The sequence below is a fragment of the Triturus cristatus genome, chromosome 11 (genome assembly GCF_964204655.1).
Source record: "Triturus cristatus chromosome 11, aTriCri1.1, whole genome shotgun sequence".
Lineage (NCBI taxonomy): Eukaryota > Metazoa > Chordata > Amphibia > Caudata > Salamandridae > Triturus > Triturus cristatus.
Window position 1 is genome coordinate 1,149,091,221 of NC_140594.1, and position 288,358 is coordinate 1,149,379,578.

At 43.2% G+C, this 288,358-nt stretch overlaps 1 protein-coding gene across 1 annotated transcript; it reads left to right on the forward strand.

Annotated features, from left to right (window-relative positions):
- The first annotated feature begins 36,367 nt into the window (after positions 1-36,367).
- Positions 36,368-228,480, forward strand: LOC146788618 (uncharacterized). The gene is given in 29 exon segments (XM_085633186.1): positions 36,368-40,214; positions 90,400-90,533; positions 100,077-100,241; positions 101,286-101,441; positions 105,440-105,570; positions 106,590-106,684; positions 107,917-108,099; positions 109,323-109,472; positions 118,890-119,009; positions 120,136-120,341; positions 121,364-121,439; positions 129,179-129,352; positions 129,633-129,734; positions 133,874-134,119; positions 137,342-137,476; positions 139,288-139,466; positions 141,025-141,178; positions 144,151-144,249; positions 153,939-154,055; positions 154,172-154,291; positions 179,216-179,389; positions 179,515-179,588; positions 186,003-186,073; positions 187,884-188,062; positions 192,456-192,612; positions 200,382-200,561; positions 207,512-207,549; positions 218,800-218,909; positions 227,156-228,480. Coding segments are annotated over 29 exon segments (7,860 nt in total). The 3' UTR covers positions 227,444-228,480.
- Positions 228,481-288,358: the final 59,878 nt, after the last annotated feature.

A 288,358-nucleotide genomic window follows, 5' to 3' on the forward strand; every position in this document is an offset into this window, starting at 1 on the left:
TAATTTAATTTTAATACCAGCATTCTCAAACTATCCTTTATATTAGTATCTTGCCTTTCAGCATCTTTGTTACTTTTATTCCTTTTCATGTCTTGGACTGTGACAAAATCTGCAGATTTAATGGAAGTACTGTTCTAGATAAGAGATAGAAGTTTAACCTGACATGCAACCAATGGAACAAATTAGGCACAACAGGAAAATGAAAGTTTGAAATCTTATGAGACCTGCTCAGTACGCAATAGGACATTCCTCTTAATTTGTATAATATATGAAATATTTAATTATAATGTGCTCTTACCTACTAAGTGCCATCTTCTATGACGATTCACAGATGCTGATGTGGATATTGCATGTATTCACCAGCCCCAAAAGCTTTTCAGTTTTTACAGTAAAACATGTTGCCCTACACAGTACACACTTAAACTCTGCATGCTAGAATCTACTAAGGTCTTTGGGAGAAATACCTTAAAAACTGAAATATGAATATTGAAAATGTCAGACTCACAAGGTTATTAAAATAAAAGAAATTATATTTTGCTCAATCTACTTCTTTTCTGACATTACCGGGACCAACAGAGTTGTCAATAAAGGACAGGAAAATATTGGAAGAAACTCATGGCAACGCTAATGAGTGGCTGTGATATATTTGCTGATAATGAACTCTGTATACAACTGCAATGGTTAGATTAAACACAAGAAAAACAAACCCTAAAAAATGTAAATTAAAATGCCATGAATGGAGTCAAATAAATCTGTAGCGTATCTAAACTTACTAGCCATTCAAGAGTAAGGTAACTGTTCCTTTGTGCCTAATGTATTTTCTCTTCTTGCTGATTGACTAACACTAATATGATTTTAAATTTGTAAATGTTTTTCAAAAGATTTGGGAACCTGCTTTTAATTTTTAAAATAATTGTGTGGAGCAGATGCTATTAAAAATGCAACAGGTTGACTCATTTTTGTATTTACCGTATTTTTTTAAATATACTCACCCGAATATAATAATGTTCTATTACACTTTCTTAAATTCTTAGTGTTGCTGCGCTTCTTTAGAAGGCACAAAAGTGTTTGTTTTTAAGTTTGAACATGAGTTAAGCATCCATGCGATTCTTGATTTATTAGATTTTCCTAACATGTATATAAACAGCTTGATTGAAACCTTTAATGTATCCTTAAACAATAGGTAAATCTAAGTCATTTTCTATGCTATCATTTTCTATCAGGGTTTACAACAACAAGTCACACTGAAACAACTGCAACCCATTATTTGACTTCACCAGAACCCACAGAAGGCAGTGGCTTCAGTGGAAGTGGCTCCGGGGAAACTGACTTTACTACAACAACTCCAACATCCACAACAGGTATCCAGTGCTTAATTTAAAAATAAATAATCAACATAAACCCAATTAATAGGGATTCAGCATTTTTAGCGGCACTAGTGACAATATATTCAGAGGAAGTACTGAAAAAAATCAGATGTTGCATTGTTTTATTTTCACCAGATTCTTCCTTTTTCCACCACCTTACACTTCCTAATTGTTTATCTCTAACTTTTAATTTAATTTTAATACCAGCATTCTCAAACTATCCTTTATATTAGTATCTTGCCTTTCAGCATCTTTGTTACTTTTATTCCTTTTTATGTCTTGGACTGTGACAAGATCTGCAGATTTAATGGAAGTACTGTTCTAGATAAGAGATAGAAGTTTAACCTGACATGCAACCAATGGAACAAATTAGGCACAACAGGAAAATGAAAGTTTGAAATCTTATGAGACCTGCTCAGTACGCGATAGGACATTCCTCTTAATTTGTATAATATATTAAATATTTAATAATAATGTGCTCTTACCTACTAAGTGCCATCTTCTATCACTATTCCCAGATGCTGATGTGGATATTGCATGTATTCCCCAGCCCCAAAAGCTTTTCAATTTTTACAGTAAAACATGTTGCCCTAGACAGTACACACTTAAACTCTGCATGCTAGAATCTACTAAGGTCTTTGGGAGAAATACCTTAAAAACTGAAATATGAATATTGAAAATGTCTGACTCACAATGTTATTAAAATAAAAGAAATTATATATTGCTCAATCTACTTTTTTTCTGACATTACCGGGACCAACAGAATTGTCAATAAAGGACAGGAAAATAATGGAACAAACTCATGGCAACGCTACAGAAAGGCTATGATATATTTTCTGATAATGAACTCTGCATACAACTGCAATGGTTTGATTAAAAACAAACCCTAAAAAATGTAAATTAAAATGCCATGAATAGAGTCAAATAAATCTGTAGCGTATCTAAACTTACTAGCCATTCAAGTGTAAGGTAATTGTTCCTTTGTTCCTAATGTATTTTCTCTTCTTGCTGATTGACTAACACTAATATAATTTTAAATTTGTAAATGTTTTTCAAACGATTTGGGAACCTGCTTTTAAGTTTTAAAATATTTTTGTGGAGCAGATGCTATTAAAAATGCAACAGGTTGACTGATTTTTGTTTTTACCGTATTTTTTTAAATATACTCACTCGAATATAATAATGTTCTATTACACTTTCTTAAATTCTTAGTGTTGCTGTGCTTCTTTAGAAGGCACAAAAGTGTTTGTTTTTAAGTTTGAACATGAGTTAAGCATCCAAGAGATTCTTGATTTATTAGATTTTCCTAACATGTATATAAACAGCTTGATTGATACCTTTAATGTATCCTTAAACAATAGGTAAATCTAAGGCATTTTCTATGCTATCATTTTCTATCAGGGTTTACAACAACAAGTCACACTGAAACAACTGCAACCCATTATTTGACTTCACCAGAACCCACAGAAGGCAGTGGCTTCAGTGGAAGTGGCTCCGGGGAAACTGACTTTACTACAACAACTCCAACATCCACAACAGGTATCCAGTGCTTAATTAAAAAAGAAATAATCAACATAAACCCAATTAATAGGGATTCAGCATTTTTAGCGGCACTAGTGACAATATATTCAGAGGAAGTACTGAAAAAAATCAGATGTTGCATTGTTTTATTTTCACTAGATTCTTCCTTTTTCCACCACCTTACACCTCCTGATTGTTTATCTCTAACTTGTAATTTAATTTTAATACCAGCATTCTCAAACTATCCTTTATATTATTATATTGTCTTTCAGCATCTTTGTTACTTTTATTCCTTTTTATGTCTTGGACTGTGACAAGATCTGCAGATTTAATGGAAGTACTGTTCTAGATAAGAGATAGAAGTTTAACCTGACATGCAACCAATGGAACAAATTAGGCACAACAGGAAAATGAAAGTTCGAAATCTTATGAGACCTGCTCAGTACGCGATAGGACATTCCTCTTAATTTGTATAATATATTAAATATTTAATAATAATGTGCTCTTACCTACTAAGTGCCATCTTCTATGACTATTCCCAGATGCTGATGTGGATATTGCATGTATTCACCAGCCCCAAAAGCTTTTCAATTTTTACAGTAAAACATGTTGCCCTAGACAGTACACACTTAAACTCTGCATGCTAGAATCTACTAAGGTCTTTGGGAGAAATACCTTAAAAACTGAAATATGAATATTGAAAATGTCAGACTCACAATGTTATTAAAATAAAAGAAATTATATATTGCTCAATCTACTTCTTTTCTGACATTACCGGGACCAACAGAATTGTCAATAAAGGACAGGAAAATAATGGAACAAACTCATGGCAACGCTAAAGAGTGGCTATGATATATTTTCTGATAATGAACTCTGTATACAACTGCAATGGTTTGATTAAACACAAGAAAAACAAACCCTAAAAAATGCAAATTAAAATGCCATGAATAGAGTCAAATAAATCTGTAGCGTATCTAAACTTACTAGCCATTCAAGTGTAAGGTAATTGTTCCTTTGTGCCTAATGTATTTTCTCTTCTTGCTGATTGACTAACACTAATATAATTTTAAATTTGTAAATGTTTTTCAAACGATTTGGGAACCTGCTTTTAAGTTTTAAAATATTTTTGTGGAGCAGATGCTATTAAAAATGCAACAGGTTGACTGATTTTTGTTTTTCCCGTTTTTTTTTTAAATATACTCACTCGAATATAATAATGTTCTATTACACTTTCTTAAATTCTTAGTGTTGCTGTGCTTCTTTAGAAGGCACAAAAGTGTTTGTTTTTAAGTTTGAACATGAGTTAAGCATCCAAGAAATTCTTGATTTATTAGATTTTCCTAACATGTATATAAACAGCTTGATTGATACCTTTAATGTATCCTTAAACAATAGGTAAATCTAAGGCATTTTCTATGCTATCATTTTCTATCAGGGTTTACAACAACAAGTCACACTGAAACAACTGCAACCCATTATTTGACTTCACCAGAACCCACAGAAGGCAGTGGCTTCAGTGGAAGTGGCTCCGGGGAAACTGACTTTACTACAACAACTCCAACATCCACAACAGGTATCCAGTGCTTAATTAAAAAAAGAAAAATCAACATAAACCCAATTAATAGGGATTCAGCATTTTTAGCGGCACTAGTGACAATATATTCAGAGGAAGTACTGAAAAAAATCAGATGTTGCATTGTTTTATGTTCACCAGATTCTTCCTTTTTCTACCACCTTACACCTCCTGATTGTTTATCTCTAACTTTTAATTTCATTTTAATACCAGCATTCTCAAACTATCCTTTATATTATTATCTTGTCTTTCAGCATCTTTGTTACTTTTATTCCTTTTTATGTCTTGGACTGTGACAAGATCTGCAGATTTAATGGAAGTACTGTTCTAGATAAGAGATAGAAGTTTAACCTGACATGCAACCAATGGAACAAATTAGGCACAACAGGAAAATGAAAGTTCGAAATCTTATGAGACCTGCTCAGTACGCGATAGGACATTCCTCTTAATTTGTATAATATATTAAATATTTAATAATAATGTGCTCTTACCTACTAAGTACCATCTTCTATGGCTATTCCCAGATGCTGATGTGGATATTGCATGTATTCACCAGCCCCAAAAGCTTTTCAATTTTTACAGTAAAACATGCTGCCCTAGACAGTACACACTTAAACTCTGCATACTAGAATCTACTAAGTCCTTTGGGAGAAATACCTTAAAAACTGAAAGATGAATATTGAAAATGTCAGACTCACAATGTTATTAAAATAAAAGAAATTATATTTTGCTCAATCTACTTTTTTTCTGACATTACCGGGACCAACAGAGTTGTCAATAAAGGACAGGAAAATAATGGAAGAAACTCATGGCAACACTAAAGAGTGGCTATGATATATTTGCTGATAATGAACTCTGTATACAACTGCAATGGTTTGATTAAACACAAGAAAAACAAACCCTAAAAAATGTAAATTAAAATGCCATGAATGGAGTCAAATAAATCTGTAGCGTATCTAAACTTACTAGCCATTCAAGTGTAAGGTAACTGTTCCTTTGTGCCTAATGTATTTTCTCTTCTTGCTGATTGACTAACACTAATATGATTTTAAATTTGTAAATGTTTTTCAAAAGATTTAGGAACCTGCTTTTAATTTTTAAAATAATTTTGTGGAGCAGATGCTATTAAAAAATGCAACAGGTTGACTCATTTTTGTATTTACCGTATTTTTTTAAATATACTCACTCGAATATAATAATGTTCTATTACACTTTCTTAAATTCTTAGTGTTGCTGCGCTTCTTTAGAAGGCACAAAAGTGTTTGTTTTTAAGTTTGAACATGAGTTAAGCATCCAAGAGATTCTTGATTTATTAGATTTTCCTCACATGTATATAAACAGCTTGATTGAAAACTTTAATGTATCCTTAAACAATAGGTAAATCTAAGGCATTTTCTATGCTATCATTATCTATCAGGGTTTACAACAACAAGTCACACTGAAATAACTGCAACCCATTATTTGACTTCACCAGAACCCACAGAAGGCAGTGGCTTCAGTGGAAGTGGCTCCGGGGAAACTGACTTTACTACAACAACTCCAACATCCACAACAGGTATCCAGTGCTTAATTAAAAAAGAAATAATCAACATAAACCCAATTAATAGGGATTCAGCATTTTTAGCGGCAGTAGTGACAATATATTCAGAGGAAGTACTGAAAAAAATCAGATGTTGCATTGTTTTATTTTCACCAGATTCTTCCTTTTTCCACCACCTTACACTTCCTTATTGTTTATCTCTAACTTTTAATTTAATTTTAATACCAGCATTCTCAAACTATCCTTTATATTAGTATCTTGCCTTTCAGCATCTTTGTTACTTTTATTCCTTTTCATGTCTTGGACTGTGACAAAATCTGCAGATTTAATGGAAGTACTGTTCTAGATAAGAGATAGAAGTTTAACCTGACATGCAACCAATGGAACAAATTAGGCACAACAGGAAAATGAAAGTTTGAAATCTTATGAGACCTGCTCAGTACGCAATAGGACATTCCTCTTAATTTGTATAATATATGAAATATTTAATTATAATGTGCTCTTACCTACTAAGTGCCATCTTCTATGACGATTCACAGATGCTGATGTGGATATTGCATGTATTCACCAGCCCCAAAAGCTTTTCAGTTTTTACAGTAAAACATGTTGCCCTACACAGTACACACTTAAACTCTGCATGCTAGAATCTACTAAGGTCTTTGGGAGAAATACCTTAAAAACTGAAATATGAATATTGAAAATGTCAGACTCACAAGGTTATTAAAATAAAAGAAATTATATTTTGCTCAATCTACTTCTTTTCTGACATTACCGGGACCAACAGAGTTGTCAATAAAGGACAGGAAAATATTGGAAGAAACTCATGGCAACGCTAATGAGTGGCTGTGATATATTTGCTGATAATGAACTCTGTATACAACTGCAATGGTTAGATTAAACACAAGAAAAACAAACCCTAAAAAATGTAAATTAAAATGCCATGAATGGAGTCAAATAAATCTGTAGCGTATCTAAACTTACTAGCCATTCAAGAGTAAGGTAACTGTTCCTTTGTGCCTAATGTATTTTCTCTTCTTGCTGATTGACTAACACTAATATGATTTTAAATTTGTAAATGTTTTTCAAAAGATTTGGGAACCTGCTTTTAATTTTTAAAATAATTGTGTGGAGCAGATGCTATTAAAAATGCAACAGGTTGACTCATTTTTGTATTTACCGTATTTTTTTAAATATACTCACCCGAATATAATAATGTTCTATTACACTTTCTTAAATTCTTAGTGTTGCTGCGCTTCTTTAGAAGGCACAAAAGTGTTTGTTTTTAAGTTTGAACATGAGTTAAGCATCCATGCGATTCTTGATTTATTAGATTTTCCTAACATGTATATAAACAGCTTGATTGAAACCTTTAATGTATCCTTAAACAATAGGTAAATCTAAGTCATTTTCTATGCTATCATTTTCTATCAGGGTTTACAACAACAAGTCACACTGAAACAACTGCAACCCATTATTTGACTTCACCAGAACCCACAGAAGGCAGTGGCTTCAGTGGAAGTGGCTCCGGGGAAACTGACTTTACTACAACAACTCCAACATCCACAACAGGTATCCAGTGCTTAATTTAAAAATAAATAATCAACATAAACCCAATTAATAGGGATTCAGCATTTTTAGCGGCACTAGTGACAATATATTCAGAGGAAGTACTGAAAAAAATCAGATGTTGCATTGTTTTATTTTCACCAGATTCTTCCTTTTTCCACCACCTTACACTTCCTAATTGTTTATCTCTAACTTTTAATTTAATTTTAATACCAGCATTCTCAAACTATCCTTTATATTAGTATCTTGCCTTTCAGCATCTTTGTTACTTTTATTCCTTTTTATGTCTTGGACTGTGACAAGATCTGCAGATTTAATGGAAGTACTGTTCTAGATAAGAGATAGAAGTTTAACCTGACATGCAACCAATGGAACAAATTAGGCACAACAGGAAAATGAAAGTTTGAAATCTTATGAGACCTGCTCAGTACGCGATAGGACATTCCTCTTAATTTGTATAATATATTAAATATTTAATATAATGTGCTCTTACCTACTAAGTGCCATCTTCTATCACTATTCCCAGATGCTGATGTGGATATTGCATGTATTCCCCAGCCCCAAAAGCTTTTCAATTTTTACAGTAAAACATGTTGCCCTAGACAGTACACACTTAAACTCTGCATGCTAGAATCTACTAAGGTCTTTGGGAGAAATACCTTAAAAACTGAAATATGAATATTGAAAATGTCAGACTCACAATGTTATTAAAATAAAAGAAATTATATATTGCTCAATCTACTTTTTTTCTGACATTACCGGGACCAACAGAATTGTCAATAAAGGACAGGAAAATAATGGAACAAACTCATGGCAACGCTACAGAAAGGCTATGATATATTTTCTGATAATGAACTCTGCATACAACTGCAATGGTTTGATTAAACACAAGAAAAACAAACCCTAAAAAATGTAAATTAAAATGCCATGAATAGAGTCAAATAAATCTGTAGCGTATCTAAACTTACTAGCCATTCAAGTGTAAGGTAATTGTTCCTTTGTTCCTAATGTATTTTCTCTTCTTGCTGATTGACTAACACTAATATAATTTTAAATTTGTAAATGTTTTTCAAACGATTTGGGAACCTGCTTTTAAGTTTTAAAATATTTTTGTGGAGCAGATGCTATTAAAAATGCAACAGGTTGACTGATTTTTGTTTTTACCGTATTTTTTTAAATATACTCACTCGAATATAATAATGTTCTATTACACTTTCTTAAATTCTTAGTGTTGCTGTGCTTCTTTAGAAGGCACAAAAGTGTTTGTTTTTAAGTTTGAACATGAGTTAAGCATCCAAGAGATTCTTGATTTATTAGATTTTCCTAACATGTATATAAACAGCTTGATTGATACCTTTAATGTATCCTTAAACAATAGGTAAATCTAAGGCATTTTCTATGCTATCATTTTCTATCAGGGTTTACAACAACAAGTCACACTGAAACAACTGCAACCCATTATTTGACTTCACCAGAACCCACAGAAGGCAGTGGCTTCAGTGGAAGTGGCTCCGGGGAAACTGACTTTACTACAACAACTCCAACATCCACAACAGGTATCCAGTGCTTAATTAAAAAAGAAATAATCAACATAAACCCAATTAATAGGGATTCAGCATTTTTAGCGGCACTAGTGACAATATATTCAGAGGAAGTACTGAAAAAAATCAGATGTTGCATTGTTTTATTTTCACTAGATTCTTCCTTTTTCCACCACCTTACACCTCCTGATTGTTTATCTCTAACTTGTAATTTAATTTTAATACCAGCATTCTCAAACTATCCTTTATATTATTATCTTGTCTTTCAGCATCTTTGTTACTTTTATTCCTTTTTATGTCTTGGACTGTGACAAGATCTGCAGATTTAATGGAAGTACTGTTCTAGATAAGAGATAGAAGTTTAACCTGACATGCAACCAATGGAACAAATTAGGCACAACAGGAAAATGAAAGTTCGAAATCTTATGAGACCTGCTCAGTACGCGATAGGACATTCCTCTTAATTTGTATAATATATTAAATATTTAATAATAATGTGCTCTTACCTACTAAGTGCCATCTTCTATGACTATTCCCAGATGCTGATGTGGATATTGCATGTATTCACCAGCCCCAAAAGCTTTTCAATTTTTACAGTAAAACATGTTGCCCTAGACAGTACACACTTAAACTCTGCATGCTAGAATCTACTAAGGTCTTTGGGAGAAATACCTTAAAAACTGAAATATGAATATTGAAAATGTCAGACTCACAATGTTATTAAAATAAAAGAAATTATATATTGCTCAATCTACTTCTTTTCTGACATTACCGGGACCAACAGAATTGTCAATAAAGGACAGGAAAATAATGGAACAAACTCATGGCAACGCTAAAGAGTGGCTATGATATATTTTCTGATAATGAACTCTGTATACAACTGCAATGGTTTGATTAAACACAAGAAAAACAAACCCTAAAAAATGCAAATTAAAATGCCATGAATAGAGTCAAATAAATCTGTAGCGTATCTAAACTTACTAGCCATTCAAGTGTAAGGTAATTGTTCCTTTGTGCCTAATGTATTTTCTCTTCTTGCTGATTGACTAACACTAATATAATTTTAAATTTGTAAATGTTTTTCAAACGATTTGGGAACCTGCTTTTAAGTTTTAAAATATTTTTGTGGAGCAGATGCTATTAAAAATGCAACAGGTTGACTGATTTTTGTTTTTCCCGTTTTTTTTTTAAATATACTCACTCGAATATAATAATGTTCTATTACACTTTCTTAAATTCTTAGTGTTGCTGTGCTTCTTTAGAAGGCACAAAAGTGTTTGTTTTTAAGTTTGAACATGAGTTAAGCATCCAAGAAATTCTTGATTTATTAGATTTTCCTAACATGTATATAAACAGCTTGATTGATACCTTTAATGTATCCTTAAACAATAGGTAAATCTAAGGCATTTTCTATGCTATCATTTTCTATCAGGGTTTACAACAACAAGTCACACTGAAACAACTGCAACCCATTATTTGACTTCACCAGAACCCACAGAAGGCAGTGGCTTCAGTGGAAGTGGCTCCGGGGAAACTGACTTTACTACAACAACTCCAACATCCACAACAGGTATCCAGTGCTTAATTAAAAAAAGAAAAATCAACATAAACCCAATTAATAGGGATTCAGCATTTTTAGCGGCACTAGTGACAATATATTCAGAGGAAGTACTGAAAAAAATCAGATGTTGCATTGTTTTATTTTCACCAGATTCTTCCTTTTTCCACCACCTTACACCTCCTGATTGTTTATCTATAACTTTTAATTTGATTTTAATACCAGCATTCTCAAACTATCCTTTATATTATTATCTTGTCTTTCAGAATCTTTGTTACTTTTATTCCTTTTTATGTCTTGGACTGTGACAAGATCTGCAGATTTAATGGAAGTACTGTTCTAGATAAGAGATAGAAGTTTAACCTGACATGTAACCAATGGAACAAATTAGGCACAACAGGAAAATGAAAGTTCGAAATCTTATGAGACCTGCTCAGTACGCGATAGGACATTCCTCTTAATTTGTATAATATATTAAATATTTAATAATAATGTGCTCTTACCTACTAAGTGCCATCTTCTATGACTATTCCCAGATGCTGATGTGGATATTGCATGTATTCACCAGCCCCAAAAGCTTTTCAATTTTTACAGTAAAACATGTTGCCCTAGACAGTACACACTTAAACTCTGCATGCTAGAATCTACTAAGGTCTTTGGGAGAAATACCTTAAAAACTGAAATATGAATATTGAAAATGTCAGACTCACAATGTTATTAAAATAAAAGAAATTATATTTTGCTCAATCTACTTCTTTTCTGACATTGCCGGGACCAACAGAATTGTCAATATAGGACAGGAAAATAATGGAACAAACTCATGGCAACGCTAAAGAGTGGCTATGATATATTTGCTGATAATGAACTCTGTATACAACTGCAATGGTTTGATTAAACACAAGAAAAACAAACCCTAAAAAATGTAAATTAAAATGCCATGAATGGAGTCAAATAAATCTGTAGCGTATCTAAACTTACTAGCCATTCAAGTGTAAGGTAATTGTTCCTTTGTGCCTAATGTATTTTCTCTTCTTGCTGATTGACTAACACTAATATAATTTTAAATTTGTAAATGTTTTTCAAAAGATTTGGGAACCTGCTTTTAAGTTTTAAAATAATTTTGTGGAGCAGATGCTATTAAAAAACGCAACAGGTTGACTCATTTTTGTATTTACCGTATTTTTTTAAATATACTCACTCGAATATAATAATGTTCTATTACACTTTCTTAAATTCTTAATGTTGCTGTGCTTCTTTAGAAGGCACAAAAGTGTTTGTTTTTAAGTTTGAACATGAGTTAAGCATCCAAGAGATTCTTGATTTATTAGATTTTCCTAACATGTATATAAACAGCTTGATTGATACCTTTAATGTATCCTTAAACAATAGGTAAATCTAAGGCATTTTCTATGCTATCATTTTCTATCAGGGTTTACAACAACAAGTCACACTGAAACAACTGCAACCCATTATTTGACTTCACCAGAACCCACAGAAGGCAGTGGCTTCAGTGGAAGTGGCTCCGGGGAAACTGACTTTACTACAACAACTCCAACATCCACAACAGGTATCCAGTGCTTAATTAAAAAAGAAATAATCAACATAAACCCAATTAATAGGGATTCAGCATTTTTAGCGGCACTAGTGATAATATATTCAGAGGAAGTACTGAAAAAAATCAGATGTTGCATTGTTTTATTTTCACCAGATTCTTCCTTTTTCCACCACCTTACACCTCCTGATTGTTTATCTCTAATTTTTAATTTAATTTTAATACCAGCATTCTCAAACTATCCTTTATATTATTATCTTGTCTTTCAGCATCTTTGTTACTTTTATTCCTTTTTATGTCTTGGACTGTGACAAGATCTGCAGATTTAATGGAAGTACTGTTCTAGATAAGAGATAGAAGTTTAACCTGACATGCAACCAATGGAACAAATTAGGCACAAAAGGAAAATGAAAGTTCGAAATCTTATGAGACCTGCTCAGTACGCGATAGGACATTCCTCTTAATTTGTATAATATATTAAATATTTAATAATAATGTGCTCTTACCTACTAAGTGCCATCTTCTATGACTATTCCCAGATGCTGATGTGGATATTGCATGTATTCACCAGCCCCAAAAGCTTTTCAATTTTTACAGTAAAACATGTTGCCCTAGACAGTACACACTTAAACTCTGCATGCTAGAATCTACTAAGGTCTTTGGGAGAAATACCTTAAAAACTGAAATATGAATATTGAAAATGTCAGACTCACAATGTTATTAAAATAAAAGAAATTATATATTGCTCAATCTACTTCTTTTCTGACATTATCGGGACCAACAGAATTGTCAATAAAGGACAGGAAAATAATGGAACAAACTCATGGCAACGCTAAAGAGTGGCTATGATATATTTGCTGATAATGAACTCTGTATACAACTGCAATGGTTTGATTAAACACAAGAAAAACAAACCCTAAAAAATGTAAATTAAAATGCCATGAATGGAGTCAAATAAATCTGTAGCGTATCTAAACTTACTACCATTCAAGTGTAAGGTAATTGTTCATTTGTGCTTAATGTATTTTCTCTTCTTGCTGATTGACTAACACTAATATAATTTTAAATTTGTAAATGTTTTTCAAAAGATTTGGGAACCTGCTTTTAAGTTTTAAAATAATTTTGTGGAGTAGATGCTATTAAAAATGCAACAGGTTGACTGATTTTTGTTTTTACCGTATTTTTTTAAATATACTCTCTCGAATATAATAATGTTCTATTACACTTTCTTAAATTCTTAGTGTTGCTGTGCTTCTTTAGAAGGCACAAAAGTGTTTGTTTTTACGTTTGAACATGAGTTAAGCATCCAAGAGATTCTTGATTTATTGGATTTTCCTAACATGTATATAAACAGCTTGATTGATACCTTTAATGTATCCTTAAACAATAGGTAAATCTAAGGCATTTTCTATGCTATCATTTTCTATCAGGGTTTACAACAACAAGTCACACTGAAACAACTGCAACCCATTATTTGACTTCACCAGAACCCACAGAAGGCAGTGGCTTCAGTGGAAGTGGCTCCGGGGAAACTGACTTTACTACAACAACTCCAACATCCACAACAGGTATCCAGTGCTTAATTAAAAAAGAAATAATCAACATAAACCCAATTAATAGGGATTCAGCATTTTTAGCGGCACTAGTGATAATATATTCAGAGGAAGTAGTGAAAAAAATCAGATATTGCATTGTTTTATTTTCACCAGATTCTTCCTTTTTCCACCACCTTACACCTCCTGATTGTTTATCTCTAACTTTTAATTTAATTTTAATACCATCATTCTCAAACTATCCTTTATATTATTATCTTGTCTTTCAGCATCTTTGTTACTTTTATTCCTTTTTATGTCTTGGACTGTGACAAGATCTGCAGATTTAATGGAAGTACTGTTCTAGATAAGAGATAGAAGTTTAACCTGACATGCAACCAATGGAACAAATTAGGCACAACAGGAAAATGAAAGTTCGAAATCTTATGAGACCTGCTCAGTACGCGATAGGACATTCCTCCTAATTTGTATAATATATTAAATATTTAATAATAATGTGCTCTTTCCTACTAAGTGCCATCTTCTATGACTATGCCCAGATGCTGATGTGGATATTGCATGTATTCACCAGCCCCAAAAGCTTTTTAATTTTTACAGTAAAACATATTGCCCTAGACAGTACACACTTAAACTCTGCGTGCTAGAATCTACTAAGGTCTTTGGGAGAAATACCTTAAAAACTAAAATATGAATATTGAAAATGTCAGACTCACAATGTTATTAAAATAAAAGAAATTATATATTGCTCAATCTACTTCTTTTCTGACATTACCGGGACCAAAAGAATTGTCAATAAAGGACAGGAAAATAATGGAACAAACTCATGGCAACGCTAAAGAGTGGCTATGATATATTTGCTGATAATGAACTCTGTATACAACTGCAATGTTTTGATTAAACACAAGAAAAACAAACCCTAAAAAATGTAAATTAAAATGACATGAATGGAGTCAAATAAATCTGTAGCGTATCTAAACTTACTAGCCATTCAAGTGTAAGGTAATTGTTCATTTGTGCCTAATGTATTTTCTCTTCTTGCTGATTGACTAACACTAATATAATTTTAAATTTGTAAATGTTTTTCAAAAGATTTGGGAACCTGCTTTTAAGTTTTAAAATAATTTTGTGGAGCAGATGCTATTAAAAATGCAACAGGTTGACTGATTTTTGTTTTTACCGTATTTTTTTAAATATACTCACTCGAATATAATAATGTTCTATTACACTTTCTTAAATTCTTAGTGTTGCTGTGCTTCTTTAGAAGGCACAAAAGTGTTTGTTTTTAAGTTTGAACATGAGTTAAGCATCCAAGAGATTCTTGATTTATTAGATTTTCCTAACATGTATATAAACAGCTTGATTGATACCTTTAATGTATCCTTAAACAATAGGTAAATCTAAGGCATTTTCTATGCTATCATTTTCTATCAGGGTTTACAACAACAAGTCACACTGAAACAACTGCAACCCATTATTTGACTTCACCAGAACCCACAGAAGGCAGTGGCTTCAGTGGAAGTGGCTCCGGGGAAACTGACTTTACTACAACAACTCCAAAATCCACAACAGGTATCCAGTGCTTAATTAAAAAAGAAATAATCAACATAAACCCAATTAATAGGGATTCAGCATTTTTAGCGGCACTAGTGACAATCTATTCTGAGGAAGTACTGAAAAAAATCAGATGTTGCATTGTTTTATTTTCACCAGATTCTTCCTTTTTCCACCACCTTACACCTCCTGATTGTTTATCTCTAACTTTTAATTTAATTTTAATACCAGCATTCTCAAACTATCCTTTATATTATTATCTTGTCTTTCAGCATCTTTGTTACTTTTATTCCTTTTTATGTCTTGGACTGTGACAAGATCTGCAGATTTAATGGAAGTACTGTTCTAGATAAGAGATAGAAGTTTAACCTGACATGCAACCAATGGAACAAATTAGGCACAACAGGAAAATGAAAGTTCGAAATCTTATGAGACCTGCTCAGTACGCGATAGGACATTCCTCTTAATTTGTATAATATATTAAATATTTAATAATAATGTGCTCTTACCTACTAAGTGCCATCTTCTATGACTATTCCCAGATGCTGATGTGGATATTGCATGTATTCACCAGCCCCAAAAGCTTTTAAATTTTTACAGTAAAATATGTTGCCCTAGACAGTACACACTTAAACTCTGCATGCTAGAATCTACTAAGGTCTTTGGGAGAAATACCTTAAAAACTGAAATATGAATATTGAAAATGTCAGACTCACAATGTTATTAAAATAAAAGAAATTATATATTGCTCAATCTACTTCTTTTCTGACATTACCGGGACCAACAGAATTGTCAATAAAGGACAGGAAAATAATGGAACAAACTCATGGCAACGCTACAGAGTGGCTATGATATATTTTCTGATAATGAACTCTGTATACAACTGCAATGGTTTGATTAAACACAAGAAAAACAAACCCTAAAAAATGTAAATTAAAATGCCATGAATGGAGTGAAATAAATCTGTAGCGTATCTAAACTTACTAGCCATTCAAGTGTAAGGTAATTGTTCCTTTGTGCCTAATGTATTTTCTCTTCTTGCTGATTGACTAACACTAATATAATTTTAAATTTGTAAATGTTTTTCAAACGATTTGGGAACCTGCTTTTAAGTTTTAAAATATTTTTGTGGAGCAGATGCTATTAAAAATGCAACAGGTTGACTCATTTTTGTATTTACCGTATTTTTTTAAATACACTCACCCGAATATAATAATGTTCTATTACACTTTCTTAAATTCTTAGTGTTGCTGCGCTTCTTTAGAAGGCACAAAAGTGTTTGTTTTTACGTTTGAACATGAGTTAAGCATCCAAGAGATTCTTGATTTATTAGATTTTCCTAACATGTATATAAACAGCTTGATTGAAACCTTTAATGTATCCTTAAACAATAGGTAAATCTAAGGCATTTTCTATGCTATCATTTTCTATCAGGGTTTACAACAACAAGTCACACTGAAACAACTGCAACCCATTATTTGACTTCACCAGAACCCACAGAAGGCAGTGGCTTCAGTGGAAGTGGCTCCGGGGAAACTGACTTTACTACAACAACTCCAACATCCACAACAGGTATCCAGTGCTTAATTAAAAAAGAAATAACCAACATAAACCCAATTAATAGGGATTCAGCATTTTTAGCGGCACTAGTGACAATATATTCAGAGGAAGTACTGAAAAAAATCAGATGTTGCATTGTTTTATTTTCACCAGATTCTTCCATTTTCCACCACCTTACTCTTCCTGATTGTTTATCTCTAACTTTTAATTTAATTTTAATACCAGCATTCTCAAACTATCCTTTATATTAGTATCTTGCCTTTCAGCATCTTTGTTACTTTTATTCCTTTTTATGTCTTGGACTGTGACAAGATCTGCAGATTTAATGGAAGTACAGTTCTAGATAAGAGATAGAAGTTTAACCTGACATGCAACCAATGGAACAAATTAGGCACAACAGGAAAATGAAAGTTCGAAATCTTATGAGACCTGCTCAGTACGCGATAGGACATTCCTCTTAATTTGTATAATTTATTAAATATTTAATAATAATGTGCTCTTACCTACTAAGTGCCATCTTCTATGACTATTCCCAGATGCTGATGTGGATATTGCATGTATTCACCAGCCCCAAAAGCTTTTCAATTTTTACAGTAAAACATGTTGCCCTAGACAGTACACACTTAAACTCTGCATGCTAGAATCTACTAAGGTCTTTGGGAGAAATACCTGAAAAACTGAAATATGAATATTGAAAATGTCAGACTCACAAGGTTATTAAAATAAAAGAAATTATATTTTGCTCAATCTACCGGGACCAACAGAATTGGAAATAAAGGACAGGATAATAATGGAAGAAACTCATGGCAACTGCTAATGAGTGGCTATGATATATTGGCTGATAATGAATTGTGTATACAACTGCAGCGGTGTGAATAAACACAAACCCTAAAAAATGCAAATTAAAATGCCATGAATGGAGTCAAATAAATCTGTATCATATCTAAAATTACTAGCCATTTTCCGTTGTAAGGTAAATGGTCCTTTGTGCCTTATGGCTTTTCTCTTCTTGCTGATTGACTAACCCTAATATGATTTTAAATTTGTAAATGTTTTTCAACAGTTTTGTGAACTTGCTTTTAATTTTTTTAATAATTTTGTTTAGCAGATGCTATTGAAAAATGCAACAGGTTGACTGGTTTTTGTATTTACCGTATGTTTTTTAAATCTACTCACTTGAATATAATAATGTTCTATTACACTTTTCTAAATACTTAGTTTTTCTGTGTTCCTTTAGAAGGTACAAAAGTGTTTGTTTTTAAATTTGAACATGTGTTAAGTATCCAAGAGATTCTTGATTCATTAGATTTTCCTAACATGTATTTAAACAGGTTGATTGAAACCTTTAATGTATCCTTCAAAAATAGGTAACTTCTAAGGCATTTTCTATGCTATCATTTTCCTTCAGGGTTTACAACAACAAGGCTCACTGAAACAACGGCAACCCATTATGTGACTTCACCAAGACCCACAGAAGGCAGTGGCTTCAATGGAAGTGGCTCAGGCGAAACTGACTTTACAACACCTACTCCAACAACCACAGCAGGTATCCAGTACTTAATTAAAAAAAAATCAACATAAACCAGTTTAATAGGTTCTAGGGACAATACTTTGCAGTGGAAGTACTGGAAAATATAAGATGTTGCATTGTTTTATTTTTACCAGATTCTTCTTTTTTCCACCACCTTACACTTGCGGATTGTTTAGCTCTAACTTTTAATTTCTGTTCTAGATAAAAGATAGAAGGTTCTCCTGACATGCAACCAATGGAACAAATTAGACACAACAGGGAAATGAAAGTTCGAAATCTTACAAGACCTGCTCAGTACGGGATAGGAAATTCCTCTTAAAATGTATAATATATTAAAAATGTATATCATTTGCTCTTATCTACTAAGTGCCATCTTCTATGACTATTCCCAGATGCTGATGCAGATATTGAATGTATTCAACAGCCCCAAAAGATTTTCAAATTTTACAGTAATACCCGTTGCCCTAGAGACTACACACTTAGGGGCAGATTTATGATAACTGGTGCATCCCTGCATATCAGCAGGGATGCGCCAGTTATTATGCGCCACAGCTGGGCCACCATGGATGCGCCGCATTTATAATGCGGCGCACCATGGGGCAAAAACGGCACAGATGCGTGACGCATCTGTGCCGTGAAAGTGGCGCATTGCTGGAGTTGCGTCGCAAGTGCGACGCAGCTCCAGCAATGCTCTGGGGGGCCCTATCTGTACAATGCTGCGTCAATCCTTACGCCTGCTTCAAGCAGGCGCAGGGTTTTGACGCAGCATGGGCCTAAAAGTGACTGAGTGAAATCTTGTAGATTTCACTCAGCCACTTTTAGGAGGCGTTCCTGAGCCGGAACGCCCCCACCTGCCCTGGAACGCCTACATGTGGCGCAGGGCTTTACAACGTGACGCATCTCCCAGATGCGTCACGTTGTAAATACCCCGCACCATGGCGCAGGATTTGCGCCGCTGCTGCGTCACAAAAGTGACGCAACGGCGGCGCAAAAGTGGCGCAAGTCAAACATAAATCTGCCCCTTAAACTCTGGTGCTAGTTTGGGAGAAATATGAGATAAATTCCATTGTGAATATTGAAAATGTCAGACTCCTGCTATGGTTTGATTAAGTACAAGACATACAAACCCCCAAAAATATAAATTAAAATACCATACATGGAGTCATATCAATCTGTAGCATATCTAAAAATACTGGTGATTCAAGTGTAAGTTAAATGGACCTTTGTGCCATATGGCATTTCCCTTCTTGCTGATTGACCAAACATAAGATGATTTTGAATGTGTACATGTTTCTCAAACAGTTTTGGGACCCTGCCTATATTTGTTTTAAATGATATTATGTAGCATATGCTATTAAAAAATGCAGCAGGTTGACGGTTTTTTGTACTTACCATATTTTTTAAACTACTCACTTGCATATAATAATGTTCTATTACACTTTCTGAATTACTTACTTTTGTTGTGTTCCTTTAGAAGGTGCACTAGTGTTTGTTTTTATTTTGGAACATGTGTTAAGCATCCAAGTGATTCTAATATGTCTTTCAAAAAGAGGTAATTCTAAGCCATTTTCTATGCTATACTTTTCCATCAGGGTTTAGAACAGCAAAACTCACTGAAACAACAGCAGCACATTATTTGACTTCCCCAGAACCCACAGAAAGAAGTAGCTTCAATGGAAGTGGCTCAGGCGAAGCTGACATTACAACAACTACTCCAACAACCACAACAGGTATCCAGTGCTTAATTAAAAAACATTCAACATAAACCAGTTTAATAAGATCCAGCATTTGTGGTGGCACTAGTGACAATATTTTTCAGTAGAAGTACTGAAAAATATCAGATGTTGCATTGTTTTATTTTCACTAGATTCTGCTTCTTTCCCTCACTTATTTATCTCCATCTTTTAAATTCTTTTTATTGCCAGCTTTCTCACAGTCTCATTGATATTAGTGCATTGTCTTTCATCTTTTCTGCTTTTTTCTGTCTTTGTCTGTGACAAGATTTGTAGATTTAATGTAAGTATCGTTCTGCACAAATGATAGGAGGTTCCCCCCAAAATGCATTTATCTGAATAAATTAGGCACAACAGGTGCATGTAAGTTCCAAATCATAAAAAAGGCTGCTTAGTAATGGATATGGCATTTCTCTTAAACTCTACAATGTGTTTAAAACTGATGAATAACATACTGCAATCTACTAGGTGCCTTCTACCATAATAATTCCCAGAATACTGATGTGGATATTTCATGAACAGCCTCAAACACTTTTCAACTTTTACAGTAATACCAGATGCTCTAGACACTACACACTTAAACTCTGCATGCTAGAATCTACTAAGGTCTTTGGGAGAAGTACCTGAAAAACTCAGTTGTGAATAGTGAAAATGTCAGACTCCCAACGTTATTAAAAGCATTATACATTTCTTAATCACGACTTTTCGGATATTACCGGGACCCACAAAATGTAATTTTTTCGATGCCCTTTATAACACCGGTTTTTAACTTTCTCACTGATTACAAATCCTTATCTTCCATCTTCAATCTCATTAGTTTGCATTTCTCTGTCTTTTCCTGGGTCAAAATCGTTTGAGTAAGCCCCATTCTGCAAAAATTAGAGCAGTGCCCTACGTTCTGCAACCATCTGAATGAATTATCTGAACAAGTATGTGAAAGTTCCAAAGCATACAAGGGCTTTTTAGTATGGGTTTGCACATTTCTTTTGTGCTCTAGCATATGTAAAGGGTTACTTCCCATTCAATGACTTAATATCAGGCACATGGGTATTCTGTAATCTATCAGAAGAACACACATACTAAGACTAGAGCATAAATATATTGAAATGTATTTACACATAAACAAAGGGACCATGGTTATGGAACGGTGGTCGGGGAGGTCTTGACACTTATGTCTTCCCCTACATTTTGGCAAATAGCACTGATTTAACAATGCTGTTGGGCAATGGAAGAAAAGCAAGAAGAAACCTAGTGGCTACTTGTTGCACAAATCATGGTATTTCAGCTAACATGGGCAATACCATGGTATAATTGGGCTACATTTTGGAACAGTACTTTGGAGTGATCACTCTCTATTGCTGATTCTGCAACCCTCAATTTGGGTCTTTTTTGCATTATGGGGCACACCTTTATCATTCAGAAAAAGTCCTTTGGGTGGAATTGAGGGGATCAACAACCTGGGACACATATAGACTTAATTCAAACTCAGGAGAAAAAGCAGCCTTTTTAGCATTTTGATTGGCAAAGGCATTAAAGACCTGATTTTGAGTTTGGCAGGGGGAATATGTACTGTTGCCATGGTAGGGTACTCACTCCTGTCAAGGTGAAGGCTCTCCAACCATCACAGCAGTTCATGTAAATGCATTGAAAGTGTGACAGATGGTGCAGTCAACATTTATTTTCAAAACCAAAACCCCAAATGAAGATGTTTGGAAGAAATAAACAATAACCCCCCTCGCCATGGGAGTTTTCTCCCATGTCATTGCGAGTCAATAAAAGGTTTTTGTTTTCACCACTATATTTTTTTATTTGTTGTATGTGAAAGCAAAAACTGACCAGGTGTTTGGCCACTCTAAATAAGTGGGCAGACACATAGCGAAACTTCCAAAGTCCCTTACTCCATTGGACCTTCAGAAGGGTATTTAGGCGGCAGAAACAGGGTAGTGTCCACAGTACACATATTGAAGTTAGTTAGTCTGAATGAGGCAGGCAAAATGTTGCTTTGGTGGAGAGGGTTCTCCATTGCCTTTGCATCAGAGTACCCTCTACGCCAAAGTCTTAATCGGGCTCTTAATTTGTAACCTTCATCCAGAGTGGTTTGGCCTGCTGTCCATTTCACAATAGCAACTTTGACTAATTCAGCAGAGTGCACATCAGGTAAACAGTAACTCTCAACAACTTCACACAGACAGCGTGCAGCATAACCATCAACTAAAGATCCTTTCACATTTCTAAGAAATGAACCATCAGCATAATACAAAAAATAAACATTTGGTAAATGTACAAGAGGAGATCAATATGAGGTTTGATCAGTTATGCAGCATTTTATAAACAATCATGTGGTTTCAGATTTAGATTTGTGGGGAAGAGAGAAGCAGAGTTAGGCAGAGAATATCATACTCATATAATGTCGGAAACAATTTACAGCATTATTTTGTACCTTGACAACATGGGCATAAAATGTTGCTTAATTTAGTAGATCACTAAGAGGACAGCAACAGCATGAAGTATCGCCATAGTGACAGTTGACCCTAACACAATGGCAGGAGCATTGATGTAATAGGAGTAATAAGTAATAGTTCTTTCATTGCAATCTTGTACTAACACTCCCAAATCAAAGACCTCTCTCGCACAGCAGCACAATTTGAAAGGCTTGGCATAATTGGTCAATCCTAAAGTAGGTGTAGAGGATAATACCTGTTTCAAAGCTATAAATGATTGTTCTAACACAATTGACAATGCCAGCAAATCTCAAAACCCACACCATACACAAAAAAAAGTGTACCCCCTGAGAGACGATAAATGGTCTGAGGGCCTTCTGGATTGCTTAGATGCGATCAGCAGACAGGTGTTTCTATCCTGCCAAGATATCATAATCTAAATGTTGAACAAAGGGTAAACAGAACTGCAGTTTCTCTGTAGACGTTTATGTCCCTTCTCAGCTAATTTAGTCAACAGATTAAGAGAATCAATATTAAATGGTTTAAAAAAGCAACTACAAATAATTTTGAACTAATGTGGACCCTTCTGGGAAGATCAGAATGTCCAGATACATCTTGGTTGCTGAATAACTAAAAGGTGACTCTATATAGCCTTGAAGCAATTAAAACCACATGAGTTGCCCTCTCCACCTGCTATCAGGGTATCATGTTTAGGAGATTAGAGGGTTCCAGTCGATGTGAATGGTGACTGGATCCACTAATCCATCACCTCGGCGCACTTGTAGGGTAACAGAGCATCTGGTTGGATATGTGAAAAGTTGCAGGGGCCATCACTGTCCTCCTCACTATCAGAAGGAGTGCGCCTTTCAAGTTGGAGTGCTCTTGCAAGTTCTCTCACCCTTCGCCACACAGTCATCTTTAGACTATCTCAAGTGGATAGTTAGACTGCAATCCAGACCACTCTGATGTGTGGCTCAGATGTGTGGCTTTAGAACAGTGGGTGTCAAGTGAAATGTCATTATTGGAGGCAAATGTATTGTCATTATATTATTAATTCACCTTGTTCTTGCACCTGTCAAGCTGCTGCTTGCTGTACTTGCTCCACTTGCATGCGTGGGATTGGCTTCTGTCCCGCCTACCAGCTGATCGATCAGCACTGCACCTTTCCCAGGTACTCCTTTTGGCACTATGACAGTATCCCCTGCCAGTATAGGAAACATCTAGCATTTCCTCTTTTTCTTTTACTGCTTCTGAGTTCTCACTAATGATTTAAGGAAATGTATAAGGAGGAGATGGCGCAGAATGGGCAAAACCATAATCCTGTCCTTCAAATCACTAATTTGGTATCTCAGTTTCTCATGGGTGTCTTTCAATCCCCATAACCCCGTACCTGAGACTCTTGTTTATGTTTCATGGTTTCTTCATACCAATTTACAAAGGTTGCCGATTGTGGGGAATCCTGGAAATACCCAGAGCAAGGTAGAAAAAACACCATGGATCACCAACCAAGGACAAGCATGTTGTAATTGACAGCATTATCAATCTAAGTAGTAAGGCACTAACTGAGACCCAAAAACAAGCCATAAATAAGGCTATAGGTTTCATCCCCATACCTAGGGATGATCCGTTCAAATCAAAACTAGAGACTGCTGCAAAATTCTTCCATAGAATCAGACTACAAGTCTTCTTCTCTACTCAAGAGGCAGAAAATAAAAAGGGAGACATTGGTACGAATGCTGGTCTCCACAATAAATTCTCATTTATGCCTGCTATCCAATAACTACCACCAGAGGTGGCTGCTTTTGAAGAGACAATTAATCAAGGCCTGAATTTCTTAAAACAGAATGGTTTCTAGAATTTCAGCAGGGCAGAAAAAGAAGCTCTAACAGATCTTAAAGAGGACACCTCAGTGGTCATACAGCCGGCAGATAAGAGGGGCGGAACAGTTATACTTTCAAAAGAGATGTATCACACTGGATGTGTGAGACTCCTAGGCAACAACTTACACTATAAAAATGGAGCACCACTCCAGATATTTTAGAAGAGATCTCCTTTCTGGTGAAAGGGGCTTTCAGACAATGGCTGGATAACCGAGAAGAAGGCATACTTTGTCATTGAAAAAGAACTCAAGACACCTTATTATTTTTTTTATATTGCCCTAGCTGCATAAGAACATACACCCCCCACCTGATGCCCATTTGTATCAGGGATAGACTCGGCACTACAACCCCTGTCACAATTCTGTGACTTCTTTCTGAAACCACTAGTGAGCCATACCTGAAAGATACAAAGGACATAATAATCAAACTGATAAATATGACCTTTGAACCTGGCAAGGAATTTCTACTCACTTGAGATGTAGAATCTCCATGCAGAAATATATCCCAAGAGTATACACTAGAGATGATTGAGCAAGGAAAAGATACAGAATAATGACAGAGATGCCCTAATCGGCACTTATAAGAAACCATGGAAACCAAGACCCATATATGTCACCACTGTTTGCCCTAGTTCTAATGCAGTCACCCAACTGATAAAAAAAATTGGGATATTCTGAACTCCGAGGGCCTAAGAATTGAACAACCCAAGTTCCTGTTCAAAAGGAGCCAAAACCTACAGGGCGCCCTAGTACATGCGTGCCCCAAAAAGAAAATAGCTAAAACACAACCCACACTCTGGAACACCCCACCCCCAAACACCACCAACCATGTGTAGGTTGCAGGGTTTGCCAATTTACAAAGAAGTGCAAACCAATAGACCTAGTACTCACTTCTCCATGGGAATTAAAACATCTGACTAATTGTAATTTAAGCCATGTCATCTATGTTCTGAAATGTCCATGCAACCTTTTATATATTGGCATGATGAGAAGACCCAAAGCAATACCCATGGAGCGCCCCTTTCACACAGTTTTTTGCAGGAATGGGGCACATATTTATAAGGCCATGAAAAGCCATGTAAAGTGGCTTTACATGGCCTTACATAAATGCTGTAGCACATTTCGCCACCGGAACGGTAAATAAGTGACATTCTGGTGGTGCACACGTGCCGCTAGGCAGGCCCTATACATTCTGGGTACTCGGCACCCTGATCTTCAATAGTTCCAACCAAGTGCTTCTGAGAACAATGTGTTCCACAGCCCCTGCTCTTTTGTAAACTAAGCACTGTGTAGGGACTATTTAACATGTATCTTCCAAACACATCACCAGTTTCCAGTTCTAGGACACGCATGTTAGTCATAATTTTGCACTCCCAAAACAACCATTTTTCCACTACCCAGCCTATCACCTATTCCATTCCTACCCTCCAACTCAAACCTCTTCGAGCTCAGAAATGTGTCAGATCTTTCTTACCGTCCATGCTTAAGTGCCACTCCAAAGAATACCCAAGATATCTGTTCTGCCTCTCTTCCCATTTGCATCCTCATTCCATGTAAGCTGTCTCACCAAATGCTACCTAAGGCCCTTTTACAAGAAGTGATGCATCGCTACGCAAAGGCAGAGATGTGTCAAAATTTCTTGCGCCTGCATCAAAGAAATCGCACATCGCCATGGATGCCTGTATTTACAATACAGGGTTGTATGGCGCAAGGTACAAAGGATGACTCAGAAATTCTGAGTCATTCATGGTTAGGACGTGGAAAGGCATCCGGCCCAAACGTGGCGAATTGCTGTAGCTGGTCATAATACTGACGCAACTACAATAATGCATCAGAGATGATGCGTCCGTTTCACTCTATTACATTGGTCCTGGATATCACGCGTACAAGTGGCATAGTGTGCTTATATGTGTACCACTATGCCTACTTATGTGTGACATATTATGTGAAATTGCAATGTGTGTGCATGGAGTACAAGTCTGTGATAGTGCATGATGTGTACCTACCTTATGTGTGCACTTACCTGTTGAGAGGATGTGAGTTGATTGCAGATTACACAGTTTCAAGTCTCTTCAGCTGGTCAGATACCTATGGCACAGCCAATGCGTCATTGCTATGCCTGGGTTTTAGAGGCATAGGAATTTTGACGCATCTCAATCTCAGCGGTCCGCTTCCCGAAGATGCGTCACTTTTGCAAAATATCATAAATGCCACTGCTGCAGTTTTATGGGGGATTTTATGGAGGAACGCCAACATTGCATAGATTAAAATTGACAAGACAGAGACAATGCTGATAAAGGGAAGAACTGATGCATCCCAACGAAAAGTGACACATCTGCCAAGCTGTGTCACCTTATAAATATGGAGCAAAGAACGTGCCACTGCTGCATCAAAGAAATGACGCAGCGGCAACACAATCTCTTGTAAATATGCCCCCTATTGTCTTAGTCTATCTGCCAGCTCCTTGTTCCAGAGCATCAGGTCTGTCAACCTCAGTTCTCCTTTCACTAAACTGTCTGCAACTCTTTTGCCCTTTTCTAAGGCCATTCCAGTGCTGTGATCATGTCAGCTACTGTCCAGTCGTGCTCGTCTGTCAGACGCTGTTCCAAAACTGCACCTGCAGCAGCCACTGTTCAATCATGCGCTGCTATCAGCCACAATTCTAGTACTGCCCTAATATCAGCCAGTGTTCCAAAACTGTGATCCTGTCAGCAACTGTTCAGTGATGAGATCCTGTCCACCACTGTTCTAATACTGAGCTCCAGTCAGCCACTTCTTGAATACTGTTCTCCTAGAAATCCTGACAGTCACTGTTCAAATACTGTGCTTCAGACAGCAGCAGTTCAATATTATGTTGCTGCCAGCCATTGTTCCAGTGCTGCGCTCCTTTGCTGCTGTTCCAATGTTGCGCTCAGACCACCCACTGTTCCAAAACTGCACTTATGACAGTCAGGTTGAAATCTGCACTCTAGATAGCACTGTTTTAAATATATGCTTCTGTCACCTACAGCTTCAATTCCATGCTTCAGCTGGCTACAGACCCAATTCTGGGCTCCAGTCGGGCACTCTCCAAAGACCGAGCTCCAGTCACCCGCTCTTCATATAATGCATTTATGACAGCACTATATATCTGACAGCCATTATCCAAGAATGTGCTTCTGTCTGTCACTGTTACAATACCTCACTCTTGTCAGTCACTGCTCCAGTATAGCAATCCTGCTATCCGCTGATCCAAGACCACGCTCTTTTCAGACACTATTCCAGTCCAGCAATCGAGTCAGCCACCAATCTAATACTGAACACTTGTCAGTCACTGTTCCAAAAGCATAGACCTATCAGGCACTGTTCCAGTGCTAAGCTCCTGTCAGTGACTGTTAAGATGCCATGCTTATGTCAGTCTATATTCAAATAGTGTTCTCCTATCAGTCACTGTTGCAATACCACGCTCCTCTCACCCACTGTCCCATTACTGAGCTCACACCAGCCACCTACAAATCAGCCCCAGTGCTTACTGTTGATCTGTCTGAAGCTATTATAATTCCAATAACTGTTATGTTATGTTATGTTAATGTATTTCTTCTATAGCGCACGGCTACTCCCAGGAGCGTCCCGGCGCTTTGCTGAAGAACAATTGGCAGACAAAACAGAAACATAGCGACTACAAGAAAAGAGACAGAAGAGGGACTCAAGATGTCTAGAAGAACTTAATTAGTGAAAAGCCACGTTTTAAGCTCCTTTCTAAAGGCAAGGAGACTCGGGGCCTGTTTAAGAGAGAGTGGTAATTCATTCCACTCCTTCGGAACTAGGTAGCGGAAGGATCGACCACCCATCCTTGCACGCTTAATGACCGGGACTGTCATTTTAGATAGCAAAGATGATCTCAGGGCCCTGCCCGGTACATATCGGGAAAGACGTTTCCTTATGTACTTGGGGCCGGAGCCTTGTAGAGCCTTAAAGGCAAAAGTCAGGCACTTAAAAAGAATTCTTTTAGAGATCGGCAGCCAGTGTAAATCTCTCAAAAGACCCGTGGCGCCGGCTCTTCTTGGGAGCCCGTAAATAGCACGGGCTGCCGAGTTCTGGACCACTTGCAGACGGGTCAGAAGATATTTTGGTAGACCCAAAAAAAGGGCGTTTGCGTAGTAATAACTGCATCTGATTTATGTGTCTTCTAAGTGTGCTCCAACAGGGTAGACATGGAATTTCTGTAGTTGGTGATAGGTTAAGAGTTGATGTTAAATTTGAACTCCAGTTTGCTTTGCAGATCCTGATTACATAGCCCTACAAAAAATAAAGTACAATTGACTTTTAGAGAATATTCTGTCATTCATCAGGTGTTCTGGTTCTTTCATTTACAGCATTCATTCATATACACCCATATGAATTTAGGGCCAGGTGTATGAATCGATGTGGTGGTCTCAAACCCTGGGATTCACTAAAACAGAGGGTTTGCAACCTCTAAATGTCTTTTTAGTGTGTACTAGACTCATTTTGTAATTCAGTAAGTATGAACCATAACAAGCGTTTAGAAATGCATACCAAAGTGCAACTTTGGAAGCAGCGTATTTGGGGCATCTCTTCCCAATTACGATTCGGCTTGCTATCTATCACTGACTTGCAACAGCTGCAAACTTTTCAAAAGGAGTTGGTTACCCATTTGCAAAGGGGAATTGGTACCACTCCATCCCATTTCCCTTCCTAAATGTAAAAGAAAAGGTAATTTGGGATTGGACTGTGGTCAAGCGGACCACTCTAACTCCTATGCTTATTTTTAAATGCGATACCAAAGGGGATGATGGACGGAGCATTTCAGCAAATCAAACACTCACCCCCAGTCAACTGATCTGGGTTTAATCCATCATCATTCTTTAGCTCACTCCACCACCCCAGTTCAGACATGGTCATATGCAAATCAGTCTGACCCTGTGCCTCATGGGAACAGTCCAGCCTGAACTGCCAAACCATGTCTTCCCTGGACCGGAAACAAGCATCCTGGGACCGGATTTGGGTTCATAACCCTCATCAGCCAGGCTATCTTGAATCCCATGGAAAAGTGAGCAAGGGACCCACATCTGGGAATACCCTGCCAACTTAGGGCAAACAAAGCGATACCAAAGGGGATGATGGACGGAGTGTTTGAGCAAATCAAATACTCACCCCCAGTCAACTGATCTGGGTTTAATCCATGTACTGGGGTGAATGTATGCCATTGTTCTGCATTCTGTCCATCAATAGTTCTTTTTGCATTTGTCACCCAGAGTGGGATGGGTATGCTCAGACGTGAGTCCCGTGCTCTCCATGCCACTGGAATCAAGCTATCCTGGCTGAAGAGGGGTGAAACCCCGAAATAGGTCCTAGGATGCTTGTTTCCAGCCCAGGGAGGACCTGGCCTGGCAGTTCGGGCTGGACTGTTCCCGTTGGGTACAGGGTCAAGACTGATTTGCATATGGCTGGGTCCAAACTGGATTGGCATGGTGAGCAAAAAAACGATGGATTTAGGCCCAAATCTCTGTACTGGGGTGAATGTATGACATTGTTCTGCATTCTGTCCATCAACAGTTCTTTTTGCATTTGTCACCCCGAGTGGGACGGGTATGCTCAGACGTGAGTCCCGTGCTCTCCATGTCACTGGAATCAAGCTATCCTGGCCGAAGAGGGGTGAAACCCCAAAACCGGTCCTAGGATACCTGTTTCCAGTCCAGGGAGGACCCGGCCTGGCAGTTCAGGCTGGACTGTTCCCAATGGGCACAGGGTCAAGACTGATTTGCATATGGCTGGGTCCAAACTGGAATGTATGGTGAGCAAAAAAATTATGGATTTAGGCCCAGATCTCTGTACTGGGGTGAATGTATGACATTGTTCTGCATTCTGTCCATCAACAGTTCTTTTTGTATTTTTAAATGCAGCAGTTTTTCCATTGACTTGATGGTGTCCTGCCCCCACTAGGCCCTATCCTTGAGATGTCCACCAATTGGAGTAAGTCTCAATTTGCAACTAACCTCATGAATAGGAATCAGGTAAGTCAGATTGCACCTTCAGACCCTTATTTGGGGAACTGACCTACAAATCCTTTGCAAATTAATATTATGAATACAAATTTAAAATATATCAATATTTTTTTATTGCTTTTTGTTGGACTTTGCCCTCTCTGCAGGGTCACACCCAAACTTTTTGCACCCACATCTCCTATTTTTTGCTGAATTTATTTTTGTCGGCCTTCAGACTCAGTGCACTTTAGCACTACTAACCAGTGATAACGTGCTTGTGCTCACTCCCTAAGACATGGTAACTTTGACTTACACCTAATTGACCTATTTAATTTACTTATACGTCCCTCGAGTGGTATACCATATAACGGGGGCCTGGAAATTAAATGTTAGTAGTGGGCCTGCAGCAAGTATTTACCCCCACATACGTAGCCCCTTAAAACATGTGCCAGGCCTGACATTGCAGCATTAATGCAGTTTTAAACTGCCAAATTGACTTGGCAATATATCCCTGTGCCAAGCCTTAAACCTTCTTTTTACTGCATTCAAGCCACCACTAATATACTCCCTTGGTAGCCCACAGGACAGGGTGCATTGTAATTTAAGTTTGGAAATGTACTTTTAAATTTTCCATGTCCTGTTAGTTAAAAACTCCTCAATTTATTTTTCAGGACGGTGAGGCCTACCTGTCCCAGAGGGTTACGCTTGAATAACTTTATTACATTTAATAATTACTAACTTTTGATTGGGGACTTGTGATTGGGGAATTTAAGTTTGGAAATGTACTTTTAAATTTTCCATGTCCTGTTAGTGAAAAACTCCTCAATTTATTTTTCAGTACGATGAGGCCTACCTGTCCCACAGGGTTACTTTGAATTACGTTATTACATTTAATAATTACTTTCTTTTGATTGGGGACAGATAAGCATTTTGTGTTTGGGATCTATGAAACTATAGTTAAAACTCCTCTTTAATGGTAACATTGGATTTTAAATTAAATTTTTGAAAATGCAACTTTTTGAACGTTGGCATTTTCCTGCCCTTTACTATTTGGGGCCTGCAGCTTGTCTGAGGTCACATGACTAGGTGTAGTTGGCAGTTGGACTTTGTGAATTCCTCCCGGACAGTCAAACAGTAGAGAGATTGGGTGCACCTGAATGAGCCATCTGCTAGCAGGATGGGGGCTGGAGCTTAGCACATCCCCACTTACAACTGAAAAGGCTGTGCTCTGTCTCAAACACAGGGATTGTCACCACTGCTTTGTCCCTGAAGCCAGCTTGGAGCCATTGCAGTGGAGTCAGGGAACTTCAAGTACTTCAAAGAGAACCCTCTAGAAACCCCCCTAATTCAAAGAAAGTGGTAGGTATAAAATAGGACCTTCAGACCCACTCCTAAATTCACTTTCCGGACTTTTGGAAGGACTCTCAGAGGACTGCCTACTGTTGTGGCCTACTGTGTACTCCACAAGACTGCTTTGCTATATCTGAAAGGAAAGTACTGGTGTCTGGAGCCTGCCTTGAAACGCCAGAGACCTGTCCTGCTGTTTAAGCCCTGCTCCTTCACCTGAATGTAGGGCTACCAGAGTGACTCCAAGGGCCTCCTGTTCAGACCCAAAGGAGCATAACAGGCTCCCACCATCTTTAAACCACACCTGGACCCATCCTGAGCGAGCCAAAACCCTCAAAATATTGCTCCTCTAATCCTGGACCCTTGGTGGTGTTGTTAAAGGTGCCCAGACAACCAAGATCCAAAACTTATGACAGAAAATTTGTGGTTAAAAATTGCTCTTAGGGTGAGAGACGACTGAGACCAACTTGCTTCTCTAGCCCCTCAAGGTGCATTGGTGGTTGACCTGACTTCATGGCAGATCTTGCCAGATTCCTCTTCACACCAGCAAATCTTGTTCAATGGTCCTTTGCAAAAGGGTGTATCCGGCCCCCTGGAACTCTCATCAAATACAGCCTCCTGCCTCGTCCTGCGGAAGGTTTTCAAATTCCAAAAAAGTGACTGAGTCTAAATATAGAAGTCTTCACTGCGGCTTCATACAGTGGCTTCTCGATGACAACACTCCCTCCTTGGGCACTGTCTGCAGCCTTTGCAAACTTTATCTTCTCAGAACATTTTGTTCAAGAAGTTATATTAAATCGGAAGGTAAGCACTGACCGGGCCCAATCTACCTGACCTGTGCTCTATCTTGGTCAGCCATATTTTATGGCGTTGATGCGGTCATGTGCGACTAGATGACCACAGATAAAGCTCTGATTTTGCAAGCACTATTTTTTACTAAAAACCTTAAAAATTCATAACTTTATTTCTACTGATTGCATTTTTGGCATTTTAAGGTCAAATAATTTATTAGAATTTACTAAAAAAAAAAAATCATTTGTTTGGGATTTTTCTTGTGTTATCCTTTCACTCTATTACTGTTTGTGTGTAGTATAAACACTTCACTCATTGCCTCTAAGTTAAGCCTGGATGCTTTTTGTGCCAACTTACCAAGGGCTAAGCACAGGTTAATTTAGTGAGTTTAGTAGTTCCCCCCGACAGGGATTGTGGCTGTTGCTTGAATAGGGTTTGTCCTCCCCCCTTCAACCAACATCACAATTTCCTAAACTTTTCATTATTAAGTTTCAGATTCTTCAAGAATTTAGCCGCAGCAGTATTGACATTAACATAGTTCAGTCCTTTCAAAAAACACAAATGCAGCCTGTGCTCTAGGTATCCCTGAGTGTTTCGGAACTGGTAATAGACAAACTATTCCAGTTTTATCAAATGCGGGCAAATTAAGTATATACATTAATATTCGCTAGAGGTTCATATTCCAAGCACTAACATTAAGATTATTGTTACCTCAACATATCTGATTTGTTCTAAGTGTATGTCCTTTCAACAGACTTTGAGGTCTCGTGGATTCACCATTGCAACAAGCATTGACTAGCTCTCTGGTTATCATGAGTGCCATAGAGAAGATGGAGATTCCATTCCCTTCATCTTACAACTTCTGACTTCCACCTCAGTGCAATCAAGTTAGCTTTATTTATTTCAGCCGTATCTATTGGTTCAAATACCTGGCCCAGCTCACCTCATAGCTCATGCTGATTTGAGTGGAGCATGCTTTACATTTATGAGGTAGGTAGGAAAACATGATGGTGCATGCCCTACCTAACATTCACAGCCACTGTAATCCAGGATAAACCAACCATTCACATCAAATGGTCTCCAGTAAGCTCTATGATTCCTCCATGGCCAAACATGTAGTTTTGTGATGTTGTTTTCAACAAGGCATGCTAATTATCACCAGCTCAACAGTGATTACACTTGAACCAGCACTTGCCATGGCATCAGAACACTTGCCTTGGCCATCACTGCAACACACCAGCTCATTGAGTAAGCTACCTTTGACTCAGTAATTAGCATTTGCCATGGGTCTTAATGCTTTTGTGCTAGTTCATAAGACAGAAGGAAACATGATGACATAAACAAGGTTATATTATTTTGTGAATGCCATGAGTATTTTGTTCACAGTGGCCAGAAGATCATGATTCCATAGACGCATTCCTCACATCAACAAGACAGCACATGTTTAGGGATCACTGTCCCAATCCTGTGTCATTTATGAATAGGCCACAGCTTTAGGCAGAAGTAAGTCACAACTTCTCATAGCAAATAGTTTATGACTCAAGGCCTTATTTGGAGTTTGGTAGACAGGATACCCTGTCCGCCAAACTCACAGTTCTCCTGCTTTATTTAGGGTAGGGGGTAATGCCATGCTTCAGTTAACAGAGTATGAACTGGTTGTACTAGTGGAAACCTTTGACCAATGATACAATTAACATTCAGCTTTCAGTCAAAGTACCTCAGACTATCTACCATGTTTAGTGGTCATATCAACACATTTTTCCCTGTTTGGGAATACCAAGGAAAGCTGGGCCTTCCCAAAGAGGATAGCAAATAAACTACAGCACAGGAACCCATGGTGTCAGGAACATTCATTTTGCATTTTTCGTAAAGGAACTCCTGCTCTGAGAGTTTGTTTTCAGAAAACAAAAAGCTTTGCTATAGTATGGCAGTGACCATGGTGCCTGCACAGCAAAGCACTAGTGAACTTCACTGGTGCCATCCAGGCAGCGGCTCCCCTGAAGGCACAGAAATGTCCATGTGCTATGTGGAGAACTCTAAATATGGCCTATTACAGTCTCACCTGGCTGCAAAGAACATCTCTCTGCTGCCATAGTGTATGGTGCATAGCCCATCAATCTTTACATGAGTGTCTCAGTTCTGGAAATTAAGGATACATTCATAATACAAGACTTATTAAACACAACTACTTATCAAAATAAAGCTTTGTAACTCGGGTGTCTAGTGTCTGACTTTGAAAATGTCCACTTTTGAGCACACCAATGGTGATGCAGAAAATGTTACATATTATTAAATATTTAGTGTACTGACACATACAATATTGAGCCATTGTCTTACATTTCTTTCTACATCCTCAAAGGGATCGATTACGATGTTGTTTGGAAAGGATCCGAATCAGATTTGGGTCTTCCGAATTGGATTTGGGTCTTTCGAATTTGATTCGGACCCCTCTTTCTGACCGATTCGGAAGGGTTTATGAATGAACGATTACAATGTTTGTAAAGCGTTCAGACATTCCGACCCGGTTCCGGATGGCATTCAGAGGAAACGAGTTGTTCAGAGCCAACTCGTACAGGCCTTTACGATCGAGCGATCAGATGTCAGATTCGGACAGCCTTTCTGAATCAGTTCTTCCATCACAGATCGGCTGTTGAAATCTGTTTTTGGGGCCCTGGAGCAGGCCCCCTTCACCTGGGGCTTCCGAACAAGTCCCATGGGGGTACACAAGGGACCCCCATTTTCAACCATGCACAGTGTGCCAGGCACCATAGGGTACCCGCCACAAGGTGCATGGTTTTACACAACCACCCCATTTTTCAATGGGAGCCTGTGTTCTCGCTCGGAACACAGACTCCCATTGAAGTCAATGGGAGTCTGCCCGAACGGTGTTGGTAAACATCGTAATTGGTTGGTGGACTCCACAAATCCGATTCGATCTGAGACCGAGTCGGTTGGAATGCTTTCCGACCGAAATCGTAATCGGCCCCATAGTGTTCATCATTGTAGAATGCAAACATAAATTTACCAAGAGGAGCAATTGAAAACATAAATTCAGAAATATCCACAAATTAATGAGCAGTTTCTGTGATAACTTTTGTGAAGTTGTTGAAAGTACTGTAAAAAATCAGTTAATCAGGATTTATGCAGTTTCCTTCAATTGTGTTCATTACTTTCAAATAATGTACCAAGAATGTACCAAGAAGCCCTAGTCTGCATTAGTTCAAGCATGAGCCTCTGTGAAAAGCGATCCCATAGCATTTGTAATCAATATGTCAGAATATATCCTCTAATACCCAACATTTTTTATTAAACAGGCATGAAAACAACTACACCAGTGATGGCGGATGAGACTACATACTCAGCAAGTGGAACTGGAAATGCTAGTGCCACAGGAGACTCAACAGGGCTGATAAGTGCCACATCAGCATTGTTTAATAGCAATGAGAGCTCAACAATGACATTTTCAAGCAGCACCAACTTTACTCAAGTGACCAATGCCAGAGCCACAGAGACAACAGGACGTGAAACTGCAAAAAAGACAACATTATCCCCGTTCACTAATACCTGTGTTACCACGATGAGCAGTAGCATATCAGGCACTGCTGTGACATCATTTCACAGCAATAAGATTTCAACCCTAGAAACAACAGCCACAAGCACAACTCCAGCTTCGACAATGACTGGCAGCAGTAAAGAGGTCACACGTGGATTCAACAATACCAGTTCAGCAAAGAACAATGCACTCAATCCATCAATAATAATCAATCATACTCCAGAAATGCCCACCAGCCAGGAATCTATGACAACTGCATTTTCTGCTGCAACTGGAGCTCCTAACTATACTACAAACACAACCCACATTACAGCAAATTATGGCACTTCTGGAATGAATTTAACTACAAAAACAGTTTCAGCAGCAAAAAGCACAGCCTCAGCCACAGCGGGTAGTTTATCTCCTGCCGTTTCATCAAATGGAGCACTCTCTACTATAATACATATGAATTCCAGCCCAATCTCATCTGAAGTCACTAAAGACAGCTCACAGCTACAAGGAGGCAATAATAACTCAACAACTGCAGACATTGATATTTCATTATCAACAAAATTAGTTACATCTACCAATCAGAGAGCCCAAACTACCTTCTCAACTGTAAGGACAAACCCCATCTCAGATGCTCATATCACCTCCGGTCCAGCATCACTAAACACAATCCTTGCCACAGCTACACATCTGATTTCTGGAACAGAGAGCAGCATATTCAAATCTACAATTAGTCAAGCTAGTTCACAATCACAAGGAGGCACTGCAACACCTGATGCAGTTATCACAAACCCAGTGAGAACTGCCATACCAACAAACAAAGCAAACACAACTAACTCCTTATTTGCAAACTCAATCCCTGTCACACTTTCTAAAGCAACAGTATTGGTAACTAATGCTGATTCTGGTACATCTTTGTACAAAACCCTTACTCCTACAACATCAACAGCAGGCAGAACCGTGTTTACAATTTCTCAATTAACCACAAGTAAAGTTACAGAGCATAGAAGTTTGGCAACAACAGTCACTATTGCAGGTTCAGTTAATGCCATCAATCTAACAGAATCAACAACAGCTTTATCTTCAACAATCTTTGATGGCTTCTCTACAAATGATATTTCTACAACACAAATAAAACAAACAAGCATCACTGCAATATCGACTAAAAGCAGAATTCCTATCGCAGTTTCTAACGCACCTTTAGTTACTGACACAGACCAAACAAAGTCAACCATAGCATTAAGTACCACCACACCTAAGGACTTTTTAACGAGTGCTACTTTCAATACATTAATGCACACAACAAATATCACAATTGAAGCAACAGTCAGCAGAATCCCCATCACTATTCTGAACGTAACTTCCGTTAAGACCACAAATCAGATCAAGTCAACTGGAGTGGTAACTCCCACAGCTCCTGCCACACTGCTTACTAGTGATAATTCGGACACTCTGATGAGCAAAACAAGCATAATATCCACGCTAAGTATAAGTAAAATCCCCAGTACAGTTCCTCATATAACTTCAATTAAAACCACACAACAAACAAAATCAATCACTGCAGCAACTTCCACAACCCACGATGATTTATTTACCAGAGCAATTTCTGGTACAACAAGTCAACCAAAGATAACAAAGCCATCAACAGTTAGCAGAATTCCCATCACAGTACCCGATGTAATGTCAGTTAAAGCCACTGATCAAACAACATCAACTGGAACCGCAACAACTCAGGCCACGATTGTCTTGAAAACTAGTGCTGTTTCTGGTCCATTACCAAGCCAAGCAAACAGAACTACTGCATTAGCTGTAAGCAAAATCCCCATCACAGTTCCAGAAGAAACTTCCATCAAAGCCACAGTTCCAACAAAGTCATTTTCTTCAGTAATTCACATGACCAGTGATGCTTTGCTTAGTACTGCTATTTCTGAAACATCTACAGAAAAAACAAACAAAAGTACACTATCAACTGTAAGCAAAACCCTCAACACAGTTCCTTATGTGACTACAAACCAAACAAAGTCAACTGCGGGAGCAAATAAAACAACACCTGATTTCTTGCTTAGTAGTGCTCTTTTTGCTACATCAACAAGAACAACAAACTCTTCCACTCCATCAAATGTAAGCAAAAATCCCTTCACAGCTCCCATAGGCAGCATTCCTATAACAGATACTAAGAGCACTTCAGGCTTAACCTCAGACCAAGCAGGGTCAACTACCACATTAACTAGCACAGTATCTGACATCTTGCTTACTGCTAGTTCCACTACCTCAAAGAACAAAACAAACATAATAACTGCACCAACAGTAAACACAATCCCCATCACGGTTTTAAATATAACTTCAAATAAAACAAAAAACCAAACCATACCAGTGACTACCACAGCTTCAACTGTTCTGCTAACTAGTTCTATTTCTGATACAATAGCCAGCATAATAAACATCACTACCACATTACCTGTAAGAATGCCGTCCGTGACAGTTCCTAATGTAACTATAATTAAAACCGCACTCCCAACGCCATCTTCTGCAGGAACCACCATAACTCCTAATGCCATGCTTACTAGTGCTGCTTCTGGTACATCTACAAACAAAACAAGCTTAACAATAACACCAACTGCAGGCAAAACTCTCATGACAGTTTCTAATGTGAGTTCATTTAATACCACAGACCAAACATTGTCAATAAGCAAAATCCATACCACTTTTTCTACTGTGACTTCTGTCATATCAACAGAACAACCAACAGCAACTACACTGCCAACTGTAACAAGCACACTATCTACCACAATTGCCACAAGTACATCTACAAACAAAATAAACTTAACTGTAGACAGAACTCTCATGACAGTTCCTGATGCGAAATCATTCAATAACACATACCAAACACAGTCAACTGCAACAGTTACTACCACAACTCCTCATTTCTCGTTTCCTAGTTCCTTTTCTACCACTATAAGAAATAATTCAGACACCACTACAGAGTCAATTGTAAGCAGAATTCCCATCACTGTTCAAAACTTACCTTCAGTTAAAGCCACAGACCAAACAAAGTCAACTATAGCAGTAACTACTCTACCTCCAGAGGTACATACTAGTTTTAATTCTGCCACTTCCACCAGAAAATCTAATATACCTAGTGCATCCACAGAAATAAAAATCCCCATCACTGTTCCTAATGTAACTTCAATCAATGCCATAGACCAAACAAGGTCAAGGATTTCAGTAACCTCTACAGGCCCGGTTGAGTTGCGTACAAGTGCTACATCTGTTACATCGAAAGACAATACAGAATTAACAACTTCATTGTCAGTAAGCAAAATGCATACCACTGTTTCTAGTAAGACTTCTGTTACATCCACTGAACAAGCAATGTCAACTACACAATCAACTGCAACAAGCACAGTATCTACAAACAAAACACACTTAACACTGATATCAACTGAAGGTAGAACTCTCATGACAGTTCCTAATGCAACTTCATTCAATACCACATACCAAACAGAGTCAACTGCAAAAGTTACTACCACAACCCCTCATGTCTTGCTTCCTAGTGCTCTTTCTACCACAACAAGAAGAAATACAAACACAACCACAGAGTCAACTTTAAGCAGAATTCCCATCTCTGTTTATAATGTCACTTCAGTTAAAGCCACAGACCAAACAGAGTCAACTTTAGCAGTAACTACTCCAGCTCCAGTCATCATACTAACTAATGTTAATTCTGGTAAAACCACAAGAAAATCTAACATAACTACTGCATACACAGAAAGCAAAATCCCCATCAGTGTTCCTTATGTAACTTCAATCAAAGCCACAGACCAAACAATGATAAAGACATCAGTAACCACTAAAGCCCTGGTTGCCTGGCTTACAAGTGCTACATCTGTAATATCAACAGGCAAAACGAAATTAACAACTTCATCATCAATCATCAAAATTGATACAACTGTTCCTAGTGTGACTTCTGCTATATCTACAGAACATTCAATGTCAACTACACAATCAACTCTAACAAGCACAATATCTAGCAGAACAGCCACAAGTGCATCAACACCTACCACAAGGCATACTGCAACTGGTGGTAAGTACAAACCATTTAAGTCTGTTTACGTTAAACATTGCATTTAAGAATTCCAATTTTTGACCTTTGACTTTGTGGTGAATGTGGTGCTTGAACGCTAATATTTACTGATTGGGCAATGGATCAAGCAGTGGGCAGGTGTGGCGATTGGCATCTGCCACCCAATTGTAAATGAAGATATAACTCATACTAATGGCTAAATGCATGGCAAATGTGGATTGAAATTATGTTACCGGGCTCTAGATCAGCATGTTCTAGGAGTCTGTTGCTAATATTTGTTGTGCTACAAGTATAGCCACCACCCCAACTGAAGGCACAGCCCTATTACAGCTGATAATGTCAACCCCGGTCTAAAAGCCCAATAAAAGTACCAACAGAAGTAAATCCAACCACACATCTAGAGACAGATTTATCAAACGTTCATGCAGCAAGCCACCTTGCTGTGCTGAACTGCATGGAAAGGAAAAGCCAGGAATGTGAGGGTTTAACATTATACAGAGCATTACTGTATTTTCCTTGCACTGGCACATAAACTGCTGCCTAGCGCCAACGCAGTCACCATTGTCACATGTCTTTGACTTACTAGTGCATTGTGTTTTCTTTTATTTCCCCTTTACCTTCCCTCCCCTATCTAGGTCATTTTTCTAAGGGGCGTATCAGCGATTGAGTTGTGGCTTGTCTGGAGTTAGTACACAGCGCGAGCCCGCTCCCTACACATAGAGGACGTACACCCCCTCTGCACTTGCACTTAGCACTACACTATTTTTTCACTGGTCCTGTGGAAGCACCAAGGATTGTTCTGACCGTCTGGGCGCGAAACATGTCGACCTTACTTTTTCAGTTACCTAGGGCACATTACAGCCCATAAGACGTTACGCACAACCGTCTGTTTTTTTAACATGGCAAAGGGACCAACACATTAAATAATTTTTACTCTCTCTATCACTCATATACCCACGGGGCATTTTGGACCCCACAACCCAAACCAATCCCCCAACACACCCGCACTCATCAAACGGCTGTTTCTCTTAAAAGATCTCCGATAAAGCCACCCTTCGGGGGACCCGTGGGGCATTGCAACGCCGGCCCAACGAGGAGCAAATGCCCAGTGATGAAGCATGACACATCTCGGGGTGTGTGAAGGCAACAAGAGGCAAAGAGTGGTCTCTCTCTCCCCCACATAGGGGATCCAAGACCTAGACCCTATCCATTTCCCTTTTCAGTTCTCAAACCCTTTCGCCTCCTCTCTTCTACCTGTGGGTGACTTTAAAGCACCCACCCCTCTGGAACAGTGACCCCTTATTTGGTTGTACGACTTGATAATGGAGCATGGGCACTGGACCGTAACTCGCTCTTGGTCCCCCTCTCCTCCTCTTTGATACTAAGTTTGAATTTGTTTCTTTTAACCATCCTTTCTGTGTAGCAAAACATTGGCCTTCAAAGTTATTCTGTGAGGCCCATAGCCAGCTTATCCACTGACCTAACTTTCTCTGTTTACTAGAGCATGAGCTACCTCCTTTGTAGGTTCAACTTGGAGCGGCAGATATTAATTGAGTATCATAACTATTTAAAAGCAGAGACTTTTATTCAGAGATCCATGATGATGGGAATTTCACCTGAGCGGCTTACCAAGTGACTAGTCAGTCATTAATAAGCTAATCCCCCACTTACCCAAGATTACATTTTTCGAATCTATTAGCATGTTTCTGCAAAGTTGCCGGACATACACATTTAAATGGGATTTCTGCCTGGATAGAAGGGATCTTTAACCATTGCCATAATTGTCATTGTTTTTGATTGGAAATGGTTACTGTTCAGTATCTTACCAATTTTGGGATCCTGACTGAAGGAATATGGAGGTCTGGGTAGTAGATATTCCCAGTTGTCTTATTTCCCAACAACAAATTGTCTTTGATTTGTCAAACTTGCAAAACCGTTAATTTTTAGTAAGAATTTTGCAAAACAGTATGCTTTCTAATCAGGGACAGGCAATCTGCTTTCTTCAAATGTCAAGCCTATGTTTTTCAAACTAATCAGAGGATAACATTTTTTACAAATAAAAGTGTCAGGTGAATTCAGAGACATCTATTTTAGGTGGAAGAAGCAATATACAATTGTTAGCATATAATTCACATTTTGGGGCTCCTGGAATCACTGCCTTAACTCTTTTACTTTCTCTCAGCATTCTAGAATGTGTCTTTTCTTCTAAGTGGTATCTTTCTCTTGACTCCAACTATAGCCCTGGACCTGTGCATCTGGAAGTGAGACTCCCAGAGCAACAGCGATTTTGAACACCTTTGACCACCGCTGATGTAAATAGTTCTGTCCTTCTCCTTGTTGACCTCTCTTCAGCTTTAACACTTTACGCCACCTACATTCTGTAGAGAAAGTCTTGAATGAAGCCATCTGACAGTTGTAATTATGGGTCCTGAACTGATTAATGCTATTCATATTAGGCACTCCGCAGTCTTGCTTTTTGTGTGGAGTCCCACAAATAAAACAATAAAACAAATCCATTTAATATAATGTAATAATTGTATAATTCCTTTACATACACTAGTAAGAAAAGCGTATATATATATATATATATATATATATATATATATATATATATATATTCACTTAAAAAACCATAGGTTTTATAGTTAGCTGGACATTTCACTCGTAAACAACCATTGAAATTCCCCCGTTATAGTTAGTTCAGATAACTATAACTCGCGCGCCCGCAATCCACTGCTCATGACGACACATATTACATCACTCATGACATGGTCAGTGTCATCACTCATGACATCACTGATGACATCATCCTTGTGATAGAGTGGCGGTCGCGCGAGTTATAGTTATCTGAACTAACTATAACGGGGGAATATCAATGGTTTTTTACGAGTGAAATGTCCAGCTAACTATAACATGTGTGAAACCTATGGTTTTGTAAGTGAATTTGCAAGGTTTTTTAAATGCTAATTCCTAACTATAACGTGTGTGAAACCTATGGTTTTTTAAGTGAATTTGTACGGTTTTTTAAATGCTAAGTTATGTATGTTTTATTATATTTTTTATATATTTATTTTACAATAAGCTACCTATGTATATAGTTATAGATTGACTGTATCCTGTAATATGGAATGGCTCATTTAAAATGTTTATTTTTTTTTAAGGTTTTTGACCGTGCGCGCACCCCGCGATTTTTTGAAAAAAAAAAGGTTTTTTCACCCTTCAGGGACCCCCTGACAAAGGCTAGGTGGTCAGGTACTCTATACCCTGCCCCCTTTTCACGTTCTCCACCTTTCTTTTTTACTGTCACACACAAAACACACAAAATGGCGGCCGACACTTCCTGATTTCGACCGATTCAAATGTTGACTGACATGTAACCACCAATCAGAATTACGCTCGCGCACGTTATGGTGCGCGCACTGTGCGCGCACGGTGCGCGCTTATAGATATTTATGTACTTTTAACTGCAATTTTCTCAGGAACTACTGAACAGATTGACACCATATATGCAAAAGGCACATGCCTGACGTGAGGACTACCTCTTTGCCAAATTTCAAGTAATTCTGTTCAGCTGTTCGGGCTGTACCTTCGACTAAAGGTCCTATGGGAAAATGCATGTGGAAAATGCGTTTTGGGACCCCCCCTTTTTTCTCAGCCCCCGCTTGACGAATCACCCCGAGACTTTCAGGGTAGGAGCTGAGCGGAGCGCCCCATTAAATTTTGCGAGGATTCGTCAACCGGCGCCAAAGTTATTCAAAATAGAATTTTCAGATTTCCTATGGAAACTCGGTCCTAACTATAACTATCTACTGGCGACCGCCATTAGATCATATATATATATATATATATATATATATTACCTATTGGCGGTCGCCAGTAGGTAGTTATAGTTAGGACCTAGTTTCCATAGGAAATGCTTTTTTGTTTTCCCAACAACTTTGGCGTTGTTTGATGAATCTTCGCAAAAGTTTCAAAACTAGTGGCCTGCTCCGGTCAGCTCCTGTTTTGAAAGTTTCGGGATGATTCGTCAAGTGGGGGCTGAGAAAAAAGGGGATCCCAAAGTGCATTTTTCCCATGTTATTTTCCATGGGAAACTTTAGACAAAGCTACAGCCCGACTGTTGAACGGAATTATACCAAATTTGGCAAAAAGGTAGCCCTTGGTTCAGAAAGAGTCCTTTTTGTTAAATAGTGTAAATCCGTTCAGTAGTTCCTGCGAAATTTGAAAAAGAAAGATTTTGATATCTAGGGCAGCGGTGGGTTCACGAACCCTCCCGAGCACGAGCTTCACTGTGATTGGGTGCCAACACTCCAAACCAGGAAGTGTTGGTCGCCATCTTGTGACTCGGTAGAACCGAGTCACAAGAAAACAGTGAAACACAGTGAAAAAACAAGAAAAGGGGGCAGGGTAGAAACACCCCAACACCCTAGGCCTGCTCAGGGGGTCCCACAAGGAGCTCCAGGGCCAAAAAAGTCATTTAAAAAAAAAAAATGATTGGCCAAATTCACCCTTGGGTCGCGAATCCAGCCAATTTTATTTATTTTTTTAAAGCGCGGGCTCCTGTGCTTTGTTGTATTTAGGACCCTGGGTGGGCCAGGTCCCGGGGGCACTGAAGCAATGTGTGGGGGGGTCCCAATCCCTCCTATGCTGCCCTGGGGACCGCCACCTCCCCAGGGCTTCACTTATGAGTTGCGGGGGTGCACGCAGCCCCCCCGCAGCCCCGGGTACCACCACCTCCCCTGGGCTCTTTATTTGATTAAAAATAAATGTGTGGGGAGGGCACAAGCCCCCCCACATGCCATGGGGACCACCACCTCCCCACCGCTTTGAATATTAAAGGAGGGGGCCATGCAGCCCCCCTCTTGGAGACGTTGATGGCCCTGGGGACCACCACCTCGCAGGGCTGGCTCCTGCAGTGTCCTGGAGTGGCCACCCCCGGTACACTACTGTTTGCTATGAGAGGGCGGGATCCATGTCATAGAAACTCTGATTTGGATTTTGTAAGCGAGAGCTTACAAAATCCAAACCACATTGCTTTTGTTAGCAGCTCCCCATGTTGAAAAGCAATGCCAGCTCCCACAGGAGGCGGGGAGCCGGCGGGACCGTGGGGGCATTGGGGCTCCCCCCATGGACCCCATCGGAAAAGGCCAGCCCCGGGGGATGGAGTCCCCTGGGCCAGAAGTGGCCGAGGAAGGGGGCCACACGGCCCCCCTCTATCAATAAATAGAAAACAATAAAGAAAAAAATGAGGCACAGCCCCGGGGGATGGGGTCCCCGGGGGCACTAGAGGCCTAAGGAGGGGGGCAATGCAGCCCCTCTCCTTTAGAAATAATTTAAAACAAAATGAAAATGTTGCCAAGCCCCGGGGGATGGGGTCCCTGGGGCCAAAATTGGCCTTGGGAAGGTGCCCGCACGGCTCCCTTCCTGTTTATTTTTTTTATTTAGAAGAAAAGAGCAGGCCCTGGGGGATGGGGTCCCCAGGGCCCCAATTAATGTAAAAGAAGGGGGGCCACACAGCCCCCCTTCTAAAATAAAAGAAAAGAAAGCTGTCATCGCTGCAGAGGCACCGCCCCCTAACTGCAGCAAACGAGTCCCCTGGTGCGTTGTAAGTTGGGGAATTAATTTACCTTGAATACTGAGGGTCCCTGGGGGCCAACTAGCCCACCAGGTACCGCCAGTATGTGCCAGAAGCTGCGTTGCAGAGAGGTGTTCAGAGGCCAAGCCCCTTTTTACACCTCTCTCCAACGCAGCTCTGTGGCGCTTACTGGAGGTACCTGCTGGGCTAGTTGGCCCTTGGGGACCCTCAGGACTCAAGGGGAATTAATCCCCCAATTTACAACGTGCCTCAGGGTGCATTTGCACACTTGTCACATCAGGCCCCGCCCCCTCCCTGCATCACTGTGAGGTTTTGCGGATTGCCAGCACAGGGTCTGAGGGTCCCCAGCCTAGAAAAGCCTTGCTCAGAAGTCTGGTGCCCCTTGTGACTGGGCACTGCAGATGCCGATGCAGCTGTAGTGATGACTTTCTGGTTTATGTAGTTTTTGTTGCTCGTTCTCCTCTGACCCTGCGTTTTGGGACCATTTTTTATCTTTTTTCAATGCTGTGTCTCATTAGCGGCATAAAGACATTAAGTCATTTTCCTGGTTTTTGGAATTCAATTTATGTTCATTATTGACTTTCTCTGGCTTTGGCGATATAAATTCAGTGAGTATTGTTGATTTAGATTCCTGCATTGGACTTCGACGTACAAAAGACCGTCAGGAGGCATTATGGGATGTGCAGTTTTTTGCAAAGGCTATGGCAGGCATTCATGCCGGGATTGCACACACGCTGTGTTCAATAGACACCTTGGACAATTGAGAACTGTACAATCCCATGACGTCGTGTCCAAATCAGTGAATATAGTGCGAACTCTCATTTGGGCTCAATAACGTGCAACATTGCTCCAGCTGCTCATTTCGTAAGCCGGTACCGGCACAATTTTTCACCAGTGTAAAAAACCACGAGTTCATTTTGTCGTGAGTGATTTGCACAGCGTGCTCTTATCATATATTTTGCAATCTAATGAGTGCTGTATTTTTAGAGGGCTTTGGCGTCACATGTCATTTTATTTAGCTAAGGACACTTTGGACTAATTACAGGACGTGCACTTTAATAAACAGACTGGTGACTTTGAACACGCCGATTACTGACAATCTTTGGCAAATGAAATCAGTTTAAGCATTATGCTGATATGTGTACTACATTGTGTTGCATTATTGTTTTTATTTCATTCCATGAAATTGTATGTTTTATCATTCATAATCTTTTGGTCAACGATAGTGCTATCATAGAACAATGGGTTTATGTCATGTTACTGCTTTTAAACCAAAGTATGCCTTCTATGTCCATGCTTATCTAGAGTGGAAAGCGATATAAATACCTACTGAATTTTAGCGCCAAGTAGATTGATAAAGGTTGCTGCGCAGCCAAAACGCTTCTCTCTGTCGCAGAGTCGGGGGAGAACCAAGAAAATAAATATTGGCACATCTTGTCAGCCTTGTGTATGTGCCTTCCTCATATGGAGTAGGATTTGGTGTTTTTATATATATATATATATATATATATATATATATATATATATATATATATATATATATTATCTACTGGCGGTCGCCAGTAGATAGTTATAGTTAGGACCGTGTTTCCATAGGAAATCCGCAACATTCTATTTGGAATAACTTTGGCGCTGATTGACGAATCCTCGCAAAAGTTTCAAAATAGGTGGGGCGCTCCGCTCCGCTCCTTCCCGGAAAGTCTCGGGGGGATTCGTCAAGCGGGGGCTGAGAAAAAGGGGGGGTCCCAAAACGCGTTTTCCCCATGCATTTTTCCATAGGACCTTTAGTCCAAGCTACAGCCCGAACGGCTGAACAGAATTACTTGAAATTTGGCAAAGAGGTAGTCCTCAGTTCAGGGATGTGCCTTTTGCAGGTCTGGTGTAAATCTGTTCATTAGTTCCTGAGAAAATTGCAGTTAAAAGCATATATATATCTATAAGCACGCACCGTGCGCGTACGGTAAGCATACCGTACGCGCACGGTGACGTGCGCGAGCGCAATTCTGATTGGTTGTTAGATGTCAGTAAACATTCGAATCGGTCGAAATCAGGAAGTGTCGGCCGCCATTTTGTCTCTCGCAGTCTGAGGCAATGAAAAACAAAGGGGGAAAACGTGAGAAGGGGGCAGGATGGACAGGTCCTGACCCCCTAGCCTTTGTCAGGGGGTCACTGAAGGAACCCCAAGGGTAAAAAAAAAAAAAAAAATTTTTTTCCGAAAAATCGCGGGGTGCGCGCACCGTACGAGCACGGCACGAACAACACATCGTGGGCGCTTGGTGCGCGAAGCGCACCAAGCTCCCACAGCGTGCGCACGGTGCGAGAAGCGCACCGTGCGCGTACGGTACGCGCACGGTGAAAAAACTTACACAAATAAAATAAAATACATAACTTAGCATTTAAAAAAACGTACAAATTCACTGAAAAAACCATAGGTTTCACACACGTTATAGTTAGGAATTAGCATTTAAAAAACCTTGCAAATTCACTTAAAAAACCATAGGTTTCACACATGTTATAGTTAGCTGGACATTTCACTCGTGAAAAACCATTGAAATTCCCCCGTTATAGTTCGTGCAGGCAACTATAACTCACGCGACCGCAATCCTCTGCTGATGACGTCAGATATTACATCACTGTATTTAGACACTTATTTACCCATGACTTCTTCCATTAATTTTTAGCTATACATATATTACAAATATTTTTTTTTTCAGAAAGACACATATGTCATCAGTGATGTAATATCTGACGTCATCAGCAGAGGATTGCGGTTTTTTAAGTGAATATATATATATATATATATATATATATATACAGACACACACAGTGCTATCCATGCCGAGCTGTAAAATGACAAAAGCCATTTACCACTCCAGGCCCAGTATTACAGCTTGGGATTGGTGAAATACCATCCAAGCCAACCTGAAGTTAATAAAAGCTCTCTGAAGAGCTGTGATGACAGCAAAACACGTGTCAGGGGTTACTTTTATTCATGTCAGGTTGGCTTGGAAAGTATTTTACCAATTCAAAGCTGTAGTACTGTGCCTGGAGAGGTAAATGGATTTTGTCATTTTACAGCTCAGCATGGATAGCACTGTGCTAACCCTATGCTTAAAGACTTTGCTGTAGAAATGACAAAAGACTTTGTCCCTTTCTATCTTGGCATGGATAGCACTGTGCTAATCCTATGCTTAAAAACTTTAATAGAAAAGCAGACATTTGAGGTGATAAAATTTAGAGTGTCGCTGGTGTTGAGGGTGCTCTATACAGGAGCTGCCTTCCACCTAAACTTGGGAACTACCCAGAGTTCCCTGCTTCTTTTTTGCATAATTTATGCCTCACTCTATGCCTGCAAGGATATTGTTTTTATATATATATATAAATAGCCCGAAATGTTTGGCGTCTTGCTGGAAATGCTTCTTCGCATTTTGCCTACTGCCTGCAAATAAAGAAGGTGATACTTACTTTCGTGTTGGCGTCTCTATGCAGGGCAATTTGTGATGTTTGGATTAGGAGAGCGGCGCGCCTCGCCGCAGAGATGCCCCCCGCATATTCAGCAGGCCTACAGCGCCTGACAATACGGGCGCTTTGAGGGGAAGTAAGTGCCGATTTTTGCAGGAATGAACATTGGCAGGCACAGTGTGTTTTTTCTTTTTTGGCACCCACTTGGGAAAGACATTTTTAGTGTTTGAAAAGTCCCGGAGCACCCCCCCCTTGGGTTAAGTAGGACTACCTGTCCCACAAAGCAATTCTGCAATTCGAAGTCCCGACATGGGCGGAGTTATATGGTAATAAGTCCACACAGCTGCCAGGACTTTCAACATACGCCAGTGAACAAGGGCATGGTGCCCGAAACGTTTGGCGTCTTGCTGGAAATGCTTCTTCGCATTTTGCCTACTGCCTGCAAATAAAGAAGGTGATACTTACTTTCGCGTTGGCGTCTCTATGCAGGGCAACTTGTGATGTTTGGATATATATAAATATATATATATATCTATATATATATATTCCAAATAGAATGTTGCGGATTTCCTATGGAAACAGGGTCCTAACTATAACTACCTACTGGCGACTGCCAGTAGGTAATATATATATATATATATATATATATATATATATATATATATATATATATATATTACCGCTGCAACTCCCCTTCTCTCGTTAGGTTTCTCTGGAGATAGACAGCACTCACGGGAGGCCATTTCCGTAAATTTATTAACAGGAAACTTCACACGCTCACAAAACAGACGCGTTTCGGTAACAACCTTTTTCTATGTTTACCGAAGCGCCATTTCGCCATGAATTTAAACATTCAACAATTTCATGGATATCGACAAGGGACAAACGTAGATCACGTTGTCCCAAACATTTCATTTCCTCTTAAACATCAGCGCCATCTTGAGATGTCCAGGCCAAATCCTGACATCACGAGAGGCTGGGATGCTTTAACATATGAGTGCTCCCCAAATAAAGATATTCAACCCACCAATGGGTAAACATTGTTTCCAAACTCATATATATTAGAAAATGCATGTGCTACTGATCCGTCATAGGTGTGTAGAGGTATTGAACATATTATAAATCTTTGTACTGAAGAGTAACTCTGTGTGCTGATAACAACAGTTGACGACTTGTGTCCAAGATTTTTGGATCTGCTTAAAAAAAGTTTCAAGCAGAGCAAAGACTCTATGTAGTAGATACTAAGGCCCATATTTATCATATTTTTATGCAGCGCAACCTTGTTGGCTGCTTGAAAGGGAGGAATGCACCGTATTTAACAATATACTGTGCATTCCTGTCCTTGCCTAGTTTTGGTGCAATTTTGGCTGCAGCAAGCAAATGATGGACGGAATTCTGACAATGCAAACATTCTCCCCCAATCAAACGATCTGGGTTAAATCCATCATTCTTTTGCCCAGTATGCCACCCCAGTTTAGACCCAGCCATATGCAAATCAGTCTTGACCCTGTGCCCCATAGGAACAGTCCAGACCGAACTGCCAGGCCAGGTCCTCCTTGGACTGGAAACAAGCATCCTGGGACCGGTTTCAGGGTATGTCACCCTTCTTCAACCAGGGTAGCTTGAAATCCAGTGGAACAGTGAGCAAGGGACCCACGTCTGGGCATACCCATCCCACTTAGGGCAAAAAGTGTTACAGCAAACAAATGATGGACGGAATGCTGACAATGCAAACATTCTCCCCCAGTCAAAATATCTGGGTTAAATTCATTGTTCGTTTTGTCCACTACGCCACCCCAGTTTGGACCCAGTCATATGCAAATCAGTCTTGACCCTGTGCCCTATGGGAACAGCCCAGACCGAACTGCCAGGCCAAGTCCTCCATTGACCGGAAACAAGCATCCTGGGACCAGTTTCAGGGTATGTCCCCTTCTTCAGCCAGGCTAGCTTGAATCCAGTGGCACAGTGAACAAGAAACCCACGTCTGGGCATACCCATCCCACTTAGGGCGAAAAGTGTTACAGCAAACAAATGATGGATGGAATGCTGACAATAGGGGTGGGCGGAATTTGCGAAATTAACTTTTGCAAATTATCGCGAAAATGTTTAAAATTATCGCAAACAAGCGGAAATATCGCGAAGATGCGGAAGTTTTTTTCCGGCATGTTCGCGAGATTTTCTGCATGGTTGCGGGTCGCCAACTTACCCATGTGGTTGCTTGCGGGCGCGGCCATCTTGTTTTGAGTTGTCTCGCGGTGCATGATCGCGAGAAGAAAGACGTGATCGTGCGACGCATGACGTCACTGAGGGCGCGAACTGTCGCGAGACAGCGCAAATGGCTAAAAACAATACAACATCTCATGGAGAACGCGACCGGATCAAGAAAACTTGTCGGCGAACGCAGGGATTCAGGTAAGGCGATCGCGCGCGCGCGAGAATGTATTAATTTACAGCACGAGCAAGAAACAAATTATCGCCAAGCTGCGGAAACCGGATATTTTGACATGTTCGTGCTCTCCGCGGAACGCGAAAATGTCAAATTATCGCAATTTCCGCGAACTGAACGAAATTTTCGCCCAGGCCTAGCTGACAATGCAAACATTCTCCCCTAGTCAAAAGATCTGGGTTAAATCCATCGTTCTTTTGCCCACTACGCCACCCCAGTTTGGACCCAGCCATATGCAAATCAGTCTTGACCCTGTGCCCCATGGGAACAGTCCAGACCGAACTGCCTGGCCAGGTCCTCCTTGGACCAGAAACAAGCATCCTGGAACTGGTTTCAGGGTATGTCACCCTTCTTCAGCCAGTCTAGCTTGAATACAGTGGCACAGTGAGCAAGGGACCCACGTCTCCACGTGCTCCACTCCAAAACTGCCAAACCAGTAGTCAGTCCACTGGCCAGATTATACGTTGTGATCCTGGTGGGTGGTCCTGCAGTGGCAGTCCCACAGTGGTGCCTTTCTAAGGTGCATAGGAGAGCCTTAAAAAGGCACCACCTTAGGAGTGCCGCAGCCTATTGCCGCAAGGACAGAAATTTACAATGTTGTGCATTTCTGTCTGTGCAGGAACGGGGTGCAAAAATACAAGGGGCTCCCTGCATGCACCCCGTGCACAGAGGCAACAGGGGCCCTGTAGTGCCCCCTTAGTTTCCCCACTGCCACCCTTTTCATTAAGGGCTCAGCTGCCATGAAAAGGGTTTCATTTAGGGAACTCATAATATGCTTGGCAGTGATGCAGCAGGACCGCCAGCATATTACAGCCTCACACCACTCCACCACCTCCGTGGGAGAAGGAATCAACTGTGGTTGCGGCAGTCCTGTGGTGGTCCCACTGCTGTAGTTGTATTACGGTGGGTGGACCGCAAGTAATTTGGTCCTTTGCCCCTTTCTAGCTCAGAGTGGATGGCACTGTGCTAATCCTATGCTTAAAAAACGTTGTTAGAAAAACCGAAAATTGAAGGGAGTAGATTCAGTGTTGCTAGTATTGTTGCTTTCTATATACAGGAGTTGCTCTCCATCTAAACTTGGGAATTACCAAGAGTTCTCTGCTTCTTTATTACCTACTGGCGGTCACCATTAGGTAGTTGTAGATTTCAAGACACAACTACAGCCTGAACTACTGAACGGTATTCCACCAAATTTTGCAGAAAGGTAGCTGTTGGTCCAGAAAGCGACCTTTTTGTAAATTGGCATAAATCCAGTCTGTATTTTTTAAAATATTAAGGAAAATCCAAATTTGCATATATAGGGACGTGGATCCTCCAAAGATCCGACAGTCTCTGTACTCAAATCTGATTGGCTGCCAATGCTTCAAACCAGGAAGTATTGGCAGCCATCTTGGTACGTATCTTGAGCCGAGTGACCCAAAAAATGTTAAAAAAAAGAAAAGGGGGCAGGGTAAGAACACCCTGACCCTAGGCTTCTTGGGGGGGAATTTTCAGCGAGAGTCATGTTGGATCCGCGGCTCCCACTGAAAAAGAAGAAGCACAGGCTCCCGCACTTATTAAGCTCCCGCGTGGGCTAGGGCCCGGAGGCATGCATTCATAAATTGATCAAATTGATGAGGGTGTCTCCCGAACCTCCCATACACAGGGACCACTACCTACCCGGGTCTTATAGAATAGAAATGGGAGGTCTTGGGGTCCAGTCCTCAGGGGACCACAACCTCCCTGCAGCTAATTTATTTGTAATAACGGGCCCTCACAGACCCCCGGGTCCCGTGGACCTCCCCTGGGCCAAATGTATTTTTGAAATAGGGGGGGAGCTGTTCTCGGCCCCAGGGACCACCACCTCCATGGGCAGGCCCTATGAATTCATGAGGAGGGTGGTGCAGCCCCACTCCTAGAGCCATAGATGGCCCTGGGCACTGCTATTCCCCAAGGCTGGCTCCTGCTATGTTCCAGGGTGCCCTCCCTGGGACATAGTTGTTTGCTGTGGCTTGGCGGATCTTTATTACTGCTGCCAAGTCACGGCAAACGCTCCGATAACAAGCAAGCAAGTGCGTAAAAATGCTCTTGATAGCCGGAAGTGGAGCATTAATCTGTTTCTCTGCCTGCTGACATGCAATGCCTGGCTCCTGCAGAAGGTGGGGAGCCATGTCATGAGTGATGAAATATGTGAGGTCATAAGTAGTGCATTGCTGGGACGTAAGTTATAGTTAGCTCAGATAACTATGACTGCTGAATTTCAATGGTTTCGTACCAGTGAAATCTTAGCCTAACTATAATGTCCCTGTAAAGTTTTGTTTTTTTAAGTGATTTCTCATGGTTTTATAATTTTATTTTTGAACTATAACTTCCCAGTAACCTATGGTCTTTATATATATATATATGGGGTCGTGGGGGTCAAAACGCGTTATGGCGGATATGCTGGGCATCTAATAAAAATTCACTGAATTGCACCAAGAACTTTGGGTCCGTTCTTCGTCTTTCCATATAGAATATTGGAGCAGCTGCTGCTGAGGCGAATCCTGCGAGATATATATATATATATATATATATATATATATATATATATATATATATTATCTACTGGCGGTCGCCAGTAGATAGTTATAGTTAGGACCACGTTTCCATAGGAAATCCGCAACATTCTATTTGGAATAACTTTGGCGCCGGTCGACGAATCCTCGCGAAATTTTCAAAATAGGTGGGGCGCTCCGCTCCGCTCCTACCCTGAAAGTCTCGGGGGGATTCGTCAAGCGGGGGCTGAGAAAAAAGGGGGGTCCCAAAACGCGTTTTTCCCATGCATTTTTCCATAGGACCTTTAGAACGAGCTACAGCCCGAACGGCTGAACAGAATTACTAGAAATTTGGCAGAGAGGTAGTCCCTAGGTCAAGGAAGTGCCTTTTGTAGGTTTGGTGTAAATCTGTTCTGTAGATTCTGAGAAAATAGCCTTTAAATCAATATATATATCTGAGCCCGCTTACGGTACGCTTACCGTACGCTTACCGTAAGCGTACGGTGGCGTGCGCGAGCGCGATTCTGATTGGCTCTTAGATCTTAGTAAACATTCGAATCGGCCGAAACCAGGAAGCGGCGGCTGCCATTTTGTCTCTCGCACTGAGTGTTGTTTATCAAACAAGATGGCCAAAAACATGTTACGGGGCTGTTTTGACAACTCCCTCCCACATAGTCATGTTGAGGGAGTCCCCAAACATCCCCCAAGAGCAAAAACGGTTTTATTTTTTTTTCGGCAATTTCGCCGAGTACGCTTACCGTACGCTTACCGTAAGCGTACGGTAAAAAAATAAAAATAAAAAAAACACTATCCACACTTACCCCACCCCCTGTGCTTTTGGTGGCCGTAGGCCACCAAATGTACAGGGCTTATTAATAGGTAAAAAAAACTAAATTTTGGCAACATGAAATTATAAAATCGAAATAAAAAAAACACTATCCACATTGACCCCACCCCCTGTGCTTTTGGTGGCCGAAGGCCACCAAATGTACAGGGCTTATTAAAGTTGATAAAAACCGTGCACGGAACGAACTGCGTTAAGTGGGCGCGCACGCCTCGAATGGCGTAAAGTAACTTAGCATTTAAAAAAACGTACAAATTCACTGAAAAAACCATAGGTTTCACACACGTTATAGTTAGGAATTAGCATTTAAAAAACCTTGCAAATTCACTGAAAAAACCATAGGTTTCACACATGTTATAGTTAGCGGAAATTTTACTGATAAAAAACCAGTGAAATTGCCCCGTTATAGTTAGTGCTGGCAACTATAACTCACGCAACCGCAATCTTCTGCTGATGACATATGTGTCTTTATGAAAAAAAAATATTTGTAATATATGTATAGCTAAAAATGTATGGAAGAAGACATGGGCAAATAAGTGTCTAAATACAGTATTAGCATCAGCAGAGGATTGCGGTCGCGTGAGTTATAGTTGCCAGCACTAACTATAACGGGGCAATTTCACTGGTTTTTTATCAGTAAAATTTCCGCTAACTATAACATGTGTGAAACCTATGGTTTTTTCAGTGAATTTGCAAGGTTTTTTAAATGCTAATTCCTAACTATAACGTGTGTGAAACCTATGGTTTTTTCAGTGAATATATATATATATATATACATAGGAAAATAATTTTTTGTTTTGCTCATATTTTTGGCGTCGTATGACATATCTTTTGAAAGATTTCCAACCAATTTCTTGTTTTCAGATCAGCTCCTATCTTGAATGTTTGGGGGTGATTCATCAAGAGGGGGGCTGAGAAAAAAGGGGATCCCAAAACGTATTTTGTCCATGCAATTTCCATAGGAAACTTTAAACGAGGCTAGAGGTCAAACTGCTGAACGGAATTACGCCAAATTTGGCAGGGAGGAAGGTCTTGAGCCAGAAAGCAAACGCTCTGATAACAAGCAAGCATGTGCGTAAAAATGCTCTCGATAGCCGGAAGTGGAGCATTAATCTGTTTCTCTGCCTGCTGACATGCAATGCCTGGCTCCTGCAGAAGGTGGGGAGCCATGTCATGAGTGATGAAATATGTGAGGTCATAAGTAGTGCATTGCTGGGACGTAAGTTATAGTTAGCTCAGATAACTATGACTGCTGAATTTCAATGGTTTCATACCAGTGAAATCTTAGCCTAACTATAACGTCCCTGTAAAGTTTTGTTTTTTTAAGTGATTTTCTATGGTTTTATAATTTTATTTTTGAACTATAACTTCCCAGTAACCTTTGGTCTTTATATATATATATGGGGTCGTGGGGGTCAAAACGCGATTTGATTATGTAAACTCCAATAGGGTATGAACTCTTGTGGGTATTTTACCAATTATTATGTGCTTTTATGAATGACAAGATTATAATATATACAATGCAATTTTTTGTTGAGTATATACTTGTACATTAAGCATATGTCTTGCATTGGACTACTTCACATGAGTCTTCCTTCTCTTTCCATGTTTAAACCTCATCTCGTGCCGAGTATCGTTCTTCCTATTTAAGGAAGTGATGTGTATTTACTTGTTGTCATGTGATCAAGGCTCAGGGAGAGCCGAAACGTTATGACGACATCGTTGCAGTTGAGAGATTAAAACCTATTGCACTGAGAAGGTGGTCCGTGTTTGTGTTATCTGTTCAGAGGCTACGAGGAGGCAGCCCTGCCAGGGATAAAATTGATCTGATATATTTGGCCGAGTGGCGACGTACGTCCAGCACACGGGACCCTCTCCAAAAAGGACAACGCCATTTACGGAGCCGTTTTCCCGGTTTGCTGGGTATTTGTTGGATACCTTGGAAGAGGTACGGCGTTTGTCCCCCCAGAGTCAACGGAGCAGCCAGCGGTGGGCGGAGGCTATGCAGGAGCAACCCTCGGGCGGAGCTGAGTCAGAGGACAAGCTACACCGGAGGTAATCACTCTCAGTAACCGCGCTTTATCTGCAGCTTTCCGAATCACGGGGGAGGAGAGTACAAGTGCAGTCAGGGAACTACAGATTGGGTAAACAATAGGAATACCAACTGGTCATTCTCTTGACAAATTAATCAAGCTACAACACGCAATTGCATATTAGCATGATGTCGGCCGACAACATGATGGAACGCGAGGAAGCAGCATCAAAAATGTTTGCAGACGGTCCCCAAGCACTCGCGAACATACGGGAAAAAACGAGCAGCGAACCTATAATTCAGAACAGCACTATCAAAGAGAAAATAAAAATACTTGAAAAAAAGCTACGCAATGAACAAAGCAAGTGGTGGGAAGCCAAATCCTTACAGAGTTACCTTGACGTAAACCGGATCCCCAGAGGATTGCGCATTCTAATGGCGCCGAACTATGAGAGCCCTAACCCTGAGATGATGAAGGAATGGGCGCGGACAGCAATCTAGAGGCATCACGTCGCCTGGTACAAATTCTAGTTAAATATGCAGAAATAGACAGGGCACAGTTATTAAAAGACATTGATGTAATCCAAGAGGAAGTACAAACCATGGAAGACAACGAGGAAAAGAAAAAATTAATGGATGAAATGAAGGAGAGACTAAGGAAGGAACAAACGAAAATAATGGACAGGAAAACGTACAAATTTCAAAGGGACCGCAATGACTACGAGTTGGGTCAAATCTTTACCTTCTCCAGGAAATATGATGCATATAGAGGCCCGAAAGCCAGATCTCTTAATACACCCAAAGTTGTGACAAACAACAGAGAACAATGCGAATCAACGATATCTGATATCAGTACTTATACCAGCAGCGAGTCTGAATCGGAACAACGTTCTAAAGTTGTGAGCACTACAACTAAGCCACAGGAGGAAATGCATTTTTTATGCCAGGAGAGGATGCAGTCCCTACGCCCCCGCACTCTAAAGAAACAAGAAGAAAACTTGCCAACTACAAGCGCAGGCAGAGGTACAGGACGCGGAGGCGGCACCTATTACAAAAAGAGAGGCAGAGGCCAATGGAAGGCGAAGAACTAAGAACTGTTGACGACGCTACCATTATTAACCTAACCAATGTCGTCCTCACCCAAGAAGAGGAACATATTTTGAAACTTGGCTTGTCCTACGCTGCACAATCCAATTTTAATTACATTGATACTAGGTTTGATACCTATAAAGCCATACGCAAATTAAAACTTCGCAAATTTCATGGTCTGAGAAATGCAAGTATAGCAACACCTGAAACCAATGTTACATTTGATACAGGATCTGTCTCAGAATCTCAGATACCCAAAGAAATTTTCGATCTATGGCACAACAATGAAGCTGGCACTCAGGTTGTCACACAAACACAAGGAGGCAATATCAGTGGCCAGGAGACAGCCAGAAAACAGATTTCTCCTTTAACACCTTTCAAACCAATCTCCACGTTTGTCCCAATACTTTTATGAGACTCTATTGACATCTACAATGAGATTGTTACGACTCAAATCAAAGACTTGCATAAAAAAAAATTAGCATTAAGAAAAATCCCTATGATGCTAAGCAAGCCAGATACTATGCACTTATCCAAAAACTGAGAAATGATAAGAGCATGGTTATACGAGGCAGCGACAAGGGAGGAAACATTGTGCTCATGCCTAGAGCTCTGTATGACAAAGAAGCCTATTCACAGTTGAACAACCGTCAACACTATGAACGTTGCAATATGTCCAGTTTGAAATCTCTGCAATTGGAATATCAGAAGAAATTGCTGAAATGGAAGAACAAACTCTTGCTATCCAATGATGAGTATTCATATCTGAAAAGTGATTTTCCTAGAGTGCCGTTCATTTACTTTATTCCTAAAGTGCACAAAGACATGGTTAATCCTCCTGGCAGGCCTATTATATCAGCCAGAGGGGGCCTCTTGGAAAAAACCTCTGTTTATATCGATTATTTTTTACAGGGCTATGTTAAATCACTTGATTCATATATTCAAGACACTGGTGATTTTTTACTAAAGCTTCAAAAGATCAAATGGAAGATGGGATATTGGATGCTTGCACTTGACGTGTCGTCCCTATATACTAGTATAGTACACAGTGATGGCCTGGCAGCGGTGGACTATTATCTATCAAAAAGGGATGAACAATTCACTGATCATACCAACATGCTTCTAGAAATGTTAAAAATATGTCTCAACAACAACATATTCATGTTTAACAACTTGGTATACCGGCAACTCCAAGGAGTAGCTATGGGGGCCAGCTTCTCTCCAAGTTATGCATGTTTGCACATGGGAGCTCGGGAGGAGCTGGTCCTCAAAACAGAGCATAAAGACATAATAGACACCAATGTTATAGCATGGGCTGAAAACATATTCCCTATTCCATGTACAGATGGAATTTTTAGCAACATTTGAGCGTGTGTCATCTGGAAGGCCCAAGCATAGATCTGGAGGTCCGGACCAGCTAGTCCACCTTTCTCCCTTCGCCGTCTGAGTTTTTTCCATGCTAACCTCCCATTTTTATTTTTCCAGATGAATGAAGAAATATCGCTCTGCATCTTACTAATGAGCGATGCCTCAAAATATAGTGGAATGGTGTTAAAGATGTAGGTCAATTTAGGCAATATGGACATCTTTACTAAGTTAGCACGGCCCAAAACTGTTAGGGGGAGATGAACCCAAGATCCCATTAACTTCCGGCATTCTTTAGCAACAATAGAAAAATTCATAGTAGCGATCTTATTTATATCTTTAATAATTCTAATACCTAGATACCTCAAGTTGTTGCTCATTTGCTCATTGAATCCAGAGAGGTCGCTGTTCCATGCCATGATTTCAGTTTTGGCAGAGTTGACCTCTTATCCTGAAATACTTCCAAATTCAAGAGCTAATTTAATAATTGCAGGGAATGCCGTACTAATCTCCGATGTCATAATCAAGATATCATCAGCATATAACGACACCCTTTTTTCCCAATCCCTATATTTAAAGGATTTGATATTATTATCCTCTCTAATTTTTTGGGCAAAGGGCTCAATAAAGATATCGAAAAGGAGCGGAGAGAGTGGGCATCCCTGTCGGGTTCCTCTTGTAATGGTGAAAGGGTCGGACAGACCTCCATTAACCAAAACGGATGCAAGGGGATTATGGTATAGGAGCTCGACAGCTCTGCGAAAAGTGCCACCAACGCCAAACCTCTCCAGGGCCCCCGACAGGTACAACCAGTTGACCCTGTCGAAGGCCTTGGCGGCATCCAGCGTCAAGATAGCTAGAGGTAAAGATGAACTTGTGGCCATATCTATAGCTCCTATAAGGTCATACGTCAGCTCACAGAGCTGGCGACCCTTAACAAAACCTTTCTGGTCAAGGTGCAATACAGAGGGGACGACCTGACACAGTCTCTTAGCCAGCAGTGATGCAAAGATTTTATAATCTGCATTAAGTCTTGAGATTGGGCGGTATGAGCCGCAGTCAGTTGGAACTTTGTCTGGCTTGAGAATGAGAGTGATGGATGCATTATTCCAAGAGGAAGGCGGTAAAACGCCTTCCTGCAGGATTTGATTGAATAATACTGTAAGGGAAGGCGCAACCTCTACCACCAGATGTTTATAAATCTCGGCGGGCAGGCCATCAGGCCCAGCCGCTTTACCACTCTTACAACTTTGAATCGCCCCGATAACTTCATCTACAGTGATTACACTTTCTAAAAAGGAGCTCTGCTCTAAAGATAGTGATGGTAACGTAATGCCATTTAGCCAATCTTTTATTTCCTCAGGGGAAATGTTTTTATCCTCCTGGTAGATGTTTTGGAAGAGATTTTTAAAGGCAGATCTTATCTCTGTGTCAGAAGATACTTTCCCAACACTGGTTACAATAGAATTGATATTATTGCGTGACCTGTCCGTTCTAGATTTCCAGGCTAACAGGTTACCTGCGCCTTCTCCAAATTCAAAGTGCGCAATTTTACTCGCCTCCCACCTCTGGAAAGTACGCTGATTTAGCACCGAGGCCAATTCACCCCTTAAAGCAACGAGTTTCTCACGCAATATATTGGAGATGGGGCCATCTCCGTGGGAGTCTAACTCATTCTGCAATAATGTCAGATTAGCCTCTATACTAGAGACTTCCTGAGTATATTGCTTCCTACGATATACTGTCTTGCTCTTTATGACCCCTCTCAGAAAACACTTAAGAGCATCCCATACCATAGAGGAGCAGGCTGAACCAATGTTGGCTTGCAGAAATTCCTTTGTGTCTAGTCTTAGAGTTATAATATCGTCTGGTGATGAAAGAAAGGAACGGCCCAAAGACCAGGACCTGGTCGAAGATTGAATCACATCCACAAGCTCGAGCAAAACAGCAGAGTGGTCTGACAAATGAGAGGGAAAATAACTGATATTTTTAACTGAATCACGTAGAGCTGTGTTAATCAAAAAGAAATCGATCCTGGAACTATGACGGTATTTAGAATTTCGAAATGAATATCCAGGTTTCAGGCCAGCTGTTGCTCTCCAGATGTCAATATATCCATATTGACCCATGCATTTGAGCAGGAACACTCTAGACCTAGACATCCCCTGTTGACGGCTAGAGGGGGTTTTATCCAATAAGGGATCAAGAACGATGTTAAAATCCCCCTGCTAGAATAACAGGCTCAGGGAAGTGCAGAAGTTCAGAAAATAGTGTTTCCAAAGCAGAGGGGTCGTCTCTATTGGGCCCATAGAACCCGGCTATAGTGAAAGATGTACCTCCTATAATCACTGAGACAATTGCCCATCTACCTGCAGGATCAGTTTTCTGCGAAATTAATCTAGCATTGCTCGCCTTTTTAAAAAGGATAGAAACTCCCCTAGTGCTAGAAGATTGGGACGTACAAACTAACTGATCTATCCATCTGTTTTTGTTTGTGATCTCAAGTATCTCCATTTTAGTTAAATGTGTCTCCTGGGCTATAATGATCTGCGCATCAATATCCCGTAGATATTGAAGAATCCTATTTGCTATGGGTTTGGTGCGCAGACCATTAACATTCCAGGAAAAAATCCGTAAGTTAGCCATTCATTCTCAATATATACTGATGGATAGATAAATAGGGTGACCTGTGACCCCTATAACCACATATGTGGTTTGTCCTTACTTTAAAGAAAGAAAGAAAAAGGATTATCAGCTTGGCAGAAAATGAGGAAAATTTTATAGTGAATTTTTGCCCACCCCCCCCAAACCCAAAGAACCCCACCCCCCACCCCTGAGGAACCTATGTGTAGTCTAGCCGGAACAGTCCGGATAGTGGTACCCTTGCCCCTATCTGAGCCTCGGCTGAGCGCCACTGCTAAGTGAAAAAGTCAAGATTAAAGTGATTTACGGGTTGCTGAGAGCTAGAGCCCCCGCTATAAAAGAGAGATAATGTGAAATGTGAAATGTGGAAGACTAAGGAAAATCTTACTTAAAAAAGAATCTTCTATGCCTACATAATAAGGGAGATAATTAAGTAATTAAGTAATTATAAAAAAAAAAAATCCACCCTAAGAGAATAAGTCCCTATCCCCCCCCATTTTTTACCTTTTCATTTTTGTCCAATTTCTTCCTATTTTGCCACACCCTTTTTTTTTTTCCTTCCCCCTTTCCCTTTTTTTTCTCTTCTTTCTTCTTCCTTCTTCTCTTCTTCCTCTCTCTCCTCTCCCCCCTTCATTAACCTATCAATCTCTACTTTTCTTTCCCTTTTCTCTCTTCCCTTCATAGCTTATTCTTGCTTTTATTAACTTTATTGAGTTTACAAATGTTATGACTAAGCACTTCCCTCCTTCTCCGGGAAGCAAAAAGAGGAGAGGCCAAAAAAAGAAAAAAAAAAAAAAGATGATTCAATCTATCAAACTGTGCCCCCCGTGGCCCCCCCCCCCCCCCCATAACCCTAAGTAAATCATCAGCTGCTTCTACTGAACGGATGTTATGCATTTTATTATTTAACATTATCTTCAGGGCTGCTGGGAAGTTCATCTGCACGGTCGCCCCTAGTTTCCTAAAAGCCTCCATTCTCCTGCCCAACTCCCATTGCCTGTCTAGCGTAACCCTGGACAGATCAGATCTTACTTGGTATGTGAAACCAGAACCTGTAAGGGATTTTTGTTTAAGAGCCAGATTCAGGATAGATAACTTTAAGGCATAGGTGTGGAAATTCACTAGAATTTTACGGGGCTTAATCCTCTGTGAGTTGCGTCTGAATGGATCTCTATGGATCCGTTGGATATCCGTAGTGAGGAGCTCTTCAGAATGATCAAAGTTGAGAGACTTCTTTAATAGTTGGATGATATATGACTTAATATCCTGCCCTTCATTGCCTTCAGGCACATTCAGGATGCGGATATTGTTACGCCTCCCGTTGTTTTCCAACACCTCCATCCTGTCTATTAGAGCTGAGTCCACATTTTTCAACTTGTCTACCTCCTCCTTTACACGGTCCATCTCTACAGACAACCCTGCGACTGACTCTTCCAATACACCAGTCCTAGTAAGGAGGCCATCTATCTTTTTGTCTAATGTCTCACAGTATGACCGGATTTCTTTCTGAATGATCATTGATTCTTCAAATCCTCTTTTAATGTCGGCAGATAAATTTGAGAACATTGACAATAATGAGGAGGGTGAAAGATCAGGAGGTGTACTTGCAATAGGAATAGAAGAAGAGGAAGCCTGGGGGGCATTGGATACCAAAGGAAGAGAAGCCTGGAGATCGTTTTGCTGCTCATCATTAGGTTTTAAGATCAAGTGTGCCTCTGGCATCTGGCGCCCAGAGTCTTCACACTCTTCATGGCATATTTCCAAGTTAGCAACATCCACACCCTCAACAGCTGAATCAACGAGGGCAGGAGGGGTTAATCGCTGATCCTGGGATAGTGCATTATGCGTTTTTGAATTAGCTGAATTAGCTGAAAGATTGGTATTTAAAGTGGAAACTGTCAACGCTGGTAGAAGAGGTTGTGGTGCCTCAGGTAAGCTGGTAGCTGTAGCAATAGAATTAACCTGGGTTAAGTCAGACATAATCATTGAGGTATCTGGGGGCGTAGATACTCCAGAGAGGCTATCCTGGGCCAAATCCTGGGCCAAATCTAAGACCTGGGGTATAACTTTAAAGTAGGAGCGCAATGAGGGCGTGATCCTAGAACCAAATTCTAAAACAGGCCTAACGATTTTCTTGGTCTTCTTGGTTCGTTTAGCCTTAACCACAGTAGAGAGGTAGGAAGAATTTCTAATAGGCGATGTTAGGATGGGTGGATGCTACAGCCTCCAATATTTGCTGTGAGGAGGCTACACACCCATTCCCATCCTCCTTATCTGTAACTTGTCTTCCCCCCTTACTACGTGCTGGGCTACCTCTCTTAATGTTGCTAGGATCTCTTGACCCACTCTGCCCCCTCCGACCCCTACTAATTGTAGACGTAGATTGTCTAAGCTGTCTAGAGCATTGGGGGGGGGCTGCCTGGGATGAGGGTAAGGGCGAGGGCGAGGGCTAGAATTCAGTGGCGGCTCCCCCATTAGGGCGTTGGGGCGTTGCCCCACTGCTTTCTCGCGGTGCGAGAAAGGCAGAAACATAAATGGTAAAAAAACGACCATTTATGTTTCTGCCTTCTCGCATTGCGAGAAAGCAGAAGTGCCTCTGTGCTTGGTTGGGGGCGGGAGCGTGGGCGGGTCCTGCTCGAGGGCAGGGGGGAGTGGCTTACCCACTGTTGTAGATACTGACTGTTTGGCCGTCGGCCCTGAGCCTACCAAACAGTCAATACCCACAACAGTGGGTAAGCCACTCCCCCCCTGCCCTATAGCACGACCGCCCACTCTCCCTTTTTCCCTATGCGGGAGAAAATGGCGCGGCTGGGGCGCTCTCCCCAGCGCCTCACCAGCATTGAGATTGGTGGAGGGAGGCGGCCTTTCCGGTTGACGAGGAGCGAGGCGGCCTTTCCAGTTGACGAGAAGCTGCAGGAATTAGCGCAGGACCGGACGGCGGGAGTCTGAAGTCGTCGGACCCATCCAGAAGCTCAGTAAGTTAAAAGTTTTATTTATATTTTGAACTGAAGTAAGTTAATAATTATTAAACCCCTCCCGCCTCCCCCCATACCCCACCTGACGACCCCATTTCCACCCCCCCGCCCGTAATGCTGGCCGCGACTGAATATAAGCACACACACATACAAGGCGCTATGAAAAACATTCCTATTTCTGGCTTCTTGTGCACACAGACGTTAAACATAGATACAGAGCTGGGGTCAAATGCGCCGGTTCTGTTGTGAAATTATGATGTACATATTGTAATATAAGGACTCCACCATCATAAAGCGCCTTTAAAAACATGTTTCTTCGCTCTTGTAACACAAGCGTCGGACGGATACACACGGTGACGGGCCCCAGGGGTCCAACTCTTCGATTCTGAAATGAAGTTACAGTTTAAATATTCAGTAATATACGCACACCGATCTCTGTAAGAGAGTTGAGTATGTCACAATAGGCGATACGATTCCGTCTTTATTTAGCTTGTCAACGGAAGGTGATTTATACCGCTATCTTTTTTTTAAAAGTAATTTTTTATTAGGCAATTACGCTGCCGTGCATTGTCCAAGCTTTTCGAAACTGGAAACAGAAGTGTCAATGTGTTTAACAAATCTAGAGAGTGAAGAGTATTAACAATGATAATGTTCTTATTCCCCTCGGTTGTCCAATTAGAAATATACACTTGTCTAAAAGTAAAAACAAAATCCATTGTTTATAGAAATAAATTGTTGAGGGTTTGTACAAACACGTGCACAAAAGCAACGTCTAGCGAGAGTCACAAAAGCAATTTAAATCTATATATATATATTTTTTTTTTATTGGTAATTTTACTTGCAGCAGGAGAGAAATGAAAATGTGTGGGCTTCTGTGATGTAAAGAACCGTAACAAGACAATGCCATGCTAATATCTTTATTTCGCGCCTTTATTTGAAATATGCTTTCCAGCTGTAAAATTCTGTATCACGTCTCTTCGTCACTAGTGAGTGCGCTAGGATTTCACTCCTTCAGACTAACAAAACATTACTAGACAGTTTGGTCGACTCCCATGTGTATAGAATGAGTGAGTGGCTGATTGTTGATAGTGCCTCTGTCTGTCAGGCAGCTGCAGGATGCTTCGCTAGAGTGACAAATGGATGATAAAGCTGAAACAGGAGTAATAGGACCCTTTCCTTATACAGGAAAGTAGTAGTACCTTATTACCTTACCTTTGCTTGTGGGTGCAGGCAGGTAAGGAGCAAGGAATGTGTCCTAGTCCTGTGAAATTTTCTGAACTGATGTTATTTACCGGTGATGTCTTGAAATAAGCCCGGACATTCGGTGTTGATACAGTATTAGGTAATTGCACTATTGTTTGTCAATATTATTGATGGATCAGGTACATTCTCATTAGATTGTCTGATTAATGTGATGTTATAATGCTTTCGTAACGCACTCAAACTGTATATATTTAATTTTTTTAAGCTGTAACAAGACACAAATATAATGAAACGTTAATACTGTGTTAAAAACGGCAGGGAACCACCTTCCAGGAGAGTGACTGGCAGATATTAAGATTTTGATGAAAATTGTCTTAAGTATGTATCATTCCCTGAAGTTTGGAAATGCAATTCGTACCTCCTTGATACTGAGCACTTTCAACACTAACTTTCGATATAAGTTTTTACGCCACACCACTTTCAAATGTCACCAGCCGCCACTGCTAGAATTACTAAGAATGCTTCCTTCTAGGGTGTTTTCTGAGATAGATTCTGTGGCTACCACACCACTGAGGGCTCCCCACTCATTTATTTGGGAGGGAACAAAACGGGATGACACACTATTGGGAGCAGAGAAATATCCGCAGCCTCCTGCTCCCCCCTTGCCAGCTCCCACCTCCTCTCTTGCCTGATCTCTTGGCTGGTCCGTGGGTACTGCAGGTATTTTAAATGTAGCTCGTGGGGCTCTTCCTGCTTTCCCAGCCCTCCCGGTTATTGCACTCACTGTAGCATCTGTTGGTTCTCCCCGGGTAAGACTGTCGGCAAAAAGATCCCTCTGAAAATATCTCGCCTGCCTCCCGCGGCGAAGCTCCAGGGCGGCCCAATGCCACAAGTTCAATACCTGTGGTAAAGCCACGCCGACCGGCCGTGAGATGAGATAAGGCTCCGGCGCGGCTGAAGTGCCTCTCTAGGGAATATGTTTTCAGCCCTATTACAGTGTGAAGGAGTTGGGCAGTCAGGTTTTCTATTTAAGTTTGGGGACCCCAAGTTTAAAAATCAAGCTGAAGGTGCTCCACGGCTTAGCCAAAATCTGGTTTAACCTTAGGGCTGTTATCAAACTAGGGTACTTTTCAAATAGATCTCCAATATGGAACCTTCCACCCCCCCCCCCGGCTGGACTAATGATGCCTTGGTAATTCCACTGAAGGATGCCGGTATTCAATCATGGGGTGATTTGTTTTTGGAAGGCTCAGTGTTTCCTTGGGAGTATCTGGTAAACAAGGTTGGCCCAAACCTTTCTAGATTAAAGTACATACAAATCTCAAGTTGGGCCCAGTCATATCCATCCAGTACCCCTCGGAGTTTCAACATGCCCCTAGGAGGAAATAGCCTACTTGTGTCAACGTTGTTGGACAGAGCACCTCAATCCAAAGAAGTTTCCCTTTGGTATAATTTAATTTTGGACGAGATAGATGGGGAATTTCTTCTTCCTGATCATCTGTGGGGCACCCTATTGCCTAATGAAAATTTGAATGAACTCTGGCGTATGTCTTGTAACACCTTGTGGGACCTGGTTAAGCCTGTCTGGCTCCGCAGAAATCATCTCTTCACCATCCACAGGGCATATTATTCTCCTCAGAGGCTCTCTAAATTTACTCCGGGATTTCCGGTGGCATGCCCCCGTTGTGGTTTAGCTGAGGCTTCTGATGCCCATATGTTTTTTGAGTGCACCCTTCTGTCACCTTTTTGGGATTCCATCAGCACTAAACTCTCTTTGGCCGTGGGTTTCACTGTTATTGTGGACTTGCGATTAGTAATATTTGGGACTGTGGATCAGAAGCGAAGTCCAGCAAAAGATCTCGTGTTTTATTCCATCCTATTGGCTCGTAGGGAAATATGCAAGCGCTGGAAAGAGACAATTCCACCTTCTCTATATGATTGGCAGTCGGCAATGCTACAAATCTCGAAAATAGACCTGCTTAGGTCCGGCAATTTGAGTAAAAGAGCTTTCTGGCACCTACTTGATTGGTCTCAGTGACAGCCTGGGTTTTTTTTTTTTTAATTTGTTTTTTTTTCCCCCAGGTCCGATGATTACGAAGCCATGGTATATTTTCCCTGCTAATGCCGCATGGCATCGATGCCAACTCTCACGCGGATTTTAGCTTTGGTGGAAGCGGTTTCTGGTTGACGTGTGTTGGGTCCATTACAAAATGTTAAGGCTGGCTGGACACAAGACATAGCTGTGGGGTCATGGTTAGTATCTATCTACTTTAAGACCCCTTCCAACTATCTGTTGAGTAAGCTTGTCAATGTCTTATATGCCATTCTTTTTGTTTTGGCCTACGCAAGTTCCACCCTTGGTGAAGATGAGGACAAAAAAAACCAAAAAACAATGTTATAGCATGGTATCGTTATATAGATGACCTTTTTGTGGTATGGAATGGTACCAGGGAAGCAGCAGTTGATTTTGTGGGTGCCATTAATATGAATGATTACAATCTTAACTTTACATTCAGTTTGAGCTGAGGTATGGGGTCGTGGGGGTCAAAACGCGTTATGGCGGATATGCTGGGCATCTAATAAAAATTCACTGAATTGCACCAAGAACTTTGGGTCCGTTCTTCGTCATTCCATATAGAATATTGGAGCAGCTGCTGCTGAGGTGAATCCTGCGATATATATATAGATGGCAGGGTACTGAACAGAGTGCGATTGATTTTGTGTCTGACATTAACGAGAACTCTCTTAACCTCAAGTTTACATGTACTACTAGCAAAAAATCTATTGTCTTTTTAGATCTTGAATTGTATATAGAGAACCAGAAAATACAATCTAGGACGTTTAGGAAACCAACGTCAGGGAATGCCATCCTTCATGCTGACAGTTTCCATCCTCGCAAACTCGTAGACAGTATTCCATATGCAGAATGCCTGAGGATGAAACGAAACTGCAGCACCCCAGCCAGTCTTCAGACATCTACAGATAGTCTCTTTACACGGCTGAAGAATAGAGGTTATGACACCAAAACACTCAGATCAGCACAACATAAAAGTGAGAAATTCAAACGGGAAGATCTTATTTTTAAGGATAGCACACAACAATCACAGAGGACAATAGATTATACACCTAGAATCATCACAGGTTACAATACTTATCATCAAAATCTAAGAAAAATTCTTTACAGACACTGGCACCTAGTACAAAATGATCCCACCATAGGACCAATCTGTACTAAATACCCTCAGTTAGTGTTCAGAAAAGCAAAAAGCATGCATCAGGAATTAGTCAACAATGCACCTATACACACCAAAGGGGGCACTTGGCTCAGACCCCAGAGGGGCTTTCAGAAGTGTTCCAAATGCAAAGCCTGCAAATATGGAGTGAACACAAGAACCATCTCCCTTCCCCTTAGAAAAACCCCATTTGAGATCCGAGGGAGTTCTTCTTGTAAAACGGATTTTGCAGTATATGTCCTCCGTTGTACCTGCAACAAATTATATGTGGGGAGTACGATACATCCAGTACATGTCCGGATATTACAACACCTCAGGGCCATCACTAATGATGACCCGACATATCCGGTAGCTAGACACATCAACCTGCACCACGAGGGCAAAATAGAAGAAATATCTTATTTTGTCATTGACAGTATTGCAAAAAACATCAGGGGAGGCAACAGACAATTATGTCTGAGACGGCTGGAATCTAAATACATTATTCTTCTGGACAGCAAGATCCCCAATGGGATGAATGCTGATGAAGCACTTAATGTACATCTTTAGTAATTAGGAAATGCCAACTGTACACGCATCCCACTCCTGAAATCTGATCCTTAACATAAGGTTCCTTTTTTCTTCTTTTTGACTACTCCTAATCCCTTAATTTTTTTTTGGCACACACACCATTAAGGTACACGTTTTATTTTTTATTTTATTTTTTTGTGCTTGTCTGCCCACTTGGGCTTTACTCTGAAAGCAATAGTTAAAGTAAGAGCGAATACTGCGTTTGACTCAATTGTATTCAACAAATCATTGAAATATTATGACTCATGCTTTTTAATTATATGTCAAACTAAACTACAGTGTTCCTCTTACAACAATGCATTTATTGTTTCACAAGTCACAATTATGATGTGTTTTCCAATTTAACAGTGAATTTTTTGTTTTATGGTTGAGACATACCTGTTATTTCTTTTATGTCCATGTATACAGTTGCTGTGGCAACCATGGTGGAATGTGCCTCGCTTTGGAGATATAAACTAAAACTGTAGAGGGACCAGATGTAGTGAAGAAGACGGTTTTCCCGTCGAAACGCGTCTTGGCATCCTCGTGAAATAAAGTATATCCTTGATTTACTATCCCACGGAGTCAGCGCCTGGATTTGTATGCGCATTGAATTCAGGACTGGTTTAATATATATATATATATATATATATTACCTACTGGCGGTCGCCAGTAGGTAGTTATAGTTAGGACCACGTTTCCATAGGAAATCCGCAACATTCTATTTTGAATAACTTTGGCGCCGGTTGACGAATCCTCGCGAATTTTTCAAAATAGGTGGGGCGCTACGCTCCGCTCCTACCCTGAAAGTCTCGGGGGGATTCGTCAAGCGGGGGCTGAGATAAAAGGGGGGTCCTAAAACGCGTTTTTCCCATGCATTTTTCCATAGGACCTTCAGACAGGGCTACAGCCCGAACGTCTGAACAGAATTACTAGAAATTTGGCAGAGAGGTAGTCCTCAGGTCAAGGAAGTGCCTTTTGTAGGTTTGGTGTAAATCTGTTCAGTAGATTCTGAGAAAATAGCCTTTAAATCAATATATATATCTGAGCCAGCTTACGGTGCGCTTACGGTACGCTTACCGTACGCGTACGGTGGCGTGCGCGAGCGCGATTCTGATTGGCTCTTAGATCTTAGTAAACATTCGAATCGGTCGAAACCAGGAAGCGGCGGCCGCCATTTCGTGTGTTTCACTCAGAAAAAAAAGAGTGATAACAAGAAAAGGGGGCAAGGAGGAGAGTTACAGACCCCCTAAAATTTGTAAGGGGGTCAAAGAAGGACAGAAAAGTACAAAGAAAACATTTATTGATTTTAAAAAAAATCACGGGGTACGCGTACGGTAAGCGTACGGTAGAAAAAAAAATAAAAAATGAAATGAAATGCAGATTTAAGTGTTTAGATATTAGGGGGCTCTAAAAAGAGCCGTTGTGTTTATGAAGTGATTTTTTAGTGGTACCTACAAGTAAGTACCGATGCAGAGTCTAAGGTTCAAGAGGAAGACTCTGTTCCCTTCATCATTGAAGTGTACACCATCTCCTCTATAAATGTCTTGCATGTCGTAACGCAAGTTGTTGTGGTAAATGGAACCCATACCATAGTCACGGAGGAAAGCAGAAACAGATTTGTTGACGTGCTTTCTTGCTTTGTCAATCTGCGGACAGAAATGATTGGACCAGTTCCATTTTTGCCTTTGGCATATGTTAGAAAACACAAAGGCAGTTTTAGGGAAAAGTAAAAACAGTTGTGCAAAGGTGTCCTTCATAAGCATTTCCAGACCTACCCCAGTCAAAGTGCCTAGGTCATTGCCACCACAGTGCACTATTATGAGGTCAGGGTGTTGGTTTTGCATGAAGGATTTCACCAATGGCATCAATTGGTGCCACTTTAACCCTCTGTGACCAATCCATTTAATGTCTACATTTGGCAAAGCAAGGTCTCTCACCATACCTGTTTTCTCTGCAAACTTTTCACTCCAGAAGACATAGCTGTGCCCTACAATCCACACTGTGAACATCTTCAAAGGAGAACTGGATGCACTCAGGAGGTGTAATTCAGTAGAATGGTAAAAAGAAATGAAAGACAGTTTGGAAATGGAGGCATACATATTTTTTTCATAAAAAAAAGAACTGATTGGCTGTTTCATACCATTCTAGAATAAAAACTAGGCTGTATGTGTAAATTAATAGAAGCATGTTTTGTATTGGTACAGAAAAATGTGTTACCAAAGAACAGTACTATGGATTTGCTGTTAGGTTTGAAAAGTCAAGCACTCTTGCTCTGTGGAATTGAAACATTGTTTGGCGAACTTCTGACCTAACTCCACACAGCAGTGTTCCATGAGCTGTTGCTATGGTAGCAGGCAGAAGTCAAGTTGGGGGAAGGGTACTAGGCAGAAGTCAAGTTGGGGGAAGGGTACTTTTGGAAAAGGGTTGGTTTTCAACCAATAGAAATGTGTGATTACATTTGAAAAAAAGGGGGAAGCACTGAGATTTGAAATTAACATGTATATATGTGGAAAAAGAGAGGGAAAGTTTGCCATTATCTGGTTCTGCTGAGAGGAGAGAGGTGTAAAGAACAGAGATCCTGGCTCTGATAATCTGCTGTTTGAGTGCCACATTTCTTTCACAACTAACTAATTTTAAAGGTGAGTTTAGAGTTTGAGAGGGGATGTATATGGTAAATTAAGAAATGAATAATAGAAATGCAATTCTTTTTGTTGAAGTTGTGTTTATTATTTTCTGTTTTGGGAGAAATTTAAATGTGAGGAACAAGTAAAATAATATGGGCTATGTTTTCACAATAAATTAAGGTGTACTGGTATAAAAAAAGAATAGTTTAAGGGTTTGCATCACTAAGGCTGTTTGCCCTTGCTGGAGTGTAGGCAGTCACCCAGGTTACAAATGGTGCTGGTCTGAAAAAGCAGTTTGGACATGTGCTTTTTAAAAAATCTGAAAAGTGGATTCATAATGTGTCAGTCTGTAAAAGTGTTTATCACTTGCCAAAAAAAAGAGCAGTAAGTGTGCTTTCAAATTGGCAAAGAAATTTAGTTTTGTGACTAATGTGAAAACATGACTCTGTGTGCAAAGAGGAATTATAGGCAGAGATTTATTGCGTATTGCTCTGGTGATTTCACAGTTGCATTAGATGGAAAGGGGGAGCCATTTTTTGGTGCAGAAGCAGACTCTTAGCACACACCCAGCTGCTTACTATGTGGAATCATGCACAGTATTCACAAGCGAGTGGGGTTTGAGGTTTCAGTCAGTAATGCAAATACATTCAGCATCACTAAGGCTGGTTGCCCTTGCTGGAGTGTAGGCAGTCACCCAGGTTACAAATGGTGCTGGTCTGAAAAAGCAGTTTGGACATGTGCTTTTTAAAAAATCTGAAAAGTGGATTCATAATGTGTCAGTCTGTAAAAGTGTTTATCACTTGCCAAAAAAAGAGCAGTAAGTGTGCTTTCAAATTGGCAAAGAAATTTCGTTTTGTGACTAATGTGAAAACATGACTCTGTGTGCAAATAGGAATTACAGGCAGAGATTTATTGCGTATTGCTCTGGTGATTTCACAGTTGCATTAGATGGAAAGGGGGAGCCATTTTTTGGTGCAGAAGCAGACTCTTAGCACACAGCCAGCGGCTTACCATGTGGAATCATGCACAGTATTCACAAGCGAGTGGGGTTTGAGGTTTCAGTCAGTAATGCAAATACATTCAGCATCACTAAGGCTGGTTGCCCTTGCTTGAGTGTAGGCAGTCACCCAGGTTACAAATGGTGCTGGTCTGAAAAAGCAGTTTGGACATGTGCTTTTTAAAAAATCTGAAAAGTGGATTCATAATGTGTCAGTCTGTAAAAGTGTTTATCACTTGCCAAAAAAAAGAGCAGTAAGTGTGCTTTCAAATTGGCAAAGAAATTTCGTTTTGTGACTAATGTGAAAACATGACTCTGTGTGCAAATAGGAATTACAGGCAGAGATTTATTGCGTATTGCTCTGGTGATTTCACAGTTGCATTAGATGGAAAGGGAGAGCCATTTTTTGGTGCAGAAGCAGACTCTTAGCACACACCCAGCCGCTTACTATGTGAAATCATGCACAGTATTCACAAGCGAGTGGGGTTTGAGGTTTCAGTCAGTAATGCAAATACATTCAGCATCACTAAGGCTGGTTGCCCTTGCTGGAGTGTAGGCAGTCACCCAGGTTACAAATGGTGCTGGTCTGAAAAAGCAGTTTGGACATGTGCTTTTTAAAAAATCTGAAAAGTGGATTCATAATGTGTCAGTCTGTAAAAGTGTTTATCACTTGCCAAAAAAAAGAGCAGTAAGTGTGCTTTCAAATTGGCAAAGAAATTTCGTTTTGTGACTAATGTGAAAACATGACTCTGTGTGCAAAGAGGAATTATAGGTAGAGATTTATTGCGTATTGCTCTGGTGATTTCACAGTTGCATTAGATGGAAAGGGGGAGCCATTTTTTGGTGCAGAAGCAGACTCTTAACACACAGCCAGCTGCTTACCATGTGGAATAATGCACAGTATTCACAAGCGAGTGGGGTTTGAGGTTTCAGTCAGTAATGCAAACACATTCAGCATCACTAAGGCTGTTTGCCCTTGCTGGAGTGTAGGCAGTCACCCAGGTTACAAATGGTGCTGGTCTGAAAAAGCAGTTTGGACATGTGCTTTTTAAAAAATCTGAAAAGTGGATTCATAATGTGTCAGTCTGTAAAAGTGTTTATCACTTGCCAAAAAAAAGAGCAGTAAGTGTGCTTTCAAATTGGAAAAGAAATTTTGTTTAAGGGCCTAATGTGAAAACATGACTCTGTGTGCAAATAGGAATTACAGACAGAGATTTATTGCGTATTGCTCTGGTGATTTCACAGTTGCATTAGATGGAAAGGGGGAGCCATTTTTTGGTGCAGAAGCAGACTCTTAGCACACACCCAGCTGCTTACCATGTGGAATCATGGACAGTATTCACAAGCGAGTGGGGTTTGAGGTTTCAGTCAGTAATGCAAATACATTCAGCATCACTAAGGCTGTTTGCCCTTGCTGGAGTGTAGGCAGTCACCCAGGTTACAAATGGTGCTGGTCTGAAAAAGCAGTTTGGACATGTGCTTTTTAAAAAATCTGAAAAGTGGATTCATAATGTGTCAGTCTGTAAAAGTGTTTATCACTTGCCAAAAAAAAGAGCAGTAAGTGTGCTTTTAAATTGGCAAAGAAATTTCGTTTAAGGGCCTAATGTGAAAACATGACTCTGTGTGCAAAGAGGAATTATAGGCAGAGATTTATTGCGTATTGCTCTGGTGATTTCACAGTTGCATTAGATGGAAAGGGGGAGCCATTTTTTGGTGCAGAAGCAGACTCTTAGCACACACCCAGCTGCTAACTATGTGGAATCATGCACAGTATTCACAAGCGAGTGGGGTTTGAGGTTTCAGTCAGTAATGCAAATACATTCAGCATCACTAAGGCTGGTTGCCCTTGCTGGAGTGTAGGCAGTCACCCAGGTTACAAATGGTGCTGGTCTGAAAAAGCAGTTTGGACATGTGCTTTTTAAAAAATCTGAAAAGTGGATTCATAATGTGTCAGTCTGTAAAAGTGTTTATCACTTGCCAAAAAAAAGAGCAGTAAGTGTGCTTTCAAATTGGCAAAGAAATTTCGTTTTGTGACTAATGTGAAAACATGACTCTGTGTGCAAATAGGAATTACAGGCAGAGATTTATTGCGTATTGCTCTGGTGATTTCACAGTTGCATTAGATGGAAAGGGGGAGCCATTTTTTGGTGCAGAAGCAGACTCTTAGCACATAGCCAGCTGCTTACCATGTGGAATCATGCACAGTATTCACAAGCGAGTGGGGTTTGAGGTTTCAGTCAGTAATGCAAATACATTCAGCATCACTAAGGCTGGTTGCCCTTGCTGGAGTGTAGGCAGTCACCCAGGTTACAAATGGTGCTGGTCTGAAAAAGCAGTTTGGACATGTGCTTTTTAAAAAATCTGAAAAGTGGATTCATAATGTGTCAGTCTGTAAAAGTGATTATCACTTGCCAAAAAAAAGAGCAGTAAGTGTGCTTTCAAATTGGCAAAGAAATTTCGTTTTGTGACTAATGTGAAAACATGACTCTGTGTGCAAATAGGAATTACAGGCAGAGATTTATTGCGTATTGCTCTGGTGATTTCACAGTTGCATTAGAAGGAAAGGGGGAGCCATTTTTTGGTGCAGAAGCAGACTCTTAGCACACACCCAGCTGCTTACCATGTGGAATCATGCACAGTATTCACAAGCGAGTGGGGTTTGAGGTTTCAGTCAGTAATGCAAATACATTCAGCATCACTAAGGCTGGTTGCCCTTGCTGGAGTGTAGGCAGTCACCCAGGTTACAAATGGTGATGGTCTGAAAAAGCGGTTTGGACATGTGCTTTTAAAAAAATCTGAAAAGTGGATTCATAATGTGTCAGTTTGTAAAAGTGATTATCACTTGCCAAAAAAAAGAGCAGTAAGTGTGCTTTCAAATTGGCAAAGAAATTTCGTTTTGTGACTAATGTGAAAACAAATGTAGTAATATATTTAAATAAAATAAAGGAATTTTTTTTTAGTTTTTTTCAGGTATTGCTGAAGAGCAGTGAACAAAATTTAAGATGCCTACAAAATCCAGAGTAAAAAAAGACCACAAAAAAAACCTATATTTGAAGACAACTGGAGGACCTAAGTTAGTTGAAGATGCTCATGTTGGGAAAAAGAAAAAATCTTCTGGAAAGCAGACAAAAAATGTTCTAAAAAACATATTCAAAAAAAGGAAAAATGTACAAAATGTCTGTACTGGAAAGAATGATTTCAATCGAAAAGCACAGGAAAAAATTGAGAATTTAGTTAATGCAAATATACCTTCTGCAACTAAAAAGATTAACTTAAACAGAAAAACAGCGTTTAAAGAGATACATAGAAAAATGTTTCAGAGAAGAGTTATGTCCAATTTGATAAAGGATGTGAAGAAATATAAGCAAAAGGCTAAGTTTTATAAGAGAAAAAAAGAAATTGAAGCCATTGCAGCAAAGGCATTAGAATTAAAAAGGAAACTATTCATTTTAATTTTTTGTATAGGATGTGTACATTAGACAAAATGGTTAATGTACTGAAATCACATAGCAAAAGGAAAAGAGTAGTGAACAGAACAAACTTTTCTAAAGTTTTTTTAGGAAAATGGATGCATAGTTCAAGTAGTGAACCTTTTTTTAATGAAGAGAGTTATTTTCAAAGTAATAGTTTGCTGCATGCAGTTGACACCAGAGGTCGTGCTTATGAAGTGAAAAATGGTTGCATAATGGAGAAGGAGATAATGGTTCCAAGAGATGAGGTACAAGTGATGGCGGATGAGGCTATGGGGAGACGTCCTAAAGCCCCAGTGTACACTTGGAATTGTAGTAGTATTTGCACTGTGCGTCAGGAATCTATTGATAAATTTCGTGAGTTTCTAAGAGAATATAGCAAAAAAAGTGTAAAACAGAAGATTAAGGTGCTTCAAAGTTTGGATCCATGCAGAGTGAGAGAGAATACTGGTTTGCAGGGTCATTCTCTGGCTTGTCTATCTAGAAAAGTGTGTAATAGTGTTTTCCATCATTTTAGGATGCTGGCTGTTCATCATACTGAAATGAGAAAGTTTGTGAGACGGTTGTATTTTGCTAAAAGTCCAGCAATAAAGTTAGATGAATTGAATAGGGCTCTGTTCCGTGGAACGGTATCAGATGTAGAGAAGGTTGTTGATGAAATTCAGTTTTGTTACTTTGGTCCTGAACAAAACAGTGCAGAGAAGGACACAGTAAATGAGGAAGAAGTGGAAGAGAATGTAGAACCCTCTGTAAGTAAGACATTTAATGATCACATAACAAAATTTGCAATAATCTCTAATGAAAGACCAAATATTACTTGTATTTGTTGCCGCAGAACTCATCATAGAAAACAAACCAGGTATGTTGATCTCTACAGAAAGAGTGAAAATGAAGATAATTATAAGTGGAAGGAATTTGCCACATATATATTTCTTGAAAATTGTTTTGAATTGGGTGAAGTTCAGCGTATTTGTAAATACTGTTACAACAAGTTAGAGGAAAATAGAATGCCGACCAGAGCTGTACATAATAATTTAGAATTGGATGCTATTCCTGCTGAACTTTCTGAATTAAATACATATGAGTCTATACTCATTCAATGTGTTCATCCATTCCAGACCATAGTACGTATGGAGCCCAAAACTGGTAAATTACCTCCTTCAGATTTACTGAGAGGTTTAAAAGGTAGAGTGGTGTATTTGCCCTTGGATTTGAAAAAAAATATGGAAACTATTGATGCGGATACTTTGGAAACTGAACCATTAAATATTCTGGTTAATGGTGTACCTACAAAGAATAAGAAGATTTGGCAGGAGCTGGTAGATGTACGGAAAGTACAAAGAACAAATTTGTATTTGAAAAGGAATAACAAATGGTATGAATCAATTTATATAGAAGAAGAAGAAGAAGAAGATTTACAAGAAGACACAGGAACACCAACTGGACAAATTGAAAAAGTGGACAAGTCAAAGGAAGAAGAAATTTATGAACATTTTAGCATACATCCTCTTCATTCAAAAGAAGTTATGGGAGACAATATTGATCTATTTCAGATGAAGAAAGCAAAAGGAACTCCCGTGAGTGTATGGGAGGAGAGCTTGGAAGCTCGATGTTTTCCCCAGCTGTTTCCTAAAGGAAAAGGAGGACGATACGATGAACGTCCAGAACAGATTCCAGCTTCTGAGTATCGGACTACAAGACTATATGCTGAAGATCCCAGATTTCGACAAAGTATTCCTTATTTGTTCCATCTTTTATTTGAAAGCGACTTGTCTGCATTGTCTTATGCAGTAAATCACATTTTAAAAAGTGGAGTACATTTGCAAAATGTGTCTGCTAAGGATTTTATGGAGAAAGTGCAGCACCGAGATGATCATTTGGAAACACAACTGATCAATCTGATGGCTTGTCAGCGTGGGACAAATGAATATTGGTACCGACGCCATGGTGAATTAAAATGCATGTTACGGAATTTAGGAACACCAACATGGTTCGTTACCCTAAGCTGTGCGGAGTACTCTTGGGATGATTTACTGGATTTTCTACGAGAGGCAAATTCAAACATTAAAAACATCGAATACAAGACAGCAGGAGAACTGTGCTCATTGGATCCGGTTAATGTTTGCAGATATTTCAATCATAGATTTAAGGCTATGATGTCCTTCATCTGCAATAAAAAAAATCCACCTCTAGGAGAAGTAGTGGATTTCTTTTGGAGAAAAGAGTACCAGGCAAGAGGTGCTCCTCATATTCATATGCTGTTGTGGATCAAGGATGCCCCAAAGTTTGGAACAGATACTGATGAAGCAGTGTTATCTTACATTGAAGAATATGCAACATGTGCTATACCAAAAAGCACAGAAGAGAAAAAGTTAAAGGAGCAAGTTTTACGTTTCCAAAGTCATCCGTGTGGAAAATACTGTCGACGGAAATACAAGAGCAAAGATAAATACTACACTAAATGTCGATTTGGATTTCCTAGACCTGTTCTTTCAAATGGAAGAGTTAACAGTTTTATGTCATCTGTGAGACATACTATCACAAGAAAATCACCTAAGAATACCTACAACCTTAAAAGAAAAGAAGAATCAAAAAATATAAATGACTACAACCCAGTGATTTTATCCATGTGGAACGCTAACATGGATATACAGTATGTAGCTGACAATTCCATTGCTGTTGCTCGATATGTAACGTCTTACATTACGAAATCAGAAAAAACAGAATTGAAGGAAATGTGGGAAGAGATTTCTCACGAGAAAACTGTCAGTAAGAAGCTGTACAGTTTCAGTTTGAAGATGTTATCGCATCGAGAAATTGGATCCTACGAATGTTCAGATAGGTTATCTTCTGCAAGTCTCTACTCGAAATCAAGAAGAATAATTTGGGCAAGTTTAGGCCTTGCAGCAATGAGAAATCGGGTACTGAAATCTGTTGGAGAAATTGAATATTTGGCCGAGAATGACCCAGAAAGTACAGATATTTTGAAATCAAACATGTTGGACACATATTATCCCAAGAGAAGTCATCATCTGGAGAACATGTGTCTCTATGAAGTGCTGCAGAACTACATTTATTCACGGAAAGCCGCAGAAGACATCAACAATGGAAAATATAAAGTCATTGGTGAGGAAGGATGTTTGGTGAAGCAAACAAAAGGAAGTTTGATAAATCACCGGAAGCTGAGTTGCGACACTACTGACAAAAAGGAATTTTACTACTTGGCTCTTTTACAGCTGTTTAAACCATGGCGTACAGAGGATGAACTACTGGGAGAATTTCAAAGCTATGAAGATTCTTTTAATGCTTGCAAAGACAGCATACAATGCAATACATTCACAACTTATCTGCAAATGTTAAATGAAGAAATTGAACAGGAAACTACAATTGCAGCAGAAATAGCTAGAGACAGTTCTCAGGACAGCCAAAGTTCAGGAACACTCAGTCAAGATCCCCTAGGACAACCAATCATTGAAAATGAAGCATCAATAGCCATGAATGAAGTGGAAACGGCTATGAATCAAGCTCAAGGAGAATTTATAGACTTACAAAATTTGGAAAGACAACTGAACGAAGAGCAGCAACAAATTTATGAAGAGATCAGAAAAAAAATTGATCACGGATTTCTACATGAAAAAAAAGAGTGCTCATGCACATCATTTCATCCAATCAGGATGTATGTAAGCGGACAAGCTGGAACTGGAAAAAGTTTCCTAATAAAAGTCATCAGAAGCTACCTACAGCAAAAAACGGATTCTACTTTGTCTTGTGTGGTTACTGCTCCAACTGGGTTAGCAGCATATAACATAAAAGGAATCACTTTACATCGTTTGCTAATGTTACCAGTGGAGCATGAGAACAAAATACAATACAACAAGCTAACTGGAGAAGCATGCTTGGAAGTTTCAAGAGTATTGAAGAAGATGCAAGTTCTCATTATTGATGAGGTGAGCATGGTATCGAACTTAATGCTTGCCTTTGTGCATTTAAGAATGCAGCAAATTCTGAAGACAGACTATGACGTGTTATTTGGAGGAAAACACGTCATAGTTTTTGGAGATCTTTTGCAACTTACTCCAGTTAAAGGACAACCAGTGTTTAATACTGTGACACATGAAGACACGAAGAAGTCATTGGGAAGCATCGGTAATACAAATATTTGGTCCTTCTTTGAGTACAAGGAACTTACAACTAATATGAGGCAAGCAAACGATGAAGAATATGGAAGTATTCTGAAAGATATCAGGATTGGACTACTCACAGAAGCTGGCAAAAAAGCATTACAGAGTCGGCTGCTACATAATTTATTTCCAAAGGAAGAAATACTTGCAGAGAAGATATACAAGAACATTGCAGAAAACAAAAGTGTCATCTGCTTAATGCCAACTCTACGTGAATGCTCAATATTCAATTAGGAGCTTTTGAAATTGGAAAAGGAAGATATCAGGAAATTGGAAGCAGTGGACAAAATTGAGGATGGTAACAGGCACACTGAAAAATAAATTGGATTCACTAGAGAAGAACATTTCCAAAACAGCTGGATTAGAAAAAAATCTATATGTTTGCATGAACTGTAGAGTATTTTTAAGGAGAAATTTGGATGTTGAAAAAGGTTTAGTTAATGGAGATATGGGAAGAGTTGTGGGTTTTATTAATTATCAGAAAAAAGATGGAATTGAATGTTTAAAAATAAAATTTGATCAGATAGAAGAAGTTAAAGACATTTGTCGTTGTTCAGTTCGTTTCATGCTTGTGAAAGACTTATATGTACGTAGGAAGCAGTTTCCGTTTTCACTAGCATATGCTGTAACTATTCACAAGTCTCAAGGATTGACTGTAGATTGTGCATTTGTGAACATTGGTTCAACTGTGTTCAAAGAAGGTATGGCATATGTTGCTTTGTCACGAGTGAAAACATTATCAGGTTTATTCATGATAGACTTTGATGATTCAAAAGTTAGTGCTGATACAAATTGTGTAAAGGAGTATAATAGATTAAGAAGAAGCTATGCTCCTCATTTAGGTCAGTATCCTGTGTTGGAGAAACGTGTAGTTTCTCGTAAAAGGAGAAATGAGAATATCTGTAATGAAGATGTAGAGAGGAGGAAAAAAAAGAGGAGTGATGTAATTGCAAGCAAAAAGAATAAGGAAAATGAAGAACAGGTTGTAGGATGTTATTTTGAAAATAGCTCTGGTGTCAACTGCTACGCTAATGTAGTGCTGAATGTTGCATTTTATCTGGAAAGTTTGCAAGAGCAGATAATAGTAAATCAGGGAAAAAGATTCTGTTCTGTGCTGAGTCTCCTTTTTGAAAAGCTGAGTAATGATAAAACTCAAATATAAAGTGCTACTGAAATTAGAAAAGTTTTAGATGTATGTTCAGGACGAACACAGTTTTCTCAAAATGTACAGCAAGACGCACAGGAATTCTTGATTTATTTTCTTCAGGTACTGGAAGAAGAAGGGGTTCCCATTGAAAATGTATTTGGTCTCTCTTATAAATGGGAACATAGTTGTGAAAACTGTTCTAATATATGTGGCTCTAATGTTGATTCTGAAAGGTTTATTTATTTAACATTGCCAGAGAGTAAAACAGTCACTTTTGCTAAATTAGTTAAAGATGCTAATCACAGCATGCAACGCGGTGAGTGTAAATCTGGCATGTTTTCAACATTAATTTTAAAGGAATACAGACAGATGTCATGAGTGATGTCACTGACCATGTCATGAGTGATGTAATATGTGACGTAATAAGTAGTGCATTGCGGGCGCGCGAGTTATAGTTAGCTGAACTAACTATAACGGGGGAATTTCATTGGTTTTTTACGAGTGAAATGTCCAGCTAACTATAACATGTGTGAAACCTTTGGTTTTTTCATTGAATATATATATATATATACATAGGAAAATATTTTTTTGATTTGCTCATATTTTTGGCGTCGTATGACAAATCTTTTGAAAGTTTTCCAACCAATTTCTTTTTTCAGATCAGCTCCTATCTTGAATGTTTGGGGGTGATTCATCAAGAGGGGGGCTGAGAAAAAAGGGGGTCCCAAAACGTGTTTTGTCCATGCAATTTCCATAGGAAACTTTAGACGAGGCTAGAGGTCAAACTGCTGAACGGAATTACGCCAAATTTGGCAGGGAGGAAGGTCTTGAGCCAGAAAGCACGTTTTTGTTTAAATGGTGTAAATCCATTCAGTACTTTTTGAAAAATATCAAAATTTACAGATATCGATATTTGAGAATTCTGACATCTGATTGGCTAAGGCGTTACGAGCACGAGCTTGCAGCTCATTGGCAGTGAACGGTTGAAAGAAGGAAGTGTTGGCAGCCATTTTGTGACTCAGTTGAAAGGAGTTGGGGGGAAAAAAGGGAAAACTTGTATAGGAGCGTATAGTAGGAACACTGTGTGTACGGTGCAGAGGCAGGGAGTTTGAATGCTGCGTAGGCCATGGAAATCACGTCTGCAAAACAAAGATGAGTGCTATTGCGGCAATGTTCCGTAGGCTGTGAAAATCATATCGGGGAAACAACAATGTGCCGCATTGCGGCCTTCTTTTAATATAATGCGCAGGCATGTTTACTTTTAATGCAGTGTTCACTTTTATCATGGAAAGTGTCACTTTGATAGAGGAAATTTAATATTATGTGGGAGGGCGTTTTGTGTCCCCGTGCGTGGAACAAATTTAACATTTAATTGGCTAAGGTGTTTCAACAACAAGCTTAATGTTGATTGGCAGCGAACCATTGAAAGTAGAAGTGTTGCCAGCCATTCCCTCCCCCTTCGTGGAGTAGCAGAGACATCTGATTAGCTGACGTTTTCCAAGCAGGACCTTCCCAAGATTAATGTTCATTGGCTGTAAACTATTGAAAGTAGAAGTGTTGTCAGCGATTCCCTCCCCCTCCGCGGAGTATCAGGGACACCTGATTGACAAACGTGTTCCAAGCAGGACTGTCCCAAGCTTAATTTTCATTGGCCGTGAGGCATTAAAAGTATAAGTGTTGGCAGCCATTCCCTCCCCCTCTGTGGAACACCATGGACATTTTATTGGCTAAAGTGTTTCCAGTACAAGTTTGCTCCTTATTGGCTGGGAACGGTTCACTGTTGTCAGACATTTTGTGACGCACTTCAAAGGAGTACGGGAAAAAAAGTAGTAAAGGGGAGGGTAGGGACACCATTAAGTCTGTACAGTGGTCACATGGTAGTGGACAGGGACTGTGAAGGTAGAAAATGGTTTTTATATATTTTAAGGGCCATTTCTATAATTTGCATGGGGCCTACAAATCACAGCGGGAAAATAACAGCGTGTGTTCCGGTTTTCCTTTTATTAAGTTTGTGGGTGGGATACTTCCCAGAAGCACTATTTACTTATAATGTGGTGTTTACTTTTCTGACGGGGAGTGCTGCATCTTTGGAGCAAATATTATAATATGGAGGAGGGGGTTGCAAAAACAAAGCGGGCTGATGTGGTCTTCATTTAAATAAGGTTCTGAGTAGGCTACTTCTCTGGAGCAAGGTTTACTTATAATGTATACTTATAGTGCGGTGCTTACTTCTGTTGCGGGGAATGCTACTTCCTTGCAGCAAAATAGTAGGTGTGGTTGCGCTGCAGAAATTTCAGTCCAGGTTTGAAACAGTTTTTACTAAGCAATCACAAATAAACTTTCTTAGGAAAATGTAGCTGTATATATCAAAGGAGTAACAAATAAAAACGCAATTCATAAGATATCCCTTAAGAGTGGCCACACCCTATCTTTTTTCCCCGCAGGCTATATTTTCTCGCCTATAGTTTGTAAAAGTGTTGCCCCATATTCTTGTTAATATAAGAGGGCATCAGTTACTTTTAGATAAAGTAGAAAGGAAGTGCTGCAACAAATATTCCCGCACTGCATCATCTCAAGTCATAACAACAATAACAAGGAAAAAACAGTTAATCACAAATATGGTCATATTACATATAAATGTACGCTTCATCAAAACATTAAATGAAGCACTATGTATAAGCTTCTTTTCTCCAGGACTTCGAAATCTTTCGTCTTCGCGCCGATGGGTTAATAATGCCTCTGAGAGCATATATTGCGCAAATATTACAATATACATACTCACACTATATGATCCCAGGGGGGAAACAGAATAAGAACCAGAAGCTGCTCACGTGACATATAAATCTTTAGTGTTCACCAACACCTCTGAGGTTCCCTATACTCTGATTATTACAATGTACATAGTCACAGTACATGACCTCAAAGGTGCCAGAAAAGGAACAGTGTTTCCTCTATTCTGGGTGTTTCTGAATACAAGCTGCTGACGTTACATATAAATGGCAAAAACAACCAATAACACTTTTTTCTAAATACAAATCTTTAAATATTCATAAATAGCTTTGTATTATAAATATCTACTATGCCATAATCAAACAACTTACAACTACGTAATATGTTTTGCTGTCGCAAAAGAAGAATCCAACTCTAGAAAACGGATTTCGATCACAGAATGGACACGCGCAAATAACTTGCTAAAACAAAACTAATCGATCAACGGGTGTGGTTTATATACTTTTAGGTTATTGAGTAGTCTATGGAAGAAACATGCAGCTCCGCCTATTTAGATGTCACGTTTTACAGTTGACACGTGCTCACGTTTTAACTGTTTAACTTGTGCACGTGTTGGGAAAAGTTGCAAAATGTGAAGCGGTAAAGGTTTCGATTTCGATCCTCACACGTATAAGCAGCATAATATGTACATATGTTGGAGAGCTTCAAAACTGTTACCTGGCAAACTGTGTTATTTCCTTTCTTGTGACTAAAAACATCTATTAATTGCCGTAATTTAAATAGATGACTTATAAAAAATATTGTTCAGAACAGTAGAAAAAAAAACTGTGCTAATATTTCTTATCACTATGGTTTTAAATTAAAAAAATGCTAGCATTTGTAAAGCATACAGCTACGTCCAGAGAGGTGTCCCGACGCTCGTGGGCATCAGGAAGATTAAGCAAGGTATTGCCCACAGGGCCAACATGCCGCCGGAGCCGGGAATCAAACTGTGAACGCTGTTGTTCGAAGTCAGGTATCATAGCTGCTGCGTCACACTTTTTCCACACTCATATGTTAATTAGTGATAATTAAGTTGTAATCATCGTTAAATTATAACTTATAACAGGCTACTGTTACAGTTAGTTTTTCACTACAAAAAGTATGCACGTCTTTTTAAAATTCACTTAAAAACAATATAGGTTTCAGGGAAATTGTAGTTAGAAATTAGCAATTATAAAACCTTTGAAGTTCACAGAAAAAACAATAGGTATTAAGAACGTTAAAATTAAGAAATTAGCATATAAAAAACCTTTGAAATTCATTAAAATACAATAGGTTTCAGAGACATTATAGTTAATTGGACATTTCACTGATATAAAACCGGAGACATTCGCCCATTATAGTTAGTGGTGCTAATTATAACTTGTGCCCCCGCAATGCACTGCTGATGACGTCACATATTACATCACTCATGACATGCTCAGTGACATCACTCATGACATCACTGATAACATCTCAAATGACATCACTGATGACATCACTGATGACATCATTCAGGTGATCATCTGATGCAGTTCTTCAAAACCAAATAACACCTTTCATACACCCACTCACAAGTACAACCACTCACAAGTACAACCACCTACATAGAAACCATGCTCATACCAATAGCAGTCACTACATAGCTGTTTACTGATCATCTGATACAGCTCTTCACAACCAAACAATACCTTTCATACACTCACTCAAAAGTTCATACCACTAATATGGAAACCATGGTCATTCCAATAGCAGTTACTACATAGCTGCTTACTGATTTATAGGTCTACATACACATCCACCCACAAATTCATACAGTGTGTTATACACACAGTCATTCATCAATACAGCCACTAATAAATCCAATCATACACCTATATAAATACTTACACACTGCTACTTACCCTAACAGTTAATCTAAAACATAGTGCGTAACCCAAATAATTATTTCCATTGCCATTTACTTTTTTTACACAGTTATACACACAGCACATCACTTATTCATACACATATGTACTGTGTTTAACAATTAGTGACATAACCACATACTTATCCATGGACCTACTGTCACAATCACTGGTTGTCACATATACTCACTTATATACTCTAATTCTATAAAATACGGCCTTTTACATTTGTAATTACTTACACATATATCAGTAACACATCGTTGCATTTACCAACAAAGCTATACATATGTATTCAGTCATACATCCATGCAAACAGTCACACACCCACCCACACATACAGACACTTTAGCACATAAACAGGTTCTAATGCAACAAATCACTCTTGAATATACATTCGCATATGAACATAAAACATTCTTTACATTTTTAGAAACACACAGTCTGTGGATGATGTAATCAGTGATGTCATCAGTGATGTAATTTGATATGTTATCCCTTCCAGGTACAGTAGCAGTCTGACAGAGTGCACAGAAGTTCACATCAGCAGGCAGCCTTCTGAGAGTCTTTCAGCAGGTCCAGCAGTAAACTGAAGAGTGGGTCTGAAGTGCTTATGTTTATACAGTGGTGCTCTTCTTCTGGAAGGTGGGAGAAGCTTCTGGAAAGGTTCTTTGAAGTGCATACAATTTCTTACCTACCCTGGCTATCAGCTGGCTGCAGTGAAAATACAGGGTTATTAATCCCTTTGTGTGAAGGAAGAAAACAGGCTATTCAGTTGCAAGTGGGGCTATGCTCATCTCTGCCCTCAATCCTGCCAACAAATGGCTCATTCAGGTACTCCTAATCCCTCGATTGCATTGCTGTCTGCGAGGAGTTCACAAAGTCTAACTGTCAGTTACACCCAGTCATGTGAGCTAGAGCAGTCTACAGGCACAAAAGGGCCAAGGGCAGAAAAATTGCAACTTTCTAAAAATGGCATTTTCAAAATTGTAATGAAAAATCAGACTTAAAAAGGGTTTATCATTACAATTGTATAGGTACTAAACATGACATATCTGCCTGCTCCCAATTATGAATTGCAGCTTATTAAATGTAACAAGAAATCCCAAAATGTTATCCTACTGGAGTGGCAGGCTTCACAGTAGTGAAAAATGAATTTGGGAGTTTTTCACTACCAGGACATGTAATATTTAAAAGTACATGTACAACCTTTTAATCACAAAGCAGCCTGCCCTATGGGCTACTTAGGGCCTACTTTAGGCGTGACATATGTACTAAAAGGGGATTTAAATGGCAAGTCGACATGGCAGTGTGACACTGCATTTACGCTGCAATGGCAGGCTTGGGACATTTTATGGAGGGTTACTTAAGTGGATGTCACAATAAGTGCTGCAGGCCCGCTGGTAACATTTCATTTTACAGGCCCCGGCTCATAGTTTAAAGTTTATTTATTTTCTCCTTTGCTTAATTATAACCATTGCAAGGAACAACATCTTCTGATAAAAACCATAAGATCTTACCATGTAAATTCAATTTAAAAAGCAAAGCTGCAGATAGTAAGAACTAGCTAAGTTGAAAAACATAAGCCATGCTGTCCCATGAATGGATCAATTTTGCTCAGATAATATCAGCCGGGAATATCTGAGTGCCTGCATTAGGAGAGGCTAATATGGTCCTGCAGGCCCGGCTGAGTTTGTATCCCGCCATCAACAGTTATAATCCTTGCCTTTGAGTATTATTCGGCTATATGGTATGCCACTCTACAAGGGATGATTCGTAAATTAAATATACCAATTTGGTATATAGCAATCAAACATTGTTAAAGGGAATGAGTACAAGCATATTAGAACTGGTTAGCAGTCGGAAAGTGCACAGAGTCCTAAGGCTAAGAAAAACAAAATCCAGCAAAAAATGAAGGTAAGTAGGCAACACATTTGGGGGAAGGCCACCCTAAGGCTGACAAGTCTAACACCCGCTAAGGTCTTGCAAGAATATTTGTGGAATAGAGCTTTCAATGTAAACAGAGGGCAGTGTATCATGCCCTGTCAGTGTTTTCCATCAGGCTCAAACATCAATAGATAAAAAAAAGACAGAAGAGAGGTAGGGGGCACAGATCTGTGTGCATTTCTCCGACAATAAGCAATGAGGATAGATTGGTGCCAGGCACACTGCTGGGACTAGCAGTATTCTCAAATCCTGTCAGGAAATTTGACTGCACTACACTTGTGTGTAGACTGCTGTTTCAGACTCATGGCCAGATGTACGACGCTCAAAATAGCGCCTTGCGACTCGCAATTTGTCAGGCGCTATTTTGGATGTACAACAATGTGTAACACACTGTTAGCAATTCCCAGTCGGGTCGCAAATTGAGAGGCTCATGAATATTAATGAGCCTCTCGCAATTTGCAACCCCATTGGGAATGGCAAGCTCTTCCAGGTATGGTGGACTGCTGGCTCAGCAGACCACCATGTGTGGGACTGCTTTTAAATAAAGCATTTTTTTTTAAAAATGCAGGCCGTTTACGTTGTAGGAAAATGGGATGGATTTAAAAAAAAGGAAATGAAATGTTTTCGTTTCATTTTTTTAAAGGCAGGCAGTGGTCCCTGGGACCACTGCCTGCCCTTAAAAAATATTTTCGCCTATGTTTGCAAAGGGGAAGGGGTTTCCTCGGGACCCCTTCTCTTTTGCGACCCCATTAACACGCTCTTGAAGAGGGTGGTAATTTGCAAGAGTTTTGCGACTGCAATTGCGGTCACAAAACGTTTGTACATGGGGTTGTGCTCGCTATTAGGAAGGGAATGCTCCTTCCTAATAGCGACACGCAATTCCAAAATAGACTCGCTATTTTGGTATGGTACATACCCCTATTGGCTTTTGCATGCGCAAACCAGTTCGCAAACCCATTTGCACATGTAAAAACCGTCGTACATCTGGCCCTCAGTGTTTCTAGTGCCTAAATTCCTCACATCCATTAAATCAGATTATTTACAAGTAGCAGAAAAATATTGAATTCATTCTTCCACTGTGACCAAGACAAGGCAAGCTTATTCCATTGTGAAATGTAAAACATAATGTGAAATATGTAAAGGAAAATGTTTGCATTGAAAGCCATGTTCTAGGCTACATTCTCAATGTTTTCTGTCTGTTGTTTCAGCTGTTAATCTATACACCTATGGATCGCGTGCTGGTGACATCGAATTTGTTTTGAGGGCTAAGAATTTCAATTCCCGTCTCTTCAAGCCTGACATTGGATTCCCATTTGGAAAACAACTGTATCAATCTCTCTATGTGAGTGTAACCTACTTGTATGATTGTATGAAGGGCTGGATATGAAGGCGGGGAATATCTAATTTTGAATATCGATTGAACAAAATATCCCTACAACTATATTCACGGAAAAAGGGGCATATGTATGGGGGGATTGCAACACCGGAACGTCACTTTTTCGACATTCTGGTGGCGAAATGCCTTGCACCATATTTACAAAGTGGCGTTAACACTGCTTTGTAAATTTAGGACCCTTTCACACAGGTATCTGCATGAAAGGGACATGCGATGGGTTTTGCTGTAGGCATTCCACTGCAACACTTATTGCTTTTTGATGCAGCCCCAGATTTACAAGGATGTGTAAATAAGAGGCATCATCAAAAACGAATGCATGCAAAAGCTATTCAAGATTCAGTATTCCAAGGCACAATCGGGAATGTATTGAAACCCAACTGTGTGCTTCATGTACAACCTCAGTATGATATAAGGGAGTGGATGTGAAGGCTGAGAGTATCAAGTTATGACTATCGATTGGACAGAATATAATTACAAAATCATTGAGAGACAAAATATAGAAAGGTAAGTTTCTATACATTTTCTATGCCTAACTCCACATGTACATTCATTGATGATATATATATAGGTGTGATCAAGGCAGGGTATCCTGCCAAAACGCGTCATAGCCCTTGATCAAATGCTAATAAAGTAATTTGGAAAATTACCTTTGTTGTGTCTGACTCGGATGTGGAACGAAACGCGCTGGTTTTTGCTTTGATATATATACATATATACAGGACTTTTGAATTCGGACTATGATTTACTACGTGACTTACATGTTTTAGAACGGGGGGATACACCGGCATTGAATGTTGGTGCCAATCAAATTGAGCCAACTAATTCAAGTTCGCAACAGTCTCAAATGCATGGAACTGGTGTCAAACCACACACTCCTTTCAAAACGAAATCTAAATTTGTTCCCATCATGGCCAGAGACTCCATTGATGTTTTTAATGAGCAAATAGTAGCTCAAATTAAGAAACTGAACATTACCATCAACAATGCCAATATGAAATATACTAATCATGAGAAGAAATATCACCAACTTATTAACAAACTTAAGGACAACCACCAAGTAATAATACGCAATTCCGACAAGGGCGGAAATATAGTGTTGTGGCCCCTCAAAAAATATTTAGAGGAAGCACATAATCAATTAAACAATGTAGAATGTTATAGAAAAATTTCTCCCACGAAATTTAAAGATACACAGGAACTATTATTCTCACAATTATTGGCTTGGAAGAGCATGGGCCTGTAGAGTTGGGAGAAGTTCAAATATCTCAAGAAGGAGCACCCGACTATCCTGGTGATTTACTTTATACCAAAGGTTCACAAAAATATCAGTAAACCACTGGGCAAACCCATTATAGCTGTCTGTGATGGCCTTTTGGAGAACCTATCAAGATACATTGATTTCTTCCTGCAGGACTTTGTTTAGGGTCTTAAATCATTTGTGCAGGATACCTGTGATTTTTTTAGGAAGATCCAAAATATTACATGGAAACCTACTTATTTATTGATAGCGCTTAATGTTTCCGCCTTATATACATGCATCAAAAATAAGGATGGAATGAGGGTGGTAGTATAGTTCTTGATGAATAGATCAATCACATACCAATATGTTGCTCAAAATGTTCTGTTTGGAAAATAATCAATTTTTGTTTGATGGCAAAATGTACCAGCAGATTCAGGGTGTTGCTATGGGGACCAGCTTCTCCCCCAGTTACGCCTGTTTGTTTATGGGATGGTAGGAGGAGCTGGTCCTCATGCAACAACATGAGCACATATACAGTACAAATGTCGTAACTTCGTTACGTTACATTGAAGATTTATTCATAGTGTGGGATGGCGATGTGGAAAGTGCTACTGCTTTTATTGATCTATTGAATAACAATGCAGTCAATTTATATTTTACATCTGACATTAGCAAAGACATGGTGTAATTTTTAGATGTGAGGGTCCAGGTAGTTAACAACAAATTGTCAACAACTCTCTTCAGGAAACCTACAGCAGGAAATACACTTCTGCATGCTTCAAGCCCACATTCGCCTCATCTTATTAAAAGTATTCCCTATGGGAAGATGTTGCGAATTAGGCGAATATGCAGTGAAGAAGACGACTGGACCTACAAACAGAGGGAAAGGCGCAATAGGTTCCTGGCTAGAGGAAATCGGACTGAGGTAATTGATGCAGCAATTGCCAAGTCCAAAACATTGGCACAAGTTGATTTGTTGAAATATAGAGAGAAAAACATCGGTAAAGATGTCACTGAGGAACCCACTAGATTGATTTTGTCTTTCTAACGACAAGAAAAACAGATTAGGGCAATTGTAAGACACAATTGGCCAATCGTGAGAGACGATCCTGTGATTGGCAAGTTATTACCCTTTAATCCAGCTGTAACTTTCAGAAAGGCTAACAGCATGGGTATGTCAGCCACAAAGAGCAATCTAGAAGTGCAGGGCAAGGGTTCCTGGCTCTCTGCACGAAAAGTGTTCTGTTTGCAAGGCTTGCCAATATGGCGTCAATACTACAACATATACAACGGCATTCAATACTAGGATTTGCAGCATAGGACAACATCTCACTTGCAAGTCAGAATACGCCGTATATGTTTTAACATGTAGCTGCAATCTTAAATATATTGGCAGTACCAAACTAGCAGCACATAAGAGGATCCTCCAACATATACGTGCTATCATCAACAATGATGAAAGTTATCCAGTGGCAAGGCATTTTAAGATCAGCCATAACAGTGACCCCAAACATCTGAAATATTCTGTCGTAGAGGCAGTAGCCCCCCAGAAAAGAGGACGAGATAGGGAATCGAAATTAAGGAGGTTGGAATCAACTTACATTTTACAATTCGATTCCAAACAACCAAGGGGCCTTAATGACAGCGAAGATTTGTACAAATTTTTTTGAAAATATTGTTTGACTGCTTTGTAAATAATTAGAATAGATGGAATACTCTTGCATGAAATATAGAAAGTTTTACACCTTCTCCAGCAACGATTTGAATTTACTCTTATAAACATGATATTTTTATTTGCATTTTAGGATATTTATGTATTTATGATACTTATGGTTGGATTTTAGAAATCATATTTAGAAAGTGTATTTTATGCTTCTATTTATTCAATGTGATTTTCTGAGGGATCAACTATTTATTATTCATGAACAATACGAAATTTGTCCTAAGCACAGATGCACTTTAAAACTGATGTCTTTTTCCCAATATTATCCGTGTTCCTTGGGTCTATAAGTATGGTACAAAAATATACTTTTTGGAATCGGATTTTTGCAAATATGTTTACACAAGGGTCCTATTAAAAAAGATGCTTCAGGGTTAATGCTATGCTGGAACCAGAAACTGTTCATGTGTTTTAATTGATATTCGTTTATGTTTTACACAAAACATTTTGAGTTTTGCACTGATTAGGTATGCCCTTTATATGGTTTCACAAGTTGGACATGGTTTTACTTCTAGGACGAGGTTCAGGCATTTTAAGATGATATTTATATGTATTTTCAATATATATTTTTTATATCTATGGATCCGTCTTAATATGGTATTTATTGGCCACTTCACAACATTTATGTTTTTATTATGTGACCAATCTATATGTAAAAAAGTGAGTATTTCTTCCATGTCCATGGGATTGTCAACTGCACTTGCGCTTTATAAGGCGAAGTAAAATCTCAAGGAGTTGTCATGTGATCAAGGGCGGGATCGGCCCGGCCAAATACATTTTTTTTTTCCGATAAATCGTGGAGTGCATGCGCGCTGCGCGAACTTCGCAGAATTTTTTCCATTTGGGTGGTGCGCGCAGGGTGCGCGCACTCGGCGATTTTTCAAAAAATAAATAAATTGTTTTTTGGCCCTTGGGGGTCCTTCTGGGAGCCCCTGACCACGGCTAGGGGGTCAGGAGCTGTCCACCCTGCCCCCTTTTCACGTTCTCCACATTTGTTTTTCACCCCCTCAGAGTGCGAGAGACAAAATGGCAGCCGACACTTCCTGGTTTCGACCGATTGGAATGTTTACTAAGATCTAACAACCAATCAGAATTGCACTCGCGCACGGCAAGGTGCGCGCACCCAGCGTGCACGCTGCGCGCGTACAGATATATATATTGATTTAAATGCTATTTTCTCTGGAAATACTGAACAGATTTACACCAAACCTGCAAAAGGCACTTCATGGACCTTATGGCTACCTCTCTGCCAAATTTCACGTAATTCTGTTCACCCGCTGTAGTTGCGACTAAAGTCCCTATGGAAAAATCCATGGGGAAAACGCGTTTTGGGACCCCCTCTTTTTCTCGGCCCCCGCTTGACGAATCACCCCGAGACTTTCAGGGTAGGAGCGGAGCGGAGCGCCCCAGTAGTTTTGAAAATTTCGCGAGGATTCGTCAATCGGCGCCAAAGTTATTCAAAATAGAATTTTGAGATTTCCTATGGAAACTCGGTCCTAACTATAACTATCTACTGGCGACCGCCAGTAGATAATATATATATATATATATATATATATATATATATATATATATATATATATATATATATATATATATATATATATTACCTACTGGCGGTCGCCAGTAGGTAGTTATAGTTAGGACCACGTTTCCATAGGAAATCCGCAACATTCTATTTTGAATAACTTTGGCGCCGGTTGACGAATCCTCGCGAATTTTTCAAAATAGGTGGGGCGCTACGCTCCGCTCCTACCCTGAAAGTCTCGGGGGGATTCGTCTAGCGGGGGCTGAGATAAAAGGGGGTCCCAAAACGCGTTTTTCCCATGCATTTTTCCATAGGACCTTTAGACACAGCTACAGCCCGAACGGCTGAACAGAATTACTTGAAATTTGGCAGAGAGGTAGTCCTCAGGTCAAGGAAGTGCCTTTTGTAGGTTTGGTGTAAATCTGTTCAGTAGATTCTGAGAAAATAGCCTTTAAATCAATATATATATCTGAGCCAGCTTACGGTGCGCTTACGGTGCGCTTACCGTACGCGTACGGTGGCGTGCGCGAGCGCGATTCTGATTGGCCCTTAGATCTTAGTAAACATTCGAATCGGTCGAAACCAGGAAGCGGCGGCCGCCATTTTCTCTCTCGCACTCTGACAGGGTGTTGAAAAACAAAGTGCAAATCATGTAAAGGGGCTGTTTACACAGCTCCCAAGCACCTAGCCATGTCGAGGGAGTCCCCAACGATCACCCAAGTGAAAAAAGGCAAGTTTTATTTTTTCGAAAATTTCGCCGATTACGCTTACCGTACGCGTACGGTAAGCAATAATAAAAAAAAAAAAAAATATCCACATTCTCCCCACCCCGTGTGCAAAAGGTGCCCGCAGGGCACCTTTTGAGCATGGCTCATCAGAGATAAACAAAACATATATTTTACCTGTCACAACGATGATCATCATATGACCTCCATGTGCGCACGGTGAGCGAAGCGCATCGTGCGTTCATGGCCCATCTAGCGTAACGTGGGCACGCGGTGCGCGAAGCGCACCGCGTGCTCACTGTGCACGCACGGTGCGCGAAGCGCACCGTGCGCGCACGGAACGAACTGTGTTAAGTGGGCGCGCACGCCACAAATGGCGTAAAGTAACTTAGCATTTAAAAAACCGTACAAATTCACTGAAAAAACCATAGGTTTCACACACGTTATAGTTAGGAATTAGCATTTAAAAAACCTTGCAAATTCACTGAAAAAACCATAGGTTTCACACATGTTATAGTTAGCTGGACATTTTACTGATAAAAAACCAATGAAATTCCCCCGTTATAGTTACTGTAGGCAACTATAACTCACGCGACCGTAATCCTCTGCTGATGACATATGTGTCTTTATGAAAAAAAAATATTTGTAATATATGTATAGCTAAAATTTAATGGAAGAAGACATGGGCAAATAAGTGTCTAAATACAGTATTAGCATCAGCAGAGGATTACGGTCGCGTGAGTTATAGTTGCCTACAGTAACTATAACGGGGGAATTTCATTGGTTTTTTATCAGTAAAATGTCCAGCTAACTATAACATGTGTGAAACCTATGGTTTTTTCAGTGAATATATATATATATACATAAATAATATATATTCTTTTTTTTTCAAGGTATGTAGATGTGCAGTTAAGAAAATTAAATCCTTACCTCTTTCTGTGCACTTACCTTTAGATATTTTGTCCCTCGATATTATTGCAAATATATTCTGTCTTGCCGCTATTCGGGACTTGATATTCGCAGCAACAGTCAGGAATGTATTATAACCTAAATGTATGTTTCATAAATGACCTCAGTTTGCTATGTAGGAATCTACTGTAAATTAACTGTATTCAACATGTATAACCTCAGTATGCTACAAAGGAATGAACTGTAACTTAACTGTATGCTTCATGTGCTACATGAGTATGTATGGAAAAATGAATTGTAACCTAACTTTATGTTTTATGTATGACTTGGTATGTTATGAAGGAATAGAATGTATCCTAACTGCATGCTTCATTTACTACATGAGTATATTATGAAGGAATGGATTGTAGCGTAACTGTATGGTTTAGGTATTACATCAGTATGTTAGGAAGAAATGGATAACAGTTGTGATGTGAGAGCAGAAACATTAAAATCATTGACAAAAAAGTCATAAAAGCACAAATGAGTGTCGTTTGACTTTTCTGAAAATCCCAGCACCATGGTGAACCAAGTTTTACTTGAGAGCTGATTTGCAGAGTTTTTCCCACTGCATAATGTCCCTTGACTCTTAAAGTAAGTCTGTGTGGAGGGATTTACATCAGAATTGTGAGAATATTTAGCATTTATTTCATAGTGGCCTACTTTATTTAGAGAAACAGTGACATTTATTGTAGACTATTCATCAGTCCTCTGAGTTTATTTGGTCCCACACTACATAGTGTCATCAAACAGTATGCATTGAAATCTGTCACTTACCCATGTTATTGTGGGAATGAATCTTGTGATATGAAATTTGCGGACGCACCCCATCGCAGGGCATTCATTTTCTAGTAGATGCAAGTATTGTGACGAATTTTTTAAAAGCACACAACTTCCTTGACTAAGAGGTGTTGACTGTGGCTTTGATGTGTTTCTGCTCTCTTACTGACTTGAAAAGCCTTCAACAGGTTAAAGGTAGATGTCATCTATGACCCTCTGAGTGTAGTACTTACCCGCCCAACACCTGCGCTACAATAAATATCATTCTGTTGTAGTATAAAAATACTCTGTGCCTGTACTAAAAAAAGAGGATATTAATGCCTTGCTCGACACTTATGGAACTTGTCCAATACTGAGGAATGCTCGTCTGCTATGGTAATATGGTTCACCAGTGTTATCTTTCCCTGTTGTTAGCTTCCTCCAATTCCCATTCAAAATAGATGTTGAAAAAATGCTGTTGTTGGGTGATCAATGTTTTGTGTGCCACGACTTTGACCTAAATACACAGGGCCTCATTTATGAGGCCCCCTGAGCCACCAGTGTGTCACTTTTTGTGACATTTCGGTGGCGCATGAGCCTGCTCCAGATCTACCAGGCAGCACTAAGCCACTTTTGTTGTCTTAATCCTGCCTCGTAAATATCGTTCTCTTTAACACAGTTTTCTGCCTCTTGTGATTGTTTTTGTGCAGAAAGGATTCCTTCATGCACAAAAACAATCATCCCTGCAATGCAAGCACCCTTGCCCCAGGGTGCAAAGGTGTCCACGTTGGTGCATGGCAGCCCATTGTGCCCCGGTGCAGGGGTAAAGGACAGGAATTCGTCGTATCTCATAGCTACGGTGCAGTCCTACCATTTTCTTTTGCTGTAGGGCAGGGCAGCAGGAAGGCCTGCAGCGCTGCCCTATGGCAAAACCTCATAAATGAGGCCCACAATATTTTTATACATAAAAAGAAAAATGGATACCTCTTGCTGAGGTGTATCAAATGATTTCACTACATTGCTGTTCAGTGATATCTGAATTTAACTTCATGTTGTTTGTTGATTTACCATAATGTCAGACAGTTTTCTTTCCCATTGGTGATCCTGATAAAATGATAAGATGATTTGGTATGTGACAATTTGCCTCACCAAGGAGCTAAACATAGTGGGCCTCATTTATGAGGTTTTGCCGTACGGAAGCTGTAGGGAAGCGACAGGCCTTCCTGCGGCACTGCCCGAACGCAAAAGAAAAGGGCAGGAATGTGCCATTTATCAGATACAGTGCATTCCTGTCCTTTTCTCCTTCACCGGCGCTCAATGGGCTACTCTGCACCAACGCAGGCACCTTTGCATCACGCTGCAAGGGTGCCTGCATTGCGGGGATGATTATTTGTGCAGGAAAACAACCACAAAAAGGCTTTTTCCTCTTTCTATGTGTGCGGCAGGAAAAAGAGGGAGAAATAAAGATTTCTTCTCGTTGTGCCTCCCTGACGGCTCTTGGAAATCTGGGGCAATGTCAAAAAGAATGCCCCCAGCAACACTCATCGCATGCCCTTTTTACTGAGTTAAAGGGGACGATATTTACGAGGCCTTGGTTACTCGATTTGCATCTAATTTTATTTTGAGCATTGTTGTCCATGTATAATGTATTTCTCAAGATGTTCAAGATGCTTTCTAGCATATTAACCTGTTCGCTGCTTCTGTCGGCCAACGGCCGTCGCGAGCACTACCTGGCTAGTGCTAAGCACGTCCGTTGGCCGAAAGGCCCCGCCCACTCTTTAAAACCGCCACACCACGGCGGAATTTCCTCCGCGGTAAAGGGGTTAAGGACCATTTGTAACAGTGGACGGAGAGCTAAAGCATGCACTCTACTCAACGCAGGTGTGGGTGTGAAATGCCATGTTTATCTAACAATTGTCACTTTGGGCAATTTTTGTTTACCAGTATTTATGTACAGATAGTTTTGAATAACATTTGTTCACATATTATCTGAAGTATTAGTTGAAGGATTTTAGGAGAGGATTCCAGCTCATTATAGGGGCTTTATGACAAAGGTCAATAGATTGACGGAGAGAAGCTGAGAGTTTTTCATAGCGTAACAATTTTTGAGAATGCAGATTGGTTTTAGGATGAAACCTATGGAATGCCTGTCAAAAGGGATATTTTGTAAATGTTCTAGAAAGCACGACAGGAGGGACTAGCTAAGACTCAGAGATGGAGCCTTTGTTGTGATAGTATAGTTTTTAGGCCATCTCCAACTCTGCGATTCCATTACTCCCCATTAACATGAGCAACATTTTGTGGTCACCATCTTTCTATTATATTTTATGCTGTGTTTGCTTCCACTTCACTGACCACTGATCCATTAATGAATTGATCCAAGATCTGTGAGATAATGCCATGACCTTTCAAATCACAAATTTATAAAGCAATTGTTTTCTCTTTTGTGGTGCAAACTAGTATTTCCTCACTGTGTTTGAATTCAAGCAGCCTCATTTCCACACCTGACGAACTCTATCCCATGGTCGTGGTGTTACTGTTGTGAGTAACCAATGTCCTTCTTTTTCAGTTTACAGACAATGGGCAGATCATATTCCCGTCCTCTGACAATGGTATCTTCTCCTACGTAAACCCCCCTTCGGAAGGATTCACTTCTAAAAGCACTGTGCCAATGGTTGCTGTGTTTTGGGATAACATAGATTTCTCCAAAAATGTTGGATCTACATTTTATCAGGTTAGTTTTACAGGGAAGGAAAATATAGAAAACATTCATCCCATAGATGGATTGAGGGGGAGGGGGTATAAGGTAGACTACTTACAGGGTGATTTATATTACATCCCTCCCTCAGCAGCAGAGTCGTCACGATGTACATTGCGTAAGAGTTCTTGGTCAACTGGGTCAATGTAATGACAGGGAATACCCCAGCATAGGACCTCTGACATAGGAAGAATGTATTTACTTGCAGTTTGTCATAGCAAACCTTGTGCCTCAAGGCTTTGAGCTACAGTCGCCAATGACAATTAATCTATCTTCAAATGGAAAATGCAGTAGGCACTCTCCTTCTCTCTATTTCTGGCATCTGTGCTCTAACCCCTGTTCTCCAAGGGCAAGTAGGGGAGTGTGGCCCCTGCCCTGGGTATAGCTGCACTCCAGAATCTTGCCTCCAACCCTAAGCTGCATCTTACCTACAGAAACAGTCCACCACTGAATGTAGAACCTGCCACTCAATAGCAGTTACACTACAATGACAAGTATCTCCTCAGTGGGTTTCGCCTCTATGGACAGTAGGTGCCTGTGGCTCTGGTTGATAGCTCAGGTTCAGGGTCTTTAACAACCAGTATAGCCCTTGGCAGCAGGCTACTATTATCAGTAGTAGTTTTTACAAACAGCTTTATGCAAATCCTAAATTCTGCACCTGCTTTATGTCTCAAGTAGTGCTAAAAATGTTGATGCCAGGTCAGGTTTAAATTCTCTGTCTTACAGCGAGAATAATGTTGGATACATGAATTTTACTTAAAAATCTGCATAATTACTGTCCTAGGCACAAATCTGTGATGTTTCAATTTGATGACCAACTCAATGGGAGTGCCTAATGAGACATCTGTATACCTTTGAAGTGCAAACCCAAATGTGGAGCATTAAGTTGGCCTACAATTTAAAGTAGCAGGAGGGTATTCACCTTGTTTGTGCACCATCTGCTTGGTTTATATTGTTGCATACTCATTAGACTTACAAACACTCACAGAAGGATGTCATTTTTGATTCTAAAATCCACAGGAGTATACCACTCTGAACTCAGAACCGAACCCTCTAGTTCAAGACGTCTCGGCAAAGATCCGGAAGTACATGAAGACCTCATACACAGCTAAGTGGACCCTCAAGGTCACGTGGGACAGTGCCCCACCATTCCCTGCCAAGCCTAAGGACACTCAGGTAAGCACTGGGCCGGTTGAGGACCTGATGCTGGTGTAATGGTGTTATCAAGCATGAATATGTATTAGGTTTTTTCATTTTATTCTAGAATCTTCTGTCGATCTGATATATCTGAAATTATTATGATTTTAAATATAGGCTGTTTGTATTTTTGAAATCAGAAGCTCACATTCAAATATTCATATTACAAGCAAGGAAATGGAAATTTGCACAAAGCATTACACCAGCCAATAGGACGTTTTTGCGCCACGATTTAAGATCTTAGAGATGCATGAAATTAGTCTGGAAAAACATGCAACAGAGTCAGACACCCTTATCCATTTTTGGATGTTCCCTCTTGCCGCCAATGAAAGGGATTTACTCCTACCCTTGACAAGAGTAAACCACTCAATTCAACCATTTTCAGGGTGGGATTGGGTCATAGAAGAGCCTGTCAAAACCCTCAAGCATTATTATTTGTGTCTGTCCTCAAATTCTGAAAAGTGAGTTTTATTTACCTGCAGCATTGAGTGCTATGGGGTAATAGTGACTATGAGTAAAAGGATGCACAAAGGCATGACCACATTTTGTCAATACATCCACGCATAAATAGAGCCACAAGTATGTGCAAGTTGTTCTCAAATGCCTTTGCCCTACAGAAGAATCCTGTGTTCTATGGGTGGACATGTAACTAGGCCAAAATCAGGATAGTGTGATGTCATTGGTTGGCCTAAAAAATATATTTGTGGCTATGTTTAGTCTTGCTGAAATGATTGTTCAAGTATATACACTGAGAAGGGACTGAGAGCAAGGAAAGAACACCTCTAATGAATCTGATTTGAATACAGAATGGCTTTGGAAGTGGCTTAGTGTGTTACTGGAAAGTAAAACTGTCATCATGTTGGTCTCTAAGTATTTTTTTAACCCAAGGACTCAAAACTATGGCTTGGAAAGTACCAAGGCAGAGAGCCCAGTAGTTTGCTGATTTGAGCGGCTTATATTCCCCAGTGTTAAATACTGTGGAGTCAATCACATTGCTATAAGTTAGTCAGACTGAATCACAGATTGCCAACAGACCGACAGGCTGTCATGCAGACTTCTACAGCTTGATAAACTGTGTGTCACCTTTAGAAATAAATAAGTGTATCTCAAAAGTGGTAATTCACGAAGAATCAAGAACGGTGAAATGGTTGAAAAAGAGGTGGTTGAAAGAAGGGCTCTGAGTGATTCCATGGGCGAGAGGTTTAGACCAGATATAAATGGCGGCTAGGCCAAAATTGTTGTAATGCACAGGGGGACTTAGGGAGCCCACCCTGGGGATGAAATTTAAAAAAATGGTGAGAGTGCTGGGTTGCCCCCTCTCCTAGAGCCTCAAACAGTCCAGGTGAGCCCACCCCAGGGCTAAAGTTTAAGAAAATGGGGATAAGGGCCGTGCAGCCCTGCTCCCCAGGCCATTAAAGGACCTTGGAGCCCACCCCTGGGTTGATGACTTTAAGGAATGGGGTCACACGACCCCATCCCTGACCGATTAATAACCCTGTGGACCCCTTCACCTGGAACTGGCTCACTAGCTATGTCCCGAGGAGGCCACCCTGGGCCATACCAGTTGCCCCGCCCACACCAGCAAAGGCAGGGAAGCATGTGTTTGCTCAAGCTTGACAGGAGTATTTTTAATTTCCTGACAAGCGGGAGCAAACACCAACTCCGCTCTCAGTGGTGGGAGCTTTACAAATGCTCCCAACCTCTGGGAGCAGACTTTTGATGTGTTCCCCTGCACGCATTGAAGTGGGCAGGGAAACAGATCAAAATATTGCTCCCAATCGGAGGGAGCAGCATTAATAAATAGGTGGCCTCTCTGAGTGGGAGCAATGGTGACTCTTGCTACATGCCGGGACTGGTAGGGGTCAGCAGGGCCCTGGGGCTCCTCGGGGGGGCCCCAACAAGAGTATGCTGGGTACCCTGGGTGGGCACCCACCTTTTAGAAATGCAGGACCTGGGTGATGGGGTCCCTGGGGCCAATAACAGCTTGGGTAAGGAGCCTGTGTGGTCCTTTCCCCTTAAAAGAATACACAGCACTGGGAGATGAGGCCCTCAGGGCAGAAAGAGGTTCATGGAGGGGGGAATGGAGCAAAAATGGCAAAATGAAGGGTTTCTGACAGAGTAACGCTATAGTCCACTTGGTAGTTCTCAATTTAGGTTAAGATCTGAAAAAAGAAACAGACACATTGTGAAAATGGAGTAACAAGAGATCAAAGCAAAGGAAAAGGGAAACATAAAGGGGTCAGGAAGGACAAAGAGTTCTGAGGTGAAACCCTTAGTAGGGTATTGAAGTAAGATTATGAGCCTTCTTTAGAACTTGGTGGACAAAGTAGTCCACCACAAACTCACTAGAGTACCCCGTCCCCCTAACACCTACTTCGCCCTCTCTACTTAGAGTCAGCCAAACTATTATGTTTCCATTGGTGAAGGCTCTGCTGATGAAAACATTTGACCAGAGTGCTGAACAAGATGTGCAAAAAGTAGATCTTCAGTGCCTCTAGAGTAGCCACTGAGGCTGCAGTGCCTCTGAACGCACCGTGATCTCACCGAGCTGACCGAGATCTCTAAATACGGTGGACTGTGGTCCATCAGAGCAGCGTAGTACATACTTCTGCAGCTCTGGCTGAACGGACGAAGGCCTGCCAAACACAAAAAAAAGGCCACTGTCAGGAGTAGGGACCTTATAACGCGTAGCGAAGGCAGAAGGCTATTTCAAGCCGGTGATTGTTTCTTGGCCAAAATATTGTGTGGCGCAACCAGGTTTTGAAGTTTGCCATTCGATCAGGTGGTAAAACTCCAGAGAAGGGCACATGTCCTTTGGGGGGGTAGGGTCGAGAGACCACATCAAAAGTGTCTGTGCACTGTTAAATGGAGAGTCCAGGGCAGAACAGTCTCAGATTGTCAATACAAAGAACAGAGGTTCGAGGAGATACTATGGCTTTGCAAGTGTGCAACTGAAAATGAGGAAGTAAATTTGCTACCTGTTAGAAATGGTCTCCCCCTAAACTTCCTTTCTCTAGGGCTGCCTGTGGCCTAATACACAGAGAAATGCTGAGATCCACCTCAGACGAAAGACGGGCACAATTAAGTGGTGTTAGAGGTCATGCCATGCATTTAGACACCAGCCAAATGTTGTAGCGAAAGTAAAATGGCTGACTAAATAAAATATGAGTCACATATACGGGAAATTCAGAAAAATTGACAATAATACGTTTATAAAGAAGTATGTTTGAAAAAAAGGTTAACCATACACAGAAGAATCCTTAAAATCCGTATGAATACAGAGGAGAACACCACCACAAAAGACCCAAACAGAAAGCATATTAAAACAAAGGCAATTTGTAAGTCCCTAGGCAGCACTTAACTTTGTAAATATATATATTTTTTAAAGTACTGAGGCCCAATTATCTTCTTATGAGACCACCACCGACACCGACATCTGCGCATCTGATGAATATCAAAGCTTCCTCGCTTTCATTAATCCTCATGCCTCTTTCTTCCACCACCATACACTTCCTGTCTCTTTAGACCAGTCTTGCGGGTTCCGTTGTATTCCTTCTTTCTTTTCCATACTTAAGTTCTCCATTTATGACTGTTGTCCTTTACCTCCCTTCTTCTTTCTCCCTTTTTTTCCCTTTCCTGTTTATTTTTTGGCATGCATGTCTGAGGGTGAAACATAAGTAGGTCCCCAAAAATAAGTTATGACGCTAACTCAGCACAGGCAACCAGTGGGCACAAATTAAGCACTGTAGCTAATACAATGGTTGCTCCTGACAAGAGTCTGAAAGAAGTTTTAAAGACATGCAGAGACCATTTAATATCTCCTAGGTAACTATGCTTAAGATAAAGCAACTGAGAAAAAATCATTGCACATTTCAAAAGTTAAGCAACTCTTTAGGGCAGAGCTATGCTGGGCATCTCTAACGTTGTGTGCTTGAAGCTACGCCACTCCTTCTAATTAAACACTGATCTGTTTCTAGACAAACACCTTCCAGGCAGTGCTGACGACTGATGGGATCGCCTCCTACGTTCTGATCCTGTTCCAAGATGGCGGCATGAACTGGGACGTGGCCAGCCTCGCTGAGACAAATGCGCTCATTGGCTATTCGAGGTAATGTCCTGCCTCCAAGCGAAGTCAACAGTGGCGTAGGCCTGTGATCCGGGTCTCAATAAATATTGATTTATTTTTTATTTAGCCTCTTCTGTCTGTGGGCCTGCATGCAAAAGCTCAGAAAATGATCTGGGAGAAGAGTAGAGTGGAGCTGAGAGGTGAAGGTCAAGAGCTGCGATTTGAGGCAAATTCAGGAGAGAGAATAACAATATGAAAATCTGAATATATAACGGACACAATAACCAGCAACCAGAGTGTGTTTGTAGGGGAGAGATTAATGGAGAAGATAGGATTGAAAAATAAGTTTGAGAATGGGATGGAAGAAGGTGTGAAGGGTGAAAGGGCAAAAGGAAGGAAATAAATAAGGAAGATAATATGAAACAAAGGAAGGTGAGGTGAAAGGGGAAATTAAATGAAGGGTGAAAACAACAAAGGAAGGTTGCAAGAATGAATGGTTGGAAAGATGAAGGGTTGGATGGTGGGGGAAAGTATCAATTAATGAAGGAAGGGTGAAAAGCTGGATGGGTGAAAGGAAGATTCGATAAAAGGCTGTTAGCACAAATAGAGGGACACGTGAAAATGTATGGATGATTGATTTGTGAGGGGAATTGCCATTGGATGGAAGAATGATAAAAGGATGGATGGATAGCTGGTTGGAAAGGTGAAAAGGCAGATGTATGAATGAAAGGATGGATGAATAATATAGGGGATCAATGAATGGAAGGAAAGCCAATGGACTGTTGGAACAATGAAAGGCTGGCATGAAGGATCAAACAATAGACGGATGGATGGAAGGATGGGAGGATAAATAGGTAGATTGGAGGACATGCAGGTGAAGAGAACTAATCTAGGAAGTGTCGGTCTTACTGTTTCGGTGTCATTTGAGTTTTGTTTCAGAATGGGGGCATTGTCTGGCTACTCCCTTGTGTGACCACCTCCACTCCTGCTGTGTAGTGTTATTTCACATGAGAAAAAATTTGATCTCAACACATTTTGGCCTTGTCTCTTCTTTCTTTCAGTGGGAAGGCAGACGGGTTCCTCAAAAACGATGACCTAACAAAGAAGACTGCAGCAGAAAAGTACCGACCCTCAAACTATGTTGGATTTAACACAGGTACTCTAGTCAGTGCAGAGAAAACTGTACTTTGTATGCATTATGGACAGGGAATCGAGGTAGGTTGCTAGAAAACTCCCTTGCAACTGAAATGGAGCTTATGTGTAAAAATTAACATTAAAATCACATGTTTTCCAAAGTTTAACTTTAACCAAATTTATCTCATATGTTGTGCATGTTTACTGTTGGAAATGTGCATTTTCACCTGTTTCACCAATCAGGGCCCCAGAGCACATACATCCATTGGCATTCCTGATCCAGAAATACAAACACCGTGCCTGTCAGTAATTTTGGGAATACAGGAATACCTCAGGATTGCATGTTTGTCCCCGAGAGCATCCTGACAAATGTGGTATTACCATTGGAACCAGTAACACCAAACTAGATTATGTTTTTTTGTGTTGTTTTATATAGCGTGAACTCTACCCGAAGGTATCAGAGCGCTTTACACGAGCACCAGTTGCGTTACAGACGGACACATTCATTTTGAAAGGCTCAGGGAGATTAAGTGATTTGCCCAGAATCACAGGATGTTGAGCTCACTGCCGAGACTCGAACCCGGTTCGCCAGCTTAGAAGTCGACCACTCTAGCCTTTAGACCACATCCATTTTTTTCTGATGTAATTCCCATTTTTAAGCCCAAAAGTTGTATTAAAGAAGCTCCACTCCTGGGGCACTTCAGAAACAGTGCGGACACCTGTGCAGCCCCTTCTGTAATAACCTGTATGCTGTCTGTACCTTTGCATAGTGAGTGCTTGCTCATTAGCATGAGGGTGTGGCGCCACGGCCAGGGTGACTGCCTCCGGAATCTGGGGATCACGGTTCGATCGCCGGCGGCAGATTAGCCCAGCACCATGTGACTCTGGGCAATAGCTTGCTTAAACTTCCCGGCGGCCCCCAGCGCCTAGAGACCCTTACGGGTAATTGTTCGCACTTTACAAATGTGAATTATTATTATACACCAGTGCGGCAACACATCTGCCAGTATGCATGCACCACATTGCAGATTCAGATGCACAGGTAAAGATGCCCTCTTGACACGCAAACTGTTTGCTAATCCGGAGGTGGACACACTTGTTGAGGTCCAAGAAGCTGATTTTGGGAGCAGGCATGGAGGTTCCCAATACCTCAGTTTTAAGCTTTTATATCTTTTTACAAATTAAACTAAAATACATGGATTTATTTCTAACTATTTTGAACCTAATTTCTGTTTTCAAACTTTGTATTGGCAGATTTACGAGGCCTGTGGATTTATAAGCTTGATAACAACGGTGCATCAGTCAACTACAGGCTGAAGTGTATGGAGTGGTACAACGCCCAGCCACCACCTACATTCTGGAACACTGGCCTCTTGCCATGTCCCTGCTCGCTGCAGCAGGGCTTGTTGGATACACGCTTCCGTGTGACGAAAGCAGGTAAGGAGCTGTCGAGTGTTATTAGTCCATAGTGCGTGAGCTCAATCAGACACTGAGGGGCAGGTTTGTCATTGGGTTGCGAGCCCTTGCATCACGCAAGGGGGCGTAAGTGCGACGCAACTACTAAATCAGATTTATCAAGCAATGCAAGGCCACCTTGCATGTCCCTGAGTGACTTGATAAATCTAGAGTAACGCAATGCTTCACAAATGTCTGCCTTGCATTACTCAAGGAGGAGAAATATCTTTACTTCTCCTCTTTCTATGTGTGCTGCTTCCTCAGACCTCAGGGTCTCTTGAAGCAACTGTACCTACCTTGGTATATACAGAATAACATAGTTCTAGGCAGTTTTTCTCAGAGGGACTGAAGGGCTCTCTATGCATCTCTGGGCCTCATTTATGAGAAGTGTTGAAAGCAGCGATGAGACGCTTCTCAGTGCACCCACTTAGCAGTGTAGCGCCAGCGCAGGGGGAAACGCAAGCCTACACCATATCCTTGTAAAAATGGTGCAGCCTTGCATTTCTGAAGTGGCGGAGTGAGGCATTAAGTCATGACGGCTAACGCCTTACCCTGCAACTTCCTCGTACATATGCCCCATGGTCTTCAGAGATGCTTAAAGGTTCTGGTTTACAACAAAATGATGCAGTGCAGCACCACAAGCCATTTTGCTGCGCTGAGCTGCATAATTTTAAAAGCACAGTAATGTGTCATATTAACAACAATACAACTCATTTGAGTGCTTTCCCCTGCGCTAGCGCACAATTGGTGCCATGTGCCAGCGCAGGCACCCTTGCATCATTTTGCACGGGTGCCTGCATTGTGGGGATTGTGATTTTGTGCAGGAAGGGGCAGAGGAACTTTAAAGGGACATCCTGCTGTTTTTTGATGAAAGGTAGCAGTATTTACTAATACACATAAAGTAAGCAACAGAACATAACACATAACGTACACAAACCAACATAATAACACAATTACCGCACAACAAGGCACATCATAACAAAACAGTCAAAACAGAACACTGTACAGTCCCTAGATACACACTCCTCTTTCAAATTGTCCCAAAACATTGCCTCATCCTCCACATGCAATGATAGGATGCATTTGGGGTAGTTGATGTGATGTAATAGACTTCAGCTAATATCCCAACTGGCCCACTTTCAGACACCTTCAATACTCAGTGCACAAAAGGTTGAGTCCACTTCTAACAATTCTATTGTTTCCAGGTGTTTCCAGATCTGAACTAATTCTACGTACAACTTCCCCCAACATGTTCATGGCTGGAGTGCGGTGTGTGTACAACGCAGCCGGACAGTTGTTGTCAAGCTACCAGGAAAGACCCTGGATATTCTTCCCATATACAACATCTGCAGATGGTAAGCATGGCTTCTAATGTGGTCGCTGTTAGATCGATGGACGCACCAGTGGACTCTGCAGGATGGTAGGGTTCACTGACACAATCGATGTAAAAATTATAGATGTTAAAAATATTTAATAAAAAATATAGACAACAAAAATATCGACTGCTATACTTAAACAGGTATGTAAAAAAATATTGACTCAAAAATATTGATGTAAAAAATATAGATGTATAAACTATTGACTTTAACATAAATATAAAGTAAAATAATATATATTAAATGCATTAAATATTAAATATAATATTAACACAATAAAATGCATTTAATGTACATTTTAATAAAATATAACAAATACATTTAATAAAAAAATAAACATACAAACATAATAATGTATACTTATATATTTACTTTAAAACAATTAATAAACTATTATTTTTAATTTGTGTTAAAAGTTTAAAATAATATAAAAAATACAATATATATTAATGATTCAAAATATAAAAAAACTAAAATGTATAATAAATTAAAATATTAAACTATTGGAAAAATATTTAAACTTAAATTTCACAATACAATCAGTGCAACAGTAGGGAAAGTGTTGGATAGCAAAGGGGTAAAAATAACTATTCCCACTCCAGTGAGGGCAAAAGTCGGGTAAGTGTTGAATAGCGGAGGAATTAAAATTTACTATTCCAACTCCATTGAGTTCAACAGTAGGTAAAGTGTTGGATAGCGGATGGGTAAAAATTACTATACCCACTCCAGTGACTGCTACAGTAGGGAAACTGCTGTATAGCGGAGAGGTAAAATGTACTATTCCCACTTCAGTGAGTGCAAAAGTAGGGAAAGTGCTGGGTATTGGAGAGTTAACATTTTTTATTCCCACTCTGCTGAGTGCAACAGTAGGGAAAGTGTTGGATAGCGAAGAGGTAAAGATTACTATTACTACTCCAGAGAGTGCAACAGTAGGGAAAGTGTTGTACAGCGGAGAGGTAAAAACTACTATTCCAACTCCATTGAGTGCAACAGTAGGGAAAGTGCTGGAAAGCGTAGGGGCAAAAATTACTATTCCCACTCCAGTGAGTGCAACAGTAGAGAAAGTATTTGAATAGCGGAGGGGTAAAATTCACTATTCCCACTCCAGTGAATGCAACGGTAGGGAAAGTGTTGGATAGCAGAGGGGCAAAAATTACTATTCCCACTCCAAAGAATGCAACAATACAGAAAGTGTTGGATAGCAGAGGGGTAAAAATTACTATTCACACTCCACTGAATGGAACAGTAGGATAAGTGTTGGATAGCGGAGGGCTAAACATTTTTATTCCTACTCCAGTGAGTGCAACAGCAGGGAAAGTGTTGGATAGCAAAGGGGTAAAGATCACTGTTCCCACTCCAGAGAGTGCAACAGTAGGGAAAGTGTTGGATAGCAAAGAGGTAAAAATTACTATTCCAACTCCAGTGTGTGCAAATGCTGGATAGTGGAGGGGTAAAAATTACTATTCCCACTTTGGTGAGTGCAACAGTAGGGAAAGTGCTGGATAGGGGAGGGGTAAAAATTACTATTTCCACTACAATGAATGCAATAGTAGGGAAGGTACTGGATACTGGAGAGGTAAAAACTACTGTTCTCATTCCAGTGAGTGCAACATTAGGAAAAGTGTTAGACAGCCGAGAAACAAAAATTACTATTCACACTCAAACAGTTAAAAAAAGCAATATTTTTTACAAAAATGTTAAATCATACAAATAAATAAACACTATTTAAAAAGAAAAAATTAAATATATTAAACATATAAAAAGGACACATATTATATATTGATTACATATAACAAAAACCTACAAATATATAAAATAAAACAATAAATACATTTATAAAAAATAATTAATTTAAACTAGAAACTATTTACAAACAAAAGAATCTTAAAACATAAATGTATTTATGTTATTTCCTACCCTATAACACCACACCAATAACAAAACACTTCAACATTTTTTATTATAATTATTGATCTAATTAACATAATGAATAATAAATTAAATAAATATTAATTAAAAAACTAATAAACATTAATTGACTACACACACTATAATATCCACAACAAACACCTAAATTAAACTATAAAATGATAAAACACAATTAAAACATGGAACTATTATTATTAGGAACTAATAATTAAATAATTAAAATGTATTTAGTACCCACCCTTTACCTCTTTAAAAGTAAAAACAACACACAAAAAAATAAACAATTACACCCAAAAAATCAAATAATTTACATTAACAACTATATAATAATTCACTAAACAAAAATTACTTCCCACCCTTTACTCCCATAACCACCACAAGACACACCTACAATGAATTACAAAATTACCATAATTAATTACCTAGTAATTATTTAAATTTAATTAACAACCAATTATTAATTCATCAATGAAAAATAAATTACTTCCCACCCTTTCCACCCTTTAGACTTATAAACTCGAAAACACACACCCAAAATTAATTACACAATTACCATAATTAATTTGCAAATAATTAATTCAAATTAATTAACAACCAATTATTAATTCATAAATTAAAAATAAATAACTTCCCACCCTTTACACCCATAAACACCACGATACACACCTAAAATTACTTACACAACTACCATAATTAATTACTTAAATTTAATTAACAACCAATTATTAATTCATAAATATAATAAAAAGAAATTACTTCCCACCTTTCACACCTATAAACACCACAACACACACCTAAAATAATTACACAATTACCATATATAATCACCAATTAATTAATTAAAACTAATTAACAACCAATTATGAATGAATTAATAATAAATTACTTTGCACATTTAAGACTATAACATCTCAATTAAACAAATATTCATAAATAAAAATAATCAAAAATTTAATTAAATTACTCCCCACCCTATTCCCCTACAAACCCACAACCCGCTACGGAACTAAAAACGCAAAATGTAAAAATATTAATAATAACTATTAAAAATGTAACACATATATTAAAAATACAAACAATTCTTATAGAATAAACAAACATCACATACATATAAAATATATACTAAAATACATAACATTAATTAAAAAACGATATTTTTAACAACTATATTTTTGCAAACGATATTAAACACTTCGATATTTTTTCAAGCGATGTTACTTATCTTAAGTCAATATTCTTGACCACAATATTCTTGCTGGTGATATTTCTGAACCACGATATTAATGACTCGATATTTGGGCACCTCTGTATTTTTTACTCGATATTCTGTCTCTGCACTAGCTGGTGGTAATCACGGTGGATCCACCGGCACAAACATTGGATGAATGTGCTGTGTTATGCAAAATGGATCTGTTCCCCATATCTCCCTGGTTGTATTGGAATATCACCTTATTAATGACTTAAACTAGTTAGTGATAATGTACAGGCATCAAGTGAAGTCAACAATCAACCCTCACAGTCATGACGAGCTTGGTTTTAAAAATAGTGTGTTTACCACTGATAGGTGAACACAGTGTGCCAGATTTATCAAATGCCATGCAAAGGAGCACAGCATTATATGGCACATTCCTATCCTCTCCTTGCCCTGGCGCTCTTTGTGCTGCTTAGCACCAACACAGGCACCTTTGCACCATGGTACAAGGGTGCCTACATTGGAGATGGGATGGTTTATGAGCAGGAAGGCACACCTTCCTGCACAAAAACAATCCTCTGAGGCTTTTTCCTCTTGCAGTAAACATGAAACAGGGAAACAATGAAAATAAATAAAGATATTTATCCTTGTTACTCCTTCACTGGAAAGGCATAGCATTTTGACACTTTCCTAGATCTACCACTCATGGTAAATCTGGGAATGTGCCAAAATCCCTGGGTGGGTGCATGGGAACACCCACTCCTGGGGATGTTCCATGGGTGGAGCGTGGGTGTTCAACCATGCGCTGCCTTGCATTACATCAGATTTACCATGTCACGCAAAGCCACGAAAGGTGTGCCTTGCATGGCTTGGTAAATCTCATTCTAAGATTTGCGTTGGCCTGCGTCCACTTTCCTAGCACCAGGGCGCAGCAAAACCTTTGATAAATATGTCCCTGAATTCTGTATTAGGCGTACTGTGCTTGAGCACAGCCGGGGAAACGTGTACTTTTGGCAAGCCATCTACATACTATCCACGCTGTGAAATGTATATTTATGTCTACTAAAAAAAAACATGTTTGGGGAAAAGGATTATTAGTTTAAAGTAATTTTGGAAAAAAAATAAGGTATTCTGTTTGAGGTGGAGGCCTTATAATAGGAGCTTAGACCTGGCCTATGATATTCTTCCGGATTTATATACCTATAAATATTTGGCCCTGCCATTCAAGTGAAGGTTAAGCTGAGGCTGAAATTTGATAATTGGTAAAATTCCGTGGATAAGGAATGTTAGAGACACACTGAGAAAATTGAACATTGGGTCAATGTAGGAAAATCTAATACAATGAAAGCAAAATACGGCCAGTATAATTTGGATCTAATGAAGTCACAATCCTTTTCGCCCCTTGTCTGATGCCTTCCTTGTGGTGAAGAATGAGTTTAAGGAGGAGCGGTTCCTTGATGAGATTGAACCTGTGGGAGCCAGGAAACTTTATCTTCAGTTTCGTTTTGCCACCCTCCCTTGTTTTCCTTAACCTCAAGCTTGGGCCGTTCTCAGGAAAAAGATCAGTGGGAATGTCCCACCTGTGGTTCTAGCAAGAAAACTGTGGAACATGTGTTATATTTTTGTCCTTCTTATGTTAAGGGGACGAAAAAATGGATTTTCCCAGTATGCCAAATATTAGGGGTGAGAAAACATGTTGAGGCCCTCCGCATTTTGATATATGACACAAGACAAAGCACTGTCTTTGTTGTCTCTCGATATCTCCTGGTGATGTTGAGAACTAGGAGCATGTCTCTCAAGTCTATTGCGGAGCCTGAAATCGCGGTAGTGCAGGGGGTTCCTAGTGACCCCGCTCGCCCGCTCTATTCGTACCCCGTGTCACTGTGGCCCAAGACTGTATATTGCCATTAAGAAAGCTAAGGCTCTTTTAGAGGCTTTTTCCCCTTTTATGCACCAGAACTTTGTAAATCCATGGATTAAGATGTATTGCTTTACACCAAGAAAGTTCAGGGTCCCCCTAGAGTTCTCACTTCCCTCTTGCACTCGCACTTTGTGAACATATGGACTTAGGAGCCGATTGCGATCTCGTCCGGAAAGCTTCCGACCGAATCAGTTCCGGAATGCTTTCCAGACTACTTGAATCAGTGGAGTTCAACCGAGTGATTTGGATGCATCTGGATGCTTCCAGATACGATTCAGTCGGACTCCCACTGACTTCAATGCAAGCCTGTGTCCAGATCGAGAACACATGCTCCCATTGAAGCAAGGGGTGGCTGGGGAAAATCGTGCACACTGTGGCAGGCACCCCATGGTGCGTGCCACACTGTGCATGGTCTGAAAAGGGGGACCCATGGGTTCCCCTACGGGCAGCATTAGGAAGACCCCAGGTGAAGGGGAGCCTGCTATGGGCCCCCAAAGACAGATTCTGACAGTCGTTTTGTTTCCAGCAAACCTGAATCGGAACGGCTGTCCGAATCTGTCATCGCAATGGCTCGCTTGGAACCCTAAGTCCATAGAGCTGTACGAATCGGCTCTGAAAAGCTCGATCTGTACAAATATCTTTTGGAACTGATTAGGTCAGCCCTAATAGTTATGGGCATCGTAATCGGTCGTTCGGAACTGGGCATGATTTGGTCGGAAACAATGGCTTTGTGTCAGATTCGGCAAACCCAAATCCGATTCAGAGCCCTTCTGAATGGGATCGTAATCGACCCCTAAGTCTGTATTTGTAAAGCTCCAAGCTTCTCTTGTTGAGCTTATGAAATACTTTGACTGTACGGATTTTAACTCATATTCTTTTATGGTATTGTTTTAAAAAGGTTTTACAGTTTTTATGGTACATGCTTGCATGATTTTAGTGTTTTACTTTATATTTTGTCTTTGGTACTTTTAAGAATCCCAGGCAAAATAAATTTGTGATGATATAGATGATAATTGGAACTGTTCACATAGTGCCCTGGATTAGTGTGTGTCACGTCCCACCACAATTAGAATGGACTTTCAACCATGGCCATTAGAAAGACTAGCTTGGCTAAGGTTGTGCCTACCATGCTAAAGGGGCCAGAGGTTTGTGTTGCCTCTTACATAGACAGCTGGGATGGATGCATCACAAGGCCTTTGAACAGTTTAGACGTGAACTTTCTTTTAGGTCTGCATCGGGTTGGCTCTTTGGCTGCAAAGTTAAATCAGCATGCTTCTTCTCCAGGGTGGATTTCACCTAATTCCTAAACCTTTTTAATAAGGAGCAATTAAATACTTACATGTAGGCTGGAAATACTGTGTCTGAGCGGGGATTTGCTGCTGAAACATTTTCAAGGCTACAATTTAGGTCCCTGACATGGAGACATGTATGCTCACCATACACTCCTTCAGTACAGCAAACCCTGGGGATATATTTTTTAAATACTAGACAGATCCAATCCTGTTTGAATATAGGTCCTCATCTTAGGGTTTGGTGCATCTACATGACGACCCTACTAGTAAGCCTACTATTTCTGGAGTTCAGAGGTCCTTGGTCGTGGATGAGAAGAGTAGTAAGGCTGCACAGGCTCTGTGGGGTGCAGTAGAATTGAACAGACGAACCTGGAGCTAATCTTACCTCCACCATGTTAGGTGCTCTGGTCTTTTCTGAGTTACTGGTGATAGTAGGGGACTCTGAATAACACCTTGTGACTATGAAAAGCTGTAATAAATGTAATGTTTTGTACAATGGCCTGTGGGTATTATTTTGAGTATTAAAAGCTGTCATTTTTGTAAGTCACTTTGCATACGTTGTTTTCTGTTGTTTGTATACCTTTTATGAACCATTTACAAACTTAAGATATATTTATTGTATATATTAGAAGCATGCTATTAGTCCAGAAGGAAACCTTAGATTGTTTTTATCCTAAATCTTCAGTAATATTTGGCATAAATCTAGCAGTCTGTAAAAAGTAGAAATATAACTTCTGAATAACCAGGTCAAAGACAAGTTACATTAGGCTACTTGCCCTTATGCACAATGTGCCTGCATGATTCCTCTTTCACAATTTGTTGTTGGCATTGTTGCGGTATATCATTTTCTTGCTAAAGTTGAAAAAAATACCACAGTGGTGTGTCCATGCAATACCATACCTCCATGCGCACAGTTTGCAACCCCATTCAACATTGAACTCAGAATGTCTCGGAGTGAGTGCATGCATCACAGAGTGTAGATCTCAGAGACAGTGAGCAGTGATTGCTCTCGTGCTACCCTGGCTGTCTATCGAAGAATTCAGTGTTAGAGCAGGTTCTGCAGACAGGAGATCTTGGAAGCGGAGAGAAATTCGGATTAAATAGAATGTGAGACATTCCGAGTTAATGTAGTCTCTGCAGACAGCAGAGCTTAGAAGCAGAGAAAAATTCAAAGTACAAAGTATGTGAGACATTCCGAGTTAATGTAGTCTCTACAGACAGCAGAGCTCCGAAGCAGAGAGAAACCCTGGGCCATATTTATGCGTCGCTCTTGCACAACGAACGTGGCACAAGAGCGACGCAAACCATAGGTCAGATATTTGAAGCCACACAAAGTGGCATATGTGCAAGCCTCTATCACCACAGGAACGTCACTTTTAAGGACGTTGCTGTAGCGATATGTGCTTCACCTCATTTACAAGGCAGCGTTAAGCCACTTAACGGTTGCAGTGGGCGTTCCACCGAAAACACCCATTGATTTTGAGGCTGCCCCCTATTTACAAAGGTGGCGTAAATAAGAGACAGTGGCAATGTTAAGACCAGGGAAAACCTGGTCTTAAACAGGCGAAATGAGGAGAAATGCATTATTTCTCCTCATATTTGCTGTTTCCATGTATGTTGCGTTGTGCAGCACACATAGATAAAGCTAATTGCAATTGATTGTTTATGTGCAGGAAGGTGTCCCTTCCAGCACATAAAAAATCTTTAAAAAAAAGCCGTTTTGCAACTTCTATGTGTGCTGCATTAAGGTTGGTTTAATCTCTGAGGGCCTCATTTATGAGGTTTTGGCGTAGGGCAGTGCCCCAAGGAATCTTCCTTTGCTGCCCTACGTCACAACAAAAGGGAAGGAATGCAATGTATCTATAAGATACAGTGCATTCCTTTCCTTTTCCCCTGAGCTTGTGCACAATGGGCTGCCATGCGCCAACTCAGGCACCCGTGCGCCATGGTGCAAGGATGCCTGCGTTGCAGGGATGATTGATTTTGTGGAGGAAGGGATACCTTCCTCCACAAAATCAATCACAAGAGGCGAGTTCATCTTCCTATATGTGCTGCAGAATGCAGCACGCATAGAAAAAGGAAAACCATGGAGAAATTAAAACATTTCTCCTCGTTGCACCTTTCCTGGGGGGGGGGTTAGGTTCTGACTCATTCCCAGGTTTACGATGCCTCGTAAATCTGGGAATGCTTCAGGCTGCATGGGCCAGTCAAGAGATCTGGGTTAAATCCATCATTCTTTTGCTCACCATGCCACCCAGGTTTAGACCTGGCTATATGCAAATCAGTCTTGACCCTGTGCTTCATGGGAACAGTCCAGCCCGAACTGCCAAGCCAGGTCCTCCCTGGACCGGAAACAAGCATCCTAGGACCGGTTTCGGGGTTTCACCCCTCTTCAGCCAGGATAGCTTGATTCCAGTGGCACAGTGAGCCCAGGACTCACGTCTGAGCATACCTGGCGCACTTAGGGCGAGAAAGCAAAAGACACACAATTGATGGACGGAATGCAGAACAAATCAAAACATTCACCCCCAGTCAAGAGATCTGGGTTAAATCCATCATTCTTTTGCTCACCATGCCACCCCAGTTTAGACCTGGCTATATGCAAATCAGTCTTGACCCTGTGCCTCATGGGAACAGTCCAGCCCTAACTGCCAAGCCTGGTCCTCCCTGGACCAGAAACAAGCATAAATGCAGCTCAGCAGGAATGGTACACAATCACTGTGTATCATTTACAAGATGTTTAGCAGACAGTAAAAGCTGATGAGCATAAACACGAGGGGGCAGTATCAAAATATGCTGTTTGTCATAGAAGTTAAAATTTCACTTATTGCTGGAGAAGTTTGAATGGTGGTGATGTCTACTGTGAACAGTTTCAGTCAGTTGGAGCTAGATTCAGGAACAGGTCTGCAATTTAGCAAAGAGAAGTGTCCTGCCACAACTTCTGATCACCATTCCTCCTGCTTCTTTGTGGAGCAGCTTCTACTTTAATCCATGTTTTGCAAAGTTAACACAATGGGCATATAGATTGCAAGGACAAATTAAAACACCAAGTTTCTATTTAGACCTAGAACTGCAAGCCTTTGACTGGTGCTGCGAGAGAGTGGAAGACCCACGCTTCTGTAGCAGATATAGTGAGAAGAGGCCCAGAATTGACTGCATGGGCTACCGGCCGTTAGCCCCTGGTGAGTACCAGAGGTTTGTGGAGAAGGCTGGCTGTAAAAACAAATGGGCTTGATTTGGGGTTTGGTGGCAATGGAAATGACTTCTGTTGGGTGCATTGAATCCAGAGGATGATCCACAGGACAAGCTTCCTCCATCATGCTATCCCTGATCAACTTTGTCTCTGTATTGAAATTCTCTCCAGGAAACAGAGTATTTCTCATCACCTTCCTATTATACGTCAAGTGCATGCCAGCTAGTAGACATTCATTTGGGTGGTTGGACACAAGATTGCACCCCTGCTCTTTTGGGCAATTCCATTTCTGCCTTGTGTGTTGTTTTAGAGAAAACTTTCTTCCTTGACAGAAAACGTACCTGATAGCTGTCAAACATTATGTTCTTGCTCACTCTATTTATGCTGTCTTTGATTCTCATTGTTATTTGCATACACCTTGATGAGCTGCATGATAAGGAAAGGGCAGGAATGTGTTGCACTTAACAATTTATGGCGCATTCCTGTCATTTCACAGTGTGGTGCACAATCTGTTGCTTAGCACCAACACAGGCACCCTTGCACCAAGGTGCAAGGGTGCCTGCATTGTAAGCAGGATTGTTTTTGTACAGGAAGGCACACTTTCCTGCACAAAAACAAACCCCTGAGCCATTTCCCTCTTTCTATGTGTGCTTCAGAATGTAGAACACATAGATAGAAGATGCAACGTGGGGAAATAAAGATATTCCTCATGGTTACACCTTCCCTGGGGAGGTGCAGCATTTTGACCCATTCCGAAGTCTACAACTGATGGTAAATCTGGGAATGCTTTAAAATTCCTGAGTGGATGCATGGGAACACCCACCCACAGGGTGCCTCCCTGGACCAGAGATTGGTGGTGCATTGCGTTACCCTAGATTTATGAAGCCACGCAAGGTGGTCTTGCGTGGGCTTGATGAATCAAACTTAAGAGTTGTGGTGCTCCTGCGCACCGTTGCATGGTGCAAGGGTGACACAACTTGTTAAATATGCCCTCAGTGCCTGGTGAGGCCCAACATGCAAGGGATTATCCTGGGCATCTCTTTCCACATCAGTGACCTTGAATGCTAGGTACGGCTTTACATATGGATACCTAATGGATGCCACTTCTGTTACAGCCTGGATGTTTGGAGACCCCCACATTACCACCCTGGATGCACACAGTTACACCTTCAATGGCCTTGGAGACTTCATAGTCTTGAATGCAACAGGTGCAAACTCGTCTTTAATTCTGCAGGGCCGCACTACCAAAACTGGCACAGCGATGGCTACCAACTTCAATGCCTTTGCCTCTCAGTACAGCTCCCGGAATAAAGAAATACAGGTTAGTGTTAAATAATAAGAGCCTGATTCATTATGACATGTATGTTGCCGCACAAAGACAACCGGGCTGCTCATAAATGGCCTGATTTAGAGCTGGGTGGAAATGGAGAATTCTCCAATGAGTGAAATAAGAGGAAACTTCTCCTTTTGAGGGTTTTCAGCCAATGTGAAATCATGTCATAGGATTGCTTCCACTGTAGGGACAATACATTGGAGTTAAATCTACTGGAGATTTCTACACCACCCGAGATTCCTTCCATGCCTATCTGAAAACACTTGCTTTACAAAATGGTGTTGATGCAAACTTATATGATTTGTGGAGGTTTTGAAGAAATGCTCTGTTAGAAGAATCTCCATAGGTGCATACATATTTGGTGATGTTATTACTGCTAGCGTAGGGGTATTATGGTGGTGACTGGAGGTCTTTACCTTTTACCATTGTACCATTTTGAGCAGTTTGAAAGCCTCACCTCTTGACATTGTGCTGCCCAACAATGGGAGTGCATGAAGTTCCCAAAATTTTCCTCTGGAAATTTTAAGATGTTTTTTCAAAATGTTAGAACATTTTGCAAATCTTGCAGATATTAAATTGGGATAAAAAAGCTAGCTAAAACATATTTTACAGGAAGACAACTAAGCAAAAATAACTTTTAGTGGGAGAGTTTGTAAAAGCATTTCCTTGCTAGGTAATTTGTGTGCAGAATTCTCTTTGAAAAGATGTTTTACTGATAAGTTATTTAATGCAAAGTTTCAAAACTATGAAAGTTTTGTAGAGTGCAAAGTTTGGAAATTTCACAAAACGTTTGCCTTCAGAAAGCAAAATTGTGTCCACCCCACCTAAGAACTTGACTGCTGATACCTACTTCGAAACTCGCTGATGCCATGACAGATTGTAAACACTTGACGTGGGCATATTTTTTAACCCTGACAATCTCTATTTTGCAGTATTATTGCTTAGTCAGCTCATGCTGGAATAAAACATGGAGAGGATTTTACTCCATTATTCTCTTTATTGTTTTGCAGATGGAGTGGTTTCTTCAGAATGACACTCTACATGTTAAACTGAACAACCAATCTGTGGCCTTTTTCTATTCTAATGGTATGGTATTGTATTTATTATTGGGTTTCAATCACATGGCCGCACAGAAATATGGGATGCAATAGTATAATGTTCTTGGACACTTAGCTTGATTTGAATTGCTGCACACAATTTGAAATAAGTTACAAATTATTAATATGAAGTGTGATCAATCTCTGAACATCTAAGGGTTTCTATGCAGAAATTCCTCATAGTATTATACTCCAAAAATTGTTTGAAGGAGGGGGAAATATATCGAAAGGAGGTGCAGTAATATTGTTATGGTATGTAGATTTGTGTTGTGCAAGTAATCACTAGCGAGGATATCCAGGCCCTGGAGTATGCGTGTAGACGTAAGACGAAGCATTTTGAGCATCAGATTCCACAGAAATATTTGAAGAGCCAGGTGACCAGCTTCTTGTGGAGTTCAAGAAGTGAGCAGGTGGCCCTGGTGTGTTGGGGGAGGTTGTTCCTGGTCTTGGGTGCGATGTAGAATACTCAACCTCCCGTTCTGCTTTTGTGAATGTAAGGGTGTGTGACAGTGAAAGTGTGGCTCAGCGTAGGTGTCTGGATGGTTGGTGAAAGTGTAGGTGGTCAGCTATGTTTGTTCGATGGTGTTCTTTGCCTTGTATGCATGTGTGAGAAGATCAAATTGGAAGCCTTTCTGGATGGGGAGGCACCAGAGTTCTCTGAGATGTGTTTAGATGTGGGTGCTCCAAGAAAGGTTGAGGATGAGTCTCTCTGTGGTGTTCTGGATGGCCTGTGGTCGGTGTAGGAGATGGTTGAAAATCCCAGTGTAGACTGCGTTGCTGTAATCTAGTCTGTTTGTGATGAAGGCTTACATGACGGTTTGTCGGGTGTTCAGGCGTAGCTATTTGAATATCTCGAGGAGTGTGGAAGCTGGAAGAGCTAACCATGTTTACTAAAGCTGTCATGTTGTGCTTGTTGTCCAGGATGATTCCTAGGTTTCTGCCATGGTCGGTTGGTGTGGGTGTAGTTGCAAATTCTGATGGCCACCAGGTGGCGTCCCATGGAAAGTTATTGTTCCCGAAGATGACACTTCCATCTTCAATCAATTAATCAATCAATCATTTGTAAACCACACTACATACCCGTGAGGGTCTCAAGGCGCGAACAGCCAGGTCTCGAGTATCCTCCTGAAGGTCAGCAGGTCTTGGGTCTGTCGTAGGCTCAGTGGGAGGGTGTTCCATGTCTTGGCAGCGAGGTGGGAGAAGGATCTCCCGCTGGTGGTTGTTCTTCGGATGTGCGGGACGGTGGCGAGTGAGAGGTCGGTGGAGCGTAGCTGGCGGTTGGGGATGTAGAAGGAGAGCCGTTCGTTGAGGTAGGCTGGGCCGGTCTTGTGGAGTGCTTTGTGTGCGTGGATGAGGAGCTTGAAGGATATCCTCCTGTTGACGGGGAGCCAGTGCAGGTTTCTCAAGTGGGAGGTGATGTGGCCATGTCGTGGTAGGTCGAGGATCAGTCACGCCGAGGCCTTTTGGATGCGTTGTAGTCGTTTGATGAGTTTGGTCGGGGCTCCTGCGTAGAGAACGTTTCCGGAGTTGAGTCTGCTGCTGACGAGGGCCTGGGTGACTGTCTTTCTTGTATCTGTCAGGATCCATCTGTAGATCTTGCAGAGCATGCAGAGGGTGTTGAAGCAGGAAGAGGAGACGGCGTTGACTTGCTTGGTCATTGAGAGTGTTGAGTCGAGGATGATTCCCAGGTTGCGTGCATGGTCAGTGGGTGTCAGGGCTGCCCCCAGTGCCATCGGCCACCAGGAGTCATCCCAGGCTGAGGAGTTGGAGCCGAGGATGAGGACCTCCGTCTTGTCCGAGTTCAGCTTCAGACAGCTGATATTCATCCAGTCGGTGACGGCCTTCATTCCTTCGTGGAGGTTGGCTTTGGCGGTGATGGGGTCCTTGGTGAGGGAGAGGATCAGTTGAGTGTCGTCTGTGTAGGAGATTATGTTGAGGTCGTGCTATCGGGCGACGTGTGCGAGCGGGCCATGTAAATGTTGAACAGTGTCGGGCTGAGGGAGGATCCCTGGGGTACGCTGCAGATGATCTCGTAGGCTTTGGAACGGAATGGGGGAGGCGGACGCTCTGGGTTCTGCCAGAGAGGAAGGAGGTGGTCCATTCCAGAGCCTTGTCTCGGATCCCTGCGGCGTGGAGGCGTGCGCATAGTGTGCGGTGGCAGACAGTGTCGAAGGCGGCGGAGAGGTCTAGGAGGATGAGTGCTGCGGTCTCAACGTTGTCCAGCAGGGTCCTTATGTCGTCGTCAGCGGCGATGAGGGCAGTCTCGGTGCTGCGTTGCTCCAGAACCCTGACAGGGAAGGGTCCAGGATTCTGTTTTCTTCGAGGTATCGGGTTAGCTGTCTGTTGACGATTTTCTTGATGACCTTGGCCGGGAAGGGGAGCAGAGAGATGGCCTGGAATCTTGTCGGATTTTTTTTCCAGGCAATTTGATCTCATCCAGTTTGCTACATTGATCATACAGTTGGAGAAATTGGTTCCGGAGGTGGTGGACTTGTCAGCCAGATATAGGATGAGTTGTGTGTCATCCACATAAGATATGATTGTAATGTCTTGGGATCTCATGATGTTGGCTAGCAAAGTCATGAGGATGTTGAACAGGATGGGACTGAGAAATGAACCCTGAGTGACTCCGCAGATCAGATTCTTGGATTCGTATGTTTTCAGTGGTAGTCTAAGTTGCTGTGTTCTTCCTGTGATGAAGGAGCCTATCCAGTTGAGGGCTGGTCCTTGGATGCATACATCGTGCAGTCTTTTGACAAGTTTGTGGTGGGAGACTGTATCGAAGGCTGCAGAGAGGTTGAGTATGATGAGGACTGCGGTTTCTCCATGGTCCAATATGGTGTGGATGTTGTCTGTGGCAACGATGAGTGCTATTTTGGTTCTGAGGTTGCTATGGAGTCCTGATTGGGTGTGGTCCAGGAGATCGTGGAGTTCGAGGTGGCTGGTGAGTTTTTGATAGCCTTCTCCATCACATTGGCTGGGTATGGGTTTAGAGAGATGGGTTGGGAGTTGCACAGCACACTTGGGTTGGCAGATGCTTTTTTGATGACGGTGTTGACAGCTGCGTACTATCAGTTTTCTGGGAACGTGGTGGAATTGATGGATGTGCTGATGATATGGGTGAGGGTGCTGCTTATTGGTTGTCCTCCCATGTTGTGGATGTTGTAGGGGCATCGGTCCATTGGGACCTCGGAGTGTACCGTTTGCATGATTGCTGCAGTGTCTTCTTTGGTGAGTGTTTTCCATTCAGTCAGGTGTTCATCTGAGTTGCTGGTGGCCAAGTTGGCGATGAGATCTTTCGGGTCTGGTTGTTGTTTTGAACTTGCTGTAAATACTTTCTTTTCTGCTGTGGAAGAAGTTTGATAAAATGTTACTGATTTCCTGTGATGGGGTGATGGTGTTGGCTGCGGCCTTGTTGTGGCGAATTCTTTGGTGATTGAGATGACCTCCGTGCTACTGCTGGCTCTTGCCTTTATGTATCCGTAGAGTGCTCTTTTTTTGGTTAGAGTCAGTAGTTGGTGTTAATGCAACCTTGTAGGTGGTTCATACCCCTGCATTGTGGCCAGTTTTCCTAGTTCTTTCTAGCTCCTTGCAGTAGCATTTAGGTTCCAGAATGTCCTCTCTATACCAGCTGGCTTGTTTGTTGGTTCTTCTTCATTTGTTGCTTTTGATGGGTGTGAGGGAGTCTGTGCAGTACTTGATCTATTCACTGAATTTAGTGCTATCCTTTTGGAGGTTGTTGGTGGTGTTGGGCTGGTCTGTTTTGAGGGCATTGCGCCCACCTACCTCTGTTACTTTTCTCCAGTGCTGGCTGAGTCGGTTGGCAATGGTGGGTGTGTTGACTAGAGGTGTGGTGATTTAGAAGTGCATGATGGAGTGGTCAGTCCATGTGAGTGGTGAGGCAGAGTTGTGTATGATCCTATTACTGGTGGCGAACATTGGATCTAGAGTATATTCTGGGATGTGTATAGGGTCTTTGATGAGCTGGGTGAATCTGATACCGTTCATGCATTCGAGAAGGGTTGGGTCCTCAAGTTAAAATGTGTGTTTACCTAGTAGCACAAAGTCCTAGGAGTTGATGGTGAATGGAGGATAAAGTCATTGAAGAGGCTGCTGAAGTTCGTTTGTCGTCCTGGTGGTTGATATGCAATAGTGCCTTTCAGGGTGAAGCTGTCTTCCGTTTGTAGTCTGAAGTGCATGTGTTCCATGAAACAGGTGATGATATCTGTGGATGTAGAGCTTTTGATGCTCCCCTTATGGATGATTGCGAGTCCTCCTCCTGGCTTGTGAAGACAGTTCTCTTGTGTGATCTTGTAGCCCATTGGTAGCAGCAATGCTGGGTGCCGACCTGGGGTTGACCCAGGTTTCCGTAAGGATGAGGAGGTCCAGCACACTTGCTGAGGACATTCCAAATCTCAGTGAACTGTTTTCTGAGAGAGCAGGTTTTGAGAAACATTCATGCAAGTAGCTATTGTGGTGCTGGTTTGGTGCATTGTGCAGAAATAGCCCAGGTGGGGGGTGAAGTTGCTGGTGCCTGGGGGACATGTGTCAGTGTGCTGCTGCAGGTGAAGTGGCAATGGATGCAAGTGAAAGGTCCTATGTTAGTATGTTTTGCAGCGCAGCACAAGCAGGTGGAGCGGCGGCCTGGGTTGAGTGAGCGGAAAGTCACTACAGTGTAGCAGTGGGGGCTGATCATGCTGGGATTTGTGGCACTGGGTGCAATCCGGGTGCGTATGATGATATATGCTTAAACATCAAAAGTGTGGTAAATGAATTTCCCTGGGAATACTTTACTGTCAAGTTTGATTGATGACCTATAAGTCCTGTGTGATTTGGTTTGTAAAGCACCATAAAGTTTGGCTAAGGGTTATGTTGCAGACTAACTTGAGCTTCATAGTTATTACACTTGTATATCAGAAGTGGTCATTTTGTTCTTGTGTTAATTCCAAAAGCTAGAACACAATACTTTATTTTGGATAAGGCCTTGCAGCTTGCATTGGTTGGGTCCAGTTTGGGCTCCTGCAAATATATTTTTTAATCATCCCTCCTAATCCCTTTAAACTGGGTGTTCTCACGCGACACCAATGATTTTGATACATTCCCAGACAACACACCTTCCTGCACATGAAGAATCGTTCCCTTCAAAGCAGGCACCCTTGAACAATGGTGCAAGAGTGCCTGCATTGATGCTAGGCAGCTACATTTAGCGCCAGCGCTAAAGGAAAGGCAGGGGTGCACCATATTCTTCTGAATAGGGTGCATCCTTGCGTTTGGAAACTGTGTGAGCGTGGCGTTAGCCTTCTTGGCGTAACGCCACGCTCTGACAGTTTCCTAATAAATATGCCCCAAAGATTGTTAAAGATAGGGGTAATAATGCCTGTAAATTAATGGTGATCATTTTGAACAGGCGATTTTAGCATGTTCAGCATCTTGTGCATACTTTCTCGACAACTAAAAGCTGTTGATAAATGCAAGCATAAAACCCAACAACAGCAATTTGTGTGCCAATCTGAATCAATTTTCTTGTGTGGTGTTATGCTTCTTGTTCTGCCTTTGGCCCTGTTGAACTGCAGGTGTTTCTTTTTAATGGAGGCACAATGACAAAATACTGTCACCAGCACACTGGAGGCAATTCTAGGGATGGCAGGCACCAGGTTCAAAATACTGTACGGGCATCCTGCAGATATTTTTATGCATCATGGGCACCAGGGAGAAAATGCATATTGAAGGTTATTCTTGGCATACAGGAGGGCAAATACGGCATATGGGAGTGGGCAACCACGACAAAATACTGGTCCTGACATACTGACTTATTCTTTTACACAAAAAGGTAAATCACACGATACAACAGCATTAATTGCAAAATTCTTGCACTTGCATCTAGTATGAAATATTAGGTATTAGTGAACACCCATGATGTATGGGGGCAGGCAAGGCATATGGGGGCACTAATAACAAAATGCTGGCCCAGTCACACTGAAAGTAATTGTTGAGACATTGAGCACCAATAGAAGATCTTTAAAAGAATGGGGTCAATTCCTGGTAAGCATCAGGTTTCTTTGGTTTGCCCCACCATGAAAGGCTTTAATGAGTGTTCTTTCAGAGCCTATGGATTTTTAGCAAATTTATGAGAAAATTGTGTTTTCACATTCATTATTTGACCATATTTTCTTCAAACATTTCTTCAGTGGGGGGAAGTCCCCAAAAGCCACCTAGAGATCTGGCTCACTCGCTTCACTCTTTCACTACAAGTAAGGACAAGTGTTGTGCTGAACACTTTTAAAAGATCAGATCAGAACCCTAATATAGGTGGTCTCAAAGATGGACATCTGTCTGAGTTGTAGTACTCATGCAGTTAATATGGCCCTTCAGCAATGTCATTAAATGTTATGTCATCACAGTTAAGGGCTTCATGGGTAGATTTAGGGCTTAAGTTCATATGATGTCACTTTATGGGGTATCAATAGGTGAAGGGGTGCGTGATGTCACTTCTATAACCTCTGTTATTTCAGTGAACTGTTATCTATGGCATCCATTCTTAAGCCAGCATTAAGGGCATTGTCACCCCAATAGGACATGTAAAATCCTTCCTTTCGGCGGATGATGATTAATTGCATATGGTAATACATCAGTATTTATTGCATTAAGCTGGTGTTTTGGTTACTGCAATTATACCTATATGGACCTTGTTTTTTGATATTGTGCACATACCCTTGTCCATGTGGCTCTACAGCTTGCTCCTGTGGTACATACACATGGGTCTAGGTTAACATTGTTGTTCAACTATTTTTGTTTGCTCTTTGCTATATTAGTATTATGGCCTTAATGCATAAGCACAAACGTATCAGCTTTTCCACTGTCTGCATTCCATGTGCCTCAAGATCACATTGTTCTGAGCTGAACAAGAGGGTACCACAATTCCTACAATAATCGTTCAACTCATGTTGAGATTTTCAGAACCAGCTCTTCCCCAGGACACTCTCAAACTTCAAATGTGGGCTTTCTGCTAATTACACTTTATTATGTTGTTAAGTCGAAGATGGCGGAAATTCAGAAAGAACCGGTGGGATGGGGATTACAATTCTTAATTGACACAATTGTGACTCACGCTTGGGAACACGTCCTAAGAAGAGTTAAGATAAAAATAGAGGATTCCATTTAATGAATCACATATCTTAGCTTTCCCAGATGTGATGAACTCCACTGATAAATGGTGGGAAAAGCAGAAGTGGTAAGGAAAGCCTTCCTCCACCTCACAGCAAAATCAGGGTTTTTCTTCCCCACTAAATTGTGAGTCCTCGGAGATGACAAACAGGTGTGTTTGGGACACTGGAGAGGCCACAACCATCTCGGGAGCATGAACGAAAGATTTCAGAGTCTGTGTTGCCATGTTTAAGCAAGATGCACTATAGAGCGGAGATGTCCCTACGCTGAGTGGTCTTACGTATGAACATTTGAAGGTGCCAGACCATGTGATATGGTCAACTACGAAGATGGGACTTAGTCTTTGCACTGGAATAGGGCTAGGATGAGCTTGTAGGCTCGATGTCCATATCATCAATGAAACAAGCTTGTATGATGTTTATATAAACTCTTTTATGACCTATTGTTATTCATTCAGGTGCAGGAGTTGACTCAACTTGTTGACTAGTGTACGTATTTTCTAAATGTAATGAAGATATATTGTATTGAAAACTACAATTATTGTATTTCTCTCTTGCTGTCTAGACATGGATGCAGACATATACAATGACACAGGGATTTTTTTGATCAAAGGGAGCAACTCAGTCACAGCGACATTCGACGGGGAGCTGTCTGTATCTGTTTCCTCTTCTCTTGGAATCCTGAATGCAATTTTGAGCCTTCCCACCCAGTTCATCAACAGAACCAGTGGCCTGCTGGGTGAGGACAGAACTGCACTTTTTCCAAGACTATTGCCAATCAATTACAAAAACTAAACAAAAGGAAAAGTCCAAAATGAGCGCATGGAGTTTAAAAGTGGAGAAAATCAGGGTCATGTATTGAGGGTCATGGATTGAGGTGACCCTAGAGGCCTGTTGTTGACTTATTAAAATCTAGGTCTATGTACCAATGTTATATATTGTAGTATAGCCTATAATAAGTGATGGAATATTTCACTGCTGATGCCCACAGATGCTGATGTATTCACCTTGTCTTTCAGGAGTTTGGAACTCTGACACCTCTGATGATTTTACAATGCCAAATGGGACAACGATCTCCATTAACAGCATGGAAAAGGAAATATTCCGCTATGGAATGACGTGTGAGTCCATACCTCTAACATGGGAAATTTGCAAAGTAAAATGATGGGGATGATAAGAGGCCTGCGAATGGGCATAGATGTGCAGGAGTGCTCCTTCTATCACCTCAGCCCTCTACCTTGCTGCTGTGTACCTCTACTCTACAGCTCAAATCCCCTGTGAACTCTTTGCTCCCGTGTTCTCATGCAGCACTATGGTCAAGCAAGGACAGTAGATAAATACGCCATTGCGCACCATGATCGCTTCAGTTGTATTGTATTATATTTTATCGCTTACTTCTCACATGTGGGATGCTGAAGGACTAGGCCTAGATGGGTAGCATGCTACACTGTGTAAGGTGTGTGGTTGGAAGTGTGTTGTCTTTGTTTAGATCCTGTGTGGTAATTGTTTCCATGTCATGCGTGAGAGCCATTGAGTTCACTGAAAGATTGACTCCAAGAATGTTTACTCAAGAGGTGGTGTGAGGCTTTGCAACTGTACTACAAGAAATAGGGCACATGTTGGCTGCTTCCATCTATTTGTTTTTCAAGCTCATGAAATGCTCCCTGTGAAACATAGATTATTTATGGTGGTTTTATAGAGATACTATGAAAACCTTCTCACCTGAACATCAGTCCTTCAGACTAGAAGACTCTTGGCCCTAATTGTTTTTAGGAAATTGCTATTTAGGAGGTTTCCCTGCTTCACTTCTCGGTGCTTAGTTCTGTCACAAGAGGGAATCTGAGAGACTTGCCATGCTCTATCTGTGCTGCAGGGATTGCTCCAGATTTCAACCACACAGAAACAGTCATTATAGCATTGGAAGTACTGCAAACCCTAAATCAAGGACATCGATTCAGCAAGAAGTCATGTCATTACACGTCACTTAGTCAAATCACAGTAAGGGACTTTGCATGACCTTTGACCCCAACCATTTCACAGGAAAAATGTCACTGAAGAAATGTCTAAGATCAATAAAATATCAAAAAAGTTACTATAACAGCTATAGTCATGTGTAGTCTGGTGAACCATACCTTAATAGTTCTCGCAGTAAAGTACAGCATCTAACACTCACGCATTGTCTAATATGTTGAGGCATAGCCTCGCACGTTCAGGTTTAATCTCACATATTCAGCCTGCAATGATTGCTCATGGTTTCATGTCTTCATGTATATCACATGTTCTGGTATGGCCCCAGAGGCTCACATATAGCCTAGTCCTCACATATTCAGAAACAGCCTGCAATGATTGCTCAGGGCCTCAGGTGTATCACATGTTCTGGTATTGCCCCAGATGTTCAGACATAGCCACATACCTCACATTTTCCCCTGCATTCAGTACAGTTCCAGTTGGGTGCATATTACTTAGCTCTGCAGTGACCCAAAGGCCTACAAGTGCTGACACTTGATATAACAACTAGATGCAAAACTGTTTGCAATTTAAACTAAGCTCCTTTCCAGGTATTTATGAAAACAGTGTATAATACATTCTAGGTTAGTGGGGCATGAGCTAAAAAGAACCAGTCACCCATCTGTTTCAGAAACAGTTGCAGTGCTTCCATTGCATTTGCTAATACTATCCAAATCACTCATTTGGGCAGGTATGCCTGTGCTTCCCTTTGTATGGAAGCAAGACTTTGGCTTATACTGTAAAGTTTGTCAGTCAAAGCACCATTAACCCACTGCACATCTTAACTGGCAGATGCAGCCATAAGTGGGCAGAATATCGAGGCATGCAAATATTGAGGCCAGAATATTCAATCCAAAATATCGACTAGTAAGTAAGAATGGGTATTCCACAGCTACCTCCGCATGTACATACCTTGGTGATATAAATATCTTCAGGGTACATTGTTGAAGTTAGGAATAGTAAATCTGTGCTTCCCTGTATACACTTACCTTTCGATATTTTGTCCCGCGATAGTCTGTCCACAATCTTCTTGAATGTCGAAGTTCTTAGGGTCGATATTCAGTAGTACACCTGACACAAATTCGGTTCTGGCATTACTCTGCCTATTATCCATTCATTCTGTATCTCCCGTTATCTCGCATACGATGTTAATGAGGATTGGTCTGGTGATTTGCTTGCCAGCCTTCCATTCCAGTAATGTCATTAGTAATCCTGACTTTTTATCCAACAATAAGTCATGTAATCTTGCCCAGTATGGTACCTTAATTAATATTATTGGCAGAATATCGACAATCTTAAATATTGTGGCCAGAAGATCATTGACAACATTGGAGCACAGAAAATGTACACCTAATGTATTAATATTTTTGTAAAAGATATGTAGGATGCAATATCTGGGTCAGATGATGTTTCTGTATTTGATATTCTGACATACAAATACTTTGGGTATATCACCTCGACTATTTATACCTCAAATTGTAAATATCTGCATAATCTAAATATATGTGATGAAAAGAAAAATGTTGTGGTGTCTGGAGATTTAGGAATTACATCTTTTCCACTCCTCTCTATCACATGCATGTTTCTGCTTCCTGATTTCAACCACATGCCACCTGCATACATGACATGTATGACATCTTATGGTTGAGGTGCTACTTTGTGTTGTCGTATTACTATATAGTCTTCTTCAACTTGTTGGAGCTACTTGTATGTTGCGTAAATAATGAAATGATGACTCTAGACACATTGCTGGCCTGTGTAATTGCTGTGGCCCCAGAGACCAGTGCCCCCATTTGGTCCCAATGGTCATTAATGTTCTAAGGCCCATCGTGTTCACTTAAGCCAAGGGCTACTCCTGGGTGTACACATTAGAGTATCCATTTTTGTGTATATCTTTGTTTGTGTAACACAAGGCTACCGATCACATGGTCAACATTGAATCTACCACACAGTTGCCTCTGCAGAGGGTTTGCTTATTTGAATCGTCACTTCTCCTTTACAAATTACTATTATAGTAAAGTTGAAGGTGTTATATGTATGCTTGCACAGTGTGCAGGGCAGCCAATATCTGCAGAAGAAGCAGAGACAGAGTATGAAACAAGTGTAGATTAAAATAAAACATTATGAGGATAGGAACACAAAGAGAAAAGGTAGAAGGGAGGAAGGGAAGGCGAGTCGGTGGCAGGGCCAAAGAACAATGAGGGAGGGATCTTATTAACTGCCTCCCATATTATTCATGAAATACCTCTTATTTATTACCTTCAATACTGTCGGAGACAAAGACATCCTTCATATGTAATTAAAGCACCCCGTGACAAGATGTAACTTTGGGCTCCAGTTATATTATGTTATGCTATGTTATGTTACGTTATGTTGTCATTTTATGTTACATTACCTTACATTATGTTATGCTGACTAGAGAGCACTATCACCCGGAAAGGTAACCTGACAGGTGTGAGACTAGGCAAACCTAGGGCCCAGTGGGACTACTCAGAAAGCCAGGTCTTCAGCTTCTTGTCGAATTCAAGAAGTGAGAGGACTCTTATGTGTAGGGGCAGGTCGTTCCATACTTCAGAAGTAAAATAGGAGAAGGCTCAACAGCCCAGTCTGGTTTTCTGTCTGTGTGTGGGTCTTGCACAAATAGGAGTCCCAACAAGCAGAGGTGCCTGGAAGGTTTGGGAAAGCAGATGCGATTGGATATGCTGGACCATTGTTATGTAGTGCCTTGAAAGTGTGGGTGAGGAGTTAGAATTTTGCTTGTTTGTGAATGGGGAGCCAGTGGTGCTCCTTTGGGTGTGGTGTGATGTGAGTGCGGTGTGGGTTGTTGAAAGTGATTCTAACCGCCAAGTTCTGAATGGTCTGCAGCCTTCTGGTGAGTTTGTTTGATGATCTTGACATAGAGGGTCTTCTTGTTGCCCAGCTGGCTTGTGACCAGGGTGTGCATGATGGTTTTCCTGGTGCTAACTGTGGCTTCCAGCTGCTCCCTTTTTGAAGGGCCAGAGAACAGTTCAGGGATATTCTTATGCCTAGTAAGAGTTTTGCTTAAGCAATGCATGGCATTGATGAGACAGAGCCTATGCTTAACTTCAAAAGGCAATGCTGTGGCACATGCATGACACCAGTCCTAACTCATACCCTAGTGCACTCACTTGGGACTCCAGGAGACTGGCATATAGCTTGAAAAAAAAACATTTAAAAGGGTAGATCTCCCTACAAACTATGTGACTTTTTATCTCTACTCTTGCTTTCACAGGGCAAGTCACTGGGACCAGCCTCTTTTCCTCTGCTGTGCCAACCACACCAGAGACCAAAAGCACCTTCACCCCAGTATTTTTGGAAGACCTGAAGGCAGCCAACGCCTCTGAATATACAGCGGTGTCTTCTACTTGTGGTGGCAATATCGAATGCATCTACGATACCCTAACCACGGGAAATCCTACATTTGGTGCGCAAACGCTTCGCATCGCCACTACCTATGAGTTCACAAACCAAACATTAAGTGAGTATGCCACCAAATTCATGGCTCTTCTGCACCAGGTGGGGCTGTAGGGATGCTTTAGGGAGTGTGGTTGTTTTCCAAATGGGAATTGGACCTCAAGTACCCATGTGACTATTGTGGAGTCATCTACCTGTAAGCTAGTTTATGTGTTAGGAAAGGGCATTTTCATGAAATTCATAGCAATGTCATCAGTTCTCAGAATCAGGTATACCTGGGCCTTTACCCTGGTACTACCACTCTTTGGTCTTCTACATCCTCTGAGCCTTGACCAGTGCTGGTCCAACAGAACTACATGTCCACCCACATGTGGCTCTGAAATGTATTAGATATTCACTTTTATTATCAAATTTTATTGGGCAGAGCAGGGGCTTGGATGAAAGAGCAGACAAAAGGCTGTAAATCAGAGGTTTAATTTGGAAGTGGGTGCAAGGCAACTACTTATAGAGGATAAAGTACCTCCAGCTGCACATAATTTGAAAATGTCAGGGCATGAAGGAGTTACTTGCCCATATAGTGGCACACAGATGCAGGCTTTGATCCCTCACATATGGCATTCATGTATGAAATATAAAACATAAATGAGGTAATGGCTCCATGTTTACTTTTTGGAAACTTTATTATTTGCTTATAACAGCATTCAACCTTATGAAGCATGGCATTTTTCAAGAAATGGTACAGCAGAAGTGAAGCTTCTTAAGATGATAGAAATTCATCTTTACATAGATAACTTCTGAGGTTAAAAGCCAAGAAGCTGTTTTCTTGCTGGTAAAGTGCACCCCTTCAGTTGCTATGCTTACACTTTTAGTACAAACAGGGACATTTCAGGAGGATATTCCCCTAGATCAGTGTGGGTCGTGAAAGTCCAAACAATAAATAAAGATGCCTTTAAATTCTGTACCAATCTTGTCACATTTGCTGCTCTTCAAAGACAGAGTTTCAAATGCAAGGCTATTTTTTCTGAGAAATTGCTTCTTATGTTTTTTAACCCCTTGAGTGCCCGCCCCTTTCCCCACCCTGTGCCGGCCGTTGCATTAGCGGGCGGGGTTTATGACGAGCTGGTCTCGTCATGGGCACAGCGCAACCGCGGCCCATGACGAGACCAGCTCGTCATGGGCACTCAAGAGGTTAACTTTGGAATTGGTGTTTACAAACACTTCTCACTTTGCAGTTAGAGAAAGAAAAATAAAGTGAATCATGTGACAACCTTGCTGGTTAAAGTGAGTGCGAAAGGGAAAGGTTGTTGCATGTCTTTTGTTGTAACACAAAATGAAACGTAAATAGCTGTCAATATACCACAAATTCAGCAGTTAGGAAAGATGAATAATTGAAGTGCATTTTTTTTTATAATTCTAAAGTGTGATGAAGCAAAGATGTTAATAAACTCAAAATAAATCAAAACCCCTTACTTGCTGATGCACAAATGATAAATATTCACTGGAACCCGATTTCCACACATTATCATTTGTATGCAATATAGCTTCATCAGTAAAACTATATATTTGAGCAAATTTTGTGGCTATTTAAATGGAATATCTGCTGCCAGTAAATGATAGTGTGGTGCTACAGGATGCTTTAATACATTAAAAAGTCTCCCGCCTCATATCCGTTAAAGCTAAGTGGGTCGTGAAAGTTTGTTATGGGTCTAGAAAGTTTGGGAAACACTGCTATAGAAAAACTTTGAAGTGTAACGTTAAAATGTGAAGGGCGTCATTTACTTTATTTTTTACTTTTGGCCCCTACATCCAATCAAATATTCAGATTTTTACCTAACTTTGTTTGCAGCTTTTAGTTTATTTGTTTCTTAACCCTATTGTTGTTTAGCTAGAATTGCACATGTCCCACATGCACTGCGAAGGGTTTTGCGGCTAGAGGCAAGTTTTGAAGGGGGAGCAGAGAATGTGTCGCAGAAACCAGTCTGAATTGTTGGGTCAGATTGCTTGGTCATAGAGCACACTCATAGTTACATCAAAATGGAAACCCTCTCTCTGATAGCCCAGCAGCACTGCTCACATTTATTTTTTATTGAAGATGAATTTCAGCATTAGAACTCAGTAGTGACAAGAAAATATTGCTTCAATCGCTCCATGGTTTTAGAAGCATTTAATTTATCTCAATTGGTACTACAACCTGGACATTTTGGGCTTGATTTACAAAGGTAACTTCTAAATTTGAGTAATTGACTCTTTTGAGCAAGTTTGCTAGTTTTTGCTCATTTAAAAAACTCCTAGCGTAAGCTACTACTAAAAATCTGTAGCTCAGTTCAGCACCTCAAATGGCCAACCACGGGTACTGCAACACCCTCACATAGAAAATAATAGAGCTAGGGAACCCCAAAGGAAATAACGTAAAAATATGAATAAATATAATTTAATGCTACAAAATATATAAGCATAGTTCATCTGTAGTTTTTTAATTATAAAATATTGTAATACAATGTATTCAATTAAAAAACTAATGTAACAATATATTTGAATAAAATATACCTAAATTCAATCTAAGACAATAATAAATTTAAGATTATCAAAAGATGTGGTTTGAAAACTATTCCATTAGCGGAAATCCACAGACCTCCTCGGTATGGGATAGCCTTCTCATAGCCAGCTGGCTCCATGTACCTACTTTAGCTATTGTCTGAAATCTTCAGTTTTGAGCCATGAATTGTAGGTGTGATGATTCAGTTTCTTAACGGCAAACCCAGATCTAAGGCATCCCTAGGGTAAGCATTATGTGGTCGGTCAAAGCTGCTCTGTCCATGGAGATGATCAAATTTCATCCCCACCTGTTCTTGAATGTGAAGAAAAATCAGTGCCACAGTGATTGTCATATCCATGGACACTTATGATAGGTTCTTGGAATACAGTCTGATATCTAATATTAGTTATTGAATGAGAGCCACTTGACCGGTACTCAGTTATTTGCAGCCTTATCCCACTGTGTGCCCCCCTGCAATATCCTAATTTCCCACTCTGTATTTTAGAACTGTGATTTGTTGAGAAAACATTGCATTTACTCGAAATGCATGAGTGCATACATGGTGTGTGGAAGATAAAAATTCATTTTTGGAAGATGTTCTATTGATGAAGCATAGTATGTCTTTGGCATATATTCCTTGGTCTCCAAACCAGCCACCCCTGCAGAACAGCATCATTTCTGAAATGTATACTGTAAGGATGGGTGGGCCTCCACAAAGTGCCACATGAGAGTCAATGTTTTCTGTTTCAGATACTTTCCCTCCTGTTATAACGGGGAACTCTTCAATCACGACTTACATAGGACAACGTGTAGAAGTGGCGTACAGCATGACTGGAAATGGAGTCAAATTTCTCCCCTACAAATCCACAGACCTGAACTTCACGGGTAAGAACCTTTTACTGTGCTCCATGTTGAGGAGTGGTTTATAACTAATGGGTGTAATCATGATATGGGACAACCGACTCGTGGAGGCATTTTTCATTATCATGGACTACTATTGATTGAGAAGACCAGGATTTTCAAGTTTTTCTAATCACTTAGCAGTGAGATTGCCCCTTCTTATATGTAGAAGACCAAATGTATGGAAATCTGGCCCCTGATTTCATTAGTTATGTTCTTATCTACAGAGGGCACATGTGTAGGGTAATGTAGGTTAGAGTTTCGGAAACTTTCCTTTGCATTTCCCATCCTGCAACAATTATCTACCCGCTAGTTTTTGTTTTCTCCTTTACTCATTTTTCAAACTTTGGCTGGAGAAACATTTGAGAGGTATTAAATGGCACTCAGCCACTAAAGTAAAGAAGCATATTATTGGGTTGGCATGTTTTGATTTTGTGACAGGACTGGTGACTTTAGAAGTGCTCTTAGGTGTTTTAATCGATATAGCATAACCTAGTAATACTTCAAGGCAGCGTTTGTAGAGGTGTGATTCCATAATGGATGTGAAGAACGGAAAGAGAGTCAGTAACAGAATGGATGGGCACATGATGGGAGATATGACTTCACTAAGAAGCTATTGTGTCCTCAAAACTAGAGGAGGAGTTGAAGCAGTTGAGGAAAAAAGTGAAAACACCCTTAAATATAAACCAAGAACTCTTTACAACAAGCAAAGGAAAAAGTTACAGAGTCACAACTGAAGCTGGCCAAGTTACAGGCTGCTTCTAGAGCTGGGGCAGACATTACATCAAAGATACCACTATATGTAGTTATCAGTATTAATTCAATTTAAAAACATGATCATGAGGTGATCGAAGACAATATTAATAATAATTAAAAGGAGTCAAACCACTTAGGGGCATATTTACAGAAAGCTGGCATTGGGCAACTCTGAAAGTCTTTTTGCTGCGCTGCCCTACACCAATTTTAAAGGGTAGGAATGCATCACATTTACTATCCTTTCAGCCAGTGCTCAATCTGGTGCCTAGTGCCAACGCAGGCACCCTTGCACCATTGTCTAGTTGGCAGGATTGTTTTTGTGCAGAAAGGGGCATCTTCTTCCACAAAAACAATCCATGGAGGCGTTTTCCTCATTCTATGTGTTCTGCAGAATGCACTTGCGCTGCCCTGCCTTATCCGTGAGGCCATGAAAAGACACTCAGGGTGGCTTTGCGTCTCCTCATAGATATGATTGAGAGGCCTGTGCCCCAGGAGCTTCAAAAAATGTGATGCTCCGTCGGTGCAGGCCTCCTGTAAACAAGCCCCTTTAGTCTTAACTTTTTAGTGGAAATCCTCTGATGATGATGATGGCAATGGTGATGACAAATTGTGATCTCCCTAAGGTAGGCAGCAGAGCAGACTAGAGCTTGCACACACTGTTGCTGCGTTTATTGTGAATGACTTTGGATGTTTTATGATTCATTGCTGTGATCCCTGAACCTACTCCAGATGCAATGAAAGCAGAACAGCATCCGGTACCTTCCCACAGTGGCGTCCCAGGGTCACTGGCCAACGTGCGCTGCTTACCTCTTAGTACCAGAAATTGATCACTCTAGTACTGCTTGTAATGGCCTGTGTCTAATTCTATTGTATTAAAATCCAAAAACTGGCTTCTGAGACTTCAAAATATCAATGTGTGAAACATCTTCAAATAGGTGACATTTAAAAAAAAAAAACATTCAACTCTCACATGATACAGTCTTGGAAAATGTGCCCAATTTGCTTCTTTCAAATAGCCTTTTCCTTCTCTTTCGCTTCAGAAAATGGAATCCTTTCCTGGACTCCAAGCAGTGTGGGCGCCATCACACTGAAGGTAGTTGCTGTGGACACCAACAACCTCTCTGCGGTGGTAGAGCCAACCTTCATTCTCTGCGTTTGTGCCCTCCGTGATGAGTGTGACTACACTGTGCTAACCCGGCTCAATGGCTCATCCCTTTACGTGAGTATAGGCTTCAGGACTACCTTGCAGAAACGAGATCCCGCAGCAAGTGCTTGTTGACATAGAGGTGGCACTTAGATTTCCTACATGTGTCCAAACTTAGAGGCATATAGAGGGTTGAGCCATATTTGCGCCCCGCAATGTGGTACATGGGTGATGCAAACCTCTAAGACCGATTTATGAAGCCACGCAAAGACACGTTGCGTGGCTCATAGCACAATGCAGCATAAATCACTGCGTTACACTACCCTGCACTGGGTAGACCTTCCTTGGGCATTGTGAGAGTGTTCCTGTATAACTCCTATGGATTTTGATGCATTCCCAGATGTACAAGAACTTGTAAACCTGTGATGCACCAAAAACGTTATGTTACTTTCTGTTTCTGCGTGTGCTGCATCCCGCAACACACATAGAGAAATATGTTTCCTGTGCCTGTTGTTTGGCAGGAAGGTGTCCTTTCTACACAAAAACAATCCTGCATGCAACGCCTGTGTTGGTGCTAGGCTGTCAAAAGGGTGCTAGCACCGGGTAAAAGGCAACAGTGCACCATATTGCCTCAAGTACAGTGCTTTCCTGCCCTCTACCTCTCACGCAGCGCAGGAAGGTGACTTGCTGTGCTGCACTGCATGACATTCTCGTAAATAGGCCCATTAATGTACATGGGATGTTTTATGTAAAATTAAAAGAAAACATGGCAATAGCCGGCACATTACAATGCAAATTTGTATTAGTGATCACCTTAACCCAAAGGTATGGCAATGATGAAAGACAGTTGTCAGTCTTAAATATTACACAACTGAAACTGCAATCTAATCAAACAAGGGAAATAGTGGGCCTTATTTAAAATATTTTGACACATGGCAGCGCAGCAAGCCTTTCTGCTGTATTGCCGTGCGTCAAAAGAACAAAGCATGAATGCGCTGTATCTATAAAATACAGCGCATTCCTATCCCTTGCCCCTGCGCTGGCACAACATTGGCTGCCATGCACCAACACAGGCACCCTTGCGCCATGGTACCAGGATGTCTGCGTTGAAGGGGTGATTGTTTTTGAGCAGGAAGTTGCACCTTCCTGCACAAAACCAATCACAAGAGGTGTTTTCCTCTTTCTATGTGTGCTGCGGTATTCCTCCTCTTTGCGCAGGGAGAAGTAGGAATCTGACACATTTCCACGTTTACAAAACCTGTGAAACCTGGGAATGCGTTGGGTTCCATGGATGTTCCGTGGTAACACCCACAGCAACACAGATGGAACTCCTCTTTCATGCAGAGTAATACGTGAAAGGGGGCCATATTTACATGGTCATGAAAAGCCACGCTGGGTGGCTTTACGCAGGCTTGTAAATATGAGCCGGCACACTGTACCACCGCTGAGTCAAAAAAAGTGGCACACGGCCGGCACAATGGGCTTGTATATGAGCCCCTGTCATTTTTATTGATAGTGAAGGACCCATTTAATCTGGTGATGAACACCTGAAACAGGGACTTGAATCAGACGGAGGTGACACAATCTTTGTTCAGCTACTTGAAATCCTAATGCTAGTGTTCCTTTCCTGCAGGTCTCTGCTTGTGTCTGTAAAAACAATTACACAGGTGAGCACTGCCCACCAGACCCCTGTATTCAAGGATGCTTCCCTGGAGTTACCTGCAACGCCGCGACCGGCTGCGCGCCCTGTCCTGCTGGCCTGACCGGGGACGGAATCAGCTGTGGAGGTGAGGGGGCACTCTGAGGTGGAACAGCACATACGCATGGGTTCAAATGCTTGAAAAGTTTTTTTTCTGTTTAAAAACATTTCAGTATAAATATGTGGGAAAATACAAGTTATCAATATAGGAAAAAAGGAATTAAACAGGATTACACATAGCAATAAACGCTAATAATATGAAACCTTTAAGTGATTTGTTATTATGCTGTGCCAACTAAAATAATCTCTATTATTGAAGAAAGATGTATTTTACATTTTCATTTGCAAGGAAGTTTTGTTTTTCCTTCCGTTTGGAGTGAGAGTTGACTAATACTTAATGTTTATTAAAAAGAGAAACTTAGACACTGGACCGTACTGTTTAGTTGTGGAGAAGTGTGGCTCAATGGTTAGAGCGGCAGACCCTAATGCAGAGGTCTGGCCCAGGACCAGCGTTCAATTCCCTGCCCCGGCGGGCCTTGGGCTCACAAAATTCCACAGACCTGACAATTCTCGCCTTGGTTCCTATTCCAATCATGGAGTCCCACTCTGCAACTCTGGGCAATAGCTTGCTTAATCTCCACAACAGCCCCCACAACGCTAAGGATGCCTGGCCTCCAACTTGGGGGTGCCCAGGAGTGTACACCTCACAGGGAAAGCCAGGATGGGTTCCACAGCGGTGTTTGTACAAGTGCCTTGAGACCCTTGTGGGTGAGTAGTGCGCTATACAAGTATCAATTTACATTACATTTACAGTTTTCTCTAGATGAATAGACAAGAAAAATGCTTAATCTAGGTAGTTAAGAATTGTAGATTTTTATAAAATCGTGAGAGGGCCAAAAAATATTTTAAAAATATATATGGAGATTTACATGTCTGTTTGTACATTTTTTTAACTTTTTTCAGTTTACAAGTATTCGTAGATTCAGGATTCCAGGTGAAGTACTGGGAATGGCATGTGATATCTATTGCCAGCTGCTATTTCCCCAAAGGAGCCTGCAGGGAAAAAATAAAGGGCCATATGTACAAGGACGCGGAGGAGAGAGGCATTAAAGCCTCTCTCCGCCACTTCTGAAATGCAAGGCTGCACCATATTTACAAGAATGTGGTGCAGCCCTGCATTTACCCCTTCGATGGCGCTACTTTTAGCAACTTAGCACCAACGCAGGCACCCTTGCAGCATAGTGCAAGGAAGTGTCTATGCAGGGGAGGATTGTTTATGTGTTGGAAGGTACCCGTCCTGCACATAAACAATCCTAAAGGGCCTTTCTGTCACTTTCATGTGCACACATGAAAGGGACAAAATTGCATTTTTTGTAAAGATTGTTTATGTACAGGAAGGGACACCTTTCTCTACATAAACAAACCATGGTAATTTGCTTTTTCCATGTTTGCTGCACAAGGCAGTACAACGTGGAAAAAGTAAAAACTATGAGAAATAATGCATTTCTCCTCGTTCTGGCAACTTTAGATCAGGATTTACCTGGTCTTAACTTTGGCGCTCCCTCCTATGTACACCACCCTGGTGCATAGGGGGCAATGTCAAAATGAATGGGTGTTGAGGTGGAACGCCCACCACAACACCCTCTGCACACGCCTTTCACGCTAACATAGCATGAAAGGGGGCCTCATTTGCAAGTAAGGCTCCCTGTTTTCCGTTTTTACTGAGTTTTACAGATAAATACATACAGAATTCATTTATTTTCTTATCTGTATTTATTTTTAAATATGGATAAAAACAGAAATCGTGTTGCTTTTTAGAGTGATTCTAAATACGGTCTGCCATGACTGTCAGGCAAATAGTTGTATGGATTGATAGGTAAGGGGGTTAAAAAAAATTTTTTAGTAAAGAGGCTCAAATACATTTAGATATGCACAAGGTTGATACTGAAATTTGCATATTTTTATATAAGTGCACTGATTTATCTTCTACGCATGTTCATATAATTGAAACCTGGCAGGAGTTCAAGCATGAGTGCATATTTATCCATTAAATAAATGTGGAAATATACTAATTTCAGCTTTATTTTTTTCACAAAACCCAAAATAAATATGGATAAATACAGATAAAAGTAGCAAAAATAAATATGGATAAATACAGACGAAAATGTCCCAAAAAAATAAATACCATAAAACCGGGAGCCATATTTACAAGGCAGCGTTAAGCCACGTTAAGCGGCTTAACGCTAACGTGGCCTAACGCTGCCTTCTAAATAATGCACAGCCCCTGTCGCCACCACAAAGTCGGTTATAGTGACGTTGCGGTGGGGACAGGGGCTGGTACATATGCCCCAATTTGTTTTCATTTTTTGGGTGTAACTTTACCGGCATATGTACTGTGATTTAGTAAGAGTCGCCTGCAGTTATGTCATTAGCAGCCAATGATGTTATTAGCAGCGCCCACGCTAAAACTGCACTGTGTCTTGTAGACTTCAAACTAGATGTACACCCTCCACGGCAATTTTCCATGGGTAGACTCCAGCAGGAAGGGGGGGGGGGGGGGCAGACATGTAAGATGTGTGCTTTAAAGAGAAGCATGTATGTTACAAAATAAATATATATGGTAATATACTCTTTGACCCCTTGCTTGAGCCTGCTTTTCTATTGCTTTAGGATTCCGGGTAAAGCCAGATCAGGCTATTTTAGTGTATCCGGCTTTGTACTAAAACGTAAAGGGGCTTATTTACAAGCCTCCTGTGCGTCACTTTTCCCCATATTAAAAATGATGCACCGGCGGCGCAAGGGGCTTGTAAATAAGCCCGAAAGTTTTTGCTTTTGTCTGCCCCAGACACTGTGAAAGTTGATCCATTTCTGCTGTTTGCAACACTTTTCTCGATAATGCCCTGTTTCGCTTAGCATCATGCAAGCGCCAACATACACGCTTAGTAAATCTGGCCCATAGGGTTTTATTTTTGAATTCGCTTTCAAGTACAAAGCTTTGTTTTAGAAATGTGTTCTCCTGCTGCTTTCTGCTAACTCACATCCAACTGCTTCCCTTCACAGATGTCGATGAGTGTTCCATGGAACATGCATGCTCCTTGAATGCTACCTGCACCAACACCGCGGGAAGTTATAAGTGTGAATGTAAACCTGGATTTTTTGGTGAGTGAGTTAAAGTTCAAAACTGAAGGAGTAAGCCTTCTGAAAGGGAACAGTGACCAGCAGGATAGTATCCTCGAATAGAATGGTGTTTCTGCTTCGACGCCTCGTCAGGGGTAGCAAGCACTATATAAATGCAATTACAATACAATACAATACAATCTGGACAATTGTTGGTCTCTTTATGCTCCCAAATGTTTCAACAGTGACAACAAAAATATGGTTGTAGAGGTCAACTTGTCAGAACATAACCCTATACGAGTGTCCTGATGGGAATTTTCTGATCCCAGTTCCAGAGCATGCATTGCTACTGTAGTAATTGTGAATATAAGGTTTCTCTGCCTTATTGCCCACCACTTCAAAACATATTTTCCAAAAATATATAAGGGATAAAGTACCCCCTGCCGTACATTGTAAGGTTTTCCACAGCCGCATAGAGGAAAGAGACCAAAGGCTAAGCTACTTTATAAGGTTATGGAACTCCGAGATGACTGGCAGTATCCTTATCATGTTCGCCAGGGGGTACTTTATCCCATATAATACATGGTCACACCATCACCTTTTCCACAACCCACTTAAAACCTTGGTGCGTAGCTCTTTAAAATGCAAACATGAAGAATGAAAATAAAACCTCTAGTGCAAAATTAAATACATCAAAAACCTGTTAGATATTTGTTGAAAACAGATATTAGAAACAGTTCAATACAAGTCAGTAAAAAAAACTGCAGTAGCTCAGAATATGTGGAAACATGCAGAAAAACTCTATCTTTTATCTGTTTAAGGAGGGGGATAAAAACATATTCGCTCTGCTGGTCACAGTAAGCTATTCAATCAGCATTTGTAGAGCATGGCACTGTCGTGCCTGGGGGTATCTTGGCGCTGGGGTGCGAGGTCTCCGTCATGCCAGCTCTCCCTGTGACAGTTCTTGAGGAAACGGCGTGAAGAGGGAAGAAACAAGCAGAAAAAGGCAAAACAGAGGGCAAAAAAGTGAGCGAGCAGAAAAGGCAAAACATAGGGCAGAAAAATGAGAAGAAAGACAGGCAGCAAAGGGTGGCAGACTGTGGGTAAGCTGGACAGGAGAACTGTCGCAGGGGGAGCCGGCACGAGAACCTCCTCAATAGGATCGCTCTGAAGCCTCCATTAGTAGGTGCTGGTGGGAGTGTGGGATGCTGGATGGCGGGAGGAGGGAAATGGCAAGAGGAGGGAAAAGGAGGGAAGAGGGAAAAAATTAGCTGAAAAAGGCAAAACAGAGGGCAGAAAAACAAGTAGGAAAGGCAGAAGAGGGCAAAAAAGAGCAGAATAGGCACAACAGGGCAGAAAAACATGCAGAAAAGGCAAAACAGAGCAAGAAATTAGAAGAGAAGTCACAAACAAGCAACAGGAAGACAGGCAGCAGAGGAGAGAGGACTGTGGGCAAGGTGGACAGGGGAACTGTCACAGAGGGAGTTGGCACAAGGATTGCTATTAATAAAGAGCAGAAGAAAGAAATGGAAAGTTCTATTTTTGTTGTGTTTAACAGCTGCTTCAATTATGCTCCATGACCTAACATGCCTTTCAACTCAGCTGCTTGCTCTGGCAGAGAAATTGTGAGGTTAGAACTTGAGTGCAATCAATTATAATAGTTGAGATCTGATGTCTTTTCTTTATAATCAGCAACTGAATGTTCGTCCTAAGTTGGCAGGAATGCCCAGACGTGGGTCCTTTGCTCACTTTGCCACTGTATTCAAGCTAGCCTGGCTGATGAGGGGTGTTCCCAGAAACTGGTCCAAGGATGCTTGTTTCCGGTCCAGGGAAGACCTGGTTCGGCAGTTCAGGCTGGACTGTTCCCATGAGGAACATGGTTAAGACTTATTTGCACATGGCTGGGATTGAACTGTGGTGGCGAAGTGAGCTAAAGAACGATGATGGATTAAACCAAGATCTGTGACTGAGGGTGAGTGTCTGAAAAGTTTCCGCCCTCCTTCCATCATCTCCTTGTGTTTGCCCAGGTCACCCTAAGTTGGCAGGGCATGCCACCCATTGCAGTAGCTTATTAAACATGCCTCAGGCCTGCCACTGAAGAGCCTGTGTGTGCAGTTTTAAACTGCCATGTCGTCCTTGCAAGTTAACCTATTTGCCAGGCCCAAAGCTTCCTTCTTATTACATATAGTTCACCCCTAAGGTAGGCCCTGGACAGCCAATGGGCAAGGTGTAGTGTATTTAAACATTAGGACATGTACTTTTAAGTTTTACATGTCCTGGCAGTGCAAGGCCTTTCTGTCTCATAGGGTAACATTGGGATCATCTTATTACATTTTAAAAGTGTAGTTTCCAATTGGAAAGAGATGGTGTGAGAAATCAGGCCCTGTTTGCAGTGTCCCCCTACTTTTTGCCTCCATTTTGGCTACTAAAGGCTGATTTTCTGACTCTGTCACCAGACCCAGGGCCTGTATTCTGATTAAAAGTATATGGTAATTAGGTTTAATTACAATTGGTACTGACAACCTACCTGTAAGACCCTAGTATATGGTGGAGAATGTAGTTTTAGAGGCCTTGTAGCTTTAATGCACTCAACTGCGCACTGTTGTGGTGCCTGCTGTCATTTTAAAGGCATCCCTGCTTTGCAGGCTGCTTTTAAAACTGAATTATGTGCAAATTCGACTTTGCAATTAAAGGTACTTACAAAGTCTCAAACTACCTTATTCATACATATAACGTACCCCTAAGCTCCCCCCAACTACCCCTAGGGGTAGGGTGCAGTGAAACTATGAGTGGAGACATTATAAAATATGTTTTATTTGCCTGGTGAGGGAAAAACTGCCTATTTTGTTTCCCCCCATTGTAGACAAAAAGCTCCCAGGCTAACATGTAAATATTTAATTTAAGTATAAATATTGACAGGAAGGAGCTACAACTCTAATTTAGGATTTAAAAGGGTAGTTATGACAAGCCCACCCAACTTGATGTTGTTAGATTTGTTAATACTATTATAGAAAATAACTTATAGAACTGTCTTTTCTGTAATCCAAAATCCAGCCTTCCAGCTGCCCTCTCAGCCATCAGACATTGATCATTATATATTTATGAAAGCAAATTAAAAAAGAAGAAAGAACAGCAGCTAAATGCAGTGGGTTCTGGTGGAATTCAGGATCAAATTAAAACACTGCATAATGAACAAGGTGCATAGCGGCAGACATCTTAGTTGCCTTCAAAAGGGTCAGACCAGGAATCATGATCCTCCTCAGCTGACCTGATCCCACAACACTCCTTTAAAAGGCTAAAGTGTGGAGGATGAAGTTTCAGGGTACCCAACTCTGTAATAGCCTCAGTCCTGGACTTCGAACAGAAGCTCATGGCCTCCAGTTTAGTAAACTCGTGAAACTGAACTGTTCAAACAGTCTTTACGTGTGTCATTTACCTGGGAGTGCTTGAAAATATCGGATTGCTGAATCTGACTGGACTCTAACTCTCCTGCTTTCAGAACTTTCTGGGGGGGATTCACAAAGGGCACACATGTGGTGGGACCTCCGCATCGCAGTTTACCATTGCGGAGGTCCTGCCAGAAGTGTGTCCCCCAAGCACGACTACGGTATTTTTGCCACAAGTGGGGACGTCATTTTTTAATCTGACCCTGTGTGTTTATTTTATTAGCTGAAAACACAACAAGAGAGGGAGGGAAGTAAAGTAAGGGCCACTCTCAGTCCCCCAAGGTAAATATAATCATATCAACGAAAGAGTGTGCCCTATGTTTGTTAGCGGAGCACAACGGTAGAATCCAACTGGGTTCTTGATAAGCCCTTACTCACCAACCTGGTTGGTGACATGCTTCATCATCGGGCCCCACCGAGAGTGGCCGAATACCACCCCGGTGTGCTTCAACGCCAGAATTACTGCGGAGCTGGTAGTGTGTGTACAGTGAGTAGTGAAAGTGATTGTGGCACACCGCCTGCTCGGCTAGGCACCCGCTTGGAACCTACACGATTGGGTCCGGTTATTGAGGGATCGTGTAGGTGCCAAGCGGGTGCCTCGCTGAGCGGGCGGTGTGCCATTGTAGCTACCACCCCCCTCCCGAGACCCATGGTGTAATTAGTGATTACACCTCATAATAAACTTGGTTCCTCTCCAACACGAAGGACACCAGAAGTATACTGTTCTTAATTTTCAATTTTTACATTTTCACCTTTACGACCTCTGGTTAGAGTGGGCCTTAGCATGCTCATATCGCCGAGGTTTTCACATCCTTCCTGGTCCTGACGAATGGCTGAACAATTTATTCAGCTTTAATGTCCTACACTTTGTTTTTATACATGTCTGATTGGCTTCTAATAAAATCTATTGTTTGACACAACCAAGACATTTTTAACAATCACTTTCACTACTCACTGTACACACACTACCAGATCCGCAGTAATTCTGGCGTTGAAGCTCACCGGGGTGGCATTCGGCCTCTCCCGGTGGGGCCCGATGATGAAGCATGTCACCAACCAGGTTGTTGAGTGAGGGCTTTATTAAGAACCCAGTTGGATTCTACCGTTGTGCTCCACTAACAAACATAAGGCACACTCTTTCGTTGATATGTTTATTTTATTCTCCTGTTCCAGCACTCTAAAGTGGTGCTGGCAATGGCAAATATTTATAAAAATGCTAAATAAAAGGGAAATAAAAAACTCAGATTTGACACCAAGTTTCTGACTATGGTCTACTTAACAATCTTATCAACAATAACACAGTTCCTATTGCCACCTATGAAACATAGTTTGTTTTTTTGTAGAAAAGATGAGTCTGGTGAGAGAACTAAAGCTGTCTTTAGGTAAGACCTAAAAGGTGTGAAAAAAAGGATTGGAGGATAGTGGAACAAAAAAAGAACAGGGGAAAAAGGAGTACGCATCCTAACAAGCATTTACAATGCAACAGGTCTCCCATTTTAGAAACGTTGACCTATTGGTATCGTAAATGACAATGCCTTTTATTATTGTAGGTGTTTTTTAAACACAGATAAATTGCATTGTCATTTACAATGCCAATGGGTCAAAATTTCACAATTGTGAGACCTACTGCTTTGCAAATGCTTGCTTTGCCACGAGCCTATGTGCTGGGAAGGAGAAAGAAGAAAGCTGACATGAAACAACTCCTTGGCTTTTGAAGGGGAAGGCCGGAGAGAGAACAGGAGCAGGCTGCTGATTTTCAGTATGCTTGCAGTGTAAAAACACCCTGAGATGGTAATGCGGTATATTAGTGCTATATAAAACACTCGAACAATTATAGAGACTGAATCTCTATAATTGTTCGAGTGTTTCACTCCCATTGATTAATTCAACAACCCTGCTGTCCAGTATTTTGTCGTTAATAGGTATTAAAAGTAGATCTGAGATAGCGGGAAACTGGGTTAGGGCAGGATTTATTCAGAGGAATTTTATGTTGGTAGGGTCCTACAATATGATCTATACATTTTTGGGACAACTTGATGCCGCACAGCTTAATCAACCAACTCAATTGGCTAAAGACCTCTTTATGAATTAATGTGTAAGGAAACCTGGGGAGTGGAAGCGTTGCTTAGCGTATAGTAGGGAAGAGGATTTGTGTCAAAAAGCAATCAAAAAATGGCAGGAACAGGAAAATCATGTATTATCTTTGAATACTTGGAGGACCATTAACAATTTTAATTTCAATACACTTCGAGGAGCCAATTTGCGTAGAATGTTATTTTTGGGGAAATGGCTGTTGTATCGTACTCCCGCGGTTATTTCTAAAATGTATACAAATTATTCATCTAATTGTTTTAGATGCTTACATTACACCTCTGCCAACTGGTCTCATGTAATGGTCCATTGTTCTAAAATTAGGGTATTTTGGGACAAAATATTCGTCTTCTTTCAAACCTATTTTAAAATTATGATCCCTTTAAATGAAAAATTGATGCTTTATGGTTTTGATCCGGATCTTAAAATCCCTGTCCAGTTTGTTAAATTACTGTATATGGCAATGGCAGTGGCCAGATCCTTGCTATTACAGAAATGGCGGTCAGAACAGATCCCATCTAAGTTAGAGTGGATACAGAAAATGAGGAGAGTCTGGAAAAGTGAACACATCTATGCCCTGCGGGTGGGGGGGGAAAGAAAATTTGATAAAATTTGGGGACCTTACTTTGATTGATTTCTATTTGGTTGATGATGATCAACTGCAATATTTGATTGTATTTTAGGTTGAATCTGTTTATGCTGAAATTGGTTTTGTGTATTGCTGTTTAGTGATGTTTGTAATGTCACTAAAGTATTTCAATAAAAAAAAAATAATTTATAGAGACTGAATGAAAAGAGTCACAAACAGCAGGAAGCCTGCTGTACACAAACTGGGAGAGGCCTGCAGCTTAAAGACTGCAACATACTGCACAGAAACTACCTGCCGCACTTAGACGTCCTGCTGTATACAGACTCAATCTGAGATATGGTCCTGCTGCAAACTCGCAAGAATTTTGCACACAGATCTTCTGCTGCAAACTCGCAAGGGCCTCTGCACAGTGAATGAGCCTCTGGTGTAATGCAAACAGAAACCTTTGGGCGTTCTGTACTCAGTGTGATATGTGTTGAAACAGCACAAAGACAGTTCCACATGTAACGTGTCTTAAGCCTGCTCCTAGACAGCAAATGATGTATGTTTTATAAATAGAAGCCGAGACCTGACACTATTATGTGCATAGTTAAAGGTTTACCCTACTGGATGAACCGATAAGTATAAAAATAACAGAATTTAGTAGTTCAGCCATTTATTAATTTGAGAAATGAGTCACTAAGTCCGGGATTCAAAAATCATTATGTGTATCTGGTCCACACCTAATGTGTTTTTTATTTTTTATTTTTATTTATTCTGATTTAGACAAAGCTCATAAAAATGTGCATATAAATATTTGCCTGGCAAATAATTACCAAAAAACGGATTTAAAGAGTAAACTGGTTCTCTTTATTTTGGAGTTGATTATTTTGATGATTTTAAATTCTACAAGACAATTTATAGAAACCTCGATTTTTTTTGTGAGTAGCAGCTCAGGGCTAAAAAAAAATGCTTGTGTCAGAACGAGATATAATGGTGCGTAGGATTTTTAAGTTATTACAACTGTGGTAAAAACACTTATTTTGAATGTAAAGAACAAGCAAGGCAGGGGAGACAGCCTAGTTTCTGCAGCCTGACAACAAAATCAATAAGCCTCGAAGCAAAATACAAATTACTTCCATATTTACAGGGACATTGCACAGGTATTACCAAAGCTGCTCCAAGTGACAGTTAAAGCACGAGCACCCCTACACATTGAGTTCAATCAGAGAAAGGCAGTCAGGGGCTCATTTATGAGTCCTTGCGTCACTTTTGCGCCGCCGGTGCGTCACTTTTTGTGACACACCAGCGGCGTAAAAATTGGAGCTTGTTGCACCATATTTACAAAGTGACGCATCTAGGTAGATGCGTCACTTTGTAAACCCCTCTGCTACATTATACATGCCTATTACGCGCACCAAGCGCGTAATAGACACCAATAGGCCATGGGCGGAGCAATGCGCCCGCCTTTGGCCAATTGCATGCAGTCTTTTATAAAAAGACGCACGCAAAGGCCAATCGCTTAGCACAAAAGGAATCACACACACACAAGCATGTGCGATTCCTAGGTCAGCTTCGATTCCCCGTTTTTCACCTACATAGGGGCCGATTCTGATCCTGGAAAAATATTCCCCGTACAAATCGTATCTGGAGTTTTTACCGACCGAATCGTACAAGTCCCGTACAAACTGGCAAGTACGATTCGTATGGGAAAAAGTCCATACGAATCGCATTGGGAAAATTCCCCCACACGTCCTCGGGTCGGAAAAAGTCTCCGACACGTCCCCGGACATTTTTACGTACAAATGGGAAAACTGAAGTCCGAATGCGCAAGTACGATCCGTCCCATCCGTCCGATTGTATAACTGTATGGAAAAAAGACCGTCCGGAGCGAACTCCCATAGCAACCATGGAGATGTCCAAACAGGTGCCCGGTACGCGCCGAACACCCCCCCAGGCCCCCCCGTGTGTACGCACCGTACCCCCAGCCACCCCGTATGTATGGAGCGTACCCCCAGCCCCCCGTATGTACGGAGCGTACCCCCAGCCCCCCGTATGTACGGGCTGGGGGTACGCTCCGTACATATGGGGGGCTGGGGGTATGCTCCGTACATACGGGGGGGCTGGGGGTACGGCGCGTACACACGGGGGGGGGCGGGGGGGTGTTCGACGTGTACCGGGCCCCCTTTTCCTCACGCTTCGCGGCGTACTTCGCTTTTCCGGCACTTTTTGGGTGCCGTAAAAATATTGCTGTCCGGAGTGCTGTCGGTACGAATCGTACTTGCTGGTACGTAAAAAGCTGCCAAACTCCGTCCGGACGTCACGTCCGCGGTGTCCCGGATCACATTTGTATGTATTTTTCTGTCGGTCGGTCTTTTTTCCGATTCGTACGGGAATGGTGTTTCCGTACGAATCGTACTTGCAAGTTTGTAGGGTTTTTTCCCCGGGTACGAGTCGGACGGAGAAAACGCTCCGACCAACGGTTTGTACCCGGTTTTTCCAGGATCGGAATCGGCCCCATAATGTCTCGTGCTGCGCGAGCACTTCTGCGCATTGCACCGCTAGGCACAAGACCTAAAAAGGACTGTGAGTCAAGCATCATGCAAAAGAGGGTAAAAGAGAGAATGTAGGAGGAACCACGTATAATATTAAAATATATATACAATATTTTTTTAAATCCTTTATGCTTCCAATCTCAAATAGATTTGGAAATGTAATAGCCTGCTATACAATCCCGTATCCATTGTCCTCACGTGTAGCAGGACATCTTTCATTGAGATCAGACAAAGGGCATTAGATCAAAAGAATAAAAGGAGACCATGGATCCAGAGAAGGGTTTTGGGGAGACCTAAGCTAACTTTCCCCAAGTTCCAAAAGCTTGTCTAATACTCAGGTACACAACTCTTTTACAAGTCTGTGGTAAACACCCTGCTTGGAAGGTAGTTTTTCTTCTAAAACTAATCATCACCTAAAACATATGTTTGGAGGGTGATATCCTTCATGTCTTTATTGGTGTTATTCTGGATAATTGAAGTTCAGACTAGGAACTAGTTGTGTACATTCCTTTCAAGGCCTTGTCTCTGTGATCTTGCAGAAGAGAGTGAAAGTCTACATTATTTGGGTTTACTCATTACATCCGATAGGGAATGCATCTACCAAAATATACACCTAGATTGGAAATACAGAGCATTTGCTCCAGGGGATTTCACTATTCAAAAATACAGACAATCAGAAAACAAAAATATCAACTTGTGCAAAGCTTTTTCAATAATCCATCACTTTGTTCAAAATATCAAAATCACCACAGAGTGCGCCTAATCTCTAATCTCTATCAGCACTAAAGCATCTGGAAAAATAATCATCTAATAAAATATTTTACTTCAGTGCATACAAACCTGCACACTTGTTTCTGTTTGGTGGGTGGGTTAGATGTATTTAACTCTTTATCAAAGGAATTGTTGTGAATGATCCTGTCTGGGCATATTTAGACTTCAAATCAATTTGTGGTTCTAGGTGTTGAAAACATCTGTCTGCTGGCAGTGTACGTGCACTTTACTGCCTGTTAGGCATTCTGACAGCTATCTGGTATCCATCAATTATACTTCTCCTTCCTTTATTGTCTTCAGGAGATGGGATCTCATGCAATGACACCGATAAGTGCAGCAGCAGCCCATGCCATGGAAATGCCACCTGCACTAACACCGCAGGAAGTTACACGTGTATCTGTAATACTGGATTCCAAGGTAACTCCACCGCAGTACTCCTTTCCTAACCTCTGAGCCATGTCACTTACTTCATAGAACGCATGCAGTGATAAACATAAATGCCGTGCTCTCAACACTTTTGTGGTCTTCTGTAGGTAATGGAGCATCTTGCAGTGATATCAATGAGTGCACTGAGAAGAACCCGTGCCACAAAGACGCGACCTGCACTAACACTGTCGGAAGTTACATCTGTGCCTGCAACCCTGGATATGAAGGCAAGTCAAAAGTTCCTAACCCGCTGCTTTTTCTCCATAAAAGAGGCTATCCAAAGAGGAACTTGCCATGGCGTTGCACGACCTACAATTGGAGTAAGCAGCTGGGCCTAATGCCCCAGCTTTAGAACTATATAAAGAGATGGCTGATAAGGTGGCCACACAAATGCTTGCCATGTTCCGAGAGTCGTGGAACATGGGGCGACTGCCAAGGGACCAAAGGATAGCTACAGTGGTAGCAATGCACAAGAAGGGCAAGCCATAGACTATTGTGGATTTTATACGGCTATATCCTTGCTAAACATAGAGAATAAGGTGTTAGTCGAACTTTTGGCAACCAGACTGCATGAAAGGGTAGCATATTTACAAAGCGGCGTTAAGCCATAAAAAGTGGCTTAATGCCACTTTGCAAATATGGTGCAGGGCACATTGCCACTGGAGCGTAAAAAAAAGTGATGTTCCAGTGGTGCTAGGAGCATGTACACATGCCCATGTGTGTCCTGCATTCTGCAGAACAAACATGCCCCTGTGTGTCCTGCATTCTGCAGAAAACATAGAAGGAGCAAATCACCTTTAATGAATGTTAATGTGCAAGAAAGTGTCTTGCATCCCTGCATTTGTTTTTTATTACACAGCATTGCACTGCTAAATTGCATGCAGCGCCGCGCCATTTCTTTGTAAATATGCCCTGCAGTTCGTACATTACTATGGAAAGGGAGAACACCGCATATTGCGCATTCCAAACTTCAGAGTGTGGTTTACTACTGTGGGATCACAGTTCCAGACACAATTTAAATACTACTGGGCTTCCCAGCTACTTGTGGTTAATGAATGCGTCTTTGCGGATCATCAGGTGTTGGCGTATAGAGTGGATAGAGAGGCGATGGGTCGCAGGGGCCATGAGACAATTCTGTACTGGAGAAAGAAAGAGCGAAAGCTACCACCACACACCCAAACTGTAGTTAGGATATGGAGCGAGGCCATGAGGATTCTGGGATGGAATGGTAGACTCACCAACATGACACCACTCTGGGACTGTGATCTGCTGCATGAGGTGGGTGGACTGAAGGGTTTCTCGGCATCTGAACTAATAGGAATAGAACACTTGCGAGATGTCTGGCGAGATCAGGCTTTCATATCGTTTGAAACTCCGAGCCAGGAATTTGAGTTGAGGGAAGAAGAGAGATACAAACATCTGCAGCTGAGGAATGCTCTTGGAAGACACATATTGAAAGGGGGACAAGTGCTAGAAGCTTCGCTTCTGGACGATCATATCCTCACGGAACACATCCCTGACCTGGCAATTTCCATTATATACCGCCCTGACCAGGCAATTTCCATTATATACCGCCCTGACCAGGCAATTTCCATTTTATCCTGAAAGCTGGTCAACAACTCCCCCGATCCGCTGGTGAGGTTGTGGGAGGCCTGGATTGGAGATCTTGGGGATCTAGAAGATGAGGATTGAGTGGAGGCAATCCAGAGTCTGCGTGAGATATCTATACGGGCTAGGTTCACCTAGTCCAGCTTAGAACCCTGCACCGCTCCTACTATTCATTGACCAGGTTCGTCAAAATGGGGAGGACGACCTGCCTACGGGGTTGTGGACAGGAAGGTACATTTTTTTACAATCTGTGGGAATGCCCAATGATACACGAATATTGGAAGAAGGTCACTGGGGTCATGTCAAGCGTATTGTTGCTTAAACGTCCACTGGATGCAAAGTGGTTTCTTCTGGCAGTGTTGGGGGAGGAGTACTGGCCAAAATACCAGAAACCATGGCTTCTGCTGCTGGGTGGGATGGCCAAGTGGAATATTGCTGGGGCTTGGGGGAGTACATTTTCACCAGTACTCATGGAGTGGAAGTTTGACTTAGATTGGTGCCAGAAAGCTGAAAAGGTAGTCTATCAAAGCAGGGGCTGCCATAGAAAGTAGGAAAAGGTATGGGGAGCCTGGCAGGAATATAGGGCTTTTTTAGAAGTAGGGAACGCAAGTTAGAGGTCTGATGATTTGAAATCTTCTGATGAAAGATTGATTGCTGACATGTACACTGTGATGGGCTGTAAAATCCCCCCTACGGATTGTGCTCAAGTTCCTGCTTTTGGTTGTTGCGCGGTCGTAACTGCCATGTATGTACCATGAGAAGACAGATGTCTTCAATATATGTACTGTATGATTAGCATGCGTTCAATAAAAAGAATTTTAAAACAAGAAAAGAGGCTTTTCAAGGCCATCATCTCATGGGCTAGCCATGACTGTGTGTTTGATCAGAGTCATGACAGCACATTCCTACTGTTACAATCATTCCAAAATATGATGTCCAGTTGTACAATGTTGATACAAATCTCAAACAAATTGTTTGCTTCAGGAGGGCATTTGTCAACTTTTAAAAGGATCGAGAACAGAGAGTTTGTTTGTCTTCCTTTTTTCCAAACATGATCACCACATGGTCTGTAAAGCCTTTTCTTTAAACTATGTGTGTATGCACCACTGAATCTTAAACACCAAGACAGAATTGTCCTGCCTACCCCTTGCGAGACTGAAGCTAATGCACTGTCAGTAGATGCTTCACTGCTGCACAGGAATCCGCTGCATTGGTCACTTTCGGACAGAAGCAGCCACTTTCCTTATGGAGGTGAGCGAGTGCACCTGGACTTGGGTACTCGTAGACAAAGATGAACCAGCCCACCTAAGCAGCCCTAACCATAACTACACAGTTCCTATTGCCACCTATGGAACATAACTTGTGTTTTTTTGTAGAAAAGATGAGTCTGGTGAGACAACTAAAGCGGTCTTTAGCTAAGACCTAAAAGGTGTGAAAAAAAGGATTGGAGGGTAGTGGAACAAAAAAAGATAAGGGGGGGAAAGAAGTGGGCATCCTAACATAAGTAGGACTGTGAGTCAAACATCAAGCGGAAGAGGGTAAAAGGGAGAGAATGTGGGAGGAACCACCGATAACAAATGAATTTTTGTGAATGATCCTGTCTGGGCATATTTAGACTTCAAATCAATTTGTGGTTCTAGGTGTTGAAAGCATCTGTCTCCTGGCAGTGTACGTGCACTTTACTGCCTGTTAGGCATTCTGTCAGCTATCTGGTATCCATCAATTATACTCTTCCTTCCTTTATTCTCTTCAGGAGATGGGATCTCATGCAATGACACCAATGAGTGCAGCAGCAGCCCATGCCATGGAAATGCCACCTGCACTAACACCGCAGGAAGTTACACGTGTATCTGTAAAACTGGATTCCAAGGTAACTCCACCGCAGTACTCCTTTCCTAACCTCTGAGCCATGTCACTTACTTCATAGAACGCATGCAGTGATAAACATAAATGCCGTGCTCTCAACACTTTTGTGGTCTTCTGTAGGTAATGGAGCATCTTGCAGTGATATCAATGAGTGCACTGAGAAGAACCCGTGCCACAAAGACGCGACCTGCACTAACACTGTCGGAAGTTACATCTGTGCCTGCAACCCTGGATATGAAGGCAAGTCAAAAGTTCCTAACCCGCTGCTTTTTCTCCATAAAAGAGGCTATCCAAAGAGGAACTTGCCATGGCGTTGCACGACCTACAATTGGAGTAAGCAGCTGGGCCTAATGCCCCAGCTTTAGAACTATATAAAGAGATGGCTGATAAGGTGGCCACACAAATGCTTGCCATGTTCCGAGAGTTGTGGAACATGGGGCGACTGCCAAGGGACCAAAGGATAGCTACAGTGGTAGCAATGCACAAGAAGGGCAAGCCATAGACTATTGTGGCTTTTATACGGCTATATCCTTGCTAAACATAGAGAATAAGGTGTTAGTCAAACTTTTGGCAACCAGACTGCATGAAAGGGCAGCATATTTACAAAGCGGCGTTAAGCCATAAAAAGTGGCTTAATGCCACTTTGCAAATATGGTGCAGGGCGCATTGCCACTGGAGCGTAAAAAAAAGTGATGTTCCAGTGGTGCTAGGAGCATGTACACATGCCCATGTGTGTCCTGCATTCTGCAGAACACACATGCCCCTGTGTGTCCTGCATTCTGCTGAACACATAGAAAGAGCAAATCACCTTTAATGATTGTTAATGTGCAAGAAAGTGTCTTGCATCCCTGCATTTGTTTTTTATTACACAGCATTGCACTGCTAAATTGCATGCAGCGCCGCGCCATTTCTTTGTAAATATGCCCTGCAGTTCGTACATTACTATGGAAAGGGAGAACACCGCATATTGCGCTTTCCAAACTTCAGAGCGTGGTTTACTACTGTGGGATCACAGTTCCAGACACAATTTAAATACTACTGGGCTTCCCAGCTACTTGTGGTTAATGAATGTGTCTTTGTGGATCATCAGGTGTTGGCGTATAGAGTGGATAGAGAGGCGATGGGTCGCAGGGGCCATGAGACAATTCTGTACTGGAGAAAGAAAGAGCGAAAGCTACCACCACACACCCAAACTGTAGTTAGGATATGGAGCGAGGCCATGAGGATTCTGGGATGAAATGGTAGACTCACCAACATGACACCACTCTGGGACTGTGATCTGCTGCATGAGGTGGGTGGACTGAAGGGTTTCTCGGCATCGGAACTAATAGGAATAGAACACTTGCGAGATGTCTGGCGAGATCAGGCTTTCATATCGTTTGAAACTCTGAGCCAGGAATTTGAGTTGAGGGAAGAGGAGAGATACAAACATCTGCAGCTGAGGAATGCTCTTGGAAGACACATATTGAAAGGGGAACATGTGCTAGAAGCTTCGCTTCTGGACGATCACATCCTCACGGAACACATCCCTGACCTGGCAATTTCCATTATATACCGCCCTGACCAGGCAATTTCCATTATATACCGCCCTGACCAGGCAATTTCCATTATATCCCGAAAGCTGGTCAACAACTCCCCCGATCCGCTGGTGAGGTTGTGGGCGGCCTGGATTGGAGATCTTGGGGATCTAGAAGATGAGGATTGAGTGGAGGCAATCCAGAGTCTGCGTGAGATATCTATACGGGCTAGGTTCACCTAGTCCAGCTTAGAACCCTGCACCGCTCCTACTATTCATTGACCAGGTTAGTCAAAATGGGGAGGACGACCTGCCTACGGGGTTGTGGACAGGAAGGTACATTTTTTCACAATCTGTGGGAATGCCCAATGATACAAGAATATTGGAAGAAGGTCACTGGGGTCATGTCAAGCGTATTGTTGCTTAAACTTCCACTGGATGCAAAGTGGTTTCTTCTGGCAGTGTTGGGGGAGGAGTACTGGCCAAAATACCAGAAACCATGGCTTCTGCTGCTGGGTGGGATGGCCAAGTGGAATATTGCTGGGGCTTGGGGGAGTACATTTTCACCAGTACTCATGGAGTGGAAGTCTGACTTAGATTGGTGCCAGAAAGCTGAAAAGGTAGTCTATCAAAGCAGGGGCTGCCATAGAAAGTGGGAAAAGGTATGGGGAGCCTGGCAGGAATATAGGGCTTTTTTAGAAGTAGGGAACGCAAGTTAGAGGTCTGACGATTTGAAATCTTCTGATGAAAGATTGATTGCTGACATGTACACTGTGATGGGCTGTAAAATCCCCCCTACGGATTGTGCTCAAGTTCCTGCTTTTGGTTGTTGCGCGGTCGTAACTGCCATGTATGTACCATGAGAAGACAGATGTCTTCAATAGATGTACTGTATGATTAGCATGCGTTCAATAAAAAGAATTTTAAAACAAGAAAAGAGGCTTTTCAAGGCCATCATCTCATGGGCTAGCCATGACTGTGTGTTTGATCAGAGTCATGACAGCACATTCCTACTGTTACAATCATTCCAAAATATGATGTCCAGTTGTACAATGTTGATACAAATCTCAAACAAATTGTTTGCTCCAGGAGGGCATTTGTCAACTTTTAAAAGGATCGAGAACAGAGAGTTTGTTTGTCTGCCTTTTTTCCAAACATGATCACCACATGGTCTGTAAAGCCTTTTCTTTAAATTATGTGTGTGTGCACCACTGAATCTTAAACACCAAGACAGAATTGTCCTGCCTACCCCTTGCGAGACTGAAGCTAATGCACTGTCAGTAGATGCTTCACTGCTGCACAGGAATCCTCTGCATTGGTCACTTTCGAACAGAAGCAGCCACTTTCCTTATGGAGGTGGGCGAGTGCACCTGGAATCGGGTACCCGTAGACAAAGATGAAGCAGCCCTAACCATAACTACACAGTTCCTATTGCCACCTATGGAACATAACTTGTGTTTTTTTGTAGAAAAGATGAGTCTGGTGAGACAACTAAAGCGGTCTTTAGCTAAGACCTAAAAGGTGTGAAAAAAAGGATTGGAGGGTAGTGGAACAAAAAAAGATAAGGGGGAAAAAAAAGTGGGCATCCAAATATAAGTAGGACTGTGAGTCAAACATCAAGCGGAAGAGGGTAAAAGGGAGAGAATGTCGGAGGAACCACCGATAACAAAGGAATTGTTGTGAATGATCATGTTTGGGCATATTTAGACTTCAAGTCAATTTGTGGTTCTAGGTGTTGAAAGCATCTGTCTGCTGGCAGTGTACGTGCACTTTACTGCCTGTTCGGCATTCTGTCAGCTAGTTGGTATCCATCAATTATACTCTTCCTTCCTTTATTCTCTTCAGGAGATGGGATCTCATGCAATGACACCAATGAGTGCAGCAGCACCCCATGCCATGGAAATGCCACCTGCACTAACACCGCAGGAAGTTACACGTGTATCTGTAAAACTGGATTCCAAGGTAACTCCACCGCAGTACTCCTTTCCTAACCTCTGAGCCATGTCACTTACTTCATAGAACGCATGAGGAGAAAACATTTATTTTTTTCTAATTCTTTTTATGGATTTATAAGAAAACAATACAGGTCATATTGGTGTTTATACAGGTAGCACAATTTTACCCAAAATATCAGGTCTGTTCCTCCCAGGGATCCCTCCTCAAAGTAGGCATAATCATATGTGTCCAGTTCCTTGTTTCTTTTCAACGCCACTTCAATAGTTGGGGAGATACAGAGCTCTCCACGGTAAGTATTCAATTTTCCCCACTTTTTATTCAATTTTTTTTGGGACATCCTCTGTTTTTAAACATGACTTTCTCTGCGATCATACATTTGTCCATTTCTTTAGCCCACTCTCTCAACGTCGGCCCCTTCGCTGCTCCCCAGCACATTGCTATGCTACGTTTGACCAGTGTGTAACCTAGGGTGGCCCATTGTTCTGTTGTGATGAGATCTGTTGCATCCCATATGTTAAGGAGTCCCAATTTAGGTGTTAAGTGAATGTCTTTGACGATAGCCATATGCAGGTGTCTTGTGGCTTTCCCCCAGAGTGGCACTATGCTCGGGTACTCCTACAGTATATGATAGAATGTGACCTTTTCTGCGCAGCGCCGGAGGCAAAGTGGATCTTCTCTATGCCCAGTTTTGTGTAGGGTGGTCCCTGTTAAGTAAGTTCAATGTAAGATCTTGAGTTGGATAAGGCAGAAATTTATTGAGATTGCCGCTTCATGCAGGGACATTATTGCAGTTTGCCGTTCTTGGTCATCAAGTGGCCCTAGATCAGCCTGCCATTTTACTCGGAGATGTTGGAGTGGGTCAGGCATATTGTTTATTTATTTATAAAGTTTTATATAGTGCCAACAAGATTCCTAGCGATAACAGAGTGCTTTACAATAGGATGGAAGAGAGGACATGAAAGCAAAAACGAGCATCAATTGGGAAAAAGAAAATAATACAATAAACAGGTGTAAGCGAACAACGAAGGGGGGTATTAATATGCAGTAATGCAATATCGAACTCCAATTGGGAAAAAGGAGATAATCCTATAATCAGATGTAAGCGAACAACGAAGGGGGTTAATAATATGCAGTAATGGGGCGCCGTATCAAATGGAAGTAAAATGGTAATAGGAACAAAGTCCACGATCAAGTGGGCCTAGTCCTCTCAAGGTAAGAATTTACTCATTCGGAATCTTTTGGCTTCCAATTTGAACGCCGTCATCGAGGAGAGTCTGCGTACTTCCGGAGGAAGAGAGTTCCATATCTTTGGGGCAGCTCCGGAGAAGGCATGGTGACAAGTTCTCTTTTTGCGAAGGATGAGTGGTTTCAAGAGGAAAGCTGTGGCGCTTCTAGATGCTCTCCCCCGACAGGATAGTTCAAGTTTTTGCGCCAGGTACCTGGGAGTATTGAAGTGATGGGCTTTATGCGCCAGAACTGCAATTTTTAACTAAATTCGTGCTTCATAGGGTAGCCAATTGAGAGATTTTAGTACTGGGGATATGTGCTTATTTCTTTTGGAGCCAATGACCAGTCTAGCCGCGGTGTTTAGTGAGGCCCTTGGGGGAGCCAAGGCATATTTGGGAAGGCCACAGAGGGTAGCACTGCCATAGTCTAGTCTTGGCAGGACAAGCGCTTGGACCACCTGTTTGAAATCATTTTGTGGTAGGAAAGGTTTGATATTTTAGGAGTCCTCATCAAGTGGTTGGCTCCCTTACATACATTGTTGATATGACTTTTCATATTCAGGTGCTTGTCCATGGTGACTCCGAGAGATTTGGCTGAGTCTATGATAATCAGAGTGCAGTTGAAAGCGGTGAGGTGAGTCAGCCAGAGATTTAGGTTGGGGAAGTGGTTCAGTGGGGAGATGAGCAGGAATTCCGTTTTGGAGGTGTTGAGCAGGAGATGGTTCTTGGTTAACCAATTTTGTGTGGACGTTAGGATAGTGTTGAGTGAGATGATGTTTTCTGGGGATGAGATTTTCAAATAGAGTTGTGTATCATCAGCATACATGTGGAAGAGAATATTCGTGGAATTTAGATAGTGAGCTAGATGTTCCAAGAAAAGGTTTAAGAGGATAGGAGAAAGGGCGGACCCTTGGGGGTCCCCCATAATTACTGGAGAGGGCTGGGAAAGAGTGGGATTTGCCTTGACCCTTTGTGATCTGTGATGAAGGAAGGATGAGAACCATTGTAGCACCAGATTCGAGAAACCCATTCTGTTTTGCAGGATTGATAGGAGGTTGTCCTGATTGACCATGTAGAATGCTGAGGAAAGGTTAATGAGGATCAGGAGACAGGAATCGTTTTGGTCAAGCATTTTCAGAAGGTCATCCATAACGTGTGTGAGGGCCGGTCCGGTGCTATTCCCCTTCCGAAAACGGCATTGATGCTGGATCAGCTTCCTATATGTCAATGATATGGCTTTTTTCCCAAGGGGTTCTGATAGCACCAAAGGGGACATCTCAGGCACCTCCCCTGGTGCAGGAAGTGCAGCAGTCAGGGCGTGGCGGATTTGTAAGCATTAGAACACCTCCCTCTGATCCAGGTCGTATTCTTTTTGGAGATCAGAGAATTTTAAAACTTTCCCCTTTTTCCATAGGTCACCAATACTAGAGATACCAAAAGTGTCCCATCTGTCAAATCCTGGTTAGTTGCCTAGCATCCTGAGTCTCTGGGTGAACCATAGTGGTGTGGCCAGCTGCGTTTTTTATTGGCCTGGTGCCAGATGTCAATGGTTAGGGCACTGGGGCCAAAGTAGTGGCCTTTCTTTATTTGTGAGTACGGAGCCCCGTTATACCCCTCCCTTCCCATCTGGTATCTGTCTAATTGATACGCGGGATATGTCTGGGGATGGTACACCCAATGATTGACAACTACTAGTTGTGATGCCCAGTAGTAGAGGCACATATCGGGGAGTGCGATTCCCCCATCGTACCAGCTTCTGGTTTATTTGTGCATGGCTTTGCGGGGTGTTTTCCCAACCCATAGCAATGTCCTAATTTCACTGTCTATGTTCCAGAAATAGGGCTCAGGGACTTTAAAGGGGAAGTTCTGAAGGATATATAAGAAGCGGGGGAGGGCCAACATTTTGAAAAGGGTCGCTCGGGATTTTAAGGAGCCAGGGGTTCAGTGGTATTGTAGTTCTGATGAAGAGTGAATATGGCCTAGACTGGATAATGATCTGATATGCCATGTGGGAGACAACGTGGTTCCCTAAACTGGCCTATGTCTGCTGAGTGGGTCAAAAGATAGTCTATTCGAGAGAGGCTATTGTGGGCATTTGAGAAGTAAGTGAAGCGATGTGTGCAAGGATTAAAATGCCGCTAAATGTCCGTCATACCCATGGCATTAAGAAATTCTGATAGGGGTGAGGTGGATCTGATCGATTGTCGGGCCAGCAAGCGGTCAGTATTGTAATCTAGCATCATGTTAAGGTCACCCTGAGGATTAGTGTCCCGATTGGCAAGTCAACTATCCTCCCCAGTTCCGCTAAGACTGACCTGCTAAGTGGAGGCGGGGCATAGACTGACACGATATTGACCGTTCGCCCCTCCCAGCTGGCCTCGAGGACTGTACATTTTCCCTGGGGGGAAGCCCATGTTCGATGTACACTTATTGCCAGGCTCTTAAGAACTAGAATGCCCATGCCACTAGAGCCAGAAGTGAATCCAGCGTGCACAGCTAACTTATAGCTCCATCTATTCAGTGCTTTGCAGTTATTGCCCACCAAGTGTGACTCTTGTAGTAAAACTATATCCGGGGCCTGTCTATTAAGATATTGTAGCACAATGCCCCTTTTCAGTTTGTCCCCTAGTCCATTTACGTTCCATGTGAGGATTTTTAAAGATGTTTCAATAAGGATTGCTGCCATTATGTATTCAAATACAGTTTATGCAAGGCTAGAAATATGATATTGGGCAGCCTGCCGCCGAGGAGTGTCCCGTCGGTAAGCCCATATGTTGTTGGTTGATATGTCCCTGGTGTGACCCGTGACAGTAATGTATGCATGTGTACTTTGTCGGTATTTGTGTGGGATTTTGATGATTCCCTAAAGTATTGTGAAGTGACCTCTTGTAAAAAAACAAAACCCTCTCCACCAGTATCTTGTCCCTGCCTCCCTGCCAGTGGATTTCAAGCTATCCACTTCCCCAACAAGGCAGAGTGCCTATCACCCCCCCCCTCCCAGCAATGAACGGTACCCATGGTTCAGCATCGCTCTCCTCCTGCCCTTCCCCACTTACTCAGAGCTGTGAAGACGGTATGTTTTGGACCACAGCCCCTTATTGCGAGTCACATTCTTTGCACAGTGGCACATATTTACCCACTCCGAGTTGTGTTAAATCCTATGAAAGCATGAGTCAGTGGCCGGCAAAATATCTTCCCCAGTGGATCTGTTCAGGACTCTCCAGAGTTACGACTCACATTCACCCTCCAGTGTAGAACCTCCACCAGCACCCGGCGAGCATCATTGTTTATCTAGCATCTGGGGACCAGATCAGTGACTCCGCAGCTTGCTCCGTCACCTGCGGCATGGGATGGTTTGGTTCAATTCCATTTTGATCCAGAGTGTTTGTCTGTACTGGAGTTCCCAACTTGTCTCCACCCCTCTAGCTAGCCCCATGCCTCCTCCTGCGTTGAGAAGAACCAGTTTTTTTCTGTTGGATTCAATACACAGTGTGTCAGGGATTATCATGGCATACATGATGTCTCGGTCTCTGAACGCTTTTTTAACTTCCAGGAAGCTGCGTCTTTGGACTTTTATTGTGAAGTCTGGAAAAAAAGAGACCACGCTATGTTCAAATTTGACTGGTGGAGCGCATCGTGCTGTTTGCAGGATAGCATCCCGGTCTCGGAAGTTAAAGACTCTAGCGACTATCGGCCGTGGAGGGGCTTCTGGTTTAGGCCGCCCCCCTGGAACACGGTGAGCTCACTCAATGGAGAAGTAGCGCTAAAGGCCCTTTGGCTCCAGGTGTTTGGTGACTAGCTCCTCAACGAACCAGTCCACTGTTGGGCCCTCTGCACACTCCGGCACACCCAGGATGCGCACGTTATTATGGCGTGCCCGACTTTTGTAGTCGTCCAACTGCGCCTCCAACTTATCTTGTTTTTCGATCAGCTGTTGCACTTTTTGTTTGAGTTGGGAGGTGACAGAGGAGAATAATTTAATGACGTCTTCGACTTCTTTGACTCTGGTGTCCTTCTTTCTGAGGCCTGCGCACACATGAGAAATTTCAATGTTTACCATGTCGAGCCTGGACTCAAGGGAGGATTGCACACTGGTGATGGTGGCCATAATATCTTGGAGCGTCAGCTCAAATTGGTCATCGGGGGATTGTGGCTTCTCCTGCCCCCCTGCCGCCTGCTATCGTGAGCACTTTATGTTATTTCAGTGGCTTTGTACTTTGGTGAGGAAGCGCAGTACTTCCCCCCGCCAGCCTGGGGGCTGCCGGCCTGCAGCGGCCTGTTGGGTGTCCTTGGTTATTTAATACCAGCCTGTGCCACTGTTTGGTGGGTTATGACTCTGGCATCTCCTTGCCCGGGGCAATGAAGCGGTCCCTGATTTATGCCTGTCTGGTGCGCTTTTCATTTTTTTGTTTTTCCTTGCGTAGGCCACTGCGTGGCAAGCCACAATGCGCAGATGTCACCAGGAGGGCAGATAGCCACCCCCTGCTGCGTGCTGACACCTGTGCCTGTTTCTAGGATCCTGTGGTCTGGTGGTTGGTTCCCACTTCTGTGCCTCAGCGCTATCATCTGTGCCGGCACTCATGGATTTTATGTGTAGTTGTGAGTGCGGGCGATTTTTTTAGTTTACTCAGACACATATATTGTGAATATCGCTGGTGCTCTTCATCTGGGTGCTGGCCACAACGTGCCACTGTTTCCTCTGGGCCCTCAGGGTCCATAACCTGGGGCCAGGCCGACTCTATTGTTCACCCCCTGGTGAGGTGGCGGTCCGGCCACCAGAGATTTCAGGTTGCAGGCAATTATTGGTTGTTTTAGATTTTTGGGCGCACCCCTCAGTGTGTCTGCTACCACCAGGGCGACTGCAAGTGCGTAGGAGCTGGCTTACACCTCGGCTAGTTTAGGCCTTGATACGTATGATATGGTCCCCTCTCCAGGCCCTTCGCTGTGGATCAATTGCTCGGGCCTTTGCTGCACGAGATCTGGGAGTTGGAGCATTCCCCATCTTCTCCGGCTATCATGCTCTACCAGGCCTCGCTGTGTCTCACTGACAACACCAGGCACATTCACTCGAGGGGGGCCCACCTCCCTCCTCGATGGGCATCAGGTCGAGTGGCCGTACCTTGGGTTTCTGCTTCCGGCAGCCACGTTCTGTCGCTGCTCTCGGCTCTCCGGCTCTCCGGCCCCAGCCACACCACCACTGCAGATCACCCTGCTGCCTCGAGCTCCCAGGCAACATCTCAAAATCTAATTGATTGATGGGTGTCTTCTGCCTGGGTGGGTCCCGGCCCGGCTCTCCTCACTCTGTCTGGCAGATCCACGCTCAGCCCAGATCATTTTTGCTCCGTCCTGCTACGCTGGTGGTATCTCCGCCATCTTACATCTGCCAGACTCTCCCAAGTCTCTGGCCTCCAGTCCGGCTCCACAACACAGTCCGGAGAGGTTTGGGATGGAGTTCAGTGCTTGGTACCCTGGGGCTGCAGTCACATGGTGCATGGGTTTGTTGGGACAATAAGTGTTGCGGGATTAATGATGGAAATTAGCGGAGGGCTTCAGAGCTGCGCTAGTGTGTGGCCATTCCCGTCGGCTACTGGCCACGCCCCACCCAGGAAACATTTCTAACCAATATTGCTATAACAACCTTAGTAATAACAGGTGAAGAACGAAAAAACTATGGAAAAAAAAGAAACAAGAGAAAAGAGAAGGTGGGATAAGAAAATTGAAGCTGGGGGTGCACGCTTTCTTGTAGAGGGTGTTGCAATACACATGCCCTTATGTGAGGGGGGAGTTGATAGGTCATATTGGAACCGGCATCAGGCAGTATGTAGGTCAGTAGGGAGAGAGGGAAGAGAGGATGCCACCAGTATGGCTGAACCAGACATGTGTTGATTATCTAATTGCCCCTCAAAGAATTTCTCTTAAAAGTGTATCCCAGAGCTCCGCAAGGGGATTTTTACAGAGACCCCTAACCTCTTCTCTATGCAACAGTGTGCCCTCGGCTTAGGTCCACGCCTGCATAGAGAGTGCCCACACCCAAGCCATAGGTGAGTGCAGTGCCTTCCAACTCCAGGTCATTTATTGTTTCTCTAGAAGAAGGGCCAAGTCAGCAAATCGCATGCAGCGTCGTGTTTTTTGGTGCGGCGATAGAGTCCTTATAGACAGACTTACCACGTGTTTGGGAAGACAGTGCCTGTGCAACGTTCAAGGTGTGCTGTACCCTCCCTCCTGTATATTGCCAGTTTGGGGCAGGACCAAAGCATATGTATTATGTCTGCATCTGGGGTCAGACAGTGAGAACAGGCAAGATCTGTACGGTGAAAATATCGGTTGATAGTTTTAGGAGTTAAGTAAGGTCTGTGTAAAACATACAATTGGATCAATTTCAAGTGGGGTTGCGGGGCATGAGGGAAGGATATTGCAATATGGTGTGCCATTCCCTGAGGGTACAGGCACGAATAAAGTCAGTGTCCCAGCACCCACATATTGTGTCCGGGGGAAATGCAGTTTGCGCTTGCATAGCACTGGCTAGCTAGCAGATCTGGTGTCTGCCCATGCCTAGTGTGTTCAGATATTGTATGATCAAGTGTTGGGCGGGTTCTTGTTCTATCTCCCCCCAGGATCAAGCTAGTACAGCAGTGAAAGAGGTGTGCAGTAAGAATTGCGCGGGCGGGGGCACAGTGCTAGTGATTAAATCGTCCAGAGGATTGAGAGATCCATCATTGTACAAGTCACCTAAAGTGTGTAGTCCTGCCCTATGCCATGTAAGCAGTTCACAGAGAGTGACTGACCCACACCCCCGGGGCATGCCAAGTAGTGGCAATGCTGGAGTAGATAAATGGGGTTCTGCAGTAGCATTGATAAGCTACTCGGAGGAGGGGGATATCTGGTGGTGAAGGCTAAGCAAGGGGGTGAAATAAAGCCAGAATAGATTCCAAGGTCCAAGAATGAAGTACTGTTGCAGTGCTGGTGAGGGTCAGGCCAGCAAACCAATGTGACACCATTGTAACTGTGACGCCGGGTAATAAAGCTTGAGATTGAGGACATTGAGTCCTCCACTCTCTGAGGGGGGAGAAAAAGCTTTTGCAGTGCTAGTCTGTGATGTGTGTTGTGCCGAATGAAGTCCTGTATCACACGATCTAAGGAGTGGAAAAAAGCTCTGCGTATAAAAAGCATGAGGTTCATGAAAGAGTAAAGAAGTCACAACAGAACTACCATTTTCATCAGGGTCACCCAGCCAGCCTAAGGGCAGTGGCCTCTAAAAGGATATTAGTATGCGTAACACTGAAATCACTCAGACCAAATTGCCTTCCAGGAGGTCTTCCAGAGTGCAATATATACGGATCCCTAAGTAGCGAAATGCGCCAGGCTGTCATTTAATTGCTATGCCATTTGCTGTGTACACAGGATTCGTATTGTAGGTGTGGAAAGAATAAAAGCATGATTTTGACCAGAATCCCAGTCCAGAAATAGTGGCAAACTCTGCGAGCAGGCTCGCTACAGTGGTGGGTATGGACCTAATGTCTTTGAAGTAAAGGAGCATGTCGTCGGCATAAAGCGACTCCCTTCGTATGCCGTCTCCCAGTGGCGTTCGCTAGTACTGACCTTGCGTACAAAGATGGTTGCCAAAGGTTAAAGTGCCATAGAGAAGTACAGAGGGGATGGGGACAACCCTGGCATGTGCCGCAATGTATCATGATGGAGTCAGACATGTGACAGCCGATGCATACCCTGGCTTTTGGGTTAGTGTACAATAAGGTAACTAAGCAAATACATTGGGTCCCGTGGTCATAGCATCAGAGGACCTCCATTTGAAATGGCTACTCCAGTAAGTCAAATGCCATGTGAAGGTCTAGGACAATGCATCCCGAGTAGGGGTGTCTGGGCAGGGCATATTTAAGCATTCAGAAAAAAAGACGGATGTTCAATTAGATGTTTCTAGCGGGTACAAAACTGTTTTGGTCCGATTGGCCTAGCCGTGGCACCAATGGAGCTAGGTGCTCTGAGTATCAGACGGTGAGCCTCTAAGGAGCAAATATGTATCCTCCTTCAGGGTCTATATAGTGTATTGGAGGAAGCAAAAGGAACTCCTGCCCAGATCCATATTAGTACCTCTTGGGCATTGAAGGAGTAATTGGTGGAAAAGACCTTTCCACGCCATCTCCTCTGCATTCTAGAAGCTTCCAGGCTGGTGACGTGTGACTCCTGAATTCAAGCTATGTGTCCATTTCTTCTGCGGAGGAATGAAGAAATGGCATAGTGATGAGAGGGGATATGAATGCTCCTCAAGTTCCAGGTGACAATGTGGTCACAGTAATAGGAGTGGGTGCATGAAAGAGGGAAACCCGGCCTTTCACTCACAAGAACATGCATTTTCGTGAGCGTGCTTGATATGGACGCAAACGGATAAAGATACAACTATATTACAATAAACAATGAATACCATTGAGATCAGATGTACAACAGACATCCACCCAAACCAAGTAAGTGAGGAAAAATATGGTGTGAAGGAGCCGGCCAATGGATTAGGCAATTAAGGCAGGTGATGGAATAACATCCACTTCTCATAATACCAAACAGGCTTTGCAGTATTCAGGGAGGCCGCCCAGGTCCTCGCTATAGTGAGATGAACAAACCCAAGTACGGCAGGTGTAACCCATGGGTCTATGCAGAGGGAGGTAGGAGTGAATATCAATCAGGATGTCGTGGCTTCGCAGCAAGTAACGTAATTGGGCATGATCTCAAGTTAATGAAGCGGAGTATATTGTTTGAGCAAAGAGAAAAAAATGCAAAAACCCAGCTATGTAAGTTATCAAATGATATCATGAGAAGACTGAGTGGTCACCACTGGCATCCCATCTGCACTGGGAGGGACAACGTCTAAAATTTGATGAGGAGTCAGGGCCAGTATTGTCTGCCCTGGACCTAGGTGCAATGTCCCTGAGGTCAGCAGCCACCTGGAGATCCCTGCAGTGTTCTTGGTTGAGTTCCACTAAATTTGGTGTCCTGCAGGAATGCGAAATTGCCAGACTTGGACAACGGGCATGTTTCTTGTGTTTTGCCTTCGGTGGTGGTGGTTCTCTGTGGGGATCCGAGGCGGGACCTCCTCTGGCTTGGTCGTTCCGCTCCAACCATGATCAAGCATTCACTGGATCAGTGAAGAAGGACGTCTTATCTTTGAATTGAACACAGAGGTGTGCTGGGATGAGAAGCGGATATTGAACATTGCGTTCCCTTAGTTTCTGCTTCACCTCTAGGAGTGTGTTCCTTTGGCACTGGACAACTAATGTATAGTCTGGAATTACCAATATTCGGGCGTTGTCGACCTTCAGGTTGTCACTCTTCTGTGCTTCTCTTAGGATAGTGTCTCTAGCTCAATTATTCATGAGTTGGGCAGCCAACGGGTTAGGGGGGTGCCCAGCAAGGGCTGCCCTGTGGGAACCCTTGTGAGCAAGTTCCCCAGAACAACAAGGTGACACTCAGTAATTGTGCATGAAACTGCGTTTCCAGGTGTCTATATAGGCTTCTATATTTTGCCCTTCGCACCCTCAGGGAGGCCCACCACAAGTATTTTGTTGCATCAAGAACTCCCTTCAATGTCCTCTGCCCATTACTCCAAGAAATGGACCTTGTCTTGCAGTGTGGTAAGGTGTTTACACAGATTGGAGGTTTGTGGCTGAAGGGCCTCAACTGCCCGTTCCGTCATGTGCACCCTGTCAGTTAACTTTCAGTGGTCATAACGAACAGGGCAAGCTCGGGGGCCACTGCATCAATTTTCAATTCCATGGAGGTGCGTGATCTTTCTATTGCCACCAGTATGACCTCCATTTGGCCTGCAAAGTGTTCTATGTCGGTCCATCAGTTGGCATCGCCAGAGCATCGCTGAGGGTTCGGGAAGCCGTGGGCAGGCGAGAGTGTGCAACACCACGCCAGTCTTAGGTCACACCATTGTGCAGTCTTTCCTGGCGAAATGTGTATTGATTCAGGCCATATTCAGCAAGCACAGGCCATCTCATGAATGCAATAGAGAGGCCCAACCTTCACAGTAGGAGTGGCCCCGTGTCCAAGTCTTACAGCTGTATGCAGTGGAGCATCTCAGCAGCTCATCACACAGTGTATGGTTCATATAAATGATCTTCTAACTGCTTAAAATATTTCACTTCAGTGCATACAAACCCGTACACCGTTTCTGTTTGATGGGTGGGTTAGATTTACCTCTTTATTGGAAGAATTATGGTGAATGATCTTGTTTGTGCATATTTAGACTTCAAATCAATGTATGATTCTAGGTGTTGAAAGCATCTGTCTGCTGGCAGTGTATGTGCACTTTACTGCCTGTTTGGCATTCTGTCAGCTATTTGGTGTCCATCAATTATACTTCTCCTTCCTTTATTCTCTTCAGGAGATGGGATCTCATGCAATGACACCAATGAGTGCAGCAGCAGCCCATGCAATGGAAATGCCACCTGCACTAACACCGCAGGAAGTTACACGTGTATCTGTAATACTGGATTCCAAGGTAACTCCACAGCAGTACTCCTTTCCTAACCTCTGAGCCATGTCACTTAGTTCATAGAATGCATGCAGTGATAAACATAAATGCTGTGCTCTCAACAATTGTGTGGTCTTCTGTAGCTAATGGAGCATCCTGCAGTGATATCAATGAATGCACTGAGAACCCGTGCCACAAAGACGCGACCTGCACTAACACTGTCGGATGGTACGCCTGTGCCTGCAACCCTGGATATAAAGGCAAGTCAAGAGCTGTCAAACCTTCCTCACCTGCTGCCCTTTCTCCATAAGAAAGGCTTTCTATGACCGTTATCTCATGAACTAGCTGTGATTGTGTGTTTGTCCAGATCATGGCAGCACATTCCTGCAGTTGCAGTCCATCTAAAATATAATGTCCAGTTGTGCACATCTCAAGCAATTTGTTTGCTCCAAGAGGGCATTTCTCACTTTTCAAAATGATATCACAACAAAGTAGTGTATGCCATGTGGAGTGTTGTATCAGCTTTTACTGAGCTTGTCAACTGGTAGCGTAGGACATGGCTGTCAGATACAGCTAGGGTAGAGCTGCTAATAATAAAGAAAAACAGAGTTTGTTTGTCTGCCCTTTTTCCAAACATGATCACCACATGGTCTGCAAAGCCATTTCTTTAAATCATGTGTGTTCACCACTGAATCCTGAACATCAAGGCAGATTTTTCCTGCCTACCGCTTATGGGGCTCAATCCAGTGCATTGTCAGTAGATGCTTCACTGATGCGTGGGAATCCGCTGCATTGGTCACTCTGGTACAGAAGTAGCCACTTTCCTTTTGGATAGTCAGTGAGAGCACCTTGACTCGGCAACTCACAGACAAAGGGCCTCATTTAGAAGAAAGGGCCGCAGCGCGGCACCGCAAGCCCTTTGGCTGCACTAAGCTGTGGCACTTTCAGAGATCAGGAATGCAACATATTTACAATAATATATATGCCTTTATATCCTAAGGTCTCCCCTGCGTTGGCGCACAATGGACTGCCATGCGCCGGCGCAGGCAGCCTTGCACCATCGTGTAAGGATGCCTGCATCATGGGGATGATTGCTCATGTGCAGGAAGGGTTCCCTTCCTGCACATAAACAGTCTTAAATTGTGTTTTACATCCTCTATGTGTGCTGCATTAGCACACATAGAATTTGCAAAACGTAATTTTTTAAAGAATTGTTTATGTGCAGGAAGGGGCACCTTCCTGTATATAAACAATCTGCAGAGGTGATTTCCTTGTTCTATGTGTGCTGCAGAATCTAGCACGTATAGAGAGAGGGAAAAAAACGAGGGGAAATGAATACATTTTTCCTCATTGCTCCTCCCTATGCCTACCCCGGGGAGGCATAGCATTCAGACGCATTTCCAGGTTTACGTTTCTCGTAAATCTAGAAATGCGTCTGGTCGCATGTGTGTTGCATGGAAACACTCACAGCAACACCCATGGAACTCCCCTTTAATGCAAAGTGCTGCGTGAAAAGGGGCCATATACATAAGGACAGGAAAAGCCACCCAGGGTGGTTTTTCCTGTCCTTGTAAATATGAGGCAGTAAAAGGCGCCGCCGGGGCGTCACAAACAATGACACACCAGTGGCGCAAGGGGCTTGTAAATCTGGCTCAAAGTTTAACCAGCCCACCTCAGTAGCTCCTACTGACAGTTTGGTAGGCTCATCTCTGGAGAAGGTAATCAGGACAAGATGCAGAATAAAGCAGGCCAAATAGTGCAAAGTAAAAATAATGGAATGCCTAAACAAAGTAAATTAAACAAAGCCTGCAAGAAAGAATTGCTGCAAAAATTCAATTTTAGTGTGATACTTTTTTGGGAAGAAGGATTTTTGTGAGGACATTGCTCTCCAAAATACATTTTGTGAACACATTTTCAATTCATCCAAAGTTTGTCGCCATCAAAAACCTTGTCCAGCAAATGTATTGTTACTCTGAGTCCCTGATTATGAGTAGAGTTGCTATCTATCCCACGTGATAAATACCAATACCCTGGGGTACGATATTTATTGCATGTGATAAGCTGCACCTATTACGAGTTTTTGGGGATCAACATGCCGATTTTGGTACTTAACGCACCAAAATCCGCATGCTGTAGTAAAAATGTATGCTTTTGCATTGTTTTATCAAGTTTGACCTGCCAAAATGTCATGAAGGGTGAAATATTTAACATATTTGATACTTATCAGATGCATAAAAGACAAACAGAGGTTTACCCATGGTTCAAAATCCACAGACCTACTTGTAATCAGGCCCTAATGAGTTAAAATAGGGAATAAGAATTTAAAGGTCTTAAACCTCATTCTTACCTATAGTGTAATCATTTTGCCTTGAAGGTAAATCCATTACCACATCTTCCATTTTTATATGAGACTTACATACTAACCTATTCCAAGTTCCAGAGGCTAGAATGAAGGATAAAGTGGAATTAGAGTTACTGCACCCAATTTCTGCACATTTTTCTCTCTGTACATCGGTGTGCCCATTTGAATTTCACCAATCATTAAAAGGGAATATGTAAGTGAGAAACAAAAAAGACAAGTCGAAGGGCCGGTGTCTGAAGGTTTATTCGAAGAGACCAATGCAGTTCTTTGCAATCGTCAAAGGTTCAGGTTAATTTCCATGTGCGGACAATGTCTTATTGTGCCATGGCCCTAGGGTGGAGTCAGGTTTTGTTGGCCTTAAGCCTTGTGAATAACAGACCATGGGACTGTTTGTTTGAAGGGGCATATTATCAAGACAGGCGATTAAATTATCGCCGCTTTAGCTCACATCTGTGTCCTTCACATCTAACATGGGCTTCAATTGGAATTCCATAGAGCATATTATCAAGCCCATCATCGCCGTTTTAGCGGCAGTTTTCTGCCGCTAAAGCGGCAATAATTTTATCGCCTGTCTTGATAATATGCCCCATATTTTCTTGAAGCAAAGACAAAAAATCGTGAATTGCTTAGCAGGTGCTCCTAGTCATAGTCATAGTGGGCATTAAAATATTTGTTATGTATGGCTCTCATGGAGAGCCTCTATCCAGTTTCAGAATCTCATTACCCACTGCTATGACATAGAAGCAGTTGATAATTAAACCGGTTACCCACTGTTGTGATGTCATAAAGGCCTTCCAAGACAGGCTGAGAGCGCACTCTGAGAGCCTCTCATGCACCGCTGCTCTCTGCCCTGACTGAAAGCAGAAAGCACGGGCAGAGGGGCGGAAGGGAGGCAGGGAAGGTACTTGAGGTTGGACAAGGAAGGCAGGTAAGTTTTCTTTTAGCCTTTGGGACAGATGGTTTTGGGGCCATACATGACATAGTATTATAGATTGGTAAAAACTGAATTACAAGGATGTTTCTCAGCTCGGAGTTCTGATTAACATCATAGACAACTTGAGCTTCTTTCTCATTGTATACTCAATGTCACTCAGAACCCCTTGGTGGAAAACATCCCCGTTAACCACTAATGCTCACCTATAATTCTATATTTGGTTAGAGCAGGCACTGGAGGATCATGATGAAGAACTCAAGATCCCCAAAGGATCTAGTTCTACTAGATGGGTCTTTTCCTGGGAATGAGAATCTTTGGGCCAGTCACTGATGTAGCGCGTCCTACAGGAGCCGTGGCTCCAGAAGCTGCTATGGGTCAACATCCACTTTTTTGCTGTAGAGTTTTCGGATATCCAAACAAAGGGGGACTGCTGTGATCGGTGCTGGGGTGAACAGTTTGTATGGGTGCAGGAAGATGTTAGGAGAGTACCTGATAGCTTCTGATATGTTTTATTTTAGGGGTTTATGCTAGATACAGCGGGGAATGTTTATTACAACACTATACCTAAAATTATAGACACTGCAGGTTTTTGAGTTTCAGTAGGTGCCTTCTTACTCCATCATTCTGAGTTCTTCACTTAGAAATTGTTGCAGGGATTCTGCTCATGCACAGAACTATGCGCAGGAAACCAGGACCTCAGTGAATTGCGGTGTACCAAAAACTCACCTCAGTACCCTGAACCCCTATCCGACTAGCATCAGTGTCTCATTAGCTCTCCGTATCATCTCGAAGCTACCAATGATTAGACAACCCAGAACATGCGACTTAGAGTACTCTCAGGAATGGTGGGAATCAGAAATACCCGTTTGTTATTATTCTATCAGTCCACAACAAGAGTAATCAGAGACACATTAAAGTTTAAAATATTTATTTTATAAACTACGTGTCCTAAGATGCAGTACTTTGGCTAACATAAGCAGACACATGATTAAGAATAAAACCATCAGCATTGTTACAATACCATATAAAATGAAGGGAGACATCATGTTACAAATGATAGTGGAATATAACCACCCTCCCTTTGCTAGTAAGCTAGTATTATTAAAATAACAGAAGGTCTCTAGGTTTGAATGGGGAACCCCATAACGTAAATATCAGCTTAGGTGAATCACATTACAGGATCAGCTTTGCTCTGTGTCTGGAAAAAGTTGTCTCCAAAGTGAGTATCTCATGCATGCAAACTGCAATATTAAAGGCACTCGAATTTCAGATATTTGCAGCTGTGTGCGTGTTATGGCTAGATCGTGGGCCGCTCAACCTGAATTCAAAAGCATACATTGTTTGTTGGCCCTGACTGTGTCTGCACACAATGTTCAGACCAAGGTCACGGTGCACATCTAGGGATGTGAACAACAGACTGTTCCCATGTGAAGAAAAGGCAAGCAAACAGTTTTCATATAATAACATCTATCTGCAGTGTCGTGTGCAAAAGCAGCAAAAAGTGGCAAGATGGCGTTTTAACTTCTAAGACGCTTATGCTAACATAGCACTGTGTGTACCTGGACCTCCGTCCCCACTACAGAATCAGGGAGACGTTATTCATACTCTGTGTTTTAATGCATTCACACCTAGTTTTATAGATCCTTGTACTCAAGAGTTTCCAGATATTCAGACAATAGTGGTACACCAGGATCAATACTGAAGTAAAAGGTTTGGAAGGATGAAGGAAGCCATTTGGAGACTGCCTGGTGGTTCTGGTTATATTTGGTTCATTGATGATGCCAACACAAGTGGTAAACTAATACTGTAACACCACACCCAGAATTATTCATACTGCAAAGTTCAGTTTTCACTAGGTATAGAACGTGTACATTATTTTAAATTATGCCCTATAGAATCAAGGATAGTGCAGCCATCCACTTTCTTTCCTTCCGAAGTTTGAGACTGGCAGGATCAATCCATGTGCCCATGACAAGAGAGGGCTTGCTATTACGTGTTGCCCCGGCCAGCATTGCTCTGCTCTTCACAGGAGTTGGTACTTGGTTTCTGGTGCCCAGAGTCCACCACCTCCTCTCAGAGCTGCATCAAGCTAGGGGCAGGGCCTTGGCAATTCAGATTAGCAGAGCTGTGTTGTGATTTGATGATCTCTATACCAATCAGGACAGGATACCTGCTACACCAGATGGTCTCTTTTTCCCAGGCCCACGTCACACAACATTGCAGTGCAATAGAAAGAAAGCAATGACAAATCAGGTCACTCTGCTTAATCAGGAAGTCTCCCAGCACAAGTGATTAATGACAGCCCAGGTGGCACAAGGTAACCCTGGGCATAGAAATACGCTATGCTCGCGTAGTTTGCGCCACTACGTGCTACGCGAATTGCACTTAGCACAGTGCAAAAACGCATAGCGGGCATTTTTGGCTTGCTCACGGCCCTCAATGTCAAGTTGGCGACCGCGAGCGAGCAAAATAACATCCCGGCGAGACTTTTTCCTTGTTAGCGATCAGCAACATCAAGTTGCTGATCGCGAGCATGGAAAATAAACCTCCCGGCGAGATTCTTAACGTGGGGAGGTCAGGTTTCTCATTGCGAGTGGTCGCGTATGCTCGCCACCGCTTGCGATGAGAAACTACCAGCCCGCGTTGAGAAAGCTGCCGCTCGAGTACAAATCTACACGAGCGGCAGAAAACGACCGCTTGCACTGTGCAAGATGCCATTTGCAATGATTACACAGTGCGGACAAGCATCCGGCACTGTGCAATCAGTGCGAACAGCATTTTGCACAGTGCACTACGCAGTTTGCGTAGCTACGCGTAGCTTGCGTAGTGCGAAGTGCACTCCGCGTAGCTACACATAGCGCTACTACGCGAACTACGCCCAGGGTTAACCACGGTGCCGCAGCACATCAGAAGCCACTACCATGGATCAGCAGAACAAACACTGCTTCACATTTGCTTCTGCTGGTGAGTTCACCCACTGTGAGACGTATTCTTGACCATGGGCCAACTCCGTTCAAAGAACCTTCTTCAGGGATATACAAGATGTACTGCACTAAGCAACAATTTCTAAGCAAGAATAGGTGCACTGGTCTATCATGTCTATGTGTTTGATGACCCACAGTCAGGTTGATACCAAAGGTTTTAAAAAAACACAATTTGCAGTTAAATGTTCAGCAAACCATTTCTGTATTTTACAGGAAATGGAACATTCTGCTGCTCAACAGAGTGTGAAGCGAACCTCTGCCTGAATGGAGGAACTTGTACTCGGACAGGCTCACAATGTGAGATTCAGACCTGCGCATGCGCAGTGGGGTACGAGGGCCCAAGATGCAGAGACGCAAGCTTGAGTTTTGTGCCATTAGCTATTAAAGGTAGGTCCAAGGTGGCTCAATAATGCCACACATGATAGTCTACATTCTTTCTTTAACTTATGCGTGCACATGAACGATGTTATAAGCCCTATCACAAAATGTGTCCTCATTTGTTTCATCTGCAGCTCTACCCAAAAGAACTGTCCTTCTACGACTGAGGTCAAAATTAAAGATGACTACAGAAGATGCAGATATCAAGGTGTGTTGCTTGCAGTGAAAAAAATTGTGTTACTTATAAAATTAGAAGGCCAATCCCTGCTCCTAAACCAGAAATGACATTGATTAGGCAGAACAGAGGCCAGATAACATAAAGGGAGCTTATGAAGTATTGCATAGCTTGTGACATGATTATAGACTGATTGTAGTCATATTCAGGGGCTCATTATGAGTTCTGTTTTAATACAGATAGATATGGTAACTGGTATTGCTTGTTTCTTCCCCATGAGACTCCAACTTTTGGAAGCAGGTGGAGTCTCCTGCTTAAAGCAAAACAGGAAATAAAAAGTTATGTTATGTTATGTGTATTTGTAGAGCATGCTTTCATCTGGGAGGGTTTCCTGCCGCTCTTCAGGTAATAGTTAAGCCACACCTTCATTTGAAGAACCAATCTCTTCAGCTTTTTGCGGAGTGAGGAAGAGGCTCTAATGCTGAGTAGTTTGTTATTTCACACTTTGGATGTTCTGCATATGCGTGGGATGTGTACAAGTAAAGTCCAGCTGAGCTGAGCTGAATTGTCTGGAAGGTTTGTGAAAGGAGATGCAACTATTGATGTAGGCTAACCAAATGTTGTGTAATTCTTTAAAGGTGTGTGTGAGGATTAACATCTGTGGGTCTTGAGTTTGAGACAGTTGTTTTCATACAGTCACAACCTCAGTCATGAAAGCAGTGAATTTGTTCCAGGTGTTGGCTGTCTTATCCAAGAGGGAGAACATTAGATTATGTTCTATAACAATAACAATACACTCTAGTAAAACTTTATAAGAACAATAGTCAATAATGTTTTGTCATTTGGTTCGGCACATCAGTCTGACATGGATTTATATATTCAAGGGAGCAGATGTTGCTCTGGTATTTCCCTCCCTACCTTGTCTCTCCTGCTTAAAGAAAGGAAGCAATCTTCTGTCCTCACCAGTGCTTATAAAAGCAAAAACTAATTAATCTCAGACACAGGTAATTACTCCAAGCTGCATTCCATGCCATCCTTTTGCCACTATACAAACCAAGGCCAACCACATAAAAATCAGTTTCTCTCCTGCTTCAATTGTAACACTTCACCCAAAGCTGCAGACCTGGTCCCTTCTTGACAAAGTGTCCAAAGGATGATTGACTGGAGGGCATCCCTGAGTAATAACCAGTGGCTGAGATTAATGCAAACATTTCTCCCATCACTTTTTTGTTCTCTTTCAATGGAGCCGTGGCAGTCAGCTATGAAGTAAGTCTGATCCTCATTCCATGAAGATTGCAGCTCGAGGACAGGAGCACAAAATGAGGATGGGTTGTGGTAATGTTTCTCCTTATTGCTATCATCATATTTAGAGTTAAATTGCACTTTTCTTTATGAAGCATGGTCTGGCTAAGTGATTGGTCCACATTTTGTATAAGCTCTACATATATAGAGACAACATTTACTATTTATCTCCAAGCTGGGCCCACTCAGTTCTAATTATCTCCACACTCAGTATACCCCCCAATACTAAAAGTTGTGCAGAATAGGGTTCTCTATTCACCACACCCAGTACATACCATCAGTTCCGGGTGAGGTATTTAACTGATGTGATAAATATCCCCTATTCAAGTGTTTAACTTGGAAGTGAATGCAGAATATGTGCTTAACACACATAACTCTGCATGTTGTGCCTTTTTTCTGGGCCAGTTCTCCAATATATAGTAGATATAACCTGCTGGAATAGATCAGATGAAAACTAGCACTGCATCATAATTATTGCATTACTTGTACACCAATCACTGTTTAAATTCCTATACCCAACGGAATCGCAATGTAGTCCAGAACTTCAGTAAATATCATTACCCCGGGATGAGATATTTGTGGCACACACCTCATATTGTGAGTTATTACCTTGGAAATGGGACATAACATGCAGGATTGGTATTTAACACACAACTTGAAATCCCAAAACTGTGCAAACTTGTGTTTGAAAAGTCCTTTAAAAGGGACGAAGTCTAGGGAGGCATTACATCTGTTAGCGGAGAGTTTGCAGTAGAAAGGACCTGCTACCGATACACACTAAGGAACGTCTTAAATGATGATATTTCCATTTCCTCACCTTGATCAAAAACCATAAAATACCCTTTATTATAATAATGTAATTATTATTGCAGGTAGTATTGGCTCAATGTCCCGAGCCCCACACTCAGATCGAAAGAAGGTTAACAAATGCATGTTCAGAACATAAAGGCAGGTTCATCATAGTAAATCTGCTTCTAGGAAACAAACAAAAAATTATTAAGAGTCTTTCAATCTGTTCTTAATATATCAGTATGTAAGATCATACTGGATTAAATTATAAAGCTCAGCATGAATCATCAATCATATTGTTTCGCTGATTACACGTTGAGGTTGGGTGCATTGATTAACCTGTGGATTTTGAGACTCTTCAAGAATCACTGATGATCATTTTGAAGTATTCCTATGTCTTTAAATGTTATCCGTGATGAGAGGGCATGCTTCCCTCCCACTGGTACTTGCCTCTCCATCCATCAAATACTAGAGGGTAAATGGTAGCAAAAGAAGGAGTAATATCTATCCACTGTTGAAATCTTCTATAATCCAAATAACAGCTCTCTATTAGGTGATAAATGAAGTGCAGCACAAGGAAAAATGTTAGTTTCTGACATAAAAGTTGTGCCCTTACTATTTTCTACAAAATATTGCCTCATTGGCCTTCAAAGTAGAAAACCTGCACCCAATGGGATGATGTTTTAGTAAAGGATACTTAGGACATGATTTTTATATAAAACAAATATTCCTGCCTAAGATATTCCAACCTCAACCTAAAAATCAATCTTTCAGTCACATAAGGCCATCTAAGAACCCTGGCACTCCAGGCATTGTTACTTTTTACTAGGAGGCTAAAGTGGATATGTGACGTTACAACGTATGCCATTACCACGAATGCCGTTGCAACGCAAATCTTTACCTCAACTTGCTGTCGGGGTTGCGCTGGAAGTTGGAATAGTTTAATTTACTATTCCAACTCCAGTGTGAGCAACAGTAGGGAAGGTGTTGGAGTTAAATCTAACACCTTCTACCCACTTCTACACACCTTTTGCGTTGCAACTGCATGCGGGGTAATGGCATGCGTTGTACCGCTTGTAGTGTAACTGCTGTTTCCCGGCTAAAGTAGGTATTTCAGAGAGTAATTATTCAAAAAGCAGAGCCTTTCTTGTTGTAAGTTTTCTGGACATCATCAATTCTCAGATGATCCACTTAATTGTCAATTTAGACCCAGAACTTAACTTTAACAAATCATGAAAGAATATCAGGCCACTTTGCGAATTCCACACCAGTGGACAGATGCATCCTTTCCAATCCATTTTTTTCTTGTGCAAGCTTGCCACAAGTAATAAATACTTTTACAGGAAATCAATACATACACTATAGATTTTGAAATCTGCGTATTCAGCAGTGGTCGTATGTGAGAGCAGTGAGACTCAATGCCCCAAAGTCCATGCTGTCACTGATGGTGGTTCACCTCTTCCCCACGGTCTTCAGAATTACAAGGGTGGTGGACGAATAGGATTGGTCTTTCTTCACCATCTGTTTCCATCTCGCATGACAGCCACAGGTAGATGCAAACTTGTGTTGACAAAACAAAGCATGTATCGCTTACAAGCGACACACACAGTGTGCAGCTTGTAGAGGGAGAAAGCTCGGAGTTGATGTGGAATGGAGGAAGGATTCCAAGAATTTGGTTTTTATTGTGTGGCGATTGATTAGAGGGTATTGGCAATGGTGGATGAATATTGGGGAGTGGTGGGGGAAATTGGGAGGAGTTAATGAGCAATGTGGCAGATATTTCTTCTTTGGTGTGGGCGCATGAGTAAACTGTGGGGCATATTATCAAGACACGGCGTTAAAATTATCGCCGCTTTAGCGGCAGAAAACTGCCGCTAAAGCGGCGATAATGGGCTTGATAATATGCCCTTGAGAATTCCCATCGAAGCCCATGTTCTGGTGTCAACATGGGTTTCTATTGGAATTCTCTGCGGCATATTATCAAGCCCATAATTTTAACGCCGTGCTTGATAATATGCCCCCGTTTACTTCTGAGGGTGGAAAAATAGCAGGGATTTTAAGGGGGGGGGTTGAAAAAATTGAGGCCATGTTGACCATGTCTCCTTTCTGACTACTCTGTCCCTTCACTTCTGATGTGAGCTGGGTGAAAAAGTATTTGGGGGTACGCACACAAATAAAAGTGACAACTTGAGCTATACACTCCTTCTCTGTGTGAGACCATTTGGAACCACTGTGTGAAAAATAACCATGTTATTCACAGTTATTCACTCACAGTTCTACATATTATCTGCATTTGGCAGATTGCATCACCAACACTCAGTATTGTTTTTGAGAATTACTTTTTTGCGCTACTGTTCAGAATACACTTTCTCCTTCGCTTCAAATTGACAAGCTAGTCTGGTTACTTCTAAGAGAGGCACATTTGTATCCACAATTTTCTTACATGCCGCAGATGTTCTAACTGATGTCTTTTAAAAGAAATGATTACTATTTTCAGTATTAGCTGAGTCATTAGTTATTGCGAGATCTAGTCCTTCAAAATGAAGGCAACTTCACTTCTATTTAGTGGGTGAAAAATTGAATGTTTTCCTGATGCTGCTAAATTAAATACTATGGGGCAGATTTACAAGCCCCTTGCGAGACATTTACGCCGCCGTTGAGTCACTTCTGTGACGCAGCGGCGGCGTAAACCATGCGCCATGTTGCGCCTTATTTACAACGTGATGCATCTAGGGAGATGCGTCACGTTGTAAAGCCCTGCGCTACATTAAACCAGCGTCAGGTTTAATGTATGCAGGGTGGGCGTTCCGTTGGAAAAAGCCTCGGAAAAGTGACGCAGTGAAATCTACAAGATTTCACTGAGTCACTTTTCCGACGCTGCTGCGTCAAAACCCTGCGCCTGCTTGAAAGTATGGACAGCCCCTGAGCATTGCTGGAATTGCAACGTGCTTGCGACACGACTCCAGCAATGCGCCGCCCTTATGCCATCAGATGCGTCACGCATCTGTTTATCCTTGCGCCACGATGCGCTGCATTGTAAATGCGGCGCATCTGTGGTGGCGCAAGGGTAAACTTGCGTGACGCATCTTTCCTGGCGCATCCCTGCTGATTTGCAGGGATGCGCCAGGAAACATAAATCTGCCCCTATATTTTTCTAAAACAAACTGATAAGATGGCAAAATATCGAGGTCACTGATCTCGACCAACAAAATATAGTCGATATTGGGAATCATATATATTTGTAGTCCAGTAATGTGGCCACAAATTAGTGACCACCAGTCAACTGATGCTATCGCAGTAAGTCACTTCTGTGCCTGAGCCGCCAACATAATTATATTCATTGGGCAGATTTACAAGCACCTTGTGCCACTTTTGCGTCACTTTTCCCAAGTTAAAAGTGACGCAAAAGTGGCGCAAACGGCTTGTAAATCTGCCCCATTGTATCTAAGTTTGTTTATATGCGCTATTTGCATAGTACAAACCTAGCCAAAGGCAGCGGGGCACTGTGCAATGTCAAAGGCAGGCATACCGTCAACGAGCGATAGGAGAGGTAGCTGATTAGTGGAGTGTTACTGTAGTGTGATGAAGTATTCTTTAAAGAGGTGTGACTTCAACTCTTTCTTAAACTGGAGCTGCATTGGGGTGGTCTTTATGATACAGGAATGATGTTCCAGATCCTCAGTACATAGATTAGAATGGCCTGCTGCCTAGTTTTGGTGGGGGCTGGTTGCCGGTACGCAGAGAGTCATGGGGGATGGTAAGCTTCTGCAAGATAAGCAAGGCTGCTGATCATGATAACTTTGTAAATAAAGCAGCTGGTTTTGCAGGGTGGGCTGACTAGAGGTGCTAATGAAGTTACATCAGGATGTGGGCAGTGTGATCATGTTGTTCCAGGTCTGAATGAGACATACTACAGCGTGTATGATGCCTTTAAGTGGTGCCAGTGTGGAGTTTGGGGACTTATGGAGCAGGGTGGTACAACCATACAGGTTCAAGAGCATGAGGGCTTGAGCAACAACTCTGAAGTCACTTTCCAGAAGTAACAGTTTTACTTTCATTACAGAAGAGGGTTGGTACCAGGTTGCCCTTGTTTTCCTGGCAGAGTGTTCCTTGAGGGTGAGGTTGGTGATTTAGGATTCATCGTTATTCCTGGAAAATTAGTATTTCGGATGATTCACATTTACATTTCTGTCTCCTAAATGCTGGACCAAATAGAAACTCTGATAACAGGAAGCTTTTACAGAATTGTTTGTTTTAGACTAACCTAAGTAGATTGTATAATGTTGGAAAGACCCCCAAAGGTCTAAAATGTGCTTATATGATAAAATGAATCATGATCGCCTTTCTCCTTACCAGGTTCAACAACTAATTGCAGATCTGCCTGTGAAAAAGTTGTTTAATAAGAACAGAGACTACAGCCTTACAAGGTAAGTACCACAGATCTACAAACCAAACAAGAATACACAGATCTAGGCCTCTGAGTTCACAGCATTAGTACATTGTTGTTCCTGAGCAAACATCTTGAGCTGTATTTGAAACAGTTTTTAAAAGCTGTATTTGAATATGCCAGCAGTGAAAGGGGGCCCTTGTTCTTGCACTGACTGCAGGAAAATGACATACCACTGGCAGTAATGAAAGAAAATGTGCCACTGACAAATGTAAACAAGCAATGGAAAACGCAGTAGTTCTGGCCTTGGCCAGCGGGTAGATTTTTATTTTTCATGTTTTGATTTCAAGCAAATGGCACTAAATAAGAAAAAATGAAAATATTTTGTCACAGAAATGTTACTGTCTCAAGCTCACAATAGAAATGTAAAATTTAAAAAACATTCATCAATGCATCTTTTTTACCATTGATTTTTTTTAAACAGCACACGTTTCGGTCGTGCCATGTATTTTATTATTATTTATGAAGAAGACATGGATAAAACACCCCTAACCAAGCACTTAAGTCTCAGGCTGCTGCAATGCTACAATTCCACCTGAATACTTAGTACATAAAATGATCAACTTTACAAACTAAGAAAAAGGGGCTATTTGTGGACAAATGTGAACAACGTGTACCGACTTTGACCAGTAACTGGAAGGGAAGGGAGCCAATAGGGAAAGTATGCTGACTTGTTGCTCCATGCTGGAGGTTGTGGTGGGTGGTAGCAAAATGTGAGTGACCACCTAACAGCCCACTGAATGATTCCTACTGACCAAACCCTGTCCATGTTTGTATATTATGTATGATTTTTGGAGAAAAATAACAGTCCAAAAAACTTGCTGGGCTGAAACAATGCACAATTTATAAACCACAAAGTTCACACAGGACCTTAGTTATGATTTTAGTTTTAATAATGGATTATTCCTAAAACACTAAAGGGGCAGATTTACAAGCCCCTTGCAACACATTTGCGCCACCATTACGTCACTTTTTGTGACGCAGCAGCGGCGTAAACAATGCGCCACATTGTGGCCCATTTACAGCATGATGCATGTAGGGAGATGCGTCACGTTGTAAAGCCCTGCTCCACATTATACCTGCGTTAGGTATAATGTATGCAGGGTGGGTATTCCCATGCAAAAAGCCATGTAGAACTGACACAGTGAAATTTACAACACTTCACTGCTTCAAAATTTCTACACCTGCTAAGACCAGGCGTAAGGAATGACGCAGGGCTTTCTGAATGGGACTAACGTATCTGTTGAGGCACAGGGCTGGATTTGCGTCACTTTCATGAGCAACTCCAGCAATGCTTCACTTTTCTGCCAACAGATGCATCAGAATTTCTGAAGCATCTGTTAATCCTTGCGCCATAGAGCACTGTATTGTAAATACAGCGCATCCATGGTGGCGCAGGGACATTTGGCACTGGCGCAAGGAAACTGACGCATCTATGCAGATGCATCAGTTCCTTGTAAATGAGGCCCTAAAGAGTTTACATGTTAGGCTTCTTGTACCGGATGTCCAAAAAGGTCAGTTGCACCGGTGAGAGAAAGCTGCACTTAAATATTCTAGTTCATCAAAAGGGACTTAAAAAACAGAAAAGCAGTTATGACATCTTCAGGTGTTATGGTGTTAAAGGACAAAGAATATTTGAACATTTACACCTGTATCATTGATAGAAATGTTTATAATGGAGCATATTTGGGGAACAAGCAGCCATGAATAGTTTTTGTTGCCCAATGTAGCACATGTCTACATGCTTTGTCTGCTGACATCCAATTTTAAACATGTGTTTTTTTCTGCAGTCAAAATGCCACATATTTCATGGCTCTCACGTCGGAGTTTAACTACACTGGAATTCTTGATGACATCAAGTACCTGAATGAGAAGTTAGTTGCTGCCCTGAATAATGCGATAAGCACAGCCAGATCTGCAAGGGCCACCTCAGACATTGACCTAGTTCAAGTCACGAATGGCAATCTCAGTAAGTTATCTCAAGATACTAATAAATTCGAGGTTGTCCAGAGACATCCAGACCTGGTGGGGACCCTTGGTCATCCTCAGTGCTGACAGGTGTAGTTTAAAGGGCAGTTTTCCTTCCACACATTTAAGAGGCAAAGCAGCCTTGAAGAGCCCAGAGCTTTTCTGAGCATCCTCTGTTGTCTTTAAATTCTGTAATATCAAGGATACCATAATTCCACCTCATGCCTTTTCCTAAAACCACTATAAATGTCCTGTCTCCTTAACTCATGAATACCGAGGCTGCCTGGTCTTGATTACACCTCCTGCCTTTTTCTTGCATGATTCCACACTTTCTGTCTCTCACTCTTGCACAGGGACATACTGGGAAGGAAATCAGCCTTGGTATATTTTGTCAGACCAGCCCTCATACTACACATAGGGAGTGGGCAGAGTGAGCGACTCTGACCACAGCAAGGAGGATTTGGGGGATGTGGGGTTCTCCCTGGCAGAACTCCTTAAAGAAATGCAAATATGGTGTCTATTACAACCCATTTTTTATTATGGAGCCTTGTATAATCATTGAAGTCAAACACACTGATTCACGGTGGCAGGGGTTCCAGACTGCCGCACCACTACGTGTGTTAAGTTCAATATACTAGAAACTACAATATTGTTTGCTATTTAGTCTCATAAACGTGCCCACCTCTCAGAACCAGCCACCGTTGGTGGTCCATAATATAACACATAAACACAGAGCATAAGTGTCGTGCTGTAAAAGCAAAGGCCCTCTGCGGCCGCCAATAACTTCACTGTCGCGTCCCTGTTGAATCAACCCTTCTGCGCTCAAGTTCATGGGTATATGAATCCTGAACATTACAACTAAGCTTGGAACATAGATACTTTGAGATTTTGGACCATACTCTGAAAAAGAGCTTCATTTTATCACCGGGTTACTCCCTTATGGGAAATCACTGAATTTGAGTATGCCCTGAAAAAGCCGGATTGGGCGAAACGCGTTGGCTGTTTTGCACAATTTGTTTGTATAATATCAAACGGTGAATAAAAAAGGAATTATGAAAACACTAAGAACGAAGTGCCTCTGACATCATGATTTTGCTGTCCTGTGGAACAATCCAAGGATTGTGTTCAGACGTCTCTATTTATGTGCCTCTCTTACTTTGTGTTTATCTAATCATTGGATGCATGGGTAAATAGAGACTGGACACAATGGAGTCATGTCTGCATGCCTCAAATAAAAAATGAATGATTAGTTGGATGAGTGTGGAGTGGGTAAATGAATTAATTCAATTAATTCATGAATGGAGGACAATGAATAAAGACTTTTGGCTATGTGGAATAAATGGTCTCAATGCACTGTAAAAAAGATTGGAGGTCCTGGTTTTTATTTTGTCTTTTGCATTAAAACATCACCCTTCCCAAACACTACCACCAAAGATTGCTCCTTAACCTCAAGCCTGGCTGCCTGTAGCAGGGCCTTTTCTGGATTGATGGTTAGGGAACAATAAATGTCTTCTATGTCCCCTTGCCCTGCCATGGACCCAGAAGCCCACACTTTGACCCAAGCGGATCCGAAAGGATCAACATACAATGTGCTTAAAATCCACCATTAATCCCACACATAAATAAGATAGCAAAAGCTGCAAACCTTCAGCGCCATCCCGTAAATTGATAACTTTCACCTGAGGATCTTCTAAAAAGTGTAGTGCATGCCCTATTCAGCTAGAGACTGGATTTGGGAACTGCTATTCAGGCAGGAGTCATCTGTCTCCCTCTAAATTGTCCTTCACTCTACTCTCAGATTACACCACAAAGCAAATAAATTCAGTGACGTCATGCCCATACTTTTAGACCTTGACTGTCTTCCCGTTCCAGCCACGAAAAATTTCAGACTATTCACCCTCACTCTCAAGACTCTTCATGAACACACACCCATCACCTCTCCTAATTCGTGAGTAGGGCCAGGCAAAATTTGTGTTACGCTTGTGTAATCAAAGGAAATTTTTGTAATTTTGCATTACGTTTGTAACACGAATACTAGGTTTTTACGCTGTTTTTGCATCGCAAAAGTGATGCAAATAGATGTAAAATCTTTTTTAACCTATTTTCTTACCAGCATAAAACCAGTTTTTTATGCTGGATAATCACTTGAAAGTAACAGAAGCGAGCGCATAGCACTGCTTTTTTTTAACCCCTTCCCTGCTCATGACGGAACCACTCCATCATGAGCCACGGTTGCGCTGTGCTCATGGCGGAGTGGTTCCGTCATGCTGCGGCCGTTGGCCGCCGCTCCGCCCACGCGGCGCTAATTCCCCGCCTGTGCGGGCGATTAGCGCAGTGGGCGGAGACGTGACGGAACCACTCCGTCATGAGCACAGCACAACCGTGGCTCGTGACGGAGCGGTTCCGTCACAAGCACAGCGCCACCGCGCTGCCCCCAAACCCCCCCCAGTGCCGCGGCGGAATTCCTGCCGCGGCGAAGGGGTTAATTTTATTTTTTAATTGTTTTCCTTTGAACAAAACAGATTGTCATTTGATTGTACAGTTTTCCCGTATCACTTAGCAGTACAGCACACGATTTTACATCCAGCCAGTTGAAACCATTTCTACACAGTTTTACATTTCCAATATCGACGCCCCACACTCCCGCCCATAGTACTGCTTTTTATTATTTAGTGCCTAAGGGTTCTTCCATGGGTGGTGCATGGGCGTTTCCATGGAAACACCGAAGGTTTTTGCCATAAAACCCTATTTACTTAAAAAAGTAGGCATGGTTTTGCGGCAAAAAACCTCAACCATTTCAAATAGGCTCTATGAATGAGAAATGCTTTGATTTCGCCTTTCTTTTCCAATTTTGCATATGTGCTGCACTGTACAGCACACATGCAAGGTGGGAAAAGGTTTCAAGTTAGTCTGATTGTAGTATTTTGTCATCGGAAGCTATCCTTCCAGTACAAAACCTATGCTAGATTCATGGAGACACCCTTGCACTATAGTGCAAAGGTGTGTCCGTGGCGCACAGCAGCATATTTCTGCACCGGTGCTAGGCAGAGGTGAGGAGAGTGCCATATGTCTGAAAATAAGACACTCTCCTGCTCTCTGCTTCTAACACAGCGCAGCATTTGCAGCTGCTGCACTGCACTGTGTGATAATCTAGTAAATCTGGGCAGAAATATCAGAAATCATTCTATTACGCCACGTCACGTAATTACGCACTGTTCGCCAGAACAATTTATATTGAGTGCATAGAAACATTTCAACGCAAATGACAGCACCTGCTGTTTTAAGCTCACGGTCAAAATGGACGCAAGGAGACAATTTGCACTAAAAGATAATGCTGAATGCCAGTATTGCTTTAATACATAAGTGTGTGTAATTAGTGTCATTTTTTGACACTTTATGCAAATTTGAAACACTCTACTCCTGATCATGACAGGTGTTTCTATAATCTATGAAGCAACAACAAACTTTTACATTTAAATCTACATTGGCCCATAAATTCTCATTCACTGGGACGGTTGCCTCCGTCTGGAACACACTACCTGCAAACTTGATGACAATAACGCCTTCATGACCTTCAGGGAGCAACTTAAAACCCATCTAGTTAAGCAATTCCTGAGCTAAAGTCACACTGCCATATGTACGAATCAAGCCTGCAGTAGCAGTCGGTGTCAGAGGAGAGTGGTGCAGTGTGCGGGGGTGACTATGACGTCAACCCACGGTGAAAAAAACAAACTTACCTGCTGCATGCAGCCCGCCACATTGCCAGTCTTCTGCGCCTCTCGTGGCTCCACTGCTGGCACAAGCTCCCAGACTCCCCTGCAGCAAATCCTGAGACTGCTCTCATGCATGAAGACATCTTCAGGATTTGCCTGAGTGTCCTCAATGTGCACTCCCAGGGAGACTGGGAGCCTGTGCTTGCTGTTTCCAACCCGGCAATGCAGCTCAGGTTGGAGACAGCTTCAGTGCGCATGTCGGTTTGGCCGGCCTGAGATAGCAGTGCATACCACGTCCCGTCGGTGCCTGTCAACCCCTGTCCCTGCCCACAAGACTCTGCCAGGAAACAAAATAAATGTTAATAAACCGGGGTTTATTATCATTTATTTTTCCTTTTATACGCTGTCGGCGCGGGGGGGGGGGGTCACACATGGCAGTCATTTTGTTTGACAGAAGCTCCTTTATCTCCAAACTTTAAATAACACCATCTGTGTGTTCTTACTCTTTCATTTCTATAGGTTTCTAAACTATTTCTATGTGATTGTTTAGTTCCAAAGAGTTTCGAATGGGAAAGAAAATCTGAATATGTTTTAATACTTGTGAAAGGCTTTGTAACATAAGTATGCCATCTATGCCACATTAACCTAAGGCTCACTCACTCCCAATCCCTATTTCTGCAGCAAGCCAGGCTGATCTGGCGCTTTACTTTGGCTGCGGTGCCTTTCAAAACACTGCATATGAACTGGACCCCACCACGTTCATGTGTGAGTCCAAGTGCAAGGATCACTGCAAGAATAATGCCACCTGCAACCTGACCCTGGAGGGCCCACTCTGCACGTGAGTAGATGCACCTTTGAAGGACTGTACCTGGAATCTGATGTGAAAACACACACTGACATTCATAATCTGAAGGAACTATACAGTGACGCCCCATCATGCACAGCGTTGGCATCAATTCTGTCAATTCTGATGTCATCAGTGATGTTATCAGTGATGTCATAGAACATGAGTGATGTAAAGTTGGAGGTCGTAAGCAGTCCCCAGCCAGGGCACGAGTTAAATTACTTGCGTTTTTACTTATCAGTAATAACTGGTGAATTTGTCATTTTTTTATTTTTTTTTAAATGTTATTTTAAAAAGGAAGTTTTCACCTGACTATAACGTCACTTAAATTTTTGTTTCGTGATGCGAATTTCTTAGCTTTCTTTAATGCAAATTTAGAAATTATTGCCATACCTATCTCTAAAGTCACTTTAATCTTTGGATTTTTAGTGAATTTCTAGTTTTTTTTAATGTAAAGTAATACTTTATTGCCATTCTTAATTATGCCACCTCCCTTCCATGCAATGTCTGTAGCCTTGTGCAGAATAGGGTTGGCCGTAGGCACCCCCCCGCCACGTACGACCTTCTGCAATGTGGCACTAGCCCCCAGGGCTTGGCCTGATGCCAGGCACTGCATCCATCCCCCGCAGACATCCACATTGACATATTCATTCTTTTGAGAAGCATTGGGATGAAGAAATGGGACCACTAGATGTTCTGACCTAGGCTTGGAGGAGGAGGCGTTGGTAAATATACCAAGTCCTGGTCTGATTGATGAATGTGTCTGCTGCAGTTGTATGGACATTATGAGCCCTCAACACCCCCTGGGGCACTGCTTTGTGATGGATATCTTGGTTCCAAGTCACACTTGTAGTTTTGCAAAGATAGAATGTGATGTTGGATAACATGCATGTTCATGTTACAAGAATGTTCCAAGTTTCATGCATTTGTCAACAATGGTAATTTACAAGCACATCTGTCAACGATGGTAATTTACAAGCACATCTGTCAACAAAGGTATTTTACAAGCACTGGTCAACATGATTTTACCATGTAAATATGGCACCCCAGAGGCCTGCAATTGTCCTGCATTTATGCTTTTCACTATATGGTGAGGGCAGGGGAATTACTTGTAATGTTATCAAGGCCAATAAATTGTATCAGGCACACCGCTTTGACCTGAGAGAGGGCCTTTATTTAGACGTATTTGTTTGCTGTGATTGTTTGGCTGGTACACACCTACAGTCAAGGGATGACAATCCGCAGGGCCATGAACGCACTAGGAACTACAGTCAGGGCATGACAATCCACAGGGCCATGAAGGCGCCAGGAACCAGAGTAGGAATAACATATGCAGTCCTATTCTTTTATGTGTGAAAACTTCGCACTCGTAAATATACTACTGCTAAAGAACAAGTTACTTACCTTCGGTAACGCATTATCTGGTAGAGACTCTATCTAGCTGCAGGTTCCTTACCTTTGATTTTCCCAGGCATCAGAATGGATCCGTAAACTTTTGCTGAGCAACATCCCTTGCGCGCGACGTCGATGGTTTCATCGGCTCCCCGTGACGTCGTCGACGTCATCAGCGTTGGTTATGATTTAGGCGACACCCAGGTGCGTGGACCTTAGCACTTTTTGTTTTTTCCATGCCAGAAGTGCAGAGCCACGAAGTAACTAAAGTAGTCGCGTGCAAAACTAGGGCCCTGAAAGGGGGGAACAACCCTAGTCCTACAATATCAGTCCGCAAAGCTGGGAGGCATGGTTGGGGCTGTAAGGAATCTGCAACTAGATAGAGTCTCTACCAGATAATGCGTTACCGAAGGTAAGTAACTTGTTTATCTGATAGAGACTTCTAGCTGCAGATTTCTTACCTTTGAATTAGATACCCAAGCCGTACCATCCCGGCGGTGGGTTGCAGACTCTCATCTTAAACTAAGAAGTCTTGCAGGACTGAACGTGCAAAATGTCCATCCCTGCACACCTGACCATCAAGGCAGCAATGTTTTGCGAACATGTGCAAAGAAGCCCACGTCGCTGCCTGACAGATGTCTTAGACTGGGACACCCCGAGCCAAGGCCATAGTCGCAGCCTTTCCACTGGTAGAATGGGCCCTTAATCCCTCAGGGGACTGCTTTTTTGCCAAGGCATAACAGATCTTTTTTTGTAAATTTCTTTATTGACATTTCATAAACAAAAAACAAGCAACAACAAAAAATGGGTCTGTTTTCTCCCACCGCACAATATGGTAACATGATCACAATGATTAGTACTATTTGTAGTAATGGCTATCTACAGTTCCTGGTCTCGATTTCAACATATATCATTGTACACAGTATACAACTTATTGAAGGTTGGTATTGGTTACATCAATAATACCATACTTATACCTTAGCCCATTCTGGCAGTTATTATTGGCTACGGTGGAATAGCCCGTGAACCTGGTTAACCTCTTCTAATCCTCAGCCGGCGGCACAGGGGTATCTGCCTCCTCCGTCTGACGAGCTCGGGCCCCCTCCAGAAAGGGGCTCCTTATGTCTTTTGGCCTAGATGCCGCAGGCAACAGTTCCCAAAAGGTAGACAATTGAGTGTGGCAAAATGTGACATCATGGATCCAAACTTTCACAGAGGGTGCACCCTCCCAACCCCAATGCATAGCCACCCTACGTTTGGCCAACAGAAGTAGTAATGCTTGCAACTTGTGGGTCCCAGACGGTGTCCCCTGTACATAACCCAGTAGCCCCAGCAGGTGGTCGGGGTTGGCATTTACACCCAGTATTTCATGTATTGTGCAAAAAATTGTAGACCAGAATGTGTGCAGGAGAATGTCTGCATCTCCAACATGTGTCATCTTCCCTTATTCCCATGCTGTGAAGCTGGGTCGGAGTTCTATAGAATTTATGAAGGAATTTAAAATGGATTATAGTTGGGGGATAAAACAGTTAGCTGATTGCAACAAAATGCCCACTGCTCCTCTGTAATTGGGGAAGAAAGGTCCGCATTACACTCCTGGAAGGCCCTGGGCTCCAGCACAGGGGCCGAGTTCTGCATTGTGTTATATAGCCTTATAATGAGTCGGCTCGGTGAGTCTGTTTTAGAACATTCTAAAGTGCTAGTGTGTGGTTGGTGGATTCGGGAAGGTGTCATGTAGTGTTCTGCACGTGGCTTTGAGTTTATGGTGGAAAAATAGGTCGGAGAAAGGAATCCTTCGACCCTCTAGGGAAGGCATAATAGATCTTAATGTAGAGAACGACTCAGCGAGAAATGGTCCTTTTCTGCACTGCCCTTCCCTTCTTTGCTCCCACGTACCCCACAAAGAGTTGATCGTCCACCTGTAACTCTTTTGTGCGGTTAAGGTAGAACGAAAACACTCTTTTTGGGTCCAGCCGGTGGAGATGCTCCTCTTCCTTAGAGGGATGCGGGGGAGCAAAGGAGGTGGGCAAAGTGATTGACACCCAGATGGAATGGGGTAACAACCTTTGGCAAAAAGGATGCCCTGGTGCAAAGCACCCCCTTTTCCGGAAAGGACACAAGATAAGGAGGCGAGCATCATAACCCCAGCAACTCACTCACCCTCCGGAAAGACATAATCAACACTAAAAAGGCTGTTTTGATGGTCAACAGCCAAAGGGGACAATTGTGCAAAGGCTCAAAAGCAGCACACATTAGTTAGGTAAGGACCAAATTAAGGACCCACTGTGGCATAACAAAGCGCGTGGGTGGAAACAAGTGAGCCAGCCCTTTTAAAAATCGTTTTACAATAGGAGACTTAAAGAGAGAGGGCTGGTCTGGCAGCTGAACAAAAGCAGACAGAGCAGAAAGGGAACCCTTGAGAGTAGCGAACGCAGAGCCCTGCTGGTCAAGGGTTAGAATGAATAAAAGAGCAGTAGAAAGAGAAGCAGAAAGAGGGTCAATGGACCTTTCTTTACAGTATAATCCAAATTTCTGCCAATCGCAGGCGTATACCGTCTTAGTGGAGGGCCGCCTGGCAGCCAGAATAATGTTACAGACTTCGGGAGGAAGGTCAAAAGCTTTTAACTCTCACCGCTCAATCTCCACGCATGGAGGCACAGAGTTGACAGGTTTGGGTGGAGAACCCTCCCCTGCTGCTGCGACAGAACATCCTCCCAAAGGGCCAGCCTGATCGGAGGATCAATACTCATTCTCAGGAGCTCTGGAAACCAGAGTCCGGCACTACAAGAATGACTTGGGCCCGGTTGCTCCTGATCTTCTTCAGAACCCTGGGTGGTATGGATGGAAAGTCATACAACAAGCTAAAATTATTAGTAAATCAAAAATAATTTGGTCTCCACCTTTATCTTTACCTACTCATTGGACATTCTGGTTATACTTGCCACACTTAAAAACAGATTGATTAAACGGTACCAAATTTACAAGCAAGGTAAATGTTTACTGAATGCCCTTTCAACTATGCACCCCCTTTATGCATTGCACTAAATTTGAAAACCTAACCCTTCATAGTTCTGACCAAAATGTGTGCATATTCATCACTCAGTGGCAAACGTATTAGCCAATGAAAATATTCTTACCCATTAACTGGGCCCTGCTTTATGGATATGCACCAATTCAAAATGCCAATAGTAATCTGACCATACTAAGGCCTTAATTACCGACACCGTTCCGGTGTGGGAACTGACCGACCGTAATTACGAACACCCTATTACATGGTGTGGTCGCAAAGTCCCATTTCTCTATGGGAGCTTGTGCTGCAGTCGGAAACCAGCCGCAGCACAAGCTCCTACAGAGAAATGGGAGTGCCTGTAAATCCCTGCACCGCATGGCATACGGTGCAGGGATTTACAGAGGGCACCATAGGTGCCCCCAAGGACCCCAACCGGAGGCCACAGAGGCATGGGGGCCCCCAAAGTCACTTCCCGACATGCTTTTCATGTCGGAAAGCCCAACATGAAAAGCCTGTCGGAAACCGACAATATAATCCCGTAGGCAAAAACGCCATCCGTAGGGGATTATGTGCGGCCTCCGACTTGCCGATGGCTCCTTGAGCCCGTCGAAAGCCAGTTGGTCCAACCGGTTGGTTTAAACTCCAATTGCCTATATTGTAATTAGGCGGTCAGACTTTAAACCAAGGATGTTGGCAGGAAAGCTTTCTGACTGACATCCTGAGGAGCCCCTAAGTGTGCATCAAATTCTAGACGGGAGACAGTAGGATTATTCAGCTAGATTATCTAAATGTAACTGCAAAAAATCACAGAAACACGTAAATCTGCTGGCCCTCAGCATTGTCCACTGTTTTATCATTTATTCATGGGGGTAAATCTAAATATTTTATTTTGAATCAGTGCCCATTATTAGCTGAACTTTGACTAAACCAGCTGTACAAGCTAACTACTCCAAAAACTGTTATATAACACTTCTCCCTGAAACTCTGCTGGTTAGGTATGGGCAAACTGCTATAAAAACAGGACTTTTGTGACATTTTGTGGCACAAGATAAGGAAATTGCCATTTTGCCAATGAAAAGTTGTGAGAATTTGCATCCATCATCTTTTTTTGCAATGATAAAGCAACTTTAAAATTAATTGTTGCAAAACGCATGCTGGCAAATTTCTTTCACGTTTGAGAACCCGCAGTTGTTATTTAACCAATCAGAAGTCACTTAATGAATGAAGCAAAAACGTACATTAAGTGAAGGAACATTTATACTTGACCTCAACCTGTCTTTAGATATGTAAATTAGGCTGGGATTGGGGAAAAGGCTCTGCACCCAGAGGTCATGAGTGCCCATGAAACAGTAAGCCATTCTATCACCTCCTTTCCTTACTAGTTGCTTTTTTGTCATTGAATTATTTTAGAGAACTTTTTACTAAGGCTCAAAGGGGCATATCATCAAGGACCGGCGATAATTATCGCAAAGCGCACTTAGCGCTAGGATAATTATCGCCGGGTAACGTGGAATTTGCTGAGATAGCGTGCTATTAGCAACGCTTATCTCAAAAGCGATAAAAATCCAAGCGCTAACTGCAAAATGTGAGATTATCGCTGGAAATCCAGCGATAACCTCACAAAGTTTGGCGATAGCTTGATGATAGGGCAAGGCACACTTAGCCATGATATCCACCTTACATAGGATATCATGGCTAAGTCAGTCTTGAAGCAGGCGTAAGGAAAATAGCGATGACAGAGGTTATCGCTACTTTGCTAGTCGCTCTGCAGGTTAGCGTGCCCATTGATAATTGGAGAAATGTCGCAGGAACGCCCACTTTGCATCTCATTAGAGATGAAAAGATGGGCGTTGGGGGAATGGGCGATAATGCAAGGATTCACGCGATAGCGTGACCTTGCTGATTAGGCGATAAAATTATCGCCGCTTTTCGGCCAAAAGCGGCGATAATTGTTTATCGCAGCCTTGATGATATGCCCCTAAAATTGTTTAAAATATACCCAGGGTTCCAGACATTTAGGGGTCTATTTACAAAGTTTTAGCACTGTGTTTGTGTCACAAAAGTTATGCAAAACAACGCTGAATCTTTTTTCACAAATTTACTTTCTATTGCTAAACTTGTTTAGCGCTTGAAATTCACTTGAAAGTAGCACCAAGCTTTCTGACGCTAAGCCCTATTTACTTAAACAAAAGTAGACAGGGTTTAGCGTGAGAAATAGCACCAATTTCAAATAGGCGCTATGAAGGAGAAATGCTTTCATTTCTCCTTTGTTTTCAGCCTTTGTATGTGTGCTGCACTGTACAGCCCACACAGAAAGTGGGAAAAGGTTTACAGTTAGTCTAAGCATGGTATTTTGAAGTAGAATGGTTTCCTTCCAGTACAAAACCTATACTAGACTCACTGAGGCACCCTTGCACTATGGCGCAAAGGTGTGTCCGTGGTGCACAGCAGCATATTTCCGCACCGCAGCTAGTAAGAGGGGAAGAGAGAGACATATTTCTGGAAATAAGGGGGCATATTATCAAGGACGGCGTTAAAAATTATCGCAGGTTTAGCGGCAAAAAACTGCTGCTAAAGTGGCGATAATGGGCTTGATAATATGCCCTGGAGAATTCCAATAGAAGCCCATGTTCACGCCAGAACATGGACTTCTATTGGAATTCTCTACGGCATATTATCAAGCCCATTATCGTCGCTTTAGCTGCAGTTTTCTACCGCTAAACCGGCGATAATTTTTAACACCGTCTTTGATAATATGCCCCATGGGGTTCTCCTGCTCTCTCCTTACATGCAGCGCAGTGCAACATTTACGGCTGGTGCACTGCTTTCGGTAGGAAACAAGTAAATCTTGCCCGTGGTATTCCAGCGCACAAATGTATCTTGCTTTGCTTGAGGACAATGCCAGATTACGTGTTCTTGGTGGCGTGATGTAGTTTACGGGTTCTAAAATCTTGTTTGGAGAAACAACAGGGTGAAGCTTTGATTCTGACCCTGTTGGCCATTGATTTGCTCACAATGGTCAAGTGATGTATTTCCTCTCATAGGTCCTCTCTGGGACCCCTGAACCCAGAGGGTGCCTTGACCAATTGTTACAAAACCACTAATGGGACACAAACCCATATCATTGGTGGGTGGGTTTGACTTGAGCGACACAATATCAGCAACTCTTTCAACAAATAAATAGGTGTCTCCCAATCATTCTCTCAATTGTTCATTGCATCTTGGAGGTGCATGTGCTGTATTCAGCTGGATTATTAATGTTTATCCATTAAAAGTGATGACATCAAAATCTAGAAGGGAATTTAAACCTGTTTGATTATAATGAAACATTGAGCCAGGCTTTTCTCCTATTTACATGCAGGTGTGTTCCCTTTTCCATTTATACCACCTCCGGTGACACCTGTGACATCATCGCCATTAATATCAGCGCCTTCTTTGGCATCCTTTTTGGAGCTCTTGCGTTCCTTTTCCTGCTTGTGGTGGCCATTGGGCTCACAGTCTACTGGTGCCGTAAGAGGCGGCGGGAAGCGGATGATGAAAGGTAAGCAATTGTTTATGGTGGCAGTAGGGTGTGTCATGCAAGCCTCAGTGTGACTTGTTGGCTTTAATTTTGTTTAAGTTTCAAAAAGAGTAAGATTATATGTTGTTGTGGGCACAAATAAATTGTGTGAGCTGCACATGTCCTCCATGTGTCGTATTTGATACGAAGAACTGAATCCTGAGGCGTTTTAAGGCATGGGCAAAGTGGGCTGTGGCCCAGGGCCCCCAGTCTTTCAGGGGCCAGCTCTGTTCTGCTAATTGTCTTGTCCTGATGGCCTTGAATAATTCTTGAACGGTTTGTTTTAAATACTGTTTTCTTTAATTTATTTTTAATATGGGTGATGTGTGGGAGTCTATTACAGACATTTTGCAGAGACATGTTGCATTTATGTTTCATTCTATTTAGATCAAAAAAGGACCTCACATATTCATATGTCACAGAGATTATTTGCAGTAATATTATTGAGTTGCTGCTGTGTTACAATATTGTAAGCCCACCTCACTTTACTTAAATATTAAACGTAAACACACTTAGATTTGGAACAAGTGTGCCAGTGCACTGTCAGTGACCTGGAAAAAGAGGATATGAACGGGCTGAAACTGATTCATAAATTCAAAGCTGGAGGGTCCCCCAAAATACTTTCGCCCAGGGCCCCCAAAAGCCTTACGATGTCCCTGACTGAATCAGTATTTCTACTTACACTGAATACTGATCTCAAGTGAAAAGAAACTCCAAAACATGTCATCAACCAATAATGACACACTAAGTATATATCAACGGAAGCAGAAAAGGGAAACTACACTCATATCAGTTGGAATTGCCTGCAAAACAGAAATTGCATATGTGCGTACCTCCACATCGCTTACGCTGTACTATTGAAGAGGGATAATATTAGAACATTGGAATGTTAAAGACCATGGAGCAGCAGCCGCCTATATAAACTGGCATAGACCCACTGCTCTCAACATTTCAATGGCCTGATGTCCTCTGCCTTTTCCTTTACCCTGCCACACCAAAATGTACGTATCAGGCAGACTAAAGAAAAAAGGAATAGGCCCTATAGCAAAACACATGGAGCCTTCACCCTCTCTCCTTCTGTAGCTCTGTGTCACAGGGGCTTCAGAAGGATGGAGGGGTGAATGCTGCTCGGCTCCTGGGTCTCCTTGGCTTGGCTGAACTGCGAAAAAAAGTTTAGCTGAGCCCTTGGAGAACCATGGGCAGATTTATGACAACCTGCTTTCACAGCTCTTTCTGTGAATGAGGAAAAGTTATCCCATTGGCCTTGCACACAGCTGTTAACAGTTAAACATTCACAGCAAGATCTGTGAATCAAAGGATTTGCAGCTGCAGGGCATTTTAACCCCCTGGGTCTCCGATGCATTTGTTTTCTCAATTAGAACGTCTCACCCTCATGGGGTGGGATGTTCTAATAGCTTTAAAGCCCACTGTGGATGGACTATACTGGCCATTAAAGGCCGCTCCCTTGTTAAAGGCCATCGTCTTCGGCTCGAGCCTTAAAAGTTGGAGCACGCCTGTAATGGCTGATATAGCCTCCTACAGTAGGCTATTAAGCTATATCACCACTTTAGAATGTTGTCAGCTCCATTGACAACAACAGAGTGACACCCAGCTAATGATGGCGGTAATAGGCCTTCTACTCTGACATTCCAAAGTTTATCTTTCTGTTTCTCCCTTTTTAATTTAGAACATTTAGATTATTTTAGTAGCTATAACGGTTGATGTAGATCTTCGTCCTAAAAACTGAAGCTCAGGTTCAGGGCCTTAACAACCAGTACAGTTCTCAGCAGCATGCTAGAAGGTTACAATATTATAATTTAAATGTTCATATTTGATGAAGCATAGTTGTCCCAATGTAACAGCTCTACATATAGCGTGCAGCCCTGGGGCCTTGTGTTTCATGTAGAGAAAACAAGGATGAGAGAGAGGATGATGTTGTGGGCAGTACAGCATACAGCTCTCTTCTCTTGTTAGGTAAACACAAATAGTTAATTCAAGGTTTTTCTTTTTAGGGATATGACCCACCAAGTTGGCATTCTTTATCACTGGCTGTACTCCTTAATCAAGGTTGGCTCGTAAGTGTGAGGTGCTTCTAAGGGGCATTTACATTTACACATTTACATTTACATTTACATGGTGAATTCGACTGCCCATATTTATGGACAAGCCACGCAGTACAGTGCAGCAAGTCCCCTTCAGTGACTTCATAAATCTAATTGTTATGTTGCGTAATTCTTGTACTACATTGCGTGGTGCAGGAGCAATATAAAGGGAATCGTAAATATGTCCCCTTGTCTCTAAGCAGGAATGTGTTGCAGTTGTTGAGTCCCTCTGTCATTATATGGATTGTAGGGACCTCTGTACTTGAGTTAATGTACCCTCTGGTAGACTAATCTATTTTATTGCAGACTCCCTAATGCAAGGTGCCACAACCGGGACAGTAGTAGGAGAGATGATATAAACATACTCAAATGCATATATATATATTTTTTTTTTCGTATTTATATAGCGCACAGCTGCCCCAGCAAAGGGGCGTCCCGGCGCTCCTTGAACAGGAAACCGGCACACAAGCAAACCAATGGACAAGCCATGACAGTGCTAGGCATCCAGGGGAAAAAGGAAGGTTTTAACGGCCTTCCTAAAAATCAGAAGTTCATCAATGGCGCGAATATGGGCAGGGAGTGAATTCCACAGCTTGGCAGCAAGCACACTGAAAGAGCGGCCACCGACCCTAACCCTCTTAAAACGAGGAACTGTAGCCAGATGAAGCCCTGAAGATCTTAAGGACCGCGACGGTACAAGTGGCGAAATAAGATGTTCCAGAATCTGAGGGGAAGAGTGCTTGAGAATTTTAAACGAAAGGCAGAGAGACTTAAACTTAATCCTCTGGGAAACAGGGAGCCAGTGAAGTCCATAGATGGTTTTTTTGGCCGAGCAAAATCTTGGCAGGCCCACCAGAGCCCTGGCGGCAGCGTTTTGAACGCGTTGGAGTCTAGAAAGTTCGGCCTGATTAGCTCCGAGCAAAAGAGAACTCACATAATCCAACCAAGACAAGATAGTAGCTTGTACAATAAGCTGTCTGGTTGGGGCATCAAAGAATTTGAAAATAGGACTAAGCCTACGAAGAATCCCAAGGCACATGGCAGCGATTTTCTTAGTATGAGAGACAAAGCTAAGATTGGACTCTAGCCAAATCCCTAGGTTTTTCACCTCGGTGGCAGGAAGAGGGGTAGGGCCAAGCTCAGGTGGCCACCAATGATCACCCCACAAATGGCTCTGCTTGCCAACAATAAGCACCTCGGTTTTTTTTGCATTCAATTGCAAATATCCACTGCTCTCCACCTAAAAAGAGCTACGGGCTAGGATTTGAGCAAATTTACGCCTAAAGGTTTTTGTGAGGGGGAATGTGGATAGAGAGGAGGACAAAAGAAATACACTGTATGTTAGTGAGATCAGGTACAAAGTGGAAGCAGGAGCCTTCTATCAAAATAGGAGCAGGAAATATTAAATACAGCATACAGGAACATTATTACTAAGCTGTAGCAAAGCAACTTGTTCCTACTATATGTCTGCTTAAAATGTCCTGAATACATTCCTTCTTTTGTTGGTTGCCTGTTTCTGTCCGCTCTGGAAGACCCAGCCCCTGTATCTCAGCCCCAGTCACCACTGAAATCTTCCGCAGCTTCCATTCCTTTGGCTTCTGGAGTGTGTTTCTTGTGTTTCACTTGGTCTGTCCTGATCTCTAGTGTTACCTTGTTAAGTCTCAACACCGCATTAAAAAGTAATGAAGTACCGGAGGTAATTTATATCCCCTGTATCCATATTTGCGTTAACATGTTTCAGTCAATTTAGGATTCCATCCAGGGTCTGTGTTTTTGTTCAGGCTAGAGGTCCGTTGATTGTTTTGCAAGCCCACTACCTATCCTAGTGGGTGTGTGTATTGCGAGATGTCTACGACGGAAGTATGTCCAAAAGTATCACTTGTCTGGGTCCTTGGTCAGTTCCAGTATTGGAAACAGAAATTGAAGAACCTTATAGTAATTATGATTTAACTGTGTTGATTCTGGAGACATATGTGTAATATAATTTTTCATGGTTTCTTTGACACTATTATTTAAAAAAAGAGAATATTCTGAGCCAAGACAGAGCTTCTGCTGTGTGCATATTTATAATATACCACATTTTGAGAATGAAAAACATGCGGTAATGTGTACAGTTGAGGCTTGTTCTAGTTCTAGTTGGAACTCACCCTAACTTAGGAGTAAAGGGCCACAAAAGGATGCTAATAATGGCTATTCCTATACTAAAAAAAAAAGTCCTCTTGGCAATAGGGGTTTATGTCACAAGGAACAGACACCCAGCATATCAGGTGTTGTAACCAGAGGCAGCTGCTGGGGTACCAAAGTGTTGGGCAGCACAAAGGGAGGCAGCACAGGGGGAAGCAGCACAGGGGGAGAAGCCCGGGGAATAGAATTAAAAGAATGCTTACCTGCCATCTGCAGCATCTGTGCCCTTCTGACCTCTACTCCTCGACTCCCGGCATGCCACAGGCTCCCCTACGCCAATCCAGATGCTGGTCTCTTGCTGGTATTATCCAGCATGAGAGCAGCTCTGTGATTGGTGTGGGCACCTTAGTTAGGCGCTAACTATGGCCCTACGAGCCTGTGCTTGATTTTCACCCGGCTGCACAGCTCGGTGGAGAGATCGAAGTGCACATGACTATTTGGCTGGCCTTAGACGTGCACTTCCTGTAGCTGTGTCATGTAAGAATGGATGGCCCGCCCATGGCTCGGCTGCAGGAAGTGAGCAAGGAAAAATAAAACAATAACCTTTGTTATTATCATATTCTTTTTCGCTACTGAAAAACAGCGGGGCGAGCTCCTCCTCCGCTGGTTCTAACCCTCACTTATTCTGAAGCGACCAGTTTAACAAAGTGTTCCCTTCTTAGTGAGGTTACTGCTGGGGAAGCGGCTTTTAAATGTTGCTCAACCTGCATTCCACGTGTGGCGTTATCACAGAGTTTAGCATGTGATGTCAAGTATTTTTATAAGACAAAGAATGGCAGTAGGGCTTTAGGACAGTCTCACTAGTATTTATCCGTATTAGTTCATTAGTTAGACCCAGACACTGTTTGTGAGTCTACCCCCAACAAATCACTACACAAAACTACTTAGCACATACAGGACAGGAGTGTTTATTATGTACACATGTGTTATCATTGATAATATAATATTTTTTACAAACTTCCTCATCAGAAGTGAATTCATTATGATCAATTATACCGGGGTTCAGAGTGTCACACTCTGAACACAGTAGAGGGTAGCTGTTCCTTTGGATCCATGGAAGAGCAATATATTTGATCATAATAAATTCACTTCTAATGAGGAAGATGAAGGGTTGGAATAAATAAACTGGAGTTGAACTTAGAATATTTGATGACTCATCATTGATACTATTGTCTGGGATCCACTCATTACAACGCAATGCCTAACTAGAGATGATCCACCTGGTTTTGAGCATTTACTTACAACCCTGAGGTTCAATTAGTACAAAACACATTGGCTGGGCTGAATTCATGTTTACATCTGCAAAAAGACTACAAAGAAACCAAGATTTTTTCATCAAGATTCCGTGACTCTTGTGTATTACTAATGTACACTCCAATAATTACGGGTTGGATAATTTATATATTAGGTCTATATTAATTATGATGTCTGGGCATCATCATTAATGATGAAAATGTGAAGTTTCTAAAAAGATTAATGATATTATCAATGATAACACATGTGTAGATAATAGACACTCCTGTCCTGTATGTGCTATGATGTCAGATATGGTTGGTGTCCGTGAGGACCCAATGCAACTCTACTTCTTCAATATCAACTAATCAGGATTTGCTTAATATATTATGATATTTTCTTTTAATTATACTATGTATTGGTCAGAACTTTGTTGTATAGTTACATCCACTATTCTGGGGGTTATATAGCTGATCTTAGGATATTCTTTTCACAGCATATCATTATTTGATGACCATCATGACATTCTATATGGTATCAATTGGCAATGGCTCTCTATTGATAAAACAATATTATTTTGTCTGTCGGCTCCAGAATGACTGGTGGGCATAAAGATATATATGTGTGATAGGGGAAATTGATGGTTGATATTTCATTTATTACACTGGACTAGGACTCACTGTGTCAACTGAATGAACAGTGATAGGCCTGATTGGAAAGGCTGGTGGGATCTATTTCAGTATGTGCTACTACAAGGGATCTCACGATGAAGACCATGTGTATTTAATTTAAGTCTAAAACCGCATTTCTGCTCTTTTTCAGACAGTGTTCTGCTAGCTACACCATGGTCCCATGGACTCCTCATATCCAGACAAGAGAACAAAAAGCAAGACTAGTAATGAGGAGCAAGGGACGGAGAGCTATAGGTTGAAGAGTTATTCAGACATTCAGAAACCCAGTTATGCACCCGTCATTCCTCACCTATAAATTCTTCATCACAAAGATCTCAAATAGTGGAATGTTCAGAAAACTAAAGCTGCGGGACATCTGACGTTACCAGCCAGTCTCAGACAAGTTAGCTAGCTTTGCATCAGACTCCGAGTGTGAAATTACAGAAAAATGGGAGTACAAAAATGATTGAGCAAAATAGTTTGAGGAGGACAAGGCTGAAAAGTATAGAAATGTGAGAGATAGAGGGACTATTGGTAAAGGATAGATGAGGAAAGCATGTGGTAGAAGAAAGGAATTGGGAGAGACGTAAAAAGAGCAAATTAAAAGAGAGTGGTGGCATTGAGAAAATGTAAAACTGAGAATGAGCAAGACAATATGCAATGTCTTACTGTAAAATTATTCGTAAAATCTACTTATAATAATATTTGTTTTTTTACTTTTTTGTCTCTTTTTCTTTAAAAGTTTCTTCCAGACCAGCTTCTATGAAAAATCTCTTACTGGTAAGTAGAAGCTCATGGTTTGAATGGTTTGCATCATGATCTCAATGAATCCATGAATTGTAAAATTATTTCTCTCTGGAAACACATCAGCTGCAACAGACCAAGATGTGAGCGAGGTTGAGCGTAGATACTCCAAATAGAGGAATTGTCTTGGGGAGGAGGTAATTACGTAATAAGGTGCAAATTTTTTTTTGTGACGCACCAGCAGCAAATTTTTCTGCCCCATATTTACAAGGACAGGAAACTCCACCCTGGGTGGCTTTTCCTGTCCTTGTAAATACAGCCCCTTTACACGCAACACTTTGCGTTAAAGGGGCGTTCCATGGGTGTTGCTGTGGGTGTTCTCATGCAACACTCATGGAGCCAGACACATTATCAGATTTACAAAACATTGTAAATCTGGAAATGCGTGTGAATGCTACGCCTGGAGGCGTAGGGATGTGCAACAAGGAGAAATGTATTCATTTCTGCTCGTTTTGTTCCCTCTTTCTATGCGTGCTGCATTCTGCAGCACACGTAGAACGAGGAAGTAACCTTGAATGATTGTTTATGTACAGGAAGGTGTCCCATCCTGCACATAAACAGTCCTTTAAACAAGGACGCATTGCAAGTTCTATGTGTGCTAATGCAGCACACATAAAAGTTGTAAAACTCCAATTCTGATTGTTTATGTGCAGGAAGGGAACCTTCCTGCACATAAACAATCATCCCCATGATGCAGACATCCTTGCACCATGGTGCAAGGGTGCCTGCGTCGGGGCATGGCAGCAGTTTGTGCACCAGCAAAGGGGGAAGCACAGAGATGCAACATATTGTTGTAAGTATGTCGCGTCCCTAGGCTTCCAAACTATCGCAGCGCATACTACTTGGCCTTCTCTGCAGTGTCACCCACATATCGTTTGCCTTCACCACTCCTTTTTGTTGCTGAACTCATTTTAGGTGGCCTTAGGACTCTGTGTACTTTCCAACGGATTGAGTTAGTAATAAATATTTCAAAATATGCAACATTTTAATTTGTAGATATTTGTAAAGTGGAGATACCATTTATTAAACTTAATATTGTATCCCAGTGCTTTCCTGTGGAACAGTCCCTCCCACTACTGTGGAAAATAGCTTTCAAGCTATTTTCACTATAAGAAAATACTGTAATACTGTACTGTAATACTTTAAAATACCATGCACTCTGCCCTGTAGGAAGTAAGAACTACTTAGGGTGACATATAAATATTCAAAATGAAGGTTTAGGCCTGTCAAAAGGGGTTATTTTGACACATTGTGTTTACAGTTTAAAACTGCGCATCTAGGCTATGGGCCTTATTATGATGTCGGTGGGACAGGTACCGACAGGCCGTTGGTGGCAGTCCCACAGACATCCAGGATTAAGGGCCAACAGACGCTTTACGATGCGAATAGTCAGACCGCAGCGGTCAGAGGGACACACCGATGCTTCCGGCAGGCTCAAGGATCCCGTCGAGGCGTCGACGGACCGTAATCCCTACAACGAAAGTGGTGCCTGCACAGGCACTGCTGTAGAGATTAAGATACCCATGGAAAGGCTGCCGTAAAGGGACTTTGAGAGCCCTTAGAAGAGTCTCCGTCCCCTGTAGGCCTCTGCTAGGTGGCCTGGGGAGGCACATGTGGTGCCCCCCAAACATCCATGTACCATGTGCCAGGCACCACATGGTGCCTGGCACATGGATGCTTCAAAACATCCTTTTTTCTATTGGGGCTTGTGCTGCAGACCTTTTATGGGTCACAACACAAGCTACAATAGAAAAAGGTTTTTTTACCGGCTGCCTACACGGCAGTCACATCCTAGTCTGGTGGGTGGGACAATAACTGTTGGATGCTCGTACAGCTACCATCGTAATAAGGACAAAAATTGGTAGAGCTGGACACATGCTTTACAGTACCCCTAAAGTGATAGCACAGTGAGCGCTACTGTCTACTGGTACCATTTGCATGACAGGCCCTGGATACATTTGGCCCCATTTAGTAGAGATTTATAAGCTAATACAATTAACTAATCAGGTGCTACCAATTTTATCATTTTGAAAGAAGAGCACAAGCACTTTAACATTGGTTAGCAGGGGTAAAGTGCTCATAGTCTATAGCCAGCCTAAAGAACAAGTTACTTACCTTCGGTAACGATATATCTGTAAGAAACATTAGTTAGTTAGATTCCTCACCTTAGAATATCCCCAGGCGTCAGGCTGGATCCCGCAAGATTTTTCGCCAGCAATACACTTGCGCGTCGCTAGGCGTCGTCTGCGGCTCCGCGTCCGTCGTCGGCGTCGTGATCGCCGGGATGACATCGTCGGAGTACTTAGACACCGCCCTCGCGCGCTGACGTCAGTTCTTGTACATAGCTTTCCGCACCAGGAACACAGAGCCATGCAAGAGACCGACACTAGTGCCAAAAATCTAGGGTCCTGAAAGGGATGACCTATACCCTAGATATCGGTTCGCAGAACGGGGAGGATGGGTGGGGCGGCGAGGAATCTAACTAACTAATGTTTCTTATAGATATATCGTTACCGAAGGTAAGTAACTTGTTCATCTGAAAGAAACACGTTAGTTAGATTCCTCACCTTAGAATAGATACCCCAGCAATACCAACCCCGGTGGTGGGCTGCGAACCAAGATCACACCAGAAAGTCCTGGAGAACAGAACGGCCAAAGAAGCCGTCCCTCCGGACTTGGCTGTCCAGGCAATAATGTTTGGCAAACGTGTGTAGAGAGGCCCACGTTGCTGCCTGACAAATGTCCTGCAAGGGGACTCCCCGGCCCAGAGCAGCCTTCGCCGCTGTGGCCCGAGTGGAATGGGCCCTCAGCCCTACAGGAGGTTCCTTTTTAGCTAAGGAATAACAGGCCTTGACACACAAAACGGCCCACCGAGAGATGGTTCACTTGTGCATCGCCCACCCCTTCTTAGCGCCCACGTAGCCAACAAAGAGTTGGTCGTCCACCCGGAACTATTTGGTGCGGTCCAGATAGAAAGACAGCGCCCGCTTTGGGTCCAGACGGTGGAGCCTCTCTTCCTCTTTCGAGGGATGCGGAGGCGGAAAGAAGGTGGGCAGTGTAACAGACTGGCCGATGTGAAAGGCAGTTACCACCTTAGGGAGAAAGGAAGGACGAGTCCTGAGAACAACTTTGTTCGGATGGACAGAAAGGAAAGGAGGCTTACAAGAGAGAGCCTTAAGCTCACTCACCCTTCTAGCAGAGGTGATGGCAACCAGGAAAGCAGTCTTAAGAGTCAGAAGATGAAGGGGACAATTATAAAGTGGCTCAAAGGGAGCGCACATCAGATAGGTCAACACTAGAACCAAATCCCACAGAGGCATTACGAAAGGGACAGGAGGAAACATGTGAGTAATGCCCTTAAAGAATCGAGAAACAACAGGGGATTTGAAAAGAGAAGGCTGATCAGGAAGCCGTAAGAATGCAGAAATAGCTGAAAGATATCCCTTGAGGGTGCCCAGAGCAGAGCCCTGCTGGGCCAGGGAAAGAAGAAAAAGGAGAACCTCAGAAAGAGGGGCGGAAAGCGGATCCACAGCCTTTGCTGTGCACCATGCCACAAATTTGTTACACCTGCAGGCGTATACCGATTTTGTGGTGGGACGCCTGTGAGAAGTTGGCCTGATATATGATGTCACTAGTTCTAGTGTACACCTTGTATCAGTCCAAACAACCCTTATGGTGATTGGTTGTAAAGTCAACCTTATAGACCAGCTATCCTAGTGGTAGCATGGACAAGAGCAGTCTTAGGCTAAACTCTGTATGGCATGTGAAGCCAGCTGTTATACCATTATAGTCCCTTGAATACCAAAAGAAAGGACACCACACCAAGTATATATAAAGTTTAGAATGTATTTATTCTAGCATATACCCTCAGCACTCTTTATGAGGTCAGAGGTCTAAGTACAAACAATTTCTTAAGTAGCATACGTTAAGTTACACAGGAAAATACAGGGGCATATTATCAAGCCAGGCGATAAAATTATCGCCGTTTTAGCGGCAGTTTTCTGCCGCTAAAACGGCGATAATGGGCTTGATAATATGCTCTATGGAATTCCAATTGAAGCTCATGTTAAATGTGAAGGACATCTAACATGGACTTCAATTGGAATTCCATAGAGCATATTATCAAGCCCATTATCGCCATTTTAGCTGCAGTTTTCTGCCCCTAAAGCGGCGATAATTTTATCGCCTGGCTTGATAATATGCCCCACAGTTAGGCCCAGGGGCCACGCAAACCATATACTAAGAAAGTGGTATAAGTACCACTTCACGAACAGGGAGTAGGCCTAGGGCCTAGAGAATCGCTGGGGCTACACTACCCTACCAAGAGTTAGGAAGTGGGAGGCCCACAGGAAGCGTGTGCAGTGTGGAAACACACAAGCGGGTTACATTAAAGTCAATGGGAATGTAAAAGATAGAAATAGGGAGAATAAGGACACTTCCGGAGGAGCTAGGAGGAAGCAACTCAAGACTTAGACACTTGGATAGTCAATATCCACTGGAGCACCGGAGTACTCGCGTTACCTCACCCACAGGAGACGGGTGCATAGGTGTGAAGGTGTGTCGGGTGTCGTCGCTGGATCCTATGGATGCCTGAAGAACAGATGCTGGCAGGCGGCCAGGAGGAAGATGTCCGGTGGATCCAAGGATGGATCTTGAAGGAAGAACACCTGCAAGCAGATGGGACAAAGTCTGGGTCACTAGCCAGTGACCGTGTGGAACCAGGAAGGAACCAGGCGATGTCGTGCAGAACACAGGTGATGTCTGGAAGCTTGTCTTTGCAGCTGCGTGGACCAGGAGGCGTCGAGGACAACCAGAACCAGGATACGAGCTATCCCACAAAGGATCTTGCTGTTGGCGGTGTGGACGTCCCGATTGGAGTCAACAAGCCTTGGTAAAGGCAACCCACGCAGAAAGGGAAATTCGTTTCAGGTGCAGACCAGGAAGGTCTGGGGTGCTTTTCTTTCACAGGGAAGCAAGGGCCAGTCTGGGTGAACCAAACCAGCAGTGGAAAGTCAAAGGTTCGTCGTCGCAGAGGCTACTAGCCAACGGGCCAGCAACCGGATAGACGTGTCGAGCAGGGAAATGCAGAAGGGCCCCACGCAGAACTCGTGGAGTGTGGAGGGCTGATCTTTGGTGCAGATGGTGCTTGGGGTTGGGGCTTCTCAATCCCCAGAGTACAACTTTGAGGATGCCTCAGAAGCTGCACTGGAAGCTACTAGACAATTTTCCCAGGTAGCCAGTCCCACGTCTCTCGTCGTCTCCACGGATCTCAGCTCGGCTGTGGATCAGGGTCAGAGAAGTCTGGAAGTCAAGGCGCTGGTTGGGCTCTGCAGTCGGTTCCTCATAGAACTTTGGCAGAAGCAAACGGCAGGTTGCTTGATGGTGCCTGTTTGCACAGGGTGATCACTCCTTGGCCACAAGGGAGATTCTTCAGTCTTCTTCTTGTCGTCGAATGTCGAAGGTCCAGAGTTTCATGTCTTGTTTCAATTCAGGATAATCCAAAGTCCTAGGGACTCAGCTCCCACTCTTATACTAATCTGGGGGGCTGGGTTACCTGCTAGGTCCCTCCTATGGGTGGGACCAGGGAGGGGGGTGGTTACACCCCCATCCCTTTGTCCAGTTTTCCGCCAGGACTGGGGCTGGAGTGCCCCAGCACCGGTTTGAACCGGGCTATGCATGGGACACCTTGTGTGCCCCAGGCAGTGTCTCGTTTCTTTCATCCCTCCCTGCCCCAATACACTAAGTCCTGTCTGGGGTGGTGCTAGCACCTCCCAAGGCAGGAAACCTATTGTACAAGCCTCCCTCGCTGGAAGCACTCCCAGCAGCAGGAGGTCAGACTTGTGTCTGTGGCAGCAGCGTCCATTTTGTGACGCTGGGGCTCTGGTTAACTTTAACCGGGTAGTAGGATTTCAACATGTCTTCCCCTCTAGAAGGGGGGAATACTATCCTCACCACCAGAAATGGTGTGGGGGTAGTATTCCAAAGTGTTAGACACCTTACACGACATGTTTTGATAAAGCCAAACCATAGTTACCATAACCGCAAGGATTATAAGGCACTTTAAGAGTATATGGTAGGCGATATCATAGAACAGCTATAAGGACATGGTTCCGAAAGCTGCAGACAGGCTCAGCTCACGCTAGAGCACCATCTCACATGTTACCAAGCACTCTGCCTCCAGGATTGTTAAGGCCTGCTATAGGAGTGGCTGACAGGTTACCCATGTGTCTATATATAAGGTAGGTATAGGGATACTACACCTAAGCAAGGGGTGATTACACAACCTTGCCCCAGCTGAGTGATCAGCCAGTTGTGTCACGATGGAAGGCCAGCCAGGGGTGGCATAATACATGCTGCAGCCCCTGGTAGGCCTAGGGTACACCTATGCCCTGGGTACCTAAGGTACACTGTACAGGGTCCAATAAGGTGATCCTTACCAATTGGGTTATGTACCTAAAGTACATAGTATGAATTTAGAGAGAGAACAGCTGGGCTGTGGGTCTGATTAGCAGGCCAACAGCCACATCTAAGTCGAAAACCAGTGAAGCAAAAGCAAAAAGTGGGGGTGACCATAGGAAGCAGACCCTACTCTCCTACAATGCCTGGCTGCCAGAATAACATTGCAGACTTCAGGAGGCAAGTCAAATGGCATCATCTGCCGCCGCTCAATCTCCACTCATGGAGGTGGAGGCTGGACAGGTTCGGGTGGAGGACCGTCCCCTGCTGCTGAAACAGAAGATCCTCCTGAAGACGCAGTCGAATCGGGGAATCCATCGATAGACTGAGTAGCTGGGGATACCAGTATCTTCGTGCCCAATCCGGAGCCACAAGGATGACTTGGGCTACGTCGCGCCTGATCTTCTTCAGCACTCTGGGCAGAAGTGGTATAGGCGGAAAGGCGTACAACAGACCGCAGCTCCACTCGCGACAAAAAGCGTTTCCGAGCGAGTGCCGCCTTGGAAATTCCAACGCGCAGAACTCATGACATTGCGCGTTCTCTTCGGTGGCGAATAGATCTAACCAAGGCTCTTCCCACTGCCAAAAGAGGCCTTGTGCCACGTCCGAGTTCAGACGCCATTCGTGATCCATCATGCACCGGCGGCTGAGTTCGTCCGCCCTGGCATTCAGAGAGCCCGCCAGGTGTTGAACCACCAGGGTAATGCCCTGATGTTCCAGCCATGTCCAGAGGCGTAGAGCCTCCTCACATAGGGTCCATGACCCCAACCCGCCCTGTTTGTTGCAGTACCACATGGCGGTGGTGTTGTCTGTGAACACCTGCACTGCACTTCCCCGGACAGAGGGAAGGCATGCTTTCAGTGCAAGCCGGCTCGCCCGCAGCTCCAATAGGTTGATATGGAGCCGGGACTCTGCCGGAGACCAGAGGCCTCTGATCTCCGCCTCTCCCATGTGGCCCCCCCATCCCAGGAGGGACGCATCCGTCACTACTGTATGCTCTGGTTGGGGAAGGGAGAGGGATCTGCCACTGACCCAATCGCGGTCCGTGAGCTACCACTGCAACTGGCTTGCAGTGCCCTCCGAGATCAAGACATGGTCGGACAGGTTGCCCCGACTCTGGGCCCACTGAAACTTCAGGTCCCACTGCAGAGCCCACATCCGCCACCGGGTGTGATGTACCAGCAGGATGCAGGAGGCCATCAGACCCAGAAGCCGCAGCACCAACCTGACCGAAACCCGGGATAGTGGCTGAAAGATCAGAATCAGAGCCTGAATATCCCAAACCCGCTGTTCCGGAGGATAGACCCGGAACTGCGCCGAGTACAGAACTGCTCTGATGAAGAGGAGCTTCTGGGAGGGACTCAGATGCGACTTCGGCACATTGATGGAAAACCCCAGCAAATGCAGGAGGTCGGCCGTAGTCTGGAGGTGGGAGACGACTGCCTGGGGCGAGCCCGCCTTTAGCAACCAGTCGTCGAGGTAGAGGAAGACTGGAACCCCTAATCTGCGCAGGTGAGCTGCGACCACCGCCATCACTTTCGTGAACCCCCGAGGGGCACTGGTGAGGCTGAAGGGGAGCACGGTAAACTGAAAGTGCTCGTCGCCTACCATGAACCCAGGTAACGCCGGTGGGCCGGCAGGACAGGGATGTGGAAATAAGCGTCCTGCAAGTCCAACGCTACCATCCAGTCTCCAGGGTCTAGGGCAGCCAGAATCTGAGCTAAGGTTAGCATCTTGAACTTCTCCTTTCGGAGGAAGGCGTTGACGCTCCTGAGGTCCAAGATATGGTGTTGGCCCATTTTCCCCTTCTTGGGAACCAGAAAGTAGTAGGAGTAACATCTCCGACCTACTTCTGGGCCAGGAACGTGCTCGATGGCCCCCTTGGCCAAGAGGGCCGTAACTTCCTCCCGCAGAAGTTTCAAGTGATCCCCAGACATGTGGTGGTACTGCGGTGGCATGGCTGGAGGGGTCGCCTCGAAGGGGAGAGAGTAACCCCATTCGGACGATTTGCAGCACCCACCTGTCCGATGTGATGGTACGGCAGTGGAGCAGGTGATGGCGAACTCTGCCTCCCACTGGCGTGGAATGGGCCTGAAAGCTCGGGCTAGGAGGGCTTTGAGGCGGATGCTGCTGGGGTAGATGTGGACGGACTGGCTCTTTGTCCCCCTGCTCCGCCTCGGCAGAATCCACGTCCGCGACTGCTTTGAGACTGGGTCTGCGGCCTGTGGCTAGACGGACGTGAGAGGGCGCCCCTTCCTTGGCCACGAAAGGGGCAAAAAGCGGAAGTTTGCGGGCGTGGGGCCGAGAGGCCCAAGGACTTGGCCGTAGCCCTGGAGTCCTTAAAGCGCTCCAACGCACTATCCGCTTTGTCGCCAAAAAGCCGACGGCCATCGAAGGGCATGTCCATGAGGGTGCTCTAGACATCCCCGGAGAAATTTGTGGACCTCAGCCAGGCGCAATTGCCCTGCCTAGCGAGTCTGTTGTGTCCAGTACACATCGGATTGAATACTGTGCCGCATCCCGCCCCTCGGCAAGAGCCTGGGCGAGCCGTGTCCGGGCCTCCTCCAGACACTGGGGCAGCACGTCCTCCACCGTATCCCACAGAGAGTGGGAGTAACGGTCGAAAAGGCACGCGGTGTTGATAGACCGCAACCCCAAACCAAGGGAGGAGAACAGCTTCTCCCCAAACTGTTCCAACCTTTTGGATTCTCGATCCGGGGGAGCGGACGGGAAGGAGGTCTGGGAGGTAGAGGCCTGGATAACCAGGCTCTCGGGGGTGGGGTGCACCGACAGAAAACTGGGGTTGCCCGGTGCAGGGCGGTGGCACCGGGGCATGTTCCGGTCCACAGGAGTGACTGTGGAGGGCTTGGACTAGGTGCCCATCAGAACATCGGTCAGTGCTTCATTGAACTGCAGCAGAGGCTCCGAGGAGCTAACCGGCGGTTGAAGCACTTCAGTGAGGAGATTAGTCCTCATGGTCACAGCAGGAAGCTCCAGCCCGAGGGCTTTGGATGCCTTGCGCAGCACCACAGAATACGTAGCACCCTCCTCCGTAGCCACGGAGGGAGGAGAGATGAAGCCAGTGTCAGGGGCGGTATCAAGACCACTGGCATCCCCCAGTTCGTCTTCCGAGTCCTGAGATAACTGGCACTGCTGTGCTAGAGGGTCCTCAGACCCCTCCCAGTCGTCTCCGTCATCCGACTCCTGGTATACAGGTGGAAGGGCCGGAGCCGGGCGGAAGATGAATCTGTCATCCATCGGCACTGCTCCGACGCCGGGCCCGGACCAGGACTAAACCGGGGAACGACGTCATCCGAAGGTGGCACCGGGAGCGGCACTGGAGGGGTCGGCGTCGGTGGAGGGACCATAAGGTCGACCGGCGTCAACGGGGATCCAGGCCTTGATCCCGCGGGGGCCTGCGGCGTCGGGACCGGCGTCGACGGCGGGGCCAGGCTCCTCATGGCCATGAGGAAGTCTCTGATCTCCGCCGTAGTCGCGTCAGACCCAGGGACCGGAGGGTATGGGGTCGGACGGGGCTCCTGCAGCTCTGACGGAGCCGCGCGGGTGGTGCCACCTGAACCCTCAGCCGAGTCGCGCGACCGGCTAGGGGAGTCAGAAGAGCGATGTCGCCTCTTCGACTTCTTCTTACTGTGCCTCGACTTACCTGAATGCGAGGACTTTGACCCCGACGAGCGTTGATGGCTGCAGCTCCGCGACCGGTCCCTCGACCTCCTCCTCGACTGGGACCGTGAGCGGCGGGGAGCCGACTGCCGGATCTCGAGTAGCTTGCAGGACCGCTCCCGCCTAGCCTTCGAGGTCAAGGCCCAGCAGTCGAGGCATGACTCTGCTTCATGGTCAGCCCCAAGGCAATAGAGAGACCGGCGGTGGTGATCCGTGACCGACATCAGTCCAGGCATCCCTACTGGTACCAGAGTCGAGGTCGACTGGAAATGGAACCAAAAGAGTTCAAAAAGTTTAGTCAAAAAGTGACTAAAAGGGTATGCTCTTCCCGGATCGGCGCTTACTGGCACGGAAAAAAGAAGAAATGACGTCAGCGCGCAAAGGCGGCGTCTAAGTACTCCGACGACGTTATCCCGGCGATCACGACGACGGACGCGGAGCCACAGACGACGCCTAGCGACACGCAAGGGTATTGCTGATGAAAAATCTTTCCCGATCCAGCCTGACGCCTGGGGATATTCTTAGTTGAGGAATCTAACTAACGTGTTTCTTTCAGATATAGGGTTCAGCAAAATGGCAAATAAATCTAGGGCAGATCTGCAGAAAGGCCAACCTTACCACAATGGCTAATAATTGGGAACAGTGTGAAACTTTGCTCATGGTATAAAATACATGCACTACAATAGTTTCTAGGATTCACAATTCTAATGTTTCATTAGCAGATTTATGTGTGTGCGTGTGTTTGGATTTTGTGAAATCAGGGGAAATGTTTCTTGCCATCAGAGTGCTGAGCGTGGAACATTTTAAAGCTTCCCATCAACCCTGGCTGTGCCAAAAATTAGATATGCTCATAATATTGATTCCAAAATGTACCAGCCAAAGCAAACCTTATGCTGAGCAGCCACATTGTTTAATGGAACTCACTGATTTCACACCCAATAAAGTACCTATTGTTGTTGACTATCCGCCAAAGTTGCCTACAACATAAAACAAATCCTATTCTGATGGGGAATGTGCTTACATAACAAGAGCACCTAGAACGTGGGTCCTTCACTATTTTTTGCAATTAATTCTCTTTGACTTCTTCAGGTTTTCAAAGGTTTCAGGACACAGATTTGACATCATTATCCACTCCGAAAAACACCCCAAAACTCCTCAACTGGAAACCCAGACTTGATCTTGTGAATACGTCAATGAAGGTATGCATAGATCAAAGTGAGTGATCTAACACCATGCAAATTTCCAGCAAATGTGATGCAATTATTTCCATGTGATGTGTGATCTGAACTCTAATTTACTTGTTTATTCCTTTTATATTTCCACAAATCAAGAAATGCACTAGCTCTGGTTCAAAGAGGTTATACCTAAAATGTAACAGTGCACACTGCTCCGCAGATATCTTCACAGGCTTCATACAGTCACCAATATAAAAGATAAAGAGGCCCGCAACAGTCGGACCTCGTGAAACATAGAGGCATGGATAACTTGAGGGCTGGATTCTGCAAAATAAGCATAGATGTAAAATGTATCTCCTGTGCTACTGTAAATTTGCAGGTTGGTAGGACTACCTGCACCTAAGAATAGAATCTCATTCATACAGGTAATAAACCAAAGCGGTTCTGATGCATCCAATTGTCGGCCCGGTACAACAATCCACAACTTATTGACAACCACATACAATGTTTGAAAATGTGATATGTATATGGGTGTCATTAGCCTTTATCTAGTGGAAAGCAGCATTTACATTGCATGCGTTGTACCGCATGCAATGTAACATCACATATTCCTTGTGGGAAACAGCGTTTACATCGCATACGGTACAATGCATGCGATTACAACGCTAACCATTACACAAGTCGTTTCTACAACTTGCTGTAGGGGGCACTCTAAACTAAGGAATAGTATAATTTACTATTCCAACACCTTCTCTACTGCTGCGCATGCTGGAGTTGGAATAGTAAATTATACTATTCTTAAGTGCAGCACGCCCCCTACAGCAAGTTGTAGAAACAACTTATGATGTAATGGTATGCATTGTAACAAGGCGTTGTAATCACATGCGTTGCATATGCAGCAAAAAAGACAGCCCTTGGCTCAATTTTATTTTTATTTAAATTATTTACATTTCCAAAATAGTAACTTCAAAACTCTCCCCAAACTGAGATTTATAAAGCCAACTCTTCCACCAAATTTGTCTGTACAAATAGACCTGCTGTATTTAATGTACAGAGACATTAAATAATATTAATTTTTCATGTGTGAGTAATTAGGTTGGTGGTTGACTGGGGTGTGAGCCCTGATCAAGCAACAGCCACAATTCCTTGAGGAAGAACCAAAAAAGTTATTAAATTAACTTGTGCTTAATCCTCGGTAGTTTGACACAAATAACAATCAGGCAATGTGTAAGGTATATATGCAGCACACTAACATTAATATATTGGAAACAGAACAAAAGAAAAATCACAAACCAGTTTAGAAAAATAGAGTCAATTGTAATGAATTATTTGACACCAGAACAACAACATTTCAATCAGTAGAACAGGAGTTATGATTTTGTAAAGTTTTTTATGAAAAGTAGCACATAAAAGTGCCAACCGCAGGCATCTAGTCTCACGAGACCAAGTCAAAGTCGAAAGTTTAGGCCATTCACACTGGAACGCAGTTCAAATACAAGGAATCAGTTGGGCCTGGTAAGTGCTTACCTTCAGACTTCAAAAAATTCTTAAAGACAAATTCCTGAGACAGTAAAATTCAGCAGGACAAGGCTGGGGGGGGGTGTCTGAGGATTGAGCGTTATCATCTGTTGGCCTTGGGTCAAAGCCATGGCAAAAATGTCTATGTTTGGATGTAGTTGCCAAAATGGAAGCTGAAAATCTCCAGCATCACTTCTGATAGTCCTTGGTGCAGGAGAAGATGCAGGGCTCAACAGCAGGGCTGACCTCAGAGGGCTCAAAGCAGGCAGTCAAACAGTCCTTTCGGGTACAGCATCAGTCTCGCAGAGTGGACAGGAGGTCACGGCAGCAAGCAGTCCTTTCAGAGTCCTTCCACAGGTCCAGTAGTGAACTGAAGATTGGGGCTGAAGGTACTATTTTTATACCCTAGTAAACTTCTTCTGGAAGGTGAGAAAAGCTTCTTGAAAGATTCTTTGAAGTGCAATAAATTTCCTGACTCTCGTGCCCTTGCTCCAAGCTGGCTGCAGAGACAACATAGGGTTGTTAGGCCCATTGTGTGAAGGCAGAGCACAGGCTAATGGTATTCAGACAGAATATCGAGTTGGAAATGACGACTTACACAAATATCGAGTTGAAATATCGTGACACAGAAATATCGACAGCAAGAATTTAGTGGTCAAGAATAGTGAATTTAATGTAGGACATATCGTTTTTAAAAATATAGAAGTCATTAATATAATTTGCAAAAAAGTTGTTTAAAATATCCATTTTTTAATCAGTGTTATGTATTTCAGTTTATATTTTAAATGTATGTGATGCAAGTTTTTTCGTATAGGTATTGTTTATGTTTTTTAATATATGTGTAAAGTTTTCAATAGTTATCAATGTTATTTTAATTAAATTTTGTGTTTTTTAATTCTGCAGTGGGTTGTGGGTTTATAGGGTAATAGGGTGGGAAGTAATTTAACTATAATAAATTAATGTTTATTTTTTATTAATTAATATTTCTTCAAATGAGGATTTATAGTGTTACATTGTGGGAATTAATTTATTTGTAATTAATATTAATTAATTCATTCATAATTAAATATGGTAATTCTTTAACTTGTTTAGGTGTGGGTTGTGGGGTTTATGGGGTAAAGGGTGGGAAGTAATTTATGTTTAATTAATAATTAGTTGATCATTTTTATTAATTAATTAATTGATATTTGATTAGGGTAATTGTTTAGTTTTTGTGTGTGGGTTTTACTTTTATGGGGTAAAGTGTGGGGAGTAAATTAAGTTTACTCACTTCATAATTAGTTGTTAAATACTATTAGTTTTTTAATTGAAAAAAGTTTTAACTGAATAATTAATTTTTTACAGTTTAATTGTAGCTGTGGTTTGTGAGGATTATAGGGGTAAAGTGTGGGAAGGTTATTAATTTTTATGAGTTTATATGTGGGTTGTGAATTGTGTATAGTTATGTAACGATTTATGTTTTTGTTTCTAAATAATTTCTAATTAAAAATATTTATTTGTTTGAAACTAGTTTTTTATTTTATTTATTATGTTAGTTGTAGGTATTTTTCAAAAGATGTGACGGAGTGCACACCTGTTTCTTCCACTAATATGATATAATTTGTTCTCTTTTAATCCTTTTGCGTGCAAGCCCGGGAAACATGGTCTGCCCAATAACCATATACTTGTATGAACACATTCAAAGATTGGAGTGACGTCTCACCCCAATGCCGGACGCACAGCTTATTTCCATGCATTTAACACAATTGCCACAGCGTTACTCCAATTTTATCAGTCTTTATTCCAGTATTATCCAAAAATGTATAGTTGAACCTTCTACAATGTTCATCTTCGTCCCTTGAGAGGCCTCATATGTTGACCATATCCTTAATGCAGGGGAAATGCCATCTGGCCTTATTCCAAAGCATGGAGTAAACATACGTATTCCTCATAAATTCATTTTAAACACCCAATGCATTTCGGGCCTTTCCTGGCCCTTCGTCAGGGGTACTCTATAAATTCAAAACATAGCAGTTAGACTGTGTATGTTAACCACTAAAACATATCAGTTACTATTTTCAAATACCAAAAAAGCAGTTTTGTTATCCCACAATTGACGTGCTCCCACTCAAAACGTAGCTCTACACTACTACTAAGACAATGCTCAAGCTTATCTCTTCCAAAAAACATCCTTTTTTATTAATGAATATCTTACTCCCACTCATTAAACTGCACTGATCAATCCCCTTGGTTGTACTAACAAGAGGGTGTCTATCTACTCAGGTTGTTACCAAGCAAGAAACGTGATTTGCACTCATACCTTCGAAATCTGTTGTTATGGTCATCTTCCTGCCAACTTGATAACCATCCAAATGTTACGTGCTTTCTGCGCGCTGCTTTTAAGAGAACGGCCTGTGATGTGTCCCCTCCCATATCTGTAACCCTTTCCTAATTAATTGCCGTTTGTTGCTTTAAACTCATTACGCGCTGCGTCTACACGCTTCTTTCCTACGTTATATTGGCCAATCAGAAACTACCTTACTCTTAACCACACCCAGTTCCTCACTCCCGATGTCAAACCTGCAACCCAAAAAAAACAAATTATATGGTTATTTCTCATATGCATTTAACATTATAATAGGTTTTTGTAACTCGTATTATTAAATATATTTGTATTTTAATTTTTAACATATAAATGTATTTTTTATTTATTTTGTTTTAAAATATGTTTCTTGTTCATATTTTGTTTTTTTTTAATTTTGAACTGACTGGAGTGAGAATATTAATTGTTACTCATTTGCAATCCAACACTTTCCCTACTGTTGCACTGATTGGAGTGGGAATATTAAATTTTACCTCGCAACAAACCAACACTTTTCCTACTGTTGCACTCACTGGAGTGGGAAAAGAAATGTTTACCCCTTGGCTATCCAACACTTTCCCTACTTTTACACTTATTTGAGTGAGGATAGTAATTTTTACCCCACCCTATCCAAAACTTTCCCTATTGTTGTACTCACTGGAGTGGGAATAGTAATTTTTACCCCTCCGCTATCGCTATCTAACACTTTTCCTACTGTTACAATTATTGGAGTGGGAATAGTAAATTTTATCCCTCCGCAATCCAATAAGTCCCCTACTTTTGCACTGATTGGACTGGGAATAGTATATTTTATCCCTCCGGTATCCAACACTTTCCCTACTGTTGCACTCACTGGAGTGGGAATAATAATTTTTAGCCCACCGGTATCTAACACTTTCCCTACTGTTACACTAATTGGATTGGGGATAGTAAATGTTATTCCTCTGCTATCCAACACTTTCCCTACTGTTGCACTCTCTGGAGAGGGAATAGTAAGTTTTACCCCTTCCGCTATCCAACACTTTACCTACTGTTGCACTGACTGGAGTGGGAATTTTAAGATTGTTATAGTTTATTGTTTTAATTTATAATAGAATGTTTTGTTTTATAGATTTTATGTTATTGGCATATACATATATAAGTTTTTTGGTAGAGTTTCCCTATCTGGGAGATAGTCCAATTATATGAAATGAAGGGGGTCGGCTGATTCCCTATGTATGTACGGATGGTACTGCATTTCTCGAGCAGGTAGTAACCAATGGTCACTTGGCCATACGTATTTATTCTTTGATGTTCAATAAGGGCTCCATACATGTTCCTTTGCATCACTAATTATAATTTATTTTATGTTTGAGTTTTGTGACAGATGCCTTCTTTTATTTCCTTTGTCCCAATTTTTCCTGAAATATTACGTTTTATATTTTGTTGTACACACTATGTCGTTATTATTGTCACTTCCTTGAAATTTTGATTTTGAAGTCTGTCTTCTAATCGTATGATAAGTAAAAATTGATTTATGAGGTAAAAGTCTTTTTACCATGTTGATGCAGCGTTTTCATGTTTCTTTTTATGTGAAATAGGGCACTTTATTGCATTTTCTATTTACTTTGAGGAAGACCAGAGAGGTCAAAACGCGTCAGTGAGAACGAATAAACAACTTTAAGAGGATTACCTTGGAGTGCGGGCTCCTTTGTTAGCGCGGCCGTGCGAGCAAACATTTCCATATATATACATTTTATATGCATTGTTATATAGTTTTAATAATTATAAAATAAAATACAATTAAAAGTTTCATAATTGTTTTAAAGGAAAAAATATATATATATTTATTATTATGTTTGTGTGTTTAACTTTTTCATTAAGTTTATTTGTTATATATGTGAAAATGTATATTATATCTACTTTCTTTATTTTAAATCTATTTTATTATTTAATATATTTAAAATTAATTATTTTATTTTATATATAAAAAATTGATATTTTGTACAACTATATTTTTAACATTGATTTTTTTGTGATATTTTTGTACTTACCGGTTTAAGTATAAGGAGTCAATATTTTTACATTCTATATTTTTCCTCTATATTTTATACATCGATATTTTGTCAGTAAACCCAGGCTATTAAAGCATAAGAGGGTCTGTGCTCCGCTTCGACCCCCATCCTGCCAGTGACGATCCATTAAGGAAGACCTATTCCTTCTGCTGTGTGACTGTTTTGGGAGAAATCACAACGTCTGTCAGCTAGACCCAGTCATGTGACCAATGAAAGGCTACAGGCACAAAGGGCTAAGTGCAGGAAAAAAGTCAGCTTTCTAAACATTCCATTTCTTACAAATGTAAAGAATCCGACTTTACCATTACAGACGGTTTATCATTACAATTTCGTAGGTACTAAACAGGAGATATCTACCTTCTCCCAATTAGGAATTATAACTTCTTAAATGTGTAAAGGAATCCCCAAGGTTATCCTATGGTAGGGGTAGGACTCACTGTAGTGAAAAACTAATTTAGGAGTTTTTTCCTATTAATACATGTACAATTTAAAAAGTACATGTGCAGCCGTTTAATTACACAGCACCATGTCCTATGGGCTACCTAGGGCCTATGTTAGAGGTGACTTATATGTAATATAAGAGGAGTTTAAGACTTTGCAAGGAGGTTTAAATGCCAAGTCGACACAGCAGTGTAACACTGAATTCAGGCTGTACTGGCAGTCCTGGGACATGTTTTAGAGTTCTACTTAAGTGGGTGGCACAATAAGTGCTGCAGACCCACTGGCGCAAAAAGAACAATTGATAGACAGAATGCAGAACAATGTCATACATTCACCCCAGTACAGAGACCTGGGCCTAAATCCATCGTATTTTTGCTCACCATACATTACAGTTTGGACCCAGTCATATGCAATCAGTCTTGACCCTGCACCCAATGGGAACAGTCCAGCCCGAACTGCCAGGCCAGGTCCTCCCTGGACTGGAAACAAGCAACCTAGGACCGGTTTCGGGCTTTCAGCCCTCATCGGCCAGGATAGCTTAACTCCAGTGGCATGGAGAGCACGGGATGCACGTCTGGGCATACCTGTCCCACTCGGGGTGACAAATGCAAAAAGAACAATTGACAGACAGAATGCAGAACAATGTCATACATTCACCCCAGTACAGAGATCTGAGCCTAAATCCATTGTTTTGTTCTCGCCATTACAGTTTTGATCCCAGCCATATGCAAATGAGTCTTGACCCTGCGCCCAATGGGAACAGTCCAGCCCGAACTGCCAGGCCAGGTCCTCCCTGGACTGGAAAGAAGCATCCTAGGACCGGTTTCAAGATTTCAGCCCTCATCAGCCAGGATAGCTTGACTCCAGTGGCATGGAGAGCACGGGACCCACATCTGGGCTTACCCGTCCAACTCGGGGTGACAAATGCAAAAAGAACAATTGATGGACAGAATGCAGAACAATGACATACATTCACCCCAGTACAGAGATCTGGGCCTAAATCCATTGTTTTTTTTGCTCACCATGCCATGACCCACTGGTGGCATTTCATTTACAAACACTGGGTATATGGTATACCACTCCAAAAGGGATTTATGAGCAAATTAAATATGCTAATTAGTATATGCCAATCAAATCATGTTCAGTGGAATGTGCACAAGCACTTTAGCACTGGTTAGCAGTCCTAAGATCAACAAAAAAGAATTCAGCAAAACTTGGAGGTATGTAGGCAAAATGTTTGAGGGAGACCATGATAACTGACAGGTCTAATATCCTGCTATGGTGGCCAATTGACTACCAATTAAAGAAGGCAAAATTGACTCAACAAGATATTTTGTGGGGTTGTCCAGCCCCCTGACATTCTTGCCTATGGTCTGCACTGGATAGGCTGCAGCTCTAAGCAGGTATCTAAGTGCAGTATTCATATGCTTATTTATAGGAATGTTAGTCCTTGGCTCAAATCTGGGTACAGATATTTGGAATTAAGAATAGCTCTTTTGATGAATAACACTGTGAACAGTTCACTCTCATTGATCTGGCATGAGTGGCACAAACTCCTATGACTGTTGTTAATGATTATTTCTATATATTTTGTAAAGGTTTCTCTTTGTGTTGATTCAAGGGTTGTTTTAACTGCTGAAGGTATGTTCTTCTTGAAGTATTTGAACATGTCAGCCTAACTGAGATATAACACATTGTGAATATATTTTTCAATAGGTAAGCGTGCATAAAAGGCCTTTGACTCATGCCAATGGGATTATTTGATGAATTGTGTTTATTGAGTTTCATTCACCATGTCCTATTCTATAGTAACAACAGCTTGAACTAAATGATCCCTGCTTTATAGTATGATTCCACTGCCAGCTATGAAAAACTGAAGCCAACTTTAAATGGCAATTTGTTTGTTTGTCTTTCAGGCAAAAATAGGCCGACCTCAAAGGTTAAGTGAAAGTTTATCTTCTGACTCTGGAAACATGCAACCGTATACATCCTCTGCCTCTAGAAACATGGAACCGTATACACATGACATGCCAGTCTCCTTCGATGTTTTAGCTGTTTCAGGCCGTCCCCAAAGGCTAAGTGAAAGTTTATCTTCTGACTCTGGAAACATGCAACCGTAGACATCCTCTGACTCTGGTAACCTGGTACCGTATGCACATGACATGTCAGTCTCCTTCAATGTTTTAGCTTTTTCAGAAAGCTGAGGAACAAACCTACGCTGCAACATGGGATGAAAAAAATGTCTTCTTTCCAGAGAAAAAGACTAGTACAAAATAGATCAATATAATTGATGCATGATTGAAAGAGTGGCTATATTTAACTTATTCAAATACATAAAATAAATCACACTTTACAGTACAGTTGCACAGTTTTTGCATTTATGCTTAAAACCTCTAATAGCAATAATTTATTGTTTCCAGTATTTTGATATGTGCTTCGGTACCAAGAAAAACATAAGGTAATATTTTAAAAACTGGGTTATTTTACATATTATTATTGGAATTGCTTCATTAATAATTTGTTACATTATGTATAGTGACTTGTGCCAAAGTGCCACATCTTGGCAAGGGTAATAATCAATTTTCCAAAACATGAGCACCAACTTCTTTTGCTGCTGTGCTCATCATAAACTAGCAGTTGTGCCACCCTCAGTTGAAAATTATTACGTTTTTCTGCCTCCTGTGTGAATTTGTTGTAAAAAACTGGAGGTTCAAATAAATACAGCTGTTTCATGAAGAGGGAATTCCACTTGTTGCAGAACAATTGGGATAATACCAGTAACAAATTACTGAGGAGAAATTATTTCTACATGGTGTGCACAAACAAGCAATAGCCCAGTAACCTTGAGTCTTTGACAGAGTAGGGAGTGTTCAGGGAAAACCTTTGCTGCTGCTTGCCTCTGATTGGTCAGGAGGAGTAACACCATATCTTTCTTCCTCCCTTACCTGTTGTGTGATGGGCCTTTCTTCTATCTCCATGGATGTCACAACACTCCATAATATTACTTTGTTGAGCTGCCATTTTTTCCTGATGGTTATTGTGCTGCATAACATGACACAACACTTTTGACACCAAGGCAGAAAGCTCAAGTTGGACAACTGTACTCCAGAGAGTTTGGAAATCTCAATAGAGTCTAAACTCTAAACATTCTGCATTGTAGGAAATTAAGCCAGCTATAAGAAATATATTTTTATATGAGTCTTTACAGTATTATTTGGATTGCTGTTATTTCTGATTTTGTATTCTGGTACATAAAAAGTTTAATTTATTATATGATTTAATTTAATTTGTCACCTATGTCAAAGAGAAAAGACCTACATGTGTATTATGGATGGCTAATTGTCTGAATATTAAATTCATTGTAAAAATCAGGCTACCATGAAATATATTTCCTTCTTTTTTCTATTCATGATTGCACTCTGCTTTCTTTGCATAACAGTACATAGTCCACAATAGCATACACCATTCCTGGTAGTGCACAGTGCTAAAATAATTGTTGAATTGGCTTTAAGTACTAGATTTTAGTATTTGAAATGTTGGGGAACTTATGTTTTTTGGCCTTGAAATGATGGAAATGTGGGTAAGCCCTGCCAGTAGTGAGGTACTGACTTTTAAGTTATACCAAGGGCATTCATAATCCAGGTTAGCTTTATCAAACCTCCACAAGACGGTAGTAGTAAGACCTTTTAATAGAACATACAAATAGTGATTCATATTCACAAAGCATTTTTTAAATATTTACTCAGAAATACTTTTCACAAATCTCCTCCTGGAGATCTCTGCATTCACTTGCCTCACCTCTTATTTGGGGAGACCTCCACCCATGGGATGTACAATTTTGTAGTAAATGTAGAGTCGGTAAGGGAACTGGTTGGAAAATGGGGAATATATACGACTAAAAGGGTGTTTTTAAATGAAAACCAAGGAGTGTTTAAAGGAGTCACATGCAAATAAAAAAAAACACACCCACAAAAGAGTAAGACACTTTTATCTACTATAGTTGTTTTACTGACAAAAAAGGCTCAAATCTACTCCATCCAAGTCTTGCAGTAAGTCAATCAACACGCCTCAGTACTTTCAAAGAAATCACTGGAGGCAAACAATGGCACTAACAACACATAAGGGGGGGCCTAATCCATGCTACAACAAGGTTCCTGGATCGGGCTGGAACTGAGGTCATGGCCAACTAGTGGCTCATTTTTCACTGGAGCTGCTACTTCAGTTGTTGCACCGGACGTATGTCGTTACAACGCACACTTTTACAACGCATGCACTTACAACGCATTTTTTACAACGCACAATCCATTACAACGCATGACATTACAACGCATGACACTACAACGCATTTTTAAAAACTACCTTTACAACGCATTCCATTACAACGCATACTACCATTACAACGCATACCATTACAACGCATAATATTAAATTGCATTTAAGGTAAGTATTAGATAGTATAGGGGTAAAAATTACTTTTCTAACTCCAGGGGGTGCAACAGTAGGGTAAGTGTTGGATAGTATAGGGGTAAAAATTACTATTCTAACTCCAGGGGGTGCAACAGTAGGGAAAGTGTTGGATAGTATAGGGGTTAAAATTACTATTCTAACTCCAGGGGGTGCAACAGTAGGGTAAGTGTTGGATAGTATAGGGGTTAAAATTACTATTCTAACTCCAGGGGGTGCAACAGTAGGGTAAGTGTTGGATAGTATAGGGGTAAAAATTACTATTCTAACTCCAGGGGGTGCAACAGTAGGGTAAGTGTTGGATAGTATAGGGGTAAAAATTACTATTCTAACTCCAGGGGGTGCAACAGTAGGGTAAGTGTTGGATAGTATAGGGGTAAAAATTACTATTCTAACTCCAGGGGGTGCAACAGTAGGGTAAGTGTTGGATAGTATAGGGGTAAAAATTACTATTCTAACTCCAGGGGGTGCAACAGTAGGGTAAGTGTTGGATAGTATAGGGGTAAAAATTACTATTCTAACTCCAGGGGGTGCAACAGTAGGGTAAGTGTTGGATAGTATAGGGGTAAAAATTACTATTCTAACTCCAGGGGGTGCAACAGTAGGGTAAGTGTTGGATAGTATAGGGGTAAAAATTACTATTCTAACTCCAGGGGGTGCAACAGTAGGGTAAGTGTTGGATAGTATAGGGGTAAAAATTACTATTCTAACTCCAGGGGGTGCAACAGTAGAGTAAGTGTTGAATAGTATAGGGGTAAAAATTACTATTCTAACTCCAGGGGGGGCAACAGTAGGGTAAGTGTTGGATAGTATAGGGGTAAAAATTACTATTCTAACTCCAGGGGGTGCAACAGTAGGGAAAGTGTTGGATAGTGTAGTGTAATATTATGCGTTGTAATGGTATGCGTTGTAATGGTAGTATGCGTTGTAATGGAATGCGTTGTAAAGGTAGTTTTTAAAAATGCGTTGTAGTGTCATGCGTTGTAATGTCATGCGTTGTAATGGATTGTGCGTTGTAAAAATGCGTTGTAAGTGTAGTGCGTTGTAAAAGTTGCGCTGTAAAGGTTGTTCCCCGTTGCACCACAATTAATGTAAAATGCCGAGTTAGTGATGAATTATGGAATATGGCACCATCCACATATGCGATCCTAAGACACGACTGATCCAACACCATGATTTGGCAACCAAACATAAGTCTTGTTGTGACATGCATATGTTTTTCAGACTTGTCATGCCACACCTTGACTACTGGAACTCCCTTTACCTTTGATGTCCAGTATAAATGGTTAAAATATTACAGGTAGAGCAAAATGCTGCTGCCAATATCTTTTTGAATATTCCAAGGCATCACTCAGACTTTTTATATTGGCCTCACTGCACGACTACACATTACACAAAGGATCCAATTCAAGGCCCTCTTGTATTGCCCTTAGGGTGTACCATGAAAAAACCCTCAACTGGTTCACTCTTTGTTGCAACCCTATATTCCAACAATAACTTTGAGACCTGCAACTTCATTGTGTATGATGATTCCAAAAGTCCACAAGGCAAGATGTGGAGGCTGTTCTTTTGCCAATCAGACCCCTAAAAGTTGAAACTCCTTCTCTATTAGGATATGTAAGATTGGAAATTAATTACATTTCTGAAAGATGTTGAAAGCCTGACTATTTATCTAATTTGGTTGAATAGGGTCTGTTTGGTTGTTTAGCACTAGGAGGCTCTTTGGGTAGCCATTCACTTAAAAAATGCCTAGAACAGAAGAGAATCCACTACCACATGCCTCACTCATTCATTCATATATTACATGTTAATACTGCACACATCAGATACATTATTTGCTTCTTAAAGTCTAATACTCCTAAAATGTAGTATGTATATATACAGGAAAATGTAATCGCTTTACATAAACAAATTACCAAAAACACATTCATGTTCTAAAAGTGTTGAAAACATTTTAATCATGTAGTCTTTTCAACTACTAGTAGTGCTATTTTTATTGGTTTCATTTTCCAGTTAGTTTTATTCTATTGTTTTCTGCTTCCATATCTCTGTGTTGGAACAAGAGTGCTACCTGCCGAAAGGTACACTTGTTTCCTTTACCCTGACTGTCCAACTGTGATTATCTGATATCTTGGCTTTTGGACGTTCGGCCCCAACCTCACACTAGCATAGTTTGTGTGCATAGACATAGGCCTCTCCCTTGGGGCGAGTGAGATTCTGGTCCTGTCTTGACTTTAGAGGGGCACACCTAGGGGATTCTCATTTGTGACCCTGTCATGACTTGAGCTTGTAGAGCTTTTGTGGCAGCAAACCGTGTTTTTGTGATCCTGCACTAGTGACCTGACCTTTTTATCTGTGTCTTAGGAGTAGAGGACCACTTGTCCCTCTGTTACAAGCTAACCAGGATCCCAGCACTAACTTCCTAGTGTGTATGTGGCTGTATGCATGTGTGTGTAGGAGAGTAGGATCTGCTTCACATGTTTACCCCCACTTTTTGTTGGTATTTCACTGTTTTCCGACTTTAGTCTGGCTGGGACCCTGCTAATCAGGGCCCCAGCCTAGCTGCCTCCTCTCTAAATTGATAGCATGTACTTTAGGTACAGTTTAGATTGGATCTGAGGTGCCCTTATAAGTCCCTAGTATATGGTTTACTATGTACCCAGGGCAGAGGTACACCAGAGGCCTACCAGGGGCTGAAGCATGTATTATGCCACCCCTGGAAAGCCACCCAAAATGACACCACAGGCCTGATACTGCAGCCTGGGTAAGGTGGTGCATGCACCCCTTACTGTGATATAGCTTACCTATATCACTACATACACACACATATAAACCTATAAGTCACTCCTATGGCAGGCCTTATCAATCCTGAAGGCAGAGTGCTTCGTTCTTATGTGAGAGGGTGCCCCTGCATGAGCAGAGCCCCTCTGCAGCGTTTGGAGACCCTTCTCTGATGCTGTTTGTAGTGCAGCCTGACCATGTACTCAAGTGCATTATAACCAAACGGTAAATGCTAACTTTGGACTGGCTGCACGGAAACATGTTGTGTTTGGTTTCAAACACCTTGGAATCATACCCCCACACCAGTAACTGATGTGGGAGTATGATCCCACCCTTCTAGAGGGAGAGAAATGACAGCACTGGTATACCCGGTAGAAACTTAATAGAGCCCTGGCATCACAAAATGGATGCTGCAGCCACAGACACAGGTCTGACCTCCTGCTGCTGACTGAATCTCCGGCAGGGGAGGCCTGGACAATAGGTTTCCTGTCACAGAGAGGTGTAACCACCTCCCAGACAGGCTTATGTGTATTGGGGCTGGGGGAGTGCTTTGAAGTCCTGCACTGGGGGCACATTTGGTGTCCCTGTGCATAGTCCAGCTCAAACCAGTTCAGGGGCTTCCAGCCCCTGCTCTGGTATGAAACTGGACAAAGAAAATGGGTGTAGCCACCCCTCTTTCCAAATCCTCCCATAGGTGGGTCCCCAGAGTCTGGAAATCATCATGGAAAGAACACAACAAAAGAGAACCTCACAGTGTGGACAGAGAATACTCATCTTGTCTGCCTTAACTGTATGAATGTGGGAGCTGCCCATTCACTTGTGATTCCATTTCCAAGTATTTTTGATCATAAAAAGGGTGTTCCACAGTGACCCAGAGGACAGCTGTGCAGACACAGCTGATGACTGCTGACAGCCTCCTTCCCAGAGGAGGCAGTACATCACCTGGAGACTCATGTGACAGGAAGAACAGTCACATGTATAGTTCTCTTTTAGACATGCGTGTCTAAGACACTACAGAAGTCATCCTATGTCACTGGTTCCCTGTGAACCAATTAATCAAAGGCCTGCAAACTGCTTCTCATACTCCACCCATGCCTTCATGAGCTGATATCTGTTACAAACCAAGCTATAAGCACCTGCCTCACTGGTCTTGCATGGGGATCCTTTCTTTGCTTTTGTTGCCACAAGGGGGAGCGTTAGTACCGGTGATGGTAATGTCACCTATGTCTGGTCTATTGTAATGGCATCAACACCGGGCTCCCAGCCAAGAAAATCTAAACTGTAAAAAACCCAGCATCATGCTACCTGACTCATTGGAATGGAAAGAACTGCCCACGTTATCCCCACCCTCACACTGACAGAAAAGGATCATAGTGCATGTGTGGAAAGACTTGAAAATATTCTGCAAAAAGAGATGCTTAGGCACACCCCTAAGTATCTCAAAAGACATTTTTAACACTATCAACACACCAGACTCCTTAGGTTAGCATGTCAGCAAAAACAGTCCCTTTGCTTCATGACAAATTAGAGGTGTTGGGGGTGGATTAACTGACACACAAAGTTCCTCCCTTTGTGGAAATATGGATTTTTCTGGTCAGTTATGTCCCCTATCTTGGACCCCAACGGTTCTATGTGCATATCACAAGTACATGTATGTTCCCTCCAGTTCCAGTTATGAAGACGCAAATACATGTGCGTCCACCGTCAACATGTCCTCTGTCAGATCCGCCATGAACAGGCCGGATATTCCATTCCTAAATATGAAAGGCCACCGGCTTTATATGGTTCACTTATGCCATTTTTCAGTCTAGGCAAGTAGGCCCTGATTCTGTCATCAAAACTCTTCTTGCCTTCTGCCTCTGAAAGCTCCAGTCTGAGCCTGCATCTGCGACCATGAACTTTGTCTCATTCTCTGCCAAGTACTGTATTTCACCTTCGAATTATCTGCTTCCCCCTCAGCCGATGCATTCCTGCCTAGTAGTTTAAGTAAACATTCTTCCAGTTACCGAGCAAAAGGCCCGGCTTCTCTGTCCTCATGCAAGTAATTCATAGCCCTGTTACCATGGAATATTCCTACCCCCTCGCATTCAGTGTAGACACTTAGACGCTTGTACACGCACGCACAGTCAGTATAGAATAGATTCTGTCCGAGAGTCCTTCTTTGGTGGATAACATAGTTCTTTAAACATAGGATGTTAGATATGATTTGGGATTAGGTTGACTTGACCCCCCAGACTTTTTGTCTCCACATGTAGAGCTAAATGTCAAGTCCCCTTCACCCCCTAGTTACACGTCAATTACACGTCATGCTGCTGCGCGCGCATCTAGGCCAAGTATTATCTTATAGATCCACCTATGTATGACATCATAACCAATTATGTTCCTTTTTACTCTTTATTACACCCATTTTTGGCTACGCAGGTAGAACGTCATTTTCCTTATCAATTGTTACGCCTACTGTATTCGCTTCATTGTAATGTATGTACTATAAAAGTTACTTCTTGTCAATAAAGTATGTACTTCACTTCCTGAACCCCCGTGGTGATGGAACTTGGAGCATCCGATTATAATCGATCACTGGAATAAAGCCCATTCCGAACCTCTAATATCACGGATTCTGCCTCTCATTTTACTGAGCTATTTTATAATGTTTCTGTATCAAATTCAGTCCCGGTAAAGGAAAAATTATTTACCACATGATGGCGCCCGAACAGGGACACTTTCTCATCTCACGCGCCGGCGGTGAGTTGCAGGCCCGGTCTCCTGCCACAGCTGGACGGACAATAACGCGTACCAGCAGGATTTCCTGTATCTCCCTCCGGTCAAGCGGGGGCGACTGAGACTGCGATCAACACCCAGACGAGGCGGTGAGAAGTGCGAAGTATCCCGACCAGAGCCTAGCTGAGAGAGCAAGATCCGAGGTATACAGAGACCCACCAGTTCGAAGTCAAGCCCAGTTTCCGACGAGACGAGTCGAGTCCAGTCCGGTTCAAGTTCAAGTTACCGAGGCCTTCCGTTTCCGAAGCTACCCGGTGAGTACCATTACTGGGGAGGCATTTCTGACGTGCACATAGGTTGTGCCGGTCAAGACGGGTTTGGGTACACAAATCCGGTCTGCACTGTTTTAGCAGTGTATCTGTACTGTTTAGCAGTATATCAAGTATTCCGAAGTATCTAGTTAGTGTCAAGAGTTATGCTTGGTGATTAGTTATGCAGACGATCATCATTGTTGTTTATTTTAAAGGTTAAAAATGTTTAATGTTTTATGTTTAATGTGTTAAACGTCCTGCATATTGTGGTATGAATGGTTGTTCATTATTGTGCTTTCGTATTGAGTGTGTTCAAGATTAAGTGTCAGATCAGTTGTCAATATGCCGCTCTTTTCGAAATTGAGACAGATCACTACTAGAAAAGGGGTACTCGAAGAAGCCGTCCCTATTCCTCCTAGGGATACTCCAGGGCACTTCATGTATCACAAACATGGCTTAGACGCTATATTATTTCTTGATTTATGGGTAGACTACACCAAGGGATTACCAGAAAGTCAGAGGTGGCCCGCAGCGGGGACCTGGGATGCAGAGTGCATCATGAAAGTCGAGGAAGAGTTATGGAAAAGGAAAGTCAGACAGTCACAGAAAGACGCCGTCGAGTTATGGCGTAAAGAATCTCATAGACGTACAGAAAAAGCACGTAGACAGGAAGAGAAGAGTAAAGAAAGTTCAAATAAAGTTCGAGAAAATCTATTAATTGAGGACGGTATCCGAGTGAAATCAGAACAAGTAGACAGACAAAGAAATGCCCTTATGAATGGCATGTATCCCCTTCTAGCCGAAGGATTACCTAAGGCCACTCCAGAGATACCGAAAGACTTGCCACCCCCATTATTCCCAATCAAGGTACATCCTAAGGGGCATCCTAGAACCGCAGAAGATGTTTTTCTTTCCTCATATTTAGATGACGCAGCTCCCGAGTATGCTAATTCCGCCCCACATAGACCGCATACCAGGGAGGTCCAACGCCAAGATCCAGCACCCGTATCCCTACAGCAACAAATCGAGTCACAAGTTCCGGCAAGCACATCTGTTTCTGCATCTGTTTCTACAGGTACTTCTATAGCTGTGTCCACACCTATAGTTGCTGTGTCACGTTCGACGAATCCTTTCACACCCGACACCCCAGATGGGGCCACGGGAGGTGCTACCAATATCTTTTCTACGCCACCTAGAATAAATAAACTTACTTTTCAAGAGTCAGCGCATTCACGTACACCCAAATTCGTAAGTGCCCGTGCACTTAAAGAACTTCTCGTAGATTGTAGATATGACCCGGTGCCCGGTATAGAGGACGAAATGATCCTGGCATCATTGCGTATCAGATGAGCCGCAGTGTATTTAGCGAAGTTACCAGGAATGACTGCGCATCTAGACGAAATATATCATTTTGTCCAAACAGGGCGAGATCCAGAATGTATTAACAGAGCTATGGAATACCAGAAAGTAGAGATACAGGGGGAACTGTTACGTTTCCTCATAAACTGTGTGATCAGAAATGTAGACCGACCGGGGGTAGACCCGGAAGCAATGCAAATTCTTACAAGATGGAGCCAGAATATATCAGAAGGGAGACACGATAAGCAAAATTGTATAATAGCCATGTGCCGAAAGATCCGTAAAGAAATAGAACGCCTACACAAAGAGAGATTAGAGGCAGACGAGTTCGAACAAAACGAGGAAGAAGGGTCAGGACTGCCCGCAGGACAGTCGGACACCATAGCCTATGTAGGTAGAGGAAGATCTTGTAATAGGAATCAGACTAGATGTCATACTGACTCAATACGTCCGATATGTCCAGATAATGACAGGAATTTCCAAATACCTATAATTAATATAAGGTCTAACGAGCGTTCGTTCCAAACCGCCGACAAGCTACTCCGAGAACGAAGGGGTTATCATTTTCTCGATTCTATGGACGAACAAGATTTAGCCAGGGCAGCTGTCCATTGGGTGGACAGTCCCGGAAAATATAGTGACGATACAGTAGTACGCACATTTTTGAATCTCACCCCAGATGAACAGAGGTTAGCTGGGATCTATATGATTCAACAACTCATTATACTATATCGGAGTCAGCATTCGGACCCTGGTCCCTTACCTGATATACTGACTGAATTGCTTATGAATAAATGGAGAGGTCCAGGTACTAAATTAATTAAAGAAATTCTAGAATCAAGAAAGCAGTATATTCTTTTTGTATGCTCAGAGCATGTCTCAGTGCCCGTCAAGGAAAGAACCACGTATCACATGGATAAACAGAATCCCTTACGAGAAGTGCACCCAATAAAAGGCGAGGACAACGAGTTTAGGCGCGTATTTGTATATACGCCCATATCAAAAATAGAATTGTTGCAAATGAAGAAAGTGGTACCCAGTCATGACAAAGATCCAGCGGGTTTTCACCGAGAAATTAAAGACATGTTACTCATGGGAGAGTATACCTATCCCGACATTATGACAATATTAAAGGTTTTGATGCCTGCTGGCATTTATGAAAAACTCAAGGAAAAAGAGTGGGAGGTAGGAGACCAAAAGATAGAATGGTCAGTGTTAGAAGCGGAAGAAAAGACCCGAACTGCAGGAGCAGGACTTGGGGATAAAACTAAAGCATTACCAGGTTTACTAGTACAGGTACTGCCACGTTTGTTAACTACGAAAAAGGAAGATTGGGGTACAATTTCAGCCTGTAAACAGAAGCAAGATGAAGACACTAGTGATTACTATGCCCGATTTGAAATCTGTTTTGGTATAAATAGTGGCATAAAAGCAAGTAGCGAATCATACCCTCATCTGTTTGTAACAAAATTAGTAGAAAATGCCTTGCCCCCAGTAAAGAATAGAGTATTAAAATTCGAGAGTACCTGGCAAGGTAACACTCCATCACAAATGTTACAAATGTTACAGTACCATCACAATAGAATTAGAGAGGAACAAGAACATGAACACAGACGCATGAAAGACACGAAAATGAAAATGCTAGTTTCCCAGACAGTTCCAGCTGAAGGACATAAAAAGGGTATGACACATTCCGATTCAGCAGGACCTGTAAAAGGGACATGCAATTATTGTAAAAAGCCAGGTCATTACGTACACGATTGTCCAGTTTTAAAACATAATATCGCCATAGGTAAAACACAAGAAAGATCACGGCCACTCAGACAAGATCAGAATGAACAAGGAGCTATGCAGCATGCCCAGGCCATGCCAGCCGCACAACAGCCAATACAGTTTGTGCCAGCTGCACCACCGTTGCCTGCTGCTGCCACACAGACAACTACACGACAAATGTATCAGACTGCACAGTATGAATATCCTGAGTATCAGCGTTACGCATGAACTAGCCTAGAGAGGGAAGTGGACTTACCCCTTATCGAGATTCCTGTAGATCAAGAAGGACCTTATATACATAGTGAATTATTAGGCCAAGATAGGAAATTTTTACTCGATACAGGGGCAAGTCGAACAACTATAAAACGTAGTGAAGTTCCAGGGGCACCCCTCTCAGGCTCTCAGAATATTTCCCTTGGTTTTTCAGGAAAACCTATTGTTAATGAAGTATCGCAGCCTCTTCCACTTACGATAGGACCTCTGACCCGAACTACAGATTTATTGCTTACTAAATCATGCCCAGAAAACTTGTTAGGAATAAAGACCCTGAAAGCTCTAGGAGCCATAATATGTTGTTCTCCGGAAGGAGTAAGGTTGTTTTTACGTGATTTTAAAGGTCACTATGTGTCTAGAGACATGGATCCCCGACTGCAGACTTTACCTACACATCTATGGGCACAAGGCCCTACTGATGTTGGTTGCATGAATATTACACCATATAGAGTCACATTAAAGGCAGGAGTGGTGCTACCACGAATGCGACAATACAAGTTACCACCAGATGCTGTAGTGGCTTTACTACAAATCATTGACGAGCTCATTGCCCAAGGAGTAGTTGTGGAAACAGACTCCAATGTATGTAATTCACCGATAATTCCGATTCTTAAACGAACAGATCCAAAGGCCCCGCCAGTATATCGATTGGTTATTGATCTGCGCGAATTAAACAAGTGCATTGTGCCACAATTTCCTGTGGTCCCAGATATCTCGTCATTACTGACAGCCATTGATTCCGAAGCAACATTCTTTACTGTAATTGATCTCAAGAATGCCTTTTTCAGCGTCCCAATAGATCCGGAAAGCCAATATTTGTTCGGATTTAGTTTAAATGGGCGTAGCTTTAAATTCTCACGCGCACCTCAAGGATTTACAGAAAGCCCCAGCATCTATAGCCAAGCACTGAAACGAGAACTTGACAGTATCCACATGCCAGTTAACACTGCTCTGCTTCAATACGTCGATGATCTGCTGATCACCGCTAGGAGCGAACCGGAATGTGAGAAAGCATCACTGACAGTTTTACAATTTCTAGCCGAAAAAGGGCACAAGGTGTCCCCTTCTAAGCTGCAATTCTGTGTCCAGCGAGTTGTTTATCTTGGACACTCGCTGTCCAAGGAGGGAAGGCAGCTTACACCCGAACGCATTCAGTTAATAGCTAACATGTCAATACCCAAGACACAAAAGGAGGTACGAGCCTTCATAGGCCTCACTTCATATTGTAGGCAGTGGATCCCTCAGTATGCATTTCTAGCAAAACCACTCATTCAGTTAACCACACAGGAGGCAGCCACACCGACTGTTCTCCCTTGGACTCAGGAACATACACAAGCTTTTGAAAGCCTAAAGAAAGCTTTATGTCAAGCACCTGTTTTAGCAACGCCATGTTACAGAAAACAGTTTACACTCTTTGTTACAGAACGCGAAGGTACTGCCTTGTCAGTACTCACACAGGAACAAGCAGGAGCACACAAACCATGTGCTTATTTTTCTAGTACATTAGATCCCGTAGCTCAGGCTTTGCCTGCGTGCCTGAAATCAGTGGCAGCGACAGCTTTAGCAATCAGACAAAGCGATGCCATAGTGTTAGGACATCCATTGACAGTTCAAGTACCACATGCAGTAGAGGTTCTTGTAAATAGAACGCAAACACAACACTTGACTATAGCGCGACTTACAGGATATGAACTTACATTGTTTCAGCCACATATAGAAATCAGACGCTGTAACACATTGAATCCTGCCACACTTTTGCCAGTAACCGGAACAGACCCACTAGCTCATGACTGTATTGAAGTTATTACTATAACGACAAAACCCAGACAAGACCTGACAGATGTTCCCTTGTCCGATCCAGACCTGACATTGTATGTAGATGGTTCATGTATGAGAACAAGTACAGGAGAGTTAGTGGCCGCTTACGCAGTCACAACAGATACTGAAGTCATTGAAACTAATCGTATAAATACTTTGTCAGCTCAAGCCGCAGAGCTCATCGCTCTGACACAAGCCTGTATTCAAGCCACGAATAAAAAAGTCAACATATACACTGATTCACGTTATGCATTCGGAGTTGTACATGACTTCGGCGTGCTGTGGCGAGAGAGAGGTTATTTAACTTCCCACGGTGCCCACATTCAGCACGGACCCCTCATTCATGCCTTATTAGATGCAATACATCTACCCACTGCAATATCGATTATGAAATGTAAGGCTCATACGAAGGTTACTGATATCATTTCCCAAGGCAATGATCTAGCCGACAGAACAGCTAAACAGACTGCTCAAACTCAAACCCCCGACATGACAAAGACAATAGTCCCGACACCGACACATTGTATGACAGTTAAAGATCCTACTCTTGACGTAATTGACATACAGACACATGCTACACCAGACGAAATAAAGAAATGGACTGAATTAGGAGGGATTCAAACGGACCAAGGATGGATGATGAAGGAAAAGTCTGTATGGTTCCTTCCTGATTCAATGGTCCAAGTTATAATTAACACTATACATAGTCCAGCACATCTAGGAGAAAAAGCTATGCTAGACAGCATTCAACACATTTGGTTCAATAAACATTTACGAGCAGCAGCCAAACAAAAGGTCCGTACCTGTATGATCTGTTGTCAGTTTAACCCAGGAAAAAGCGTTCCCGTAGAACAGGGTGGATTTCATCCTCCTAATCACCCTTTTGAAGTCCTGCAGATGGATTACATCCAGATGGAACGATGTCGAGGATTCAAATATGTTCTCGTAGTTGTCTGCGCTCTGTCCCGTTGGACAGAGGCGTACCCGGTTTCAGATTACACTGCCCCGACTACTGCCAAACAGTTGGTTCGAGAATTCTTCCCACGATACGGTTTACCACGTGTTGTTCACTCAGATAACGGCCAGCCGTTCTCATCCGAATTAATGAAACACGTTTCACTTCTGTTAGGATATCAGTGGAAATTCCACTGTGTCCGACACCCCGAGGCAGCAGGTCTCGTAGAAAGACATAACCAGATACTGAAAATCAGAATGTCCAAAATATGCAGAGAAAAAGGTGTCGACTGGGTAGTAGCGTTACCCGTTGCACTCTTTTACATGAGAATGGTAGCACACTCTCGAACAGGGCTATCCCCGTATGAGGTGATCTTCGGTAGACCACCAAATATGTGGGGGACGCCTATACCACGAAAAATAACTGATGTTGACTGTAATATGCTGACAGATTACTTGGCTTCCTTGATGTCTGCACTACAATCTTGTCGTTCACAGGTAGCTGCAGCCTTTCCCGACAACACCGAGGTGAAACCCCATGACGTAGTTCCGGGGGATCTTGTCTTTGTGAGGAATTTCGACCGAAAGACTCAGCTGGAGCCCAGGTGGAAAGCACCCAAGTTGGTCCTGCTGACCACAAGAACAGCCGTGAAGATCGAGGGCCACAAGGGCTGGATTCATTCAAGTCATATCAAGAAATTTCATGGACTATCCTCGGATATAGACATTGTGCCCTGCACTCCCTCACAGACTGATTCAAAACTTCCTTTGGTTGAAAAGACTGAAACCGAACTTTACAAACTAAAGCTTAGGCCCAACAAGTCGAGCAATTTGATTGTTTAAGTCCTCTCCAAGGTGAAGCGGTTGAATTGTCTCTGACATGTATCCCTTGGACCTGAGTAGAGAAAATACCCGGAAAATGATGAAACGACAGGCGTATTGTAAATCACTGCGTAGCCACTGCATAGTGACATTATTAATTTTGTTTTTATTAAGTCTTTTAATAATTATTACAAGTATGTTGTTGCACATATATTACCCTATTTCTAGACATGTTTATAATGTTGCTGCTGAACATTCTTTTAGTGACTTACCTCCGCATGAATTGTCTTATAGACTTGCGCTGCGCAATAACACTTTCATTAGTATGTTACATCATTCCCATCAGACTAGTAATGCTACTAATTGTTGGGTGTGTGGCCGACTCCCTCCCTACCAGAATTATGAAGGAGTCCTGCCTTTCTTTCCACATCCATTTACACATAATGGCTCCTGTGGAGCATGGTTCAGTTTAATCAATTCCATAGACTCAGACACAGCAGTTTACCAAGATCATTGGGTATGGGGAAACCTGAACCTAGTTTTACTCAAGGTCTGCTACCCTGACAAGGAGGGTCGCCCCAAAAGAACAGGAACTGATCTAGAAAATGAAGTATATGGATTAGGTAATTTTACACCTAATCTCATGATTCTAAATGTCGTATCCGAAATTGAACTAGTCTTACCCACCATGTCAGTATTCCCAGCGAAGGGTGAATTGTGTGTAAGAAAGGTTGGTTCCATACATATGGGCCATAGTAAATGCACTACTATAGTAGAATTCAGTGATCAAGGCAAATCTTCATTTAGAGCTTCTCGCCATTCCTACTTTGTATGTGGTCAGACTGCATATATGCGTTTACCTCTAGATTGGGATGGTACCTGCTACATTGCATTCCTTTTGCCACCTGTTTTCCTAGCTCCTCCTGATTATTACAGAAATATTCATTTAGTACACAACAGAGAGCGGAGAGATCTCCCCATTGTCGATTACACTGAGACAGCATGGGACAAGTATGTAGATTTTAATAAAGGCATCTTTCCCTATATAGGTACTGTTACCAATAGTAAGCTGATACGTAGATTAACTAGAACCCTTGAAGCAGTAGTGAATGAGACTATTTCCGCCTTAGGCAATTTAACAGAAGAGCAGTCTGCTATGCGGATTGTTGTGCTTCAAAATCGTCTTGTCCTTGACGTCATCCTGGCTGATAGGGGCGGAGCTTGTAGGGTCATCGGATCAAGCTGCTGCGTATTCATACCAGAAAATTCGCCATCTGTATATAAAGCCATCACTCGCCTTCATAAGATTGTAAACCAGATACACCAGAACCCAGGCACCTGGACTTGGTCCAGTTGGTTTTGGAGTGTGATATCAACCTGGGGATGGAGAGTTTTATCCTTCCTAGGTATTGGCCTTCTCATACTATTCAGTTGCTGTCTATGTCTACAATGTGGACCAGCGATCTGTGGTCTGTGTGCCACATCGTGTATTCCACCACCAAGATTTCATTCGTCACGGAAGAAGAAAGAAGAACAAATGATGCTATATGAACAGATGAATGGATTGATGAAGATTGATATCTCTTGAAGGGCAAGTAGGGGACAAGGAGGGAATGTGGAAATATGGATTTTTCTGGTCAGTTATGTCCCCTATCTTGGACCCCAACGGTTCTATGTGCATATCACAAGTACATGTATGTTCCCTCCAGTTCCAGTTATGAAGACGCAAATACATGTGCGTCCACCGTCAACATGTCCTCTGTCAGATCCGCCATGAACAGGCCGGATATTCCATTCCTAAATATGAAAGGCCACCGGCTTTATATGGTTCACTTATGCCATTTTTCAGTCTAGGCAAGTAGGCCCTGATTCTGTCATCAAAACTCTTCTTGCCTTCTGCCTCTGAAAGCTCCAGTCTGAGCCTGCATCTGCGACCATGAACTTTGTCTCATTCTCTGCCAAGTACTGTATTTCACCTTCGAATTATCTGCTTCCCCCTCAGCCGATGCATTCCTGCCTAGTAGTTTAAGTAAACATTCTTCCAGTTACCGAGCAAAAGGCCCGGCTTCTCTGTCCTCATGCAAGTAATTCATAGCCCTGTTACCATGGAATATTCCTACCCCCTCGCATTCAGTGTAGACACTTAGACGCTTGTACACGCACGCACAGTCAGTATAGAATAGATTCTGTCCGAGAGTCCTTCTTTGGTGGATAACATAGTTCTTTAAACATAGGATGTTAGATATGATTTGGGATTAGGTTGACTTGACCCCCCAGACTTTTTGTCTCCACATGTAGAGCTAAATGTCAAGTCCCCTTCACCCCCTAGTTACACGTCAATTACACGTCATGCTGCTGCGCGCGCATCTAGGCCAAGTATTATCTTATAGATCCACCTATGTATGACATCATAACCAATTATGTTCCTTTTTACTCTTTATTACACCCATTTTTGGCTACGCAGGTAGAACGTCATTTTCCTTATCAATTGTTACGCCTACTGTATTCGCTTCATTGTAATGTATGTACTATAAAAGTTACTTCTTGTCAATAAAGTATGTACTTCACTTCCTGAACCCCCGTGGGGATGGAACTTGGAGCATCCGATTATAATCGATCACTGGAATAAAGCCCATTCCGAACCTCTAATATCACGGATTCTGCCTCTCATTTTACTGAGCTATTTTATAATGTTTCTGTATCAAATTCAGTCCCGGTAAAGGAAAAATTATTTACCACACCTTTTGAACTCTCTCCTTCTGCATGGGATTAGATTTTGAAAAAGTAATGGAAAGCTCAGAGAGCGCACATGTTACACTCCTTTTGTGGGCTACAATTGTACTCTTGGCCTTCCATGCACCTTTCCATCTCAGTGCCCTGAAGTGTCATTGGCACTAGGAGTGCTTTATATATTAAACACATTAAAACTAATAATGCACAAGGAAAATGAAAGCTGAAACCTAGAGACGAGGCTTGGTGTTTTAGTTCAGTATGTTTTGCAAAGTCTGTTTTTACACTTCAGTGTAACATATGTCGTTACACAGGTTTGAGAGAGGAGAACATGACAGCAAATGCCTCACACATAAAACAGGCATTGGAAATAATAAAATGGTCTTGCAGAGGTGACACGGATAGGACAGAGACCTTGTTGGGGGATTGCGCCACCGGAACATCATTTATTTCAGCATTTAGGTGGAGGAATGCCCTGCACCATATTAACAAAGTGGTGTTAAGCCACTTCACATGGCTTAACAACGCTTTCTAAATAAGGTATCCTTCACGCAGGTATATGCTTGAAAGGGGTGAATAATGGTAGTTGCTGTGGGCATTCCCTCTCAACACCCATTGCTTTTTGATGATAGCCCCAGATTTACAGAGACGTGTGGATCTGAGGCAGCACTTACAACTAACGCAAAAGCAGGCATTAGATTGATGCAACGAGGAGAAATACTTTTATTTCTCCTCATTTTTGCTTTCTCGACGTGTGCTGCATTTTGCAGCACACATAGAAAGAGCAAAACACCATTAATGATTGGATTTGTGCAGGAAGGTGTTCCTCTCTGCACAATAACAGTCATTAAATAATGACATCTTGCTACATCTATGTGTGCTGTAGAATGCGGCACACATAGAAGTAGTAAATCACCATTTTATTGTTTATGTGCAGGAAGGAACACCTTCCTGCAGCTAGACAATAATTCCTGCAATGCAGGCACCCTTGCACTATGGCACAAGAGTATTTGTGCTGGTGCTAGGCAGCTATTTTTAGCGCCATATCAAGGGAAAACACAGAGGTGTGCCATATTCTTGTAAATACAGAGCATCCCTGCATTTTTTAAATGAAGCAGTGCTGCCTAATTTGCCGCAGTGCCGTACGGCGCCATTTCCTTGTACATCTGCCCCAATGTTGGGAAATGGTATATCAGCTGCGTGTATGGACTGAGTTAGTGGCACACTGTGATGCTGAAAATACATGGTTGATGGAAAACAAGATATGCTGAAAGAAATAATGATCAATTAAATTGTTCAGTTATTAATCAAATGGAGCATAGTGAGGAACTGAATAAAGAGCTGGAGGCCTCTACCATGGCAGCTGCCAGTGAGTTGGGTGGGTTAGGGGGAGGGGGAGGGCAGGTAATCACAAGGGGAGGCTATTCAGAAACTGAATTCTGGTGTACATGAAAAAGAGCTACAGTAGTTCTTCCCACATTCAAAACATGCTATTCTCTGACCTACATGTGGAGACCTCTGCCTCTCCTATCTATTCTGTGCAGAGATCTCTGCCCGGTGTTCAGAGATGTTCGCACAGGCAGACATACAATTAGATTGTTAATGTGGGAGGACAGAGGTAGTGGCTGGAACTCAGGTAATACTTAGTAAAAGCTGAGAGTGATTAATGGAAATTGAAGTGTTGAGAGTGAAATGCTAGTACAATGACCCACCCATAAAAGAGTAAAACCAATGAAATTCAAAGAGTACACTTTTAATGTTACTACAGCCGCTTTTGTGCAAATTGTTAGTAAATGTACTCCAGTACAGCCTTGGAGAAGGTGAAGCAGCACACATAGGCACTTGCAGGTACTTCAACAAACTCCCATGGTGGTAGGGACTAATGTTCAATAAATAGGTTTGCATGTGTGCGTCCGTGTGTATTAACAATATAGACTTATTAAATACATATTTTATTATTTATAATCTAACAATACATTTACAAAAGAGATAAATTAAACGTTTAAACGTCTAATAAAAGTGAAATTGATTTATTTTTGTTCAAAACAAAGGCCCTTATTACGATGTCGGTCGGACACCACTGCATCCTGGAACCACCCGGCTATAGATGGTCAGTTCCGCCCCGCAGAATTTGGATACGACCATCCTATGGGCAGTCGGAAACATCCATTTTACAATGGTAGCTTGTGCAATGGGCAGAAAAGGCAAATGGATGTTTAGGGAGGTCCAATAACAGAGGCCAGGGTGGAAGAAGCCCCAATTTTCCGACAGCCTTTCCATGTCGGAAAGGCCAATATGGAAGGGCTGTGAGAAAGTGCCATCATATTCCAAACGGCGGAGCAGATGCTGGCTCCGATGTCATTATGGGATTATGAAGCCCATCAGAAGTGCAGCGGAATCCCCCCGCGGGTTTCCCCTCTGACCCCAGGCATTGTAATAGGGCCGTCAGAGGGAAACCATCGATGTCGGGCGGGAAAGCCTCCGGCAAGCTGTCAAATGGTTCTCCGGCTGACATCGAAATTGGGCCCATAATGCTTAACAAAATGCATTACATATTAAATAAAAATAATGTTAGTGGGGGTATTTTGATTGTGTAAAAATTGTTCAGAAAAATAAATTTGTTTATATCATAATTAATTAAATATTTAATACACATCTAATTTGATTAACTAAGGTACTATCAAATTGTTTATTCAATATAGGTTAATGACAATATTTAAAATGTAATTACAATTACATTATACATTAGAATATTTTACATTTATAAAAAATGTTTATTAATTTTCCCTATGATTTGCCATAGGGCGATCTCTATCACAGTGGCAGATATCTGCACATGTGAGTGAGGGTTACAAGCAGAAACTTTACATTTGTAAATTCTTTTGTAGGAGGCTTCACCCTAATTTAAGGGCGAGGAGATACGTAAGACTACATCTAGGTGTAAACTTAGACTTGAAAATGGAGTGTAGCAAATATCTGTAGAATCATACCTAGGTATAGTAGTAAATATACAGGTGACTAAATATACACATGTATATGTTCCTTTATTAATTGAGCCCAAAGTGTCTGTAAGATATCAGCTGTAGCTTGAACTCTGACACTGTCCAGAAGCCAAGCTGCGTTCGGGTTATAAGACCTCAAAACTTGTGCTGGGTACAGGAAATAAAGTGGGGCTTGTAGTGGCACACGGGACTGCAGCTGAGGGGAAGCATGCAAAAAAGAGCCAGCCATGTGTGTACTACGTTTATGTTACTGATGTTGAAGTGTGCAACCGGGGGGGCCTTGTATGGCAAGGGGGAGCTGGATAAGGAATCAAGTGATGCTGCAAAAGGAAATCTTTCCTCACTTGATTATACACCTTAATGTACATACAAAACAAATGAATCATTTTGTTTCAAATGGTAGGTTTAGCAATGCTTTTTTTATCCAGCTATTCCTGTGAAATCACCGTTTGAGAGCTTTGTTCACCAAGTACATTGTTTTATAAAAATGTTTTTTGGGACATCAACATTTTTAAATCCAGCAAATCACTTTTATTTTATGAGATTGACTTAAAAAAGTTAAGAAAAGAAACTGTCAGCCGGGCAAAGGAACATGTGCAAAGTTCATAGGTATTCTTTTCTATTGGACTAGTGAACAAGTTACATACCTTCGGTAACGCTTTTTCTGGTGGATACAGAATCTGCCTGTGGATTCCTCACCTTGTGAATATCCCCTGAGCCAGCAACATTCGGAAACTTTTGTAGCACTCCTCGCTGATGAGGTCGAAGACGACGTCACAGAGACACGGCTCCGCACGCGGCTCTGCTGACGTCACTGGATCCATAAGAAGACCTCGTCGGCGTGATGACGTCAGTTCCGCCCTTTTTCCGTGCCTTTGAGGCACACGGACGGACTGACAGCAATACATATACAGTATACACAGTACATAATATACAAAGCAACACACACAGTGTGGAGATAATATAGGAAGGCAAAAGAAATAACACACTGCCTTTGACAGTAACGAATAAATTTTGAAACACCACCATTAGAATTTTAGGTATACAAGGGTGGACAACGGGGAGGCGGGTGGGTCAGTGAGGAATCCACAGGCAGATACTGTATCCACCAGAAAAAGCGTTACCAAAGGTAAGTAACTTGTTCTTCTGATGGATACATCTGCCAGTGGATTCCTCACCTGATGAAAAGATTCCCACAGCAGTCCCACTCCCGGAGGAGGGTGTCCACCCTTCTATACCAGAAAGTCCTGAAGGACGGAACGAGCAAAGTGACCGTCCCTCCTCACCTCGGAAACCAAGCAGTAATATTTCGTGAAAGTGTGGAGGGAGGCCCAAGTTGCCGCTCTACAAATGTCCTCCACAGGAACACCCCTGGACAAGGCAGAAGTAGAAGACTTAGCCCTAATAGAATGAGCCCTTATACCCTCTGGAGGTTCCTTACCGGCCAAAGAGTAACATATCTTGATGCACAAGATAATCCATCTGGAAAGGGTGCTCTTGCAGCCAGCAAAGCCCATGAAGAGCAGGTCGTCAACTCAAAAGTCCATAGTCCTGTCAAGGTAGAAGCTCACCGCCCTCTTAGGGTCCAAGCGGTGAAGCCGCCCCTCCTCCTTGGAAGGGTGTGGGGGAGGATAGAAGGTAGGGAGGGTAATGGATTGCTTCAGATGGAAAGGAGTTACCACCTTAGGCAGAAAAGAAGCCCTGGTCCTGAGTACCATTCTTTCAGCATGAATGGTCAAGAACGGGGGTTTTGAACTCAGAGCTTGAAGCTCACTTACCCTCCTTGCCGAGGTAATAGCAATAAGAAAGACCATTTGAAAGACAACAGCCTCAAGGGACACTTGTGCAAGGGCTCGAAGGGAGAACCCATCAGGTAAGTTAAGACAAGATTTAAGTCCCATTGAGGTACAATAAAAGGAGTAGGCGGAAACTTGTTTGTAAGGCCATTAAGAAAGCGTAAAACAATAGGTGATTTGAACAATGACGGCTGATCCGGAAAACAAAGGAAAGCCGACAAGGCCGAAAGATATCCGTTCACAGTGGCCACAGCAAAACCTTACTGAGCAAGAGAAAGGGCAAACTGAAGAATGTTAGACAAATGAGCCCTCAAAGGGTCAATAGATTTCTCTCTGCACCAAAGAACAAATTTAGACCACCTATAGGAATAGATAGATTTGGTGGAATTACGTCTGGCAGACAATATTACATACACCACATCTGGCGGGAGAGAAAAAGAATTCAGGTTGCCCCGTTCAATCTCCAGGCATGAAGGTGTAAGCACTGGAGGTGGGGGTGTAGAACCTGCCCCTCCGACTGCAAGAGGAGGTCTTCCCTAAGGGGGAGACGGAGCGGAGGGCACGAGGAGAGGTGGAGAAGATCTGTGTACCACACCCTTCTCGGCCAATCCGGGGTGATCAATATGACTTGGGCCCGGTCTTGGCGAATCTTCCTCAGAACCCGAGGAATCAAGGGTATGGGAGGAAATGCGTAAAGGAGTTGTGAGCTCCAACTCAACTGAAACGCGTTCCCCAAAGCTCCCTGTAACGGATACTGGAGACTGCAGAATGACGGGCAGTGAGCGTTCTTGTGAGTGGCAAACAGGTCCACCTGAGGAGTTCCCCATGCCCGAAAGACGTGATGAACCACCTCAGGATGAAGCGTCCACTCGTGGTCGGCGGAGAACTGCCGACTGAGACTGTCTGCACTGAAGTAACGGGTTTTTAGAACCCAGCGGTGCAGGGGAACACACCCTAAGACTTCGGATTCTTCCTGTTTCAGACCCACAGAAACACAGAGTCTTCTAGGTGAAATTAAAGATCGTCTTTATTGGCTGCAGACCAATCACAGATATCCGAGAAGTACAACACGATGTATGTTCTCAGGAGACTGCTCCTGAACCAAAAACCAGTCTTTACTTATATACACAAAATTACGCTTTGGGGGCAACACCGCCCCTGTTTTACAAGTGGTCATTCACATATTTTAGTTTCAAAGGAACAGCAGAGCCATAATGACAATCCCACATTTCAGTTCATTAAACACGCAGTCATTGTACCCAGCGAGGCTCAGAACCCTCATCCGATAACAGCAGACCCCAATAAAACGGGCACCTCCTGCTCGTAAAACAAGTCATAAAGTAGGAAACAGAGTCAGGTGTGAAAACAGCTTAGTCAAGGATCGTGTGCGAACAGGGGCTTTATGATGGGTCGAGCCCTGATGCTAATCACATTAGGCCGCGAGAAAGGAACCGGCCGGACAGGATTGACCTCGGGCAGCGGAGTCGACTTGCACAGGTCAGAGAGAAGTCACAGAAGGTGTACGTGTCCTTTAGGCCTGGACATGGCCTTAGTGCGCAGCCTATGTGAGGGCAACCACAAAATGGCTACTGTACTAAAATGGAACCCAAAGGGTACGATATGTGGCATCGTATGCACGGTGAATTCATCAGTGGAACATGATGAAAACCCTCATTCATATCGCGTTGCTCATTTGCGGTTCGCTGATACCAAACTTGGCATGATGGGACCATGCCACCTACACGGTTCCGATTTTTACAGTACCACAGACCCTCCTTTTGCCCTTACATAGGCAAGAACTATACTAATCTGAGTCCAAGTCTACATTCATAAAGTCATGGAGATGTTGCTGTAGCATCATCCTATTGCTTAGCTCGTCCTTCGATATAGGTTTCCTTACACATGATGTAACACAGAGGCTACATATTACAGGGGCACACTGTACACATAAACAGAACAGAAAACTCAGAATCTTTTAATTTCTTACACAACTCTGGAAGCAAATTATGCACAAATTTATCGACAAATAACCGTTGGCCACCTTCTGTACTCATGTCCTGACCACTGTGGTCTATAAATGTTTCTTCAAACCTAGTGAAGAAATCGGACACTGTTTCATCTTTCTTCTGTTTGCACGCGGATAATTTATCCCAATTTACACGTATTGCGGGCATTAAAGTTTTCATATAATTAATTATTCTACCAGGGAGTTCTGCTACCACGGGCTCAGGCTTGGCACCACCGACCTGTCTATTGTCCGCATTAAGGATATTAGCCCATGTGTCACCTAATTCTGCAGCATGATCTGCATTACGAATCAATCCCCACAAAGGCTGTGGAACAACATTTCCGAACAACATATCTATGTCTGCCAGGTTCATGACACAGGATTGTGCAGTCTGCGATAACTCTTTATAGTATCCTGCAAGGTTCTTACGGGGGTCAGGCAATGTCTGTTTAAGGGCTAATACTTCAGATCGTTTCCAGGGAACATGTACCCAAACACGCTGAAAATGTGGTAGAACAGGTGGAACAGCATTCGCATCACCAGGGGGCATATGTATCAAACGATTTTTTAATCGCAAACGCTGCGATTCGCAAAATAACAGCGTTTGCGATTAAAAAATCGGTAATCGGGATGTATGAGGCAAATTCCATCACAAAATTAAGGAATTGCTAATTTAGCGATTTCTTAATTTTGCGTAAGCATTTAAGAAATCGCAAATTGCGATTTCTTAAATGATATGTAAAAAGCACCCAAGTTGTGTGAATTATCCTTAAGAAATCGCAAATTACCACCAACTTCCAGTTGGTTTTAATTTGCGATTTCCTTTCAAAAAGCACTTTTTTGAATTTTACAAAGTGCCTCGTGGCGCTCATGTGCGCCATATGCACACACATGCTAATTTCAGGGGTGCATCAGGGTGTCATCATGACACCCTTGCACCTTTGAAATTATTCTCAAATTGCGATTAGCAAATTGCGATTCGCTATTTGAGAATTACTTCCCATTCATTCCTATGGGTCTCCTGGCCCATAGAAATGAATGGGCAGGTATTCCTTAATTGCGATTTCGCAATTTGCTAATCGCAATTAAGGAATTTTAAGAAATCGCAAAAAGTTTGCAATTTTTTAACTACATCCCGTTTTGCAATTCTCAAATAGCGATTCTTTAAAAATCGCTATTTGAGAATCGCAAATGGTGATGTTGATACATATGCCCCCAGGTCTCCAAACTGGAGGAACCTCACACATCGGATATTGTCGCGCTTTTACCTGTTTCCCTTCAGGGAATTCCTGTCCAAACAATGATTGCTGACAATCCCCATTCCTGAAAGACAGCAGTGTCGCAACTGCTTTCTCAACATCAGTACCTTTTCCAAATTCAAATCGCACTTGACACAACTCCTGCGGACTGGAGTCTACATCATTATCTTCCAATTCCTCAAATAGAATTTCACACATTTTCTCAAAAACGTACCGCTGTTGTGGCGCCTCCCTCTGATGAAAAACATTAACCACAGATTCTACATCATACCTAGAAGGATAAACAATCCATCTACGTGCCATGCGGTCCAGCTCTTCTTTCTCTCTAGAACCAGGTATTTGACTACGTAACTGCTTACGCTGAGGACCAGGGGTCGTAGTAGACGACCCAAAGAGGGGTGATATAAGACTAGTGACTGCACTAGCTATTCGCTGTCGTGCAGAAGGAGAAGTCGAGGTAAGAACCGGGGGAAAAACAGAGGGAAGGAAAACGGGTGCAGATACAGACACAGAGGTAGCAACAGGTAGGGCACCAAGAGAGGCAGCTGATGTGCTAGGGAAAGTCGCAAGGGGCGCAGAAGTGGTAGGTTGCAAAATCGGCAGCCCTTGGGAAGGCTGTGCTACCAGGACAGGAGCCGGCTGAGGAGGAGCTGGCGGCTGCGGGAAAGCTTGCTGCGCATTAGCTGGAGGCTGCACATTTACGGGCTGTGGAGGCGCTGTAGCATTTTGCGCATAAGGGGGTGGCGAACTTAGCAAATGGGACATTAGGGAATCTTTCTCTTTCTCTTTTGACTCATCTTGTTGAAGGGGTGGCAAAACTGGGTAACATTTATCAATGACTAGTTTGCGTTGCCTATGCAACTGCTCATCCATTCGGTCCTCTTCATTATCCTTAAACTGCAAAGCTGCTTGCATTATTGACATTCCTCTCTCTCTTTTATTTTTCTTTGCTAATTTAATTTATTTTTGTTTGGCTTCCTTTCGCCATAGGCGGAAGGAATCAAACATCGCCGGCCGGGCTTTCTTCTTGAACAATTTAACTTCTAGGTTATCTAGGATCTCTGTGTCGAAACTACCATTTTGGGGCCATTTTAAAACACCATCCTTTCTGGTGTATCGAACCCATACTTCATTATACGTAATGGAGCCCACGCCATGTTTCACATAAAGCTCATAAGTTGGAGTTCCAATTGGAGGAACCGGACACGAATCCTCCAATCGGGAGTCCCTTTTACAACCAAAACAAAACAAATTTCCAAATATACTAGAACCAGGCATCTTTGCTCACTAGTCTAGTTTCAAACTTCAAAGGATTATCGAATACGATAGTCTTGTGAATACACGAGTCCTCTGGCTTTGGCACTTGCAAGACCCAAATCAAAGCGATCCCGAAGGATACCAAAATCCCGAAGGATACCAAACAAACTGGGAGACGCTCCACTTATACTTAACTGAGGTATCGATGACTTCACCAGAAGACTCTCTCAATTGTTTCGCTCTACCAAATCGTCAAGGGTCCAAAACAGGGCGATTAATCAGGGCAGCAGTCCTCAGTAGCCGTCGGGACGCGGAGAACCTCGCAGAAAAGACTTTCGGACCACGTCGACATGCAGGGGTCGATGAAGTGGCGGCCTTCCTCCAGAATTTCCACACGAAGCTCCTCACGAACCTCTGGCTTGGACCGGTACCATTGAAATCGCCCCGAGTTGGGTGCCAACTGAAGTACCGGGTTTTTAGAACCCAGCGGTGCAGGGGAACACACCCTAAGACTTCGGATTCTTCCTGTTTCAGACCCACAGAAACACAGAGTCTTCTAGGTGAAATCAAAGATCGTCTTTATTGGCTGCAGACCAATCACAGATATCCGAGAAGTACAACACGATGTATGTTCTCAGGAGACTGCTCCCGAACCAAAAAACAGTCTTTACTTATATACACAAAATTACGCTTTGGGGGCAACACCGCCCCTGTTTTACAAGTGGTCATTCACATATTTTAGTTTCAAAGGAACAGCAGAGCCATAATGACAATTCCACATTTCAGTTCATTAAACACGCAGTCATTGTACCCAGCGAGGCTCAGAACCCTCATCAGATAACAGCAGACCCCAATAAAACGGGCACCTGCTGCTCGTAAAACAAGTCATAAAGTAGGAAACAGAGTCAGGTGTGAAAACAGCTTAGTCAGGGATCGTGTGCGAACAGGGGCTTTATGATGGGTCGAGCCCTGATGCTAATCACATTAGGCCGCGAGAAAGGAACCGGCCGGACAGGATTGACCTCGGGCAGCAGAGTCGACTTGCACAGGTCAGAGAAAAGTCACAGAAGGTGTACGTGTCCTTTAGGCCTGGACATGGCCTTAGTGCGCAGCCTATGTGAGGGCAAACACAAAATGGCTACTGTACTAAAATGGAACCCAAAGGGTACGATATGTGGCATCGTATGCACGGTGAATTCATCAGTGGAACATGACGAAAACACTCATACATATCGCGTTGCTCATTTGCGGTTCGCTGATACCAAACTTGGCATGATGGGACCATGCCACCTACACGGTTCCGATTTTTACAGTACCACAGCACGCATGTTCAGAACTCCGGCCAGATGATTTGCCATCAGACAAATCTGATGATCCTGAACCCAGGACCAGAGACGCAGAGCGCCTCTGCAGAGACAATGCGACCCCACTCCTCGCTGCCTGTTGACGTACCACATCGCGGAAGTGTTGTCCGTCAGGACTTGAACCGACTGACCGCGAAGGGAAGGGAGGAAGGCCTTGAGCGCCAAACGTATCACCCGTAATTCCAGAAGGTTGATGTGAAGCAACCTTTCCTCTGGAGACCAAAGACCCTTGATCTCCAGATCCCCCAGATGCGCACCCCATCCTAAAGTGGATGCATCCATTATCACCGTGGCCACCGATGGAGGTAGATAGAAGGGCTTTCCTTGCGACAGATTGCCCTCCACACTCCACCAAGACAGATCCGCTGCAGCTTCTCTGGAGATCCTCACAGACTCCCTGAGATCTCCTTTGTGTTGATACCACTGTCTGCGGAGGCACCACTGGAGAGCCCTCATGTGCCAGCGTGCATGGTTGACCAACAGAATGCAGGAAGCAAACAGACCAAGCAGACGAAGGATCTTCAGGACTGGAACAACCGCTCCATTGTAAAATAAGGGAATCATTTCCTGTATGTCGAGAATCCTTTGTGGAGGCGGGAATGCTCGACACACAGTAGTGTCCAGTACCGCCCCTATGAACAGGTTGCACTGAGAGGGCACCAGGTGAGATTTGGGCACGTTTATCGAGAAACCCAATTTGTACAACAGCTGGGTTGTAACTTGCAGATGATGAAGCACCTTCTCTGGTGACTCCGCTTTGATCAGCCAGTCGTCCAGATAGGGGAAAACTGGAACCCCCGACCTTCTGAGATGGGCTGCCACCACTGCCATCACCTTTGTGAAGACTCGAGGTGCAGTAGTAAGACCAAACGGAAGGACCGCAAACTGATAATGTTGCGACCCTACCGTAAACCGGAGATACTTCCTGTGCGACTTCAGGATGGGGATGTGGAAATACGCATCCTGCAAGTCGATCAACACCATCCAGTCCTCCTGTAGCAGCGCTTGAAGAGCCTGCACAAGGGTGAGCATCTTGAACGTCTCTTGCTTCAGAAAAAGATTCAAGACCCTGAGGTCCAGGATTGGACGCAGCCTGCCATCCTTCTTTGGAATCAGGAAATACCGGGAGTAGCATCCCTGACCCCTTTCCTGCTCTGGAACCACCTCTATCGCACCTTTCTTTAACAACGTTAGGACCTCCTCCTGGAGGAGAAGAAGATGGTCCTTCGAGCATGAACCTTGGCAAGGAGGGTAATTTGGAGGAAATTCTCGAAAGGGAAGGGCGTACCCATTTTCTACAAGATCTAGAACCGATTCCCAATCTTGTAGAAAATGGGTAAGCCAGCCCCCCACAGGACCAGCCTGATCCAGAATGGCGGATCTAGGGCTGCTTTGCAGTGGTGGGAGGGACGGAGGAAGAGGAGGAGGAGAGCTGCCAACCTCGGGCACGACCTTTGATTCTGCCCCTGTAGCTCTTATACAGGGTGTTCTGTTGCTGTTTCTGCTGCTGCTGCTGCTGGGGCTGCCTGTAAGTACGAAAGGATGATCTTCCAAAGCCCCTGTACCTCCTGAACGAACCCCTAGGCTGAGTTTGCAGACCCAGAGATTTGGCTTTAAATATTTCCAGTGCAGCATCAGCTTTCTTATCAAAAAGACCAGAGCCGTCAAAAGGTAAGTCCAGGAGTGTTGCCTGCACATCAGGGGAGAACTTGGATGACTTGAGCCACGCACTCCTCCTTGCGGCAACAGAAGAGCCCATAATCCTTGCGACAGAATCAGCGGTATCTAGGCCGCTCTGGATTACTTGACGTGCAGCCGCCTGGGTGTCCGATAATACCTCAGTTAATTCGCTGAATCCATAAGAGCATGGATATATCGGCCCAAAAGACAGGTGGCATTCGTCGATTTTAAAGCCATACTGGCAGAAGAGAAGACCTTGTTGGCTGACTGGTCTAATTTCTTTGCATCCCTGTCACTAGGTACTTGGGGAAAAGCACCTGAAGATCTTTTGGAACAGGCAGCCTGAACCACCAGACTCTCCGGAGAAGGATGGGAGGTCAGAAAGTCTGGGTCCCCCGGAGCCACCCTATATCTCCTTGCAACAACCTTAGAGACCGCAGGAGCAGAGAAGGGCTTACGCCATACTTCCATTACAGGTTCAATAATGGCGTCATTAAAAGGAAGCAAGGGCTCCGAAACAGAGGAAGGAGAATGTAAGACCTCTGTGAGGATGTTCGGTTTGAACTCTGCAGATGGTAACTGCAGATCCAGAAGCTCAGCCGCCTTCTTAATAACTGAGTGGTAGGGAGCCACATCTTTTGAAGGAGCATCAGCAGGAGAAGTAATCTCCCATTCAGGTGATAAGTCCAGGCCACTAGCCTCCTTTAACTCCTCAAAGAGATTGTCTGATTCCATGAGCTCACCTTCTTCCACTTCTTCCATCTGGTACCTCTGTTCCTCCAGTACCCTTTGAGCCTCCCTCCTGGATCTGATTCTCACAACAGGAGTCGGCGGCGCCGTAACCGAATCCAACGGCGTCGGAGCCGGCGTCGAACACGGATCCAGAGGAGCAGCCGGCGTTGAACGAGGCCGAGCTGGCCCTGGTGGAAATGGAAGCGGCGTCGATGTCCTCGGCGCCGGTACATGCCAAGACGGTGTCGCCGAGAAAAATGGCATGAAGGGAACCTGAGGGTAAGATTGAGGAACTCCCAAGCTGAATGCCATCGGACCCATAGGACCCATAGGACCCGAAGGCACACCAGAGGGGTACAAGGCTCTGGAAAAGACCCCATACATAGCATTTAGATAATGCGTCGGATCTTGACCTGGGCCTGGAAATTAATGATATGGCTCAGGCTGAGGCATCACCGGACTCGGGCCGATCGGCGCCGGCGGTGGAACCAGCGGAGTCGAGGACTCATCCGGAGCTGGAAGATCGTCAACTGGAGCCTGAGATGGAGCCGGCGTCGGAGATGGAGCCGGGGCCGGAGCCGGAGAACACTCCGGTGAAGCAGCAGGCGATGTCAGGCCAACAGGAGAATCAGGAACAGAGACAGGAGAAGGTGAGGTCGATCTTGGAGCCGCATCCCTGTCCGGGCGATGTCGAGATCCGTGCCTCTTCTTTTTCTTATATGTCTTGGACTTGGAAGCATGCCCCGACGTCGACTTTGACGCCGACCTCGACCTCGATCTTGATCTTCTCCGACCTCTTTTCTCCTTTTTCATCCTGGTGATGAATAACTTGGCCTCCCTTTCCTTGAGAGCATTTGAGCTCATCTTGCGGCAGCATGAACATCCTTCGACATCGTGATCCGATGAAAGGCACCATACACAGTCCTCATGCGGATCTGTAATCGGCATGTGCTTACCGCACTCCCTGCAAGGCTTAAACCCGGACTTCTTAGTCGACATCTTCAGCCGCAGACAAGAAGAAAGAGAGAGCTACCAGCAGAAAAACAAAGTATCCAGCTAAAGCTACAGAGAGATCCCGACAACCGTTAGCGTCGACGGTGCGGAAAAAAGGGAACTGACGTCATCACGCCGACTAGGTCTTCTTATGGATCCGGTGACGTCAGTGGAGCCGCGTGCGGAGCCGTGTCTCTGTGACGTCGTCTTCGACCTCATCGGCGTGGAGTGCTATAAAATCTTTCGAATGTTGCTGGCGCAGGGGATATTCACAAGGTGAGGAATCCACTGGCAGATGTATCCATCAGAAAGTAGGTTTTATGTTATGGATAAAAAATAATCACAATATTACAATGTCAACAAATTTTGAAACAACAAAAAATAGGTACATAGAACAATTAAAAAATCTAGCCCTTTTCTTCTATTGATAGGCATATTTCCCCTTAGAAAGTGCAAAGAACACCAGTCAATTGTTTATAGTAATGGAAAGTGATTGCTTTTTAACCTCCCCTGAGGTTCATCCTGCAATTTTGCAGCAAATTCCAAGGACAAGGTCAAAACCCCTCATGACCACCTTGGCTGAATGCTCAAGTGGCGAGGTCTTGGGATAAAGTTCTATGAAATTAAACTTTCCTACCTGCTTGCGCTCCCGAGCGCCTTCCGCTCCTCGCTCTCCTCCATTGCCGGCTGGTCACTGGAGCGGGGCGGGTGAGGTCGCCATCTTGTACGCTCTGGGGTTGGCGGTGCAGTCTCTTGGTCCCTCCCCCCCTGGCTGGTATATCAGTTGCCTGGCTACTCCTTTGGCCAGCTTGACCGACGTCACTGATCTCCCGACGCGACTCCGGGAGCAACGCTTACCTTCCAGCTGCATTTTAATCGGAACCTTGGCAGTTCCTCTGCCAGCGCTGTGGACTCTGCGCATTTTTTTAAATTAAACTTTCCTACCTGCTTGCGCTCCCGAGCGCCTTCCGCTCCTCGCTCTCCTCCATTGCCGGCTGGTCACTGGAGCGGGGCGGGTAAGGTCGCCATCTTGGACGCTCTGGGGTTGGCGGTGCAGTCTCTTGGTCCCTCCACCCCCTGCCACGCCCTGTTTCTCAGTCATTGGTGCCTATATCATGGCCCTGTGTCCTCGGCAGCGCAGCGGCCGAGCGCAGAGGGCGCGACGAAGGCGCGCCGAAGTTGCGCCTAAGTTAAGCCCGTCCGCGCCCGTCCGTGACGGGCCGGGACCAGGGGCCATGGACTCTGCCTCCCTGCGGGTGTACACCTCCGCTCAATTGCACTCCCACAAAGTTGCTCTGCCCCTCACACCCTCACTACTGCTACATCTGGACATGCTTGGCATTTTAGTTCCCGATCCTTCTCTTTTGCTCGACCCCCCTGCTCCATTTGTGTCTATCTCTCCCAACATTGCCTCTGCTTGTCTTCTTAACACTCGGTCGGCTGCGAAACATCAACTGGAATTATTTAACCTCCTGCATACTGAGTCCCTTGATTTTTTGTTTCTTACTGAAACTTGGTTTTCGTCTGACTCTCTTCCCGATGTCCTGGCTATTCTCCCCTCCTCCTATTATGCCCTCCGGTCAGATCGCCCTGATGGCAAGACGGGTGGCGGCGTGGCCATGATTGTTCGTTCCAGTTTACAGTTTCAGCTTCTCCCTCATTCTTCTATTTCTAACGTGGATTTTTTGGTTGCTCGTTCACTCAATCTCCCTGTCCCTCTCACGGTTGTCCTCATGTATCGCCCCCCTCAACATATGCCCCTGTTTGTTGCCACCCTACAGGAACTTCTCGCAACACTTGTGGTCAACAATTCTTCGGTTCTCCTGCTGGGTGATTTTAATTTTTGGCCAGGTGACCCTAAGGAGGATTTGTCTTCCAAGGATTTCTCGGCTACTCTTCAGTGCCTCAATTTTCATGCTCATGTCACTGGCCCGACCCATGCCCAGGGTCATACACTTGACCAGATTTGGTCTTTAAGTTGTACGCTTTTTCCTCCTAGCATTTCTCCCTGCACTTGGTCTGATCATTTTCTGATCTCCTTTTCCATCTCTCTTGGTGTCCCTGACAGACCCTCCTTACCTAAAAATCTTGTCGCTCGAAACTGGAATCGGGTTGACTTAAACTCTCTTTCTCTCTCTCTTGCTTCTTCTACTCCTGATCTTTCTGAACTCCCTCTGGACTCTCAAGCTGAAGCGCTTAACACCTGGCTGTCTTCCTCTTGTGATCAGGTTGCCCCGCTTAGGAAAACTAAGGCTGTTCGTCCCTATGACGCTCATAAGTGGTTTAATACCGAGCTTAAAGCTCTGAAATTGGACCTGAGACGCTCTGAGCGTCATTGGAGACGAAATTACTGCCCCGCTCTTCGGGTCCAATACAAACATCTTCTCTATGAATATAAGCAAGCCGTCCTTCTTGCCAAAACAAAATACTTTTCTGAGAAAGTGGCCCTCTCTGCTAACAAATCCAAGGAGATTTTCTCTTTGGTCAATGATCTGGCATTTTCGGCTCGTACCAATCCTACTCTCATTCCCTCTCAAGATCTCTGCTCTTCTCTCAATGATTTCTTCATTGAGAAGATCGTCAAGATCAAAGCCAATATTCCCCTGCTTCCTCCCCCTCTCCCCACTCCTTCTCTGTCGGCTCTCTCTTCTTCTTTCGACTCTTTCCCCCCTATTTCTGTAGACACATTTCTCACTTTGCTTACCAAGATCAAGTCAGGCTCTCCAGCTGACTGTGCTCCGGCCCGGATTTTAAGAGCTTTATTTACTAGTTGTCCTTCTCCCCCTCTTTCTTTTCTCAATGCCTCTCTTGCCCTGGGCTTAGTCCCGTCATTCTTTAAATCTGCTATTGTTTTGCCTATTCTAAAAAAACCTGGCCTTGACCCTTCACTCCCTTCTAATTTTAGGCCTATTTCTCTTCTTCCCTATCTTGGCAAGATTTTAGAAAGTTATGTTACCTCTTGCCTTTCTGCTCATATTGAGGAGAACCATGTCCTGGCCTCACATCAGGCAGGCTTCCGTCTAGGCCACTCCACTGAGTCAGTGGTTCTTGCAGTCCTCGATGAGCTGAAATCTAAAGCTGATTCTTCTCTTCCTCAAGCCTTGGTTCTCCTTGATTTGTCCGCTGCGTTTGACACGGTTGATCATTCCATCCTTCTTGACCGTGTCAGCGCGGCGGGCATTCGGGGCCTTGCATTCTCCTGGCTTGCCTCCTTTCTTTCTGGCCGCTCTCAGGCAGTCCATTTATCTGGTTTCTCTGCCCCTTCCCGCTTGGTTCCCTGTGGTGTTCCCCAAGGTTCCTCTCTTTCCCCTCTGCTCTTTAATCTTTACATCTATCCTCTTATTTCTGCTCTTCTTGCTCTGGGGGTCTCCGTGTATAATTACGCCGACGACCTCCAGCTTGTCTTTGATCTTTCCTCTTCATCTCTGTCTCTCTCAAAATTTCGCTCTACTCTGGTCTTTATCTCGGATTGGATGAGCTCTAACCATCTTAAGCTCAACCCGGACAAGACCGAGTTGGTCTTGACGGGCGGCCCATCCAGTCCTTGGACTTCCGCTTTTTGGCCCCCCTCCTTTGGCTCCCTCCCTACTCCGGTTTCTTCTGTCAGAACTTTGAGTATTCAGGTCAGTCATGATCTTTCCATGCATGCACAAATTAGTTCTGTTGTTTCTTCCTGCTTTCTATCCCTCCGGCTTATTCGAAAGATTTCCCGTTTCTTTTCCTCAGATGCACTTAAAATCATCATTATGGCTCTGATTACCTCCCGTCTTGATTACGGGAATAGCTTGTACGTGGGCATTCCAGCCTACGAAACTCGACGTCTGCAAGCTATTCAGAACCAGGCCGCTCGTCTCATCTTTCACCTTTCTAAAACTCATCACATCACTCCCGTGCTCAAGTCTCTTCATTGGCTCCCTGTTTTTCAGCGTTCTCTCTTTAAAATGGGTTGTCTTGTTTTTTTGGCTCTTGCCCGTTCAGCCCCTGCATTCATATGTTCCCTTATTTCTTCTCATATTCCTGCCCGCACTCTCCGCTCTTCTACTTTGGCCCTTCTCAATGTCCCCCGCTTCCGTAAATCCAGAACTGGAGGCACACGCTTTTCAGTTCTGGCCCCCCGCTTCTGGAATAGTCTTCCCCTTTCCATGTGATCCATCCCCATTTACTCCCATTTTCGAAAAGCCTTGAAAACTTTTCTGTTCTCCCAGGCGTACTCTTGCTAATCCCTTCGGGCTGCCTCAGTGATAGTTGGTCTCAACACCAGCGCCAGGAAGCCGCTTGGCCACAGTGCGCTTAATCAAATACTTTCTTCATTCACTCATTCATTCATTCATTCATTCATTCATTCATGTGCTCCTGCACCTTGGAAAGGGGTTCCGATGACTTTTTGAACCCCATAATGAAGGGGAGCTCGTCAGGAAGAGGACTTGGTATTCCTAAAATTGGGAAAAATATAAAGCGTTATTTAATGGTGTGGTTCTTTGTATTAACTACAGTTAATCTAAGTGTTGGACTCCTGTGACAGAAAATTGAAAACAACTATATTGTGATATAAAAATAGTGTGTTAAAAATATAAATTAAAAAAAGATAGTGTCCCTATACTTCAAATGGTTAGTACTAAATATTTGAAAAAAATATATTGTTTTACACTAATATTGTTAAAAAATACACAAAAATATTGGGCCCAATTCATAGAACTACAAAATCCTAAATTTACTACCATTTTGGTATTTACAGAAGGCACTTACTCATGTTGGTATTCACAGAAGGCACTTACTAATTTTTGGTATTCACAGAATGCACTTACTCATTTTGGTATTCACAGAATGCACTTACTCATACTAACTTTATGTCCGCACTCGGGCTGGAGATTCCAGCCCGGTGGTGGAGATTCCGGCCCGGAGGTGGAGATTCCGGCCTGATGGTGGAGATTCCGGCCCGGTTGTGGAGATTTCGTCCAGTGACGGAATCTCTGCCACCGGCCTGAATCTCCACCATTGCCGTCGAACTCTGGGACCTGCTCGACTCCCCGGACGTCGCTTTCCTGACGGGGAACTGGATGAACCCCTCATCTGCACCCGATGTTGCCATAGCCATCCCAGATGGCTACAAGATCACCCGCAGGGATCACACCAACAGACCGGGAGGAGGAATCGCCATCGTGCACAGAAATACCCTCAGAACTCGACCGACACCGAAGACAGCCTCAGCACTGCGAACACCTGCACTTCCAGATCCACATCGATCCCAACACCACCCTCAGAGGAACCCTCGTCTACACACCCCCCCGGACCCCAGCCACAGTTCAGCGACTTTATCACAGACGTCGTCAGCTCGCACGCCTTGGCCTCCACAGACTACATCCTCCTGGGAGACCTGAACTTCCACCTCGAGAACGCCAACGACAGCTACTCCACCAACTTGCTGGATAACCTCGCCAACCTCGGACTCAAACCGCTTGTCACAACACCCACCCACTCCGCCGGACACATGCTCGACCCCATCTTTTCCGCTAGCAGCCACGTCACCTTCAGCCACACCACCGAACTTCACTGGACCGACCACCGCTGCATCCACTTCTCCTTCGAGAAAAACACTGCACACAACCACCCGCAACAAATCCCCCACCACAGCTGGAACAAGGTCACCGAAGACCAGCTAATCACCACCTTCGCCTGAGACCCACCTACCTACCACACCAACACTGACACAGCCATCAGGCAATGGATCGACGACTGCTCAAACACTCTCGCCCCAATCAAGAAACCCCAAACAGACGCACTGACAGAAGGGCCATCTGGTTCACCACCGACCTCCAGACATCCAAGCAGACCTGCCGAAGTCTCGAGAAGAAGTGGCGCCATGAACAGACACCGGACAACCACACAGCCCTCAAGAACACCAGCCGCAGGCACCACCAACTCATTCGAACCGCCAAAAGGACCTCCTTCAAGGAACGCATCGACAACAACGCACACAACAGCAAAGAGCTCTTCAACATTGTGAAGAAACTCACCAACCCCAGCTCTAACGACATCCCGCCATCACAAGACCTCTGCGACTCTCTAGGCACCTTCTTCCACCACAAGATCATAGACATCCACAACAGCTTCAACACTCAGACCCCCCAACAGCCGCCAACACCTCAGACTCACCGCCCCCCAGTCACACCGGCCTCCTGCTATCCTGGAACCACGTCAACGACGAAGACAGCATCAAAACCATGAACACCATCCACTCTGGCTCACCATCAGACCCCTGCCCTCACCACATCTTCAACAAAGCGAGCTCCATCATCACACCCCAACTCCAGAAGATCTTCAACAGCTCCTTAGAGACCACCACCTTCCCGGAGAGCTGGAAACATGCAGAGATCAACGCCCTACTCAAGAAACCCAAGGCAGACTCAAAGGACCTCAAGAACTTCCGGCCCATCTGTAGGAGAGTAGAGTCTGCTTTCTATGTTCACCCCCACTTTTTGCTTTTGCTTCACTGGTTTTCGACTTAGATGTGGCTGTGGGCCTGCTAATCAGACCCACAGCCCAGCTGTTCTCTCTCTAAATTCATACTATGTACTTTAGGTACATAACCCAATTGGCAAGGATCACCCTCTAGGGCCCTGTAGAGTGTACCTTAGGTACCCAGGGCATGGGTGTACCCTAGGCCTACCAGGGGCTGCAGCATGTATTATGCCACCCCTGGCTGACCTTCCATTATGACACAACTGGCTGATCACTCAGCTAGGGCAAGGTCGTGTAATCACCCCATGCTTAGGTATAGTATCCCTATACCTGCCTTATATATAGACACATGGGTACCTATCAGTCACTCCTATGGCAGGCCTTAACAATCCTGAAGGCAGAGTGCTTGGTAACATGTGAGATGGTGCTCTAGCATGAGCTGAGCCTGTCTGCAGCTTTCGGAACCATGTCCTTATAGCTGTTCTATGATATCGCCTACCATATACTCTTAAAGTGCCTTATAATCCTCGCGGTTATGGTAACTATGGTTTGGCTTTATCAAAACATGTTGTGTGAGGTGTCTAACACTTTGGAATACTACTCCCACACCATTTCTGGCGATGAGGATAGTATTCCTCCCTTCTAGAGGGAGAAGACATGTTGAAGACCTACTACCCGGTTAAAGTTAACCAGAGCCCCAGCATCACAAAATGGATGCTGCTGCCACAGACACAAGTCTGACCTCCTGCTGCTGGGAGTCCTTCCAGCGAGGGAGGCTTAGACAATAGGTTTCCTGCCTTGGGAGGTGCTAGCACCACTTTAGACAGGCCTTAGTGTATTGGGGCAGGGAGCGATGAATGAAACGAGACACTGCCTGGGGCACACAAGGTGTTCCATGCATAGTCCAGTTCAAACCGGTGCTGGGGCACTCCAGCCCCAGTCCTGGCGCGAAACTGGACAAAGGGAAAGGGGTGTAACCACCCCCCTCCTTGGTCACACCCATAGGAGGGACCTAGCAGGTAACCCAGCCCCCCAGATTAGTATAAGAGTGGGAGCTGAGTCCCTAGGACTTTGGATTATCCTGATAACTGAAACTTGAACAGAAACTCTGAACCTTCGACATTCGACTACGGAAGAAGACTGAAGAATCTCCCTTGTGGCCAAGGAGTGGCCACCCTGTGCAAACAGGCACCATCAAGCGACCCGCCGTTTGCTTTGCCCGAAGTTCTACGAGGGACCGACTGCAGAGCCCGACCAGCGCCTTGACTTCCAGACTTCTCACACCATCTGCCTGCTCCCATTCCTGGTGAAAGTCATCGAGAGGATCGTCAACAGACAACTGACTCGCTTCCTCGAAGAGAACAACACCCTGGAGTCGTCCCAATCCGGATTCTGCAGCAACCACAGCACCGAAACCGACCTCATCGCCGCCACCGACAACATCAGGACCCTGCTGGACATTGGCGACACTGCGGCCCTCATCCTCCTAGACCTCTCGGCCGCCTTTGACACCGTCTGCCACCACACCCTACGCACACGCCTCCACAGCACAGGGATTCGCGACAAAGCCCTGGACTGGATCACCTCCTTCCTCAGAGAGTCCATCTCCCTCCATTCTGATCCAAAGCTACCAAGATCACCTGCGGTGTACCCCAAGGATCATCCCTCAGCCCGACCCTTTTCAACGTCTACATGACACCGCTCGCCAACATTGTAGTAGTGTGCTCTACAAATGATTGATTGATTGATTGATTGATTGATTGAACTTAACATTGGTGAGCCATGCGCGAGGAAAAACGTTGCCACTCTCTGGTTAGCAGAGTTTTGCCAGAATTCCACGCTGTGGACAAAACTCAGTGAACTCCACCAGCAGAGTGGCATTTTTCGCCCACCCCTAGTGAAGACCCTTCTCTCTACAGACAAAACCCTCAAGCTGCTGTGTGTGTGCATCTACCTTCTGGGTTACTCTGTACCAAGTCCATGTGTTACCTTGGTGTCGCACCTGTTTATGTCACATGCACATGCAAATATTTAGATTGTTTACAGCCATTCGATAAAAGGAGCCTTGAAGCCATGGGCATAATTAAAAACTGACCACTGCTTGTAGGTCAGCAAATAATCCTCTGCTATACATGAGTCGAGACCCAGACCTCCCATCACATCATTGTTTATATTACTGTAATCTATCATGTAGCCTGTCTGGCGATATCTGCATGTGCGCTACCTGTAAACACCAACAGAGTCAAATTCAGTTGGCTGCAAATTCACACTGCTGCCAATTAATGCTGCCCACCTGTGCCCCAGCAACATGTTTAGTTCTGTTGTGTTCAGGACATGAATATGCCAGTCTGCCTGAAATCAATATTTCAATGCATGGGAGGGGCGCAGGGAGCCAGAAGACACACACACCGAATTATCATAGCCTTTCCTGGTGCTATGCATCTAGAATGGGCCCTCTCTAGAAGCTTGTTCACAGGGGCAATGTGTGCATTGTTAGGGGATGGGGCATGGCACATGTTCAGTCAGAGGCCCTCATCCTTGTAAATGTGCCCCTCCTAACTTCTAGGAATGTCTAGTGGTTGGCCAAGTGACTTGTGAGATGGCAGAAAGCCAATCCATGGCATGCATGCAAAGGGAAGTGCAGACAGTACAGTTTTTTTTGTCAATTGTATAGCACATGCTCTGCATGGTCCAGAGTATGCTTGCTCCCATTGACCTGGCTACCTCTAACACATAGGTCAATAGATATTTCTGACCCAAAAAATAGTAGCTTTATTGTCTGAACTGGCACAATTTACTTCTTTATAAACAAGCAATGGCAAAGTCAAAAGCTTGATCGTCTGTGAAGGGGCCAGGTGGGTGAGCATGGGTATAAGAAGAGATGAGCAGGTGGAGGGGTTGGTTTGGAAAGAGGAGGGAGGGGGCTTGTTGGGGGTCTTCTCAATTTGAAAAAAAACCAGAAAGAAAAGGAAGAACAGTGCCAGGGTGTGTGGGCTACTTTTACTACTTTTTATAAGTATTCCAAATCTGCAAAATACAGTGGGTTGCTTCCAGTGGTATTGGACAACCCAGTCAGCCAATGCCATAGCCCTGCACAAGTGCAGTAGCCAGTGGCCTAAAAAAACCATCCAAAAGCCCCTTTGAGTAAATGTATGCGTGTGTATGTTGTGTCATGACATTATCTCTTGCCAGACAACAATAACTATCTGAAAGACAGATACTTGAAAAGGAGTGCATTAAGATAATTATTAATTATAAATTCTAAGGAAGGGTAGTAAGTTCTGTGTAAAAAAGACATGTGAGACGTGTGCCTTTCTGTGGGGTGTGTGACATGAGTGTGAAGTAGAAATGGAGTTGTAATGTAGAGGAATGTAGTCTCTTACCTGGCCTTATGTTGAGAAACAATGGAAAAGGCAGAATATGCGTGAAGGCCTGGGTGCATTGTGGAAAGGATACATTTATCAAAGGGGTTCCACATCTATGAATAGCATTTGCTACTTGAATGCTGGAGGCCTTCTCCTTCACTTGCCTCCTCGCGCCCTGTCACTTTTCACTTTTTTCAGGACCCTCACATTGTGCACTTCTTCACCAGCAACAGAGTATGTTGTCTATATCCACATGGCCCCTTCTCCGCTCTGCTGAGTGTGTATAGATGCAGACCATGCCGTTCTCTGCAAAGGTCAACAGCACAGGTAACTTCAAGGCCTGCCTTATTTTAGTGAAGTTCTTCTTCTTGAGTATTGTCATCTGCATCCTGCAGGTTAGGGCTGGTTCCTGGTGTCTGCAGGGTAACAAGGTTATAGATGTAGAGGGCATATTCCAAGGTGAGGGCTAAATTTATGTTTACAATGTTAATGTGAGTGGTTCAGGTGGGAGTGTGATTGCGGTCAGGTATATGAGATTCCCAGTACTTTCCATTCTGAGGTTCCATAGTGAGGCAGACATCTCTTACTGTATGTGGAGTTCAGAAATCCAGCTGTATAGTTACTGGTAAGTAACTTTACAGTCTAACTTTCGATGATAGTCTTACTGTCGGTAAGAGGATAGATATGTGTAAGTCCTATTACTAGGCAGCGTTTTCCATCAGAATTGTTGAACACATCCCAACTATTGGAATTGACCCTGTCTGCAGGGTCACCCTGAAACCTTTTGCCTTCACCCTTCCTATTTTTGCTGAAGTGCTTGAGCTCTCTCCTTTAAACATGGTAAAATTGGTTTACATCAGATTGGCACTTCAAATTTACTTCTAAGTCCCTTGTAGAGTGGTATAGCACTCTACAAGGACTTTAAATTAAATGCTACTTGTGGGCCTGCAGCACTTATTCTGATAGCCACTTACATAACCCCTTAAAACATGCTCCAAGCCTCCCACTGCAGCCTGAATGCAGTTTTAAACTGTCAATTCGACTTGGCAATATAATAGCCTGGCTAAGCATTAAAATCCAGTTTTATTGCATATAGGTCACCCCTAAGGTAGGCCCTAGGTAGCACATAGGAAAGGGTGCATTGTAAGTAAGATATTGGACATGTGCTTTTAAGTTTTATTTGTACTGGTAGTAAAAAACTCCTACATTTGTTTTTCACTACTGTGAGACCTACCTGTCCCATAAGATAGCATTATGTTGCCTTATTACATTTAATAAGTGCTAACTATTGATCGTGGAAGTGTAAGCAGTTCATGTTTGGTGTCTGAGAAATTGTAATTAAAAATCCATTTTTATGTTAGAGTCAAATTTTAAGTAACAATTTTGAAAAAGCCACTTTTTTAAACTTGGCATTTTCCTATCCTAAGCTATTTGGTGCCTGAGGCCTATCATGGGTCACATGACTGGGTGTAGTTAGCAGTTGGACTTTGTTTATTCCTCCCAGACAGCCACACAATACAGGGACTATATGTGCCTGAATGGGCCATCAACTGGCAGGATGGGGAGCAGAGCTGGGCACAGCACCTTTGCACCTGAATAGGCTGTGCTCTGTCTTCAAACAAAGGACTTGTCTCCACTGGCACAAAAGGGGGGTGATGGATCTCACTGTTAGCACCTCATATTAACACTGCTATCAATTTAAAGTTAGTTGTTCTTGCACAAATCTCCAGCACCTGTCACCCTATGGTGCCGATGACCACAGATTCAGTCAACAAATTTAACAAAAGGAGGTGCACCAAACAAAGTACATTTCAGTCAGTTTGTGTTTTTTTCTTTTCATCCTTTATCTCAATATCCGGTGACTACCAGGAGTACACGCTCAACTCTACTCATCTACGACGCTTTAGTTAATAAGTCATAAGGTGGGAGGACTCTGTCCTTTGAATCCTGCTATATTTTGAAACTGGTAGTTGCAGTTAGCAGCGGAATACAAGATTATCAACTCGACTTTTGGGAGCCTTAATATTCTGCTTCTCGAGCCCTGAAGAAGTTCTAATAGGCTTGTGCCTTATAAGAACGAAACGCGTTGGCTGCTTTTATGATTATTTGTGGATATTGAAATAAAGGATGAAAATAAAGAAAACACAAACAGACTGAAATTTACTTTGTTTGGTGCACCTCCTTTTGTTAAATTCTTCACTGCACTGAATATGCAGCCAGCTTGGAGCCGGGATAGGGGAGTCAGGAAACTTCAAGTACTTCAAAAGGATATCTCCAGAAACTTCTCCTACGTCAAAGATGCCATCATGTTTAAAAAGGAGACCTTCCTACCCTCTCTTCATTTCACTTTCTGGACTGCGGAAGAACACTCAGAGGACTGCTTGCTGCTTTAGCCTGCTGTGTTTTACAAGACTGCTTTGCTGTACCTGGAAGGACTGTTTTGCTGCCAGGAGCCTGCCTTGAACCCTCAGAGGCCTGCCCTGCTGCTTCAGCCCTGATTCATCACTTGAACCCAGGACTACCAGAGGGACACCAAGGGCTAGTTTGCTGGCATCCTATTCAGAGCCTCAGGGACAAAAAAGGCACCCATCATCACACCTGGATGCAGCTTGAGTGAGTCCTGAACCTCCAAGTGGTACCTCTCCAGTCCGGTGCCCTTGGTTCTGGTTTTAAAGGTGCCCAGTAAACCAAAATCCCAAACTTGGGATTTAGAAAATGTTTTAACTAAAAACTGCTCTGAGAACCGAGGAAATACTGGAACAAACCTATATGTCTATCTGTCCATGGGGCATTGCCGATTGGCCTGACTTCATGGTAGCTACCGCTACATTATTCTCCACAGCAGCAAATCCCGTTCAACGGTCCCTCAAGGAAAGAGTATCCGGCCTCCTGGTCCTCTCGTCAGCTACAGCCTCCAACTACATCCCGCTGAAGATTTTTCGACTCCTAAAAAAGAGACTAAGTTCAAACACAGAAATCTTCACTTCAACTTCATACACGTCTCCTCCTCGAACATCGCCTGCAGCCTTGCCCTGTTGAACTTCACCTTGCCAGAAATTTTCCTTCGAAATTTCTTCTATGTCCAAAGGTAAACGCCAACAGGGCTCAATCCATTTCTTGTATTCGACCAGCGCTCCATTGCAGTTGACCATATTTTTCAACTTTGACCTGGTCTTGCATCACTAGATGTCTGCGGCTGGCGCTAGACTTTACTAAAAAATGTAAATATAGAACTCAGGTTCTACTGATTGGATTTGTGTTATTTTGCTGTCAAATAATCGCCCCCTTCCCTGTCAGTATGCACCCCCATGTTCCAGCAATGAATGAAACGTACAACATTGTGCATTTCGGTCCGTACAGGAATGTGCTTTGGCGTTTCCCATTGCAGTGCCTTTCTAAGGCTCACTGCCTGTCACCGCCAAAGCACCGTCTGCCAGACCAGGAGAAAACTTGTAATCTGGCGGGCGGGTAGCGGATGGCTTTGGCAGTGTAGCAGTGGGGCACTGGTGTGGTGGCCCACTGCCACACTGCCAAAGTAGTTATTGGGCCTTAAGTCCGAACGTTACATTTTGCTCTATTTTTCTAAATTGGTGTGGGACTTCTCTTGTGTTGTGTTTTCACTTCACACATTGCTTCTGAGTTAAGCCTGGCTGCTTTTGTGCTAAGCTACCAGATTTAAGCACAGGTTAATTGAATAACTTGTTGTGGTTCACCCTGATGAGGATTGTGGCTGTTGCGTGAAAAGGGCCTCTTGCTCTCTGTTTCTTGTTGTATTTTACTACCCAGCATCACTGAGGAATCCTATTGTGCTTGCTTGCTTTACAGACCATATCACCTTTTCTACACAACCAAGGAAGAATACCGTTTGTTTCTTTATTTGATGGTGAAGAGACCAACTTCTTCACTATAGAGGGCTGAGGACATTCGTAACAGGAGCAGAGATAAGTTGGTTGTCCTGGACATTCGGTAGCAACATGCATTCCTGCAACTCACTCCGTCGCCCAATGTACATAACATGACTTCTTCTGTTTCTAGCTCTATCCCTGAAGTCATGTGAGTTCTTTTTCTCCTCGCGTCTAATTGTTAATACCTGGGGCCTGCCTTTAGTAACCTGATAAACTCAAAGGTCATTTGTCTGTTAAGTATTCTCCTTTATTAGAATTATCTTTGTCATTCAACTCGTTCTTCTGTGTTACATTTGTGCTTCTCGTTCTTCTTCATATTAGCCCTGCTTCCTTACCTGGTATTCTGAGTTATTTTCCTACATTCTCCCTTCTCCTCACTTTGTTCCTTCTTGCACCTCTCCATCCTTACATTTTCCCCTTCCTTTACCTTCCTTTTCCATGACCTCCATGATTTCTTCTTTACATTCTTCCTTTTACCCCTTACTTCCTCCACGTCCTTTGAGGTGAGAAAGTGAAAGTGCAAATGTGTAAAAATGTTAGGGCCAGGCCCTCTCTATGACATGGCATGCTCAAGATAGTTTTCGCCTTGAGTAAACATTAAAGGGCATCATCTGTGCAAATGTGTTGATGATTCTTTGGTACCATGAGATCTGTGGGGCAGTGGAAACCTTCTGTGGGACCTCTAGTAATGGCCTAAGGTACTGCACCCAGCTGGCAGCAGGGACTTGTGTGTAAACTGAGGGACCGCTAGCCATGGCCTGTGGTACTTACTGCAGCCTGCTGGCAGCAGGGACTTGTTTGTAAACTGAGGGACCGCTAGCCATGGCCTGTGGTACTGCACCCTGTTGGCGGCAGGGACTTGTGTGTAAACTGAGGGACCACTAGCCATGGCCTGTGGTACTTACTGCAGCCTGCTGGCAGCAGGGACTTGTGTGTAAACTGAGGGACCACTAGCCATGGCCTGTGGTACTGCACCCTGCTGGCAGCAGGGACTTGTGTGTAAACTGAGGGACCGCTAGCCATGGCCTGTGGTACTGCACCCTGCTGGCAGCAGCGACTTGTGTGTAAACTGAGGGACCGCTAGGCATGGCCTGTGGTACTGCACCCTGCTGGCAGCAGGGACTTGTGTGTAAACTGAGGGACTGCTAGCCATGGCCTGTGGTACTGCACCCTGCTGGCAGCAGGGACGTGTGTGTAAACTTAGAGACCGCTAGCCATGGCCTGTGATACTGCACCCTGCTGGCAGAAGGTACTTGTGTGTAAACTGAGGGACCGCTAGCCATGGCCTGTGGTACTTTCTGCAACCTGCTGGCAGCAGGGACTTGTTTGTAAACTGAGGGACCGCTAGCCATGGCCTGTGTTACTTACTGCAGCCTGCTGGCAGCAGGGACTTGTGTGTAAACTGAGGGACCGCTAGCAATGGCCTGTGGTACTGCACCCTGCTGGCAGCAGGGACTTGTGTGTAAACTGAGGGACCGCTAGCCATGGCCTGTGGTACTGCACCCTGTTGGAAGCAGGGACTTGTGTGTAAACTGAGGGACCGCTAGCCATGGCCTGTGGTACTGCACCCTGCTGGCAGCAGGGACTTGTGTGTAAACTGAGGGACCACTAGCCATGACCTGTGGTACTGCACCCTGGTGGCAGCAGAGACTTGTGTGTAAACTGAGGGACCGCTAGCCATGGCCTGTTGTACTTACTGCAGCCTGCTGGCAGCAGGGACTTGTGTGTAAACTGAGGGACCACTAGCCATGGCCTGTGGTACTGCACCCTGCTGGCAGCAGGGACTTGTGTGTAAACTGAGGGACCGCTAGCCATGGCCTGTGGTACTGCACCCTGCTGGCAGCAGGGACTTGTGTGTAAACTGAGGGACAGCTAGCCATGGCATGTGGTACTTACTGCAGCCTGCTGGCAGCAGGGACTTGTTTGTAAACTGAGGGACCGCTAGCCATGGCCTGTGGCACTGCACTCTGCTGGCAGCAGGGACGTGTGTGTAAACTGAGGGACCGCTAGCCATGGCCTGTGGTACTGCACCCTGCTGGCAGCAGGGACTTGTGTGTAAACTGAGGGACCGCTAGCCATGGCCTGTGGTACTGCACCCTGCTGGCAGCAGGGACTTGTGTGTAAACTGAGGGACCGCTAGCCATGGCCTGTGGCACTTACTGCAGCCTGCTGGCAGCAGGGACTTGTTTGTAAACAGACGGACCGCTAGCCATGGCCTGTGGTACTGCACCCTGCTGGCAGCAGGGACTTGTGTGTAAACTGAGGGACCGCTAGCCATGGCCTGTGGTACTTACTGCAGCCTGCTGGCAGCAGGGACTTGTTTGTAAACTGAGGGACCGCTAGCCATGGCCTGTGGTACTGCACCCTGCTGGTAGCAGGGACTTGTGTGTAAACTGAGGGACCGCTAACCATGGCCTGTGGTACTTACTGTAGCCTGCTGGCAGCAGGGACTTGTTTGTAAACTGAGGGACCGCTAGCCATGGCCTGTGGTACTGCACCCTGCTGGCAGCAGGGACTTGTGTGTAAACTGAGGGACCGCTAGCCATGGCCTGTGGCACTTACTGCAGCCTGCTGGCAGCAGGGACTTGTTTGTAAACAGACGGACCGCTAGCCATGGCCTGTGGTACTGCACCCTGCTGGCAGCAGGGACTTGTGTGTAAACTGAGGGACCGCTAGCCATGGCCTGTGGTACTTACTGCAGCCTGCTGGCAGCAGGGACTTGTTTGTAAACTGAGGGACCGCTAGCCATGGCCTGTGGTACTGCACCCTGCTGGTAGCAGGGACTTGTGTGTAAACTGAGGGACCGCTAACCATGGCCTGTGGTACTTACTGTAGCCTGCTGGCAGCAGGGACTTGTTTGTAAACTGAGAGACAGCTAGCCATGGCATGTGGTACTGCACCCTGCTGGCAGCAGGGACTTGTGTGTAAACAGAGGGACTGCTAGCCATGGCCTGTGGTACTTACTGCAGCCTGCTGGCAGCAGGGACTTGTGTGTAAACTGAGGGACCGCTAGCCATGGCCTGTGGTACTGCAACCTGCTGGCAGCAGGGACATGTGTGTAAACTGAGGGACCGCTAGCCATGGCCTGTGGTACTGCACCCTGCTGGCAGCAGGGACTTGTGTGTAAACTGAGGGACCGCTAGCCATGGCCTGTGGTACTGCACCCTGCTGGCAGCAGGGACTTGTGTGTAAACTGAGGGACCGCTAGCCATGACCTGTGGTACTTACTGCAGCCTGCTGGCAGCAGGGACTTGTTCGTAAACTGACGGACCGCTAGCCATGGCCTGTGGTATTGCACCCTGCTGGCAGCAGGGACTTGTGTGTAAACTGAGGGACCGCTAGCCATGGCCTGTGGTACTTACTGCAACCTGCTGGCAGCAGGGACTTGTTTGTAAACTGAGGGACCGCTAGCCATGGCATGTGGTACTGCACCCTGCTGGCAGCAGGGACTTGTGTGTAAACTGAGGGACCGCTAGCCATGGCCTGTGGTACTTACTGCAGCCTGCTGGCAGCAGGGACTTGTTTGTAAACTGAGGGACCGCTAGCCATGGCCTGTGGTACTGCACCCTGTTGGCAGCAGGGACTTGTGTGTAAACTGAGGGACCACTAGCCATGGCCTGTGGTACTTACTGCAGCCTGCTGGCAGCAGGGACTTGTGTGTAAACTGAGGGACCACTAGCCATGGCCTGTGGTACTGCACCCTGCTGGCAGCAGGGACTTGTGTGTAAACTGAGGGACCGCTAGCCATGGCCTGTGGTACTGCACCCTGCTGGCAGCAGGGACTTGTGTGTAAACTGAGGGACCACTAGCCATGACCTGTGGTACTGCACCCTGGTGGCAGCAGAGACTTGTGTGTAAACTGAGGGACCGCTAGCCATGGCCTGTTGTACTTACTGCAGCCTGCTGGCAGCAGGGTATTGTTTTTAAACTGAGGGACCGCTAGCCATGGCCTGTGGTACTGCACCCTGCTGGCAGCAGGGACTTGTGTGTAAACTGAGGGACCGCTAGCCATGGCCTGTGGTACTGCACCCTGCTGGCAGCAGGGACTTGTGTGTAAACTGAGGGACAGCTAGCCATGGCATGTGGTACTTACTGCAGCCTGCTGGCAGCAGGGACTTGTTTGTAAACTGAGGGACCGCTAGCCATGGCCTGTGGCACTGCACTCTGCTGGCAGCAGGGACGTGTGTGTAAACTGAGGGACCGCCAGCCATGGCCTGTGGTACTGCACCCTGCTGGCAGCAGGGACTTGTGTGTAAACTGAGGGACCGCTAGCCATGACCTGTGGTACTGCACCCTGCTGGCAGCAGGGACTTGTGTGTAAACTGAGGGACCGCTAGCCATGGCCTGTGGTACTTACTGCAGCCTGCTGGCAGCAGGGACTTGTGTGTAAACTGAGGGACCGCTAGCCATGGCCTGTGGTACTGCACCCTGCTGGCAGCAGGGACTTGTGTGTAAACTGAGGGACCGCTAGCCATGGCCTGTGGTACTGCACCCTGTTGGCAGCAGGGACTTGTGTGTAAACTGAGGGACCGCTAGGCATGGCCTGTGGTACTGCACCCTGCTGGCAGCAGGGACTTGTGTGTAAACTGAGGGACTGCTAGCCATGGCCTGTAGTACTGCACCCTGCTGGCAGCAGGGACGTGTGTGTAAATTGAGAGACCGCTAGCCATGGCCTGTGGTACTGCACCCTGCTGGCAGCAGGTACTTGTGTGTAAACTGAGGGACCGCTAGCCATGGACTGTGGTACTGCACCCTGCTGGCAGCAGGGGCTTGTGTGTAAACTGAGGGACCGCTAGCCATGGCCTGTGGTACTGCACCCTGCTGGCAGCAGGGACTTGTGTGTAAACTGAGGGACCGCTAGCCATGGCCTGTGGTACTTACTGCAGCCTGCTGGCAGCAGGGACTTGTTTGTAAACTGACGGACCGCTAGCCATGGCCTGTGGTACTTCACCCTGCTGGTAGCAGGGACTTGTGTGTAAACTGAGGGACCGCTAGCCATGGCCTGTGGTACTTACTGCAGCCTGCTGGCAGCAGGGACTTGTTTGTAAACTGAGGGACCGCTAGCCATGGCCTGTGGTACTTGTCATGCCCCGCGGTCATGCCCCTGCAGGCAGTGAGTATTTAAAGGGCGAAGGGCGTGCAAACGCCGCTTCGCGTTCTAGCATTGAGCCCCATTTCCGTCCCGTGTGTTCTTGCCTGACTTCCTGTTTGACGCATTTCCTGTTTCTGGTTTCGAGTCGCGGACGAGTCCCGGCTGCTGAGTTGTTCGCGCTGTTGGTCCTGGTAAAGCGTGGCACTGGCGGTGTTCTATCCCCCAGGAGCAAACTGCGCGTATTGAGCCTGCTATCTATGGTTGATGTAGAAGCAGATGTAGAAGCAGCCGAAGTTCTATTCAAGTAAGGTCTGCTTGTCAGTTAGTTGTGCGGGGGTCTCCAGTCTCTCGTCGCTCCTTACGTGAGAGTCAGAGGTTGGTAGGTGGTTCGTGGGTCCCCCTCTCTCCAGCACTACTTTTCTTGGTGTATTCAGATTAAAGCCTTATCAGGCTTGTCTGTTGTTGTGTTTAGCCTGCTGTTAAGGCGACTCCGAGTTTTGTGTATGATTGGAGTCTTTCTTTGTGTTCTTACAACGCCTTGAGTACCGTTTACCTCCTTTTGCCTATACCCAGTATAAGCACCTCCGCTTCATATCCCTCCCCTACGTCCTCCTGAGCGCATATCAGGTATCAGGTGGTGATTACTGCGAGGACCATTGAGCATTGGGTTAGGTTTTCCATAGATCTTCATAATAAGCAAGGTACTTGTTCTTTCTAAACTTCGTCTATGAATGTGTGGAATATAATCCCTCCTTTGTTCATGATCCCTTCCTATCTGTTTTCCGCAGCGGCCCTAGAAAGTAACTACTTATATAGAGTAATACCTACATATTCCCGCTGACTATTACCAGAGAGGCTGGCGATAACCCTGGTAGGTGCATGGGGTTTAAAGAGCAGAAAGACCAAGGGTAGTGATACATAGATATTCCTATAACCATCTTTGTGTTGCAGCTGGGAGGCCCTCTCATTCTTCCTGCCAAGGTCCATCAAGTTCCTGCTATTCCTCCTGACAGAATCATCCGTCAAGACCTACCTGTTCCCCCAACAATCCTTGTTTTGTTTCCCTGTTTTCCCCGACGGGTTCTCCGCACTCTAGAGTTTGATAGAGTCGGAGGAGCGTGCGGGACGACTGCGGACTTTCTCCACGACTCCAGACGCTCCTGCAGAACATCCGCGATCATTACAGTACTGCACCCTGCTGGTAGCAGGGACTTGTGTGTAAACTGAGGGACCACTAGCCATGACCTGTGGTACTGCACCCTGCTGGCAGCAGGGACTTGTGTGTAAACTGAGGGACCGCTAGCCATGGCCTGTGGTACTGCACCCTGCTGGCAGCAGGGACTTGTGTGTAAACTGAGGGACAGCTAGCCATGGCATGTGGTACTTACTGCAGCCTGCTGGCAGCAGGGACTTGTTTGTAAACTGAGGGACCGCTAGCCATGGCCTGTGGCACTGCACTCTGCTGGCAGCAGGGACGTGTGTGTAAACTGAGGGACCGCCAGCCATGGCCTGTGGTACTGCACCCTGCTGGCAGCAGGGACTTGTGTGTAAACTGAGGGACCGCTAGCCATGACCTGTGGTACTGCACCCTGCTGGCAGCAGGGACTTGTGTGTAAACTGAGGGACCGCTAGCCATGGCCTGTGGTACTTACTGCAGCCTGCTGGCAGCAGGGACTTGTGTGTAAACTGAGGGACCGCTAGCCATGGCCTGTGGTACTGCACCCTGCTGGCAGCAGGGACTTGTGTGTAAACTGAGGGACCGCTAGCCATGGCCTGTGGTACTGCACCCTGTTGGCAGCAGGGACTTGTGTGTAAACTGAGGGACCGCTAGGCATGGCCTGTGGTACTGCACCCTGCTGGCAGCAGGGACTTGTGTGTAAACTGAGGGACTGCTAGCCATGGCCTGTGGTACTGCACCCTGCTGGCAGCAGGGACGTGTGTGTAAATTGAGAGACCGCTAGCCATGGCCTGTGGTACTGCACCCTGCTGGCAGCAGGTACTTGTGTGTAAACTGAGGGACCGCTAGCCATGGACTGTGGTACTGCACCCTGCTGGCAGCAGGGGCTTGTGTGTAAACTGAGGGACCGCTAGCCATGGCCTGTGGTTCTGCACCCTGCTGGCAGCAGGGACTTGTGTGTAAACTGAGGGACCGCTAGCCATGGCCTGTGGTACTTACTGCAGCCTGCTGGCAGCAGGGACTTGTTTGTAAACTGACGGACCGCTAGCCATGGCCTGTGGTACTTCACCCTGCTGGTAGCAGGGACTTGTGTGTAAACTGAGGGACCGCTAGCCATGGCCTGTGGTACTTACTGCAGCCTGCTGGCAGCAGGGACTTGTTTGTAAACTGAGGGACCGCTAGCCATGGCCTGTGGTACTTGTCATGCCCCGCGGTCATGCCCCTGCAGGCAGTGAGTATTTAAAGGGCGAAGGGCGTGCAAACGCCGCTTCGCGTTCTAGCATTGAGCCCCATTTCCGTCCCGTGTGTTCTTGCCTGACTTCCTGTTTGACGCATTTCCTGTTTCTGGTTTCGAGTCGCGGACGAGTCCCGGCTGCTGAGTTGTTCGCGCTGTTGGTCCTGGTAAAGCGTGGCACTGGCGGTGTTCTATCCCCCAGGAGCAAACTGCGCGTATTGAGCCCGCTATCTATGGTTGATGTAGAAGCAGATGTAGAAGCAGCCGAAGTTCTATTCAAGTAAGGTCTGCTTGTCAGTTAGTTGTGCGGGGGTCTCCAGTCTCTCGTCGCTCCTTACGTGAGAGTCAGAGGTTGGTAGGTGGTTCGTGGGTCCCCCTCTCTCCAGCACTACTTTTCTTGGTGTATTCAGATTAAAGCCTTATCAGGCTTGTCTGTTGTTGTGTTTAGCCTGCTGTTAAGGCGACTCCGAGTTTTGTGTATGATTGGAGTCTTTCTTTGTGTTCTTACAACGCCTTGAGTACCGTTTACCTCCTTTTGCCTATACCCAGTATAAGCACCTCCGCTTCATATCCCTCCCCTACGTCCTCCTGAGCGCATATCAGGTATCAGGTGGTGATTACTGCGAGGACCATTGAGCATTGGGTTAGGTTTTCCATAGATCTTCATAATAAGCAAGGTACTTGTTCTTTCTAAACTTCGTCTATGAATGTGTGGAATATAATCCCTCCTTTGTTCATGATCCCTTCCTATCTGTTTTCCGCAGCGGCCCTAGAAAGTAACTACTTATATAGAGTAATACCTACATATTCCCGCTGACTATTACCAGAGAGGCTGGCGATAACCCTGGTAGGTGCCTGGGGTTTAAAGAGCAGAAAGACCAAGGGTAGTGATACATAGATATTCCTATAACCATCTTTGTGTTGCAGCTGGGAGGCCCTCTCATTCTTCCTGCCAAGGTCCATCAAGTTCCTGCTATTCCTCCTGCCAGAATCATCCGTCAAGACCTACCTGTTCCCCCAACAATCCTTGTTTTGTTTCCCTGTTTTCCCCGACGGGTTCTCCGCACTCTAGAGTTTGATAGAGTCGGAGGAGCGTGCGGGACGACTGCGGACTTTCTCCACAACTCCAGACGCTCCTGCAGAACATCCGCGATCATTACAGTACTGCACCCTGCTGGTAGCAGGGACTTGTGTGTAAACTGAGGGACCGCTAGCCATGGCCTGTGGTACTTACTGTAGCCTGCTGGCAGCAGGGACTTGTTTGTAAACTGAGGGACCGCTAGCCATGGCATGTGGTACTGCACCCTGCTGGCAGCAGGGACTTGTGTGTAGACTGAAGGACCGCTAGCCATGGCCTGTGGTACTTACTGCAGCCTGCTGGCAGCAGGGACTTGTGTGTAAACTGAGGGACCTCTAGCCATGGCCTGTGGTACTGCACCCTGCTGGTAGCAGGGACATGTGTGTAAACTGAGGGACCGCTAGCCATGGCCTATGGTGCTGCACCCTGCTGGCAGCAGGGACTTGTGTGTAAACTGAGGGACCACTAGCCATGGCCTGTGGTACTGCACCCTGCTGGCAGCAGGGACTTGTGTGTAAACTGAGGGACCGCTAGCCATGGCCTGCGGTACTTACTGCAGCCTGCTGGCAGCAGGGACTTGTTCGTAAACTGACGGACCGCTAGCCATGGCCTGTGGTATTGCACCCTGCTGGCAGCAGGGACTTGTGTGTAAACTGAGGGACCGATAGCCATGGCCTTTGGTACTTACTGCAGCCTGCTGGCAGCAGGGACTTGTTTGTAAACTGACGGACAGCTAGCCATGGCCTGTGGTACTGCACCCTGCTGGCAGCAGGGACTTGTGTGTAAACTGAGGGACCGCTAGCCATGGCCTGTGGTACTTACTGCAACCTGCTGGCAGCAGGGACTTGTTTGTAAACTGAGGGACCACTAGCCATGGCATGTGGTACTGCACCCTGCTGGCAGCAGGGACTTTTGTGTAAACTGAGGGACCGCTATCCATGGCCTGTGGTACTTACTGCAGCCTGCTGGCAGCAGGGACTTGTGTGTAAACTGAGGGACCGCTAGCCATGGCCTGTGGTACTGCACCCTGCTGGCAGCAGGGACTTGTGTGTAACCTGAGGGACCGCTAGCCATGGCCTGTGGTACTGAACCCTGCTGGCAGCAGGGACTTGTGTGTAAACTGAGGGACCACTAGCCACGGCCTGTTTTACTGCACCCTGCCAGCAGCAGGGACTTGTGTGTAAACTGAGGGACCACTATCCATGGCCTGTGGTACTTACTGCAGCCTGCTGGCAGCAGGGGCTTGTTTGTAACCTGAGGGACCGCTAGCCATGGCCTGTGGTACTGCACCCTGCTGGCAGCAGGGACTTGTGTGTAAACTGAGGGATCGCTAGCCATGGCCTGTGGTACTGCACCCTGCTGGCAGCAGGTACTTGTGTGTAAACTGAGGGACCGCTAGCCATGGCCTGTGGTACTGCACCCTGCTGGCAGCAGGGACTTGTGTGTAAACTGAGGGACCGCTAGCCATGGCCTGTGGTACTGCACCCTACTGGCAGCAGGGACTTGTGTGTAAACTGAGGGACCGCTAGCCATGGCCTGTGGTACTGCACCCTGCTGGCAGCAGGGACTTGTGTGTAAACTGAGGGACCGCTAGCCATGGCCTGTGGCACTTACTGCAGCCTGCTGGCAGCAGGGACTTGTTTCTAAACAGACGGACCGCTAGCCATGGCCTGTGGTACTGCACCCTGCTGGCAGCAGGGACTTGTGTGTAAACTGAGGGACCGCTAGCCATGGCCTGTGGTACTTACTGCAGCCTGCTGGCAGCAGGGACTTGTTTGTAAACTGAGGGACCGCTAGCCATGGCCTGTGGTACTGCACCCTGCTGGTAGCAGGGACTTGTGTGTAAACTGAGGGACCGCTAACCATGGCCTGTGGTACTTACTGTAGCCTGCTGGCAGCAGGGACTTGTTTGTAAACTGAAAGACAGCTAGCCATGGCATGTGGTACTGCACCCTGCTGGCAGCAGGGACTTGTGTGTAAACTGAGGGACTGCTAGCCATGGCCTGTGGTACTTACTGCAGCCTGCTGGCAGCAGGGACTTGTGTGTAAACTGAGGGACCGCTAGCCATGGCCTGTGGTACTGCATCCTGCTGGCAGCAGGGACATGTGTGTAAACTGAGGGACCGCTAGCCATGGCCTGTGGTACTTACTGCAACCTGCTGGCAGCAGGGACTTGTTTGTAAACTGAGGGACCGCTAGCCATGGCATGTGGTACTGCACCCTGCTGGCAGCAGGGACTTGTGTGTAAACTGAGGGACCGCTAGCCATGGCCTGTGGTACTTACTGCAGCCTGCTGGCAGCAGGGACTTGTTTGTAAACTGAGGGACCGCTAGCCATGGCCTGTGGTACTGCACCCTGTTGGCGGCAGGGACTTGTGTGTAAACTGAGGGACCACTAGCCATGGCCTGTGGTACTTACTGCAGCCTGCTGGCAGCAGGGACTTGTGTGTAAACTGAGGGACCACTAGCCATGGCCTGTGGTACTGCACCCTGCTGGCAGCAGGGACTTGTGTGTAAACTGAGGGACCGCTAGCCATGGCCTGTGGTACTGCACCCTGCTGGCAGCAGGGACTTGTGTGTAAACTGAGGGACCACTAGCCATGACCTGTGGTACTGCACCCTGGTGGCAGCAGGGACTTGTGTGTAAACTGAGGGACCGCTAGCCATGGCCTGTTGTACTTACTGCAGCCTGCTGGCAGCAGGGTATTGTTTTTAAACTGAGGGACCGCTAGCCATGGCCTGTGGTACTGCACCCTGCTGGCAGCAGGGACTTGTGTGTAAACTGAGGGACCGCTAGCCATGGCCTGTGGTACTGCACCCTGCTGGCAGCAGGGACTTGTGTGTAAACTGAGGGACAGCTAGCCATGGCATGTGGTACTTACTGCAGCCTGCTGGCAGCAGGGACTTGTTTGTAAACTGAGGGACCGCTAGCCATGGCCTGTGGCACTGCACTCTGCTGGCAGCAGGGACGTGTGTGTAAACTGAGGGACCGCCAGCCATGGCCTGTGGTACTGCACCCTGCTGGCAACAGGGACTTGTGTGTAAACTGAGGGACCGCTAACCATGACCTGTGGTACTGCACCCTGCTGGCAACAGGGACTTGTGTGTAAACTGAGGGACCGCTAGCCATGACCTGTGGTACTGCACCCTGCTGGCAGCAGGGACTTGTGTGTAAACTGAGGGACCGCTAGCCATGGCCTGTGGTACTTACTGCAGCCTGCTGGCAGCAGGGACTTGTGTGTAAACTGAGGGACCGCTAGCCATGGCCTGTGGTACTGCACCCTGCTGGCAGCAGGGACTTGTGTGTAAACTGAGGGACCGCTAGCCATGGCCTGTGGTACTGCACCCTGTTGGCAGCAGGGACTTGTGTGTAAACTGAGGGACCGCTAGGCATGGCCTGTGGTACTGCACCCTGCTGGCAGCAGGGACTTGTGTGTAAACTGAGGGACTGCTAGCCATGGCCTGTGGTACTGCACCCTGCTGGCAGCAGGGACGTGTGTGTAAATTGAGAGACCGCTAGCCATGGCCTGTGGTACTGCACCCTGCTGGCAGCAGGTACTTGTGTGTAAACTGAGGGACCGCTAGCCATGGACTGTGGTACTGCACCCTGCTGGCAGCAGGGACTTGTGTGTAAACTGAGGGACCGCTAGCCATGGCCTGTGGTACTGCACCCTGCTGGCAGCAGGGACTTGTGTGTAAACTGAGGGACCGCTAGCCATGGCCTGTGGTACTTACTGCAGCCTGCTGGCAGCAGGGACTTGTTTGTAAACTGACGGACCGCTAGCCATGGCCTGTGGTACTTCACCCTGCTGGTAGCAGGGACTTGTGTGTAAACTGAGGGACCGCTAGCCATGGCCTGTGGTACTTACTGCAGCCTGCTGGCAGCAGGGACTTGTTTGTAAACTGAGGGACCGCTAGCCATGGCCTGTGGTACTTGTCATGCCCCGCGGTCATGCCCCTGCAGGCAGTGAGTATTTAAAGGGCGAAGGGCGTGCAAACGCCGCTTCGCGTTCTAGCATTGAGCCCCATTTCCATCCCATGTGTTCTTGCCTGACTTCCTGTTTGACGCATTTCCTGTTTCCGGTTTCGAGTCGCGGACGAGTCCCGGCTGCTGAGTTGTTCGCGCTGTTGGTCCTGGTAAAGCGTGGCACTGGCGGTGTTCTATCCCCCAGGAGCAAACTGCGCGTATTGAGCCCGCTATCTATGGTTGATGTAGAAGCAGATGTAGAAGCAGCCGAAGTTCTATTCAAGTAAGGTCTGCTCGTCAGTTAGTTGTGCGGGGGTCTCCAGTCTCTCGTCGCTCCTTACGTGAGAGTCAGAGGTTGGTAGGTGGTTCGTGGGTCCCCCTCTCTCCAGCACTACTTTTCTTGGTGTATTCAGATTAAAGCCTTATCAGGCTTGTTTGTTGTTGTGTTTAGCCTGCTGTTAAGGCGACTCCGAGTTTTGTGTATGATTGGAGTCTTTCTTTGTGTTCTTACAACGCCTTGAGTACCGTTTACCTCCTTTTGCCTATACCCAGTATAAGCACCTCCGCTTCATATCCCTCCCCTACGTCCTCCTGAGCACATATCAGGTATCAGGTGGTGATTACTTCGAGGACCATTGAGCATTGGGTTAGGTTTTCCATAGATCTTCATAATAAGCAAGGTACTTGTTCTTTCTAAACTTCGTCTATGAATGCGTGGAATATAATCCCTCCTTTGTTCATGATCCCTTCCTATCTGTTTTCCGCAGCGGCCCTAGAAAGTAACAACTTATATAGATTAATACCTACATATTCCCGCTGACTATTACCAGAGAGGCTGGCGATAACCCTGGTAGGTGCCTGGGGTTTAAAGAGCAGAAAGACCAAGGGTAGTGATACATAGATATTCCTATAACCATCTTTGTGTTGCAGCTGGGAGGCCCTCTCATTCTTCCTGCCAAGGTCCATCAAGTTCCTGCTATTCCTCCTGCCGGAATCATCCGTCAAGACCTACCTGTTCCCCCAACTATCCTTGTTTTGTTTCCCTGTTTTCCCCGACGGGTTCTCCGCACTCTAGAGTTTGATAGAGTCGGAGGAGCGTGGGGGACGACTGCGGACTTTCTCCACGACTCCAGACGCTCCTGCAGAACATCCGCGATCATTACAGTACTGCACCCTGCTGGTAGCAGGGACTTGTGTGTAAACTGAGGGACCGCTAGCCATGGCCTGTGGTACTTACTGTAGCCTGCTGGCAGCAGGGACTTGTTTGTAAACTGAGGGACCGCTAGCCATGGCATGTGGTACTGCACCCTGCTGGCAGCAGGGACTTGTGTGTAGACTGAAGGACCGCTAGCCATGGCCTGTGGTACTTACTGCAGCCTGCTGGCAGCAGGGACTTGTGTGTAAACTGAGGGACCTCTAGCCATGGCCTGTGGTACTGCACCCTGCTGGTAGCAGGGACATGTGTGTAAACTGAGGGACCGCTAGCCATGGCCTGTGGTACTGCACCCTGCTGGCAGCAGGGACTTGTGTGTAAACTGAGGGACCACTAGCCATGGCCTGTGGTACTGCACCCTGCTGGCAGCAGGGACTTGTGTGTAAACTGACGGACCGCTAGCCATGGCCTGTGGTATTGCACCCTGCTGGCAGCAGGGACTTGTGTGTAAACTGAGGGACCGCTAGCCATGGCCTGTGGTACTTACTGCAGCCTGCTGGCAGCAGGGACTTGTTCGTAAACTGACGGACCGCTAGCCATGGCCTGTGGTATTGCACCCTGCTGGCAGCAGGGACTTGTGTGTAAACTGAGGGACCGCTAGCCATGGCCTTTGGTACTTACTGCAGCCTGCTGGCAGCAGGGACTTGTTTGTAAACTGACGGACAGCTAGCCATGGCCTGTGGTACTGCACCCTGCTGGCAGCAGGGACTTGTGTGTAAACTGAGGGACCGCTAGCCATGGCCTGTGGTACTTACTGCAACCTGCTGGCAGCAGGGACTTGTTTGTAAACTGAGGGACCACTAGCCATGGCATGTGGTACTGCACCCTGCTGGCAGCAGGGACTTTTGTGTAAACTGAGGGACCGCTATCCATGGCCTGTGGTACTTACTGCAGCCTGCTGGCAGCAGGGACTTGTGTGTAAACTGAGGGACCGCTAGCCATGGCCTGTGGTACTGCACCCTGCTGGCAGCAGGGACTTGTGTGTAAACTGAGGGACCGCTAGCCATGGCCTGTGGTACTGCACCCTGCTGGCAGCAGGGACTTGTGTGTAAACTGAGGGACCACTAGCCACGGCCTGTTTTCCTGCACCCTGCCAGCAGCAGGGACTTGTGTGTAAACTGAGGGACCACTATCCATGGCCTGTGGTACTTACTGCAGCCTGCTGGCAGCAGGGGCTTGTTTGTAACCTGAGGGACCGCTAGCCATGGCCTGTGGTACTGCACCCTGCTGGCAGCAGGGACTTGTGTGTAAACTGAGGGATCGCTACCCATGGCCTGTGGTACTGCACCCTGCTGGCAGCAGGTACTTGTGTGTAAACTGAGGGACCGCTAGCCATGGCCTGTGGTACTGCACCCTGCTGGCAGCAGGGACTTGTGTGTAAACTGAGGGACCACTAGCCATGGCCTGTGGTACTGCACCCTGCTGGCAGCAGGGACTTGTGTGTAAACTGAGGGACCGCTAGCCATGGCCTGTGGTACTGCACCCTGCTGGCAGCAGCGACTTGTGTGTAAACTGAGGGACCGCTAGCCATGGCCT